The 276,530-nt window shown below is 40.3% G+C and overlaps 15 protein-coding genes across 17 annotated transcripts; 14 read left to right on the forward strand and 1 right to left on the reverse strand.

Annotated features, from left to right (window-relative positions):
- Positions 1-33,737: 33,737 nt before the first annotated feature.
- Positions 33,738-72,621, forward strand: st6galnac5a (ST6 (alpha-N-acetyl-neuraminyl-2,3-beta-galactosyl-1,3)-N-acetylgalactosaminide alpha-2,6-sialyltransferase 5a). 2 transcript variants are annotated; one of them, XM_068340702.1, is made up of 5 exons: positions 33,738-33,885; positions 34,719-34,955; positions 53,390-53,802; positions 63,901-64,005; positions 68,572-72,621. In XM_068340702.1, exons 1-5 carry the CDS (start codon positions 33,871-33,873, stop codon positions 68,810-68,812), a joined length of 1,011 nt encoding a protein of 336 aa, XP_068196803.1. In that variant the 5' UTR covers positions 33,738-33,870; the 3' UTR covers positions 68,813-72,621. The 2 variants fall into 2 exon arrangements, with proteins under 2 accessions (XP_068196803.1, XP_068196802.1); XM_068340701.1 differs by having other exon boundaries at positions 63,898-64,005; positions 68,572-72,620.
- On the reverse strand, positions 39,658-100,167 carry pigk (phosphatidylinositol glycan anchor biosynthesis, class K). Of its 2 annotated transcripts, XM_068340700.1 has the most exons (12): positions 100,049-100,167; positions 99,796-99,849; positions 99,570-99,661; positions 98,697-98,832; positions 97,407-97,518; positions 96,509-96,605; positions 95,871-95,988; positions 95,407-95,517; positions 93,453-93,625; positions 86,337-86,403; positions 40,292-40,406; positions 39,658-39,751 (listed from the first exon to the last, which is right to left on the reverse strand). In XM_068340700.1, the coding sequence occupies exons 1-11, from the start codon at positions 100,112-100,114 to the stop codon at positions 40,302-40,304; spliced, it is 1,131 nt and encodes a 376-aa protein (XP_068196801.1). In that variant the 5' UTR covers positions 100,115-100,167; the 3' UTR covers positions 39,658-39,751; positions 40,292-40,301. The 2 variants fall into 2 exon arrangements, with proteins under 2 accessions (XP_068196801.1, XP_068196800.1); XM_068340699.1 differs by lacking the exons at positions 39,658-39,751; positions 40,292-40,406 and adding an exon at positions 75,496-76,823.
- A 1,883-nt stretch (positions 100,168-102,050) lies between these two features.
- On the forward strand, positions 102,051-144,603 carry ak5 (adenylate kinase 5). Its single transcript, XM_068340662.1, has 14 exons — positions 102,051-102,460; positions 103,655-103,841; positions 104,900-105,067; positions 107,503-107,675; positions 111,850-111,963; positions 119,366-119,557; positions 126,326-126,416; positions 129,987-130,060; positions 133,924-133,966; positions 134,691-134,735; positions 138,404-138,567; positions 140,736-140,852; positions 141,162-141,350; positions 143,949-144,603. The coding sequence occupies exons 1-14, from the start codon at positions 102,401-102,403 to the stop codon at positions 144,012-144,014; spliced, it is 1,683 nt and encodes a 560-aa protein (XP_068196763.1). The 5' UTR covers positions 102,051-102,400; the 3' UTR covers positions 144,015-144,603.
- Positions 144,604-146,851: 2,248 nt separating this feature from the next.
- LOC137612038 (sodium- and chloride-dependent GABA transporter 3-like) lies at positions 146,852-153,895 on the forward strand. The gene is made up of 14 exons (XM_068340342.1): positions 146,852-146,987; positions 147,084-147,218; positions 147,302-147,439; positions 148,527-148,614; positions 148,877-149,009; positions 149,103-149,237; positions 149,491-149,594; positions 149,790-149,914; positions 150,551-150,663; positions 150,745-150,882; positions 150,968-151,070; positions 151,284-151,384; positions 152,076-152,243; positions 153,661-153,895. Exons 1-14 carry the CDS (start codon positions 146,852-146,854, stop codon positions 153,766-153,768), a joined length of 1,725 nt encoding a protein of 574 aa, XP_068196443.1. The 3' UTR covers positions 153,769-153,895.
- Positions 153,896-158,579: 4,684 nt separating this feature from the next.
- On the forward strand, positions 158,580-167,205 carry LOC137611782 (sodium- and chloride-dependent GABA transporter 3-like). The gene is made up of 14 exons (XM_068339877.1): positions 158,580-158,760; positions 158,883-159,017; positions 159,271-159,408; positions 160,039-160,126; positions 160,453-160,585; positions 160,687-160,821; positions 162,298-162,401; positions 162,518-162,642; positions 162,762-162,874; positions 162,956-163,093; positions 163,202-163,304; positions 165,241-165,341; positions 165,440-165,607; positions 167,176-167,205. The coding sequence occupies exons 1-14, from the start codon at positions 158,580-158,582 to the stop codon at positions 167,203-167,205; spliced, it is 1,692 nt and encodes a 563-aa protein (XP_068195978.1).
- Positions 167,206-168,818: 1,613 nt separating this feature from the next.
- Positions 168,819-173,766, forward strand: LOC137611783 (sodium- and chloride-dependent GABA transporter 3-like). The gene is made up of 14 exons (XM_068339878.1): positions 168,819-168,975; positions 169,109-169,243; positions 169,397-169,534; positions 170,584-170,671; positions 171,027-171,159; positions 171,251-171,385; positions 171,663-171,766; positions 171,913-172,037; positions 172,114-172,226; positions 172,295-172,432; positions 172,520-172,622; positions 172,963-173,063; positions 173,206-173,373; positions 173,642-173,766. The coding sequence occupies exons 1-14, from the start codon at positions 168,819-168,821 to the stop codon at positions 173,744-173,746; spliced, it is 1,743 nt and encodes a 580-aa protein (XP_068195979.1). The 3' UTR covers positions 173,747-173,766.
- A 6,113-nt stretch (positions 173,767-179,879) lies between these two features.
- On the forward strand, positions 179,880-185,724 carry LOC137611784 (sodium- and chloride-dependent betaine transporter-like). Its single transcript, XM_068339879.1, has 14 exons — positions 179,880-180,036; positions 180,170-180,304; positions 180,456-180,593; positions 181,500-181,587; positions 181,943-182,075; positions 182,167-182,301; positions 182,579-182,682; positions 182,763-182,887; positions 182,964-183,076; positions 183,145-183,282; positions 183,370-183,472; positions 184,948-185,048; positions 185,184-185,351; positions 185,620-185,724. The coding sequence occupies exons 1-14, from the start codon at positions 179,880-179,882 to the stop codon at positions 185,722-185,724; spliced, it is 1,743 nt and encodes a 580-aa protein (XP_068195980.1).
- Positions 185,725-190,255: 4,531 nt separating this feature from the next.
- LOC137611785 (sodium- and chloride-dependent GABA transporter 3-like) lies at positions 190,256-201,155 on the forward strand. Its single transcript, XM_068339880.1, has 14 exons — positions 190,256-190,409; positions 192,132-192,266; positions 192,431-192,568; positions 192,699-192,786; positions 193,584-193,716; positions 193,820-193,954; positions 194,434-194,537; positions 195,262-195,386; positions 195,479-195,591; positions 195,679-195,816; positions 195,954-196,056; positions 199,126-199,226; positions 199,821-199,988; positions 200,142-201,155. The coding sequence occupies exons 1-14, from the start codon at positions 190,256-190,258 to the stop codon at positions 200,244-200,246; spliced, it is 1,740 nt and encodes a 579-aa protein (XP_068195981.1). The 3' UTR covers positions 200,247-201,155.
- A 791-nt stretch (positions 201,156-201,946) lies between these two features.
- Positions 201,947-214,360, forward strand: LOC137611786 (sodium- and chloride-dependent GABA transporter 2-like). The gene is made up of 15 exons (XM_068339881.1): positions 201,947-202,080; positions 204,101-204,312; positions 205,310-205,444; positions 205,592-205,729; positions 205,895-205,982; positions 208,173-208,305; positions 208,408-208,542; positions 208,694-208,797; positions 209,820-209,944; positions 210,032-210,144; positions 210,226-210,363; positions 210,497-210,599; positions 212,646-212,746; positions 213,289-213,456; positions 213,955-214,360. The coding sequence occupies exons 1-15, from the start codon at positions 201,947-201,949 to the stop codon at positions 214,057-214,059; spliced, it is 1,932 nt and encodes a 643-aa protein (XP_068195982.1). The 3' UTR covers positions 214,060-214,360.
- A 4,917-nt stretch (positions 214,361-219,277) lies between these two features.
- Positions 219,278-227,454, forward strand: LOC137611787 (sodium- and chloride-dependent GABA transporter 3-like). Its single transcript, XM_068339882.1, has 14 exons — positions 219,278-219,434; positions 219,567-219,701; positions 219,842-219,979; positions 222,132-222,219; positions 222,787-222,919; positions 224,567-224,701; positions 224,966-225,069; positions 225,402-225,526; positions 225,603-225,715; positions 225,784-225,921; positions 226,008-226,110; positions 226,405-226,505; positions 226,936-227,103; positions 227,343-227,454. The coding sequence occupies exons 1-14, from the start codon at positions 219,278-219,280 to the stop codon at positions 227,436-227,438; spliced, it is 1,734 nt and encodes a 577-aa protein (XP_068195983.1). The 3' UTR covers positions 227,439-227,454.
- A 3,031-nt stretch (positions 227,455-230,485) lies between these two features.
- LOC137611788 (sodium- and chloride-dependent betaine transporter-like) lies at positions 230,486-237,122 on the forward strand. The gene is made up of 14 exons (XM_068339883.1): positions 230,486-230,654; positions 230,753-230,887; positions 231,016-231,153; positions 231,778-231,865; positions 232,984-233,116; positions 233,215-233,349; positions 233,610-233,713; positions 233,847-233,971; positions 234,138-234,250; positions 234,334-234,471; positions 234,556-234,658; positions 235,257-235,357; positions 236,522-236,689; positions 237,015-237,122. The coding sequence occupies exons 1-14, from the start codon at positions 230,486-230,488 to the stop codon at positions 237,120-237,122; spliced, it is 1,758 nt and encodes a 585-aa protein (XP_068195984.1).
- A 3,113-nt stretch (positions 237,123-240,235) lies between these two features.
- Positions 240,236-247,159, forward strand: LOC137611790 (sodium- and chloride-dependent GABA transporter 3-like). The gene is made up of 10 exons (XM_068339884.1): positions 240,236-240,252; positions 240,551-240,683; positions 240,784-240,918; positions 241,236-241,339; positions 241,471-241,595; positions 241,752-241,864; positions 241,956-242,093; positions 242,199-242,301; positions 242,957-243,057; positions 246,992-247,159. Exons 1-10 carry the CDS (start codon positions 240,236-240,238, stop codon positions 247,157-247,159), a joined length of 1,137 nt encoding a protein of 378 aa, XP_068195985.1.
- Positions 247,160-249,836: 2,677 nt separating this feature from the next.
- Positions 249,837-258,618, forward strand: LOC137611791 (sodium- and chloride-dependent GABA transporter 3-like). The gene is made up of 14 exons (XM_068339885.1): positions 249,837-249,987; positions 250,098-250,232; positions 250,363-250,500; positions 251,104-251,191; positions 251,610-251,742; positions 251,837-251,971; positions 252,248-252,351; positions 252,483-252,607; positions 254,887-254,999; positions 255,083-255,220; positions 255,300-255,402; positions 255,976-256,076; positions 257,634-257,801; positions 258,511-258,618. Exons 1-14 carry the CDS (start codon positions 249,837-249,839, stop codon positions 258,616-258,618), a joined length of 1,740 nt encoding a protein of 579 aa, XP_068195986.1.
- Positions 258,619-260,429: 1,811 nt separating this feature from the next.
- LOC137611792 (sodium- and chloride-dependent GABA transporter 3-like) lies at positions 260,430-267,081 on the forward strand. Its single transcript, XM_068339886.1, has 14 exons — positions 260,430-260,604; positions 260,708-260,842; positions 260,969-261,106; positions 261,223-261,310; positions 263,685-263,817; positions 263,916-264,050; positions 264,363-264,466; positions 264,585-264,709; positions 264,871-264,983; positions 265,085-265,210; positions 265,326-265,428; positions 265,575-265,675; positions 265,925-266,092; positions 267,049-267,081. Exons 1-14 carry the CDS (start codon positions 260,430-260,432, stop codon positions 267,079-267,081), a joined length of 1,677 nt encoding a protein of 558 aa, XP_068195987.1.
- Positions 267,082-268,392: 1,311 nt separating this feature from the next.
- LOC137611793 (sodium- and chloride-dependent GABA transporter 3-like) lies at positions 268,393-274,661 on the forward strand. The gene is made up of 14 exons (XM_068339888.1): positions 268,393-268,549; positions 268,646-268,780; positions 268,907-269,044; positions 269,161-269,248; positions 271,623-271,755; positions 271,854-271,988; positions 272,304-272,407; positions 272,530-272,654; positions 272,816-272,928; positions 273,029-273,154; positions 273,270-273,372; positions 273,519-273,619; positions 273,869-274,036; positions 274,608-274,661. Exons 1-14 carry the CDS (start codon positions 268,393-268,395, stop codon positions 274,659-274,661), a joined length of 1,680 nt encoding a protein of 559 aa, XP_068195989.1.
- The last annotated feature ends 1,869 nt before the right edge of the window (positions 274,662-276,530 follow it).

A 276,530-nucleotide genomic window follows, 5' to 3' on the forward strand; every position in this document is an offset into this window, starting at 1 on the left:
CTTCTTTAAAAACAAAATGTACTCTACAAGCCAGATTTCTTTTTTTTGGAGATTAAAAAAATCTTAAAAATTTTTAAAAAGGAAAAAAAAAAGGAAAAAGAAAATCTGATTCCACAACCCAGATATTTTTTTTAAAATCTGGGTTGTAGAATCAGATTAAAAAAAATCTGGGTTGTATAATCAGATTTTTAAAAAAAATCTGGGTTGCATTTCAGTTTAAGGAACTTAAAGATGCCACTTTTTTCTTTTAGAATGCTGTGATATTGTCATATTTCAGCATGAGCTTGGTGTCCGGATGGATCGCTGATTTATTTTGCTCAGACTCTTTAGCAGCGGCTTCAGCATTGCCGCTCATAGAGCAAGAGTGCAATTAGAAAGTGTGTCCTTACGGTCAGAGTTAAATCATTTTTGGCCCTGCGGAGGGAGAGATTGATGTGTGCAGTGAAACCATTTGAAGTTAATTGTGTTCTATTATCATTTTGTGCCTGCAGTCGTTCTCTGCATCCATTGTGTGCTGACAGAGGAAGATGCTCCCTGTCTCTCGCACTCAAATCCTCATCCAGCTTTGGTGCCTGTTTGTGTAAAATATGGGGTGATGGTGGGACAGGAAGGGACTCAGCGTCTCCCGATTTAAGCGTCCCAGCATGCAACGTGCTTCAGCTAAGTTTAGCAATCTGACTCCGGCAGCAGGAGAAACTCTATTTTGGGACGTTTCTCAGCACGGGATGATTTAGGGATGATTTATGTGAGGAAGGAGATGTCAGTAATCCGACGAGGCTCAGGATGTATTTGCCTTTGTTGCTTTATCGTTGAATTTGACTGCTTTAAAGCGGATGACTAAATACATTTATAAATGTCCAGCGTTTATCCCCAGAGAACAGGTGTTGGCAGCGCATCGGATTTACGTCTTAATGTTAGGAAGCAAAACACGTCTCATTTGTGCCTGATGGGGATGTTGCATTAAAAAGTTTGATTACTAATTTACCAATAACCATTTTTATAAAACAGACTTGTCACCCATTAAAGTCTGGAATATTAAAATATGCAAATATTACTCATTCTCCATAATGACAACATGAGTCCATTCTGAGCGCTGGGAGCTTTAAGCTTCCTCATCACACTTGTGTTTTATTGATTATTGGGTCAAGATTGGCTCCAGAATCTTTTTCTAATACCCCAAATCTTTAAAAAAATAAAAATAAAAGCATTTATTTGTGAGCTCACTTTCAGTAATGGACATTACAGCCCTCTGGTTTCAGTTTCTGCAAATCCAGACATCTTTTTTTTATTTTATTAAAAGTTGACCCTACAACAACTTTTTGGCGCTGGAGGACTATTAGATTACTGTTTTGCCAGACTTCCCTGCTGTCTGACCAGAATCCATCTCTTCCTCGGATGCAGACGTGTGTTTGACACGACCAGACAAGCTCATAAATAGAAGAATGCTTTAGATGAACTTCCGTTCCATTAGAAAACCCCAAACACCCACGGCTGGGGGGTTTGGTATCAGCTGGAAACATTTTGGACTTGTCTTGCTCACGGCAAAGGAAACACTGATCTGTCTTGTAGCCTTTGCTTTTACAAAAACTGTCCTACAAGTTGTTGTAAATCAACCTGGGCCGACAGGAGCGACGTCAAAATGTAAAAATGACCCCATTTTAAATCCCCTCTGGTGCGGCTCAGCCAGACGAGAGGCCACACAGACGGGGTCACGCCTCTGGTTTCCCCTGGGACAACATGTCGGGGAGGTGTGCTGCATGGTGATCACATTATACCTCACACACACACACACACACACACACCTCCCACTGCAGTGTGTTTCCATCTTGAAGGCCAGGAGAAGTCAAAAACGATCCTCCTCTGGTTCCCTGTGGGGAAACCAGCTCGACATGTCGAAGATCAAACTCAGCAAACACTCCAAACATTTTTACACGATGAACCTCCAAACATATCGGATTTATCCCCAGAACAGGTCATGAGGTCACCTGGCTGTTCTCCACCAATCAGATTTAACGCTGCTGTCCCACCAAATTATATAAACACATTAAAGCTCGCTGCAAATGAACATTAACCTATTTTTTTCTACACAAGAACAGACTTACTTCCAGATTTCCTGACATTTGAATTCATTTTGCTGCATTGGTCAAACAATTTTACCGGTATTCCTCCATTGCTCATCAGATTTCACATTTATTTCCTATATATTTGAGATATTTCCTTTTCAAAATAGTTTTTTTACAGCATTATTTGTTCGTCATTTTTCACTAACAACTGGAAAATCATGATTCTATTAGTCTCCATCAGCACACATTGAAGGAATATCCGTATTTGTTAGAATATTCCTGAGAATAGGCCCATTTAGAGGCTCTTATAACTCTGTGACGCACTGTGACTCAGTCAGACATGAATAAAATCATCAGCACGGCGGGAATCGAAATGTTGAATAGTTCAAGGATTATTTCAATTAGCTTTTTTTTTTTTTTACTATGGAATAAAACAATTGTCTGATTTTTTTTTTTTTTTTTTTGCATGAACAGAAAAATGGTTTAATTTTAAAATCTTACAGGCGAACATGAAGCGACAATAAAACCCAGAAACGGGCAGAGCAGCAATGGCTTTGACCAGGGTTAATAAAATCTATCTGGAAGTACCTCTGAAGCTGTAATCACTCCTCCTGACTGAGAAGCAGTTCAGCAGGTGAAGAGCTGGAGTCAAGACGCCGCATTCCATTTCGTTTGTGACTCAATGGACTCTCCCTCTCACTATTTATTTATCTTTGTTCCTCCTATAATAAAAAAAGAAAGGATGACCTGATTATCAGTGTAACACCTAACGGATTGATGGACGGCTGTAATTTTATTAATTAGAATTGCTTTAAAATTTTATTAGAAAATTGAAAAACTCATAAATGCCGCTCTCTGTAAGTTAAATGTCCTCCAAACTCATTTTCCATTTCTTTCCTATAAACCCATGCACTCTAAAGGTTTCACAGCATTTTAGTCCCGTGTAGCCCGTCGATATTAATGACGAGTCTAAACCGGCATCGATTTCTCAAGTCGTTCTTCGTCGTTCTTCGTCCCTGCAGCCCCATTACTCTGCAGACAAACAGCCAGGAAAAAAAATGGCACTCTGGACTCAAAGCCTATTTGTCTCCTAAAAAAATGTCCATGTCTCCGAGAATACATCCTCTCCCTGATTGCTGAACGAATGAGATGGATTGGACAAACGTGTCTTATGTTTATTGACGTATATTTGACTCATTACTAAACCTAATCAATGAGATGGCGTATTTTTAGCATCATAACACATGGAGCCATGCAATGTTTAGGATTTTTTTTTTTAATAAAGGCAATATTTTTATTTATGAGCATGTTTACAAATGTAAATGAGATTTTGCATGAGGTTGTCTGGAAGAGGAGCCAATTTTCTTATTAACCCCCCCCCACCAAAAATCAAACCTCCACTCATTAAGGTGACAAATTCCTTTAAAAGTCTGGCTCCAAATCCTCCCGTCTGAATCTGGCTGACTTCAGCGTTCCTTGTGTTTTTTTGCCTCTTTGCGCTGTAAATATTGAAACACAAACACGTCCTCAGCCGCTCTTGCAACGCGAGTTGCTGCTGAAGCGTTAAAAAAAAAGAAAAATGTTCAAAGTCAGATTGAAGTTGAGCTCCCGTGTCGGAAACGTAAATAATCCAGATGAGGAACAAATGGACAAAAAGTAAATTGAGAAAAAGTTTTTTTTAAATTATTATTATTTATTTTGCAGCAAGAGGAATCAAATTGGAGCACCAAAATGTTAAAAAATCCATTTGTGATTAAAATATCTTGTTGTTGTCTGAGGGTCGGATGCAGTCGCTGGTCGGTCGTGTGCAGCTTCTCTTCCTTGAGTGTTTTCACTTGATGCCATTTCCTCAAATGCCTCAAGTGCTTTTCTGATATTGAACATTTCATTTTGCTTCCCTCATCAATTCCCTTGTGCACTTCTAAACAGATATTTTTTTGTGTCGTAAAGCACTTTTCCTTTTTCTTATTCTGGTCGAGAATCCTTGTGAAAGTGTAACTTTGGGTTTGTGTGGCGCTTTGGGGATTGTATTATAACGCTAAGAATGTGATGATGAATATTTTATACATTCTTTTACTGAGCTGATAAAAAACTCCTGTGCATGGATTACCGCAGGTCAGATGTACATTTATTGAAAATAGTTGTGATTAAATGTATTATTCCGTTATTTGCCATGTGTGCATATCGGCCAAATTTCAATTTATTGTGAATATTCTTATTTTTTACCAACACAGTTCTGTCTTTTTTTGTCTTTTTGTTCTCTATCGAGATTAAAAACAAAAATAAAGCCGTTATATCATTTAATTTATTTTCAAACATACCAAGCAGCATCAAAATGCAGTAAAGCGTTGAAATATTAAAGATCCATGTTGGTAGTTTGACACAACTTCATCCAAAAAAACTGCAGAAAAAATTTTCAACTTTTTTTTTTATAGCTCTTGTTAAACTGGCTTCTATCCAACAACAACAACAAAACTCTCCTTTAAATGTTTGTCAGGCTCACATTTGTAGATTTTTACTTTCAGTCCTACAGAAATCGATAGAAGTTTTATTTCAACAGATAATTTCATTCTCATTCAGAAGAAAACCTAACGTCTAAACCGTCACATAATGACTCAGATGTTTCCGAGAATTCTTTTAGTCAAACTGATCAAATTCTCTGCGACGCTACAAAGTCACAAATCACTTCAGTTGGAATTAATTTGTCTCTCTTTCCTGCATAAATTTCAACAGAAGCCTCATCCGTGGACTCGGCTGACCGCTCTCATCAGGACCACTCTTCATCATGAATGAAGAAGCTTTATTTAACAAAGTGACTCCACTCATTTTCAAAAGGGGATCCATACAGAACGCTATAATAAACGCAAAATGTAATACGCCTTGTGTATTTTGCGTAAGATTACAACAACAGGTTAACAAACGCGGTGTTGGATAAACTTCCTGAACCTCGCTGCATTTCCTGCCTGACTTAGCATACATTTACAACTATTTTTCTTTTTTCTTTTTTTTTTCTTCCTGAAATTGACATTGGCAGCTTAACCGAGGAAGGTCAGCGAGATAACTGGAGTGTTTCCAGTCAGTGTTTGCACATTTATTGGTGCAGAGCGTTTGACATCTGGAACATATTTGCAGGAGGATGTGCACTTTTGGGGGCCAGATGGTGCTACAATATGGAGCGTTATCATGGACACACTAGTCATTTTCTAACAACAAATGACAAAACAAGCCTAAATAAATGAAGGAAGGGTAAAAGTCCTTTTACGTACGCATTTGAAATACTAAACTCTTACTTTTTCCACCAGTGGATGTTCATAATGACAACAAACATCATGAGTGTCAACCTCTGCCATCATTGCGTCCTTGATCCGGACTAATTTGAGGTCCTCAAATGATGAAAAAATGCTTTTCTTTATTTAATATGTTTTATTTTTTATCAAGCGATTCCAGTTGGGGTATAATAATGTCCATGTTACTTTTTGTAATGTGGATTCAGAGGAAATAAATCCGTTTCTTCTAAATTTGCACATTTTCATCTTAGCGAGAGCCTCAGATCAGATCGTATGCGATCCTCAAGTTTGGACTCTATTTACATCACAACTCCCAACTTAAGAGGAAATTCATTTTAATAAATGATTGAAACTGATGACGCTCTTTTCTGACGTTCTTTTCCACCTCCTGTTGTCTCCTAAATCACAATTCTTTCAAACTGCATGTATTAGCAGCTGAGTTACACTGGGATGTTTCATCTGTTGACAAACTGCATCCAGTTATTCAGGTGTGTGTGGGACACGTCAGTTTGGAACACATGAAACAGGAAAGGTTCTCAGATGTGGACAAAACTACTCAAACTGGGCTTGTTTGTTGGAAAGTTGAGAGTTTACAGCTCTGATTTTATTTGTGTTCATGTTTCAAAAAAAGATTTGAACCCGTTGGTGTATTTCTGGTCCAGGGTCTTTGTTTTGTTAGAAACACAAGGGTGAAAACTCTTTATTTTTCTTTTTCGTATGTTCGTAAGTTTTCATTGATCTGTTGTACATGAAATGTAGAGGAATGCATAGTTTTTGTATTTTTTGGGGGTTTTTTTGTAATTCATTTATTTCAGGCAAGGCAAGGAAAAAACAAAAAAAACAAAAAACAAAAAACAAAATAATTAAATAAGCAAATAAATAAGCAAAGAAAATAACTCAACGATACAATTCTGCTTGAAAAGGAGTGGGAAGAAAAAAAAACCTTATTTATTCCCACCCCAGTTCCTCATTTAGAGATTAATACATTGAGCTTCACTGCTACTTCATTCAAGGACAATTATACAATAATTGTATCATGATGGCATCACCATAGGCAACAATAATTATTACATTGTAATACCGACTACAACTGGAGTTTAGATAAAAAATCTGTTCTGTTTAGGATTTCTTTACTAATACACACATGGTTTTAGCCCAAAAAGAAGAAGTGTTTTGTGTAAAGATGAGTTAGGTGTGTATAATATATGTCCACCAACTGTTTCTGAGGAAATGTCTCCTCCCTCCCTTTCATCAACCGGAATGTAATCAAAGTTTATCACGTCCTACACTTCCTGGGTGCCAGATGGTGATTATATTGTTCCAACAGGTTCTTATCTCCCTTTGCTCATCACAATCCATCACCCCCTTTCTGATGCCTACTTAAATTCCCTTAGATTCATTAGCCACACATTTTCACATGGCAAGGCTCTAGTTTTTATGCAGATGACGCCCAGGTGTGTGTGTGTGTGTGTGTGTGTGTGTGTCAGCCGGCGGTGATTGACTGCTCCATCAAATATGCTGCTGGGAGGTGGCAGCTCCTGTCAAGGTAAATAAAAAGCTGCTTTAAATTCATTGTTACACACAGTTTCCCCCTTGGAGCTGCCTGGCACGTCGGAAAGACTTTGAATGTTCTTTTTTTTTTTGTCAAGGAAGAGAGATGACACAGTGCTGGTGGAGACTTCCTGTCTCCTTAGTGACCAGGATGCCTCTCCTGACCAATCACCATTAGTGGTAAAGCTGTGAGCAGCAGCTTTTATTGGTCGCACCTGCTTTTGCTCATTATTGATGGGCTCATTCTGTATTTTTGAAAATGATGCTCTCCCAAAAAAAAAGTAAAAAAATTTTTGAAAAGAGATCTCAAAAATATTTCATTTACTTCTCCTAGACAACTATGAGAACCGTAAGACGCCAAACTGAGACTAAAGGCTTATTTCCTGTGTCTTGGTTTTTACTCCAGAATAAAAAGATGCACTAAATCTCAATTTAGTCTCCTTTTAAGTTTCAGAAGAGATCTCGACAAGGTCTAATTTAATTCTCTAACATAGAGAATTTAACTCTAGTCTAGAAACTAGAGTTAAATTCTAGTTTCAGATTCTAGTCTGACGTGTCATTACATCACCCAAATTGAAATTTGGACAGCAAATGGAACTTCTGCTCTCTTGTGGTGCCGATTATTCTACAATTGGACCACCGGTGACATGTGGTATTAATTAAAGATGTTTTACCCAAAATGAGCAGTTCTGACCATGTGGAATTTAAAAATGTAGAATGTCTTCGGTCAGACATTCTACATGTCTGAACAAAGATTTGTTGGTTTCTATACTCTTGTAAAAAAATCCACTCTTCACTCAAGGACCATATTGGATTTTCTCTTTGTAAATCACATATTACCATCTAATGGCATCAGACTAAAGACTTGTTGTCGTACTTGTTAATTCTCAGCACCTCATTAGATTCCATTGATTAACACAAAGACATTTCACAATAATTCAACATTGACTTGGCTGGAGGTTCTATTCACTTGATTGATCTCAGTTTTTACACGTTAATGATAGTAACCCTGAGTTAATTCTTCCTGCGCAGGAATTATATTATACATATCAAATCTTTGATTGGTGAACTTTACCGTATACATTCGTCCTTCACTCAATATCATTACAAACCATTTCCTGTAGTATATTTAAATTGTTGTCACATCCATCTTTTCCTCCAAGATAGATGTTGTCCATTGGATAAATTTCAAGCGTTACATAACTGCGTTACAGAGGGGGAGTTAGACATCCTTATCTTATTTAAGAGAAGATTTAAAACCTTTTGTCTTTGAGAAAAATTATAATTAGGATGAACACAGATTCCTTTAGATGAGCTGCTATTAAATGAGTTTGATTGGCAAACTCCTTATTTAAAATATATAATTGTTCTACATGGCATTATTCAACTATCATAATGAATCTAATAAAAATATCCTTAACTCCATGAAATAAAAATCTTTATCATAGAAATGAACTTTAAATCCTTTTTCGATCCTGTGAAACAGTCAGTCAAGCATCACATCTTTACGAACTGGTTGTACCCACATTACCCATGATACCCCACTAATAAACAAGTCTGTGGTTTCTGGAATCCCCCAGAAAAATCTCAAATAAAAACTTTTATTTTTCTCAAATTATGTCTAAACTTACAGTAAAATCTGAATGCTGTGTACATTCTGTTACCCAGACATGATTCGGTTTTGTATTATATGTCTAAACGATCAATTTTGAAGACATTAAATAGAGGCTTTTCCCACTGGCAGTGTTCCAACTTCATTACACAGCTTTGCTAACCATCAGCTGCTGCCATTCACATCCATTCTGACATCAGAAACCAATCATAGATGTGATCAGGAGGATTTTATAGGCCGTCAGAGGAGATGTTCACAGAGACACGCTGCAGCCGAGCATCACAACCCCCCCCCCCCCATCGCCCCCTAACCATCAGATCAACACAGTTATAATTGCTCTTTCCCTAGCAACCCCACACGTACTTAGAGCTGTTCTCACGTCCGTCCGGCCCTCCGAGGCAGAACGGCCCTTTGGGGGATTTTCATGCCTCAGAAACACGACTGCTTTCAAAAACCTCCTGAAAAATCGGTCCAAAGATTACTTACAACACAAAAACCTGGTGAAAAATAACACGGCTCGTCCACATGGAGTTCAAAACACCATGCATCAATTTTCAAAACTCCAATGACTACTAACATTTAGAGGTCAGATCTCCAGTTCATGCGTTGACGATCAAGATGTCAATTTTCCGCAAATTGCTTCATATTTGTGTACGTACGACATATATGTCCAGTTGTTTGTGCATCTGCATGTTTCTGTATTTTCATGCATCTGTCATCTGTTCTTTAAGGATTTATGGTGGGTTTTTTTAATGTATTGCAACACTTCATGAACGCCATAAAGAACTCCTATTTTATTATTGGAATTTACTGTCAAAACACTTGAAGCAAATGTTTCTAAGCATCAGAGACCAGGACTGAAAACTGTCATTAAGAAAAAGATGAGTAATCAGCCTTGAATTCAAGTTTCAGTGAAAAAGCACCGAAGAATTTAATAAAAAACTGTCCAGTGATCTCTTTTCTCACATTATGTGAGAAATTAATATTTTATTTTCAAGAAATTATTAAATGACGCATTGATATATTATATCAATGAAGGAATTAAATGTAGTTTTACTGATACACAATACTTTACTGACCTTTATCACAGCATCTGGCCCCGGCAAGAGTGGGCTTTCCGGGGCCAGACGATTGTACCCCCCCTCTGGGCCTGGATGATGAGACAGTGCATTAACATTAGCCTTAGTGAAGCAGGAGCAGAGGCACGCTGCCAGCTTTCGGAGTGTGCAGCGAGAGCATCTGGTGGATTTTTTTATTTTTAAATTTTTTTTTGCCGTCAGACGGATTCACAGACGACGCAGAGGCAGGCAGACCAACTGGCACACGGTCAGATCATAAAGTCAGATAAACAGTCACATTCAGAGCGTCAATTAGACATTACCTATTCAGCCAAAAACTGTACACGAGCCAAAAAGAGCGAGGGCCGGGGTCCAAACCGTGCATATCAGTCAGGAATAGAACTAGAGAGGTGAGGCGACGGCTTCGTTTTTAAACTGTTTTGGCTCCAACGGTGAGAACATCAAGTCGTGTCGCTCATGTGGAAATTAGGAAGGAGACAAAGACGCCTGATTGTCGGAATTACCTTGGACACACATTGCAATCTGTGGTCCAAATACTAAACCGTCAAGGAGAAATGTCCTTTCAGCATGGGTTCCAATTCAAAAAACCAAAAAGAAACCAAATGGAGGGGTGGATGAGAATTGGACATTAAAGCAGCACCTGGAAAGAGGCGCTTAAAGTACGCCAAATGTGGATTTCTATTAGTGGAAAACGAGGACGGACGTGCGAATGGCAGCAAACTCAAAAACATTTTTAGGAAATGTGGCGTTACATCTCTATCGGAGGATGCCGAAAGGAATAATAATAAGGAATTGGTTTGGAGAATAATTTGCGCTGGTTTATAATACTGGTTAAAGTAGAGCCTCAAGCAGTTATCATGACTCACAATAGTGTCTAAACACCAAAATGCACCAAAATCCTGCCTCTAAGCAGGAAATAAAAGGATTGTGGGATAGCGGTGATTTGGGATCAGTGATTTTTTTTGGATCAGATTCTTCAGTTTGGAGTCAATTTACATGTAAATTCTGATTTGCAGAGGCAGACCTATAAAAGAAGTCAATACTTGAGGATTGTCACCATTTAGACTTTTATAGCTCATTTTAAACGACACCAATTTTGTAGTTGTTATTGTTTAGGCTATAAAAATGTAAAGTTGTAAAAGTTTCTTCTGTGGGAGCTTTTTCAAAGAGAGATGATCTCATTTTCATTTAGCATAAAGAGGTTTAAGTTTAACAATAGATTGTGTTTTAGTTGCATTGTGGGAATCTGGAGCTTTATCAGCAGTGGGAACTGAACATTATGTTTATGAAACGTTGGAACCGACTCTCTCCTATGGGTTCCCCAACTTTGTAGATATGGCTTGAACCATGACAATGAAACCAGAGCTGAAACAAAATTCTGATATACGGCGCCATTTTTTATGTCCTGCAAATTGTTCCGTTTTGGCAGGAGGGCAACAGCCCTTCAACACGAGCCCGAGGACAGACTTTCATTAAAAACCTCTAAAATGTCACGTGCTAAAATATTCCAGAAGGTTTTATTGAATCCAACCATCAGGACATGAATGCCAGGGATCCGCCGTCCCAGCATGCTTTGCAGAGCAGCGTGGAGCGCCTCCATCTGCAGCAGTCGGTCGGTCAGTCCCTGCAGAGACCCGAGGCGGTTCTGCACTGAACTCCTCCACCAGCGGCTGGTTCTCCTGATACTAGAGAGGAATAAAAAGCTCACAGCTCGCCCCCTTATCTGAGCGGCTCAGTCGGCTCCTGCTGTGTCAGAGAGTGGATTACGCTCTCCTGTCGATGCTCGACTCCAGGCCGGAGAAGAATTCTAGAGGGAGCATCCATCTCTGGACCAGTGCAAACTGTACTTTGTTATCTAGCAGGTTAGATAAAGCCATTTTATTTACTGGATTATTTTTATTTTAACTGATTGCTTGTGGAAACACTCATTTTTTAACTCCATAATCTCGTTTTTCTGCTTGCACAAGGGTTTATAATCTCAGTTTTACCATTGTCCCCCCCCCACTGCCCAACATGTAACATCAACTATCCTACATTTTAAAAAAAAAAAGAAAAAAGTTAAAGCTTTACTAAATTAAGTTAAAATGTTAAGTTAAAATGCTGTAATGCAGTCCTAGGTAAATTACTTTATTATAGAAATGATAAATAAAACTAAAGACTGATCAGTTAAATCAGCTATCATTATTTCACAACACCTAAAAATGTTGAACTGATGGATCACTCCAGAAGCTGCACCCAGGCCACAGGTAAATGTCACCACATTTTTATTTTATTTATTCTTGTCTTATTTATGGTATTTATTTAAAGGTACACTCATAGAAACAGCCTGTTGTTGGTAGAACTCATCCGAACGACGTTTAGTCAGATGAAATTCACGACGCAGGATCAGTTTCATTTCATTTCACCTACAGTGTTGCTGGATGTCTGACAGCTGTTTGGATTCGATTAAAAAAGAATATAATATGGGACCTTCAAGCATTTTTTTCAGAATCAAAATTTGTGTTCTTGACAAGCATTCATCCAAGTCTGAGACAGTTCTCAGACTTGGATTTAAAAAAAAAAAAAAAAGACTCATTTTACAGAAAAAAAGCTACTTCACTTTCTTGAAATTCCTGCCTTGCATTGTGACACTTCATTTATTCATGTCACAAGAAACAGAGTCGTGCAACATCATCTAATTCTCAAGGCACGAATGAATTCTAGCAACTGCAAAACCACATCAATTATACAAAGACACACATTTCCTTATCCTTGATTAAATTGAATGAATTTCCAATCACAGTGCTGAAATATGCATTCACGTACTGTATATTCGTGTGTGTGTGTGAGTACGTACAACATGCCTTATTTAGATTGCATGAAGGTCAAAACAATTATTCCTACCACACATCTATTGAAGGTTGGATTATTACGACAGAATACACCCAGAGATCATTTGTAATGTCAAAAAAATTATTTTGTATCCGTCAATAAAAGTTATTTAAAAAAAAAATGCCTGAGGCTGCAGAAACTGAATTCTTATTCCCATTATTTTGACCTCTCCTCATATTTTTTTAACTTCTACATAATAATAATGCAATTTGGGTTAAATTATTTCTGAGACAATATATTGTTCAGGAAACGTAGCTATTTAAAAGGTTTGTAATTTAATAAATGAATGAGTCCATTTCTTCCTGCATCCGGTGATGCCCGTTCACCCTGAATGCGACGGGAACTGAAGCTGCATAAAAACAAGCGCACCTCATTATTTGTTGCTGGACAAGGTGAACTACATGTGACTCTCTTATGATAAAAAAAGAAAAAATCCAAAATTTCAGCCAGATTTCCATGTAAAGCTTGTCTTCCTTGCAGCACCCAATGGACCAGCATAAATCACAGGTGTGGGGAGGGGAGGGGGGGCATTCCAGGAGTGAATTAGAGAGACTATAAAGTGCAGTAATATAATAGTGAGCAGACCCTCGACAATCAACCAATGAAAAGGCTGTGAGTGGGAGCCTGAGCTCATCCTGCATGTTATAGGCATCGTAAACACCTGCTGATCAGCATCCAACCCCTGTTAATGCACTCAGCAGCAGCAGCATCTTTCACACTAACCACACCACCACCACCACCACCACCACCACCATCAACATCATCATCATCATCACCATCATCACCATCATCACCATCATCATCATCACCGTGCTAGCCGACCCTGATGATGCTGGGCTGCTCCTCGTCTGCAGTAACCTCGGTATTACAAGCCCATTCACATTGATCAACACGCCGCCGGAGCCGCTCAAATGTCAGGTTGCTTTGCTTGGTGATTAAATTTAAGATTTATGACCGTTCTCTGCCTGATCATCACGGTTTAGAGCGTGGAGCGCCCCAGCCGCCCACGCCGCAGCGATCTGCAGCCTGGCCCCTCATGAATACTCATAGTGAGACTTGTTTTTAAAATGACTTGAGTTAAAGTTCACTAAAGCTGAAGTTATTTTGTGCACATTTTTCTGAATGTTTCCTCCACCCCCCACCCCCCTCGGGTGTTTCGTAAAAAGCAAGATTGCTCCAGCAGAATAACAAGGGAAAGACTTTTAATAGAACGCTATAAACATTGATTTGTGTGTGTCTGGATTTAAATCTGTTTCATCCTGGAGTTTTTATTTTCTATCCTATGGCAAATTAATGTATTATGTATTATAAAACAGCAGCGTAACATTGGAGCTGCAGTAATTGTACTTGAAATTGATACTGGACCTATTTTTTAAAAGTAAAATAACCACATGTCATAAAAATGGAAAAAGTGTAAATGCCTCCTGGTTGTGTTATATTTAAAATTTGGAGTCATTTCCAGTTTCCAGTTTTATTCTCTCCTACTTTTGGGGAACTTTAGGGTTTTTTTTGTTTTGTTACCAAGGAACAACTATGAGCAATACCACAGGCATGGAGGTTAAACTGAGACGTCTATTCTGTGGCCTTACTGCAGGTTTATGTGAAAATAAAAGATGTGTTGAATGAGTGTTTAAATCCATGCAGACTTTTCACTTTTAAATGCCCCACAGTTTCCTTAATAGAGGTGTTGATGCCCTTTCGGTGCCCTTCATCCTGCTGCACAGATGGCCTTTTTAACTGTGTTGTTGTTGGTGCTGCTGATGGTGGTGATGGTGATGGGGAGCGTTCCAAACTCTCTCTGTGATCACACACAGAATTCCCCTGTGAAACCACTGTTACACTGATGTGGGTTAATGCTTCTGTATCTCCCATGACGATCTCTCTCTTTTTTATAATCAGATTATTTTCAGTTACTGTAGGGGAGGGGGCTGCATGCAGCAGCTCTGCTCCAAATTGAATGCATTATTATATGTAGTGTAACTGTGTATTGTGTGCATGAATAAAGTGTGCAGACTCCACTGATGGGTGACCAGAGAAGGGACCACAAACTATTTAAAAATACTTTTTTTTACTTTTTCTATGATTTTAATGGATATAATTTCTTCCTATGACTCACAGACACCAATTCAGATTCTGCACAAAGTGAAAATTAAATTTCCTAAAATGTATTGAACAAACTTTTAAGTATTTGATGTGGTGGCATAAATGAGGATGAATAAAAATAAAGCATGTGAGTAATAATTTAAAAAAAAAAAATCTTTGGGAGCATTATTATAAGTTCTTTACATGCATCTGGATGGACAAACCCGGTAAACTCAAGTCTCAGTCGTTCACATCTTTTATTAACTTCATGTACATTTACATATTGAGCTTTTTTTGTTTTGTTTTTCGGTACACAGTTTGTCTCCAAGTGATTTTTCTCTTATTTGCTTACATTTTGCACAGGATCTCATCTTTTTTTCTTTTTTTTTTTTTCGCAGCTCGGGGTTGTAAACACAGCTGCTCGCCTGATGCACAGCGATTTGTGGCTCTGCAAACTGTAACAAGACCGTTGGAAATGCTGTTTACTGTCAGCGCCGCATGCACACATGGTTACCTGTAAGCCTGACACTTTTTTTTGTGTGTGTGTGCTTTGAGTAGGAATTTGAATTCAGCTTTAAAATCGTGACATTACACACATTGGTCGATGACTAAGAATGAAGTCAGGATTGATTTTAAGTCCTTCCAAACACTTCAGTTCTCGCCATCTGTTGGGTGATGGAACGCAGCTCCATCACTGTCACTTTTACAGCTGCTGTTTGGATTATTTTATTTTCTCTTAGCTGCTTGTGCCTTAGTATGAGCCATAAACACAAAATATTCTCGAAAAAGAAATATTGCATTGCTGACTTTTGACTGACTAAGGTGAAATGTTGCTTTTGAAAATGTACATTAGGATTTTAGGAGTCATTTATTTCATTTGATTTCTAGGAATTTAATCCTTGGACAAGTCAACTTACATATAAAAACATGATAATTTAATTTGTAACAGTTAAAAACACCTTGTAGAACAATTCAGGACCATACTTGAAGAAAAATATGACACCTCTACAAATATTCAGCCACCACAGAAGAATGTGTATTTTTATCGTGTTTGCTTACAGCATTTAATGAAGGGGTTTTGCAGATTTATCTACTATTAGTGTTCATATCTGCTTTTGGATGTCTGCTGAAAAGTTCAGGGAAGTTCTAAAGCCTCTTTTCCAAAGTGAAAGTATTTATTTGTGACACTTTAATCGGTTCCTTCCCCGCTTCTTCCCGGAACAAGCTATAAACACACCATTGACATATTATCACGCAGTGAAGTTGATAAGAGTAATAAAGTGTCAGGAAGAAACTGCTTGCTCACACATTCAGCAAAGAGATTCAGCAAACAACTCCACGGCACATCCTGTGAATAAAGAACATTATTGTGTGTTTGTAGTTGTATTTCTGTGCAAACGATGAACAACATCCTTCATTTAGTTTTGTTTTGCCCTCAACTATTGGCATATAAAAATATTTCCCTCTCAAGCTGCCTGACATTTCCTGTTAGCGGTAAAATGAGCATTCTGAGGCTATTTTCTTATGAATGGATGCTGATGAGAGTGATGAGACCAAAACTATAAGCTGAAAGACATAAAAACATTCAGGGAGGCCTGAATCCATCCATCCATCCATCCTCTGTATTATTCGGAACACTTTCTGCCAGCAGACTCTTCTGTTCCGTTTGGTTTTTGTCTTTTTGCCGGTATACACTGAAATTTTTAGGATCATCACTTCTAACATCTTATTGATCACCTCTCCAGTTTTGGTGCCGGACATGTTGAACAAACATCCATCACCTGTTAATAACTCATGAGTTTAATCCCTGCAGGAGTCCTGAATACTGTGTTAATCTAACCTCCTCTGTTAGGCTGTGGGTAAAAAAATGTGGTTCATGTCCATCATTCTATCTGTTTCCTATTGGTTATTCCATATCTGTTATCATCAAAATTGTATCTATGTGTTTTAGAATTGCAGTACCTTAACTTGAATTCAATATAAAGTTTGTGGTAGAAATGGAATAACTCCATTTGTGCTGATGTGAACACAACATAATCTCAGTAGGATATGAGCAGAATGACCAAAAACATCTTTTCAAACAGTAAAACTCTTTCAAACCTGTCGGGGTGGACAGATTACGCCCCCTCTGGTAGTATGGATGATAATAATCTTGGTTTACTGTATGTCACCCACGGGTCTCATCAATGCATTTTTATATGTTTGTCTCAAAAGACTTATTCAAGATTTACTCAACTTGCTGATTTGTGTTTCCTTTCAAAGTTCAGTTTCCATATTTATTCCACCTTCCCATCTGTTGTTTTCAGTAAAGCTAACAATAATTTCCTGTGAATGTTATTCTTTTATTGTGGTACATTATAGAGTTTCTCCCAGAATGCACAGCAGTTGACACCATAACGCTCTATGACATCAGTACAGCCAAACACTGTTCAGACTTTAGTTTGCATGAATGTTTATGAATGAAAATATGTTTCTTTTTCTTCTTTCTGAATATTAACTTGTATAAAAATTCAAACTGAGCTTCCAGATAACAAAATTGTTTTGTATGGAAGGAGTAAAACATCATCCTAAATTCATAATGACTCACTTCTTAGTAACTAATCTATGAAAAACATCATTTGTCATTAATTGTGTTTACGCTTCTCCTCCATATCATAAATTATAATTATCTCTTAGTAAGTACACGGTTATGTTAAATGCTTTGCAGCTTATCTTCAGATCTAATTTATTCATGCATAAAATAACTGAAAAATTTTTAATACAAAAAAAATTGGGTTGGGTGATTCATTGGAGCAGTTCTTTGAAACAGACATCCACTGGAAAAGAAAAGCTCAGAACTCTGTTAAAAAAATAATAACCCATAAACTAACAAACAAACAAACAAACTAACAAATTATCTAATGAACAAACAAAAGAAAAAAAGAACAAAGGAACAAAAAAACAAAAACAAAAAACCCCCCAGGATGACTGACTGAAAATTAGATCAAAAGTTTAGTAAAGGCTTTCCAGAACAAAAGTGAGTAATGAACATAAGGACCCAATCAGGGTTGAAGGCTGGACACGAATAAAGACTACAACTCCCAGCGCTAGGGACTCTCCTCCAGCAGGACCAGGGCTCTGAACCGGTTCATGGGACAAAACGAAAACCGGAAACGTTTGGTATTTTGGCAGGAACGAAAACGAAGCCGAAAACGTTTTTAAAAAAAAAAATAAAAAAAAAAATTTATGTTCCAGAACGGAATCGGAACAGAACATGATAGTAAACCGGTTGATACCGTTTTGTTTTTTTTTCGTTCTTGAATTTTTTTTAACCTGACCTCATGTTTCACTTCCTGTACGCAGGACGAGAGCAGAGAGAAGTAGCGGCTATCAGCAGCAGCTAGGAAACGGGAGGTCTCCCAGTCACTATTTAATCATAACAGGTAAATACTGAAGTTAATAGCAATATTGAGCTTTGGGAGAAGCACAATGAAGTTCTGTTGTTCAGCAATAAATGACATGGTGGAAGTTATTCTTGTCTTATGTCATGTAGTGTCTAAGTAGGAGGCATAAGCCTTAACCACAGTGATACAACTGGTATAAAGCAGAGGTGTAGTGCTGTGGTACTGTATACTGTAGGGTAGTTCATATACTATAGACTCAATAGTATATAAATTGCTTTAGTTGCCAATTTAAAAGTCCTTAAATTACCGTATTTTGCGCACCATTCGGCTCATTGTATAAAGAGACGCAGTCTAGATTACGGAGTTTACTTCTGTACTTCAACCGGACACTCGGTGCATGCTAGCTAACGGAACCAAAAAGGTGACTGTGGTTGAACTGTGTTGTACTACGCATTTAAAATAAAAAAATACACCGAAATTATTTTTTATGTTTTTCTTTATTTTTTGATAAGTCAGTGATAAATTCTTCGTCCTCATCATCGGCCTGCATTGAGTAGCTCGGCAATTTCCCTTCTGCTGACCGTGTGGAGGTGTGCCGGAAGTAGCCTCGCGTCATGTTCTCTAATTGGTCCATCGCTTCCGGCGTACGTAGTGACGTATTACGTCCTATGTCGGTGGACAATGGTCGATCTGTCGGAGCGCTGACTAGAATCGCACAAAAACATTTTTACAGATTTTGGAACTCGGTGTACACATAAGAGGCTTAATGTTAAAAGGTGAAGCCTTGATTTTTTGTGTGTGGAGATTTTAAGGCTTTTAAGCGCGCCTTACGGTGCGTAAAATGCGGTACATTTGATATTTACAACCGGTTCAGGAACTATATTTTTTGTTCTAACCGGTTCAGGAGCGTCAGTTTATGGGTGGAACACAACCGGAAAAGTTATAATTCCGTTTAACCGGACACACGGTACACATTATTGTCCGGTACATGCTTGATAACGGAAGCAGAAAGCTGACTGTGGTTGGACTGTGTTGTACTACGTATTTAAAATAAAAACAAACACCGACATTATTTTTTAAATATGTTTTTATTTCTTTATTTTTTTTAATAAATGTGTTCTGAATCCCTGAAGTCCTCATCTCCGGTCTGCATTGAACATCTCGGTAGTTTCTCCACCGCTGACCGGCTGGTTTCCGGGTGTCTGTCCGGTCATGATGCTTTAGAGAAACATCGGACAGAAGTCTGAGCAGACACGTTAGTCCAGGACCCACAATCCACCACATGTTGTGGGGGTGTAACTCCTCTGCACTGCCCCCCGGTCCTGGTAAACAGGTGTTCACGTCTCTCATCCATCGCTCCACGACCCCCCAGCTTAACTTTAAAGGCTCTGTTCACACCGATGTCCAGCGGGAGGAGGTCTTTGTTAATCCTCCAGGATGAAGACCAGCTCCGAGTTCACGTGGTTTCTGACAGAAGCGGTGGTGTGTGTGTGTGTGTGTGTGTGGGGGGGGGGGGGGCATGGAGTCACAGATCAAGAGAGATGGCGAAGCGTGAAAAAAGCCCCCCCCACGGTCTCTTTACGTGAACCGGAACTGATAGTCTGGAGTTTACATGTTGCGTCATCAGCGTGTCTCTTCGCTGACGTCATTGTCGGGGGTCTTCAGCCAATCAAATGTGGTTACCAGAATACCTGCGGTCCAGTCCCGGTGTCTCCCCTCTACCGGTCCCTACCGGAGGTGTGCCGGACGGAGCCTCGCGTCGTGTTCTCTGATTGGTCCATCGCTGCCGGCGTACGTAGTGACGTAATACGTTCTACGTCGGTGGAGAACGGCCGATCTGGCGGAGCGCTGACTGTACACATGAGACATTAATGGTAAAAGGCGCAGCGTTGATTTTTGAGAGATTTTAAGGCTTTTAATCGCGTCTTATGGTGCGCAAAATACGGCACCTACATATTTATGTTAAAAGTAACGTTATTAACCGGTTCAGGAACTTTATTTTTTTGTTCTAACCGGTTCAGGAGCCTCAGTTTATGGGTGGAACGCAAAACCAGAAACGTTATAATTCCGTTTCTGTTGGGAAGGAACCGATTGGCAAAACATTCTGGTTCAAAGCCCTGAGCAGGACCGGGACATGAACCAGACACAGGTAGGATGAGAAATAATGAGAAAAATAATAAGAAAAAATAAATGAAAAAAAAAATAAAAATGGAAGAAATAAAGTAAATGGTTATATGTATCCAGTGAAGCGTATTATACAGTTATTTTCTACTCAACATCACCAACTTTAGGTTATTTTACCACTGAAACACTGAGGTGAGGCAGCAGCCATGTGAGCCTGTAATGCTATCTATATGTCGTTATTAAAATATTCAAACACTTTTTGGTCTATGAACTAAATTTTCATAATTTTGCTAATGTATATTATGTACGATGTTTTTTTTGTCAACTATGTACAGTGTGTGTGTAACGTCTTTCATGAGTTGAGCGGTCCTGAAAAGGCTGGGAAAAGGCACGCCATTCTCCAGCCACACGATAGGGGGCGCTGGTGATCCCAGGGATTCCGCCGAGGATTCCTCTTCCTGGGCCGGAGAAGCAGAGCCTCGAAGCGGTTCATGGAACGAAAACGAAAGCCGGAAACTTTATATATATATTTTTTACTGTTTCGGAACAGAAAATAATTGTAAACCGGTTAATACAGGGTTTTTTTTGTTCTTGAAATAAAATATTTGACCTCATGTTTCACTTCCTTTTATTCCCTGGAGGTCTCCCAGTCACTATTTAATTATAACAGGTAAACACTGCAGTGTGTCAATCTGAAAAATGTATGATTTAGACATGAACTCATTGGCTGCAGTCATTTTCAGAGCAGTGTGTCCCCGTAAGGCTAAACTTTGTAGCAATATTGAGCTATGGGAGAAGAACAATGAAGATCTGTTGTTCAGCAATAATTGACATGGTGGAAGTTATTCTTGTCTTATTTCATGTAGTGTCTAAGTCTGAGGCATAAGCCTTATGTCATAAAGCAGAGGTGTAGTGCTGTGGTACTGTTTACTGTAGGGTAGGGGCTGTTAGGTAAACGGACTTTTATCCCGAAGTCCACCCAGAGCAGTTGTGCGTGTTCAAAACCGGAAGGAAGAACAAGAAACAAACCGTCTCGTTTATCAATTATGTATTTTTATCCTAATACACGAAAACTAAGCCGAAAACTTTTTTTTAAAATATTTTTTTATGTTCCAGAACGGAATCGGAACAGAACATGATAGTAAACCGGTTGATACCGTTTTGGGTTTTTTTCGTTCTTGAATTTTTTTTAACCTGACCTCATGTTTCACTTCCTGTACGCAGGACGAGAGCAGAGAGAAGTAGCGGCTATCAGCAGCAGCTAGGAAACGGGAGGTCTCCCAGTCACTATTTAATCATAACAGGTAAATACTGAAGTTAATAGCAATATTGAGCTTTGGGAGAAGCACAATGAAGTTCTGTTGTTCAGCAATAAATGACATGGTGGAAGTTATTCTTGTCTTATGTCATGTAGTGTCTAAGTAGGAGGCATAAGCCTTAACCACAGTGATACAACTGGTATAAAGCAGAGGTGTAGTGCTGTGGTACTGTATACTGTAGGGTAGTTCATATACTATAGACTCAATAGTATATAAATTGCTTTAGTTGCCAATTTAAAAGTCCTTAAATTACCGTATTTTGCGCACCATTCGGCTCATTGTATAAAGAGGCGCAGTCTAGATTACGGAGTTTACTTCTGTACTTCAACCGGACACTCGGTGCATGCTAGCTAACGGAACCAAAAAGGTGACTGTGGTTGAACTGTGTTGTACTACGCATTTAAAATAAAAAAATAAACCAGAATTATTTTTTTATATGTTTTTATTTCTTTATTTTCTTGATAAATCAGTGATAAATTCTTCGTCCTCATCATCGGCCTGCATTGAGTAGCTCGGCAATTTCACTGCCGCTGACCGTGTGGAGGTGTGCCGGAAGTAGCCTCGCGTCATGTTCTCTAATTGGTCCATCGCTTCCGGCGTACGTAGTGACGTATTACGTCCTATGTCGGTGGGCAATGGTCGATCTGTCGGAGCGCTGACTAGAATCGCACAAAAACATTTTTACAGATTTTGGAACTCGGTGTACACATAAGAGGCTTAATGTTAAAAGGTGAAGCCTTGATTTTTTTTGGAGATTTTAATGCTTTTAAGCGCGCCTTACGGTGCGTAAAATGCGGTACATATTTATATTTACAACCGGTTCAGGAACTATATTTTTTGTTCTAACCGGTTCAGGAGCGTCAGTCTATGGGTGGAACACAACCGGAAAAGTTATGATTCCGTTTAACCGGACACACGGTACACATTATTGTCCGGTACATGCTTGATAACGGAAGCAGAAAGCTGACTGTGGTTGGACTGTGTTGTACTACGTATTTAAAATAAAAACAAACACCGACGTTATTTTTTAAATATGTTTTTATTTCTTTATTTTTTTGATAAATGTGTTCTGAATCCCTGAAGTCCTCATCTCCGGTCTGCATTGAACATCTCGGTAGTTTCTCCACCGCTGACCGGCTGGTTTCCGGGTGTCTGTCCGGTCATGATGCTTTAGAGAAACATCGGACAGAAGTCTGAGCAGACACGTTAGTCCAGGACCCACAATCCACCACTTATTTGTGTGTGTGTGTGTGTGGGGGGGGGGGGGGGGGGCATGGAGTCACAGATCAAGCGAGATGGAGAAGCGTGAAATAAGCCCCCCCCCCCCCGGTCTCTTTACGTGAACCGGAACAACCAGAACTGATAGTCTGGAGTTTACATGTTGCGTCATAAGCGTGTCTCTTCGCTGACGTCATTGTCGGGGGTCTTCAGCCAATCAAATGTGGTTACCAGAATACCTGCGGTCCAGTCCCGGTATCTCCCCTCTACCGGTCCCTACCGGAGGTGTGCCGGACGGAGCCTCGCGTCGTGTTCTCTGATTGGTCCATCGCTGCCGGCGTACGTAGTGACGTAATACGTTCTACGTCGGTGGAGAACGGCCGATCTGGCGGAGCGCTGACTGTACACATGAGACGATTAATGGTAAAAGGCGCAGCGTTGATTTTTGAGAGATTTTAAGGCTTTTAATCGCGTCTAATGGTGCGCAAAATACGGCACCTACATATTTATGTTAAAAGTAATGTTATTAACCGGTTCAGGAACTTTATTTTTTTGTTCTAACCGGTTCAGGAGCCTCAGTTTATGGTTGGAACGCAAAACCAGAAACGTTATAATTCCGTTTCTGTTCGGAAGGAACCGATTGGCAAAACATTCTGGGTCAAAGCCCTGAGCAGGACCGGGACATGAACCAGACACAGGTAGGATGAGAAATAATGAGAAAAATAATAAGAAAAAAAATGAAAAAAAATAAAAATGGAAGAAATAAAGTAAATGGTTATATGTATCCAGTGAAGCGTATTATACAGTTATTTTCTACTCAACATCACCAACTTTAGGTTATTTTACCACTGAAACACTGAGGTGAGGCAGCAGCCAGGTGAGCCTGTAATGCTATCTATATGTCGTTATTAAAATGTTCAAACACTTTTTGGTCTGTGAACTAAATTTCCATAATTTTGCTAATGTATATTTTGTACCATATTTTTTTGTCAACTACGTACAGTATGTGTGTAACGTCTTTCATGAGTTGAGCGGTCCTGAAAAGGCTGGGAAAAGGCACGCCATTCTCCAGCCTCACGATAGGGGGCGCTGGTGATCCCAGGGATTCCGCCGAGGATTCCTCTTCCTGGGCCGGAGAAGCAGAGCCTCGAAGCGGTTCATGGAACGAAAACGAAAGCCTGAAACTTTATATATAAATATTTTTTACTGTTTCGGAACAGAATCGGAACAGAAAATAATTGTAACCCGGTTAATACAGGGTTTTTTTTCGTTCTTCAAAAAAAAATTGACCTCATGTTTCACCTCCTGTCATTCACTGGAGGTCTCCCAGTCACTATTTAATTATAACAGGTAAGCACTGCAGTGTGTCAATCTGAAAAATGTATGATTTAGACATGAACTCATTGGCTGCAGTCATTTTCAGAGCAGTGTGTCCCCGTAAGGCTAAACTTTGTAGTAATATTGAGCTATGGGAGAAGAACAGTGAAGATCTGTTGTTCAGCAATAAATGACATGGTGGAAGTTATTCTTGTCTTATTTCATGTAGTGTCTAAGTCTGAGGCATAAGCCTTATGTCATAAAGCAGAGGTGTACTGCTGTGGTACTGTTTACTGTAGGGTAGGGGCTGTTAGGTAAACGGACTTTTATCCCGAAGTCCACCCAGAGCAGTTGTGCGTGTTCAAAACCGGAAGGAAGAACAAGAAACAAACCGTCTCGTTTATCAATTATGTATTTTTATCCTAATACACGAAAACTAAGCCGAAAACTTTTTTTAAAAATATTTTTTTATGTTCCAGAACGGAATCGGAACAGAACATGATAGTAAACCGGTTGATACCGTTTTGGGTTTTTTTCGTTCTTGAATTTTTTTTAACCTGACCTCATGTTTCACTTCCTGTACGCAGGACGAGAGCAGAGAGAAGTAGCGGCTATCAGCAGCAGCTAGGAAACGGGAGGTCTCCCAGTCACTATTTAATCATAACAGGTAAATACTGAAGTTAATAGCAGTATTGAGCTTTGGGAGAAGCACAATTAAGATCTGTTGTTCAGCAATAAATGACATGGTGGAAGTTATTCTTGTCTTATGTCATGTCGTGTCTAAGTAGGAGGCATAAGCCTTAACCACAGTGATACAACTGGTATAAAGCAGAGGTGTAGTGCTGTGGTACTGTTTACTGTAGGGTAGGGGCATATCTATAGACTCAATAGTATATAAATTGCTTTAGTTGCCAATTTAAAAGTCCTTAAATTACCGTATTTTGCGCACCATTCGGCTCATTGTATAAAGAGACGCAGGCTAGATTACGGAGTTTACTTCTGTACTTCAACCGGACACTCGGTGCATGCTAGCTAACGGAACCAAAAAGGTGACTGTGGTTGAACTGTGTTGTACTACGCATTTAAAATAAAAAATAAACCGAAATTATTTTTTATGTTTTTCTTTATTTTTTGATAAATCAGTGATAAATTCTTCGTCCTCATCATCGGCCTGCATTGAGTAGCTCGGCAATTTCCCTTCTGCTGATCGTGTGGAGGTGTGCCGGAAGTAGCCTCGCGTCATGTTCTCTAATTGGTCCATCGCTTCCGGCGTACGTAGTGACGTATTACGTCCTATGTCGGTGGACAATGGTCGATCTGTCGGAGCGCTGACTAGAATCGCACAAAAACATTTTTACAGATTTTGGAACTCGGTGTACACATAAGAGGCTTAATGTTAAAAGGTGAAGACTTGATTTTTTGTGTGTGGAGATTTTAATGCTTTTAAGCGCGCCTTACGGTGCGTAAAATGCGGTACATTTTATATTTACAACCGGTTCAGGAACTATATTTTTTGTTCTAACCGGTTCAGGAGCGTCAGTTTATGGGTGGAACACAACCGGAAAAGTTATAATTCCGTTTAACCGGACACTCGGTACACATTATTGTCCGGTACATGCTTGATAACGGAAGCAGAAAGCTGACTGTGGTTGGACTGTGTTGTACTACGTATTTAAAATAAAAACAAACAAACACCGACATTATTTTTTAAATATGTTTTTATTTCTTTATTTTTTTGATAAATGTGTTCTGAATCCCTGAAGTCCTCATCTCCGGTCTGCATTGAACATCTCGGTAGTTTCTCCACCGCTGACCGGCTGGTTTCCGGGTGTCTGTCCGGTCATGATGCTTTAGAGAAACATCGGACAGAAGTCTGAGCAGACACGTTAGTCCAGGACCCACAATCCACCACTTATTTGTGTGTGTGTGTGTGTGTGTGTGTGTGTGTGGGGGGGGGGGCATGGAGTCACAGATCAAGAGAGATGGAGAAGCGTGAAATAAGCCCCCCCCCCCCCCCCGGTCTCTCTACGTGAACCGGAACAACCAGAACTGATAGTCTGGAGTTTATATGTTGCGTCATAAGCGTGTCTCTTCGCTGACGTCATTGTCGGGGGTCTTCAGCCAATCAAATGTGGTTACCAGAATACCTGCGGTCCAGTCCCGGTGTCTCCCCTCTACCGGTCCCTACCGGAGGTGTGCCGGACGGAGCCTCGCGTCGTGTTCTCTGATTGGTCCATCGCTGCCGGCGTACGTAGTGACGTAATACGTTCTACGTCGGTGGAGAACGGCCGATCTGGCGGAGCGCTGACTGTACACATGAGACGATTAATGGTAAAAGGCGCAGCGTTGATTTTTGAGAAATTTTAAGGCTTTTAATCGCGTCTTATGGTGCGCAAAATACGGCACCTACATATTTATGTTAAAAGTAACGTTATTAACCGGTTCAGGAACTTTATGTTTTTGTTCTAACCGGTTCAGGAGCCTCAGTTTATGGGTGGAACGCAAAACCAGAAACGTTATAATTCCGTTTCTGTTCGGAAGGAACCGATTGGCAAAACATTTTGGTTCAAAGCCCTGAGCAGGACCGGGACATGAACCAGACACAGGTAGGATGAGAAATAATGAGAAAAATAATAAGAAAAAAAATGAAAAAAAATAAAAATGGAAGAAATAAATTAAATGGTTATATGTATCCAGTGAAGCGTATTATACAGTTATTTTCTACCCAACATCACCAACTTTAGGTTATTTTACCACTGAAACACTGAGGTGAGGCAGCAGCCAGGTGAGCCTGTAATGCTATCTATATGTCGGTATTAAAATGTTCAAACACTTTTTGGTCTATGAACTAAATTTCCATAATTTTGCTAATGTATATTATGTACGATGTTTTTTTTGTCAACTATGTACAGTATGTGTGTAACGTCTTTCATGAGTTGAGCGGTCCTGAAAAGGCTGGGAAAAGGCACGCCATTCTCCAGCCTCACGATAGGGGGCGCTGGTGATCCCAGGGATTCCGCCGAGGATTCCTCTTCCTGGGCCGGAGAAGCAGAGCCTCGAAGCGGTTCATGGAACGAAAACGAAAGCCGGAAACTTTATATATAAATATTTTTTACTGTTTCGGAACAGAATTGGATTGGAAATAATTGTAAACCGGTTAATACAGGGTTTTTTTTCGTTCTTGAAAAAAAAATTGACCTCATGTTTCACCTCCTGTCATTCACTGGAGGTCTCCCAGTCACTATTTAATTATAACAGGTAAACACTGCAGTGTGTCAATCTGAAAAATGTATGATTTAGACATGAACTCATTGGCTGCAGTCATTTTCAGAGCAGTGTGTCTCCGTAAGGCTAACGCTTTGTAGCAATATTGAGCTATGGGAGAAGAACAGTGAAGATCTGTTGTTCAGCAATAAATGACCTGGTGGAAGTTATTCGTGTCTTATTTCATGTAGTGTCTAAGTCTGAGGCATAAGCCTTATGTCATAAAGCAGTGACGTAGTGCTGTGGTACTGTTTACTGTAGGGTAGGGGCTGTTAGGTAAACGGACTTTTATCCCGAAGTCCCCCCAGAGCAGTTGTGCGTGTTCAAAACCGGAAGGAAGAACAAGAAACAAACCGTCTCGTTTATCAATTATGTATTTTTATCCTAATACACGAAAACTAAGCCGAAAACTTTTTTTAAAATATTTTTTTATGTTCCAGAACGGAATCGGAACAGAACATGATAGTAAACCGGTTGATACCGTTTTTTTTTTTTTTCGTTCTTGAATTTTTTTTAACCTGACCTCATGTTTCACTTCCTGTACGCAGGACGAGAGCAGAGAGAAGTAGCGGCTATCAGCAGCAGCTAGGAAACGGGAGGTCTCCCAGTCACTATTTAATCATAACAGGTAAATACTGAAGTTAATAGCAATATTGAGCTTTGGGAGAAGCACAATTAAGATCTGTTGTTCAGCAATAAATGACATGGTGGAAGTTATTCTTGTCTTATGTCATGTAGTGTCTAAGTAGGAGGCATAAGCCTTAACCACAGTGATACAACTGGTATAAAGCAGAGGTGTAGTGCTGTGGTACTGTATACTGTAGGGTAGTTCATATACTATAGACTCAATAGTATATAAATTGCTTTAGTTGCCAATTTAAAAGTCCTTCAGTTACCGTATTTTGCGCACCATTCGGCTCATTGTATAAAGAGACGCAGTCTAGATTACGGAGTTTACTTCTGTACTTCAACCGGACACTCGGTGCATGCTAGCTAACGGAACCAAAAAGGTGACTGTGGTTGAACTGTGTTGTACTACGCATTTAAAATAAAAAAATACACCGAAATAATTTTTTATATGTCTTTATTTCTTTTATTTTTTTGATAAATCAGTGATAAATTCTTCGTCCTCATCATCGGCCTGCATTGAGTAGCTCGGCAATTTCACTGCCGCTGACCGTGTGGAGGTGTGCCGGAAGTAGCCTCGCGTCATGTTCTCTAATTGGTCCATCGCTTCCGGCGTACGTAGTGACGTATTACGTCCTATGTCGGTGGACAATGGTCGATCTGTCGGAGCGCTGACTAGAATCGCACAAAAACATTTTTACAGATTTTGGAACTCGGTGTACACATAAGAGGCTTAATGTTAAAAGGTGAAGACTTGATTTTTTTGGAGATTTTAAGGCTTTTAAGCGCGCCTTACGGTGCGTAAAATGCGGTACATTTGATATTTACAACCGGTTCAGGAACTATATTTTTTGTTCTAACCGGTTCAGGAGCGTCAGTTTATGGGTGGAACAAAACCGGAAAAGTTATAATTCCGTTTAACCGGACACACGGTACACATTATTGTCCGGTACATGCTTGATAACGGAAGCAGAAAGCTGACTGTGGTTGGACTGTGTTGTACTACGTATTTAAAATAAAAACAAACAAACACCGACATTATTTTTAAAATATGTTTTTATTTCTTTATTTTTTAATAAATGTGTTCTGAATCCCTGAAGTCCTCATCTCCGGTCTGCATTGAACATCTCGGTAGTTTCTCCACCGCTGACCGGCTGGTTTCCGGGTGTCTGTCCGGTCATGATGCTTTAGAGAAACATCGGACAGAAGTCTGAGCAGACACGTTAGTCCAGGACCCACAATCCACCACTTATTTGTGTGTGTGTGTGTGTGTGTGTGTGTGGGGGGGCATGGAGTCACAGATCAAGAGAGATGGAGAAGTGTGAAATAAGCCCCCCCCCCCGGTCTCTACGTGAACCGGAACAACCAGAACTGATAGTCTGGAGTTTATATGTTGCGTCATCAGCGTGTCTCTTCGCTGACGTCATCGTCGGGGGTCTTCAGCCAATCAAATGTGGTTACCAGAATACCTGCGGTCCAGTCCCGGTATCTCCCCTCTACCGGTCCCTACCGGAGGTGTGCCGGACGGAGCCTCGCGTCGTGTTCTCTGATTGGTCCATCGCTGCCGGCGTACGCAGTGACGTAATACGTTCTACGTCGGTGGAGAACGGCCGATCTGGCGGAGCGCTGACTGAACACATGAGACATTAATGGTAAAAGGCGCAGCGTTGATTTTTGAGAAATTTTAAGGCTTTTAATCGCGTCTTATGGTGCGCAAAATACGGCACCTACATATTTATGTTAAAAGTAACGTTATTAACCGGTTCAGGAACTTTATTTTTTTGTTCTAACCGGTTCAGGAGCCTCAGTTTATGGGTGGAACGCAAAACCGGAAACCTTATAATTCCGTTTCTGTTCGGAAGGAACCGATTGGCAAAAAATTTTGGTTCAAAGCCCTGAGCAGGACCGGGACATGAACCAGACACAGGTAGGATGAGAAATAATGAGAAAAATAATAAGAAAAAATAAATGAAAAAAATTAAAAATGGAAGAAGTAAATTAAATGGTTATATGTATCCAGTGAAGCGTATTATACAGTTATTTTCTACTCAACATCACCAATTTTAGGTTATTTTACCACTGAAACACTGAGGTGAGGCAGCAGCCAGGCGAGCCTGTAATGCTATCTATATGTCGGTATTAAAATGTTCAAACACTTTTTGGTCTATGAACTAAATTTCCATAATTTTGCTAATGTATATTATGTACGATGTTTTTTTTGTCAACTATGTACAGTATGTGTGTAACGCCTTTCATGAGTTGAGCGGTCCTGAAAAGGCTGGGAAAAGGCACGCCATTCTCCAGCCTCACGATAGGGGGCGCTGGTGATCCCAGGGATTCCGCCGAGGATTCCTCTTCCTGGGCCGGAGAAGCAGAGCCTCGAAGCGGTTCATGGAACGAAAACGAAAGCCGGAAACTTTATATATATATTTTTTTACTGTTTCGGAACAGAATCGGAACAGAAAATAATTGTAAACCGGTTAATACAGGTTTTTTTTTGTTCTTGAAATAAAATATTTGATCTTATGTTTCACTTCCTGTTATTCCCTGGAGGTCTCCCAGTCACTATTTAATTATAACAGGTAAACACTGCAGTGTGTCAATCTGAAAAATGTATGATTTACACATGAACTCATTGGCTGCAGTCATTTTCAGAGCAGTGTGTCCCCGTAAGGCTAAACTTTGTAGTAATATTGAGCTATGGGAGAAGAACAGTGAAGATCTGTTGTTCAGCAATAAATGACATGGTGGAAGTTATTCTTGTCTTATTTCATGTAGTGTCTAAGTAGGAGGCATAATCCTTATGTCATAAAGCAGAGGTGTACTGCTGTGGTACTGTTTACTGTAGGGTAGGGGCTGTTAGGTAAACGGACTTTTATCCCGAAGTCCACCCAGAGCAGTTGTGCGTGTTCAAAACCGGAAGGAAGAACAAGAAACAAACCGTCTCGTTTATCAATTATGTATTTTTATCCTAATACAATATTTCTAAGCAGATCTGGGTTCTCTGTCCCTAACACAAAATCTGGTGTTGTCTGAACCGTGACAAGGGGCAGGAACAACACATTCCAGAGAACCTCAGATATTTATTATGCCCGTCTCTAGGCTCCACCTTAAGGATGAGCCCCTATACATTAACACATATGCATCGTGTCTTTCTCTGGCTGGTTGTTTTTCCTTATTTGGTTCTCCAGTACCAGTCACCAGTACCAGTCACCAGTACCAGTCTCCAGTACCAGTCTCCAGTACCAGTCTCCAGTACCAGTCTCCCGTACCAGTCTCCAGTGTCTCCACCTACAACAAAGAGCCAAACAATGACACAGCCGGCGTCCGCCGCTAAACGGTGGACGCCCATTACACAATGTATTTAGCTATATCATTATTAGATGAAATACAAAGTAAATACAGAACCTGAGAATATATTTGATTATATTTTCCTTCAGGGCATATCTATAATACTATATAAACTAATTGCTTTAGTTGCCAATTAAATTTAAAAGTCCTTAAGTTACCGTATTTTGCGCACCATTCAGCTCATTGTACAAAGAGACGCAGTCTAGATTACGGAGTTTATTTCTGTCCTTTAACCGGACACATGGTACACACTATTGTCCGGTACATGCTTGATAACGGAAGCAGAAAGCTGACTGTGGTTGGACTGTGTTGTACTACGTATTTAAAATAAAAACAAACACCGACATTATTTTTTAAATATGTTTTTATTTCTTTATTTTTTGATAAATGTGTTCTGAATCCCTGAAGTCCTCATCTCCGGTCTGCATTGAACATCTCGGTAGTTTCTCCACCGCTGACCGGCTGGTTTCCGGGTGTCTGTCCGGTCATGATGCTTTAGAGAAACATCGGACAGAAGTCTGAGCAGACACGTTAGTCCAGGACCCACAATCCACCACATGTTGTGTGTGTGTGTGTGTGTGTGTGGGGGGGGGGGGCATGGAGTCACAGATCAAGAGAGATGGAGAAGTGTGAAATAAGCCCCCCCCCCGGTCTCTACGTGAACCGGAACAACCGGAACTGATAGTCTGGAGTTTACATGTTGCGTCATAAGCGTGTCTCTTCGCTGACGTCATTGTTCGGGGGTCTTCAGCCAATCAAATGTGGTTACCAGAATACCTGCGGTCCAGTCCCGGTATCTCCCCTCTACCGGTCCCTACCGGAGGTGTGCCGGACGGAGCCTCGCGTCGTGTTCTCTGATTGGTCCATCGCTGCCGGCGTACGTAGTGACGTAATACGTTCTACGTCGGTGGAGAACGGCCGATCTGGCGGAGCGCTGACTGTACACATGAGACATTAATGGTAAAAGGCGCAGCGTTGATTTTTGAGAGATTTTAAGGCTTTTAATCGCGTCTTATGGTGCGCAAAATACGGCACCTACATATTAATGTTAAAAGTAACGTTATTAACCGGTTCAGGAACTTTATTTTTTTGTTCTAACCGGTTCAGGAGCCTCAGTTTATGGGTGGAACGCAAAACCGGAAACGCTATAATTCCGTTTCTGTTGGGAAGGAACCGATTGGCAAAACATTCTGGGTCAAAGCCCTGCCTGGAAGAAGTTTTTTTTGTTCAGAAGGAGCGGAGCAGGGACTTCATTTATAAGTAAACGTAACAAAAACAAACATGTCGGTAACAACATGTTTGTTTTTCCAATCGGATGTGCTTATTTGTGTGTTACAGTTTGTACGTGTAAATATTAAACGGTGAATAAACTAAACTAGGTTCATACGTTAATAAATCTACAGTAATATTATGACCGGAGTTATCAGCGTTCACATTGGCTCCTTATAATCTGATAATCAGGCACCGTGTTTATGTCCATCGTACAAGCGGTGACGCAAGCATTCACGTGATTCGAACACGTCTCGCGATTGGTGCGTTTTGTCACGTGACCACAAACATGCCTCGCGATTGGTGCACTTCGCGTTGCACTTATTTTGAAAATCTCCTTTGTAAGAGTGGCGTAAGTGACGCAAACCGTGTTTAAATATGTTAGAAGCCTGTGGAAAACGTTTTGGAGTTTTGAAGGAGAATGCGTATCGTTTTTTATGTGCAATAAAATATAATTTGTTCTATTTCCGAATTTGACTGTTTGTGTGTATTTTGCCCCCGTATGTCAATATAATAAATTATAGGGAAATAAAAACTCTTCATATAGCTGAAGTTGTGCTGAAGATAAACATACCAAGCATGGGTATGTTAAATAATTTTTAATGTGGTATATAGAGACAAATATCAAATGTGCTGAAATAGGTCAGGGCTGTGAGGGTTAAATGATTGTTTTAGTCCAGATGAAGATCGATATGTTTGATGAGGGCTGGTACTGTGGTGCAGGGGGTATCGCTGTCCCCGCCACACTAAGGTCGTTCCGGGTTCGTGTCCCGCCCTGTGCGGAGTTTGCGTGTTCTCTCTGCGTTAACCTGAAGCGCATGTTTCTGGAGGTGGGAGGAAGCCGGAGAACCACCCTTTTTTATTTTTAATTGTATATTTAAGTGTCTGTTTTCAGTTTTTTTGGGCAGAAATCTGCCAAAGATACGCTACGAAACTTGATCCTCCTGAACATGGGCATGCAGGAAAATAGATAAGGACTTAAATGTATTTTTAAGTGAACTATTCTATTATAAACAAGGATCCGGTGCTTCCTGGATATAATCTCCAATTTGCGTTCATAATCCACCTTCCACTCAGAAAACACGGCATTAATCCGTGAGGTGCGCTCCGGAGGTGCTCATCACCCACGGTATTACTGATCAGGATACATCCATTAAAACAAAACGGCCTCATCACCCTCTAGCTGCTCCCCTTTTTTAATTAACTGCACTGCACCTCCTGTCCTCAGTCCCCGGGATCCGAGGGGCTTTAAGACCCAGCAGCAACACCACACCGAACATCTGTCGGCTCGGTCTCCGCTGTAACGACTTGCGCCGGAGCTCCAGTCTGAAGACGCACCGGCGGCGACGCGCAGCGCGGACGCACCGCCGGGGGTGGACGCAGGACGGGATACCATGAGAGAAAGTCGAGTCGGACGCACTTGAGCCGCAGTGACGAGACAGCGCACCGCAAAATGAAGACACCTATGGTAAGGCACCCCCCCCACCCACCCACCCACGGGCAACTGTTTGATCGCGCTTTTAAAATCCAGCATTTTTTACGCGCAGTGGGGCTCCAGCGGTCAGGAGGTGGCTGCGCACTGACGGATCAAGAGATTAGGACGTGAACTATGGACATCCAGCTGTTTGGCACTAAGCTCAGGCTTTTATTCTCAGAAGTACGAGAACATGGAGTAGAGAGAGCACTTCATGTGTGTTTAATGCAGATTAAAGAATTTAAAAGTGAATTCAATTTGATGGACTCAAGGGAATGTGAAGCCAGTCGTGTGAATTAAATTAAAAAAAAAATAAAATTCCACATTCGTCTGTCTTCGAGTGTGTTCCACGAAACAAATCCAAAGTGTCACGTACTGTTAATCATCTTCCCTGGAGATTTATTACCCCGTTTAACGCGACAGACTGAAGCAGGCTTGACTCGCAAGGTCAAGACGTGAACTTTTTACTGGAGATGAGAGACATTTACGGTAAATTGCCTGACAGATGTGCTCCTTGTATCGCGCCTGCATATTAAAATGCATGAAAGCACAGCAAAAAAAAACAAAAAAACATCATTAACAACCTGACAGCTCGTTAGTTTAATGATCAGGGGCTTGCCCTTATAATTAAACCCATAACAAGTGTTTTTTCCCCTCGTTTTTTAAGTTTTTTCTGCGCGTAAAATTTGGCACAGTGGACAGTTACAGGAAGTTTGTTGGGATTAGTGTCTCCCCATGAGGGAAGATCATTTCCCATCACTTATCAAACCTATCAGCGCCTTGAAAACTCAGTTCAGCGTCTGTTTCTGTGTCTGTGTGTGCGTCAGCGCCATGGAGTCGCGGTGCTTCTGGTGCTTCTCCTGTGCGCCAGCCTGTTCCTGGTCTACAACGGCAGCTTCAACGGAGCCTCCAGGGACGCGAACGACACGCACGTCCGTCAGGATGAGCAACAGCAGCATCAGCAGCTGCGGGGGCTGCGGCGGCCCACGGACGCCCCCGCCGGTGGGGTGACCGATCCCCAACCCCCGGTCCTCCAGGGATACAGCGGCATCATCGACCATAAGGTAAAAACGCGCGTCCCGCAAAATGAATGGTTTTAAACGAAGATGCGCGCAAATCCTTTGAAAGTGGAAGCAGGTTTATTTGAGTACATTAGGAATCCTTTTTCTGCATCTTCACTCCCCCCCCCCCCACACACTCTTCTTTCTAATGACCAGCACTCATCCATCTCCCCTCTTTAGAAAGACGGAGCCTCCCCTCATCATTTATCACAATTTCCCCAGCGCTGCGTTAAGCACTCGATTCTCACCTGTCGTTACTAATAATGGGTTCGGCTACAGATGAAATCCTTCGCTGCGAGTCTTACAGCCTAATTGATAAAGCCAGGGAAAGGTGCTGCTAGGTAAACCCTGGCATCAACTGTGGGGGGTCTATTGACTATTTACCAAGCCAGGAGAAAACAATCAATGTGAGTACTGTGGAGCAAATGGCACTGCAAGTGAAGCAGGCCTAATCACTTGTAAAGGCTTTTTATTTTTTTTAGGCGACATAGGAGACAGCATGTATCACTGCAGGCAATCTGGTTGATGGGCTGCAGGGCGGTGCGTGGACCGGTCTGCACCGCTGAGCCACATGATGGATGCAACAGTTCTGCAGCCCGTCGGATTTCAGATGCTTACATGTTTGGAGATTTTTTTTTTGGCTCGACTGGTAGACAGATTCCAAGATAATAACACCTTTTTAAAAATAATAATAATAAAAAAAAGCTTCCAAAAGTTTCCTACAAGGGATGAAAAGACACAAAACCTGTTTGCATTTCCAAGTGGAACAGAAGGAGCCGCAGCACGCTGATTTGCAGCATTAATTGTGCCAGCAGACAAACATTGTGGCCTTTGTCTCTGATAAAATGATGCTGAAGCAGGAGTCTGTTGTCACGGTAATAGAATGTAAAGATGCTCTGGGTCCCTAATCTTCTTTCCCTGTTTAGGTTCATCCTGTAACATCGCAGTTGTCATTTTGTGTCACCCTGGAATGAATATTTGTAGTAAGTTTTGCCTCTAAAGTCAGAATTTAGAAGGCATCTGTGGTGTTGTCGTTGTTTTATAATGGAATCAAGTCGTATTTTACGTCAGAAATCCTAAATATGCCACGTATAATTGACTTGATGAGCTTAGATAAAAAAGAAAAGATGAACATCAAAAATGAAATAGCAATTTATTTTCGCTCTTATAGACATTTTGGTGCCCTAATTCCACAAAACATCATTTATACCTCATGTATTTGGACACGTACACATTCAGCCACTGAATACTGCAGTGACTGCAATGCACATTGAAGTGGAACAACCGTTTATTATTGGATATGGTGGTTTACAACATGAACTTACTTTATCTGACAAAGTGAAGACATTTTTTTTTGTTTTGCCTCACATTTATTCCTCAGCAGAACTAAATGATCACCGTTTAGACCAAATCCTCAGACGTGAACATGTACTTTCCTCATTATCGTTTGCTGAACTCTATGTTTTATTGATCTTTCCATGATATCAGCTGGCTTGCATATACAAGCTGCAGTGCCAGGAACCCATTGACCTTTTACACATCATTTCCCACAAACTCATCGCATCCCAGAAAATGTTTTTTGAAGGTCTGGTCGGATGCCAATGAACTTTTCCAGAACGCTTGAAATGCTTAAAATCAAGAAAAATGTTTAGAAAAATATTTTTGTATGTTACATGTGTCTTTAATCATTTTGGATATTTTTTTAGCAAGAGTTTACATTACAATTTATTCCATCTAGGTCAGTGTGAAGTCAGATGGTGTGTGCTGGGGGAGACTATATGGAGGAGAGATAAAGGAGCAAAGAAACTTGGGAAGGAGATGAAAAGCAAGTGAAACTCTTTAAAAGTAAGGGCAAAGAGAATAACAGAAAAGCACAAAAGTAGGAAAGGGTAAGGGGTGGAGAGAGTGATAGCAGAGAGTGTAGGGCCCAAGAAAGGGTCAGCCTGAGAGAATGGAACGACAGACAGAAGAAAAAAAGACGGAACTGACTTGTAAGTGAAAGATAGAGTGTGAAATCCCAAGGGCTTCTTCTCCTATAGCGCTCCTCCATTTTAAATTGTCACTGAGAAGAAGGAGGAGGAGGAGGAGGAGGAGGAGGAGGACGGGAAACCACTCTTGCCTGTCTCACTTTGTAGATAAGAGGACGAGATGGTGTAACCATCTCTGTCTGATTGCCTGACACCAGCATCACACAGATTTCCTGATCCCCCCCCCGCCGCCGCCGCCCTCGCCAGACAGGTGAAGAAGAGATGGAGATTTTTTGTTGCAGACAAAGAACGAAGCAGTCTTATCATCCGTGAAGGACATCCGGATGTGGTGCTGGAAACGGATGAAATGGGCTGCCTTTTTCCAGTTGGCAGTGCACGAGCAAGAACCAGAGGAACCGCTCGCTCCTCCGCACTGTTCGGATCACTGTTCTGGAGAGTCTTTTAGTCCCATCCATTCTCCATCTACAGTAACACAGTGATCCCTCATGAGAAACCAAATTTCGCAATATAGCAACAAACTAGTTATTATAGTATTTACGGTAATTTAAACGTCAATCAACGTTTTGTTGCACACTAAAAAAACACAAATCACAGATAATCATTGATTATTCATTGATAGATTTGGAAGCATTTGGTGATAAACACTGACTTCAGTATACAGTATGTTATCCTGAGGGGAATATGCGCATTTTAACGCAATTCAGCAAACAGTTGTTGATATATTTCACATAAAAACAAATAACCATTTAGTGAAATGAGGATATATCATTAGAGTCATCAGAAATCCCCTTCTAGAGTCCCTTTTGTGTATTTTAGTCAACATTAATATGCAAAAACTTTTACCATACCTTTTAAAAAAATTCATTCCATCCATCTTCATTTTCTTAACAGAACTAAACACAAAGAAAAATACCAGAAAAAACCCCAAACTTGATAGAAAACACGTTGCTCTTTACTTCTCTCTTCCTCATGGTGGGGGATTGGGAGGCAGATCCTGCTTCAGTTGTCTGGTTTTTTAATCCTTAGTCCACACTAAGGATTAAAAAAGTTCCTCTACTTTGCCAGCAGCATTTTAATTGTAAAGTTCTCGTTTGCATGCATCCTTCCGTCTTTGACACACATATTTTGATCGTCAGACAGGGACGCAAGCTTTAAATACTTTCAATAAAAAAATAAAAAATCCATGCTACCTTTTTCCACGATATAATATTTGGGAAAAAAATGCACCTCCACTTTTTGGGATGCATGAATGTCATGTTGGGATGCACACTTTTTTCTCGAAGCGCATCACAGGGATGCACTACTTTCTGGAGGTAAAATGAACTCTGAGCGAGTCGGAAAAACTCCCCCTATTAGTTCATAATGGCCCCAGAATTCCGTCTTGTAAACTAAATGTGTTAAAAATTACGACTCAAACTGCACAAACCGTCAGAGATCGTCATTATTTTCACGCGGAAAAACCTCGTTTATTATAACAGATATTCTCTGTTTTCGGCTGAAACGGGGAGAGAGAATAGTTGCTTCGTCATGCCACAAGCACCCCTAGTTGGGGCAGTAGTGGATTTCAACTTATCTCCAGTGCATTCTGCTCCCGCCAAACACAACATAGCTTCAGGGTCTTCTCAGTGCAGGCCTGGAAAGCAATTATGGATGAAGAGCACGAGGGTTTGGAGGGGGGGTGCTGCTGCTCGATAAGCATCCCTCGACAGAGTAATCTCACACTCGGTGCCTTTTGGCATTCTGTGGTGAGGGGATCACTAGTAAAGTCATACATTCCCAACTTTAAGGTAAATTTGAGGCGATTTCATTCTCCTGTGTGTTTCAACCTTGTGTGTTTTCGCTTTGTTTGGCCTGCGAAGGATCCGGAAAAGGTTAAATTATGATAAATGGAGGATACCTTTCTGGCACAAACGTTGGGAGATGGATAACGGCTTCCAACATTCCACATGCAATAAAACCCCCCCCCCACTGATTTTCTTTTTGCTTTTCGCTTTTCTCTCCGGCTGCATTACTCAGCTCTTTAGGCGTGATTAATGAGGGAGAGAGGAATGATGAAACTGCTACTAGTATGTTGGCTTAATCTCTCTCTTGAATGCCTGGAGCAACGCCCCCCCCCGCCCCCCGCCCCAAGACGTCGAATACAAAGGTTATTAATTATAGATTTGTAAAAGCAGTACGCGTCTTCCCCTTAGAAATAAGGGAAAGCAGTTCTGGAGTGTTAAAGTTGGTGAACTCTGGCGTGGGGGGTGGGGGGCAGAGAGCCCTAAAAACCTCCCGTAGAAACCATGATGGAGGTTCTTTGGTTCCACGTTTGCATTGAGGAGTCGACCGGTCGTACTCTCAGCGCTGATGAGGAATAAGTGCTTCTGCCCTCTCCTCCTTCCACTCCGCTGAAAGGACTCCGTATTAATTCAGACATATCAATAACAGAGTCTTTGATGGGATCTCAAGTTTCTGCACAAGGTCCTTAGCGACGTAGTGAAGGTAAAAAAACAATAATTCAACTTTGATGTGATTGAAAGAACAAATGGAATGAATCTGAAAATGACACACGAACCGCTGTGGTGGATTTAAAGATAACATTTAGACTGTTTTCTAGCAATGCTGTTCAAAGACCAGTTGAATGTATCTATGCTATGGGGCATTTAATCTGCCTACAGGGCATTAACATTTATAAATACCACACTGACACATTGTGCTTCATGTATAGATCGAATCGTTATCAGATCAGAAAATGTTCTGTACATCCAAGACACACGTGAGATTGAAGCCTCCTTCATGTCTGAGTCATCTTTAGTCCTCTGATGTCGCCTGTGAAATCAGGGCACACACACACACACACACACACACACACACACACACACACACACACACACACACACACACACACACACACACACACACACACACACACACACACGCTATATAACTCCAACCCATTATTATTACTATCATTATCCCCGTGTCCTTATGGAAAACAAGCTTTGTCTGTTTATTTACGTGCTTCTATTCTAAACCGCAGAAGCTCAAGTTTTCTTTACCTCTTCTGATATTTCTGTTACCTAACAGTGTTGAATTTGACAAATGCACACGTATGTGTGGCTGCAAACACACACGCATCCAAAAGCTTTACATAAAAACCAATGTCAACCGTTGGAGTGAGGATCTGTCGTCAGAGTCATCACAAATCACCTTCTAGAGACCCGTTTTGTGCATTTTAGTAGATGTTAGTATGTTTGCAGCTACGCATACATGTGCACGCATGGCTACGAGTCATGAAGTGCTGCTCTTAAACGAATAGAATATGTTGTGTAAAGAAACATTCTGGTCCCATAAAAGCAATCTCCTTACCTGGTGACGATCACGTCACAGTCCCCAGATGTTCATTCAGGCACCACCGGCATGGAGAAGTTGAAAAATACAAGGAGATCCAAATGATGAAGGCAGAAAGCTCGATTTCTGCATCCTGCAAGAGAGTACGAGCAAACCTTGGTTATCGAACGCTTTGGACATCGAACTAATCGGAATTCGACCAAAAAATTCGGAATGTTTTTGTCTTAGAAGTCGAACAAAATTTGGAAGTCGAACTCACCTGAACACTCAATTGAACACTGGCACGTCACGCGTGTCGCTCTCAACAGAACAAGCGTACTATATTTACATGTGACCACTTCAGGGTACAACAGGAAGTCCCAAAATAACAGCGTCACAGGATCGTACGTAACACAACTGCTCACCACCACAAAGGTAAAAACTCTTATCTTTATTGTTATTATGCTTTAACTTTAATGTGTTTTTTATTTTAGTTTACTGTAACTCGTACCTTAGGCTAACCTGATTACGTCCATGTTTTTTTCTTTATTTCTCGTGTTTGCTTCTTTCTTTTACATTTCTTTGATATGTTTCATTACTATACAATTTGGTATATAAATGACATTATGAAATAACATATAGTACGAGGAAACAGCAGCAGAAAATGGATGGATATTATGTTGAAAAAAGGTAGTTTTCTAGGGTCTTGGAACGGATGTTGTTAATGGGGAAAATGTATTCGGAATTGGAACAAATCGGTATTTGAACAGCCTTCCGGAACGAATTGTGGTCAGAAACCGAGGTTTGCCTGTAATTGAAACGTGAGAAGAACAATCCACACTTTGAATCAGCTTGGTGATGTGGTCACGTTTAGGCTAGCAATCAAGTATTGAGTCGTTTTTCTACATTACAAACTCGATTTCCCCAAACTGACTCTGGCTTTCTGCCCAAAACCCCAATTTCTGTCAGGTGAATTGTGGTTCGTAGGTTTAAGAGACAACGATGAAGAGGCAAGATCTCCCAATGTGAATAGTGTAGCAGCTTCTTTGGAAAAAAAGGCCTTTATGGAAAGAAATGCACCACAAAACTCCAACTTTGCAATAGTTTCTTCTTTAAATAAATGTCAAATTACCATCAGATACCACAAGTACTACATAGTTCTGGTACTTATTGTAATCTATGTTTAGACCAGACACCGTTCCACAGGTCACACAGGACTGCAGACAATTTGAGATCTGCTCCGTTATTGTTGCTTAGTCCTTATCCTGTCCTCCAATGCTTCCAGCGCTGCAGAATTAATGTGCACCGAACAAATAACAAATAGACTAAATTACAGCCTGACAGCTTCTTTTGCTGAATCAATGCGCGCTTGTTCTTTGAGATAATAAGCTCAAAGTCAAGTGGGATCCGTGTTCATTATGAGGCAGCAGCAGGCTAATTTCTAAATGGTTCCTCTAACTTCTACTTCAATAAATTGAATGAATTGTTTGCCAGCGATCTAAAAACAAGAGAACGGCGCCTTTTGAAACCTTCTGCTGCGGTTATATCTGCAGTCATGATAAACAATCGTCATCCTTCAGACGTTTAAATCTAAGCAATCTCCTTTGGGTTTGATCAGTCGGAAACGGTCCACAAATACCCCAAATTCTACCCTGAAACTTGTGTCAAATCAACACTGAGCCTTTCTACGTAAAAAACAAGGCCCCAGCTCTGACGAAAAAAAAAGCTTTGACATTGTAACGCTGAAGAAGAATGACATAAAGACAGCTGGCAACGACTAATTTAACTGACAGAGACTCGTCTCAGCGGCGCAGCAGAGGATCTGTCAATTTATGAGCTGAAAATGACTCTTATTTCTTCGGCTTGTAATCAGTGTTAATTCCGCCCTCCATCTTCATCTCATTAATAATGCAACAAAAGCCTTGATGATGATGATGATGATGATAGTCTCAGATGCTTACTAATAACCGATAGCAGCAAAATCGTCTGCGCAGGCATTAATATAGATGTTAATGTTCCCAACACTGTTGGAAACAAGGAGCTCCAAAGCAGCAAACGACGCACTTACAAAAGGATTTTCAGTTGCATTCTGGGATACGTTCACCTTTACCTCTGATTTCCAACATGTCAGAAGGAAATAGTGAACTTTTTACCCCCCCCCCCATATTCATCCATCTGCCTTTCAAATTAAAAATTTCCTTAGAACATTATCAGTTTGTCACATTTTGTTGTTTTCTTTCTTTTTGAAGAAGAAATTGAATATTTTGTATTTCAAACAGTAAAGTTTTTAGAAAAAATTGAACCATGACTTCAGGTTTTTGAAGCAGAACAGCGTTCTTCTCGTCCTTCCTACCATCATGGATCCTCTCCCAATCCCTCATATTTATTTTGTGACCCATTAAAACGGGATAGGCCCCATGTTTTGACGCCACAATATTAATATTTCAAAATAAATTACATGTCAGATAGTTTCATCTTGGTTTGACTGTGAGATCATGATCAGAAATCACAAACAGGATTCACGGTTTTGCAAATTCAGACGATTATTTGAATGCATTTTGGTAAAATTGCAGGACTTTTACAAGTACAGTAATTGGGTATTTTTGCATTGTGTGATGCAAATATACTAACATGTGACCCCTGAGTACCCCCCCACTGAGCCTTTTCCTCAGGTTATACTAACGTGAAAAACAATTATCGGGGTTTATCGTGAGATCAGACGGTGAGGGAGAACAGACGGCTGTTAGCAGGATTGTGCGCATTGTTTTTTTTTTTTATGAAGTCCTGGTTGGACGAATACGCTCTGGATTAGAATAATGAGGCTCATCACCTTGGTGAAGAACAGGGACAAATAAAAATCCTTTAAAGCAGCATTTTTTTATGTGAGTCTGCCGCAGAAAGAACGGTTTCTTTCATTGTTATCAGCCTTTGGATGTAAACCCCATTCAGCCGCCTGTGGCTAATCACCCGTTTAGGTTTCACTGCATTGCAGACGTGTGTCCATTTACACACAGAATGGGTGATAAACATTAGCGCTGGGATTCATTTCAGCAGAGAGGGCTTTTCTTAACTAAATGGTTTGATTCTTTTCTTTACACCTCATTGGTTTTGGTGCAAGTATTTCTACTTTCAGGTGGTCAGCATGGAGACGATTGAGAATTCAGAGCGTAAGGGTCGAGCCCCTCCGTGAGGTCGTGACTGATCTAAGAAGCATTACGATGATTAATAATCAGAGGAAAGCAAAGGGTTATTACAAAAATGTGCAGTTGTTCTTCTTTTTGTTCTTTCTTTTGTTCTTTTCTCTTATATGACAAATTTAAGAAGTCAACCAAACGCATCCCTTTTTCATGCTCTTCTATTATCTCTTGCTTTGTTTGTACGGACAAACAAAGCCAATGGGATGCCAGGATGCTAGGTAATAGCCAATGGCAGAGCAGCTATGAGAATGTTGCGTTCAGGAACCTGTGGGAGCTGCGAGTGTCAGCCAAAACTGTATTTTTACCTTTCGTAACTCGAAATTTCTTTCGTAACTAGAGGCAATATTTTCCTGTTGAGGCGTTTCGTAAGTAGAGAATTTCGTAAGTAGAGACATTGGTAAGTAGAGGAACCACTGTACTTAGTTGACTTTGTGCATTCATACCACCTTAAACTGTATCTGCAGTAATGTAATAATTCCCACCTCTGACATACAGGTAGTCTATATTCACACATGTTCATTCCTGCATGGAGCGACTGAAAGAAACCTGCTGGTAAATATGGAATCTGTCCTAGAACGCTCTTCCTGCTTCTGTGTTTCACACACACACACACGCACGCACGCACACACACACACACACACACACACACACCTTCTTTGGTCACTGCTCTTCACTTCTTATTATCCTGTTCAGCACATAATGGACATACTCCAACTAGAATATTTAGGACTGGAAATGTTTCCAGAGAGAAGCAGATCCTCTACACACACACACACACACACACACACACACACACACACACACACACACACACACACACACACACACACACACACACACACACACACACACACACACACACACACACACACACACACACACACACACTGGGACCCTACTATTGGCAATGTTTTATTGATGTCTTCTTTCTGTTTTTCTTTGGCTTGTTGTTATATTCCGAGAACACAACAGTAATTGCTCCTTGGGGGATTGAGCTTGACGGGATTTATTACACACCCTCCCCAAGATTTTTAACAGCCAGTCTCCAGACTGGAGGAAGAAGAAGAAGAAGAAGTTATCGAGTTGCTGAGAAAATTGCCTGTTTGCCCTTGTGTCGCTACAAAACACGTCATCTCCAGTTTGACAGTTAACAGTTTTCCTGAGTGCCAACATTCAAATTCCTCCCCCCCGCCCATCGCCGTCGTCCCTACCCATGCATATATTCAAGCTTCACGCTAGGATTATACGACACCTTTTATCTTTCCGGTTTCATTTTCAACTCCCTGAATCTTGTGCAGAAAAGTGGGCATTTATTTGTGACGTGACGTGAAGACACACCGCGATTTTGGCGGGATCATCTCCTCCTTAGCGATTCGGTTCGTTGTTTGTTTGCAAGCGGCACGCCGGTTGATAACAGCTCCATCGGCACCCAACAACTGATCTGACAGGATTATGGGGAACATATCAGTGCAACACATCAATAAACATCGTGAGGATGATGCCGTTTAGGAAAGAGGAATCCTGCACATGTTCTCAGGATGTTTTTCCTGCATCCGTGACCTTATGAGACGTTATAACCTCTGAGGCTGCGAAGCTCCTCGCTCTCCCCCTCATCAAAAGATGCCCCTGAAATCCCTCCGTGTCTCTCTCTCTCTCTGAAGGGCCTTGCCCTACATTTTCTCGCTTCTTTCTCTGACAGCCACTCCTTTTTCTTGCTCCCCCTTTATTCATCTATCAGATTGCCTTTCATTTCCCCCCCCCCCCCCATCCACGCCTCGGTCTGTCACATCAACCCCCACTCCCTCCTTGTCTTTTTCCTCCTTCCCTGTCTTCACCACTCCACCACTTCCTGCTGCAATTTTTTAAAAAGCAAAAAGCAGGTGAGAGATTGCAACTCATCTTTCCTGCAGTTTTGTGGTGGTTCCCTCTTCTCTCCGTCTGAGCTGGAAGGTATTGGGTCAAGCAATGGTTGGGGCTCATTGCACCAGTCTGCACCAGCAACTATCAGGCTGATATGCAGCCAATTAAAGGCTGAGGATTGTGTGCTGTAACAAGGAGAGACCCAACTCTCTGCATCTGAGCACGTTGGATTGGGGGAGGTAGGGTGAGGACGGGTGAGGAAGAAGAAATCAAGGTGTTGATTCGGCGAGGGTAGACACAGTAATAACAATGCATGATGAACTGCGGCGCTGTCATCAGGTTTAGCTGAGATGGCGTCACGGTGTCGATGCCGCGACTGCGGCTCGATTTGATTTGGGATTGGATTTTACATTTGTCGTTTTGTTGTAAAGATTCTGCTGCAGACAACACCCCTAAAATAAGGGTTCTCAATTTGTTCCTGCTTTATGAACCCTTTACACCATGTTTGCTGGCTTCTATATGAAGGCAGGGCCAAGAGGCCAAACAGTAAAATCAGGTTATTTCATTAGCAAATGTGCACAGAGTAAAGACACAGAGTGATTTATGACCCGTGATGTAGACGCAGAGAACTCCGAACTGGTTTATAGAGAATGACCTATTCTACAACACAGCACTGATTGTGTTACAACCATATGTACAAAATAAGATTTAATAACTTTTATACACTAGAAATGAAGAAATAGAATAAAATAAGTGTCAGAAAGTGAGTTGGAAAGTTAGGTAATTTAATTAAGTTGTTTGAAATGTTTGAAATCCATCAATTATATTCTACATTATTTAAAATAATTTCCACTAATGCAGCGAGCTCTAAAAATTTCAGGTCCATATGTATTTTATTATATTATATTATTTATTTATCATATTATTTTCATTTATTATTATATTATATACAATCTAATATATATATATTGTACAGTAGAAAGTTTATCTTCCTAGTTAAAGGCACATTTTTTTCTTTTTGATTTTTTTTTTAGCTTGACTCAAGTGCAAATGTGTTGAGGAATATTCATGTTTATCTCATTAAAAGCTACCAACAACCCGAGAAAAAAACCCAAAACGAGAATAGTACCAAAGGCATTTATTTCTGCCGCGTCCTTTTCCTTTTTAACCCCCCAAAAAAGTAAACACAGTTATTTCTTTTGCTTTTGCTGTGGAAGTCACAGAAAACCAAATGCAGTCATGGTTGGTAATCTGAGGTCCTGACGCTGTTTTCACAACATTGCATCACCAAGAACATCTAAACCCGGGAAACTGTTAGAGCACATGAATAATGCACATTTTGTGTGTTTGCCTAGTTTGCATCATATGTAAACTAGGCAAACCATGTGAAAGAGTGTTTTGCATTCAGTCTGAATGCATTAGAGTTACCAACAGAGTGTCAACACATGGAGAGACTGAGGCCGGATGGACAAAACTCACTCTTTATTTATCAATGTTTTAAATATTTTACCCAAAAACAAATGATTTGGTTTTGTTGGAGGGGATGGATCGGACTCCCTTTGTTTGAGAAAAAATGTCCTCCTCTGCAAGATTACTGATTTAAAAATAACAAACGTTTCCAAATTATTATTTCATGCCATTAACCATTAATAGAGCCGTCAAGTCTGAGCTTCTTCTCAGTGTTTCTGTCACCCGTTCAGACAACGACAGATTTAAAATATCAGCCCATTTTAGGGTATAACTTTATTTATCCCTTAAGGAGGTTCCATCAGGGAAATTAATGTTTCTGTCGCACACAGCACGGTGAGTACAGGAAACACAGAAAAAGCACACAGGAAGCACCAGCACATAGGAAATAGTACATCACCAAGTAGAAAGATTAATAAATAAAGTTAAAAAAAAACAAACAAGAATATACAAATAGAAAATCATAAATAGGCATAGAAATAAAAAAAATTAGGTGTAGCAAAAAAAAAGATTTAAAAAAAAATTCTAGTAATGAAAAAAAAATCATTTTAGTAATGAAGGAAAACAGAGTGAGGCTTTGGTTTATGTCTTCAAGTTTTTTCATCGATGGAGAAATATTCCTGGAGTTATTGTGTATCTGCTGTGCATGTGTGTGTGTGTGTGTGTGTGTGTGTCTGTGTGTGTTTGTGTGTGTGCGTGTGTGTGATACACTCAGTTTAATGTCCTCTAAACTGCTGAATTCCTCTCCAAGAACTGAACACTTTAAACTTTGATCATGAACATGAACAAACTTTAAATCTTTACTTCAACACACAGCTCAGCAGTGTGTTGAATCTCTCTCTCTCACACACACAAACACACGAAACACACACACCCTCTTCCCAGTCCTGGTGGTTCTGACGCTGCCCCGCCCCCCCACCTATCATCATCTGTGCCCCTCCATCCTAATAAAACACTTGGTCAAGTGAATTTTCATTCGTGTCTTTTTCAGGCCAGGTTCTATTTTCTCTTTTCAGAAGTGGATTAATTGCTCTTCAAACAAACATATCGTGTTTTTCGAGGTGCTCAATTATACCCGAGAAAAAAAAATCTGGCCTAATTAAAGACCGGAGCATCTAAAGCAGCCGGAGCTGTCAACCTGGAGGAGAACCGACGGCTGCTGGGATCTCTAATTGCCCCGTTTTGATGCCCCACTCCCTCCCTCTGGTCCCTCCTTTTCATCTTCATTAGTCGTCAGCGGCGCTTTCTTCTTCCTTCACTTCTTTTTAATGACCGGTTGAACATATTCAAACGTCTGTGAAACCCCCTCCATGCCGCCATCGATGGCATCGATGTTCTTCCTCACCCTTTATATCTCTGTCGATACCTAGCATACGGCTCAACCAATCAGAAATGAGCGTCATAACGGAGCATCATCACCTTTATAACCTCCGGAAAAGTCGACAACGTTTACGACAGAATTTATTCCAGATCCTTCATGAATTCCACCTCATAGAGGTGGAATATACGTATATACTGTATATAAATCAGTTTAAGAGTTTTATGGATTATCTGGACCAGTTGGAAACCAGTTCATCTCCATTATGTCTTGTTAGCGTGTCGGCTAGCCAGACTGTTGTGAGGCTAATTGAGTATAAGTATAAATATCTACTGATGATGTGAAGAATGACGTCTCATTTCCAAGAGGATTTGGGGCGACTACTTATAATCCCCTAAAATGAGTCACACACACTCCTCTTTGCTGAGGCTTTGAGAAGAAACACAGCTCAGGTGAAACATGGGATTACAGTAATCCCTCGTTACTCGCGGTTAATGCGTTCCGGGAAACACCCGCAAAAAGGAAAATCTCACAATATAGCGACGAACTACTTATTTTATTATTTACGGTAATTTAAAAGACACACTTCCAGATGCCGTCAGCCAATAGAATGTGCGTATGGTATCATGTGACTACCTACTAAAAATTAGCGATGAGGTGAAGCCGCGCCTGTTGATGCGCGAATGCGCGACGGATTGTTGTAATCCCCTCGTCAACTGTCTTCAGATGTTTCTCCTTCCTGTCCTCACCTCATCTCATCTCATCTCATCTCATCTCATCTCACCTCATCTCATCTCATCTCATCTCATCTCATCTCATCTCATCTCATTTGGTTCTCACAGGAACCAGCATCAGAATGAAACTGGTTTTTGAAGTATTTTCATCTATTTCAGCTGATATTTTTGTGCTGTTTTTTCACAGTATAATGGGAAGTCATTAGCATCACAAGCACCCACTCAGTTTAGTTTGATGAGGTTTGTTTAAATAGCTTTCTGTTTCCTGTCCTCTTCTCTCTACTCCTGATTGTGTTTGATCATGTTTTTGTATTTTGATTGATTGGTATTTAGACAAATATCTCAAAATTATCTGCACACATTCACTGAGATTATATAAAGAGGTGTTTCCTGAAATGGGAAAGGTAGGATGATATTTTACACGCTTTGCGTCCAAAACGTTTCTACTGCTCATGTTTTCTCTCTAATCTTTCACGATGGCAACTTTTTCCTCATTGAATCACCAATCAATCAATCAATCAATCAATCAATCAATCAATCAATCAATCAATCAATCAATCAATCAATCAATCAATCAATCAATCAATCAAATTTTATTTATATAGCGCTTGATCACATCTGAAGACATTTCAAAGCGCTTTACAGATACAAAAGCCAACAATGCCCTCCAGAGCAAGCATAAGCGACGGTGGCGGGGAAAAACTCCCTCTGTAATCTCACCGAGATTTAACATTTGTTGCTAACAGCCCCTAAAAAAATCGCCCTTCGGTCTCAGAGAATTCAGACTCAGACGTGATTCCGTGCAGGACGTTAGCGCTGGTGTCGGTGAGCGTGCACAACTGTTTTCAACTGGCTGACTCCTGTAAAAACTGGAGAAGAAAAAAAAAAGTCTCATGAAGCCACTGACTTTCAAATCATTTCCCCCTTGCAGACCTGCTCACAAAAAAACCCCAACCAAAACCCTGACCCTGCAGGAGTCGCTGCAGAAACATCGACCAATGAGGTGATCCTAATGAGATACGGAGGCCAGTAGCTGCATCACAACATACGTAAAGCTTATTTATATGTATATCAGATTATTTGTAAAGAATTTTCAACGCCATATTGTCTGAAGCTTTCCATTAGAGTTGTGATCATGACAAGCAATCCTTTCTGTGCGGATGCAGCAGAGCGTAACGGCGTCTCTGATGAGCCTAAAGGTCAGCTCTGAGGAGATGGAGAGTGTTTGTTTTGCTTTAGGTTTTTCTGATACTGCATGGAGAGCCAGACGGCGTCCCGCCGCGCCGGATGATTGCTGCCTCTCAGCACATGCATTTTCACCGTCCCCTCGCATCCTTGAAGACTCGCCATCCTCCATCCTCCCTTCTAAGCTCACGCTCAATCCCCCCCCCCCACCACCCCTCTTTTCCCCACCCGCATTCAGCCGCACAAAATCAATAACGGCACTGAAATGCTATTTCTCCGCTCTGAGGGGCGGATGGCAGACATCGTGTGTAATGGTTCACTGCAGTATAAGTACGGCTTTTCCTCGAGGGACAGAACCACGCTGGGGGGAGGGATCGGGTTAAGAATTGAAGCTGATTTCATGCCCCCTTAGGACCCATGTGAGTTTTGAGCGGTAATTATTGGCTGTGTTGCCCAAAGGCGGTCAAGCTCTATGAGCATTGACTGCGAAGCCAATCAGGTTGGACAAACTAGTCTTTTCCAACTACAATCATAAAGTAATAATGTGTGATTATTTGAGCTCTCAGCAGGTTTTATGTCTGTTTTTTCTCTAATCACACCTTCAGGTACACAAACCTAGAATCAAACCCAATAAAACCAGAGTTATACTCATTTATGCCAAATAAAACCAGCCTTAATAACAGCAAAAGCACATTTTCACTAGTGACTGGGAAATAACGACTATATTCTATAAATGTAAAGAATTTATTCTGCTTGACCCGCCTTTTTTGAAATCTTTTTTTCAAGTTGTTCCACCCCCCACCCCACCCCACCCTTTCAGGAGTCTTTCTGAATGCACAATGGAAAAAAAAAATCCTTCAAATGATTTCATATTTTTGTCTCAAAAATCAAAAAGTCAGATTGCTGTTAAGCAGCACAGCTCAACTGTGTCACGATTATAAAATAAGACTCAGCAGAGAAATGAATGTTTGATTTCTGCCAACCCAATAAATCTTGGCCCGACTGTTTCTTTTTATTGTTGTTTTTTAAAAAAAATTTGCACTTAAAGATATAAAGATGGCCTAATCAACATACATAATTCATTTTGTTTATCAGTCACGGCTCCGTTATTGATTTGACAGAGATGATTTACAGCTATATCAGAGCTGAGCTTCCAAAGTTAAGACCTTTTTATGATTAAAGAGGCCAATGATTTGCAAGTGCATAAATGATAGATGTGTTTTATATTATGAAGTATTTATTCTATGAATCACTGAGTGGAGCACAACTTTGACCTCAGCTTGTCAAAAAAAATAAATCCAGACTGAAGTGTTTGGAGTCAGGAGAGGTTGCAGGTAAACAATAGTTCACTTTGATTCCATCACCTCCTCTCTAACTACTGCAATGGATGCAGCAGTAATTCCCACCATAATGGAGAGCCTTACCAGTTATTTCTCAGTATTAGCCCGACTGAGTTTCCTGAAGAGGCCAATTCTGACCAGCGAGTCCTACTTAAATTCTCACCTAGACAGAGAAAGAGAGAACGAGTAGGATCTGTGCAGCCACTTAAAGGCCCTCCTGTGTGAAAATGGGATTTCTGACCTGCTCCGGTGGCGCTGCAGCTCTGCAGTCCAGATTGGCTGTCAAGGTGCTTCCAGGTGGGAGAGGGAAGGAGGCAGAGATGGGAGGAATGGATGGCGTAGACCGCCAGGACCTCATTAGCTCAACATTTCATCAAACTTCGGCTCTCCCTGCTCCGTTTCTCTTTTTTCTTCTCACCATCTTTTTCTTTTCCTCCCTTCGCTGTAACATTTTTTTTCTCCGGTTTGGTTCTTTCTGTCTCGCCTTCCCTCCCTCTCTCTTTCTCCCACCGCTCCTTAAGGTCTCATTAACCAAGATGAGGCTGCTCGGCTGGTAATCTGCCACTAAGTCAAAGTCAGCAGATCGGGACAGCGATGATATGTCTCACCCCCCACCCCCCACCACCACCACCACTGCAGACACAAATGTAGTTGGGATCATTTGTTCGTAAATGCCACGAAAATGTAAATTTTTCATGGACGTAAGGATGTGAATAACCAATATATTTGTGCTGGAGAGAAATTGTCGAGCGCATTAGAGGGCTCTGGAGGCCTGGTTTGCATTTCATTGATTTTCAGTGCAGGGGTCTGTGTGGGAAATTCAAGAGGAAACCACACGCAACACAAAGACGTGTAGCAGACACACACCCTTAGCATTTAGAAAGGTTTAGCATGCATAAACTAGGCTTAATGCTAACAGTGTATGTGCATGTATTCCGTTAAAGAAACCACACAATGAGCAATAAGGTTATTATATATTTAGGTTATTATAGCCATAGACTTCATTTAACCCTTTAAAGCCAACTGTATCAAACTGACAGACTTGGATTTTTAGACTTCTACCTCATAAATTTGGTATTTTATCCCTGAAAAACTTGACTTTTACAATTGGACACATGCATCTACAGTTTGCATGTGAAAAAATTCCAGATTTAGCAAAAAATATTCAAATTAAAGCTCAATATACAAATGTATGTTAAAACATTTTTGACAAATTTGTCAGAAAGCTTCATTAAGACCTTATTTTCCAAATTTTTTTTAGATTTTTCTGGCAAATTAGTTCATGCATCAGGCTTTAAAGGGTTAAGTTGATGAAATATAATTATTATTACATTTGGTGAAATGCACATTGGACCCAAATATGGCTTGACTTCTCAGATGTAGATCTCCAGCTATGATTCTCTTTGTTATTCAGTAACTTTATATATATATATATATATATATATATATATATATATATATATATATATATATATATATATATATATATATATATATATATATATATATATATATATATATATATATATATATATATATATATATACATATATAATCATGAAACTGTTTGCTGTTGTGAGGACTGGGATTTGATAAGAATCCTGAACTTTATGCATTTAAGCTGTTTAGCAAACACACACTGTGTTGTGTACAAGTGGGACAAAGACTTAAGGTGAGTCCCTGGTTAGACCTCAGGGTTTCCACCAATCTCAGAGCAATATGACAAACTCCGTGCCCCCGGGAGTCTCCGTCGCTACCCATTTGTCAGCAAAGCATTTTTCTGCTTCAAACACTGAGTGAAGCTTTTTACTAAAATCCCTCTACGTGTTTTTTCCTGTATTCCTCTGCATATGTCTGCTGAAACGACGCTAAACAGAACTTTCAGAGAATTTTTAACTACTTAAAAAAAAGATTTTACAACAAAAACGGATAATATTTCTGCTGGCCTTGAATGATTTTCTGGACAGTCTTTGTATGCGAAACATGTCTCCCCATGTGCTCTTCATTATTCTTTGTTTGTTGCCTCCATCCATCAGCCTCTCACGATGCACTGCCGGACCTGCGCCCTGGTCACCAGCTCCGGCCACCTTATCGGAGGCGCTCGAGGCGAGGACATCGACCGAGCGGAGTGCGTCATCCGTATGAACGACGCGCCCGCCACCCAGGGCTACGCCGGCGACGTGGGCCGCCGCACCTCCCTGCGAGTCATAGCTCACTCCAGCGTGCAGAGAGTCCTGCGGAATCGCCACCAGCTGCTGAACGCCAGCCAGGACACGGTGTTCATCTTCTGGGGGCCGAGCAGCTACATGAGGCGGGACGGGAAGGGACTGGTCTACAACAACCTGAGGCTGATGAACCAGGTGCTGCCCAAGCTCAAGGTCTACATCATCTCCTGGCAGAAGATGCTGCAGTTCGACGAGCTCTTTAAGAAGGAGACGGGAAAGGACAGGTGAGGGGGCGATGGGAGGCGTCCGTCGCGGTCCTTACTCCACCTTTGGGTGGTTTGGTGATTGATTTTTTTTTTTTTGCATGATTACACAAAAATCAGGGGTGATTTAAATGATTATTGGTGGAACGATTTGGCTTTGGCCAAACTAGATTGGATTTTGATGTAGCTGATTAGAAGTGAGTGTTCTGGACTTTTATTTGACATTGCTAGTGTTAAAAGGAAGTTATTAAAAATAAAAATCAGGCAAATTTATGGATGAGTATCTGCAATTTGGTGGGGATCCAAATAAAAATGGGGGGGGGATCCACCAGAGCATGATTGCTTAGGGGAGAGGTTTTTTTTCTTACCAGCTGCTTGTTCTGTAACAAACCAGGCAAGAAACCTGCAGCTGGTCTCCGATGAGGAGCTGAGATAATAAGGATTCAGATGAGTTTTAACAGTTTGGTGGAGGTCCGAGTGCCATTCTAGTAGTTCAGTAGACGTGTTATTGAATAGTTATTGAATAGAATTGTTGCTTATTCGTTGAAAACTCAAAAAAAAAAAAACCCACTCAAAAACACTGTACAATACATTCAACGCCTCAGTTTCACCTTGACTTGTGAGAAATTGCAATTGCCGTCATTGTTCTATGAACTAAGTGATACAATTTTCAGTAGAAATATTGGTAAAAATGGGAAATATAGTCCTTAAATTTCATTTTAATTCATATTTACCTGACATAAATAGAACCGTGTTGTCCTTTTCTGTGGAAATTTAGTCTCCGTGACACACCGTTCAATATTTTTCCCTGGCATACACACTCACCATATACTGGAGTGGGGGGCATTTTGCTATTTGGAAATTTGTTCGACTTTTATATTTTGCATTTCCATGGCAACGGCTTGAATCTTTTCTTTTTAAAAAAAAAAAAAAAAAAAAAAGTGTCAGTTTTTCAAAGCCCATCTTGAAAACTGTGTATTCTTTCTTTGACAAGTGCATACCAGAGATGAGGCAAAAAAAAACAACATTTTTTTTTCTTCTAATAACAAAATGACTATGTTTTGAATTTCCTTGCGTTTCCATGGTAACGATGTGGCAATGGACATCCTCTCAAAAGAGGATGAGGATTTTGTACATGCGCTTTTCATTACAGCAAATTTTTATATTTCTTTTCCAAGTGAAACTGAAAGAGCTGGAATTCGCGTAAATACACCAACCATTATTAAATGTTAACATCCTGTCGGACATATAAAGCAATAAACAGTTCAGTAATGTTGAATGCAATTTATTAACAGGGCTCTTTATGTCCACAGACTGCACTAACTTGAATGAATCATCTGAGTGGACAAAGGTCAACGTGGAATAAAATTGCGAGCATCAACAAAACCAAATGTGTGCTGTAGAATCGGATTAGCCGACACGACTCCCTTTTTGTTTGCAGCACCTCCTCTCAAGCTGAACGCCGATGAAATTAATCAGCTTTAATGAGTTCTCCGTCCCGTGGCCATAAATGCTTAATGAAAACACTACAATTCACAAACACAATTTCCCTGTTTGTCTGAGCCTTGGTTAGTGGAGACGGAGAGCTCAGGGTGGATTTGCTCAGTCGCTCAGACGTTCTGCTTTTACGATCTGTGTCGACAATCAGGGGGGAATTTTAAAAGGGAGCAGCTGCTGTTTTACTGGCATCCGTTGGGGTTTTAGGAACTGATATCAACAAGGCTGATCTGAGGTCAGTTCTACTTTGTGAGGTGGAAGCAGAGGGGAAAAACATCCATAAAGTGTTACCTGCCTAAACAGTATTTATTAATATTTGGCTGCAAGTATTAATCATTTGTGAAATAAGGATATTTTACCAATTTTTAAAAAAAAATTGTTTTAAATTTCCAGTTTCCCCGAGGGAACCGTCAGAGGGATTAATAAAGTCCTTCTTGTTCCTCGTCTTCTTCTTCCTGTTCTTCTTGTTCCTCTACTTGTTCATGTTCTTCTTCACATTCTTCTTCGTGTTATTCGTGTTCTTCTTCTTGTTCTTCTTCATGTTCTGTGCAGAGCTACCTCAGGTCTCCACGGAGACAAATTCCGACAGGGCTGTGCCCTGTCCGGGATGCTCTACGCACTCTCTCTGGAACCCCTCCTCTGTAGAATCCACAAAAGCATCGACGGTTTGATTTTACCTGGTGTTAGAGAGCGCATTCTTTTATCTGCCTATGCTGATGATGTTGTCGTTCTTATCAAAAACCAAAGGGATGTTGATGTTTTGGTGGGTTTGACAAACTCATTCAATGTTTTAACTGCTGCAAAAGTAAACTGGAGCAAAAGGTAAGCCCTTGCTGTTGGTGAGTGGCATGGCAACCTCCCGGTTCTTCCTCAAAACTTGTGTTGGAAGACTGATGGTCTCAAATATCTCGGTGTGTACCTGGGAAATGAGACAAGAACCAGGAAGAACTGGGGGGGCGTCACTGAAAAAATAGAAGGGAAACTTAAGAAAAGGAAATGGTTGCTCCCCAGAATGTCTAGTGCATGCACTAGTGCATGGGGCCAGGCTGGATGTCTGCAGTGGAGCCACGCCTGGGCTGTCTGCAGCGCTTTGCAGAACCAGGACCCTGACCCTCCAGCAGCTGGTGGACAACGCCCCAGCGTTGGCGGATGCCCAGGCTGTGAGCTCCCTGCTGAACACCCAGTCCACCAGGGTGGCTCAGAGGGGGCTACAACTGTGGAGGCAAAGACTCTCCGGGAAGGAGAGAAGCCTCCTCCTGGACTATAGTACAGGGACTGTACCCGATAGCAAAGACCCTTTCCCAGAGGTCCACATCAGTCCCCTGTTTGGAGAACTGGAGGGTCCTCTCCTCGGAGATGAACGACAGATCAGCCTGTACACGGCCAACAAAAAAATACTGTACAGACAATGTGTCAAAGTAATCAACAAGAGAAGTCTGTGTGACAGAGCACCCACTACCTGGGCCAACAGGAGGACGGGAAATGGACCTGACCCACAGTGGAGACTTCTGTACAAACCCCCCCTCAAGACAAAACCAGCCGACCTCCAGTGGAGGATTTTACATGGTGCCGTCGGTTCCAATGCTTTTGTCTCTGTTTTTGCCCCTGCGGTGTCCAGCCAGTGTCCCTTCTGTCCCCTTCAGGAGACAGTCTTTCATGCTTTCAGTGAGTGTGGGAGACTTCAGTACTCTTCACTCTTCTAACGAATGTTTTTAATCTGTTCAGTGAAAATTTTACTATCAGGAAATTCATCTACGGTGCTGGGTACCATAGATCAAATCAAAGAAAATGGCAGCTTTTAAATTTTATCTCTGGAGAGGCAAAACTCGAAATTTATGTGACCAGAAAGAGGAGAATTGAAAACAAAACTGTTCAAGAAGCAGCTACTGTTTTCTGCTGTAACATCAGATGTCGCTTAAAAATAGAATTTGGTTTCTATAAAATGACAAAAGACCTGAATAACTTTAGGAACATCTGGTGTTACAAAAATGTCTTATGCACTTTAGTTGATGATCAACTCACTTTTGCAAACTTCCTGATATAATGCACTAATTTTTAAATTGTATTTCCTTTTATTTATTGATTTTTAGTGTTTTTGAAGTTTCATCTGATGAAAAATTGTAAAATGTTCTGAATGTGATTGAAGTTTTTTGTGTGCATAAAATCTTCTTCTTCTTCTGAAGCACTTTAGTGCTTTCATCAAATGTAAAATTGTAAAATGTTTGAATGTGATTAAAGTGTTTTTTTTTGCAAAAATCCCCCCAAAAAATCTTCATGTTCTTTTTCATGGATTTCTTCTTGTTCTACTTCTTCATGTTTTTCTTCTTCTTGCTCTTCTTTTTGTTCTTCTTTTTGGTAATCAGCTGTGGTACCAGTAACCCCACTAGCTTGTAATAGTGATTGTGAGTTATGTCACTTCATTGACAGTCGTGTAGACGCTGTGTAATGTCGTCACTTCCACTCGTTTTAATGATGAAGCCATGAAGGCAGGTGTCCTTCTGCCTCTTCTGTTTCCCATTTCCAAACTGAATGAGCCTCAACCGGTGATTTAAAGCAAATTAGCTTTTAAAATAACTTTTTTTTTTCTATTCAGTGTTTAATGTGCCTCTACTGCTTTATTGTAATTGCTAGCGGCCTCGCTGCGCTGCACTCCATTGTATTTAGTCAATTCCAGCTGAACACTGGTGCATTTCCTGAGGATTTTTATCTATTTATGTATTTATTGTTTATTTATTTTACATCCATCAACGTCCCCAAAGAGAGAATCCTTTCCTTGCCTTTGAGAATGCAGGAGGAAGTCTCACCATGTGAAATGCGATGCCTTTAAATGCATGTTTAAGATGAGCAAACTGCAGCTTGGACATGTTCGATGTCCTTTTGTCTTCCCCCACAGTATGACAAGGGTTAAATTAGAGTCAAGGAGATGTCTGATCAATAAAAGTATCCATCAACTATTTTCAATCATATTATAGAAATGGTGTAATTGGCCATTAATTCTGATTATAAATCATAAGGAAAAATGGTGACCAAGAAAATACAAAGGTAGAACAGATAAATTAAATGTTTATAGATGGATACAGGTGCATGATAACTCACTGTCAGAAAAAAAATCCTATTTCTTCTTGTGTGTTTTAGCATTTAGATGTAAATGTAGTAGAAAAATGTCAAAAAGGAAAAGCAAATTAAAATAAGAAGTGAAGTGCTGCTACAGAAAAGAAGCATCAGAACATAGAAAAGCAGAAAATACAGTAGATGGAATGAAGTTGAGCAGCTGGATTTATTTTTGCGTTCTTCAGCCCCTGTTCTGTGGATTTCTATACAGATGGCCCCAGAAAAAGCAAAGCATCTGTCAGGCCTGAGTGTAAATTCAATCGCTGCTCAGGTTCAACACGTCAGTCCTAAATAAACATCACCCCTGCATATATATACCTTCTGGTGTCTCTAAGCAGTGAAAAAAAATGGAACATCAAGTAATGAGTCACGGCAACAAAAAAAAAAAAAAAGTCCTCTTAGCTACGCCAAGATGATAATGATGCTCAGTGGGCGTTTCGCCTTTAATTACACTCAACCACATCATCATGAGACCGTTTCATTTCCTCACACAATGATTAGAATGAACTCTGTGTCTCCTCTGGAGACCAACACAACACATATTAAATGTAAACCCGATTGGCTCAATGCTGCTAATTTGGATCTAAGAACAAAAAACAAGAAACCAAAACTTGATTTTTCTGCCTGCAAAATGTCAAATTTTAATGTGTTTTTCAAAGCAAATCCAGTTTTTTTTTCTTGTGTTCCATTCCATTTTGTTGGAAGCACTCATCTCTCCAATTAAACACAGGCAGCGTTTGAGAATACTCTCACTTTTTTTCGATAACAATTTAAGACTTGCGGGCCAACACAATTAAAGAAGCCATTATAAGGGTATTACTGTCCGATTTACCGAACCAAACTGAAAACACGATTTTCTATCACACAGATAAATCCGTGTCAGCGCTCAGAGTTTGCTTCCAGTCCTTAAAGACGGTCTACGGCAGCTCAGAGATTGACATTTCACTCCACATTATTCATCAGCATGTTCATAAACAAGCAAATGAGGACGACTACTTAAGTGAGATTAGCTGCGTTCTTCTGACTCAGACCTCCATGCATCCTCCACAGATTGCTCGATGGTAAAATGTTGTGCATTTAACTTTGAAAGTTTTCATATTTGTGTGTGTGTGTGTGCACATGCAACTGAGTGTGTGAGACAGACAGAGAGAGAGAGAGAGAGCGAGAGAGCGCTAACAGGCTGTTGCCACGCTAAAAGCCCAGAGCCCTGTTTGTGTAAACACATCAACATGTTCCAGACAACCTGGGTCCCGTCTTAATTAAATGAATAAGAAAGTCTGTGCTTCAGCACCACTGGCATCGTTTTAGCTTGATGCTGTTTTCCACATAGACAGACTAACCAAAGATGAAAGTCAGAACAAAGTGTTTTGTAATATTCATCACGGTCCATCTGTGGACACATTTCCCCAGAAAACACAACACTGAATTGTGTTTTAGTTAAGAGAATGGAGGGATGGCAGAGGGCTTCAAGTAATTAAGATCTCTGTTGGTAATTGTTACTGAAAGAGAAGGAAAGATTCTTAAGAAATTTTCATGAAACAAAATATGGCGGGTTGATGAGTTTAGAACCAGGTGTAAAGAAGTAAGATTGTTTTGTTAGAGGGGGATGGATATATTTAAAATAACAAAGACTGTAAGAAGTAAATATCATTTTATGTCTGTGTATGAATATTTTGTACGGTATAATCTGTATTTTTTCCTATTTTAATTCATATAAAAGAAAAGTCAGTTTCATTCTGATCTGTGATCGGGGTAGGATTCTGTCTGCTGGGGGGTTTTGCATCATGATCATTTTAGGCTGGACTTGTTTTCTATGTTTTCTATTAGGATTTAAAGTCTATTAACGTCACACCTCTTTTAAGACACTACATTCACAAACCTGATTCCTGCATTGGTTTTAAACAGTTGTGTTTCTAGATTCACCTCTACTGTACACAACAGGATCAGCAGTGGACACAACCTGAATAATGGGCAATGGCTTTAAAAATTAAAACATAGTCTGGATAGTCTTTCTCAGTGTCAGGGTGCCCGTTCGTGCACTTTGCCAGTAGAAGCTCACCCCAGAGAGCCCTTCGCCACGTTATCGTCACTGGAAGGCCCTCTTTATCACGTCTTCCGCATTGGAAGGGCTCTTTATCAGGATTTACTCAATGGAAAAGCAACCTGGAGGGCAATTCATCACATTTTGTCCACTGGAACGGGAGGCCAGACAAGACTTTTTATTGATGGTTTCCCTAACTGGGACCACCAAGTGAGACAATTGGCCCTTAAACCCACCAGTGGACAAATCCCCTCAATGTTGAAGCGTTGCATTGACCCAGCTGACCAGCTTTACTACAAACGCCTTTAAATACAGAGCCTGGAACAGAAAGCCCTGCCAGCCCAGGACTAGAGTTCATCCTCTTAGTTGTACTCAGGGGGGCTGTCCATTACATCCTTTCTAACCATTTCCACACTTTGGAAGCTTTTCCTCACTCCGTTTGAGCTTTCGAGGAATATGTCTTTCTATTCCACTCATCCCCAAGCGGTGAAAATGATCAGAATACAAATGCTGAGCAGGATTTTTAGTCTGAGGTTGTTGCTTGATGTGTATCCCACTGCACTCTTCTTTATTTCTTGTGAGAAAAAGATGCCTGAACACCCTTTTTAAACTCGTCGGTGAAGTCTCTCCAAATATGTCACCCTCATCAACCTGGAGGCGAGCGTAGAGCTGAGATACCTGCCTCACTGCTCTTGTCAAGACTTTTCTTATCACGCCTGCCCGGGCTTTGTTTTCTCTGTCTTGCTGAGTTAAAACCTTACCTGCTGGGAAGTCTCGAGTGTACATGTGGGAAGAGACAAGAACAACCTTTCAGAAAGAGCGTTGACATGACATGGTCCAGAGATTAGGAAGCTCATCCTGTCCAGCTCTTAAGCAGGAGTTTGAGGCTTTTCCTCCCCCTATGTCACTTCATTTTAAAATATGTTGTTTTGGATTGGGAAAAACCAAATGAAGTTCAGGATTTTTCAGGATTCGAGCTATTTTAAAGTCAAAATTAACTGTCAGCCATGGACCAGTGGACGGTCGTGTTTAGTCTGTCTGTCATTAAACGTGGTCAATTGATTCAGAGTTATTACCAACTACTGGAGGGATTTCAAGTAGGTTTGGATCTTGGTACCAAGATTATTTACTGTAGATGATGGGGAACATGTATTGAAGGCAACAACCCCAATCGTCGGAGTATAACCATATTGACACTGACTCTATCTGGCCTGTCTGCAACTCTCCGTCTCTCTTTCTCTGACCCTGTTCTTATCTTCCTTTTATTTCTTTGTCACCCAACCGGTCGAGGCGGATGGCCGCCCAAAAGAGTCTGGGTCCTGCCCGGAGTTTCTTCCTCAATGAGGGAGTTTTTCCCCGTCACTGTCGCTTATGCTCTGGAGGGTTCAGTTGGGTTTCTCTGTCTGTTAAAGCGCTTCGAAATGTCAGTTGCCATGTTTAAGCACTATATAAATAAAACTTGATTGACTGATTCATCCAACGACACATTATACAGCGAAATATCCTCTATAACAGCTCATGAATCTGGATGTGATTGAATATCTATAAATATTGTTTTGTGTCTAAAAACTTGAAAATTGGACTTTTTATTTAGACTCTGATTAGCATTTTAAAGATATTTCAAGCGTTGTTAGTGTGTTAACCTGTTGTCATTAGCATGTGGCTGAGAAAGTATGAGCTTTTTGATTTTCTGTAAGATGGAATAAATGTTATGCATCATAAAACGTGTTACAGCACCTTTTCTTGTACACAGGTGTGTAGGAGAGGGATGACTTGGTATGACATAGTGTGGGGAAATCCCTTCTATAGCTTATTTTCTGCAAAATGCACCTTTTCTCCTAAAATAAAATTAAACAAGTTGGCCAGTATAATAATAAACACTATCTGGCAGTGTTCTCTTAGTAATAGAGGTGCGACTGGTGTTTCACTTATTGAATGAGGAAGTTAATTTAGCTGAAACGCTGTGCAGAACTAATTTTGCCCCCCCCCCCCCCCTTCAATGTTAATTTAATCCCATATGGTGAGTGGCTTGATGGCGCAGACAGGAAATTGACACAGTCACACTTTGAAAGTGGTGTTGTTGGAGCAATCATAATTAAGCTCGCAGGGGTTATTTAAATTGATCTTGCAAACTCATCATCATTTTTTTTTATATTTCCAAAGGGACCAATCTTATAACTGTTGCATGACCGGGACTACGTCCACTGGTCACCAGTTCAATCAGCTACAGCTGAGTCAGCAAAAGGAGTCTAATTTATGACGCCTGTCATTTCTATTTATTTATTTACTTTATTAAAGCTCAGGATTATAATCCATTTATTCCTTAAAACGAATTGTTTTGATGAAAACCAACTTGTTCCATCTTGACTATTTATCAGTGATTACAGCTGTTGCTGCAGGCCGGAGATCAACATCAAGAAGGTTTCTGTTATAACTGTGTTTATTAACATACCAATATTAACATATTGGTATGTTACCTTTTTCACTGATGGGAAATGTACCATTCTTTTTATTTTAGCTATTGGAGGTTAACCAGCGTTTGTGGTGTGGACATCACTAAAGTCAACACAATTAATCTTCTTAACATTAAGAATGCCATCATTCAAATCCTTCCAGCAGCATCCAAATAACCGTCAGTGTTTAATGGTAATGTGTCCAGATGGCCGAGCTACTGATATAATCAACTTTGCCCTCACTAGAAGAACTATTTGAGCTAAAGCACATCAATTTCAAAATATAGTCACATTCAGGATATTAAAAAGCTGTATAATTCAAATAATCAGTCAAAGCTGATTCTAGAAGATAAACCTCATTTTTAACTTGATGTATCTGATAAATGATTTTATATTTAATAATTAGAAGAACCTAATTCAAATCCCATAACAACGTACTTGTTTTCCTGCCAAACTAACACAATAATAAAAACATGTGTAAAGTTTTTTTTGGGGGGGGGGGGGGAATTTCAAGTCAACTTTTCAAGTTTCCTTTGCTTCTTTAGAGATAGTGGAGCTCAGTAAATCAATCAAAAAACTACCAGGCAGACTGTTTCTTTTAATGACTGCTTATTTACCTGACAGGAACCCTGTGAAATGGCTCACTCTGATGGACCTTTATATTGAAAGAGATTTTTTACTCCAATAAAAAACCTCATTTCACATTTCTTTCATAACCTCAAATCTGTGATTAGTGCTTGTTTGTGAAGTCTGAAGGCAGCTGGAGCTTTAGTCGCTCCATGCAGACCAAGGCTACTTTGTGATTAGGGGCTGACAGGGTTTGTTCTGCATCAGACGATGATGCAGGATAGAAATGAACCTGCGGAGAAACGCGAGCGGTAGCTCAATCAGGAAATCTCGTAAACAAAAAAAATTTATAAATTGTATTTCCAAGTTAATTTTTTCCCCCCAGTTTTTCCCCCTTTTCCCTCTCAAAAAAAAAAAAAATCAAATTCTCCTTCCTCTTCTCTACAGAAGGATATCAAACTCCTGGTTGAGCACTGGATGGTTCACTATGACCATCGCTCTGGAGTTGTGCGACAGGATCAACGTCTACGGCATGGTGGCCCCAGACTTCTGCAGGTGAGACGACACATCCAGTACCCCAAAATGCTCCGTCACCATCATTTGAAAGCAGAGCTGCAGAGGTTTTAAGTGTGAACACATTGCTAGCAGCATAAGGAACATTACATTTACAAAATTTACAAATGTAAATATATTCAAACAGGTGATGTATTAAATGTCAGAATGGGTTTGGGAATGCCAAAAAATGTTGGATTATTAGTCTAACATAATTCAGTAAACAGGTTTGAATTACAAATACAGTATTAAAGTGTAGGGATGCTTCTCAGAGTCTCATTCTGTCATTTAACTTGGGCTCAGATCCGATAACTGGGGTGAAGCTGGTGATGAAATTTGACTTTGTTGTAAATGTAAAACAAGGATTTAGAGGAAAAAAACAGCTTTGATTATCCGTGGAGCGACATCAGCGACACACACGCTCCTGCACACGGTTCAGGCTTCTCGATCGTGTGCAAACAAGATAGCAGTTTTTATCAGCTTCACTTCTAGAGTGAAGATTTTTTCATAATTGTGCTTTCTTTGTTTCTCCGTGGACGTGCCGTGTGATGCATGATGGGTAACGCAAACGGAAGTTCTTTGTTAGCGTATGGAGGCCTAATTAGAAGTTTACTGCAAGAAGAAGTTCATTGTCTTGGCTCAGAATATTCTTCTTTGGGGGTTTGACAGAATGTTGGCAAAGCCTTTGGCGCCACTTGTTCGCCAGGAATAGTTGATTTGTTTGTATGGCATTACACAAACATAAAAAAAAGATTGTTCGGTATGAATATACATGGACAGGGACTTTTTTTTGCAGTTGTCTGGAAAGTTGCCTGCTCTAATTCCCTGTTACACTATTTCCTCTTTATTTCCCTCGTCTTTGCCGACCATTTTTTTTTTTGTATGCATTTGTTTGTCACACTGCATCTCGATACACTCCTTCATCGTCTGGAGATGCAGCAAAACAACATTCAACAAATGAATATTTGTATTCCTGAAAATTCAGGCAGAAAAAAAAAAAGTTGTTTCATCTCAGATCCATTCACTCAAAACACACAAGATTTGTTCACCCTGCATGACATTCACTGTATTGTAGATGCAGTCAATGCATTTGGGTGGAGATTGTGTGAAATAGGTGCACTTTCACAACAGCTAACACAACATAGACTGTATAATGTAAAGGGAGGCCATATTATACCTGAGGGACCCCACTTTCAGTGCAGTTTTTTACTAAATGCAGGCAGCATTTTCTCTCTAATGCAACCACAAACTAGATAAAGATGACATCCTGTTCCATCTTCAAATAGGTCCGCACTTTCTATTTCAATTTTCTTCTTATTCTATCGTTATAAATATTACCGCCACACGTTTTTCCTGTCTGTAGTTGAATTCTGAAATAGGAAGAAAATATTGCTGAATATGTTTTTCATTCCAGTTTTATTTATTTATTTATTCATTGTTGATTTCATAGAGGACGAATCAGAATTTATGAAATAGTCACTGTCCTAAGAAAGATCATAAGTTGTTTGGTCACTGTCAGTAACGACTAATGCCTATAAGTTCACTGGGATAAGCTCCAGCAACCCCCGTGACCCACGAAAGCAGAATAAGCTGTTCGCAAAATGAATGAATAAATAAATAAAATAAAATAAAATAAGTAAATAAATAAGTATAAGTATGTATATATATATATATATATATATATATATATATATATATATATATATATATATATATATATATATATATATATATATATATATATATATATATAATAAAAATTAATCATTATAAAACTTAAGTGGCTGCTTATTTGTTCATCAAAACTTTACCTACTGTGACGAAAAATTCCTGGATTCCTGTTTTTATTGGACAGGAATCGTGTTGGTTTTTACTTAACAGCAATATCAATATTTTACAATGGAAATTAAACTTTAAATGATTACTTTAAAACAATGAAAACAATAGTATATATAAATTGTAGCTTAGTAGTTTACACTCATTAAATGCCGCAATACAGAAGAAAACCATCTATGTCAGACGGCTTTCTGCTTCCCACCACTGATGGATTTATTTAGCAAAAAATGTCAAATAAAATGTATTAAATCTCATGTGCTTTCAGGAATTATTTCTCTTTTTTCTTTGTAATTTTTCCATTTGAGCAATCTACATTTTCCAGGTAGATGATGAAGTAAAAAGTATTTCTTCTCTTAAATGAAACACACACCTTATTATGTTAGAAAAACAACAGAAACACAAAGAACCCTGGGATAGATGGCTGCTGCTGACTCGTAGCAGCTCACTCATCAGTACCCGTTAATGGTTTTATCACAGCTCATGTCTCATCTGTCTTAGCCGCTGCTTTAATTGGGAGAGTTTATTGGACAAGGAACAAGTCTCAATGGATTTCTCCATAAAAAAAGCAAACTTTAACATTTTTCACTATATCTTTGTTGATGGATTACAGAGTTATTGTTTTCATTTTGGGCACAGATTCAATCTTAATAATCACGATGAAGATGGAACGACTTCATTTCTTTAAAAAAATATTTGGCTTGAGCTGAGACTTGGGCAATCCTTTTTAGTTCGCATACTGAGTGCAGTCTGTAGATTTTACTGGATTTAATCCAACTGAAGATTCAGAAACCAAGTTTGTATAAGGTCACTTCAAATATGTTCTCTCCACATGAAGGGGGGAGATACTCATAAAGCCAGAGCATTAAGAAATAATCAATATAAATGATGCATTACCTGCAGACCCGCTCCACTCTCTTCCATTCAACCACTCCTCCGTCCTTCCACGTCTATCTCACAACTATGTCTTGATTCCAGACCCAATGTCTCCTTCCTCCAGAATAATTTGAATCACATGACAGAACATTTTCTTTATGCTGGAAGAGGTCAAAATCCTCTTAAAAGGCTCAAAGCAAGTAAAACAGCAGCCATAGATGGAATAAAACCCAAAGTCCTCAAACTGTGATGGGTCTGACATCACATCTATAACATGTTCCTCACAGTGGGTTGATCATCACAGGAAATAGTAAGCTCTCAAAACCACTAAGGTTACTACTTCAAACATAAAAATACTATTTCCAAAAGTATGAGGACACAACGAGAACAAGTCCATAAAGAAAAAGTTTCAGTGAAGTAAAAAACTTGAGATGCACATGACGACCCATCGGTGACCCCCTCGGTGTTGGGGCTCACTGATGCTCTTGGGGGTGATGAAAGTTTTTCATTCTTGGATATTAGCCTTTCTTCTGCTTCTGTTTTATCGTTTTTACGATCCTGTGAAAATGAGTTATTATTTTATATCTAAAGGAGAAATTCAGCAGCTCCAAGATGGGAATGAATGGAGATAATGAAAGAAATCAGTCAGAGGCCATTTAATGTGAAGCAAATCTAACAGTAAGCATAAATATAAAGTAAACAACAGCAGCTGCAGAATAAATTACAGGGTCAGAGCGACAGTGGTGTGACCAGTAAACACAGAGTGGAAACAGACTACTATACATCACACTGTCTGGAGGTTTATGGAGGTTTTCTCTGCACTCACATTCTTAATTTCCCTTCGGGGATTAAAACAGTTAATAAAATGATATAGAACCAAAACAATTAGGCAAATTGTATTACAAAAGGCAGGACATGAAAGCATGTCAAAAAACGCAGTTGGCGTGTAGAGCATGTGTCAAACTTAAGGCTCGGGGGCCAAATGTGGCCCGCATGTCATCTTACGTGGCCTGCCAGAGCATAAAAGGTCAGAGTGTCTAAAAATTTATAGGTCAAAAGTGTGCTTTGACCAAAAACTACATTTCCCACAATGCAGTAATTCAGCTCATTTTAACTTTGATAAAACTATTTTGGACAAAGTTAATGTCCTAACTTGTGTTTGATGTTATTTTTTCTTTCTTTATTGATAGTTTGATCTTTAATTGACGGAGTTCTGTGGGTTTAATAACCTGACAAATTAAAAGGATTTATGTTATAACAGAGAAACAAACAACCTTATTTTTCTGTGCACCTGTAATGTTTTTAACTTGAATAAGTAATAAATTCAGAGTTATTTAACATGAAGGAGTAGTTAGATTTATTTTACATTACATTGAGTTACAATAGTTACATTTATTAGTTACATCTGACCCTTTGAAGCCAGCCATTATGCTGATGTGGCCCTCAGTGAAGATGAGTTTGACACCCCTGGTGTAGAGGAAGAGATTCAGAGTTCAACAGGAGTCCCAGGGACATTAAATGGGAACAAAATGTTGAAATGGAAAGCTAACATTGTGAAAGAGTAAATGATTGGAGGATGTCGGGAACTGTGTGGGACACGTGAGCTCCATCGCTGCTAGAATTAATTTGATGTAAATTCATTATTTATACCCCGATAGAATAAAGCACTGCTTTTGGCTTTTCACTGTTTTTTCTGAAGGTGACATTTAAATGTCGCTGAATCAGGCCAACTTTGACTCACCCCCCCCCCCCCCCCATCATCCTCCACAAACCGAGACTCTGATGTCCCGTGAAACTACAACGGCTCATTTACACTTTCTAAAATGTCAGATGCCTCTCCTGTCTTGTTGCCCCTTGCAGGGAGTCTCAGCACCATTCCACCCCCTACCACTACTACGAGCCCCGCGGTCCAGACGAGTGTGCCATGTACATTTCTCACGAGCGGGGGCGACGGGGCAGCCACCACCGCTTCATCACAGAGAAGAGAGTCTTCGCCAACTGGGCACGGACTTTTGACATCCACTTCTACCAGCCGGACTGGAGCCCCCCGCCGCTCCCGGCTAACCGGACAGTCACGCTGCTGGTGTCCCAAAAGACATGACCGGTGGGGGCAAATGGAGAGATTGGTTTAGAGATAAACCTCAAGACTGTCAAAGACTGGAGAACAACTGTGATGAACACCGATGCTGCTCCTGCTGGACATTTCTTCAGGACTGACCAAACTGTAGCTCCAACAGGGTGCATTTATCACCAAGATAAAGGGGTTCAACGCGCCTGGTTGTCATAAACTTGTAAAGATAGATTATATGAAGAGGCAGTGTACAGTATTTTCTGCACTATAAGGCTCACTGGACTATAAGGCATGTACTAGAGTACATGTGTGTGAATGAGAGGGACCCAAGTGGAAGAGTGAGGTTACAGGGAGAAGAGATCAAGAAGGTGGAGGATTTTAAGCACTTAGGGTCAACAGTCCAGAGCAATGGAGAGTGTGGAAAAGAGGTGAAGAAGCGTGTACAGGCAGGATGGAACGGGTGGAGAAAAGTGTCAGGTGTGATGTGTGATTGAAGAGTTTCAGCTAAAATAAAAGGAAAGGTGTACAAAACTGTGGTGAGACCAGCGATGTTGTTTGGTCTAGAGACAGTGTCACTGAGGAAAAGACAGGAGACAGAGCTGGAGGTAGCAGAGATGAAGATGCTGAGGTTCTCTCTGGGAGTGACCAGGATGGATAGGATCAGGAATGAGTACATCAGAGGGACAGCACATGTTAGAGGTTCTGGAGATAAAGTCAGAGAGGCCAGACTGAGATGGTTTGGACATGTCCAGAGGAGAGATAGTGAATATATTGGTAGAAGGATGCTGAGTTCTGAACTGCCAGGCAGGAGGCCTAGAGGAAGACCAAAGAGGAGGTTTATGGATGTAATGAGGGAAGACATGAAGGTAGTTGGTGTGAGAGAAGAGGATGCAGAAGACAGGATTAGATGGAGGACACTGATTCGCTGTGGTGACCCCTGAAGGGAAAAGCCGAAAGGAGAAGAAGTCCTTTTGAGAAAGTGAAGAGCTTTTAGGTGCACCTTATAGTGCAGAAAATACTGTAATTAGACTCTCAATGCATGCATGTTGTTTCCTGCTGTGGATCCTTTTCTGTGCATAGGTGTGTGTGTGTGTGTGTGTGTGTGTTACAGGAGCTGCACACTTGCATGTGTACCTTCTGCTGGATCTATGCAGGATTCACTGCTCGTGGTTCACGAACTGAAAAAATACCCATTACAATGCCCCAAAAATCTTAACAGTGAAGATCTGGAGTGCGAGAAATGAATACTAATAATACTGTAGTGTTGGGTGAAATGTGAACATTCGAGAGAGAGTGAATTATCCTCCTAATCACAGTAATTTTTACAGAAGGGTGAGGTCAAGTTGAATGAGATTCTTCAGACCTGTCGTCGAGTAACGAAGGCTCAGATACCCTCAGGGCGGGTATCCACTTCCCTGACTTTCATTTACAAAGCCTTCCAGATGCTCAATAAAGTGTCGCCCAAGTTCAAACCCTGTAATGCGACACTCGTGACAGGGGGGGCATCGCATTGTCCCGGCGGGGTTTTATTCCACGCGTGTGCACCTGTGCCCAGCCCCACACATACGCATCATAAGGCTTTGTTTGCTCCTGTCACCAGTTAATAGTGCAATTTATAGCTACAAGCTTGATTTCCATCTAAATGCACAACTGTGTCACACAAGACAAGTGGGAGATTAGGATCGAGTGCGGCGAAACAGCGGAGGCATCCATCCCATATTCATCTGCGACTGCTTCCGTGAGCATGAATTACCTCGCAGGAGAATGACACCCTTTTTAAAAAATTTTTATTTATTTTTTGTGTGTAACGGATGAGTGTGTGATCCGTCACTGCCCCTCCTCCGGGAGGTGTTTTGGTGCACTCTCCCCACAGTTAATGGGGTACCTTCTCTTGGACTGCTTTTTTTCTTTCCTCAAAGATCTTCGATTTTGCCTCCTCTCCTCCTCCATGAATAACAATCAGGTTTTCGCTCTGGACAAAGTGATGAGACATGTGGTTATCTTAATGATACATCCCGCAGCTAAGTCCCTATTGATTTTGCCCTCATCTCTGTGACACGAGTAATGAGAAAAGAGATGCTGGGGGTCAGATACATAGGTACTCACACTTTTTGAATGTGTTTCTCATCATCATCATCATCATCCTCAGTGGGCATGAGACAATTGATTTCCATGCATCACAAGCAGCTGTAGGAGAGGAGTTACTGTACTGCTGGTCGAAGCAAACAGTGAGACAACAGGTTGCTGTTTTTTATCACCTGTAACACTGTGCCATTTTTCCAAAAAACATGCTGGGTTCATCATGAAAAAAAAAAACCAAAGCTATGAACTGGCCTGATTCTTTTTTAGGTTATAAACCAAAATTCTGATTTGTTAAATATTCCTATTTAATGCAACTTTTAAAAAATAAAATATTTAAAAATATTTAATTTAAAATGTTAAAATTTATTTTATATTTTAAAATTAATTAAATTTAACATTTTCTGTGCATTTCAAATTGATTAAAATTTAAAATTAATTAAAATTAATTAAAAAAATATTTAAAAATATTTAATTTTCTGTGCAAGCCATTATGTGGAAGATGAAGATGATGAAGATGTCCTAATGAGGCTTCAGGACCATAGATAAGGGACCGATCACACCAACATAACAAAAGGATTTAGCCTAATGCTAATGCTAATGGTCTGTAAAACGTAACATTAACACCCCGTAGATTCAGATTTCAGATGTCATGTTAACATGACTCAGCAGATATCAGACTCAGTGAACAGTTTCCTCTGATGTTAGACTTCCTGTTGTCTTTTCTTCTTTCCTGTTGGCGTCCTCTGCAGCGTTTCCTCCTTCTTTTCCCCACATCTCTGAAGTTTTGAGCGGGAAACGAACCCACAATGCATTTCTGTTCACGGTGACTGAAGACAATTCACGTCAGGTTGAAAGTTAGAGCAGCAATGTAGACGATAGAGTACCTGTAAGAAAACTCCTGTCGCCACCTGTTAGTTCATTTTTTAAAAATGATTGTCGGGGTTGTCCTCCTGTAGATAAAATCCCCACCCCCCCAAAAAAAATCACACCTTGTGTGTTAAAATCTCTACAAATATTCTTGTTTTTCAGTTCCATCATTCGTAGTGTTTGTTTTTTTAAGGCTGCAAAACTGCTGAATTATTTGCTGTAAAAAAATGTACATATTGAAAATGTTTGAAAGACAAATAAGAGATGTTTTTTGATCAATGCATCTTTGATTTCTGTGGAGTTAAAATGTAGCTGTTAGCTTAGCATAAAGTGGAAAGAAATATATCTGACCCTTTTTTTGATCCTTGGATATTCCTGGTGCATGTGGAGAAATATTGTAATTCCTAAACCCCCAAATGTTGTAGGGTAAAGCAAACAAGACTAATACCTGTGAGGTTTCCTGTCTTTATGCTAAGCTCAGCTAACCTGCTATGAACTCCAGCATTGTATTTACTCCACAGTGGTGATTCTTGAGTTGACGTTGAAGGTTGGTCAGGTTTTGGACAAGTTACAACAAAATATTTCTGCCAATTTGGTGGTCAAACACCCCGAAGAGTTAAATAGTGATGACTTATAAAACATATTGTGCTGTTATTCCTCCCTCTCACCTCATTCTTTATTCGGATGACACACACACAGAGAAAAAAAGGTAGAGACAGAATTTATGTCCTTCTTCAGGGCTTAATTTTTTTTTGCTGCTACTCAATAATAAAGAACAACTTTTGGAAGGATTTGTCTTTCTGTTCAGTTTACCAGAGAGAAAGAATCCCTCTGCAGGAGTTCATCGAGCCTCAGAACCTGACCGTTGTGCTAAAATGATGCTTAAAGTTCCGGATCGAGTCAGGCGGTTGCTTAGTGAGGACTTCTGCAGGTCAGGTACTTCAGATGGGCTCAGGGACCGGGTCAGGTGACTGTTGGTACGGACACACCGGTCAACCTGAACATCAACTCACAAACAGTCCCCCCCCATGTTCACTCAAACTATTGATTTAAAATGATTAGATATTAGGTATCGACTGGATGATTATGATTAAGATTACTGATCTTTTTTTTTTCCTTTCTGCACATAATGGAAATTAATCAATCCACTCAAAATACTTTCTATCACTAGACCTGCATTCGACAGCAGTAACCGTCTCCAGGGGAACACCAGAGATGATAAAACATGTAAATTTGGTGGATGATTGGAGGCTAGTGACTCCTGGCTGATGACAGCTGCCATTCCTGAATCTCAGTCTCTCTCCTGTTGTCTGGCTGCCATCAGGTTGAAATAATGAGACGGGCACAGCCAATAATAAATTCCTCACTATATTCCTGCTACTGTAGGTGCAGGAGAATACATTTTTGAAATTCTTACTTACAGTGGTAAAGCACATAAATCAGGAGATATAAGATGTGGAACCATATGGAATACGTACATTTTTCTTTATATTCTTCTAAATAAATATACAAAACTATCTCAAAAACAGGCATTCAAAATTTTTCATAACATTTTTATATTCTGTAGTTTTTGAGGAAAATGTATGGATCCAATAGATTTCTGATTTAAAATTGCAAAAATAAGGTTTGTTTTCAGTATGATTTTGTCAATTATGAATTTAATACTTGACAGCTTTTCATTAACATTGGTGGACGGGTGGGGGTGCGTGAAAATAATGAAGTTTAGAGTGAATCCAGATGAAGGGGGCTGGCTCATTCCTTATGCTCACAGAACCTTGAAGGCAGCCGTTGTGAAGTTGCACATGTTTTGCTGGAATTTTGATTAGGGTTTAATTTAATTAAAAGGCATGGCTGGACCTTGGTGGGGGTACATGCTGTATCGAGTGCCCTTCCATTTTTATTATATCAATTTACTTTTCCGGACTTCCAAGCAGTATATATTAATAATTGCTAATGATGTAAATCATCAATTTAAAATAACGATTCCAGTTGATTTAAGTCTTGGCTGAAATTGAAACTTGTCCTTTAGGAGCAGACGAGCTTCCCAACGGTGGTCACAGTGTTGTATATGGTTCTGAGGAGACTTAAGGTATAAATATTTGCCATATTTCCGAAAAAAAATTCATAAATAGTATTGTTTCTATCCAGAATATAAGAAAAAAATGTAAGGTTTTTGTTAAGTAACCTCATACTTTCTGAAGGCTGTTGTCACGCAACTCAATACATCAAACAAATTGCAGTTGACCGACTCAACTTCAGCATCCTTTTAAGAATCTCATCTGTAGTTTTCACTTGTGCTGCTTGAAATTATGCGGAAGATGTAGATCAATATCACTCAGTGATGGAATTTACATTTTTTAAGTTTAGTCTTCACCTTGGAGACAGTTACTACATTTTCTTCATTTCCAAAAACCCCCCCCCAAACATTCAATCTTATAGTGCGGAGCGACAAAACAAAAATACTTCTTCCAATGCTTAGCATGCCTTTGTAGTCCTTCAGTTGAATTATGTTGGCTTTATACTTGGTGTAAAAATCGACTTTGCATAAATGCGTGAATTTCAAACAGTGCAATCTGGCCAAGAAAAAGCTGTTCACATTTATCACAGGGCTTTCCGACTAAGCCACAGTCAGAGTAGTGAGGCTTTCTCGCCTCTTTTCATTTCTGTTTCCTTAAAAGTTGAAGAAGAAGCCACTTTTAAAAATTTAAAACACAATAACAGCACCGTGGAGCATGATTCACGCCACAGTCGTTTTCTGCAGATGAGAATGAAAATCTGTGCCTGCTAAAATTACTGCAATCATTCCTGAGAATGATTGACATTACAAAGGCTCACTGACAGGAATGCAGTGGGGGGAAACAAGAGTTTCCATGGAAATTGGACAACCTGTCAATCGTATACACACACACACACACACACACACACACAGAGTCTCTGAAACAGCATGAACTTGTGTTTGTTTGTGCATAAATCATTAAATTTAGCAGGCTGCCACATGGGGGCTAATGTCAATGTTCTTCCACTTCTAACGAGAATGAGCGCATGAGCGCACGCTTTGCTGGTGAATCCCAGCGCTGTAAGTTATTTGAACAACCTGTTTGACATATTCAGAGCATCCTGCCTGACTCTTCAGCATGAAATATCTCTGTCTCCTCAGAGATGCCTTGCTCTAATATTGTCCTGTCACTGATTTCCCCCCCACTTTCCCTCACCAAGTCAGGTGTGAAGGCAAGACACAGATCTTTATTAGCATCGTGAAACCGTGGAGACGCAGGAGACTAGGAGAGTGCATCACCACGCCGGCGCTGGGGAAACACGACTTCATCTGGAAGCGGTAAAATAACAAGACGGGCAGGGGAGGATGGAGTCGGTTTCAAAGTGGGTTTAAGAACAAACAAATCCCCGAGATCAGCTGGTCTTAACTTCTTTTGCATGTACTGCCAGCCTTCTAGACCACAAATGTATATCGCATATTGGGTCTTAGAATGAATGGCTCTGTTTTTTTAATTTAAATACCAGGCTGGAACACGGTGAAAGCAACGTTTTAAAAACCTCCCCAGATAGTTTGAAATGTTTCCATAAAAAGAACAACAGAAGACGGTGTGTAAGTCAATTCAAGCAGCAGCAATTTCAAGGAGTTCTGGTATAAAAGAAGCACATAGCGGAGTCGTCAGCGTAAGGAACAGTTGGGAACCTGTAAAGTGAAAAATATTCCAGAATAGTTAGGAAATCTCGAGATAAAATAGTAACAGACAGTTCAAAAAGCACCTTTTATTTGATCCAGTGTTTCATCTTTATTCAAAGAGCCAAACCAATAGAGGAAATAAAATGGGCTTGCTCTCTCTGAAAGAGGGAATAAAATTACAAGAAATAAGACACTGAGAGAGAAACAGAAGGGAAAGGAAATGTGCCTTGCATAAATAATGCATAAGGAAAGGTAGCTAGTGGCTGACGCAGCATCTGCCTTCTGATACATATGGTTCAATCTTCAACACTGTCCGTTTTCCCCTTTGCAGGCTGCGAGGAAGAGTGGTAGATGGGGCGGGTCCTCACGCCAAGGAGGAAAAGATTAACTACTGCAGGTTCAATCCAGACACTTTGAGCATCAGTCACTTCCCCAACAATGAAACCTAATGCAGAGACATGGGGGATCGGGAAAAGAGAGGAAAAAATGCAGCATACAAGCACAAAGGAGATTCATGTGGGACGGTGTCAGCTTACTGGGTCATTACTCACTTATCGCCGCTAGTGCGAGACATGGAATGACCAGGGAAATAGCTGTCTATCACCCGGAATACAATCAGTGGAGTACAGGGCTGGAGAGCTAATGGATGTTTCCACAAGGAGGGCAATTTAGTGAAAGTGGATGGGTCCATCGTAGGAGATGGTATTATGTGCAATTGTTATCCTTCACAAGCCTGATACGACGATGACGGTCAAGGGGTGTAATGTACACGGGGCGAAGGGAGAAATTAAATAGCAATCTCCGCACAAGCCCGCTCACACACACACACACACACACACACACACACACACACACACACACACACACACAATCAGGCCGCCTCCGTCACACACTTTCCTTTTGTCATTGGGCTGAATAGCACTTCAACAAATCAGCTGTGACAGACAACGCAGAAAAAGACATAATAAATACAAATTGAAGTCTATGTCTACACATTGAATGGTAAAAAAAAATGGCCACAAACAGTTAGGGGTTTGCATATCAGTTGCATGACATTGAGGTATGTGTCCCTTCTTGCATCGCATCTGGTGCAATACACAAATGTTAATCACTAGAGAGCAATCATTGAAAAAAAAACAAACAAACCCAAAAAAACAAAAAAAAGGCACCAATTTCATCACACAATTTCTGGCCAAGCAGTCGTAGTGCCAAACCTCTTTTATCGTTTAAGGAAATTGCACCTCTCCTCTAATAATCTGTTAGCAAAGGCTCCCAGTCTGCAGCTGAGCCTCAGAAGATGTGTTTGAGGTGTTTTATGCCATATGTCTGGAAAAACACCAGGAGAATCAGAGTCCACAGGCCCAGGATGAAGCCGTCTGGAGGATGCCAGTCTTTCTGCTTTGGTTTCTGAGTGGAGAGGTGAGGCGGGGCGAGGTGAGGGGGGAGATGGTGAAGAAAAGGGGTGGTCGAGGGGTTCAGGTTAGTAATATTGCGCGTGTTTCCCCCAGTTGAGGCCACAAATGGATTATTCTGTCTCATGCATACACTCATTTTATCTCTTCACACACTTTATGTACAATATATGCAATAACACACACAAGTACAAGGGTTCACACAAAAAGATGGTGGTAAAACTCATCAGTACACTTCCCCTGTCTAGTGTTTGTCCCATTCGCTGCCACATCATCACTTTGTGTATGATTATACTTTTAAATCTAACCATATTAAACATGCATCTCACAAGAAGCACATTTATATGCTAATGCAATGGTAATATTCTGAGGAGAGATGAGATTTAACCTCTAAAAAATCTTTCTAACTCCTCTGCTGGTGACAGAGCTATAGATAGACAGCGAGGACGCACTTAAGAGATTTCTGTTATCCCTCACTAGACAAGCCGACTTTATCCAGAGGAAAAATCACCAGTCAGAGATGGGGTCGCCCGAAAACAAAACCCAAAGTCTGGGTAGAAAGGATGAAGTCACAAGCACTGCAAGTCTCCCTGAGTCACAGACTGTACCGATGTTAGGATGGTGTTTAGTCTGTAAAGCTCCAACAATGATCTGTGCTGGAAAGTCTTCCAGCGGTGTGAGACTCCACACACAGTCTCACACCGCTGTTTGTTTTGTGGGAGACAGACTGAGAAACGTGGGTTTTGCCTCCTCGGTAGAGGCCTCAGAATATTGTCTGGTCTTCAATCCAGATATGATGCTGCTGTATCCCCACATTCCTAATGTAGAATGGGTTTTTGTTGAACCAAAAAGCCAAGGCAGATGGCCGTCCAGAGTCTGGGTCCTGCCCGGAGTTCCTTCCTCAATGAGGACGTTTTTCCCCGTCACTGTTGCTTATGCTTGCTCTGGAGGGTTCAGTTGGGTTTCTCTGTCTGTTAGAGTGCTTTGAAATGTCTTCTGATGTGATTAAGTGCTATACAAACAAAGGTTGATTGATTGATTTGATGCACAACCATCAAAGCCATCAGTGGTGGAGGTAGGTCAGTCTGCAGGGACCTGGCTTGGGAACCAGAGGGTGGCCTGTCGAAGACTAGGGTGAACTGGTAGCGTGAGAGGTGTTAGATCACCTCCTGAGCAAGGCTCTAAACACCTATCGGCTCCCATCACATTTTCTCTACCTTTGCCTGGTCTGTAGGTGTGTTTGTGGAAAACGTCATTCGCCACAGACAGTTTCACTTTGTTCTGCTGGTAAGAAGAATCCACTAGCCAAAATTTAAAGAAATCGGATCAAAGACGGTAAAAGTTACTCACCCCAAGACCTGCACATGTAAAAAAGAATCAAGCAAGATAAGATTGGGGTGCAGAGAGGAATTCAATATGTAAAAAAACAACAACTGTTTCTGATCGGGTTTTTTTTTGTGTGTTACATTTTTCTGCAATGTGTTTGACAGGGTGTCCAAATCTAACATCAAGTGCTTACTGATAGTGAAGGAGTCTTTGTTGAACTCACATCATCTGATAGATTCTACAAACAGCTGGCCAAACCATTTCTGTAGCTTATTGCTACACAGGTTGTCTGATACTGATTATGAGTCTGCTGCCTCAATAAAAATCTGGTAAAAGCCAAAACCTGATGGTTGATGAAGGGAACACAACTGCTACACTGCAGACTTAGTATTTCTGCACCTAGTTGCATTTTGTGGAGCTGAATGCTTTCCGCTGTAGGTGGGCATATTCTTCAGAATAGGATACATTCACCTCTGTATTGAACACACCTCTCAGTGGCCAACTAATACTCCTGCTGCACAAAGAAGCATTATATTAACTGGGGGAAGGGTACTAATGAACATGACCTGCTGAATAACAGTGTTAACGTAACACAAAGTGCCAGATTATATTCCTGAAATAGTGTTTACAATGAGCATGACTACATGTTCCTTAGAATAATGAACACTAATTACCTTGGCTGGTGAACCTTCTTGTATTTTCTTCTTATTTTAATCACTCTTGGTAACTGAGGCAAGAAGTTAATTTTCTGTGACTGTGCATGGCTGTGCGCAATTGTCTCTGTGTGCAAGGAACTGTCTTCTCAAGGCTGCTTTTTCAGTCCAAATTCCAGATTATGTGATCGTGCTTCTAGTTTCTAATGTAAAAAGGCTGAGGATGGCAGTAAAATTGAATTAGATCTGCCTCCAAATTTATTTAACTGCTCAATCAGGTCAAATCAATACAGCTCCCCTGCCATCCAGAATGCTAAAGCAGAGGCAGCGTAACGATTGCAGCACTCATCAGACCGGTGCTCCAGGCGTACTGTGAGTCAGGGCTGGAGGTCCAAGGAGGAGAGCTAGTATTTTCTGGTCGTGTTCTGTTTCTTAGCCAACTCTGTCAGGAAGGAAACTAATGCAGACTTGCTGGAGAGTTGATGCTCATCAACCAGCTTGGGAAATGGGCCAAACCTACAGTTAGTTGGATGCACCTTTTCTACAAATGCTATTTCTAGTTTAGATCATGTCTGACAGAATCTGAGGTGCAGGTTTTGTTTTGGAAGGAGCTTCAACGGACAATCACAACGGAGCTACAGTAAAACTAACAAACAACGGAGGGCCACTTTGAGATTCAAGAGGCGAAGTAAAGATAGCAAAAATATTGGACTTGGTATTTACATCGGAACACATTTCCATGTAAATAACATGCCTTTACTGCAAAGGCAAGTTGGTGGCATAGGCACTATCTGAAAAATGACTCCACTATGTACTCTTAAAATACTCCATAATCTATGTACCACCTCACAACAGACATCTGACAAAATATTTAATATTTTTAAAAAATATTAGTTGTATTGTGCTTTTATTCGCTAAAATTTGACTTTCAGCATTAACAATCATCTCTACTCAAGTCTCCATATTCAAACACAAACATATATTTTGATCTATCAAGAAACTGATGGACACAGTAATATTTCAAAAGTGAAATTAGGTTTACTGGTCTAACAGAAAATGTGCAATATATGCATCAAATCAAAAATACACTGGTGCAAAAACCAAGTAAACCTATTTTCATTTCTGAATTATTAGTGCCAATCAGTTCTGTTTTTGATAAATCAAAATGAAGTTGCAAATCTACACATCAAATGATTTATAAATGGAAATTATGGAAATTGCCAGGACAGCCCAAATTTTTCTAACCACTGTACCTTATTGGGACAGAGATAAAGTCAACTTAAGGCCGTTTCTGTTTGAAACATAATGTATGTATAGTTATTATTCACACTGAGATTCATTATATTATAAGGGTTCTTTTAATTGGGAAGCGTTTTCTATTTTCTTTGAAGATATAGCCAGCCAGATTGAGATGGCCCCTGGGCCCGTTCATATTTTGCCCATGTGTTGTAAAGGAATGTCTTCGGAGACAGTTGAATGGTGCATTTCTGAGAGAGCAAGAGAAACAACACAAAACATCTCAGATGAGACCAATTTGTTCTCCTAGCAGGTGTCACCGTGGGTATTTAGTCCAAAAAAAGCCCTGAAAGCAAATTTCCATGACAAACTTCTTATCAGGAACTATGGGAGCCAGCAAGGACACATTATTTTCTGCTGAAGTCAGAAGCCTTTTTTTTTAATTTCACATGAGAGATTTCTGTCTTTGTTTTCTGGTCTTTTTAAAGGACTGGAAAAAATGTGTCTTGAATTTCAATACAGCAAAATATATTCCGGATTCAGTTTCTGTCTGTGTTGAGTTTGTATGTTTTTAGACAATCATCTCTTCTTTAAGAAGATTAATGAATGAATGAATGATTGAGTGTAAAGGATATCATTGTGACATCAGATGTTTTTAAAACCTTCTAAATCTTTTGTCAGTTTATAAGAACTGAATTCCATCCTCAGTCAACATCTGACATTTCAGCAAATAACAGAGGCTTCCTCTTGATCAGTCTTTCTGGTTATATAAATGGCGAGTTTAGCTTCTCCAGAAATGAAGTTTAAAAGCTGCCATTTTTTAAAATTTGCCTTCTTATATACTGCACCATAACTAAAAATTCCCATTGTAGAATTTGATTGAAACAATTAAAAACAATTTGTTAAGAGAGTGAAAAGCAAGACAGCAGGGTTAATAACATAGGTAGAAGCATTGGAGGCTTCTATTAGTGGATGGCTGTTTTTAAGGAGAATGGCTCCAATCCATCTCCCCTCATACGGACCATTCACCTCCTTGATATCCACATTTCCTCTCTTATCTGCAGCTATTCCTATCCCATAATAATAAAAAAAAAAGCCTATTTGTTGTGTTATTTCTGTGGTACACCATGGAGAAGCTCCTGCTGCTGACAGCCGTGTCAGCCAGGGGTTGAATCACAAGGGATAGCAGTGGAGGAGCTTTTAACCACGTCTGCTCTACAATGACATAAAACGTCTTTTCACTTATCCATTTTCTTCCTCTTCTTTTCAACACACTGCTTTTGTATTTGCTTGAGAAAATAAGAACAAAAAACTGATGTATTGCATTTATACTGCATCAGGATGTGAAAAAATACATTTTAACTTAAAAAAGAACTGAAGCACCTTTGCAAATTACTAAATTTGCCTAAATTAAATTGATCAGGAAGCTTTATTTGCCGTGTTTTTTGGTCAAACAGACGCAGGCATGACAACAGCTATCTGGTCCTTTGAGATGTTGAGTTAATTAGATGACTTCCAGCATGCAGGCATTGATTGGACTTTACAAATGGGTTCCTAGTCATATAGTTATTTGTTTTTTCGTTAGTAAAATCTGAGGTGTAACATTTTCAGTGGTTGGCTTGGCAACAAAAAGGAAGACAAGTGGAGGTTCTGAGAGAGGAACACCTGGAGCACGAGGCGGAGCAGATGGCAGGGCTCCTGCTACCGTTCAGGGAAGTTGACCTTGTGACAATGGTAGGTAGAGGTGTGCGTGACTGTGACTATGAGTGTGTACACATGTATGTATATATATAGTGTGTATATGTTTAAGCGCAAGCCTCTTGGGTAAAGATGCAGCGGGTGATGGATCGACTCTGACAGGTAAATGCATCAACACACCCGGCTGACCGAAGACAAAACGTCAAGATGAAACAGAGATAACATACGAGCAAACAAAGAAGAGAGAGAGAACTCTATAGTTTCACCAAATGAAGTCTAAAGGCAGGACAGGTACATTGGATTGAATCACATTTTATATACAGTACATATACCCAAAGAAGTGGTGTTTGCCACTCCACTGATGTAAATCAAACCCTACGAGATTCTTCTGCTGATTTTGACTGACATTTTTTTGGCATTTGGATTCTGACTTTTTGAGGACGACTCACAATATGGAGACAAAAGTTTTGTAAAATACCAATCAACTAATATTAAGGCCCAGTAAATTTACAACACGAGCTCCAGAGTAAAATGTTAAAGACTCTTTTGGCAAACTGCCACTCTCGAAGGTCAAGATTTCAAATAGCTTCTACTCTCTGACCAGCAAGTCTGAAAACCTAAAGAAACGGCAAATCCTTGACTTTTGAAAGACCTTTGCTTTGATATCAAATTATTTAGATTAACACAGCCTTAAGTATCTTCAATACAGTACATTTAATAGGTAAGTTTGAAATGTTCGCAATCCACCATGCCAACGATGACCTTCTCTGACAGAAACATTGACTGCCAAGGAGAGACTAAAGCAGCCCGCCTCTCTTGCACATGCTTTGTGTTGTGTATTCAATTCCCAAGTAAATTCAATTAAAAACTACCCACCTGATTGATTAGAGTTAATTAATGGCCTTGCAGAATGCTAACAGTAACTGAGGGAGGTCTGAAATGCCCCCACCGCATAAGAGCAATCCAAGGTCAACACTGCAGAAAATATAAGTCGTGCAGACTTAACGAAACCGATCCAGGACAAAACAGAGGCCATGGTTTACCGTCACGACCATTCATTGTACTGTCTGGACATTTACCCCCTGTGCTGGGGCAGTCAAAGTTGCAGACATTATTTTTTCTGCTGTTCTGGCATTGTTTTTTGTGATTACAGAAGCAACAAGGCAAATTCTTATTGGTATTTAATTGGGGCAGAAGTAGCTCCTGTGACAGGGTTTGTCCTGTGAGTCACTCAACCCCAGAAAGTGATAGAGCCACAAGCCGGAAGCGAGAGGAGGGTTTGTGAGAGGGACGAGACGCGGGATGAGAGGCAAAAGCATTCATTTACACTTTTTCCATTTCCAATTCTCTGGAGCCGTATGGTGTAGCATCAAGCTGGCAGGAGAACAAATAATTTGACACTAGAGAGCAGGGACTCGCAGCGGCAAGGTAGGGGGAAAAAAAAGAAAAGCAGAATACAACAAGAAAGTGGGAAGAAAGAGGCACTCTTAGTTATTTCCAGAACTGAACATATTGTGATTAGTTGTTGGCAATGGGATGAGATGTGTGAGGTTGGGAAAGAGGAGGCAGAGAGAGGAGGGGACCTGTCACATCCAGCAAGACAACTGCCAAGAGCGACAGGGCATTAATCAAGCCTTCACGTGTATCCATTCCACGTATGCAAGGAGGACAAATTTGTATACAAACCCCACATATAGCAGCCACTCTGATGCCTTTACATTTACAAGCTGTCGCCTCGTCTACGGGCGAACAGAGGACGAACACGTTGAGAAAGCTGCTGTAGGAAACTGGGGAATACTTTAGACATTACATCGAATGAGATTTAATTGTATATAGATCTTCGATTGATCCTATTTTCTAATCAGCGAATTGCTAAAGAGATGCTACAGTGGTCTGAAGAAATGTCACTGAGTTTTGTACACAGCATGACGGTAATCACAAAGAGGAGAGCTGTCAATACGCTTTATGGACGCCGGCCATTCTGTGAAAAGAGCAGATGGATTCTGGTGAAGGGGAAAAATGATTCGCTATGTCAGGACTCTCATCTCCAACCCCGGCAGGAGGGCTAACCAATAATCGAAATCTGACAGGGGTCGTTGGGTTGACGAGTGTGTTTGTGTATTGGACGTGTGGTGTTGCATGGAAAAATCACAAAGAGGTAGATTTTTAAAAAAAAAGAAAAATGTTAAAAAAAAAAAGACAAACAAATGGGTAAATGTCCATGAAATATTTCAATAGAGCGTTTGCTTCAATGATTTTAAATTGACAATCTCTATGAGACACTCTGCGATCTGCAGATCTAAAACTCGCCCACATTTGTCCTGTTATTGAGGCAGTCCTCCATCATCAATTACCCAGAGTGCCTCTGTGTTTGGGGAAACCACTTATTTCCCATCATGGTCCTCAATAATCACCTGAATGAGCCCAGGACTGTGGTCAGCTCTATTTCTCCAGGCAAACATCCATTCAAACTAAATTAATCAAGCAGAGATGAAGGTTTTTTTCCCAGACAATTGTATTTCTTTGTCCAGATCCAGCTCTGACCTTTGGTATCACATTTTATAGTTTTTACATACACATTGGAGACACGATTTGCTCGCTCTTTGTCAATTAAAAACAAAATATCAGTGAAAATGTTTTTTTTTAAAGGTATGTGGTGCCCATTGTTCTGGAAATCCAAAGCTGAGCTCTTTTTATCCTACAGTATGTCATTAAGAAAAAGGAATGCCTTATGGATGGGAACCCACCAGTTCCGAGAATAAACACTTTTTTTTGTACCCTTATTTCTAATACTTTGTGAAGCGGCTGGTTTTAACTCAACAATCTGAGCCACCAACTTATAGTGTAACTGCATCTCATAGAACAAACAAGCAAATACAATTAAGTTAAAAAAAACCCCAAAACAGAACATTGATGCAACTAACAAATGTTCTTTTCATTTTGCTGCACATCCAGATCCAGACGCGTCTCCGCTGTCAGTACTTTACTACCTAGCTGCAATCAGATGACTTACAAGCTGCTGGTAACTGGTTTCAGAACCAACATTTCATATCAGCTGCCAGCTGCTCAGACGACACACTTAACGCTGTGGGCAAAATTGCACCACACCGCCGCAGAAGTCGAATGTTTCCAACTAAATTGATTGGTTTATTGTGAAATATGACAAGACTAAACGCCACACAGAAATTAAATCTGTGGGATGACAGAAACGAGCAACTTCACGCAGTTTAGCCATGAAACACATTGAAGTGTGCTTAATTCATATTTATACACCAAAAAATCTCACATAAAAATAGGAAAATTTTCTGACATTTTCCACTTTTTGCTTTCATAGGAAGGGTTTCTGTGCCCTCACTTCAAAAACATTGCTGTGTGAATGCAGAACAGGACCTTAGACAGCTGAGATTTGCTGTGTCTGATTCTTACATGAAAGTTTTGAAAACAGCAGTTTTTATAATGTTGGTGAAAATGTCAAAATGCTCAAATTGTACCAGCAGGATGTAGTTTTGAAATGTCTAATATTTTAACAACAGCTGGTCTAACGTTGTGAAGGAATAAGTTCTGTCGTCTAACCTTTTTTATCAGCTTGAAAAAAAACCTGAAAAATAAAGTATCTATAATAGAAATTCTCAATTGAAAAGCATTGAAAGAGAATAAAACTTTACAGAAAAAAAAAAAGCCACAGGTAGATCCACGGAACTGTAGATAAAGGAGATAACTTGCTGTGGACTGATCAGATGTGTGACTATATCTTATGTACCAGCATTCCTATAATAATACATTATTCATAACATGTAGCCTGTATACATAAGCAGGGAGGGGACGCAGTAACCTTTCAATGTGTCAGTCATATTTAAGACAGACTACCATAAACTTCACTACCATAGCACTAATGGCATAGATACTACATTGTATAACACTCTGTAGGTGTTAATATTACATTAGCCATTTTTTTCAGTATATTTCTCAGAGACAGCTGAATCCCAAATGCAAGCAACATTAATGTCTCTGCTGGCCCACGGCAAAGATTAATTTGACTTCTTTACTTTTCTGAGACACCGGTTGAATGAGAAGTATAGGAAATCATATTTTTAATAAGCTCATAATGGAAAATCGCACAAGAGGTAAAACAGGACCCGAGCCCGTTCTATTGTGAATGTAGATCACGTTCTGACGGGGCAATGAGAAGGAATAGGTGTTCATTTGTGAAGGTCGGCTCCGCTGAAAGCCACCATTCCTTTTGGGAATGAGATGAATGCACAATTCCTCACCACAATCCTGCCTTTTCTACCATTCTGTGGGTTTCATAGCAGGCACCTCCAATCTGAGACCAGGACACACACACACACACACACACACACACACACACACACACAGAGCTGTCGCCATGGAAACGACACAAAGAATCAGTTGGTGAATGATGCACATAACTTTTGCTCCATGTCCATAGGGCAAGTGTGGACACACTCCCAATAACAAAACAACCTGGAGTCTGAATGCACAAAAGGCACGAAAGACGACTAATATCAAAACCCCGTGTTCGGGTGTAGACCCCCCCCCACACACACACACATACATACATACAGGTCTCCTACCTGATGGATGATCTCAGACACTGGCAGCTGGTCCACATAGGAATACTTCTGTGGTTCATTCAGAGGGCTGAAACACAAAACACACACCAAACGTCAATCAATACATTTAAGGAATATATATATATGTATACACACACACACACACACACACACACACACACACACACACACACACACACACACACACACACACACACACACACACACACACACACACACACACACACACACGTGTGACAAATAATAACAAGAACAAGTATAAGTAGAGTGGAAAAATAATTTCCCCTACAGAGGATCAATAAAGTTCAATTCTTCTTCTTCGAACTCGTGCTAACTACACCCCCACCCCCCACCCCCCACCCCCACCACCCCGATGATGAGTGGAGCCATAAGAGTCTTAATCATCTTGACAATAATGGCTGCGAATGGATCTTGTTCAGAACACTATAAACCCGGAAAGGAAAGGACGAGACAAATTAAAACTACAAAATGTGTGTCCAAGGACAAAGCTGTCGCCGCCACCGGAAAAGAAGTCCAGCTCTGATGATGCGGTCGGAACATACGATCAATCCATCGGTGATGAAAATGGGGAATACGGACAACAACAACAACAACAAAAAATCACTTTATGATTTATAAACAAATTCATATATTCTTAAATATTTTTTTAAAAAAGAAAAGAAAGCAAATTGTTGAAAGGAAACTAATTTTGACACATTTAGGGCGTCTTTATGAAGAAAATGAATTGAATTCTGTTTTAGATGTTGACGAACACATGTCTGCAGAGAGACCGACCAGGCTGAGCGGATACGTCCTCTTCTATCTGGTGCCACAAATGACAGCTACAGAAAGAAAAAACCCAAAATACTCAGAGGATTGTTGTTTGATCAGGTAAACAACCAAACACGGCTGTTTGTTTGCCGTTCATGTTGCACAGAAGCGACAAAGAACAGGCTTTCAACAGTGTTTCACTCCCCTTTGTCTTTCTCTGACAGCCTTTAACCAGCTTAGAGACATAAATGGGAGTTCAGCTTTTAATGTGGGAGAAGTAGTAAATTATTGAATTACCCAAATCCACAAAAAAAAATAAAAAATCTAAATTATATGACTCACAGAGAAAGCAGAAAATTGAGAGAATTCAAACTTAAAGTAGTATTTTCACGGACAACAACACCATCAGCCATAAAAACCTTAAAATGTAAAACTCTTGATTCGAGGGGCCACATTTTCAAACGTCCAGATATTTGTTTTCATCGTCGTAACCTTAATCCTGCTTCTCCCATGAAGCAATGTGACCAAAATAATTCAGATGGGTATTCTGGTGCATTACGCTACGTGCAGCTCATGCTAACGCACGGTGCTAAAATACAGCAGAGATGAGAGGAGCAGGACGCAAAGTCACCAGAAAATCAGAACATATTCAGGAGCACACGAGATTATTAATGGTTTTGATTGATGAACTATTGACAATGAACTATTGCTAGTCTAATGAATGCACTGCTCCACGTCCAAAACATAAATGTCCACATTATGTAATGTAGACGCAGGACAGTTAATCAGTTCTGTTGAGACAAATATTACACACCAGTGGTCAACTTTCAGCCCTTAACCCACATCTAAGACAATCGATTAGCTGTTACATCTTTGATCCATTCCTTTTTATCATTATTGTTTGGATGAAACAATAACTTTACTGTAAATCGTGTGTAATACTGTATTATCCAGTTTTTATTCTGCAGATCCAGGTCCTGAGAATGAATAAAAACATCTTAAGCTTCTGACAACTGTTGTCTTGTCAAACGTAAGTTGTTCCTACACGTGTTGATGTTTTTTATCTTTCATCTCCTGCACTCTCGACTATGTTACCTCCATCAACAGAGCGTCAGACGTGTTAGCTGAAGGTCAGAGCTGAGAGGAGCTCTGACGGAGTGGCTGTCTCATCAAAGGAAGCTTCCGGTCAGACAGATGCTGATGATGTGAGTCAGATCCTCCGTTGAATCGGCGTGGCACGTCTCCAACCTGTTCTGCTTTTGTCTGTTTCTTCTTTCTGAGCTGCTCTGACAGAAACAGACCAGGAGGACAATCTCCTGCTGAACCTTCAATGTGTCAGAACGGCGGGGATGGCTGACATCTCACCACCCATTTCTCCTCATTTCGTTTAGCACCAAAAAAAAAATCTGCTCCGATTTATTTCAAACCACCTTCTACTTTAGTTTCCATAAAGAGACTTTTAGAGGTTTCTGATTGTAATGGAGGTGACCGCGCCTCTGCAACTCTGATGATATGGTCGTCAGGTCAAACAAAAATCCTCATAACATCTGCTCTACAAACGAGCCACGTATTCTTTTGAGAGTCTATTGAGCTCCAGCTCAGAATGAGATTTTAGTTTCTCGATAACTCAATTAGGCATGAATTCAGTTTTAATTTAAAAAGAGGTTTATGGTCTGGTCAAGGTACCCTCCTGCTTCTGGAGACGGAGTCGGCTCAGACTTTATTTTTTACCTGCCAGTGAGTTCGTTCATGGGGGAACTTCAGAATCTGTTACAGAATTTACTTAATTCACCAGGGAGTCACTAGATGAAGACTACACTAGATGAGTCACTAGATGAGACTACATTTATGATCTATTGATCTAACAGCTACGATCGATCGATTCACAAACTGTCCATTATCGCATTTTTACTTCTTTTTTTTCTCTTTTTTTTGAGTAATAACATTATTTAAAGCTTGGAACAGAATTTGCCAGAAGAGTTTTGTCCCTTCCTCATTCTTGAGTCGCTCTGAAAAGTATCTTAAATTACCCTCAGAATTTTTAAGTTAGGTAATGAAATCACTTGCATTGTGATTCAGAATTAAAATAAATTTAACTACAACTTGTGAGCAGCAAAAACAAGTACCTGTGGCTTTAGTGAATAACCAGACATCATTACGTTGTTCCGCCGATGAATAATGAAGAGGATTGATTACAACACCCTCTTCATCAAGCGCAATTCGCTTAATGGAAGAAAGCATTTGGAAATGTGTGAAAAGAGATCAAGTGAGGCGTGAAAGGTCAGAGGTGAACACACATCTCTGGAACACGTGCAGACGTTCTTTCTAAATATCCTTCTCTGCTCGACCCAGCTGTCAGAAGTGGATTAAAGTAACGCTGCGTTTAATAACAGCTTGTTTCAGAGGACATCAGTGATGTGTGGGAACGCCAGGAGTTCACTATAAATCACTCTCACGACGCTTCAAACACTATTATTACACTGAATAAAGGCACTGATACACTAGGGGGTCATTAACTTCCTGTGTCTGCCATCACCTACAGGTCACGTTGGGAACGTGTAGGTGGAGATTCGACCAATCAGCACTGGTTTTATCGGAGAAAAATATATTTCAAGTTAGTAATGCTTCATTTATTTGTTTAAAGATAGCCAGATGATTATTGTAACCAAGACTACGACTAAATCAACTTCATTACTTGCTTATAATTAGAAAAAAATAATCTGTAAATGAACTGATTGCAGTAAAGAACAAATAGAAAAATTACAATTATAATTAGTGCCTGAGGTGACAAATTCAAATTGCTTTTGAACAATCAATGAACCAAAAGGATAAAACACAGAGACTCAACTTACTATCTCATGTGGGTGTGTATACATATACATGTATACGTGTGTATACATACCGTATATGTGTGTAACTATCTAATTATCTAACTATCCAGGTTTACTTCGATCAAATCCAAAATGTTGAGGGTTTTTCTCTGCCTTGGTGCCCATAAAAAAACATCTAGGCTTTTTATTACTCCTGTTAAAAGCTAAAAAATAAACCAAAGTGCTCATTGATCGCAGGACCGTCTACTGTCTATATTTCTGACACATTTGTTATCCTTACCCGTAATTAACGCTAACTACAAAAACCTTTTATTCATTTTTGTAGTTTTTTTTTTTTAAATTGTGCTGGTTCCAGTGAAGAAAATATCTTTATCTGGCTGGCAGATATTTCTACTTTTGGATTCAACCGGAATTACACATTTCTTTTCTTTTTATTATTCAGAGCTTGCAGAATGTCATGAGCTAATGGCTTTGTTTATGGATGGATGGACGGACAGACAGAAAGATAGATGGATAGATACATGAATAATCCAAGAGGAAATCTGGGGAATCAGCAAAGAAACACCAACAGAAATAGCAGCAAACTGCAGACGGGTTAAAAAAGAGCAACAAAGGTATAAAAAAAGAATAGACAAACAATATTAACACAAACCTGATGCAGAGAAAAAGGGATGTTGAAATAAAGCGAGAAGAAGATGGACTGTGTCAATACATCCACATTATTTATATATAGAGTGACGGTTAAAGTCAACCTGGTGTTGTGCTGTTGAAGCTAAAATAACCTGTTGTCTGCTTATACATCTTATAGAGGCTGAGGTTCATAAGCAGTTGATGTGTTTTTGTCCATAGAGACACTTTCTGCATTCATGCACATCAAATTAGATTTTATGTCACTGAATTTCATCAGAGTGCAGACTGAGTTTCCTTACGAGTGACATTAAGGATGCTAACCTGAGTCAACTTAACCCTGGAGGGACATAAAATGTGCTATTTTAAATTAATTTTAGGTGACTGTCAAGGCTTATCTGATAGAGATTAACTGTTATATGCAGCTCACGGCACATGTTTGAGACTGGCAACACCCCCATCCTGAAAACACCAGGTCAGATGCTCCTCTTACAACACATAACAACATGATATCACACGTTAGGCAGCGTGAAAGTCAGAGTTTCCTTCCGCATCACACAGCCTCTCTCCTCTTACCAGCGTCTGGAACACCGTGGAAGGCAAAAAGCAAATATTTTATTACCAACATCTTCATGAAATGTTAATCTGATCCAGCAATTTAATGATAACAGCACGCTCTAATGTGAAATACAAAATGACAGAAGGCATCGTTTGCCTCCCCTAATATCTTTGAACTTTGCAATTTTATTTTCTGTTACTCTTAAAAGAAAGAAAGAAAGAAAGAAAGAAAGAAAGAAAGAAAGAAAGAAAGAAAGACAGAAAGATGTTCCCCGGGTGTTGCAGCATGGGTAAACTCCATTAAACATTAAAATGAATCAGGGGATTGCTCTATTATTGCATCAGAAGCACAGATAAAACATCTTCTCTCTAAGATTGATTTAAGGCAGCAGCTCGATGACGCCGGTGCGTTTTCTGCGTCGCATTCGGATCAGCAAAACCTAATCGGTCGGTCCTAATCAATAATAAAGTAATCTGGGAAGTCGTGTGAAATGACTAAGTAGTCTGAGTCCAAAAACTAAAACCAGCGGCAATTGTGTCTGATTACTAATTAGCAGCGAATTACAATCTTTATAAAACTTGCCAGTGGTCCAATTACACCCCATCTTAATGAAATTAATGGGAGTAGGGAGTGTAATTATGAATAAAGGTTTAATTTCCATCACATCTGTTTCTAGAGTACAGCCATTTATTACTTTGCCACGTTTCTGAATCAATATATGAAGGAATGTTGAATTTTTTTTTCTGCTATAGCTACAAGTTTCATGAGATTTCTGATTATTGTATGTAGGAACTGGCTAAAAAAAATAAATAAACCATTAACTGCCACACACACAGATGCAGCTGTAAAGTTCTCTACAGCCATCTAGTGGCCAAATATGTTCATCACAGCATGTGATGAAATACTAACAGCTGGGATCAGTGTGTTCGTGTAGAATTCACAAAAAGCAGCTGCACAGATGGTTTGAGAGGCGTGAAGGAAGCGATCCACTCGTAAAGTCATCTCCATAAAGGTGGTTCCTACTCCTCCACCAATCAGATGCAAGAAATCGAGTCATCTTTGCAAACACGTTTCATCACTACAGCCATTATTTTATCATGTGGAGTCAATGACTCACATGAAGAGTAAATGAAGTATAACCCGAGGCCAACGAATCAAACGTCTGCTTATAATCGTTCGTTTACAGAGAAAGGGAGCGTTTAGTTCTGACTCTGATTATAAACAGCAGGAAATATTATCTACATGAGTAATATTATTACCTCCAGCCGGCGTGTTATTAGGCAGCCTCACAATCACTCCTCGGATCTCAATTTACAGCCAGAACAACATCCAGTGTGTGATGTCCCCGCAGAAGCTCAACACATCATTAGGAGGAATCAATATCACTAATGCAAAGGATTCTAGATTGGAATTGAAGTCGAGCGAGGTGGAAACGATATTAAATGAATTCGGCCTGCAGCAGCTCAGTTTACAAAAAAAAAAAAACAGACCTCAATTAATGTTTTTATGTCCAGGTATTCCCGAATCCAACTTGACAAAGACTCTGTGGACATAAAATTGTTCTGATTTTTATTGTGACGATGCTTACAGTATATAAAGATATCATGTGAAACGCATAATCCCTCCTGGATTTACAATATCATACGCAAATATTATATATTGAAAAAGAGGAGTCAAATATTTAGGGAGAAGTATTTAAATATATTTGAAGGTTTAAAGTAACTTTAGTGAGAGTTCAGTTAAACTATTATTATTCAGTTAAACTAATCATTTTTTTTTGTTATTTATTTTTGTCTTCTCCAAGACCAGCCTGTTTTTAATAAAGCATGAGTCCCTTAGTATGTTACAGTCCTTCTGTTGTGATCAGATTGTCGTTTACAGACTGAGAAAGCCAGAACCTGAAAAATAACATTAAAGTCCATCCAGCGATTCACTAGAAGCAGAAACAGTCGGTAGGTTTCTGTGTTCCACCTACATAAGGATCAGATCCCAAAACCTTTGGTCCCCACATGGTGACTGTGTGTTGGATTCAGACTTGTCGACCCTTGGCCCTCTCTATTTCCTGTCACACATCTGTTATCAATTCAAATATCAACTAAAGGGGAAAAAATGTGCATAAAATACTATCATAAAAAAAGTCTCCTAATGCTCTAAGAGGATCTAAAGTAAACTGTAATGACACAAAGGGGTTTCTGGTACAGAAAAACAAAAACATCCACATCATGATCAAATACACTGCACAACACAGTGACACTGATCCGGCCTTCATTTAGATCCATACTGCTAGGGCCACTTAAAGAAAGTCAAAAACAAACACATTCAACTTACCTCTGCTCCACCTGTTGGATGGGGATGGTCAGGTTGATGGTTTCCATGGTGATCTCCACTTTGCGGACGCTCCCGAAGAAATCTGTGATGAGGACGCTGCGCGGGTCCCTCAGGAAAAGGTCGGTACGGTGGCCAGGAGTGGACACACACTGACTCTTGGGGCACACTTTGAACTGGAGGAAGCAGACAAAATGTCAACAGGAAGTCCTCCTCCAAATATTCTATTGTTTCATCAGAAAAACATACATATACTATAAATACGTATTCATGCTGTTGTGTTTTACCTTAAAAGTATATGATGCAGGCAACGGCAACAAGGAATTTATTAAATACTCAGAGCTGAAGAGTTTCTATCTCCTAACAGCAGCATCAAACATGGCTACTTCTTTGTTTAATTTTTTTAAAAAAGGTGAGAGTGTGTGGGAAGGATTAGAGACACGGAGCCTGACACTTGTGCATGTTGCAGTAGATTACAAATCTTTGGGTGACTGGTGTGTTACCACTGGTGGGTTAATCCTCTTAGGGGTGTAATTCATCAGTGTAATGTCTGACTGGGCTTTTCGTTTGAAAGGAAAGCTAAAATTATTAAGAGGAGGTGAGCGTTATCTCTATCACACAAAAAGGACCGGGAAAAAATACAAAAAAGTGGCTGAGGAGGATTTAGTCGAGGGGGAGAGACATCAAAACTGCAGACTGGATTTAAAAAAGGGTAAACCTGACAAGTTTGATTAAGAAATCCATATTATTGATCCCGACATCTACGAGAACAAAGATTACTTCTTGAAACTGGAAAATTAGACGAACAATAAACTTAAATTACAGTTCATTGATTGTCTGAGTGTCGAAGAAAGGATTTGATGTATTTGAGGAGGATTACATGGAGAGGAGCTTCCTAAGCGAGCTGCTGCTGAGACTGATCCACGGCCTTGAGGAGCCGAGGCTCACCATCGCTTCCATCGGGTGTCAAAGGAGAGAAATCTTAACAATCAGTTATTCTGCTTCAAGTCATGTGACCTCTGTGTGACTTTCATCTGGTTAGAAACTTTATACAACAAACTAGAACAGTGGTGGAGAGGAGGACTGATCCTGAGGGTGATCTTTGTAGAAGTGTGAAACATAAAAAAGGAAGTTGGTGCTGAGATGCTGAGATGCTTCGTGCTGCACAGCCAGCATCAGGTGTCAGAATCCAGCAACCTTAACAGACATCAGACATCCTGCTTCCAGCCCTCAGGGCTGTTTGCTGCTTTCATCTGGACACCAGGGACGGGCATGATGAGTCACAGGTTCACATGAAATGGTTTGCTGATACGCCCCTATCCAGTAATAACACGTCCTGATATAGTTTCTGTTAATGCAGGAACCACATTCATAAAGATGTTTCTGGTGGACACAAACTGAGCAGTAGGTGTCACCAAAGATTATCTATGATATGATGGATTTAAAAATTCTGAACCAGGATTTTTAAATCCTGGATTTAAAAATCCTGGATTTAAAAATACAGGATTCAGGATTTAAAAATCCTGAATCCTGGTTCAGGTTTCAGGATTTCCTTCAAAAACATCTAATGTTTTTGAAAAAAAAAAAAAAAACCCTAAAACATTGGACGTTTAAAAATGTCATAAATGACAGCAACACAGGGGGCAACAGTGGTGCAGTGGTTTAAATGACCCCCGCGTATGGACGCTTCAGTTCTCACACAGCTATTGTGGCTTTGATTCCGATTTGCGGTCCTTTACTTTAGATCTATTGTGTATTATGTATCCCCCCCAGTATGTAAGACATGTAAATTAGCATTTTACATGTTTTTATTTATTTATTTAAGGAACAAAATGATGAATATTAAGAAAGACAAAAAGCACCCACTCATGAAAATAAAGGTTATCAACTCGATAATAATCTCACACTCTGACATAAAAAGTAAAACGACATTTAACAAAAGCACATTTATCCTCACCAGGTCGTTCATGTTGCTTTTGCTTGCAGGATGGATGTCCTCCAGGAACTCAAGCAGGTAGAATGTGTAACGATCCATCAAATGGACTCCAATGGCCAAATCTGGCTGGTGCTAGACGGGACGAAGAGATGGAAGACAAATTTTGTCTGGGAGCAATTCAGCACCGGTGATTGATGGCGTTTTTAGTTTTGGTTTGAGTCTATTCTTAGGACCTGGATGAATAAAAATCTAAGTACTGTATTCAAGAGTTTGTGGACAAGCAAACAATGAGGTAAAATTCAACACATGATGAAGTCTAACACTGATTAACAGATATAATGTAAGGTGTACACTTTTAATGATTATATGATGCATTTTAAACATGAAGAAATTATAAATGTTCACCACTAATGATGCTGAAGTAAAGAAAAACCTGGTTGGTATGATTGGTTTTCATTTATTTCCTACTAGCGCATTGAACTCACAGACAAGGAGTCCTCTCCAATCTGACTGCTGGCCAAAGCCATGATGTTTGGGGAGTAGAACCTCTCATACATGGACGCCCCCTGGCACGTGTCAATGATGAAGAGCAGCTCATTGTACCTGGACACAAACATAATGCAGGGCATCCGTTACTTTCTCACATATAACTGAGAGGTTAGTACCTCACAGTTAACAAATTAAACAGTTTTGCACCTGGAAAAACAGGAAAATCCTAAATATCTACTCTTCTTGTGTGAGTTCAACTCATATAAGTAATTTATCTGTTGTTGTAGCTATAAATGTTACATCCAATCTAAAACTGATGTTGTAACCACTGAAGATCTACATAGAAAACAGCCACAGGATGTAGAAATAGGTGACAAACCTGGACTGGAAATAAATGTGGCAGAACTATGCATTCAATCATAGCTGTAAACAGGAATTGGAAAAAGTGGTAGGGAATAATACATTTCTTACTTCTACCGATTCCATTTTGGACACATTGCTTTATATGTTTATATAAAAGTCGTCTTTTATCTGTACTTGGATTTGATATAAATGCACAAATAAATAACCCTGCAGTAAGGAAACTACTTGAACAGATGCTTTTGCATCTTAAATTTAAGCCGCGTCTGTTCACCTTCTTTTCTGCCACATTTGCTCAAACGCGTCGGCCAGCTCCACATTACTAATTTCCTCTGAGTCCTGGAACTTCAGGAAGCCGTTCCCACCGTGGCCTGTTAAAAAAAGCACAAACCATCAATTATTCACTCAACTGCAATTCATAATGCAAAGCCATGATATGGAATGGAAAAGGACAAGATGAGAAATTAACATAAAAAGGCACACTATGCACCGGTGTGGAGGGATTATTGTTATTAAATTATTGTCTTTTTGGGGTAACAAAATTAAAAACCACTTATTAAACACATGTGGTACATAAAGGTCACTGTTGAGGGTATTAACATTCATGTTTTTAAGTTTGTGAAGCACTTTGTGTTGCATTTTCTTAAAAAGTGTTCTATAAAAATATTATTATTTGATATTCGTTGTGGTATCATTTTCTTTCTAATTCTCACAGAGAACTGCAAGCTTACAGATCATCATCTTCATGCCACATCAGCTAACTTCTTCCCCCTTAATAAAAAAAACAAAAACTATGCAGCCTTTCCTGAAATGTTAGACAGAAGTAATGGGACACCTAATCTGAAATGCTGCTGATATCATCATTGAAGTTTATCAACTTTAATTGAAATGTCAACTTAAGCGAACAAGAATAGAGGTTCAATTTCTCACAACGTTTAAGTGACTCCAGTTGAGGCTTCTCGTAACAAAATTAATTGCAGACAAGACAGGAATCATCAGGAGGATTTGGCATTTGGTTAATTAACCGCCTCTGGGAGCTCTGCAATAATCTTGTGGTATTCATGGACTCAAAGTAATGGGGGAACATCAGCCTGAGTTCTTCATCCAACTCAGTTGTGCAGACACTGTGGAGTAAAGTGGAGTTTTGAAGGTTAGGTTTGTCCCATAACTACCTGTCAGATAAATGAGGATGTTGCTGCGGTCGTCAGACAGAAGGCGTTTTGAGCGCGGCGTGCGGAGCGGCAGCCTTCCAGTCAAAACACGCAGGAAATTCTCCACCGTCACCTGAAACACAATCAGGATCGTAAGGATGGGAACAAATATTCAAAAAGAGGAGTAAACCTTTTTCCCTTAATTTTACCAGTTATGATAGTAATGCAGTACTAGCACTGGAAGGTACAGGAAATTCAAAGTAGAATGCACTACAAACACAAATTAGACAGCAGAACTATGATAACTGTCAAAAAGTCCAGTGTGGAACTCCTTTAAATGAATGAGGGGAGAAATCAGAGGCAGTAGGGGCTCCCCCAAGAAAGACAATCACAACCATTACTATCATTATCATGTGAGAACATTTTAATTCTTAGTCATTTAGTGTTTTGCTTGTTATTCCTGTTCCCCACTGGGTACAGAAAACGATCATTTAACGCAAATAGAAATGGGCTGAATCAAAATGTTGAAAGATTGAGAGTTTCAAAACAAACACATATTTTCACCAATCAAAACATTTCATGACCTAAATCGTTGAGGCCAGGAAACGATAGCAGAATGAAACATCCGTTAATTACTTCACAGTGAAATACTGTATAATTACCCATTCCATTTTGTTTTTTCTTCTCTTCACACTAATTGACTTGTACATAATTATTGTTCAGCAGAAAACAGGATCGCAGTGCAGTGGTAATATGTTTTTACAAAAACCAGGATAAAGTAGGTAAATAATCAAAAACACACTTTGATAAAGTGTGACAAAACAACACACTTGGTCAAAGTCATTTCCTGTACAACAGACTGAGCAAACACGAGTCAGCGTTATCCGTGTTTGCCTTTAGTTCCGCACTGCACCAGTATAATATTTGTCTATAAGGGTTTTTCTATTGTTTCAGGGTTCTCCAGTTTTTGCAATATAGAGATAGATCAACACAAACATCAGACATTCACCAACGTAGTGCAGGTAGCAGTATGTGCACAAACTACAGATCAAAAGAATTCATTACTTATACATTTCATTTGCATTAAATGAGTACATGCATACACACATTTATTATATACAGAATATTTTTTATCCATAAATAAATTTTGAGGAGTGATCACTTGGTTCAAGTAATTTAAATATATAAATTAGATGCTGAAACACCAATTTACTGTAATGTAATACAGATATTTACACAGTTTAAACAAATAGAGGTACAAGTACAAAAACAAAAATGTCTTTCAACGTGCTTGTTGCTACTTGCACTGACCTCATAACCTCTGTAGTCCACCTCCACATCGTCACCGTACACGTTCAGCTCCATGTTCTTGTGACTGAACACGGTGGCAGGTTTGGGATTTCTATGGTTACACGCCATGTCATCAGCCAACATGAGAACAATGTGGCTGGAAAATGAAAACAATCCAGAGTCACTCAAGAGTGATTCCTTTAAAAAAAAAAAACATGCTAAAAAAAAAAGAAGACAAATGTCATTTCCATTCAGGTGATCAAACACATTTAGTGTCATGTTAGGTTGTTTAATATCATGAGGAGGAGAAGTTACATCATATGCAGAATTTTGTACAAATAAACTCACACTTTTGTTTTCAGCACACACACAAGAGAGGAAAGCTACGGGTTCGGTGTCATGCTTAAGACAAATTTACAATGTCAAGGCGCCAGCCATTGATCTGCAAACGCTATAATAAAAACCCATCCGAGTTACAGTCACCAATTAATGAGGCCAGAAACAATAACTTCACATTTTGAAGGATAATCTTCTCACATTGTATAAAAATAAAATTACCAAAAAAATATAATTACCAAAACCCTCTGAAATTAAACTTGCTTTATAGAATAGAAGCTTTATAAAATATTTCTTAATTTGATATAATGGGTCTTTAAATGCAGCAGTTCTTCACCTCTAGGATGGTGCAAACGTGTTCACACACTCTATACATAAATAATACACAGTTAATAAATTAAAACTAAGAACACATTTTATGCAATTTTGTGCATTATCTAAGAAATAAACCTTCACAATACATGTATTTAGACTTAAAAATTCTTGTTAACATCAATATCAAGACTGAATATCTAATGAGGGAACAATTAATATGACACCTGTGGGACAAATTGTTACCTGTCGGGAATCCCCAGCCTCTTAACACTCCTATACACGGACAGAGTGTTGGCCACATGACGGTAGTTGAACCAGAACCTGGATGTACATACCTGTAAATCCAATATGGGATTGAATAATTTACCTTTGGGATTATTTAAGTATTCATTCATTCATTCATTCATTCATTTATGTTGACATTTATTAGGTACCAGGCCTTTGAACAGAAGTATCAATGAATACTGACCAGAACAGCCCAGTTGTTGGTGTGACCACTGCTAAAGAACTGCCCTGCGGTATTCTGAGAAAAAAAGTGGGATTAAAATAAAACATTTAAGTTTCTTGTGTTTGTTTGTTTGTGTTTTGTGAGTCAGTCTGATTTAGAAAACAGCTACAATGACAGCAAGCTAACGAAAAACACGACATTTCAATCAAAATAAAAGACAGTTTGATATAAAATCATTGTTCAAGCCTGTTAGCAAATAAAAACATGCATTCACCTGGATGTTAATGCTGTCCGCTAGTAAATATGTGGAAAATAAATTCAATAAAGTAAGGAATTTCATCGTTGCTGATGCTTAGCTACTCATAACAAGGAAGTAGGAAGTGTAGCTCCGCCCACCTAGCGCTTCCGGTGAGAGACACTTCAAAATAAAAGCGCCGGTGTGGAGAAGGCAGATTTTATTTTATTTTTAAATTTATTTATTTATTTATTTATTTATTTATTTATTTATTTATTTATTTATTTATTTATTTATTGTGTGGAGAAGGCAGGTCAAGGTACAAACAGTCTTTAACCGATGAGAACGAATGAATTACAGTTTTAAAGGCGTTTGAGACATAAAAGTGTCGACCCAGTTTTCATAAGTAATATGATTATAGTTCATAGTGACAACTGAAAAAAAGTTGTCATCTATTATTTAGTAATTCTGAACACTGACACAACCCAGTGAATAGAAGTAAATGAATATATATTTTTTTATTTTTAAAGAATTTTAACGTGCATGCTCACTTCTCACTTTAGTTTAACTGTAATTGAATTGTTTGTAAAATATCAAATTATTATAATTACAATAATTAGCCACATCCAGAGCGTCCCTGGCCTCTGGCCAGTAAGTTAGCTGGGATAGGGTTCAGCAAACTCTGTGACCCACAAAAGTGGAAGAAGCAGATAAGAGGGGTGGATGGATGGATGGATGGTTGGATGGTTGGATTTATGCATGACTGTCTGTAAAAGCACTTGAAATGTCTTTTGATGTGATTAAGCGCTCTACTAATAAGAGTTGTTTGATTGATTGACTGACTGATGATGAATTAATACATAGTAGTCGAGTGTAATACAGATATACTGTTAAGAATATAACTGGCTAATTGTCCTTCAAAGGTTTGTCATTAGTAATTGTAGGAATCTAATTGTTAGTCATAACTGTAATTTATAAACATATTTGACGGCGAGACTTTGTGTCAAATATGCTGAAAACTGATAAGTGGTGCATTAAAATGAATATTTAAATAATTCTACAAGTCATTGTATTTAATGCATTGATTAGAGTTCAGTTAAGAGGTCTGTGACACACCTGTGTGAACTGACTGACATAACACCTTTACACCCTGACCTCATAGACTTCACCACTGTAACGCCTTCCTTTAAACACAATGGAAAATTAATACAGTGAGGATATAATGTCCACTTTTGAACTGCATAAAGCTATCCACTAATTCTTGGATTGGCATGGATCTGAGGCTGTTTGATTGTCAGAATGTTAATGAAACTGAACTGATCTAATGTGTGATTGAGTTTCAAGAGGACGAACAGGATCACATTTAATGGGATTAAACCAGGGATCATTGCGCCAGTCTATCCTAAAACAGTATTGATCATGTATCCAGTAGATAATATAATCTATTATAATCTCATGAGATGCATTGCAATGAAGGATATGTGGTGACCTATAGTCAAGAACATGCGCTCCATTCTATTAAGCACCACGTTATTCTGTTATTACCGATCAGAAACGTAATGTTTAAATCATGCAACTCTTATTACCGTTATTTAGCTAAAGTTCCTGACGTGATATTAAAAGTTGAGCGTCAAAAATCCACTGTAAATTTTGAAAATGGAACATTTACGGAAAAATATAGAAACTTATATCACCAGAGTGACGCGTTTACAAAAAAAAAAAAAATCAAAGGGAGTTGTAGGATTATTTCTACAAAGGAATCCTACAGTTTCATTCATCACGACAATCATATTCTTAATTTAATTATCATTCCATTTCCAATCAGGTATGCGTAAATATCACCATTAAGCGGCTCATGTTGTTTTGTTTTGTTTTTGCGGTGTGTGTGTGTGTGTGTGTGTGTGTGTGTGTGTGTGTGTGTGTGTGTGTGTGTGTGTGTGTGTGTGTGTGTGTGTGTGTGTGTGTGTGTGTGTGTTTCGGGGGCGGGGGGGGGTACATCGCGCAACCTCACTGCCAACGTCAGGGGCGCACACATAGACACACAGATACACACACACACACACACACACACACACACACACACACACACACACACACACACACACACACACACACACACACACACACACACTTGGTGAGAGCTGCCGTGGGAGTGGATTGCTGTACAGGAAGAAAGACAGACGCGCTCTCGCATCACGACCGACCGACCGATCGCGGCGGTGAGGCGGCGGCGCCTTCAGGGAATCCAGCGGTGAAGCGGTGAAGTCCTCCCCGGGAGGCAGCGATGCGCTGACGGTCAGCTGTGTCTGCAGCTGTCGGTCGTCCACGGATACCTGGAGCAGAAAACACGCACCGGACAAGTTGTGGTTCCTGAACAAAACCTGAGTGGAGATGAATACCAACGATGCGAAGGAGTATCTCGCACGGCGGGAGATACCTCAACTATTTGAGGTGAGACTGTGCGTGATGTGCGTGATGTGCGTGATGTGCGTGATGTGCGTGATGTGCGCGCACGGACGCGTCAGGGTTTGGAATATTTCATTGTGATTTTTCCCCCACATACATTCACCCTGTCAGGTAATATATTGCAAATCTCCCGTCAGCCACGACAAAGATCTTCTGGATCCAACTCGGTGTTGTGTGCCGGACGCACGACGCGCACGTCCGTGTGAACGCACACTTCTGGATTGGATTAAGGGTGAAATGCAACCACTTGCAGACGTCGGCTGTGTTTTCACCATACTATAAAGTCATAATTAGTCAAACTGTAATTAAACGAATCAAATCGTCCTCCCCTCATTTGCATAATTCGCTTTTAATTGACATGACGCAGCTGAGCCAGGACAGAGTGATCTTTTCTCTCTCTATTTCATGTAGTGGGCGGACACAGAAATAATTATTATCAAATTGTTATCAAAATTAACTTTTGCATTAATGATGAAGTCTCCAGAACAATATGTATTCTGCCATAAAACCTGCTTTAAAGTAGGGCCAGATTGAAGCTATCCTAACTTGAACCACACAGACAGAACGTAGAATCATTTAAATTATTATTCATGGTTCCTCTTTAGGATTGTATATTGACTTGTCCACTTCATTAAAGTTGTTCCCGAGTGTAATGAAAATGAGCACCAGCAATCATAGCCTGTTTATTTATGGTCTGTTCATAACAATGAGCAGTGAAGAGACTCATCATCATCATCAAATCCAGCTTCATTTTATTGCTTCTAATTGCTTCTCATATGGAAATCGTTGCTCATTAGAATCAAATGCATCAGAGCGGTTTGTTAGGATGGAGATGAAGGATGGAGATCCAGGACAGGATTGGTTCTAAACCCATCCTGGCTGAGGAAGACAGATGTAACATAAACACACCACCCGCTTTGTGTTTTGGCCGGCGTTCGTTCTCACATTCCTCACAGTCTGTGGTCGTTTTCCCAGCAGTCATTTGGTCTTTGCCGAGCTGAGCCCGCTTTCATGGACCTGGAAATAACAAGTTTATGGTGGAGTCGAGCCAAGACAACCAGATCTAGACTTAAAAATTCAAGCTGTCCACCCACACATCAAGACATTCCAGAACTGTGTTCCCTTCCTTCGTTTTACCCTCCCTCCGTGTCGCATCACGTCCTCTTTTGTTATTCCCAGAGCCTGCTGACGGGTCTGATGTACTACCGGCCCGACGACCCCATCGACTACCTGGATGGTTGTTTGAAGAAAGTCAGAGAGCTGGGAGGACCGGACAAGGTCCGGTGGGACACGTTTGTGGGTCAGGAGAAGAAGTCGCTTCCCCCTCTGAACGGTGGCCAGTCACGCAGGTCCCTCTTTAGGAATGGTGAGCAGCGAATGATCTAACAATAACATGGCAGATATTAGTGTGTCGACCTCCAACCCAGTCAAATTCAGTCTGTCTTGACCACAAGATCCTTTATATCTGGTAGATTTTCTCTGGATCCACACCTCACTGACCACACTCACACAGCCGATACCGATCCACTGAAATGACATTAGTCTAAACACATGTATTCATATCTATACTGTGTATGTGGAGGGTGTAGGTGCTGCCATTGTCGAGGTCCTTGCTCAAGGGCACCTTGGCAGCGCTCTAGAGGTCGACTGGCCCCTTTTTTTTTTGTCTGTGATGGGACTTGAGCCGTTCCCCGACCCACTGAACCCCTGCTGGTCCTAATCTTCCCAATCAAGGAGTTTTGAGAGACCACTCCATTCAGGGGAATGGATTCCCACGTCCAGCGACTTCTGTCTCGGCTCGATGCCGATGCCCAAACATGTCACGTTTGCTCTAAATTACCCCTATTTTTTTTTTACCTCCCTGGCTGTAAGATGTGGCAGCATTAACTATTTGCTGTCTTTTTCTTTCTGTTTTCATCATAATGATGCCAATTTGTGGGTTTTGGTAAATTGTCGCGTCTCGAATACAAGAAACGCCGTGAATCGTGTGATAAACGCCACCCTCAAGCTGTGATGTAAAATGCAGTGTATAGAGACTAATTATAACAAATCTGCTTTTCTGGATTACAAGCGATGATCTCTGTGATTGATAATTGTTATACTCAATGCTGTGAGCATCAAAGACATCAACATGGTTTTTTTTTTCCCCCCCAGACTGAATATCGTCTCACATTTACTTTGTGATTATTAAAAAAGCCGTGATTTTATGATTTTCTTTTAAATGAGGATTAGCGGCATTTATGAAATTATGTCACATCTACTTTTATGAATCAATCAGTAGCTCTAATATAAAAGCCAATGTCATCATTATACTTAAATGATGATTAATGAATGGAAAAATAACCCTGCGTTGACTGTTGACTCTTTGTACGTTCATGTGTGTGTGTGTGTGTGTGTGTGTGTGTGTGTGTGTGTGTGTGACAGTGTTGCCCGACAGTCCCAACTTCCCCTATAGACGGTACGACCGCCTCCCTCCCATCAACCAGTTCTCCATCGAGAGCGACTCGGACCTGTCGGAGACAGCGGAGCTCATAGAGGAGTACGAGGTGTTCGATCCGTCCAGACCACGACCCAAAGTCATCCTCGTCATCGGTAAAGGGCCAGTTCACACAAACATTATAACTCATGACAACACGTGCACTCCTACATAATCTTACAATCTGATAACTTTCATTTACGTGATAACTGATGTTTTTTCTCACCCTGGATCTAAAAATAAATGACCTTAATGGTGATCTACAAGTCAGAGTGTGTGTGCATGCACACGCACACGCACACGCACACACACACACACACACACACACACACACACACACACACACACACACACACACACACACACACACACACACACACACACACACACACACACACACACACACACACACACACACACACACACAGTGTGTATTGAAGAAGCCCCACCTCTTCTATCCGTATCAGCGGGGGACAATCTCGTTGCGTGTCACTGACTACCGTGTTCTGCGCTCACGTTCACCTAATCTGATTTCCACGATGGGCCCAGCATGAACCCGTCAAACGCATTATTACATCATACTAATGTTATAAATTCAGTACAGCCATGAGAGCTGAAGAAGCTGCTATTTCTGAACACATGAAATGGTTTATTGAGGTTTCTGCATGGTTTTCTGCAGGTTTCAGTTATCGCCACAGGCTGCCAAAAAACTATTAAATTTTAAAAAAAATGCATATTATTTTGGCTATATATATATATATATATATATATATATATATATATATATATATATATATATATTTTTTTACAAAAATGCCTTTTCGTGTTTCATTGCCTATTTTGAGCACCACATGGACTTAATTTGGGGTTCCTGGGGCCACAGCAGGTTCCTCTGTTGTATTTGAGAACACATGGAGTTCTACTTTAAATGAAACGACTGTCATCCGTTTGAATGAAATGGTTTTTTTTTCTCGCTGAGAAACAGACGAACAAAGACACTTGTGGTCAGGAGGGCGTTGGAAAGACGACCAGAATGTTCTTGAAAGCGTGTTAAGATGGAAGATAAAGTAAATTTTGTGACCTTTCTCTCCACTAAAGCTGTCAATCTGTAACTTTCCATGAATTATAGTTGAATCTAATGACTTTTATTTCCTAAGAAAAACAAGTTATTTGAATATCATGAATAATGTCTGGGTTACCTTCGAAGTTCTCCGGGTTGTGACTTCTCTTAAACACATTTCATGCATCTGCACCTTTGCAAAGGTCAAAATGACTGCATTTGTAAAAATGTCCCAATTATTTCCCTCCATATAAGCACCATATGACATTCAGATTGGAAGTGTTACAACACCGAAAAGGCCAGTATGCTGAATCTGAAAATCAACATTTTCTTTTTTTTTTTTTTTTAACTGTCTTGCCAGGAGTTAGCTGATTGTATCTGTCAGGGTGGTTAGGATAAAGTAAGCAGAAGACGCAGATAGCGGAGCTAAATGAAAATAGAGAATGATAATACTAATTTTATCCTGAGGCGAGTTGAACATCTCCTGGCTTCATAATTAACACAACGTGGTTTGATCTTCTTATCGAATCATCATCAGTACTGAGACATTATCTATTTCCTAATTTGTCAAAATAAAAGTTATCGCACGCCAACCTTTTGCACGACACACACAATTTCCTTTAACCATTAAGCAGCAAAATTCAGTAAAAAAAAAGGTCTGTCACAGAAAGGATGAGGATGCAATGATAAAACACCAGGGAGCCACATTACAGTTACTGAAAATCAAAATAGCCAAAAATATAATAACAATAACTGATTTGTGATGATTTTTTTTTTTTTTTTTTTACACTTAGGTGCCAATTTTTTCCACTTTTCCCTAAAATAATCATTGAGAATCACAACACCACTTCACTTCTGTTCTGTTTGATTCACACCTTAATCAACAGCTCATTTATTTTATCACCTGCATTTAAAACAAAATGCAATTCAGCAAACCTTCTTTTATTTATTTATTTTGCATCTAATCCATCCCTTGAGCTGTGATTGGCTGGCAGGAGCTGGAGATGGAAGTACCAAACCTCGCCTGCGCCACACCCATTGTAACCAAGACAGGGATGATGATTTAATTCTATTAACTTTTTATAGGTTTTTATTATATTTACAGGAGTTTAATGCAGAATAAATGTCATTGTGAGACGCTGCAGTGTTACGGAGAAATAAAAGCAGCGGATTTGTGAGGCATGTGTGGGAGGTTCACACGTACCTGTTTCTGTCATCTGCTCCTCCACATGGGGCACCACATCATCTCGCCCCCGAGCATTTGCAAACACACACACACACACACACACACACACACACACACATACACACAGAGAAAGTCTCACATAGTCTGGGCTTCTATCAAAAAAACACACATGCGCCTACGCTAACACGCCCACACGCATAATGCTTCACAGTCGCGCAATCACATTTCATAAAGATGACAGAATCTTTTTCCCAAAACATCAACAGCTTCTCCCCCCCCCCCACCCTACACTTTTGTGCTTATAGGTGGCCCTGGCAGCGGCAAAGGAACGCAGTGCCTGAAGATCGCCGAGCGCTACGGCTTCCAGTACGTGTCCGTGGGCGAGCTGCTGAGGAAGAAGATGATCCACAACGCCACCAGCAACAGGAAGTGGAGCCTGATCGCTAAAATCATCACCAACGGAGAGCTGGCGCCGCAGGTAGTGGGGCGTGGGGGGGGAGGAGGAGGATGGAGTGGGGGCGATGGGGCAGGAGGGGGGAGAGCAGAGTGTGTCCATTCGCTTGTAGGTCTCATCACAGCAGGAGTGTCAAAGGAGAATAATTAGCAGCGTCCAATCAGAAGCGTGTTGGAGGGAGAGCTGGTGTCTGTCATCTCTACCATAATGATTCTGTCTGGGGGGGGGGGACTCGCATTCGACTTGGGGTGTAAATGTGTGTGTGTGACATTAAGGTTATACTCCTTGTATTATAATGTAAAGGATTTATGGTGGACTAAACACAATCTATAAACACCCCAAAAAGTGCTTTTCTTATCAATTTACTAATAATCACATTATTAAACACCGTTATTATTTAGTGAAATGAATCAATAAGCTTCATTTTTCAGGTAATAATCAAATAAAGAACCAAAGAAGGTTTTTATCATCATTTTTAAGACGTGTCAAATATTGATCTCATCAGATCCTACTAATCACATGACCAATATTCCCATGGAGAGGCCATGTGATGAATAAACTTTGATTTTGGCAAAAGTTTTACCAAACGTTTCTCTCTTAATCTCTTTTTACTTGAGCTAAAAAAAATAAATAAAAAATTGTCCATCAGGTTTAATTTGATGAAGAACAAAAACTTTTTTATCTCCTGTCAGATGATGATCAATACTTTTTCCACTGGAGGCAGTTGTCTAAATATTTTCCTGGTAAAAATAGATGAACTATTTCCTGTGATGCTTCTTAGACGGTAAAAATAAATCCTGTTTTCTCCCATCTCTCCAAATGTTAGTGACAACAACCTTTATATAAGTACAGTGTGTGTGTGTGTGTGTGTGTGTGTGTGTGTGTGTGTGTATCATGCAGGATCAAGCTGTTACAGACACAGACAGGTTTAACCCCTTGTGCGCTGATGGTTGTGTGTGTCAAACATATTTAGGTGGTTTGGTTTGGATCAGATTAGTTAATACGAGTCACTCGACAGATCGGAACATCTGTGAAGGTTGGATTGAATGGGACAGATTGGGATTAAGTGTTCTGTGCAGTGGGTGGGGGGATATTGGGCGGGGGGGGTGGGGGGCAGCTACACCGAGCCCGACACGCGTCTCTTACCTTGCGTGCCCTTCATGAATTTACTTGAATATCTGCCGACCTCATCAGTTATCACCCCCCCCCCCCCCTCATCCACAACAGTCTGACGTAACACCCCCCCCCCTCCAACCACCTCCTGGCTGCTCACCAGATGTCAGTCCAGGACCCACAGAGATAAACAGCAGCGGGCCAAGCTGCCGACGGACCAGATATGATGATTTATGGCTGTTTGGCATTTCATTTCCAGTCAGGAGGAGTTTAGTGAAGCAGGTTAGAATATGTTAATAATCCTGCCTCTAATGATGAGAGGAAAATAGGATCTCTTGCATAAATGGGTATTTATGGACCCAGCAGATGTGATCCATAAATAAAAAAACACAGGAAAAAAAACCTCAAGGCACTCCCCCCCCCACACCGTTATAAATGTGTAATAAACGTTTGTAATGTAAATGCTTTGGCATGAAAAAAAACTTTTAGAAGGTTTTTACTCTCTGGTTGATGTCAGAGTTTGTTTTTTTAAGGTGTGACAATAAAGGTAATTTAAGTTAGAAGTGCCTTGAAGTTTTATTTCTGTGATTTAATTTTCAGCTCTGTTGAGGATGATTTTACTGCTCGTCAGGTTATTTGTAGATTTTATTCTTTCTTTTTTTTTTTTGTACCTAAAGATGCAAATAGCTTTATCGCTTATTTTAAATCCTTGAAGAACTTGTTAGATAAGATGTTAAATGAGAAAATTAATCCCACAGGCACGCCTGTATGCTAAGTAACAAACGGGAAACAGCAAGTTTGGTTATTACAACCTCACATTTTCCAGTAAACTATTTTTCTGTGATTATTATTTGAACATTTTATCTTGGAGGACAAATGTCATCAGACTGAATTCAGCCTTCACGGTTAGAAATAATTGAAAATGCAGCAAACACTCGTTTCGCTGCGTCTCAGCCGATGGGCAGATCAAGCCCCTTGTCATGTGACTCAGTGGAGGTCATGTGACTCTGTGTATCTCTGAACTTCTGTTCCTTTAGAAATCTCAGGGGTCTCCTCACGAGATGATGGAGCTTTTGGACTAAAGTGCATCATTTTTAAATAGAAATGCAGCGTAACAACACGTGCAAACTAACAATCACATCTTCCTAGTTTAAAAGGATGTTTTATACATTTTACTGCAACTGTTTTCAATTCTAACAGGATGTTGAGTCTCAGGTGGGGTCTTTTTGTGTGCAAAAATGTTCATTTTTTGTTCAATCTTTTTTGTTATCAACTCAACGTGAAGACAAATGTCAAAAGTTTGCAGAAAATAGAAGGTTTAGTACTTCTGGACATAACTTTGTTTGACAGCTGTCATCTGTCTGCTGTCTCGTAGAACAGATATGCTTTTATTCATATGAGTGCACCCATCTGCAGACGTTGTGAGAAGCTGCCTTTGACGTAAAAACCATAATTATCACAGTTGTGTGTCGGTATGGCAGCAGAATTACTTTCCATAAACTTATTAACCAGGAGTGTGAAACGTTCAGCAGCTACATACCTTCTGTTTAGCAGCGTTACAGCACAAAACTGGAAATAAATACACCATTAGTTATGTAAAAAAATATTTTAAAAAAATCAGAAAATTAAAAAAAAAAAGGAAATTCAAAAATATTAGAAAATTTTAAAAAAATTAGAAAATAAAAAAAAATAAAATAAAAAAATGTAGTTATGTTGCAAACAAGAGTTATGTCACTGCAACACACGACTGCAAATGCAGTGTGTGTTCTGTATGTGTGTGCAGCAGCGGCTGACATTATTCATCACACACACACACACACACACACACACACACACACACACACACACACACACACACACACACACACACACACACACACACACACACACACACACACCAATAGAGCAGTTGCTCAGCATCTCAGGAACACATTGGTATGCAGGGACTGGGACCTGGGGGACCGAACCCCAACCGGCAGATAAGTGGACGACCACTCTGATTTTATGGTCATCTGCATCCGCCAGTGGATAGATAGATAGATACTTTATTAATAATATAATAATATAATAAAAATAATAATCTCTCATGAAATAACAATAATAATCACTCATGGAGGAACTCCTGAGAACACATGGGGAGAAGTGAGGAAGAGAACCATATTTAAATGCAGTTGATCCAGATTTGAGCTGATTTCTGCTGCCTGATCTGTAGCACGGAGCTCTAAACACGGGGAACCGGAGAACTCTTCAAGATCAGCAGCTCTAATTGCATCTTGCATGCGTGACTCAGTTCGGTGACACAAAGATAAGGTTTAAATTGTCATCTGTGGTGCTTTACGGGTTATGGGTGGGTGAGTATCAGCGTCTGTGTTACTTCATGTTGGGCACAGCCACTGGTGTTATTTTTAGATTGAAATGTTGCTCACATATTGCTGCCATTTTCAGATGATGCCGTCTGCCTTGGAGAAAAATACATTTGAACACGCTGACCTCCTCCAAGCCTCCAGGAAATAATTGATGCTAAAATATGAAGACACACTCTGGCTTCAGAACACACTTCGCTTGTGTAATATGTTACATATACGGGATAAACAACTTCATTACTCGATGGAATTCCCCCAGTGTGCCGTCATAGATTTCCATTCAGCTTATTTATGACTCTTAATTAGCAGCTCATTATTTATTTTTCAAGGGTTATAACTAATCAAGACCCTTCATGAATCCGCTCCGGTGATTCCTACAACGTTAATAAGGCTAATCTCTTGCTGGAGCTGCAAAAGCAAAATTGCAATTATAATTACGACTGTAAAGTTTTTTGCTCTTTAATTTCTAGCTGAATGTTCTGCCACTATTCGCCCACTCAGACATCTGCTGCCATTGTTTGTGTGAAGTGAAATTCAAGCAGCTTGCTAATTGCTGAGTTACTTCTACCGATCAAAAAGCCCGATGAACTCCCTGACAGGATGGTAATTGTTTGTTATCTAGGCAGCAGAAATCTTGTTTATTTCTCTGACGTTTTGCACACGAAACTCCGGAATTTATAATTATGGATCATGTTACTTTCACTGTCCCCCCCCCCCCCCAGGAGACAACAATAACCGAGATCAAGCAGAAGATCATGAAGATCCCAGATGCTAACGGGATCATCATCGACGGGTTCCCGCGGGATGTTGGACAGGCTTTGTCCTTCGAAGACCAGGTGAGCCTCAAATAAAATATATAGACGGATGTTTTTATACGGAAATGTGATGCTCAAATCCATTTTCAGGAATATCTCATGATTATATGTTAAAACTTAATGAATGGACTGTTTACAAATGGACAAAATACAGCATACATATTTATATATAGACAACTGGCCGCAGCTCCGTCCACAAGGAGTTGGTTTGAAACCACAAGGCATCAAACCTCTAACCCCCCCAGACCTGCATCTTGTCTCAGACCTCTGTCTGCATTCGTGTGTGTGTGTGTGTGTGTGTGTGTGTGTGTTGACATGCAGGTGTGTGAACCTCCAAGTCTGACTCCTCTAAACTCTCAGCACAGCCAACACAATGAAAAGCAGGAACACTTTGGCTGTTCTCATACTGTGTCTATCCTTTTTTTGGAGCCCATTGTGTGGTTCAGTGTGTTTTCGAAGCTATTTATTGTAACTACTGATGTCGGCAACAACGACTGCTGAGTCTGACTCCACCTCCTCTGCAGCCTGTGGTGGAGTCTGTCTGAGCATTTGACTTCACTGCCATTGTATTCTGATGATTCTTTATCTTCTTAATGATAGTTATAGTGTTCTGGTCAAGTCCTGCAGGGACCGGCAATAAAAACTTTAATAAAAAAATAAAAACTTCAGCTTTTTATTTTATTTATTTATTTTATTTTAATTTTTTTTAAAAACTTTAAAAATAAAAACTTTTAGTTTTTATTGCTGTTAGTTATAAATAATCCTAAATCTTCCCTAACATTACCTGAAACGGTTTGCTTTCGTCATTGGAAACTTTTGATCCACATCCGAGGCATGAATAGTACATTATCAGCTACTTGTGTAGGAAATGATTATAATTTCAGATTGTATTTTCGGCCGGCGACAATTTTATTGCGGTCTGCTGGTACGATGGAGAGGCCACCTGTGTGACACAGTGGGCAATTACTTTGAGTAGAATGGAGTCACTTCATCATATTCAGACTCCCTCAATGTTTAGCAACTTTAAAATGAGAACTCAGTGACTTCTGAAGTGGTCGGATCAGTGCAAAGAAATCCTGACCTTCTGATTGGGTCACATTAGCTGCATTACACGGAAGAAGGAAGAAGGGCACCAGAATCTAAAGTACTATGTGGACAAAATTAATATTCAAGGAGGTGATTTGTCTTCATTGCTCTCACAAAATGACTAAAATGATTGCTTTGGGTGGCGTGTCAGCAGGTTCAGCAAAGATATGCTGGAAAAAATAAGGTATGATTAAAAAAAAATCACCAACAAGTAATTGATTTTTTTGGACTAACTTTACCCTGAATTAATTCTGTAAGGTCGAGATGCAAGTGATCTGAAGTGTTGATTCCAAGGGGTGATCGATGTTCTTATTCTGTTACTGGGAGCGCAAGGTGTGTGTTTGTGTGTGTGTGTGATGGATCTGTGGTTTTTTACATCTTAGAAACAAATGGCCCTTCAAGCAGCTTGTCTGATAATGAAAGTTGTCTTTTGTTAGAAACGTGTTTGAGGAGCAGGGAAACAGTACAGCAGGATGAGATGAGTTCTGCTTTTGTAAAGCAACAAAAGGACGTGGGTGGAAATATTGCTTTGGGTTTTATGGGTGACACAGAGCACTTGTTAATGTTTTTTTTTTATAGAGGGATGGGATGTGTTGATTAAAACTTGGTTTATTGTCTGGAACTAGACGGAACTAGATGGAGAGCACAAACCTGAGTTAGTTTATTTAGAGGCGACAGACCCTCATGATTTGACTCCTCTACCATGAAACTCCCCTAGAATTATGACTCACATCTGTGTTATTATTAGTTATTAATAGTTTATTAGTTATTAGTAGTTTTCCAAGACAAAACAGTGTTGAATTTCTGAAGGATATAAACTCACCCTTTCAAAAAAAAGTTTTTTTTTCATGCTGTTAAAGAACATGAAAATTATTCCCAGCATCTTCATCCAGATCCACACAGAATTTTTTTAATTAAGTGATTCACAACCAGGTATACTAATAATAGTAATAATAATAATAATAATTCACACTTTATTAATCCCTCATGGGGATTACTTGAATTTTTAAATAAAAAAACTGCTCCATTTTATCTTTATATTAGAAAATGATATTTAATCTTGAAAAAAATGTGTGTAGTTTAGACAGATTTTTAATTGTTTTTGTTGTAGGATTAAATCTTTTAGTTATCCATGTGCTCATCAAAAGTTTTCTTGTGCTCCCATTCGCAGCCCATGTTTCCAAAGTTGTTGCACGAGGCTTGTTTTTCTCCCCCAGCAGTGAGTGCAGTCATTGTTGGTCCGTGTGTTACATGTGTAATATCACACAGTGTTAGAGCTTGTGGCCTCTGGTGGGGCAAACCAGATGGGACTTCTATGGAGTTAGCATTTGATGAAGATGTGATGCTGGATCTCGTCATCTCTCCAGCCCACACGTGTCCATCTGCTGCCAGCTACATTGAAAAAATGACAAATGCAATTTCTATTTCTCATATTGTGTTTCTGACTCCTCATTTCAAATCAGTTACTGAATGTGGAGCTCATTATTAACTCACACAAGCAACGGTGGAACATGGAAGAATGAACGCAACATTCATTTCTACCCACAGGCACAAACTAGCAAGACCCACATGTAAAATAATGTCCTTATAAATACGCAACTGGGCACGGAGGCACAGATCACTTCTTCCAGTACAGTGGTAGTGCCTGTAAGTGCATGCATGAATAATAATATGTTCTTACATTATGCATGCATGCATAATTTGTGAGCCTAACTTGCAGACTGTAGGCATTGAGACGTAACATTTAGACTTTTTTTTTTCATTTTGCTCTGGGACTCCTTGTAATGGTTGCATTGAAATCTGTTCTTTGTCTTAGAATCAGATTTCATCTTAGATGCTTTAGGCTTCCAAAACATTTTTTAGTGTAGATCAGAACTTCCAGGATTACTTAAATTCTGAGATTTCCACCTTAAATTAAAGGTGAACTTCAACAATGTGGGTTCACAACTGTTAGCAGAGAAGATTTTATTAACTTCTGCACATATAACTCAACATTATAAGTTATAAAAAACTTATAATAATAACATATTATATAAGTTTTAAATAGTAACCTTTTTTATAGATATTTTTATTAAAGAATTTATTAATTTCACACAACAAAGGATTTCAAGCAAAATGAAATTGTGTGCATATATATATATATATATATATACATATATAAAAATCGGAACCCATCCCTCCCCAATGCCCCACATATTAAAAATAAATAAACGGAAAGAAAAAGAAAAGAAAAGAAAAATAAAGAAAAAAGAATGGAAAAGAGAAAAAAAAAAGAAAAATACAAAATTCAAAGTAATAGTAACCTTCTATCGATGATTAATGATGCATTTTCTCAATTTTTAAGAAGACGTCTGATATGGTCCCTGTTTAAAAGCTGCGTGACAAAACCCAACCTAGAAATATGACGGTGCATGTTCCCTCCTGTATTGATAGAACTCACAGTTGACTTATTACTTTTCTCATTACCTGAAATTCCACCTGCAGATTGTTTTAATTAGATATGGTCTCCTTCTGAGGAGAAAAACAACAGTTAGTGACAAATTCACTAACAAGCAGCCAATTCCACGCGAAAGGAGTCCGGAATTAAATAATGTCCAATCTCTCATCTCATAATGTAGTAAATACGAATCATAACAGTCACGTTTGAGTCAGAGAAATCGACTTTTTCACTGTCTTATTTTGGTTTAATCCGTTCCATTACAGAGCTGCTAAACGGGGGTGGTGATCATTTGTAAATAGGCGGTAGGGTTAGATAAGGACTGCAGGAAGTTTGCAAGTAGATCGAATCATGTAGATAACACATGTATGTAGTCGTGTTTAGAACTGTGTCCCAGCAACCGCTCAGAAGCGGCTCATAGGCATTAATGATTAGATGGGAGCTGATGACACCTCAACCAGCCGGCGCAGATGCTGCAGCCTGGGATTTACAGTAGAGCAGAAACAAATTGTTAGTCATGGTTAGAATTTATCTCTCAGACTGTGTTTTTATTGGTAGATGGGGTTTGCATGCATGAAGGAGTATCCTGCTGATGCTACACAGGTTTTATAAAGGTGCTTTATTTATGGTTCTACATGTCATATTTTATGTAAGGCAAGTAATCTTTGTAGGTAAGAGGTCCATGTGACATTATATAACGGGAAGTATGAGGAGCTCAGAATCAATTTGATGTTTTTGCATTGTTTCAGTTTGTTGTATTTTATCATTATATTTTTATTATAATGTTCCTTTTGCCCTTATGCTGTGATTTTTACATTCTCTACTTGACTCCACTTGGTTTTCTCCCGGCCGTTTTTCCATTACGTACCTCCTCAGAGTGGATGGATGAGGAGCAAAAAACATTCTTATTGTCGTCTTCAGCTCAACACACACCTCTCAAGACATTAACATCTGCATCTCCTCAATATAGCAGCTCCAAATATGTGAAAAAGAATAATGGTCGCTTTGCTGTCTGAATGCACTGTATAGGGGCCATTGCTTTGTGATTTCCATGCAGCAGGTGTGTATCACCTACTTGAAACCTTAAAATATGCATTAAAAAAAAGGAATTCCAGATAACAGATTCTTTCTCTGCTAGAAAACAAGTGCAGCTGATTCTACTTGTTTATCTTATTTACACAAAGGGGTTGATTCATGGTGTCGTGTTGCACGACTCAAGTTTTGCATAAACCAGAAGTCGAGAGAAAATATTCAAAGACCTTTAAATGTGATGAACCTCTTGCCTAACTACCTAAATGACTTTTAAACGGTGCTGCTTTATGCATCGTGTTCTGAAAAGTTCATCGTTTCCCATCATGCTTTTCACCTGTGGGAGCGATTGAGCGATCCTCTGGGAAGCGTTCCAATCAGTTTCCTCTTCCCTTAATGCTGCCGCGTTGCCCTTTTTACACATCACAGTCTCCATTTATGACCGTCTCCTCTGGGCCGTCGCAGCGGTCCCACTCCTTTTTATGCACCCCCCCACAGAGACTGTCCTCCCATTCATCTACCCCTGCAGCCGTTTACCCGCTCTAAATGAAATAAATAAATAAATGAATAAATAAATACATGTGCTTTTCTGCTTTTCGTTATATAATGACTCAGTTTTGGGCAATGAAATCAGTGACATCAGGTGGTTGGATTCAGATTCAATAATAATCATGCACAACTTTATCAATATTCAATTTACTAAACAATAAGAACACAAATGAATCTAAATTGGGTTTTTTAACTGCTGGATGGAGGATGGAGGATGGAGGTGAAGCTAGAAGAGATCCTAAAGAGATTCTTTAGATATCCTTTAAAAGAAATTTTTGTAACATTACATTCAGGAAATGACATCACACAAAAAACTTCTATATAATAAGTTGATATCCAATCAAGAAATACTCAGAAGTGCAAAGTTATTTTTGTGCAATGTGATATTTTATAGCAGCTGGTCTAAAAGTCATAGAAAGTGAATTTTTGTGACTATAAATTTACTCACAGGCATGAATGTGAGTGCGGTTGGTTATTTGTCTTTCATTTCATTCCTATATTTGGCGACTTGTCCAGGGTGTACCCTGCCTCATGCCCAGTGGCAGTTGAGATGTGACCCTGAACAGGAAGAGCGGTAAAGAAAATCCAACATAATCAAAACGAAAAAAGCTATATCACTTATATCCCTTATATCACTTGACAGCTAGATGTTTCCCATCATGCCCTGGGCTTCAAGTGGCTGTAAAATCTCCAAACAGTTGTTCCTGCGCTGCCGCTCAGGAAGTCACGGATCAGCCTTTGAGTGGCCGTCGGCCCACTTCTTGTTTTTCTCATCTTTGATCAGGTACATTTTGCAGAACTCCTCTTAGCGCTGTGACGTTTAGCATCGGGTCAGCATCTGATGCTGGAACACTCATGTTTGACTCCATCCGTGTTTGATGGAGAGCAGCTTTTAAAGGAGGGGGTTTGGGGGGTCTCTGATGGGGCCCGCTAGCGTTAAAACAGATGCTAGAATGTAACGGGAAAGTCACATCTTATATCTTATATACGCTGCTCCACATGAGCAGCACAATTTAAAGTGACACTTTTGATTTTGAGTTAGATTTTTCTCCCGAGTAAAAACAGAAACTTGAGTTATTTGTGGCTCTGCCAGGCAGCCGGATCGTCTCTGGAGTGTTCCTCGTGTTTATTTCCTCTGACATGGAGACAAAAGGTGAATACGAACAAAGCACATGCAGTACTTTTATTTGGAGATTAATAATGAAAGTATTCTTCATCTTCATCTTCAGTAAAGTTCCAGTTGGAGGTTGGCTGCTCAGCTGGTTGACCTTTAGTCAGAATGAGGACGGTTACTTACTTCCTGCCCGCGTCGTAAAACATTTGCAAATGTTTCACTTTAAGAAAACAGATTGTTCTCCTGCTAGTTATATTTTACTTACTCAATAGTTACTCAATAGTATGGTTTTCTGTTGGACTTTGTAATACAACAAAAATCTTAGGAGAAATATTTTTAAAAATATAATCTCAAACACCAAAGATAGGAGGGGACACTACGGCTTTTAAAGCGCTCTTCAGAACTGATTTCATGTTCAAAGAAAAGACTGCATTTTGTCGCATAAAACTTTCTAGTAATAATAAATAAAACCAATGACTTCAAATATATTATGGGATTGTTTTCTGTAAATATGTATGGTTTGTACTGTAGTAATGCAATGCAAAGAATCTCTATCCGTATGTTCGTTCTTCTGTTTGACCCATAATTTTTTTAAAATTAATTTTATGTACTGTTATAATCCCGGAAGGAAAATTAAGAAATGTTAATTATGTTAGTAAATCAATCACACATATGCATATTAGTGTGTACAGGTCCCTGTAATACACACAACCACACAGGAGGGGGCCTGTAAGCATGCAATGGGAGGTAGAGTGGCCAGCAGCCCCTTTGTGGAGTGCCCAAATGAGCAGCTTGTAAGGGGGGTGCCTTGCTCAAAGGCGCCTCGGCAGTGCTCCAGAGGTGAGCTGACACCTCCCAACTCTGGAGCACAGCCAAGGCGCCCTTGAGCAAGGCGCCATCCCGCTCACAAGCTGCTAATCCCACCTAGATTAAATTGTTACAAATGAAAAATAGTTACTGGCTATTTTCATTGTGTCAGTCTTAAATCCTTAATTTAATTTAATCCAGTTAAATTTATATGAATTGAATATAAATATAAATGTAAATAAATTGAAATTGTCATTGGATCTTTCTTCAGAATCTAATCTTTTTTTGTGTTTCTTGTGGTTTTGGGACCCGAGTTGGTTCGGATCCGGAGCTAAACAGCGCTACAGACTGAAACCTCACTGTTTGACATCACTTCCTGTTTTGTTCCCCCTGTCCTGCAGATCTGCACCCCCGACCTGGTGGTGTTCCTGGCCTGCACCAGCCACCGTTTGAAGGAGCGGCTGCAGAAACGCGCTGAGCAGCAGGGACGACCCGACGACAACCCCAAGGCCATCGACCGCCGCCTGACCAACTTCAAGCAGAACTCCGTCCCTCTGGTCAAGTACTTCCAGGAGAGGGGCCTCGTTGTTACGGTGAGTCGCTCGGCGTCGCGTCGATGTGGCTTTGATTTTATCTCCCTACTCCATTAATTATATTCACATTTAATGATTCTGCAGCGGATGATTTACATCCTTTCACTGCCCTCGGTAAAGATTTATCGGATGTGGATTAGATTCAGATGAATGTGTTTATGTCTTAATAACATCATTTATATATAATAATGTATACTGCATTAACAGCAAGATAATATATTGTATTATTATATTAAAGATATATCAGTTTCACTGATATCAAAGAGAATAAAAGGTCATGGCTGTACGTCTCATCAGGATCTGCTCCAAAAACTAAAGTGTCATGGTAACTGTCAGGTATTTTAAGTAGTAGTTCAATGAAAGCAGTGCAAAAAGGTCATCTTGCAGTATTTGAAATGAAATGTAAAAGAAAAAAAAAATCTTGAAATTGCTTCTTTGTCCAGCTCTCCTTTTAAAATGCAGTTTCTTTTCTGCCACAAGTCCAACGCATCACCAAGGTTTATGAACATGTCTCTCTTTTTGTATAAGTTCTAAAAACCAGACAAGTAAACATCGAATAAACACCAAGCTGATCAATAAACCTCATGACAAACACATTTTACTGTTTTATTGTCTAGCGTGTGAGTAAACCGGGAGTTTCAAAAGATGGTTTGCAGAGAAATCTTGATCAAAAAAAAAAAAAAAAAAGCAAAAGAAATGTTTCAAACACAAACAGAATTTAGACGACATGCAGAATGAATGAAGTTTTACTTCTAAAATGTCGATCGTATTTTATCAGACGTTGTGTGACAATGTCTATTGTGGTGATTTTAACACGGTGTGTTCTTGTTGTTGTTTATCCAATAGCATAAATTTCAACATTTCACAACATCGAACAAGTTTCTCGACAACTAATTATCAGAAAACACTCAAATGATAAACCGATGTCGGTCTTTTATTACTGTTTTCATTCTCAGATATTGAAGAAACAAATATTTTTGTCTATTTGTCTGCATTTTTAAGACCTTATCCTCGGGGTCTGGATGGGAAATCTACATTTGTTGTGGATAATTATATACATATCAAGAATATACACGACTATTCTGGGTTTTTTTTGCATACATAATTACAGATGTGGGCTTAAGAGAAATATTTAGTGAAACAAAGACGTTGATTACCATTCCCGACACACACCTGACAGCCAGAGGAGTCGACGGCGACTCCGAAGTAAATTAGAGCCGCTGGGATGTTGATTACATCGTCTCGTTTTGCTGCGGCGGTGCTTTGAGTTACTGCTGGTGTGTGTGTGTGTGTGTGTGTGTGTGTGTGTGTGAGGCAGGTGCGAACAGAAACAATCGGCTGATGCAGCCAATGAGCATCACCTGCCCACTCCTCATCTTCCTCACAGGTACGTCTTCCTCTCAGCTGCAAAGCTGAGAGGAAGACGTACCTTCAGGAGAAAGTCAATTCAATGCTTGTTGAACTAAATTATGAAAGTGAGAGATTTGGGATGGAGTCCATGTCTGTATTTTTATTGGAAAAACTGACTTTTCCCTGGAATGTCAAATTTTTCTTCCCCATTCTGTTTATTGCATTCTAGTTCGCTTCCCTCTTCCTCTCGTTTCTGCTTCAGAATTTATTTGCTTCTTGTTTTTTTCCGCTTGGCTAACGTTGTTTAAGAATACATCTACGGTATTTAGAACCGCAGAGGTGATTTGGAGTTTGGATCCAAACCGCCGTCATTTGACAAACAATTGAAAGGCGACTGTGGCCGGCCAGCCTCTCTGCGAGGTGTAATTACTGCTGTATTACAGTCTGCTGGCTTCCAGGAGAGCGGCGTAATGGCAGCGCCCCGAAGGGAAGGACTGCTGGAAAGGTTTTCCTCTGTTGGAATCCTTTCATAATGCTGCGCTCTAAAATAAAAACACACAAGAGCAAACAAGCCTTTTGACAGATCTCAGCAACGTTTTCAATGCAATAATGCAATTTTTGGGGATAATAAGAGGGAGAAAAGGGGAATACACTGTTTCCTGCACTATAATTCACACATAAAAGCCTTTAATTCTCTGAAACCAACAGTGCTTCTTATACAGCGGTTCCTCTGCTGACAAATGTCTCTGCAGACCAAATGTTCTACTTACGAAACGCCTCAACAGGAAAGTATTGCCTCTAGTTACGAAAGAAATTTCGACTTACGAAAGGAAAAAATCCAGTATGGTCGGATATTCGAAGCTCCCACAGCTCCCTGAACGCAACATTCTTATGGCTGCTCTGCATTTTTTATACTTTATAAAACATTTTCTGTCTGAATTTTGGGGGGGCTTGGAACGGATTAGGGCATTTGCATGGAAAACACGTCTCTACTTACGTAATTTATTCTACTTACTTAATTTCTTTTGGAACCAATTCATTTGGTTAGTAGAGGTAAAACTGTATTGCATCTTAAAAAATTTGGGGGGGGGGGTGTGGATTTGAGAGGAAGAGAGAGAAGCCAAGGCTTGTTATGTGAGCAGGCAGCAGCACAGGTCAGACAACAATCCCAGGTGCATCGATTCGGTGCAATATGACACCTTTAACACCTTTGGGTGACACTCATTTCCTCCTCTTATCACGTGTGTGAAAAAAGAAGTTATTTTAACCTTTTAAGCGTGTTCAGAGTCAAAGGATCGGTCCTCCTGGGTTCGCCCCCATTCAGGAGGCATTAACAGGTTGTCGCTGCCCTCCACTTCTTCTCTGTCTAAACCCCATAATGGAAAGCATGGTGACACAGAAAGGGGGTGGGGGGTGGGAGGTGGGGGGGGGGTCAGAAAACTCTGAAGAACCCTCCAAAGAAATCTTAATGAGATGCTTTGTCCGCTCTGAACACTTGGTTTTTTAATAAAAATTGTGAGATTTCTTCCCCGTCTAGACTCTCAGCCGACGTATGGAGAGAACGCAGTTCATATAAAGACGTCTTTCATCACACGTGAGCCTAAAACCAGCTTCCGGTGGTAAATCCAGAGCAGATTAACATTAACAGACGAACCCGTACAGCTGAGTAAAGGATTATTAGTCATAAATCCCCCCCCCCCACACACACACACACCCCCTGAGGTCCATTGTGTTAATTCTTCATTGATTTCCTGTCTGTTTGCAGTTGATGCCTCATTTGCCCACGTGTGCATTCTAACAGGAGCGTCTCTCTCTGTGCTGAATAAATGAACAGCATCACTAATGTTTATTCAGTACATGCAAAAGAAATAGAAAATAAACTCCAGGCTTTATGACGGTAGTAGTGGAAGTAGAAATACATCTTGTGTGGGTCTTATTTATTAATGAACCACAGAGGATTGGATGTGAACACGCAGCTTCCCTCTTATTCTACTTGATATTCAGCGTCATCTTATTGTACTGGTTTGATTTCTGTCTCATCCCTTCATCTGAAGTAGAAGTATTGAATTAATCTCCCTCTTTTGTTCAGTTCTATTGTCAAGCTGGAACTGTTTTCTCATGAATTGTAAAAAACAAAACAAAAAAAAAACATTAAAAAAATATTGTTGCTGACATTCATGTCTGTTTCTAATTTCAGATCTGGTCTGAGAACAAAAATAGACTTTAAAGATGAGATTAGCTTCTAATTGGATGAGTTGCTCCTGCTCCTCAGTAATTGTCCCAGAAGTAGAACTCAGTAGTTGTTTTTTTTCCCACTAATGAACGTAAAATCCTCTGAGGTGTAATTGCTTTTGTTCGGGAAAGCTTTTAAAAAAAAAAAATGGACCCTTCATTTTTAAAAAAGTCTTCTTGAATATAGCAAGAAGGAAGAGAATTCACTCACGCCACGTCATCGCGGCTGGAAATGTGGAGTCATTCTTACACGTTTATTGATTGTTTATTGATTGTTATTTATTTATCTGTCGTTCTTGTAACATTTTGACACGCAAATCTGGGACTTGTGATCTTCATCTGAAATGTGACAATATTTTGCTTTAAAAAAAAAAAAGATTCGTGTTTTCACGTAGGATGTGGCTTGACAAACACACACACACACACACACATACACACACACATTGAAGCCTAACAGGAGAGAGCAGCAGGATAGAGATAATAGACTATTGCAGCATCAACTGAAGTCATCCTGTCACTGTAGGAAGAAGGAACGGTGTAATTAAATATTCTGCTCCAGCTCCCTTCCCACATGCTGTTAGACGCTCCTGGAGATAAAAACAAACATATCCTACTCATGTCTTTCTTGGTATCCTGTTTTACCTGGGATGATAACGTTTTATTTTATTACCTCTGGAACATGAATCAGATCCTAGCAACGTAAAATTTATTAGGAATACTAAATCACAGCAAACGAATGTACCGATTCTTGAGTCTGAAACGTCTATTTTTATCTGTTATTCTCTCATCTCTGTTTCATCCGTCCTCCTCAAGGAGTCACGACGTGAGATCTTACCGAAGATAAAAATAATTATGTTTGTTTGTTTGTTTGTTGTGATGATGCACAGGAGACCCTCAAAGTTTTGGTTTATTTATTTGAACTCATTATATTTCACCATTAATCATATTTCCGGTGTGAACACCAAACATGTTTCTGAAAAGAGCTTCAAAGTCCAGGATGAGCTGCTGAATGAAAGCTGAACGTTTGTCCTATTCATCTGCCTCTTTTGATCAAAGTCTCCTCAGAGCTGATGGATCAGTCCCCCGTCTTCACCAACAACCTCAGACAGATACTTTTCATTAACATCACGTACAGATACATGCAATAATTCTGACACACCGGATTTTCTGGACTACAAATCTCCCTATTTTCGATGGTTTGGCTGATCCTGCAACTTATATTCATGTGCAACTTATATATTAGAATATAAAAATTTCACGTTTGCTAAATTTGCTGAGAGACTGAACACAAATTCATCCCAAAAAAGAAAATGGTATTCTGCACATTACAAGCTGCAAGTAGTGAACGATTCAGCAGAAATGAGTAATAATAAGGAATAACTGTTAATGTCACTTCGGGTTTGGCTGACGGGTCGATGCTGGAGTCACTTCCAGGCCGCATTCAAAACATTCAGAGTTTAGTGGTCAAAAAAACTGTTAATGCTCCCAGCAGGAACCCGACCCGACCAACATTGGTTCCTACATCATTTGGTTCCTAGCAGATCAATTCTGAGTCGTCTTAACATGACACGTAAAATCTGAATATATAGGGGTGTTAATACATTTTACAGAATGTTAGCATTAGGCTAATTCCCCTAGCATATTGGCGTAATCGGCCCTTAGCCATGGTCCTGAAGCCTAATTACACCCCCTTTATCATCATCATCATCTTCCACATCCTGGCTTACACAGAAAATTAAATGTTTCAACCAATCAGAATTAAGGCTCAGAGTCTACCATTTATCTACTCTAATTATAATAATAATTTTAATTAAGTAAATCAATTAAAATTAATTGATTTACTTAATAAAATTAATTCGATTAATTAAGTAAATTAATTTTGAATTAATTTAAAGTAGTTTAATTAATTTCCATAATGGAACTTCCTTAAGGGATAAATAAAGTTATACTCTACCCTCTTTTTTTTTTTTTGACAAATCGCACCCTGCATACGTACAAACATATGTACATATTCATACATACATCCATGCATACATCCACACATACAGCTAATTTGCAGCACATCAAATAAATGAATTGTGTTCATTAAATCACTAAGAAAACACCAGTGATCAGAAAACCAGCAGCAGGACAATCTTGCCTAGCATGAATAAATTAATGCACTCGCTTTCTTGTAGACGACTTACAGGTCAGGGGTCACACTGGAGCCTATTCCAGCTAACCGTAAATGAGAGCAGGGTTGACCCTGGATGAGTCGCCAGCTCCACACAGGCATTAGATATCACTCCCAATGCAGTAAGACAGCTTCGATCAAACAGCATGTACTGCTGCAGTGTGGCAAGTAGTAACTTTGAGACAGTTGAACCCATTCAGTCATTGATCACCTTTTGAAAAGTGATCAGCCTTTAAAAAACAGTTTTTCTTGGACTCTGAATCACCTGCATCGTCCAAACAGGAGCTTTACCTGCTGATGTCAGCAGATGCTGGGGGGGGGGGGTCCCAGTGCCTCTGATGGGTTTTTAATGGGGAATCCTCAGTTCCCGTTCTGCAGGAGGACCAGCAGAACCGTCATGGGCTGAAGGGACTCTCCCACACAGCAGACACATCTTTTTTAGGTTGTTGCCATGGAAACTCCAGAAAGAAGCTGGTTTGTTAGTTGTTGTTGCCGCTGCCATCCTTAGTTTACCTTTTGCCTGACTCACTTCGTTCAGTTCGTCATTTAGAGATGATTAGTGACCCAGTAAGAAGTTCTGCTGACACCACCTGAAGTCTGTTTTATCTACTCTTCTTCATGCCTTTGAGCTTCCTGAGAGCTGATTGGAGCAGAGGACAAACCAGCTTCCATTTCATTCCAAAAGCAGATTCCTCTTGATCAGTTTGTGAATTCTTTATGTGCAAAGGAAGATGAATAATGTAAAACCAAGCGAGACCAACTGAGACCAAAGGGAGGTGGACTAATCCACTGTTAGATTCTATGTGTGGTGAATCCTAAATCACCACAGGAGGTGGGTCCCAGCGTCACAGGTCAGGTCTTATTTTGAGACTCAGCCTGGATGATGATGATGATGGTGATGGAGAGGAAACAGACTGAGGGTGACTCCCGGGTCGGTGAGAGGCGGGAATAAGCTTTTCTGCATCACATGCATGAATGAATGACATGAGTGATTCTTGTTTTTGCCCTTTCAGTTGGATGCCGATCGAGATGAAGAGGAGGTCTTCTGTGATATCAGCATGACTCTGGACAACAAGCTGCTTCCATCCCAAGAGCCTGCAGCCGGTAGGATGGAAACAGAGCTCAATATACACTATGTAGAACGATAGGAGATAAAATTAGTCTGCAGACTGTCGTGACCAGAGAAACATTTGTTCCATTTTACAATTTTTTTCTTGAATCAATCCACCCTCAATATTTACATTATGGTTATAAAAATAATCTTATTGTGCAGAAATTAGTATAAAATGTTGTTGCATCATAGATAAATGACACCTGTAGACACAATAAAGTTCTTTAATGAATAATAAAGCTGGTTTGAATAATATTTAGGAAAAAAGGCCACATTTTTTTCATCAATAATTTTGATTTATAGACAAATGCATCTTACTCTTTCCTCAAAAACAGAATCTGGAGTCAGAATCACTGCATGTATCTGTACATTTACCTAAGAAAATATTGCAACCATCAGTTTGAGGATGAGGATCTGTTATTTTAAGACATTAACAATTCTAATACGCCAACATGAACATTCTGAAGAAAGGTTGATCTGCATCCCGAGTACTTCAGGGTACTTTTACTCAAACGAAAATATCTGAGTACTTTTGTAACTTTGTAATTTTTATTAGGTTAAATTATAGCAAGGTTTTATAGGAGTTACTCATCCTTTTATGTCTAAAGTGACAGGATGCAGTTTTTACTGCAGCTCCAGGTCAAACAATGGAGGGAGATGGAAGCAGTTTTTTAAGTGCTACTGATACATGTGTTAACTAAACACACACACACACACACACACACACACACACACGCAAAAAGAAAAATCAAAAGCATCACCCACCAGCACACTGCTAGTTGGCATAGCAACCGGTGAAACGGGGTTAGAGATGCTTTGTGAGAACTGGTGAATTAATAAGGTTAGAGTTAGTCTTTAATCAGTCAGATAGCATCACTGACTATATGGTTAATGTGGGACCTGGTGATGTGGTGAATACTCAGGATTCACATTCCTGACTGACCAAAAATCCTTCGATTTCATATATATTTAGAGTATATATAGAATGTTTGTATGGATATTTATATTTATGCCTGTATATATACTGTATGTATGTATGTATGCAGGGTGCATACCAGTGGTGGGGGGGGGGTTGTCTTTTCTCCACATCTCTGAACTTCGGAGTTAGAAACAAACCCACAATGCATTTCTGTTCATGGAGACGTTCACCAACATGGAGACTGAAGACAATTCAGGTCAGGTTAAAGTTAGAGCAGCAAAGTAGACGATGGACTACCTGTAGGAACTAAATGATGTAGGAACCAATGTTGTCCTCCTGTAGGAACTAAATGATGTAGGAACCAATGTTGTCCTCCTGTAGGAACTAAATGATGTAGGAACCAATGTTGTCCTCCTGTAGGAACTAATTGATGGAGGAACCAATGTTGTCCTCCTGTAGGAACTAATTGATGGAGGAACCAGTGCAGAGGTAGAGATGTAAAAAACCAGAGGGGGGGATGATCCCCCATCCTCCCCAACAAATTACACCCTGTATGTATGTATGGATGTATTTATGTGCATATGTGTGTGAAGTTATTACATGAGTAGTTCTTAGAAGAAGCTTCCATCATGTTGGAAACGGCTGAAACTGACTCAAAACAATGTGAAAGAAGCCGTTTGAGAGCAGAAACCGGCCTCGTCTCTGTTCAGAAGCTTTAAGAGAACAGTTTGTGCTTTTGATAAACCTGACTCGCTTCATGTTCTGGGGTTATCGAGCTGCGTCACGCTCAGTCACGGCGACAGCGTAGGCAGGAGGAGAACCGACGTCTATTCAAAACACGCAGGAATGACAGAACCGCTGGCTGAAAACCACACGGACAAGAAGTGACACGATTTTGTGTCATTTCATCAAATTAACCGTTTTCCTGTGAATTTAACAGGAGATGTAAAGCTGTTGAATAAAAAAAAAGTCAGAAGTTACCTGGCGGAACTTAACATTATCATTACAGCAGTGATGATTACTGAGGGGTTGAAGAAGCTTTGGAGAGAAGCTTCAGGTATTGAAAAATCTGGATGTTAAATAATTATGAAAGGTCCACACATCACATTCAAAAAAAAGCAAATAAAATTCTGAATTTAAATGATCTTATATATTATGCAGCCAATTAGAGAACAGCTTGTGGTCACCTGCTCACCAAAATTAGAAAGGCTTCCATAAATGTTTGGTTGCAGCCTCTCAACCAGGAAGTTTATACATCCACAGAAAAATCAACTCCATTCTGCAAGGCCACGTGTTTTTACTCATGGTTGATGAGGAAAAACATTTTGGCATCATAATTGTAAAAAATACGAAGCACAAATAATAAAGAGAAAACAACTCGACAGCTTCTTTTTAAATTCTCTGCTTTCGGTGATAACATCCAGACACGTTTTACGACCGAGGCTCGCAGTGATCCTTGACACCTAAATTGATCTCCCTGGTTCCTTTCTGCTGCATGGAAACACCAAAGAAGATGTTGTTGGTGAACTTATATCATAATAAAAATAGATATTTGGAGAAAATAGAGGCTTGCATGAAACAGTGAAGCTCATTCAACGCAAGAAAGAGATGAAATCTCGCTTTTAACTAATATGAAGCCATCATGGATGAGAAGCCAAATGTATGATTTTCAAGGTATTCCTGTGAATGCTTACATACCACAAGTGGATAGACGGCTGCATTCGTCAGATCAACATGGCTCTAAGCATGCAGGCTCTTACTGGCATAATGATTGAATGGCCTCGCATAAAAGTGTTACACCTTGATAAAAAAGTTTTTCTTCCCTTTTTCCAACATCAGAAAAAGCATCACATTAACAAAAATGCTCTTAGAAATGGAGAGATAGTGCACCATTCTGGCTGAAAGAAGTCACATTGCATGTGTAAGGTTAACAGAATCCAAGAAGAAGGAAAGCGAGGATGATTGTCACAGCTGCACCACATCTTATTAGCAAAAAGAGTTTTGACAAAATGCATGAGAAAATTCATTTCTCTCTGCAGTTTTTCAAAGCTGCATCTAACCCAGATCTCTGAGAAACACTAAATCTGCCGGGGGTGGGGGGTGGGGTGGGGGGTGTTATTCACGACCCATTTCCGACGAGCAAAAGTTATGACGATACTATCTGTTGGAATTTGTCACCCTCAGCAGTTTTTCTGACAACAGGAAGTTCAAGTTGTCACGACACGTAATGAACCACAAGTTGTGGATAGTTTATGTTGGTTGTATTGGTCGGATGGTTTAAGAATCGTTACTATAGTTGTGACGATCTGCTGAAGGAATAAAGCACGGAACATTTTGGACTCCTATGTACGTCTCAAATGATGAGAATTGATGCGTTCCAGTTATGTTCATTCAAAAACTCAATCCACACAGATTTTGAACCCCTAAATGGATAATTATTTCTAAATCTATTTGATAATGAGGATAAAATCCTCACGATACATTTTATTTTACAATGTCTTATATTTGAGGATTTGTCCACTTGTTTAAAACCACGTTTCAAAAATCTTTAGCTGAAATGTTAATTCATTATAATTAAAAAAAAATTATAATGAAATAAGACCAATGAAATGTGACTCCCATGTCTAATGGTTCTTGTGTTCAGGTCCCAGTGAGCTGGATCTCAGTCTACTGGGTGAAGCCAGCAGCCTGGCTGATATTGCATGCAAGTGTGATGAGGTAAGATTTATTTTGACTTATGGAATATTGAAGGTGACGTATTTTCTTCTTTTTTTTTTTTTTGAACCTTTTTTGTATTTTCTGTATCACAGAAGAGAAAAAAAACAAGTTTTTTTTCCCTCGTTTGATTTATTTTGAGGTTTTGGGTTATATAGGATTCTATCCCAGGCAGCTATGGGCAAGAGGCAGGATACGTGTTGCCAAGGCAACACAGTAACTAACAAATTATTTAAGGTGTCATTGTGGCATAATAATTAAAAAGGAATCACATATCTAATTGTTATGCAGTAAAGAATAAGATCAATTTTTTTGTTTTCTCTTTTGTCTCTGTGTGACTGCAGATAGGACTAATTATCTCCAGCTAAACTAAGCAGAGCATCACGCTTGACTGAACAAGCCATTAAGAAAAACGCGATAGTAGCCCCCGGGTTAACCGAGCCAACGACTCTATAACATGTAAAACTAGGACCACATTTTTAAAAGGTGGGATCAGGATTCAGTATCCCTGGTTATTCCTGGTTAAATAAAAGCATCATTAATGTACAGTAATGATGTCTGGAGTCTGACCTTTCACGTCCTCCATCGCTCCCCCCAAACCAGCCAGCAGCACCGGCTGCAGCTGCAACACCGACTGTTTTAAAGATAAGAGAATGAGCTAAATGTCAAACGTCCCCTCCCGCTCACAAGTGCGTTATAATGCAACAACCTTGTTTTGAGTGCATTTTCATCTTCAGTAACTTAGTAACAGCCTCATAGTCCTACCTACGGAATGTCCTTATCCCATCACACAAAATCATCCTTTAAATCGCCTCCTTATCCCCTCGTTCCACATCTTCCACTCTCTCTCTTTTATTTATCGTTTCAAAAAAAAAAAGGCAACCAGTGAACTCCTTTCAAAGGCCAGGTGATTCAGAGAGGTGTGTGTTCGTATAGATGGAAGACGTGTTGTGTAACACGATGAGCATCGTTCCTCCACGTGGTCCTGATGCTGCGGTGAAGAAGAGCCCCGACTCTCTCCCAACCAATTAATCAGTCGATTTATGCTTTATTGGCATTGTTTTATTATCATATGTCCCATTAAAACTCTTGTGTCACCATAAAATGTTTTAAAAAAATAGTAAAAGTAGTTAAAGCTCAGTAAAAAAAGTGAAAAGACGCAAGCCTCAAATTTTGTGTTAAATAAATAAACTCAAATAAAAACAGCTTTCTGTCAGCTTCTCCTCTAATTTTATCCAACTCAAAGGTTTTTTTCATTAATTTCCTCCTTTGCTGCCTGATGGAGGATCATAATTGGTTTTCAATGTCCAATTAGAGACACCGGAGGGCACATCCCTCTCTTTGCTATTATTAGTTTATTTTCCTCACCAATAATTTAGTGGCAGTTCAGTAAAATATTTTTGTTCCTCTCTCTTCTTGTTTTTGAATCTTCCAACCTTTATATTACCGTATTCGGCTCCCTTAACATTAACAACCCTTCTGTTTGTTTAAGAATCCTGTTTGTTTCCCTCTTCAGCTGTCAGTTGGTCTGATTTCATTTTCTTGTACCTCAGTGGTTTATTGTCTTTCTTTCTTTTTTTTAATTTCCCACCCTTATTCATCCTTTTTTCTTGCTTTCCAGTATTTATCTGTATTTCATTGCACTTTAAAGAATTAAAAAAATCTTTTAACTAGCATTACAAGCAAAAACACCCGCAGTATTCAGTAACAGATCCTTTCAAGATCAAGATTCTATTTATCTTTTTTTTTTTCCGTCTGTGCAGATAATTTTATGAAGGTTATTTTGACAAGACAGTTTATGCACACAAGTTAATTCGTGCAGCAAATGACAATAAAAAGAGAAAAACGGTAATTTACATATGATCATTGTGAGAGAATATAGCATAGAGATTTGCACTGCTCAGCTCCAACCTTAAGAATCGATTAGCAATCAGTGAATTAGGTTGTTTTTAATATAAAATCAGCATATATACACAGTCACTGCAGCATCATAATGTAATACTTTAAAAAATCAAGGTAGCGTTGATTTACTTGGTAAAATACAAATACCTCAAATCACACACTAAATCTTGGTGCATAATCCACCGGAACCTGTAATAGGGCGCCTCATTATCCACCAGTGTGACCCCCCCCCAGCGTTATTCATATCCAGTCCGACCCAAAGTAACACCTCCCGTGTTAATACGATGCAAATGAGTCCTTAGAAGACACCAGTGAGAGGCGAGCAGAAACACACGCCCCCGGCAGCAGGTACGTTCCTGCACCTCCTGCAGCCGGCGGCGACATTCTGTCAGGTGGAACAAAGACGCTGTGCTGCCTCATCATCCCATATTTGTGACCCGCGATGTGACACGGAGATGGAAAATGTTAGCAGGATGAGTCATAGCAGGTGGAAGATGAGGCGGATTGAAGGGCAGAGAAGCTGTTCCTGCGTGTCTGGGCGGCAAAATCTCACTGACATTTCCCTCCAAATATTACTTTCTTTTCACAAAATTATTTCTTGAGAGAAAAATCTGGTGTGGATGGAATCGAATGCGGTGTGGATTCACCTCCATGTGTGGGACTGGGGCGTATCCCTGCTGACTTTTCATCACTAGATTTCACAATCATGTCGTCTTAAGGTCAATTTCTGGTGATCAATACATCTATATTGCATATTTTTTGGAAGGTTCTGAGGTGAACATGAATGATGCTCATTTTTCTATAAAAATAGAAGTCAATTATTATAAGAATATAATAACATACAATGGGGTTTGAGCCATAACCTTCTGATAGTGGGCGATGTTCTTACAAGGCTGTATTAGGATGGTTTAATTTACATTAATGATGCAAAAATATTCTAGAAATTCATGATTTGTATGTGTCCGCACTTTAAAAGAAGATTTAATGTACATTTATATCAAACACAAACTAATAATCCCTCATCTGAAGGATTTTTTTTCTGATTATTTGGACTTTGATTGCTTATTGATTCCACTATAGAGGACTGGGTTTTTATTTTTGTCTGCACAGAAGAATCCTTCTCTTAAAACAAACAAGGAGCATCCCAGAAATAAAAGAAACATGGTTTCTGTGTTGGTATCTTGTCTCCATTACATGTGAAGTAATGTGTGTGTGCGGTAGCCTTGAGTCATCCGACCAGTTGGTGTACCCACATCACAAGCTGGCTTGTCCTTGGCACCGCACACACACTCCCCCACAGTGGCGACAATTATTCACCACAAAACAGCTCTGAGGCGCTGCATTCTGGGTGTTTTCTGACTGGGGCTGCACTTCTTCTTCATATTGACACACACACACACACACACACACACACACACCTTCTAAATCACACCCACCAGGTCGCTTTCAGGAGCTGACAGTGTATGTAAATGTCAAAATTGATTGTTTTCAGAAGTTTTTTATTCATTTATTTATTTCAGTGGTTTAAGTGGATTTTGTTGGCGTCTGTGAGGTCTTTGTCTCACACGTGGGTTTCGAGGCCACAGCTGTTCAATTCATTTCACAAACCTTTCCAAAAAAAAAAAAATGCAGAATGTTGACAACTTAATTCACATATTTTCATTTTACAACTTATTATTCCTCAGGTGTATAATTAACATTAGCCTAAGGGGTGAACTTTCCCAAAGGAATCAAAGTAAGTTGTGTTTATATCTGTTGCTTGTGCAAGAAAATACATTGGAACTTGTGATTGTCTTTAGCTCTGAGATTATTTCTGTCTTCTTTATCACTTTGTACATCCAAGGTGTGAAGTTGCTTACGCACAGTTGTTGTTTTTTTTACGGATGCTTTGAGTTTCAAACCGTTAGAGAACCACAGTGGAGCAGAAACAGAAGACAAAGGTTCACCTCAAACTGTCTTCACAGGTTGAAGAAGAAGAAACTGGGAACGCTGAAGCAACCACAGAAGGTAAAGTGATTAAACGACTTGTTTTCCCTTGATTGCCTGCAAACAATCCAAACACACACACACACACACACACACACACGCACACACACACTAAACAACACCCCATCTATCACCAGGCTTTTGTTCGCCGTTACACCAGCAGCAGCTCCATTTAGTGTTTAATCACACACACATTGTTCCATCTGAGTAAATGCCACGTGTGACACACAATCACCAGGTACCTGCAGGATCCCTGCGTGAGAGCACACACACACACACACACACACACACACACACACACACACACACGTGTGTGTGTTGTCATCAGAGTGATTAGCACCAACAGGTTCAGTTCAGCAGTGGAGGGGAGGAGCACGCTTCTGTCCATTCACTATTGCCTGTTAGACGTGATGTTTATCTTGTCAGCTAACGTTGCTATGCTAACGTGAACCTGCAGCGGAGACAGGAGGAGGAGGAGGAGGAGGAAGAGGAAGATGACACCTGCTTGATCAGAGGAAAACAAGCCTTGTGATTAGTAAACTATGCAGCACTCAGGGAGCTCAGGAACATCCCATGATGTTTTATATATCACACATTCTCACTATTTACAAACGTGTTCACAAACATTCAGGATTTGACTCTTTTTCTAATTTTCCAACTAGAGTCCTGATTAGTTTGTTTTGTGTGCAGCGATCTCTGTGCTGAACTGTGACACATGTAGAACTAACCGTCTGTCCTCTGACAGGTTACTGCACAGAACGGAAGAAACCAAAGGTCATCTTCATGATGGGTAGGTACGAGTACGGGTATGGGTACAAGTACAAGTACGAGTACGAGTACAGGTAAGGTACAGGTGCAGGTATAGATACGATTATGGGTGCAGGTACAGGGAGATGTACAGGTAAAGGATTGAGTACAGGTAGAGGTAGAGGTATGGGTACAGGTGGAGGTACGGGTACAGGAAGAGAAACAGTTACTGGTACAGGTAGAGGTACAGGTACAGGAATAGGTACAGTTACTGGTACAGGTAGAGGTACAGGTACAGGAATAGGTACAGTTACTGGTACAGGTAGAGGTACAGGTAGAGATATCGGTACAGGAAGAGGTACAGTTACTAGTATAGGTGGAGGTATGGGTACAGGAAGAGGTACAGGTACAGGAAGAGAAACAGTTACTGGTACAGGTAGAGGTACAGGTACAGGAATAGGTACAGTTACTGGTACAGGTAGAGGTATTGGTACAGGAAGAGGTACAGTTACTGGTACAGGTAGAGGTACAGGTAGAGATATCGGTACAGGAAGAGGTACAGTTACTAGTATAGGTGGAGGTATGGGTACAGGTAGAGGTAGAGGTACAGGAAGAGACACGGATACAGGAAGAGATACAGTTACTAGTACAGGTAGAGGTACAGGAAGAGGTACAGTTACGGGTACAGGTAGAGATACAGGTACAGGTACAGGTACAGGTACAGGTAGAGGTACGGGTACAGGTAGAGGTACAGGTAGAGGTATGGGTACAGGAAGAGGTACAGGTAGAGGTATGGGCACGGCTGCAGGTACTATAGCACTACAACTAGAGGTAGAAGTAGAGGTACGGGTGCCGTTACAGGTGCAGGTACAAGTACAACTATAGCTACAGGTACAAGTAGATTGTGATCATACTGGAAGCTGTCTAACATCCATCTCTCTGGCATTTAAAACATCGTGTTGCTCCTGCCTTTCTGCTCTCTAAGCTGTTGGCAGTAAAAGTTGAAGGAGGAGTTTTTGATGGCTTTAGTTTAGAAAATAATAATAAAATCAGACTCTACTCACTTTCTCAGCTCAGACCTTTAAATTTAGACTCCATCATTACGTTGAGATGAAGCTCCTGAAGAACCTGCTGATGGAACGGGGAGGAAGATCAACTGTTTTATTGAATTCTGGACCAGTCAAAGAAATAAATCCTCCTCAGTCTGAATGTTAAACGTTAAAGGTTTGCAAACGTTGAGTCTTTATATTAAGAAGCCATTTTTTAAAAATGCTTAGAAAAAAACCCCCGATTGATATATTCAATCATTAACAAATACATTTTTAATTAGAAAGAATGATCAGTTTTTTATTTTATTTATTTAGTGATTTGCAGCAGGAGGATAATTTATGTGGAACTGACTTACAATAAAAAAATAGAGTTATGATGGGGGAGCTTGTAACCCGTGGCAACAGTTGCTCACTGATATTTTTAATACATTTTTGACAGACTGGAGCTCCGTGACACAGGGGACTATATATGGATTATATTTAAAAAAAACAAGCAATGCCAGAGGGATCAATTTGCAGTGAACTAATTTCAGGGAGTTTGACAAGAAAATTGCAAACATAATTTAAAGGTGATGAAGCATATAATATATATAACAGTCTGCAGAGAAGGTATTACCTACAAATAACCATGAATGGTAACAATTACATTTAACATTCATACAATGTAGATGACAGACAAGTTATTTGATTTTTCTTGATTTTTGATAGAAAACATTTTTACATTTATTCCCCCCCCCCAGGTTTTAATTTTGCTGCTGATCACATTAAATAAATACATGTAAATGTTAATAAATCACATCTTCAATAAACATGAAGTATCTGAATTAAAAGGAAGCCAGAAGCTCATCTCGCCTGTAGGTGATCACGTCTTCAGACCATTTTATTGTAACAAAAGGAAGTGTTTCCTACTGTAGAATAGTCATCCATCACATCTAATCAGTAACAACACTGTGATGAAGCTTTTTGGGTCATCTGTGCTCTTATTTCTATACAGATTTACTAAAATTTAATGAACTTCACTTAAACCAAACATTTTATAAGCTGGGCTTGCGCTATCCATTCGCCACGTCGCCATAGGCGAAGTCAATTCCTGATTGGCTACGAGGTTTTTAGCGAAGGAAATTAAGAATCCAGTGTTTTGTAGTAGAGTTTGTGTTAAAGTCCTCATTAATAAACAAATGGTGAATCCTGAGAGGGGGGGGGGGGAGTGGTGACAGACCGATCAGAAGGTCAATGAAAGATATTATCAATACTTGTTTGTAGTCTTAGACTTTTGTTCCCTATGACCCATTTTCTGAAAAAATTCACGAGGGGGGCCCCCCCTGACCTCTGTCTGTGTTCATTATGCCCCACTCCCCTTAAATGGATAAAGGTGATTGTGTAACTGTGTGACTTCTAATACGGTAAAAACAGCCAAGACCTTTGTAATTTAAGTTTGAATAAATCAGAGGGAGAGATTTCTCCACAGAAATTCTTCCTTGCGTTTTGACTTTGCTAACAAGCTGTTCACAGTCAGGCTTCAGCCCTTGAGGATCATTATTTTACTTCCTGGCTAAAGGTGCCAAAGCAGCTGAGGAAGGCCTTTTAGAGCCTGGTGAAATAATTTAAAGAAGTGAAAATGTGCTGAATGAATGAATATATAAACACACACTCTCTGCTGGAATACCTTTCCCCAGCTGTCACTAGGAGACGGGGATGAGGGAGTTTGTTTCTGAGGAGAATTCTGATTGGCGGGGGCCACATCCTCCGTTTTATTCCTGGGCTTGAGGCTGGTGATGATATATAACCAGTTCCTATTGGATGTTCACACAGCTTCAAGGCTGTGTATTAAACTTATTCTGCAATAAAACACCTAAAAAAACTCCCGACACAGCACTGCCGCGAAGAGATGAAATAGATTTTTATATATTTTTGAAAGAAATTAGGAAAAATTGAATCAATAAATGTTGGCTGGGCAGTAAAAGAACGTTTCCCACCTGCTGTGTCTGCGTTATTGTATTTATTAAGATGTGTGCTGCTTGCAGTTGGATTTTTTTTTTTTTCCTCTCAGGGTTTGGCAGCAGAGAGAGGTTGTGACGCAGCGCTGATGCAGTAACGGCTCAGATTATGTAGATTATACAGTCATTCAAATGGAGTTCATCTGTCCGTGACACGAGGTCCAGCAGGATGAGAATAATGAGAATTTGTGTTTTTGTTGATATCTGATGATAAACATGATGCCTGAGACTGGGACTGGATTCAAGGATGCTTATGTGATGTGAGGAAGGTCTGGACATCTATTGGTGTGTGTGTGTGTGTGTGTGTGTGTGTGTGTGTGTGTACACATGCGCTAGTACTGGTGCAATGAGAAAATCCACTGATGAACATACTGACGTTTAGAAAATATGGAAAAGGTAGGTTCTCTTAGTGTTTTCTAATTACTTTTTTCCACAGCAATTCAAGGACATTTAATTTTTAATTTTTTAATTTAATTTATTTTTTTTTAATTTATTTTAATTTCAATTTTATAGTACGTTTCAACAATCCATGGGGTTTTAAATGTTTGGATTTTCTCCTTTAAAATGTATTTAAAAGCTTAAAATAGAGTTTTATGAACCGAATATTATTGGGAATGCAGCTACTCATTGTGTGTGTGTGTGTGTGTGTGTGTGTGTGCTCTCAGGTGGCCCCGCCTCGGGGAAGTCCCTGCAGTGCGAGCGACTGGAGGAGCGCTTCGGCCTGCGAGGCGTGGCCCTGGGGGGCCTGCTGAGCTCCGAGCTGCAGGCTCAGAGCCAACGAGGGAGACGACTGAGAGACGTCCTGGAGAGAGGAGACCAGCTGCCAGAGGTGTGTGTGTGTGTGTGTGTGTGTGTGTGTCTCTTACAAAGAGTGTGATGTGAGAAACACAACCACACTGAGCTATAACTGCGATTATTCTATAAGCAGTAGAGCAGAAACTCATTGCCACAACTTTTGCACAAAACATAAAAGTCACCAAGGTAGAATGTAGGAGAACATCCAGATGGAAGTTTTCTAAGAAAAAAAAATAGAAAGTGCAATTACAAAAAAAAAAAAACAACCTAGCAAAAACTAAAGTGAGGGTCGGGGCAGATTTGTGGTCCATGTAAAGTAAATTCTGCTCCTCCGTGTTTATCTTGGGCTCCGTGAGAAACAGTCAGTAAGTACAGGTTGTCCCGGACAACCTGATGACGAATGGAAGGCAACATTCTGCTTCTGCAGTAATACACAAAAGTATGTATTTACAACCTCCTTTAAAGTTTCTATGACTCCCTTTTGGCATCAAATACTTTTTTATCAATCCGATCTCTTCTGGTCGATGCGGAGATCGTCTTGATACTCTTGCCATCATATTATATAGGTATTTTGAGATAATCAAAGTGTTAATAAAGCTGTCTAAATCAAAAAATTGCCCTCAAAGCCCTCACAGGTTGATCCATTTGGAGAACATTTTTCTACGTCTAACTGTAGTTTCGACACGACTCGAAAATCCATCACCTTTAAATGAGCTGCGGCGATGAAACGTAAAAACACTGCAAAGAGCTGGCGGTTTCAGATACTCACATTAAATATTGATATCCCTGAACGCAACGCTTTACTCTCATAAAAATATAAATAACAAATTATTGTAATGCTAAATTTTCAGCGGCTGCCAGGCAGTGAGTTTAATTTTCGCAACTCAATTGAATTAAATCAGTTAATGGACTTTTGGGTCTTAGTAATATTATGTGCTCAACTGAGGAACGTTTATTTTTGTAAATGCTTTGGAGCCCCTTGAAGTGAATTCAAACCCAGATTTTCTGCACGTCCACAGATCAGACTTGTAATAATCAGAATATTTGACGAGTGATGGATTAAGCACAGATTTACTCTTAACTTCCTGTCATTTTTGTGGTGAAACCCGAAGCTCAGCCGTCTAAGCTCCTTATATCACATTGAGGTCACGTCCCATGAGGTTCACTAATGCACCACAATTTACTTGTATACTGTTAGAGTTAGTTATGGAAAGAGATGCTGATTTAATGGAGGATAAATAATCCCACAGTGGGATTTGCTCGACTGCACCTCCCTAGGTGTGTAACTAAAACACATTAAAACATCTACTTTAACACAAAAATCACATCCATCGCAGTGGAGATGTTGATGTGAAAGAGAGATGAAATGCGTTTCACTTGACTGGACTGTTGCCTGGAAACAGAAAGTAGAATTTAATGTTCTCTGAGGGGGTAATCCCGTCGCTCTTCATCATGAGGGGGCAGGAAGAGGAAGAACAGCCAGCCAATGGTGGAATAGAACCAAAAACATTCACTCCTGTAGGTTTTAGTCACTACTTGACTCCTGTTGAACAGTTAACTTGATGATTTTTAATAAAAATGCTATTTCACAACAAACTTGATCTATTTTATTGATAGGTGACCAAACATAACATTTGATTTGTTTTGCTGATTTATTAGTTCATTCGTTGGTTCGACCACCTGTTTGTTTCGTCTTTCATTTGTTTGTTAAAATTCCTCTTTTTTTTTTTGTAATCCTTTGTTGGGAAGAAAATAGAGCAAAAAAAGCAAACAAACAAAGATAAAACAGTGAAATTATTCTGCACACACTTTAACTAGTGATCATTTCTGACGATGTTTACGTCCTTGGACTTCAATAGGATCACAAATGTACTGTATGACTGAGAATATATATATATATATATTTACAATTCTGCATCCATCAGAGTCAGAAACGACCTTAAAGGTTTTCTCTGCTTCATTTCTTTTGTCTGATCCTTGGATTCATCTCTACCATCAGCCAAATATCAATATTACCCAAGATGCCGAGGGATTTGTATAGTTAACAAGGTTTATAGTAATAAAATCCTTACGCGTATTGATGCAGGAATAAAGTGCATCGCAGTGGTCGGACTGGAATAAATAAATAAATGTGGCTCCGCACCTGATTTGACCTATGCTGGAGTTCACGTGTGTGTGTGTGTGTGTGTGTGTGTCCTGCAGGACACGCTGCTGGAGCTGCTGTGCGACGCTGTGGAGTCATCCATGCAGCAGGGGAAAGGCCTGGTGGTCTGTGGCTTCCCCAGAGACCTGAGACGGGCGGAGGAGTACGAGGCCAAGGTCAGAGTCTCCGATGTTGCCCCCCCCCCCCCGGAGATGCGGCCAGAGCCGTGGTCAGAGGCGTGAATAAAAGAAGAAAGAAACGGTCGATGGAAAGTTAACTGTGAAAGTTTAGAGGGAGAGAATTTCAAATGAAGCTGGTTTGATGTTGCGCCGCGTCAGGAACTGACGTCCGTGTGAAACGTCATCGAATGTGACTCAGTCTCACAAAGAAAGGATGTGGAGGAAGGGAATGTCATGGAAATCAGAGTCAGGTTTGTGTGAGGTTAAAAAAGGATCCTGCTGACCATTTTGTGTCCCGTTTGGCAGGTGGGGGCCCCTGACGCCGTGCTGCTGCTGAAGTGCTCGGCCGACAGCATGTCCAGTCGTCTGCGGGGCAGATCCACCTCCACCCCCACCTCGGACGGCGACAGCGTCCTGAACGCGTGGATGGAGAGCTTCTCCAGCAGCAGCCAGGTGGTGGCGGCTCATTACGAGACCCAGAGCCTCCTGCACACGGTACGGGGGCTTCTACGAGGGTTTGGGTGTGTGGAGTCATAATCTGACGGGATTATGACTCAAGATCACCTGAAAGCGACTGTTGAAGGACTGATGAATATTTTACTTATTAATACCAGCTGAAATATTCTCCACAAGATGTTACCCCTCATGTTTTATAGGCCCCTAATGTTTACCGAAGAGTAGAAACACCCAATATTTCTGCATTTATTTTATAAATAAAATATTTTATAACATTATTTTATTTTTATATTTTTATTTTAACCTTTTTAAAATTATTTTATTTAAAAAATACTTTAAAAAAATAAAATAAAGGAATATAATTTTTTAATTAAAAAAAAATTAACATTATTTTTTATTTATGTTTTTTTATTTTATTTTATAACATTATGTTAATTAATTTCCCTGACGGAACCTCCTTAAGGGATAAATAAAGTTATACTCTACTCTTTATGTTTCAGCCTACATGCATGATCAGTTTAATACACAACACAGTTCTGGTACAAGCAGTGCAGAAAAATGAACTAGAAACAATAAATCAAATATTGTGTTTTGCATTATGTGAAAGAAATTTATATGTAGTGCAGGCAGTCCTCAAGATACAAACATCTGACTTACGAACATACGTAGATATGAAGAGCCAGCAATGTAGACTACAGACTACCTGTAAGAAAACTCTACACCTCCTGCTGTTAGTTCAGATTTTTTAAATTATTGATGGGAAAATATTTTATAAATTATTGAAAGGGAAACCCAGTGTGCCAAGAATATTCCTGAGAAGTTCCACTTCTGTTTGTTTAGTTTCTTTTCTCAAAAGCAGCAGCAGTTGAAATAGTAGAACTAGAGGCAGGTAATAAACCTGAAAGCTTGAGAAATGCATTTTTTCACTTACATGCAAAACATCCCAAAGTTAATAATAAGCAACAATTATCTAAACATAGAAAACCACATTTCATCACAAAAAGCATCAAAATATGGACCCTCTTTATATGAAATCCAAATATAAATAATTCACCAATAATCAATGTAAGGGGTGTATTCAGGCTTTCAACGATAGAGACCACGGCTCCCATGATGCCCGGCGGCAAACCAGGAAGTACAGCACTCGATTCGAATCCAACAAACTTTTTTAAAACCGAAGAAACCAAATAATAACAGACACGAACGGGATGATAAGCACACAAGTCCGAGTGTTATCTTCACGTCACACAGCTCAGCATGTCGTCAACTTTTTAACTTCATCAGCCGCTAAACTGTTAAAGTGTTCCAAAGCAATGCAACGTCACCTTGTTTACAGCAAACAAACAAACAGGAAGCGCCATAACAGATCCAGCATAAAGCAGACAAACCAACAATGAATCTCAGAGACTCACCAAGCGGCTGCAGAACGGGTTAAAACTGAGTTCAGTGAGTGGTTCCTTCCTTATGACAGGTCACAGTGGTCACATGGTCTCACAGCACACCTGTCTCTTAAAGAGACAGTACTGACCAGACTATAGCAATGTGTAATATTGAACTATGTAAAGAATTAACAAAACTACACAAATAACAAATATCACAGGACGTACAACAGATGATGACACACACACACACACATACACACACACACACACACACACACACACGCTTTTTCTGCCTTGGGTAGATGTATTATATTATAGTAATATCCTGATGTTTTCTGATTATGATTTTTTTAAATGATTTTTTTATCATTATTAAACGAAGCAGAGGTACAATCTGTTCCTCTACAGCTGCTCCATTAATCCACTTCTTCAACTGAAGTACAAGGATCTTTATTTCCGTCGATTTAAATAAACTTTGGATTTGTTTTCTTTTCCCAGAAGGTCATGTTCTCAGTAGATGGATGGACCACGAGTCTGGAAATAAGTCCTTTAATTCTTATTCAAAGCTGAATAAAAAGACACAGATCCAAGATTTTCTTTCTTTTTATTTGACTGTTTTCTTTAAGAATGGTAAATAAGTGTGTTTCGACATTTTTCCTAATTACACAAAGACTATTGAAACATAATGAAGGCTGGGTTGAGTTATGAGAAGGCAAGCTAGCAGACATTGTTGTTCTCCACACAGCGCTAAATATAAGATAGACTTACTACTTAATAGAGTTCATCAAGTCTCTGAACTGATCGGCTGGAGTCACAACAGCAGGCTGTGGTGATGATGATGATGATGATGATGATGATGATGATGATGAAGATGACTTACAGAAAAATGACGCACAACTTTTTTCATATGTTCCTCAAATAACTCAACGGTCTTGGTCGTCATGCATTCTGTCTTCTATAAATTATGTGATTTGCATAAAAACATCACTTTTACAGTTTTTTCTCCCCCCCCCCATGTGTCAAACTCACGGCCCGGGGGCCAAATGTGGCCCGCCACGTCATTAAAAACAAATGTTAATGTCCTGACTTGTGTTTGATGTTATTTTTCTTTATTCATCGATAGTTGACAGATGGGTGTTTGAATGCCAGAACAGACACCGACCCCCATCATCCTGCTGGGGGGGGTGGGGTGGGGGTGGGGCTGCACTGCTTTCCTTGAGTGTATGTTCACATGATAGTTTGTCTCGGTCCTCAGATCGACGCTGAAAGGTCACCAGACGAGGTGTTCGCCCAGATCTGCCAGGTGATGGAGACCGTCTGATTCCTTCAAACCCTTCAACACCACCACCACCCCCCCCCTGCAGGCGGTCTCTCTCTCTCAACCTCACCCCTCCCTGGAGACTCACCTATATACATTCCCACCTGATCTCCACTGGTATGCATGTCCCCTCTGACCCCCCCCCCCCCAGCAGCGAAACCTTTTTTTCTGCTTACGACAGCGACAAAGCGCCTGCCTGTCAAATCCTGCTTCACATTGTCTCTCTCACTTACATCAAGTTGAATACATGCTGCCAACTGCCAGATGGAGGCAGATCGCTGTACTGACAAATACCCCCCCCCCGTGACTGAGAGCATGTTTCCAGTCGAATGTGAAATTTCCCTGCAGAGGAGCAGAGCGAGGATTCCTGCCGGTGTACAGTCACGCTCTCATGCACAGCGTCGTGTTTTATATTGTAACAAGCATGCAAGAATTACAATCAAGCTTAACTGCCTTTTGTGCATTAAATTAAAACCAAACAAAAAAAAAAAATTCAAAGTATAAAAGAATAATGCTTTTTTTTGTTTGTTTCCAAGCTCATCGTACAACTTGTGAATCTGGTATTGAACATCCAAATAAAGCTGGTGCATTTGCTAAATGGTGTCTGAGGTTTTGTGTTTGGTATGTTGTGAGGACAGGAAATCAGCTGTGCCGACAGCGCCACCTGCTGGTTAGCTTTGGAACAAAAGCGTCAAATGGAAAGAGGAGAGACCAATCAAATGAAACACAGCTTTAATGTACAGGAGAAGAATGAACAAAATAATCTAAAGGGGGGGGGGGCAAAAGAAGAGGTGATGACTGAGCAGTTGTCCATTCAGGGGGAATAATTGTGACATTTCCTTTTGCAGACATAAAAAAAACACCAGATCAGATTCAGTCATTAGTCCTGCACAGCTGTAATTACAACAAATCTATATGAAATGTTTTGTCAGCGCCTTTTATTTACATGTGAAGGATTTTACTTTTTAGAATTGACTAATTACTTAATGCCACTTAATGCATTGATCATTGCATGAATAATTATGTGTTATTTTCTGGTGAATTACAGCATTTAAAAGGTTCTTTGTTTCTAAAATAAGTACATATTTGGTGTCACATTGAGTTTATTTGAATTTAAGTGAGTTGTATTTTTAACTTGGCTCACATTTTACATTTAATGGTGTTAATGGAGGCACCAAACTCTTACAATTTTCACACATCTCCACTAGGTGGCGCTTCACTAAACCGTTAGTGATAATAATGCTTTATTAATCCTAGGGAAAATTAGGAAAATTGCTTTTTTACCCTTTTTTCAACTCGAGTCACACACACATCTATAATAAAATTCCGTTTAACCCTTTCATGTGATGATTCATGTCCTCTAAGACGGTTATTCCATCTGACAGTCAGAGTCTGAGGTGACCCAATTAAAGTGAGGCCTGTTTCCCACAATGCTGACGCCTTCATGACTTTGCTACATAAGCGAAAAGAGTTTTTGCTAACGTGCTGGTGGACCTGACAGTCTGCGTTCCCAGCGGGACCAGCTGACCCATTTCACTGAAAGGTTACCGCCATCAAAGCAATGGAAAGAAAAATGTCAGCGTTCCGGTGAAAGCCAGCATCAGGACCCGTGCAGTTCAAATAGAAATAGAGGCCAGGTTGGCCTGACCCCCCAGTGGGATATAGGTATATTAACTGTCCACACTCCCCTGATTGAAGTGAGAGGGGGGAGAAAAAAAAAAGGTACGGACATCTGTGAAGAATTCAAGATGCCTCATTCCATCCAGAGTTGTTGATGGTGAGGTGAGAGAGAGAGAGAGGGTGGGGGGGGGGCAATCTATAATGTGAAAGCAGAAGGGGAGCAGGAATCCTTCTTTAAAACAATCAGAACACGTCAGTCCGTTGTCGGTGGTATTGGTACGTTACGCAAACAAAAGAGGAACCCTTGGCTGAATGTCTTTTATTTATACTTCTGAGGATCTTTAGTTTTCGGCCTCTTTTTTGCTGTTAAATATAGTCTATTCACATCTATTCATGTTTTATCTATTCACACATATAATCTGTACATTAGCTGACCTCGTCGTGTATTTTCTGCAGCCTTCCATATATATTAATACATTTATTCCATGTAGATTACCATATACCCTTTGGCTTTTGAGGTATTTCCCAATGTATGGCTTTATTCGGTTGCCTTAATATTCTCTGCAGCCTTGTCATCAGTGTGGACTTGAACATCTACTGCGGTTCGGTTCCAAACTCTTTTTTGTTTGTACTGTACTGACAATAAAATTTAACCCAACACTTGGGCTTCAACATGATCCTCTGGGATCAAACGGCCCCTGATACGTCGTTTTTGACCCGGATCATTTTTATGCTGCTAATTGAAACCAGCTACAATTTCTAAACTTTTATATTCCTGGTCAAACTTTTGAGAAAAGAAAATCCCAAAATGCAGACAGAGTGCTTTTTTTTTTGTAAAATGAAGTGAAGAAGGAAGTGGAATGGTTTTAAAATTTGGGCCCCTATTTAAGTATGCATGTGTGTGAATTGGTTTACTGCAGGGGAGCCTGTATTTTACTATGTGTGCTTCAAACTCAATGACAAAGTAAATATGAATTTAATTCTTCTTTCCTCTAAGAAATGGTAATTATAAACAGGATTGGTGACTATGTCATAAAATCCCCGGCCACGGGCACGAAGGGAGGCGACTCACGCCTGGAAGTGTGGGTTTTTTTTAAGTGAAGGTGACTCACTATTATTCTGTGGGCTGGATTATTGTTGCAATAAGTAAAAGACAAAGTTTGGTCAGAAGCAAACGGTTAAACTTTGGAGCTGAGATGAACAGACAACACAGACAAAGGATGGAAAAACGGAGGAGTGATGAAGACAGAGGACAGTGGGCCAGTAAAAGAGAATACGTCCTGGTTATTGCAGGAAATGTCGTCGGCTTGGGGAACGTGTGGAGATTTCCTTACCTCTGCTACAAGAACGGAGGAGGTAAATATTAAAGTTATTTTTAGCCTCTATATTGAGTCCAGTCATTTTGATTTGGCTCTGGTTGTACATGTCTGTGTGGCTTTTATTGACCTACAGGTGCCTTTCTGGTGCCATATGGTCTGTTAGCCTTATTTTCTGGGATACCTCTGTTCCTACTGGAGATCTCCATGGGTCAGTACACCCAGGAAGGATTCATCACCTGCTGGACCAAGCTGTGTCCACTGGCGAAGGGTGCGTAGGTGGAAAAAAAAAGTTTTTCACGTGACACAGAAAGTGTTCACATGACAGTCATTGAAACTGTGTTTCTGTCAAAGGTATCGGGGTTGGACAGCTGATCATTTTGTTCTTTTACACCACCTACGTCGCCATTGAAGCCTGGGCTCTCTTCTACCTGTTGTTTTCATTCAGATCCCAGCTCCCCTGGGCCACCTGCAACAACACCTGGAACACAGGTGACACTCTAAAGCGGGGGTCTCCAAACGTTTTCCTTTAAGGGCCACGTAACCTTTCCCCTCTCTGATGGGGGGGCTGGGGTCAGGTTGTAACAGAAAAACTGAAAAAATTGCAGGGATGCCTAAATATAAACATTTATTTTCTTTCAGAAAGCCACACATCACCAAATATTAATAACCCTTTCCTTGATCCAAACAGAAAAATAGTCAATAAAATACAGTATGAAATGAAATAAATATTTTTAAATTTTTTTATATACTATTCTGATCCCCAAAGGGAAATTGCGAGCACACTCTAGTTAAGTGAAATAACACTATTAATATTAATATAATAACTCTATAAAAGAAATAAGTAACTCTATTTATGAAATAGATAATAATCAGCGTGTTTTTATAGAACTGTTCATGGAGTCGTGCCAATATGTGGAGGCGGGCCGCATCTGGCCCGTGGGCCGCAGTTTGGGGACCGCCACAGAGATTACTTGATGATAAAATCAATAATTTTTTTTTTTTTTGGTTCTTAAGGGACAAAAATCCAACACAGTGGCATTTTTGCACCGACATCTTACACTTTATTTCTGTCTTCTCAAATGTGATGAGTTTCGATCTGTGTGGTTGTTTCACACTGAAACTTTTCTCTGGGTTACTAAAAATTCCAAAAGCCATTTGAGAAGATTTTAATGTTGGTGAGCCATACCTGTTTATTTGATTTAAATGAAATTCCATTCACGCAAACCGCCAGTTAACTGTAATTCATGTTCGTAGCACATAAAGATGAGTTAATGTTTGTTGATCCGCATCCAAGAAGCAAACTCATGATAATTTGTGTTTTTTAATGTCTCTATTTAATTTTCTTTGTTTTTTTTATCAATATTCTGTCTGCCCATTGAACCTGTTTTGCTGTTTGCAAAGCCAACAATCATGTCTGTGATTAAATGATGGCAGCGTATGCAAAAGGATGCAGAAAGGAGGATGTGCTGTTCAGAAAGACGTACCAGGAACACAGCATGGCTTTAATCCTAGCTCTCCTATTCACTCTACGTGAACTGTTCATTTCAGTAAGAAATCTGTTTGTTCCTCAAACCAGCTGACTGTCTGGATCTTCAGACGTTTAATTCATCTCATGTGACTGCGAATCAGACCAAAGGGACTTCTGCAGCGGTAGAGTTCTGGGAGTGAGTCTAACTTTTGTTTATTCTCATCAATCATAATGTATTTCAATATTTTTCAAGTGTTCTGGTTTTTAGAAGATTGAAACTTTCTAAAAGTTCTGCTGCACTGACAGAATCTCTGGAGTTCAGAGGAATTAGTTGAAGGAAACCAAAACAATAAAATGAATATATAATTCTACATGATAATGCTCAAGAAGCACCAAATAAGTTCATTGAAATGGGATGCAGTCTTTCAGTTGTACCTGTTAAATCTCCATCTTCTCAGACGGAGGATGCTGGGCATGTCTGGAGGCATTGAGGAGCTGGGCAGTGTCCGATGGGAGCTGGCCTTGTGTCTTCTGGTCTGCTGGGTGTTCTGCTACTTCAGCATCTGGAAAGGAGTCAGATCCTCTGGAAAGGTCCTGGAGAAACATATTGAATCTTTAGATAATGAAGCTTATTATTCTTAATCGTAATGATAACTAATTTTTTAAATTTCCTTTTCAATTAAGGCAGCGTATTTCACAGCCACGTTCCCCTACCTGATGCTCCTGGTTCTACTCATTAGAGGCTTGACTCTACCTGGAGCTTCAGAAGGGATCTACTACTACCTGTATCCAGACATAAACCGCCTGGCTGACCTTCAGGTGGATTGTTAAACTGGTTCACAGAAATTTAAATATGTATAAAATGTAAAAGGCTGGCATGGATTTTTGTTTCAATGGGTTATATTTAGAAAATTAATATTAATATTAACATTAATTTGTTGGCTCGATCTTGTAGGAATAATAATAATAATAATAATAATAATAATAATAATAATAATAATAATAGTATAATAATAACTTTTTATCATGCATTTTACAATTACTATAATTCAGTACTTCTCTTATATTACAGGTCTGGATAGAAGCAGGATCCCAAATTTTCTTCTCCTACAGTCTGACTGCAGGGATACTAAATGTCCTGGGGAGCTATAACGACTACAACAACAACTGTTACAAGTACGCATTAGAAAAATATCACAATATGTTTGTTGATGATTCTAAAAGTATTTACTTTGGAATAACTAAATAACGTACCATTTTCAGTTAACTTTACTTTTACGTTGTCGATTCTATTTCAATTTCACTAATAAAGTTTTTTGGATTTGAATTTAAAAATTCAACACGGGGATATTGTCTCTGTGTGACCTCCAGGGACTGTCTCTGGATCTGTCTGCTGAACAGTGGAACCAGTTTTGTTGCTGGATTTGTCGTCTTCTCTGTTCTTGGGTTCATGGCTCACCAACAGGGTGTTAGTGTGGACACTGTGACCGAGTCAGGTACAGTAGATTCAATTTAATTTAATTGAAATATGTTAAATATCTTCTTATATCTTAATATTTCAAAACACAGGACAACTAATGAATTGTTAGTGTTTCTGAATAATAACACTAATAGACACACTGAATTTAAGTTTGAAAATGTTTATGACTAAATCCAGTATTTTAGCCTTAGTTCTATATATTTATACACGTTAGTATGAGAACTACATTGAATGGTGTGTTTTATTGGTGTGGTGTACAGTATATTTCTTATACCTGTGTTTGTTTCCTTCAATCAAAGGGATTTTTCCAAATTGTTTTTCCTGAGTTTCTGCTGGCAGTATCTCATCTGCACTGAGGAATATTTGTCATAATATCAAGAATCCAAGTCGTAACATACATTTTTCTAAATGACCGTGACTTCCGCCAATAATTACAAGAAGAAAAAAAAGTGTGTTTTTTTTTTGTCTGCCTGCATTCTCATAGTTTAACCCCATAAAAGGGGGTCAACTTTTTATGAGATCGCCATCCGTCCACTATGGTTCCCTAACAATGACGTTCAAACACACAAACATGAACATAATAGTTCGTCTACTCATTTCTCCACATCAGAAGCTAAATAGTTTAACAGTGTCAGAAACGCTCCCTCCACAGGCCCAGGTCTGGCCTTCATCGCTTACCCTCAGGCGACGGCTCTGATGCCTTTACCACAGTTCTGGACCGTCTGCTTCTTCCTGATGCTGATTCTACTGACTGTGGACACACACGTAATAGTGATTGTATTACATTTTCTATTGATAAACGATAGATATGTACTCACAAATTGATTTTTTTCACTGTCTTACCAGTTTGTGATGGTGGAGAGTATTTTCACCTCAGTGAGCGATTTGTTTCCAAAATGTCTCCGTGCACCAGTGAAGCACGAGATCTTTGTCCTCATCAGCTGTATATCCTTCTGTCTCCTACATCTTCCTTTGGTTACAGAGGTGAATTAAAAGTCTGAATAAAACTATTTAACAAAAAGCATTTAGATGTATGTATTATGTATATTAAAACATTTTTCTACTTTAGGGAGGACTATACATCTTCCAACTTATTGAATACTATGGCGCCACCAGAGTCTGCATGAATGTCATGGCTATTAGTGAATGTGTGGCTGTGGGCTGGATTTTTGGTGAGTGAAATTAAATGATTATGAAGAAATATTTAGAATCCATCACTTGAAGGTGGAATGGTTGATGTTTCTGCTCCGCTTTTGAATCCTCCGTTTCCATCCACGAAAACCTCTGTTGGAATATAATCTGGTGGATAACTTAAATTTAACGCGTCTCCATGCAATTCTTTTACTATTTGAGAATTTTGTCACTACTTTGCCCTTCATCACCAGGTGCTGATCGCTTCTCCAACATCATTGAGGACATGACAGGACAGAGACCATCCGTTTTCTTCAGTCTGTGTTGGAAATTCATCATTCCTCTCTTGTCACTGGTGAGTAATAAAGCTCTTAATGGTTATATAGTTTTAAATTCTTTTAAAAACATAATAATAAAGAACCAGGACTCATTCTGTATCACACATAATAGGCTTAGTGACCCATCTATCTACCAGGACCTACTTGAACCCCACCTAGCGTATGGGTCAGCAACCTTTAAAACTGAAATAGCCTTATGGACCTGGTCGAAAATCACATTTTATTTAAGCAATGAAAACGTTTTGAACATTTTGAACTCTTAAAATAATGAAATAACGTGCTGCATTGAAAGAATTCATTAAAAAAATCCAAACTTAAATTATCCATTGAGCACACAAAGAAAGTCATCTTTACATCGCCTTTGGGCTTTTATTTCCCTTAACAGCGAAAAATAAATATTTACAAAAATGTCTGCATAAATATTTATTTTACCTGGTTACTGGACTAGTGCTCTTTCTGGCTTTAGGCGAATGTGACGCATATTTTGAGTGACGAAAAATAATATTTGCTCAGAATTGTCTTTGTTTTACAGCAAATATATTTGGAAACATACCAGAGGGAACTGATTAATACTAGTTACTGTCTGAACAGGCTGGTGTTTGGTTCTGGTGACTCTGACTGGTGTGTCACCAACAGTCTGTAGTCAAATGTATGTATGTATGAAGTTCACACATTATTTTTAACAAGAAGAAAAAAACATCTTGACAGGTTTCCTTCATCCTCTATCTGGTTGATTACAAACACCTCATGATCAATGACTACGTTTACCCTGACTGGGCGTACGCACTGGGATGGACCATGACCTTCTCCACTGTTCTCATGGTGCCGCTGTGGGCAGCTGGACTGATGTGTTTGACACCAGGAACCTTCAAGCAGGTCAGGATTCATTCCGTACAATTTAATGCCACTGCAATTGGTAAATACATTGAAGGAATACACACAAAAGCTTCCTAAACAGTCTCCAGATTTCACTACAACCGGCTAAGAGGCGTGCAGCCACATCTGGACAAGTCGCTCAGAAAGAGATGAAACAGAAAACAATACGACCAGAGCTGCAGCCGTAACAAGAAGATTATCACCTGGAGACATAGAACATTTAACTACACTCAGCCTCATGATGCTACAGGTAGATTAACTGACCCAAAGACTGTAAAAATTCCCCCAAAATGTCCCCCGTTTTGGTCGATCTGTGTAAAGACTATGGGGTCATCTACACATAGAACATTTCACCCCAAAACAGAAAGATTTTGTTTTGGTCTTCCATTTATATGACATATTGTTGTGCGAAATGGGCAAAATCTCACATCACAAATAATTAGTATGGAGCAAAAAAAAATATATAATGCTGGCCTGTCCAAGTTTTGCCCTAGACTCTACTGACTTCTTGCCCCAATATGAATTTGCTGAACCATTGTTGTAATTTTATTCTGCAATGTTGAAACAATACAAAACAAACTAGTGCCTTCGCATACATACTACGGTGTTTTAAGATCAATCTCTGCAATGACATTATTTCAAAAAATATGTGTTGCCAGCAAGAAAAATATTTATATTTTCAGTGAAGCTAATAAAGTTTATACAAATGAAGGTCCAGTAAATGTTACATATGCGTGAGATTTACCATGAATTCAAAGACCCATTGGAATTCTGGGAAATTCATCCATGTAGACTTTCAGGATTATCACCATGACTCTATGTCTGCCAATCAACCTCTTGCACACTTTCAGAGTCAAAAGACATGGCTAAAGGCTATTTATTAGTGTTATTAACAGTCAAACTGAAAATAATACTAATGATACCCCATTAGGCCAACAAACCAAACCAATGTTTGTCTTCTACAAATGTAACATCTTACAATAATACTAAAATATTAATGACTCAACCATTAACATGTGACCTTTATGATCATCATTTTGTCAGTGACATCATAAGAGTTTAACAAGATATCCTCCCTCCCCACCAGTCAGATGTGAAGAAGCATTTTAGAGGGGAAAAATCATTAAACCAAAAACTACAGTCCAGTCTCTACAAATTAAACATTTAACATTTAACATTTACTACAACTTCAATCAATTGGAATCGTCACCAAAATATCAGCAACATTTTCCCTCATGTATACCTGCATTCGAATAGAAAGTTGCAATACAATAAAAGATGAATTTAAAAAAATCTTTCTTTTCTGTTCATGTCAGAAAACTGCAGAGCAACTTTTGCAGCATCTCTATCAGTACATGCTGTACATGGGATGAATGTATTAATGTATTATCACATTTTTTTTGTTTGTTTGTTCCAGCGTTGGTCTATCCTTTGTTGTCCTGCTGAAGATCCGGCTTGGCAGAGGAAAGACACAGGAGAGGAGGAAATGACTGCAGAACTGACATCATCTGCAGTCACAAGTTAGTGTGACATGCAGTCAAATTCACAAAACATAATCAGTCTAGCTATGTTGTTGTATGCATGCAGACCTCTGGGAAATAAAGTGATTATGTCTCTGAATTCTTCTAAATCTCATGAAATTGACTAAGGTGATGGATGATTATAAAGCTTTTGTTCAAATCTGCAATAAAGTCTGTTATCCCATGAATTATTACCTCCACTAAAGAGAATATTAGGGGTGGAAGTAGGGTGGCCAGTGCAAGTCCAACGTGGACCAAGGTATGGGCTGTGAACTGGTGGCTGGAGAGGTGTCAGTTCAAATGACAGGGGACCTTTAAGGTCAGCTGGAAGTATGATGAGAAAACACGAGGAATAAGTTGAGAGTATTGGAGACTGTAATTACCAAGAGATCTATCACCACTAAGGAAGCTGAACTACCCAGTGATGAGTGTAAGACAAACCAATGATATTGTAATGCTGTTTGATGAAATAGCAGAAGACAGGAACCTGGAACCAGGTAAGTGAAGCCCATAAAATAAACACACTTAAAAAAAAAAGCCCTGGTGAGTAAGACAGAATAAAATAGATACACATACAAAAATCATCAACAGCAGAGGCTGAATGACTAATCTTTGGTGTTTGAATCTGAAGGAAATGGACTTCTGTTAGAAACTGGTCCAGTTTCTTCAAATTCAACCATCAAGTTTAACTATGACCTGGAGGAATGATAATAACAAACACAACAACTACATGGCTGGTTTGGAACCAGCCATCAAATCAACAAAACACACAAAATTATAATTACAAGACAAATTAAAATGTCTACTTTCAAAATTTGTCTGGATTAGCAGCTCTTTCATAAATTCCTCGTCACTGACAACGGAAAGGTAAAAGATTCAATACTAGAATTGGTTTAATATTTATGATGAAACAAATATGAAATATATTATCAGAATAATAGTTCAAGGCCACCTGCTCCATCCACAGACCTGCATTCATCCATAGACAGACAAGAACTCTCCACAGTCTAGCTAGTCCCACTACTGAAATTCCATTGGGAATAAAAAAAAAGTGCAATATTTGCACACACACCTATTCAATGCAATGTATTATACATTTACTTGTACCAACAACAAAACTACAATTACAAGGAAGTACTCAATGTCCAACTAACTATTGATCGATATGTGTGCACGGGTCTACAGTTATAAACCAAATTGAAGAAAGCTGCCCTGACTCTCAATGTTATAAGACACAATGTCACATTGTGTCTTGTAACATTGTAACATTGTGTACTGTAACATTGTAACACTGTGTACTGTAACATTGTAACACTGTGTACTGTAACATTGTAACGTATCATACTGTAACACTGTGTACTGTAACATTGTAACACTGTGTACTGTAACATTGTAACGTATCATACTGTAACACTGTGTACTGTAACATTGTAACACTGTGTACTGTAACATTGTAACATATCATACTGTAACACTGTGTACTGTAACATTGTAACACTGTGTACTGTAACATTGTAACGTATCATACTGTAACACTGTGTACTGTAACATTGTAACATATCATACTGTTAGATTATGGTATATATGTTATACCATATTTACTCGTTCTCATTTTTGAACCAATAAAGGTTTTGTGTGTGAGTGTCTTGCTATGCCCTGAGTTATGTTTAGGTAGGGGTCAAAAAGATCACAGCTGAGGTAGCAGCTGACGACTAGTTTAAGATGTAAACCTTGACCTGCTGAAAATAAGACCATACCGTATAAAGAAAAGGGTTTTACTCCTGTGACAGTATACCATACATGGTGCATTGCTGATATTTTGTCCCCCACCCTTTAGGACACATTGTAAACAGGGACTGCCCAACTGAAATAAAAAGAGGTTTCGGAAGAGGCATGTTGAGAATGGGGTAGGGATCTGTAACTGGTCGCATCTTTGTCCGTTCTCCTCGCGAGTAAAAATATAACTGTTGTCTTCTCCTTTTTGTGAGTGTGTTTTAAATGTTCTAGGTTGTTTGAACCTCACACATACTGTAACACCGTGTACTGTAACATTGTAACACTGTGTACTGTAACATTGTAACACTGTGTACTGTAACATTGTAACAAATCATACTGTAACACTGTGTACTGTAACATTGTAACACTGTGTACTGTAACATTGTAACACTGTGTACTGTAACATTGTAACAAATCATACTGTAACACTGTGTACTGTAACATTGTAACACTGTACTGTAACATTGTAACACTGTGTACTGTAACATTGTAACATATCATACTGTAACACTGTAACATATCATATTGTAACACTGTGTACTGTAACATTGTAACACTGTGTACTGTAACATTGTAACAAATCATACTGTAACACTGTGTACTGTAACATTGTAACACTGTACTGTAACATTGTAACACTGTGTACTGTAACATTGTAACACTGTGTACTGTAACATTGTAACAAATCATACTGTAACACTGTGTACTGTAACATTGTAACACTGTGTACTGTAACATTGTAACATATCATACTGTAACACTGTAACATATCATATTGTAACACTGTGTACTGTAACATTGTAACACTGTGTACTGTAACATTGTAACATATACTGTAACACTGTAACATATCATATTGTAACACTGTGTACTGTAACATTGTAACACTGTGTACTGAAACATTGTAACACTGTGTATTGTAAAATTGCATTGTGTTGTGCTTGTTCAGTTTACCACAGAATCCTGGAGTCAATACCAGCTGACTTGCAAGTGAGAGGCGGGGGACACTCCGAACACGACGCTAGTGACCTGCAGAGCCCCATGAATGACAGACAACCACTAACACACACACACGCACGCACGCACGCACGCACGCACGCACACACACACACACACACACACACACACACACACACCTAAGGACAATTTGGAATGATCAGTTCACCTAAGGTGCATGTTTTTGGAGTTTGGACGAAGCCGGAGAACCCAGAGAGAACCCACACAGACATCCACAATTTGAACATATAGTATCCTAAGGAAGGTAACACCACACCTAAACTAAGTCATAAAGGAGTATCAGGAAAAGGAAGTGTCCTCTTTATCATCTCCGGTCTCACTTTTCAGTCATTCTGTCTGTTCAATGCATTGGATTGCAGTACACACTAGATGGAAGCAGAGTCTAAGGTTCCTAACCAGATACAACTGAACAGTTTTTTCTGGCTGTAATGAAGTTAATTAGATTCACAAAGAAAAACAATAAATTGTGAGAGTGTGCCACAAGAGCAATATGGGGATTAGTGTTACTAGTTGTCTGAAATTAATTATACATACATTGTTAAAAATCATACCATTGTTTGTGTTTAAAAGCTCCTCAGAAGCACGTACAGATTATAGAAATGTAAATTTGACACATTTTAGTCAGAGTTGTGCAGCACTGTATATGTGAATTACGTCCAAATGTGGGTTAGGAAAATCTCTTAATACAAGCTTCCTATTTGATCGCACATAAAACATCCGCTGTCACTGAACCACTGTAACAATAAAAATCATTTTTACAACACATTTGTCATGGCTTTATCAATTTACAGAGAAATTTGGAAGACATTGTGGTGATAATGTATATTAATTCCTGTTTCCACTCAGTGATGTTGTGACTTCTTCTACATTTTGCTACTGATTTTACTGAGACCTGTTCAAGGCAGCACCATCATCAAACCTGTGAGGTGTGACCAAAGCATCCTCTCCAAAGACCAGTTACAAATATGTTTTGACATGTAGAAACGCGTAATGCAACAAAAAAAGTTTTTCAAAATAGTCTTTCTTGACATATTTTATTTTAACTGCCAGAATTTCAAATTTTTAATTTCATGATGAAGACATAATCAAAAATCACATTCTTCCAAGGTAGGTGTATTTAGCAATGATAATTTTTGTGATTAAGTGATTTTTTGGGGGGGAAATCAGACAATATTCTGTACTGTGTTGTTTTACTCTCAAATAAAATTGTTATTGGCATGCTCTGAAGCATGTAAGTATGGTGGTGTAAGCTCGGACCAGCTGGTAAATTCAAATCCTCTCTGAAGCAGCAGAGACGAGACAGCCTTACGTCTCAGTAACATTCATCACAATGCAAACAGCACAAAGCTTCCGTCATTAATTGCTTGTGCGGTGTTCTGCATTTCCCTAATTTGACAGCAATTCAAACATAAACTGACAAAAAAAAATTTCAAATGCCTTTTTATTACAATATCACTCCAGGATGTTTGGTCAGAAATAAACTGACTTGCTTCAGGGTTTGAAAAGTAAAAATAGCACTGAAACCCAGAGCATGTGATTGCCTTGAGGTCAGAATGTGGTCACTAAAGAAAAATACATGCAATTAAAGTTCCAGTTTACGTAATTAGCAAGCGGTGTTTGCTGGTCGATCACTTAATAATCAGTAAAGTTCAATTCTTCTTGTAGTTCTAGAAGTATCTGATTCTGAACAAACTCATTTTAGAGACAAACAAGGTTCTATTACATTTTGTAGATCATGGATTTTTAACACAACTACATGTTTGATCACTAAATTTTTGACATTTTAGTAAAAGTTGAGCTTCCCTTACAGTCTTACAGAAATAACCTCTCTGAATGAGTCACATTAAACAAACTTAATTGGCCATAATTGGTTACTATAGAAACCTGTGTCAACTAACATAGGTCAACGAAACAATTATGAAACTGGTTTTATATGTAAATAAATATGAATAATAGGGCAGGACATTGTAACCTTATGAGCACTCACTCGAACAAGAAATATCTTGCATAACAAAAACAGACAATGGATAACAATCATGAAGCTGGGATGGATAGACCAAGACGAAAGAGGGAAAAACGGAGAAGTGATGAAGACAGAGGACAGTGGGCCAGTAAAAGAGAATATATCCTGGTTGTTGCAGGGAATGTCGTTGGTTTGGGGAACGTGTGGAGATTTCCTTACCTCTGCTACAAGAATGGTGGAGGTGAATTTTAGAAAATAGTTTTTCATAGAGTTGGATCATTTTTTCATGTGAAAGTAGAAAAGTATTATGTTGTCTGTTATTACCATGGTGGTACATGATGTATGATTTACATTCACTTATAGGTGCCTTTCTGGTGCCATATGGTCTGTTAGCTGTATTTACTGGGATACCGTTGTTCCTACTGGAGATCTCAATTGGTCAGTACACGCAGGAAGGATTCATCACCTGCTGGACCAAGTTGTGTCCACTGGCAAAGGGTGAGTTGATCAAAGTTAAAGTTGAAATAGGCAGAAGGTGGCTGAAAAGGAGTATACAAGCCAAATAAAGTGTTCATAGATAAGTGTAAAACGCAACGACTGAAAATAATTTGAATCATAATTTATGTCTGCATGAAACATATATAAAAACACATATTAAAACTATTCAAACATTTTAAATAACAATGGTTGGTTGGTTGGTTGGTTGGTACCTAGGTTTTTTTAAAATATATTGTGATCAAAAACACAACAGGACTTGGAATTGGACAGCTGGTCATGGAGTTCTGGACAGTCCCCTATGTCATAATTGAAGCCTGGGCTCTCTTCTACCTGGCATTCTCGTTCAGATCCCAGATCGCCTGGGCCACCTGTGACAACACCTGGAATACAGGTAAGACTTGAAAGAGTTTACTTCAAGTTGTTGGTGCAAAACAGTTTCAAAATGGTTTAACTGATACAAATTTCTCAAAACAGAGTGATCGGTTGTTCTCGCCTTTCATGATGAGGCAGGACAGGTTGCTCATTGGGCGCACCAAGAAGGAGCTGCCTGCCACTGTACCTCCCGCTACATGCCTACAGGCCCCTTGTGTGTGTGTTCAGGGCCTGTACACACTAATATCTATGCATGTGTTTTGATTAACTAGAGTGTGCCACTAATTTCCCTTTTGGGATTAATCAATTATATATACAGTATATATATATATATATATATATATATATATATATATATATATATATATATATATATATATAAAATATTTCCAGTACTTTCATAATCAGGAATTCATTCCTTCAGAGTTAACAAGAACTCAGAAATGGTGATTATCATAATCACCAAATTCATTAAAATTCTATAATTCATATTTGCAAATCAATTTTAGCTAATGACTCCTTTCACTAAAAGAATTTAATGATTTCCTCATTGCAGATATTTAGTCACCAGGCCATTTGACAGACAAATAGTTACTCTTCACCTCCACTCAACTAATCCTGACTGAAACCTGTTTGTTCCTCAAACCAGCTGACTGTCTGGATCTCCAGACATTTCATTCATCTAATGTGACTGCAAATCAGACCAAAGGAACTTCTGCAGCGACAGAGTTCTGGGAGTGAGTCTAACTTCTGTTTATTCTCATCAATGATTTCATGTCCACGCAGGAGACACATCTGTTCTTCTAGTTCTTTCTGGTTCTTAATTGTTCTGGTTCTTAGTAGACCTACACCTTCCAAAAGTAGATGTCCTCCACTGACAGGAATCTCTAGAGCTTGGAAAGAGTCCAAAGAAATTTGTTCAAGAAAACAAAAAGAATATCTAAAATTAAGATATTCCATATAATAATGTGCAAGAGGCACCAAATAAGTTCTGAGAGCATTAAAGTTCAATGAAACTGGATGCAATCTTTCAGTTGTACCTGTTAAACCTCCCTCTCCTCAGACGGAGGATGCTGGGTATGTCTGGAGGCATTGAGGAGCTGGGCAGTGTCAGATGGGAGCTGGCCTTGTGTCTTCTGGTCGCTTGGATCTTTTGTTACTTCAGTATCTGGAAAGGAGTCAGATCCTCTGGAAAGGTCCTGTAGAAACATTTTAAAGTTTTATTTGTGATATACCGTATTACTGTATATCTCGGACAGTGACTGCCTTTTCTTTAACAATTTCCTTTTCAGTCTAGGCGGCATATTTCACAGCCACGTTCCCCTACCTGATGCTCCTGATTCTACTCGTTAGAGGCTTGACTCTACCTGGAGCTTCTGAAGGGATCTACTACTACCTGTATCCAGACATAAACCGCCTGGCTGACCTTGAGGTGGATTGTTAATTTAGGCCACACTTTTTAATTATTTGGATAAATACAGGTAACATTCACTTCAGGTGATTTACCTGGTCTCAATTGTCCGTAGGTGTGAACATGTGTTTGCGTGTTTGTGTGATTCATGCGGCTCTGCGGCGCCTCAGCGTCACGCCCAGTGTTCCCCGCCTCTGGCCCCGAGTCCGCTGGGATAGGCTCCAGCAACCCCACGCCGTGTAACAGTGGACGAGGTGGTTGATGAAAATGAATGAATGAATGAATGTAAATGTGAAATGCTGGCATGGATTTTATGTCGGTAGGTGCAGTCACACCCTATTTTACATACTATTAACTTTTTCCCTATTTCCCATGTTTTCGCATCAAACATCCTAGCAAAAACAATTGCAGCTCAACTTCACACCCACTTCTCTAAAACTCTTTATAAAGAATAGTGGTCTGGATCCATTCCCTTCAAGGCACTGAGACTGCCATCATCTAAGTCACTAATTTCCTCCTCCTCTCTACTGACTCTGGTTCAGTGTCCATCCTCCTCCTGCATGATCTTAGTACAGCATTTGACACAATGTCCCACAACACACTCCTGAACATCATCTTCTTTCGTCCACTTAGACATATTTTCTGTAAACACCACATTCACTTTCACTGCTATGTTGATGACACCCAATTCTACCTATCCATCAAACCCAATACTACACTCCAACACTCCTCCCTTGTAAACTGTCTTCTTGAAACAAAATTCTGGTTCACCTCAAATTTCCTCCAACTCATTTGTAATGAAACAGAACTTTTTCTCACTGGAACAAAATCAACTCTGAATAAAATCCATAACTTCTCCGTTCTCACGGATGACACCTCTAATCTCGCCCTCCCCTCAGGTCAAGAGTGTGGGTGACATCCTTGACAGCACCCTCTTCTTAACCCCCCCACATTAACTATGTCATTCATGCTGCCTACTTCCTCCTTCACAACATCCATCGTCTCCATCACCATCCTTGCGCACATCCTTTCACCTCCCGTCTGGACTACTGTTACTCCCTTCTGTTTGATCTCCCTCAAAAAACTCATAAACTCAGCTGCCCTAATCATCACTCACACTCCCTCCATCAACCACATCACACATGTCCTACAACAGCTCAACTGGCTCTCCATAACCTACCACATCCACTATGAACGTCCCCTTTTGACACCCGCTGGCATCCCCATTAACTATTGTTGAGGAGCCATTGGGTTCCGACAATGGTCTTTGGAATATGAATAGCACTGGCCACACCTCAACGGTTTAACAAGCGGGGACAAGACCTACCACCACTAGAACTGAAGAAGCCTCTTGGACGAGAGGTGAAACGTCTTCAAGGACCTTTCTTAAAGTCCAGTGGATTGATTTAAACAGCTCTGGGTTTGATTTGCCTGACTCATACTTGAATGAGCAGCACTCCTATCTCAATACATAATGCTTCTTCTTATATACCACAGGTCTGGATTGAGGCAGGATCCCAAATACTTTTCTCCTACAGTCTGACTGCGGGATCATTAAATGTCTTGGGAAGCTACAATGAGTACAACAACAACTGTTACAAGTAAATAACACAAGACAGATATTACAAAGAGTTTGATGTCAGTTGAATTAAATAATTAAAATAAGCAACTATAATGTTTATTATTAAGCTTCTGCTGATGTTGCGTTTACCTCCAGGGACTGTTTCTGGATCTGTTTACTGAACAGTGGAACCAGTTTTCTAGCTGGCTTTGTTGTCTTCTCTGTTCTTGGGTTCATGGCTCAGGAGCAGGGTGTTTCTGTTGACACCGTGACTGAGTCAGGTGCAGTATGTTTGAAGAATTCAATGATGAATATCTTTGCTAATTAACCTGAATTAAATGTTTAACATAAGTAGTTATTTGGTATAACAACACCAGCCCTCTCTTCATTCCCTTCACAGGTCCAGGTCTGGCCTTCATCGCTTATCCTCAGGCAACGGCTTTAATGCCTTTACCACAGTTCTGGACTGTTTGCTTCTTCCTGATGCTGATTCTATTGACTGTTGACTCACATGTAATAATGTTTATCACATTCCCCAAGAAATTTTTTTACCTATAACAACGAAAAAAGGTTGATTTTATATTTATCTCCCAGTTTGTAACAGTGGAGAGCATCATCTCAACGGTGACAGACTTATTTCCAAAGTTGTTTCGCGTACCAGTGAAGCATGAGATCTTTGTCCTGGTCAGCTGTTCATGCTTCTACCTCTTACAGCTTACTTTGACTACTGAGGTGAAAAAATAAAGCCTTATATATTACAAATTAGAGACGATGAAAACATTTCATCTGATAATTGTATTCAAAACTTTCCATTTCTTTCACAATATCTGTCTATTTTAGGGAGGAATCTATATTTTCCAACTCATTGAATTCTATGGTGCTACCAGAGCCTGTGCTAATTTCATGGCTCTTAGTGAATGTTTAGCTGTGGGCTGGATTTTTGGTAAGTGCATTTAAAAGCAGTATTATTGAGAATACTGGATTAAAATATTTTTGTAAATTGCACTATAACTATGTTTTGTGTAGACGGTGTAACCTGAAGGAGATCAGTGACTGCAAAGTAGTGGTAGGGGAGAGTGTAGCCAAACAGCATAGGATGGTGGTGTGTAGGATGACTCTGGTGGTGAGGAAGATGAAGAGGACAAAGGCAGAGCAGAAGACGAAATGGTGGAAGCTGAAAAAGGAAGAGTGTTGCAGGACTTTTAGGAAGGAGTTCAGACAGGCTCTGGGTGGTCAGGAGGTGCCTCCAGATGACTGGACAACTACAGCTAATGTGATCAGGGAGACAGGTAGGAGAGTACCTGGTGTGTCATCTGGAAGGCAAGTAGATAAGGAGACTTGGTGGTGGAATGAGGAGGTACAGGAGTGTATACAGAGAAAGAGGTTAGCTAAGAGGAAGTGGGACACTGAGAGGACTGAGGAGAGTAGACAGGAGTACAGGGAGATGCAGCGTAAGGTGAAGGTAGAGGTAGCAAAGGCCAAACAAGGGGCTTATGATGACTTGTATGCTAGGTTGGACAGTAAGGAGGGACAGACTGATCTATACAGGTTGGCAAGACAGAGAGACAAAGATGGGAAGGACGTGCAACAGGTTAGAGTGATTAAGGATAGGGATGGAAGTCTATTGACCAGTGCCAGTAGTGTGATGGGAAGATGGAAAGAGTACTTTGAAGAGTTGATGAACGTGGAAAATGAGAGAGAACAAAGACTAGAAGAGGTGACTGTTGTGGACCAGGAAGTAGCAAAGATTAGTCAGGATGAAGTGAGGAGGGCACTGAAGAGGATGAAGAGTGGAAAGGCAGTCGGTCCTGATGATATACCTGTAGAGGTATGGAAGGGTCTAGGAGAGGTGGCGGTAGAGTTTCTGACTGGGTTGTTCAACAGGATCTTAGATAGTGAGAAGATGCCTGAGGAATGGAGGAGAAGTGTGCTGGTGCCCATTTTTAAGAACAAGGGAGATGTGCAGAGTTGTGGCAACTACAGAGGAATAAAGCTGATGAGCCATACAATGAAGTTATGGGAGAGAGTAGTGGAAGCTAGACAGAAGTGAGTATTTGTGAGCAGCAGTATGGTTTCATGCCAAAAAAGAGTACTACAGATGCAGTATTTGCTTTGAGGATGTTGATAGAGAAGAACAGAGAAGGCCAGAGGGAGCTGCATTGTGTTTTTGTAGATCTGGAGAAAGCTTATGACAGGGTGCCCAGAGAGGAACTGTGGTATTGTATGAGGAAGTCTGGAGTGGCAGAGAAGTATGTTAGAGCGGTGCAGGACATGTATGAGGACTGTAAGACAGTGGTGAGGTGTGTGTAGGTGTGACAGAGGAGTTCAAGGTGGAGGTGAAACTGAATCAGGGATCAGCTCTGAGCCCCTTCTTGTTCGCTATGGTGATGGACAGGCTGACAGATGAGGTTAGACAGGAACCTCCATGGACTATGATGTTTGCAGATGACATTGTGATCTGCAGTGAGAGCAGGGAACAGGTGAAGGAGAAGCTAGAGAGGTGGAGGTTTGTCCTGGAAAGGAGAGGAATGAAGGTTAGCCGCAGTAAGACAGAGTACATGTGAATGAGAGGGACCCAAGTGGAAGAGTGAGGTTACAGGGAGAAGAGATCAAGAAGGTGGAGGATTTTAAGTACTTAGGGTCAACAGTCCAGAAAAATGGAGAGTGTGGAAAAGAGGTGAAGAAGCGTGTCCAGGCAGGATGGAACGGGTGGAGGAAAGTGTCAGGTGTGATGTGTGATAGAAGAGTTTCAGCTAAAATGAAAGGAAAGGTGTACAAAACTGTGGTGAGACCAGCGATGTTGTTTGGTCTAGAGACAGCCCTAAATGATCAATACCTATTGAGATTTTGACAGTAATTTGGACCTTTGTTCTCTTTAGGTGCCGACCACTTTTCTGATATTATTCAGGACATGACGAAACACAGACCTTCTGTTTTTTTCAAACTCTGCTGGAAATATGTAATTCCTGTGCTTTCAGTGGTGAGCCATGACAGTTATCGTTTCTATCATTTACAGAAAAAGAAGAATATAATCGAATCAATGTTCATTTTAAACTATGGTTTGAAAAACCTTCACAGATTTCGTTCATCCTGTATCTGGTTAACTACCAACACCTTGTGATAAATGACTACATTTACCCAGACTGGGCGTACGCACTGGGGTGGAGCATGACACTCTCATCTGTCCTCATCGTTCCATTGTGGGCAGCTGGACAGATCTGTTTCACACCAGGAACATTTAGACAGGTCAGTATTTACTCTAAGTGGTGCGAAAGCATCCTGGGGAAGAAGAGGGAAAGGCCTACAATGAATCAGACAGGCCTGTACAAATGAACTAGTCCCAAATTTTTCATAACAAGAGGTTTCTGAGTGATAAATAGCAGCTATGTTTTAATTTTTTTTAACCTTTCTTTATTCACCCGTATGCATATTCACATCAACAACATAGACAATCATCCGAGAACAATGATCTCCATTGTAGTGAAAGTCCCAACCGTTTTGGATACTTGCTCAGGAACTGAACACAGCAACAGGATAGAGTTGCTAAACGTGACATTGCAAATCATGCAGAACGCTGACTCCCATCACGTTCCGTTATACAGTACATGTAAATTCATGTTGCACATATTCGTCCGACCACTTTTTTTTGCTCAACATAGTTACTATGAATTAAAATAATAAGAAAGCAATAACATGACGTACCATCATGACAGGCATAAATCGACTACTGAGTGCGCAAAATCCCAGGTAACACAGGTAGGCTAATCAATATAGTGTGATCACCTGCAGCCAGTGATGTCATCATGAATTGACACGATGTGTCACACGTACACAGTGATTCATGTATGTTTGACAAAAGCACCCGACACATCCTGTTGGGTGTTTTGTCTTGACCTCCGTCTCCGCCGAACCCCCGAGACTGACTCACCGAACCCCTGGGGTTTGATTGATCCCAGGTTAAGAACCACTGCTCTAGGAGCTTTGCTTGAGTAAGATCGAGGAAATCATGAGGGGGCAAGGTTTCCCCAAAGTACTGCCCAAAGTTACTACATTGTCTTTGGAGGATCCTAATGGTCATCGGGGGAAGACAAAACAAATTGCCCAGCCTTGGTGATTCTGAGATCGTACAGATTGTCTGCTTGTTTAACATGGAAAGTAAGATCAGAAGAGAAGCACACTGAGAATCTTGGTCTCTGTTTTTGTCCACCTTTGCCTGTGTTTTTTGTACTATAGAGCTTGACTGCTGCTTTGTTCCTGTCCTCGATGTTCTGTGCTTCAGTGTTTCCACAAAGTCGGTCTTCACATTCATTTTAGCAGCAGTCTAAACCATCTTGCAGTATGACTGATTTGCTTCATTCAAGTTGTTGGAGCACGGGGTTCGTTGACTAGTAGTTACCCTGTTGACATGTTGAGTGAAGTTCTCCCTGTTGGCTTTTTGGAAGTTCCTAATCTTGACATCCGTACCTTGAACAGGCTGGACCACAGATGGGATGGTGATGAGGGATTGTTGATGGTGTGACCTGGGAGATATATCCAGGGTGTGTCTCAATGGAAGAGACTGGCTGTTGGGCCATTTAACAAAAGCCAGACCTGGGTGGGCGTAACAGTCCCAATGCCCAGAGTAGAAGGAACAGGGCTACTTTGGACTATGTAGGAGTGTCGCATCAACCGTGTACACGTTTCCTGGTAATTGGTGTTTATGATTATAAATGTAATGAATATCTTCACAGTTCTTAATATTCATACTATTTAACATGTAAAATAGTACCAATATTAACTTTCGTGAGAGCACTTCTCTTTATTTTGATCTCCAGGATCCAGGGCATGTGTCCTACTTTTCTTAAGAATATTAATAATTATTATCTCCGCAAGTTTTGATGGAAAATGTTATATTACAACTAACAATGTATGTATGTAATGTAATGCAAACAAACCTTGCTATTCAATCAACTTCATCTCAATCAATTTTTATTTATATAGTGCTTAATCACATCTAAAGACACTTCAAAGCGCTTTACAGATAGAAAGCCAACAATGTCCTCCAGAGCAAGCATAAGTGACGGTGGCGGGGAAAAACTCCCTCATTGAGGAAGAAACTCCAGGTAGGACCCAGGCTCTGGAGGGCGGTCATCCGCCTTGACCTGTTGGTTGGGAAAGAGAAATACATTGGGGAAAGAGATAGGTCAAGTAAAAGAGAGAGAGAGAGAGAGAGAGAGAGAGAGAGAGAGAGAGAGAGAGAGAGAGAGAGAGAGAGAGAGAGAGAGAGAGAGAGAGAGAGAGAGAGAGAGAGAGAGAGAGAGAGAGAGAGAGAGAGAGAGAGAGAGAGAGAGAGAGAGAGAGAGAGAGAGAGAGAGAGAGAGAGAGAGAGAGAGAGAGAGAGAGAGAGAGAGAGAGAGAGAGAGAGAGAGAGAGAGAGAGAGAGAGAGAGAGAGAGAGAGAGAGAGAGAGAGAGAGAGAGAGAGAGAGAGAGAGAGAGAGAGAGAGAGAGAGAGAGAGAGAGAGAGAGAGAGAGAGAGAGAGAGAGATAGGCCAGATGCCAACGGCTCTAAATTACAATAATTATGCCGGAGTTGAAACTTTCTCTTCTCTCATTTGTTTCAGCGTTTGTCTGTTCTTTGTCATCCTGGTGAAGATCCACGCTGGCAGGAGAAAAATGGCAGAGGAGGGATTGGATTTGTAACTGACAATTTAATGTGATCTACAAATTCAAATTAAGAAGATATTTCAACTATACTATTGTAATGCTGTACTGTACAATCTAAGAGTGGTTCTGTCATAATTTGTCTACAGGTTGCAAAACAGTCTAACGATTGCAAAAGCTGATGAATACTGTAGTAATAAAGTTTGTGTTTAAATCTTCTGTAATGTGTTCAGCAATTTCATCATGAATCATTGCATTACCATAAGCCAGAGATTCTGAAATAGTTGACAAATATCAAGTAGGGCATGTGTGAGTAAATGCAATACAAAAATACTGTCTGCTCTTTAATGTCTGGACTAGAATGGAGCAGAATAGCTCATTCTCCAAAGTGTGACAGTGATGCTTTCATGTCTACCTGTAGTGTGCAATTAACTCGAATAATTAGAGCATACAATGGGAGTTTTAGCTCCTCTGACCACACACACACACACACACACACACACACACACACACACACACACACATACACACACACTCGCACACACAGAATTTCTTATTATGGGCTTTTGAGACCTTTACATCAAATCTTTTATGTTATTTTCATTATCATTTGAATCGAACACATTGGACACATAAATTTGTATTTTGCATTTTCAGGCCTTACAGGATTAAACCACACCTTTAAAGTCTGTCAGGGTTTCCAGACTCCCTCACAATAGTCTTTGCTGCTGACGGAGAGGGAGGGAACATGTCCCATTAATATAAGACACAACAAGAAGCCAAACCAGTTTATATTACTTTGCATTTGAAGCTGAGATGAACAGACAAAGAATCAAAAAACAAAAACCAAGAAGTGATGACGACAGAGGACAGTGGGCAAATAAAAGAGAATATATTCTAGTTTTGGCAGGGGATGTTGTCGGCTTGGGGAACGTGTGGAGATTTCCATACCTTTGCTACAAGAATGGAGGAGGTGAATATTGGACATTTTTTTATATTTGTTTCAATTATTTCAGTTCTTTTTGTATAGCTCTGAAATAATCTTGATATTTTCTACTGTGACATGAAAAGATTGTAATGACTACATGACTTTTGATAATTTATAGGTGCCTTTCTGGTGCCTTATGGTCTGTTTGCTGTATTTACCGGAATACCTCTGTTTCTACTGGAGATCTCAATGGGTCAATACACCCAGGAAGGATTCATCACCTGCTGGACCAAGTTGTGTCCTCTGGCAATGGGTGAGGGTATTTGAGTTCAGCTAGAATGTACAGAAAACAGGAAAATACAAGCCAAGTTGGTACATTCAAATTATAAAGTGTCTAAATTGTAAATTCAAAAACACCATTCTTGTTTAGATCGTTCCAACCTTGATTTATATTTCTATCTATCAGGAATTGGATTTGGAGAACTGATGATTTTATTCTGTAACATCACCTACATTCTAATTGAAGTCTGGGCTCTCTTCTACCTGGTGTTCTCATTCAGGTCCCAGCTCCCCTGGGCCACCTGTAATAACACCTGGAATACAGGTAAGACTCCTACGAGAATAATTTAAGTCATTTGACTATGGATGAAAAGATTGGAAATTGTTTAGTACCACAATCGTAACAGCTGTTCAGCAAAGCGATCAGGTTTGTTAGGCTGTGGCTCAAAATGACAAAAGACAAATCTGGATGCAAGGAATCAGTCATGGGTGTCTTGGAAAGATGAACAGTTGTTTCCATGCAACAAATTTATCTTTAATTGGCTGGTCGATCTTAACTGAAATGCCCAGCTTTCATATCTTTGAGAACCTCGGTCACTGTTGTTACTTAGCAACTCCACTGCAGGCATATCTGTCAATTTGCGGCTGATTTTCCTGCTGGGTGTGATCTAAGTTATCTGACTTCATCAAACCGTACCTGTTCTCCATTCACCAACTCAATGCAACAGCTCCCTCTGTCTGTCCCAGAAAACATTGGAGGCAGAATATCCACCATCTACAAAAACAAACATGACAAACAGATCCTGGACGCCCTTATCACACTGGTGCCACTATTTCCCTTTGAGAAGAGAACTTAATCATCCCCAATGGACCCAATGCTCAATGATCCTCATCAATTCTGTTCTGGATTTTCAACATAAACAGCATACACTGAACACAGCAGCAAGCGTGCTATGTGCTGTGTAAAACCCATCATGTGGCTGTTTACACAGCACAACCTGTTTACAACCTAGGTTCCCCTCCAAGTCACTCATGACGTCCCACAGGACTCGTCTCTAGGTCCACTACTGTTCACAACCTACACTCTTCCACTTGGTCACATGCTGTAATTTGTCTACATGGCTTGAATTTGCATTCTTATGCGGATGACACACAACTCTACCTACATACTAATCCCTCTAATACTTTACCACCACCATACAACTTGATCGACTATTTGAATGATGGTAATTGCTGGATGACCCACAATTTGTTTGGTTAGACTAAGGCCTGTAAAGGCCACTTTATGATTCCGGGTTATTGCCATAAAACCTGGAGATGGTAGAGCCTCCATTACACTAATCCTCACTGAAATCTGTTTGTTCCTCAATCCAGCTGACTGTCTTGATCTTCAGATGTTTAATTCGACGAATATGACAACAAATCATACCAAAAGGACTTCTGCAGCGGTAGAGTTCTGGGAGTGAGTCTAACTTCTTTTTATTCTATTAACCATTATGTACTTCAATGCTTTCATGTTACTTCAGGAGACATTTACGTATTTCACTCATAGTGGTCCTACAATGAAGAAAATTTTGACAGACTTTGTCCAACTTGTAAAAGAAATCTAAAGCTATGGGAAATAATTTTATGATGGAAATTTCATTAATACCTTCAAAACTACATTGCATATGCGTCATCAACATTACTCGGTGCACCAAGACTTAGAGGGCAAGAGTCCACCTATTAATGGGTTCAGTTCAGTTCCTAGTAAATTTATTTCCACATGTAATTCATGCCATGCTTCAGTTGTACCTGTTCAATCTTTGTCTCCTCAGGCGGAGGATGCTGGGCATGTCTGGAGGCATTGAGGAGCTGGGCAGTGTGAGATGGGAGCTGGCCTTGTGTCTTCTGGTCTCCTGGGTGATCTGCTACTTCAGTATCTGGAAAGGTGTCAGGTCTACTGGAAAGGTCCTGTACAAACATATTGAGTGTTTGGTGCTTATTATTATTAATCACAATAATGACTACCTTTTCTTTAACAATTTTCATTTCAATTAAGGCAGCGTATTTCACAGCCACGTTCCCCTACCTGATGCTCCTGATTCTACTCATTAGAGGCTTGACTCTACCTGGAGCTTCTGAAGGGATCTACTACTACCTGTATCCAGACATAAACCGCCTGGCTGACCTAGAGGTGGTCTGTTTTTCTGACTGGTTCTTAAATACCTTGACAATTGCTTGAGAGGAATAGATTTCAAAATATGTTTGAATATATGCAGATTTTAACCTAATTAGACCAATTTATGTGTCCCAGCTGCGACATATTTGGCATGCATTTAATAGTTTTCATAGTTGGGTTTGGATTTCTTGCATGAATTCCATCATTTTGATCAACCTGTTTTGAAAAGGATTCAAGAATGTTGTACTAATTTAAAGATGGATCAGAATTCAGTATAAATGATTCATCACAGGTCTGGATTGAGGCAGGATCCCAGATACTTTTCTCCTACAGTGTCACTGCAGGGGTACTTAAGGTCCTGGGCAGCTATAACGACTACAACAACAACTGTTACAAGTATGTATGTATGTGTGTGTGTGTGTGTGTGTGTGTGTGTGTGTGTGTGTGTGTGTGTGTGTGTGTGTGTGTGTGTGTGTGTGTGTGTGTTTGTGTGTGCATTTAGATAAGAATAGCAGAAGGCTTTGTCTTTGTGTGACCTCCAGGGACTGTCTCTGGATCTGTCTGCTGAACAGTGGAACCAGTTTTGTTGCTGGATTTGTCGTCTTCTCTGTTCTTGGATTCATGGCTCACAAACAGGGTGTTAGTGTTGACACTGTGACCGACTCAGGTGCAGTAGATTAAGACATTTAATCACATGAAAAGTTAGAAAATCACCATACAGAGTTGAATCATTCCCTTCACAGGTCCAGGTTTGGCCTTCATCGCTTACCCTCAGGCAACAGCTTTGATGCCTTTACCCCAGTTCTGGACTGTCTGCTTCTTCCTGATGCTGATGCTATTGACTGTTGACTCACATGTAATAACATCGGTGAAATTTCCTTCTGAGAAATGTAGACACAGATAAAACAAATACTTTTTTCCCAGTTTATAGCAGTGGAGAGTATTTTCACCTCAGTGAGCGATTTGTTTCCAACACTCCTCCGTGCACCAGTGAATCACAAGATCTTTGTCCTCATCAGCTGTATATCCTTCTTTCTCCTACATCTGACCTTGGTTACTGAGGTAGTACAAATATTTTCATAAATGTTCTCACTGAAACACACCTTGAAATGGTTAAATGGTGAAATTCATGAATGCATTCTTTTTCAGGGAGGAATTTACATGTACCAACTCATTGAATACTATGGCGCTACCAGAGTCTGCATGAATATCGTAGCTCTGACTGAATGCTTGGCTCTCGGCTGGATATTTGGTGAGTAATTAATTGTGTGGCTTTTCAACTGAATATAAGCTTAAAAACACACCCAATAATATCTAGTACCACCTACTTTAAAAAGTTGTGTATATTCCCATTTTTACTGGTGGAATAGCACAGATTTTGTTATTCCAGTAAATCTATTATTTCAGCAGGTGATCCAACACAGATGTCTTCAGCATCAGCACTATTATAACACTTCTGTCATGACCCCAGGCCACCCAATGAGAGTTTCTGGGTTCCTCACTAGCATAGAAATTCATGTCAAGAGAACGTTAAATAACACCATGCAAATTATTTAACTATTTAAGAACTTAACTTGGATATATTCCATCAGGTGCTGATAAACTTTCTAACATCATTGAGGACATGACAGGACATAGACCCTCTGTTTTCTTCAAACTGTGCTGGAAATTCGTCGTTCCTCTGCTGTCGCTGGTGAGTCACAGATGTCTGGGTCTGCTACATTGCCAGTGTTATCTTGAGCACCAATTACTCAAAGGGTGACTTGTTAACGGGATGTCTCAAAATTCCTGTCATTTTTATGTTTTCAAACACACACAAAAAAAATTCTTTGCAGATGTCAGTTGTCCTGTACCTGGTTGACTACCAACACCTCAAGATCAATGACTACGTTTACCCCGACTGGGCGTACGCACTGGGGTGGACCATGACCTTCTCTTCTGTTGTCATGGTGCCGCTGTGGGCAGCTGGACTGATGTGTTTCACACCAGGAACCTTCAGACAGGTCAGGATTCACACTATTTGATGATTCAAATGTCTAACACAAATTATTTCCCCCTTAAATCAATGAATGCATTTTACATGCAGCTATTGATTTAGTGAGCTGAACCAGTCCAAAGACCGATATTTGTAGGGTGAGACTGATTTGTGGTTTGGATATTTTTCACTATCACATGTTAATGGTTGATGTCAATATTCTGTTACAAATGCTTCATTAATATTAAATGCATTTAATATATTTTAATAACAAACCTCACCTTTCCTTGTTCCAGCGTTTATCTGTCCTTTGTCGTCCTGCTGAAGATCCAGCCTGGCAGAGGAGAAAAATGTTAGAGGAGACAACAACTGATGAACTGATACTGGCAGAAAGAACTTAGTGTGACCTGTTAAAGTAACGGGACAACACAGCTATCATACTGGATATAAACATTTAGCTCGTTAGGTACTTTACTGCATATCTTGGGCTCTGGAGAAATACAATGTTTGACATTATTTCACTAATTGATGAGAAACGAGGAAAGCTAATGAATGAAATAAAGTTTTTGTCAAAATCCATACATCTGTGTCTTTTAGTGCAGTGTTTCCCACTGATGAAGGCAGGCTGACTGGTTGAGTTATAGAGATGATGTCATTGTCTGGTTAATGATGATGATTTGAACGCTGGCAAGATTGAAGAATATGGTATCAATAACTATATATAAAAAAAGAAGGACGGAGAGACAGCAATACAAAGAGACAAAAAGATAGGAAGAACATGATGGACCTGGAGGGACAGTTTGGTGACTGGTGTAAAATGTAACTGAGATGGTAAGTCTCTTACAGCAGGAACAGCCGGTTCAACCACCAACTACCAACAAAACTTCTGTCTTTGGGCATTACAAGCATTACGGTCAGTCAAGATGAGAGACCTCAGTGTACCTTGGGTTTCTGTAAAAGAAATGATCATGTCCAGCTCTGTCTCCCTTGTTCTTGTTCCCTTGTTCTGTAGATGATCGTGTAAATACTTTCATTTCTGATGTCTTGGCTGTTATGGATTCCATCGCCCCGATTAAGACCAAAGTTCTGTTAATCAAGGAAAAGCCACCTTGGCTTGTTAAAACCCAAAAAAGCGTTTGTAGACAAGCGGAGCGCAGATGGCGCAAAACTAAACTTCAGGTTCATCATGACATCTACAAAGACAATCTTCACATCTACAACCAGGAAGTGAAAAATGCAAGACAGTCATTTTTCTCAGAGATTATCAATAGAAACAGTAATAGTGCTCGCACACTGTTTTCTGTTGTAGACAGACTTACAAACCCCACAGCATCAGTTCCTTCTGAGCTGCTGTCCAACAAGTCATGTAATGACGGTGCAGCATTTTTCACCGATAAAATATTACAAATAAGAAAAAAAGTTAGTGGCTCTGTCCCAGCTTATCTTGAAAATTTTAACCTTCTAAACCACAAAACCTTGGAAGAAACAGTTTTAAAGTTAAAATCCACAACATGTTGTCTTGATATGCTGCCTTCAAACTTTTTCAAAAAAGTTTTTAACTGCATTGCTCCTAACGTATTACTCATAGTATATAATTCTCTACAATCAGGGCAGTTTCCCCAGCCCTTAAAAACTACAGTAATAAAACCACTCCTAAAAAAGCCCAACCTGGATGCTTCAATAATAAGTAACTACAGGCCCATATCAAATCTTCCATTTTTGGGAAAAATCATTGAACGGGCTGTTTTTCAACAGATTCACAGTTTTATGATGCAAAACAATCTCTTTAATGCATTTCAGTCTGGATTTCGACCACATCACAGCACTGAGACCGCACTTATTAAAGTCTGAAATGACATACATATGAATAATGACACCTTCAAAACCACCGTCCTGGTACTGCTGGATCTCAGTGCTGCATTTGATACGATTGATCATAACATCCTGCTTGACAGACTACGACAGTGGGTGGGACTTACTGGCACTGTGTTAAACTGGTTCAAGTCTTACTTGCAAGACAGGGACTACTTTGTCTCAGTTGGTAGTCATGAGTCGGAGCGGACAAAGATCACATGCGGGGTTCCACAAGGGTCCATTCTGGGACCACTTCTATTTAATATCTACATGCTACCCCTTGCTGAGATCATGGAATACCACAACGTCTCCTATCACACTTATGCAGATGACAGATAACTTTACATTTCAGTGTCATCACAAGACGATAGTGCCTTACTGTCATTAAGCAACTGTATCAATCAAATCAATGAATGGACTAAAATTTCCTCCAGCTCAATCAAGACAAACCAGAATTTATTGTTTTTGGCCCCAAAAATGAGAGATCAAAGATCAATGCTCACCTTGACTTCATGTCATTGAAAGCTACAAATCAAGCCAGAAATCTTGGCATAATTATAGACTCAGACCTGAATTTTAGCAGACATTTAAAAGCTATTACTAAATCTGCCTATTACCACCTAAAAACATTGCTCGAATTAAGGGGTTTCTGTCTCAACCAGACACAGAAAAACTTGTCCATGCTTTCATTTTCAGTAGGATAGATTACTGTAATGGTGTCCTTACAGGTCTACATAAAAAATCAATCAGGCAGCTGCAGCTGATCCAGAACGCCGCTGCCAGAGTCCTTACAAACACCAGAAAACTGGACCACATCACACCAGTCCTTAATTCACTACACTGGCTTCCTGTGAGTCAAAGGATAGATTTTAAAATCTTACTGCTGGTCTACAAATCTCTAAATGGTCTTGGACCAAAATACATGCAAGATTTATTAACTCCTTATGAAGCATCCAGACTCCTTAGGTCATCTGGGACAGGTTTACTGTGTGTCCCCAGAACAAGAACCAAACAAAGTGAAGCAGCATTTAGTTATTATGCTCCTCAACTGTGGAACAAACTGCCTGACTACCTGAGGTCTGCTCAAACAGTCACTTCATTTAAATCAGGGCTAAAGACATTTTTGTTCACTGCAGCATTTTCCTGAATTTGTTTTTTAGTTATCTGTATTTTTTTAATCAGTTGTTATAGTTTAAATATTTTATTCTCTTGTTTAAATTGACTTCTCTTTTTAATTACTCTTTTATTGATATTTTATTGTCTTGTTTTAATCCCCTTTTATCTTTGAAGTGTTCTTGTGTTTTGTTGCCTTTGTAAAGCACTTTGAATTGCCTATGTATGAATTGTGCTGTATAAATAAACGTGCCTTGCCTTGCCTTAAAAATTGGCACCAGCACACTTCTCCTCCATTCCTCAGGCATCTTCTCACTATCTAAGATCCTGTTTAACAACCCAGTCAGAAACTCTACCGCCACCTCTCCTAGACACTTCCAAACCTCTACAGGTATATCATCAGGACCGACTGCCTTTCTACTCTTCACCCTCTTAAATGCCCTTGTAATGGGAATTTCACCTGTGTGGATTTGAAGAGAATAGAGAGGCCTGTTCTCAGGCAACTCTGCTCAGTTAAGTTGTTTTGGTACATTCCCATGTGCAAGGTCACCTGATAAAGATGTTTCCCTGCACCGCCTTCGCCGGTGCAGCGAGATCATCCCCACGCTGCCTGAGAAACCCCGTCTTTCTCAGACAGTGTGGAGCGTTGTTTATTCCGGCGTATAAAAGTAGAGGGTTTCCGGCGCCATGTTGGAGTCAGCTGAGGGTTGCGTACGAACGCCCAGCACGGTTGATGCTACTCTACCTGGATCGTTGGGCTCTCCGATTCGTGTGTCAAGGTAAGAGACTGAGCACATTTGGAATGCTTTAGCTCAACCAAAAAATTTATGGGTACTGTCCTATGCTCTGTGGAGGGAATGAACGACACATTTGTTCTAGCATCATAGGGGGTCCTGGGACTCAAAGTACGGTAACACTTTATTTTAAGGTACACCTATTCACCATTAATTAGTTGCTTATTAACATGCAAATTAGCAACATATTGGCTCTTAATTAGTCATTAATAAGTACTTATTAATGCCTTGTTCTGCATGGCCTTATTAAACAACCAGTAAGCGGTTTAATAAATGAGGTATTTGTACTTGTGCTGTCTTTGTTATTCTACCACTGAACGAGAGGGAACCTACTGTATAGATAGATCCATTTTTCAAAGATGTAACCCATCACTTCTTTATTGCAGTAGTTATGTGCTATAACATATTAACTAATTGTGAAAAGGAGGCAACTTTAGATTAGGGAACATGTGTTGGTTAATAAGTGTTCAACTATTAGTGAATTAGTAATGATCAAGATGTCACTTTAGTATGGGGAACATATTCTAAGTAACAAAGACTTAATTTAGAGTTATTTGAACACTTAATATTTGTAATTTTGTGTTTTGTTATGTTCAATAAGTGGTATTAAGGGAGAGTAACTATTCCTGGGGTACTACAACCTTATTAAGTCCATACTAAGCAAAGCATATTGAGATCGTAATTCATATACAACAACTTCCTTACTTAATACTAATAGCAAGAATTCTGAGGTTATTGAGGGAAGACTCTTAGTTAATGGCTTACTGGTTGTTTAATAAGGCCATGCAGAACAAGGCATTAATAAGTACATAATAATGACTAATTAAGAGCCAATATGTTACTAATTTGCATGTTAATAAGCAACTAATTAATGGTGAATAGGTGTATCCTAAAATAAAGTGTTACCCAAAGTACATTATTATGCTCTGTGGGGAATGAAACTACAAGCTCACTCCAGCGGTTCTTTGTGGAGGATGTAGCTACCAGTATATTCTAGCATCATAGTTGTCTATATATTACTGTTTGCTGTTCATTATCTGCTGTTTGCTGCTCATTATTTATACCCAACCGGTATAGATCAGTCTCTCCCTCCTTACTGTCCAACCTAGCATACAAGTCATCATACGCTTCTTGTTTGGCCTTTGTTACCTCTACCTTCACCTTACGCTGCATCTCCCTGTACTCCTGTCTACTCTCCTCAGTCCTCTCAGTGTCCCACTTCCTCTTAGCTAACCTTTCTCTGTATACACTCCTGTACCTCCTCATTCCACCACCAAGTCTCCTTGTCTACTTTCCTTCCAGATGACACACCAAGTACTCTCCTACCTGTCTCCCTGATCACATTAGCTGTAGTTGTCCAGTCATCTGGAAGCACCTCCTGACCACCCAGAGCCTGTCTGAATTCCTTCCTAAAAGTCCTGCAACACTCTTCCTTTTTCAGCTTCCACCATTTCGTCTTCTGCTCTGCCTTTGCCCTCTTGATCTTCCTCACCACCAGAGTCATCCTACACACCACCATCCTATGCTGTTTGGCTACACTCTCACCTACCACTACTTTGCAGTCACTGATCTCCTTCAGATTACATCGTCTACACAAGATGTAGTCTACCTGTGTGCTCCTACCTCCACTCTTATAGGTCGCCCTATGTTCCTGCCTCTTCTGGAAGAAAGTAATTACCATAGCCATTTCCATCCTTTTTGCAAAGTCAACTAACCTGCAATAGAGCTTGAATGCTGCTTTGTTCAACTAACCTGCAATAGAGCTTGAATGCTGCGATGTTCTGTGCTTCAGTGTTTTCACAAAGTCGGTCTTCACATTCATTTTAGCAGCAGTCTAAACCATCTTGCAGTATGACTGATTTGCTTCATTCAAGTTGTTGGAGCACGGGGTTCGGCAACTAGCAGTTACCCGGTTGACATGTTGAGTGAAGCGCTCCCTGTTGGCTTTTTGGAAGTTCCTAATCTTGACATCCATACCTTGAACAGGCTGGACCACAGATGGGATGGTGATGAGGGATTGTTGATGGTGTGACCTGGGAGATATATCCAGGGTGTGTCTCAATGGAAGAGACTGGCTGTTGGGCCATTTAACAAAAGCCAGACCTGGGTGGTGTAACAGTCCCAAAGCCCAGAGTAGAAGGAACAGGGCTACTTTGGACTATGTAGGAGTGTCGCATCAACCGTGTAGATGTTTCCTGGTAATTGGTGTTTATGATGATGATTGTAATGAACATCTTTACAGTTCTTAGCATTCGTACGATTGAACATGTATAATTGTACGAATATTAACTTTCGTGAGAGCACTTCTTTATTTTGATCTCCAGGACCCATGTGTCCTACTTTTCTGAAGAACATTAATAATTATCCCCGCAAGTTTTGACACACACTCGCACGCATACACACACACACACACACACACACACACACACACACACACACACACACACACACACACACACACACACACACACACACACACACACACACACACACAGAAATTGCATCATTTCTTATTATGAGCTTTTGAGACCTTTATATCAAATCTTTTATGTTATTTTCATTATCATTTGAATCGAACACATTGGACACATAAATTTGTATTTTGCATTTTCAGGCCTTACAGGATTAAACCACACCTTTAAAGTCTGTCAGGGTTTCCAGACTCCCTCACAATAGTCTTTACTGCTGACGGAGAGGGAGGGAACATGTCCCATTAATATAAGACACAACTAGAAGCAAAACCAGTTTATTTTACTTTGCATTTGAAGCTGAGATGAACAGACAAAGAATCAAAAAACAAAAACCAAGAAGTGATGACGACAGAGGACAGTGGGCAAATAAAAGAGAATATATTCTAGTTTTGGCAGGGGATGTTGTCGGCTTGGGGAACGTGTGGAGATTTCCATACCTTTGCTACAAGAATGGAGGAGGTGAATATTGGACATTTGTTTATATTTGTTTCAATTATTTCAGTGCTTTTTGTATAGCTCTGAAATAATCTTGATATTTTCTACTGTAACGTGAAAAGATTGTAATGACTACATGACTTTTAATAATTTATAGGTGCCTTTCTGGTGCCTTATGGTCTGTTTGCTGTATTTACTGGAATGCCTCTGTTTCTACTGGAGATCTCAATGGGTCAATATACCCAGGAAGGATTCATCACCTGCTGGACCAAGTTGTGTCCACTGGCAAAGGGTGAGGGTATTTGAGTTCAGCTAGAATGTACAGAAAACAGGAAAATACAAGCCAAGTTGGTACATTCAAATTATAAAGTGTCTAAATTGTAAATTCAAAAACACAATTCGTATAGATCGTTCCAACCTTGATTTATATTTCTATCTATCAGGAATCGGATTTGGAGAACTGATGATTTTATTCTGTAACATCACCAACATTGTACTTGAAGTCTGGGCTCTCTTCTACCTGGTGTTCTCATTCAGGTCCCAGCTCCCCTGGGCCACCTGTAATAACACCTGGAATACAGGTAAGACTCTTACGAGAATAATTTAAGTCATTTGACTATGGATGAAAAGATTGGAAATTGTTTAGTACCACAATCGTAACAGCTGCTCAGCAAAGCGATCAGGTTTGTTACGATTTGGCTCAAAATGACAAAAGACAAAATCTGTCAACATTGCACACCCAGTTTTTGCAGCTGATTTTCCTGCTGAGTGTGTGATCTAAGTTATCTGACTTCATCAAACCGTACCTGTTCCCCATTCACCAACTCAATGCAACAGCTCCCTCTGTCTGTCCCAGAAAACATTGGAGGCAGAATATCCACCATCTACAAAAACAAACATGACAAACAGATCCTGGACGCCCTTATCACACTGGTGCCACCATTTCCTTTTGAGAAGAGAACTTAATCATCCCCATTGGGCTCAATCCTCAATGATCCTCATCAATTCTGTTCTGGATTTTCAACATAAACAGCATACACTGAACACAGCAGCAAGCGTGCTATGTGCTGTGTAAAACCCATCATGTGGCTGTTTACACAGCACAACCTGTTTACAACCTAGGTTCCCCTCCAAGTCACTCATGACGTCCCACAGGACTCGTCTCTAGGTCCACTACTGTTCACAACCTACACTCTTCCACTTGGTCACATGCTGTAATTTGTCTACATGGCTTGAATTTGCATTCGTATGACGATGACACACAACTCTACCTACATACTAATCCCTCTAATACTTTACCACCATCATCCAACTTGATCGACTATTTGAATGATGGTAATTGCTGGATGACCCACAATTAGTTTGGTTAGACTAAGGAAGAACTGTAAAAGCCACTTTATGATTCCGGGTTATTGCCATAAAACCTGGAGATGGTAGAGCCTCCATTACACCAATCCTCACTGAAATCTGTTTGTTCCTCAATCCAGCTGACTGTCTTGATCTTCAGATGTTTAATTCGACGAATATGACAACAAATCATACCAAATGGACTTCTGCAGCGGTAGAGTTCTGGGAGTGAGTCTAACTTCTTTTTATTCTAATAACCATTATGTACTTCAATGCTTTCATGTTACTTCAGGAGACATTTACGTATTTCACTCATAGTGGTCCTACAATGAAGAAAATTTTGACAGACTTTGTCCAACTTGTAAAAGAAATCTAAAGCTATGGGAACTAATTTTATTATGAAAATTTCATTAATACCTTCAAAAGTACATTGCATATGCGTCATCAACATTACTCGGTGCACCAAGACTTAGAGGGCAAGAGTACACCTATTAATGGGTTCAGTTCAGTTCCTAGTAAATTTATTTCCACATGTAATTCATGCCATGCTTCAGTTGTACCTGTTCAATCTTCGTGTCCTCAGGCGGAGGATGCTGGGCATGTCTGGAGGCATTGAGGAGCTGGGCAGTGTGAGATGGGAGCTGGCCTTGTGTCTTCTGGCCTCCTGGGTGATCTGCTACTTCAGCATCTGGAAAGGTGTCAGGTCTACTGGAAAGGTCCTGTACAAACATATTGAGTGTTTGGTGCTTATTATTATTAATCACAATAATGACTACCTTTTCTTTAACAATTTTCATTTCAATTAAGGCAGCGTATTTCACAGCCACGTTCCCCTACCTGATGCTCCTGATTCTACTCGTTAGAGGCTTGACTCTACCTGGAGCTTCTGAAGGGATCTACTACTACCTGTATCCAGACATAAACCGCCTGGCTGACCTAGAGGTGGTCTGTTTTTCTGACTGGTTCTTGAATACCTTGACAATTGCTTAAGATGAATAGATTTCAAAATATGTTTGAATATATACAGACTTTGACCTAATTAGACCAATTAATGTGTCCCAGCTGCGACATATTTGGCATGCATTTAATATTTTTCATAGTTGGGTTTGGATTTCTTGCATGATTTCCATCATTTTGATCAACCTGTTTTGAAAAACATTCAAGAATGTTGTACTAATTTAAAGATGGATCAGAATTCAGTATAAATGATTCATCACAGGTCTGGATTGAGGCAGGATCCCAGATACTTTTCTCCTACAGTGTCACTGCAGGGGTACTTAAGGTCCTGGGCAGCTATAACGACTACAAAAACAACTGTTACAAGTACGTATGTATCTGTGTGTGTGTTTGTGTGTGCATTTAGATAAGAATAGCAGAAGGCTTTGTCTTTGTGTGACCTCCAGGGACTGTCTCTGGCTCTGTCTGCTGAACAGTGGAACCAGTTTTGTTGCTGGATTTGTCGTCTTCTCTGTTCTTGGATTCATGGCTCACAAACAGGGTGTTAGTGTTGACACTGTGACCGAGTCAGGTGCAGTAGATTAAGACATTTAATCACATGAAAAGTTAGAAAATCACCATACAGAGTTGAATCATTCCCTCCACAGGTCCAGGTTTGGCCTTCATCGCTTACCCTCAGGCAACAGCTTTGATGCCTTTACCACAGTTCTGGACTGTCTGCTTCTTCCTGATGCTGATGCTATTGGCTGTTGACACACATGTAATAACATCGGTAAAATTTCCTTCTGAGAAATGTAGACACAGATAAAACAAATACTTTTTCCCCAGTTTATAGCAGTGGAGAGTATTTTCACCTCAGTGAGCGATTTGTTTCCAACACTCCTCCGTGCACCAGTGAAGCACGAGATCTTTGTCCTCATCAGCTGTATATCCTTCTTTCTCCTACATCTTACCTTGGTTACTGAGGTAGTACAAATATTTTCATAAATGTTCTCACTGAAACACACCTTGAAATGGTTAAATGTTGAAATTCATGAATGCATTCTTTTTCAGGGAGGAATTTACATGTACCAACTCATTGAATACTACGGCGCTACCAGAATCTGTATGAATATCATAGCTCTGACTGAATGCTTGGCTCTGGGCTGGATATTTGGTGAGTAATTAATTGTGTGACTTTTCAACTGAAGATAAGTTAAAAACACACCCAATAATATCTAGTATCACCTACTTTAAAAAGTCGTGTATTTTCCTATTTTTACTGGTGGAATAGTACACATTTTGTTATTCCAGCAAATCTATTATTTCAGCAGGTGATCCAACACAGATGTCCTTAGCATGAGCACTATTATAACACTTCTGTCATGACCCCAGGCCACCCAATGAGAGTTTCTGGGTTCCTCACTAGGGTAGAGATTCATGTCAAGAGAACGTTAAATATCCATCCATCCATCTTCCACCGCTTATCCGGAATCGGGTCGCGGGGGCAGCAGCTTCAACAGGGAGCCCCAAACTTCCCTTTCCCCGACATCCACCAGCTCTGACTGGGGGATCCCAAGGCGTTCCCAGGCCAGTGTTGAGATATAATCCCTCCACCTGGTCCTGGGTCTGCCCCGAGGTCTCCTCCCAGCTGGATGTGCCAGAAACACCTCCCTAGGGAGGCGTCCCGGAGGCATCCGCACCAGATGCCCAAACCACCTCAACTGACTCCTTTCCACGCGAAGGAGCAGCGACTCTACTCTGAGCCCCTCGCGAACAGCAGTGTTTCTCACCTTATCTCTAAGGGAGACACCAGCTACCCGCCTGAGAAAGCCCATTTCAGCCGCTTGTATCCGCGATCTCGTTCTTTCGGTCATGACCCATCGCTCATGACCATAGGTGAGGGTAGGAACGAAGATTGAAAGGTAGATGGAGAGCTTTGCCTCTCGGCTTAGCTCCCTCTTTGTGACAACAGTGCGGTAAAGCGACTGCAATACCGCTCCGGCTGCCCCAGTTCTCCGTCCAATCTCACGCTCCATTGTTCCCTCACTCGTGAACAGGACCCCAAGATACTTAAACTCCTTCACTTGTGGAAGGACCTCATTCCCCACTTGGAGAAGGCAGTCCATCGGTTTCCTGCTGAGGACCATGGCCTCAGATTTGGAGGTGCTGATCCTCATCCCCGCCGCTTCACACTCGGCTGCAAACCGGACCAGTGAGCGCTGCAGGTCACAGGATGATGACGCAAACAGGACCACATCATCTGCAAAAAGCAGTGATGCAATCCTCAAGCCACCAAACTGTAAAGCCTCCTCACCACGACTACGCCTCGATATCCTGTCCATGAAAATCACAAACAGAATTGGTGATAAAGCGCAGCCCTGGCGAAGGCCAACAGCTACTCGGAACAAGTTCGACTTACTGCCGAGAACCCGAACGCAGCTCTCACTTTGGGCGTACAGGGATTGGATGGCCCTGAGGAGAGGCCCCCTCACCCCATACTCCCGCAGTACTTCCCACAGTATATCCCTGGGGACACGGTCATATGCCTTCTCCAAGTCCACAAAACACATGTAGACTGGAAGGAACGTTAAATAACACCATGCAAATTATTTAACTATTTAAGAACTTAACTTGGATATATTCCATCAGGTGCTGATAAACTTTCTAACATCATTGAGGACATGACAGGACATAGACCCTCTGTTTTCTTCAAACTGTGCTGGAAATTCGTCGTTCCTCTGCTGTCGCTGGTGAGTCACAGATGTCTGGGTCTGCTACATTGCCAGTCTTATCTTGCGCACCAAAGGGTGACTTGTTAAAGTGACGTCTCAAAATTCCTGTCATTTTTATGTTTTCAAACACACACATACAAAAATTCTTTGCAGATGTCAGTTGTCCTGTACCTGGTTGACTACCAACACCTCAAGATCAATGACTACGTTTACCCCGACTGGGCGTACGCACTGGGGTGGACCATGACCTTCTCTTCTGTTGTCATGGTGCCGCTGTGGGCAGCTGGACTGATGTGTTTCACACCAGGAACCTTCAGACAGGTCAGGATTCACACTATTTGATGATTCAAATGTCTAACACAAATTATTTCCCCCTTAAATCAATGAATGCATTTTACATGCAGCTATTGATTTAGTGAGTTGAACCAGTCCAAAGACCGATATTTGTAGGGTGAGACTGATTTGTGGTTTGGATATTTTTCACTATCACATGTTAATGGTTGATGTCAATATTCTGTTACAAATGCTTCATTAATATTAAATGCATTTAATAGATTTTAATAACAAACCTCACCTTTCCTTGTTCCAGCGTTTATCCGTCCTTTGTCGTCCTGCTGAAGATCCAGCCTGGCAGAGGGGAAAAATGTTAGAGGAGAGAACAACTGATGAACTGATACTGGCAGAAAGAACTTAACGTGACCTGTTAAAGTAACGGGACAACACAGCTATCATACTGGATATAAACATTTAGCTCGTTAGGTACTTTACTGCATATCTTGGGCTGTGGAAAAATACAATGTTTGACATTATTTCACTACATGATGAGAAACGAGGAAAGCTAATGAATAAAATTAAGTTTTTGTCAAAATTCATTCATCTGTGTCTTTTAGTGCAGTGTTTCCCACTGATGAAGGCAGGCTGACTGGTTGAGTTATAGAGATGATGTCATTGTCTGGTTAATGATGATGATTTGAACGCTGGCACAATTGAAGAATCTGGTATCATAACTATATATAAAAAAGAAGGACAGAGAGACAGCAATACAAAGAGACAAAGACAAAAAGATAGGAAGAACATGATGGACCTGGATGGACAGTTTGGTGACTGCTGTAAAATGTAACTGAGATGGTAAGTCTCTTACAGCAGGAACAGCCGGTTCAACCACCAACTACCAACAAAACATGCATGAGCAAGATAATATAATATGGCTTCTGTCTTTGGGCATTACAAGCATTACGGCCAGTTAAGAAGAGAGACCTCAGTGTGTTATGTGTCTTAAAATACTGGAAGTAGACACTATGAAGTCCACTATCATGAGAAGATACTTGGAAACAAACCACCCATTTAATGCGAACATGCACCTTGAGTTACTGTAAAAGAAATGATCATGTCCAGCAAAATTACTTTGTAATAGCAGCTTTTGCCCATGTGAAAGACCAATACAAAAAGGCTCACACAAAAGCAGAGGAGGTAGTAGTACCTCCAGCCATTGATAAGGTTTCAACAGCTGTTGATGAAGCAACAATTGTCAGCGGCCTATACCAGCAGACATGGAAAAGTGTTCAAATGGTTCCAGTGTCTTGGCCAAGCAGTTCTTTGGCCAGTGGAGGGGAATCTGCTTGAAGAGCAATCTGCTTGATGAACTCCAAAGGACAATCTGCTTGATGAACTCCAAAGGACAATCTGCTTGATGAACTCCAAAGGACAATCTGCTTGATGAACTCCAAAGGACAATCTGCTTGATGAACTCCAAAGGACAATCTGCTTGATGAACTCCAAAGGACAATCTGCTTGATGAACTCCAAAGGACAATCTGCTCGATGAACTCTAAAGGATATGTCAACAACTACCTCGAAGAGGATCCTGAGATGGACATCTAGAAGAGAGGAAAGGTCACTCAGTTACAGAGGCATGCTGAGATGTGACTCAATTCAAAAGTGAAGAACTCCAAGACCTGAGGCCTGTACCATAAAACTGGATTACGGTTTAGCGAGATAACTTCAGGTTTAACCCTGGCTTTTCGGTACCATAAAGGTGGCTTACCTTCTATCAGGCTACGTTGTCGTGGTAACCTATGCTGAACACCTAACTTGCTCTGGAGCAGGATAAGTTCAGGATAAGAGCTCAGCAGGTATAAAAGCCCCACCTACTGACCAATCAGTTCTCTTGGAAAATGGCCTGTCTGTTTTATGAGAACCCGGTGGATCTTGGTGCACAGTAGGGGTGGGCGGTACTGGGAATTTTGGTATCGATCCGATACCAAGTAAATACAGGGTAGTATCGGCCGATACCGATACGATACCGATACTTTTTGCTTGGAAATGTCATTGAATATGATTGTCATTGAAAATGATCATTGAATAATTGACACCCCCCCCGAGTTAGTTTATTATAATCGTGATAAACACAGCACAGATATTTTAGACAATAAAAATGTTTGGGTTTTCTTAATAAATAACTATAATGCAAACTTTAACAGTATAAAAAAATAAAATACTTCTACTACAACAACTGTTTCAGAACAAAAGTCAAGAGAGTCAAACCAAAAAAAAGCAGCGATGTAACGTAATGTTATTTCAGGAATTAAAGGTTGTTTAGCACTTTAATGTACATGGTTCACAATAAGTTAGAGATTATGAGAGACTCATTTTGGGGTAATAAATATTGCACTAATGGAAATGGTGTTTCTTCTCATTCACTATATAACTTTTATTTATGTCATTACAAATAGGAAAGCAGTCACATAAATAACAACATCAATAACATATTGTGAACATTGTATTTTTATCTGATTACTTTAGTAATAGAATTAATCAATAGTTTAATCGATTCCTTGGGTAATGGATAGCTGTAGCCCTTAGTAAAACAAGATTTTTTTCAACTGGGTGAACATATAATCATTGAACCAATCTCCTAAAATTTATACCCAATTACATTGTGAAAAACAGATTAAGTGGGTATTATTGATTCTTTGGCTGAAAAGCCTCTCCCAGAGTCCATTGTCTCTGTCCGGAGGATGCAGCAGGCCAGTGGCCAGGTTGGGGGAGGGGCTACAGGTGTGTCTGAGTCACTCAGGCATAGACTCAGAGAGTAGCAGGGGGCGCTGGGTGAGAGAGAGAGGGCGGTGCGCTATTTGCACAGAGAAGCGGCGCTTTGAGGAAATTGGTGGAGGAGCAAAGTATCGATCACAGGACAATAGTATCAATCCGATCCAAGTACTTGCTTAGTATCGATAATATCGATATGTGGATCGATCCGCCCGCCCCTAGCGATTGGTCGCATGCAGCAAACTCTGCCCTTTTTATGTGAGCGCGCACAGATCTAGAGTGGACAAGCCTGAATTGCATTAGTGAGTTGATAGCCGGCTTTATGGTACCGAAAATCCGGAGGGCGGATGTCTCGTTAAGTGAAGCCAGATAAGTAGGAGGAAGCCCGGCTAGGTTAATCAAGCTTTATGGTACAGGTCTCTGAACAAAGTTCCAGATCACAGATTTATCAACAGCAAGATCAAAGGTACTCCAACTTGCCGTAAAGAAACAGATGTGGTCACTTTTTTCATCAGGAAGGTAAAAGGGCACCTGGTGGTGTAGTCCCTGGAAATCCCTCCCCACAGCAACAAGTTGAGTCTGACAGTTTGACATTAAAGTGGTTACTGCTGCAATTGTGGATACTGTTTTGTTTTTTAACTCTAAATAAGAAGCTTAATAGTAGACAGTGGCCACCCACGACAGAGTAGAAAGCCCTGTGTCACCAGGCAGAGTTCAGTTTTGACCAGAGATTATGCACTCTGTGCTGTTATAAGCTGAGTAGTGAGAGCATCTGTCAATAACACTGCTTTTAAATGTTAAGCATTAGCTCATTCAATTTCAAAACATGAGCAATTGCCGAACTAAAGTGCAATCTCCATTACTCTGCAACTGCATCACATTTTTGTAATGACCCTATCATGAATCCAAGTCCAATAGCCTCAGGTCAGTGTGGTGTAATTTCAATTTGATAACTTGCTACAACAACCTCTTTAAATACTTTGTTTGAACTTACAAGGTTTCCATACTTCTATACACTTCAGTGCTGTATCAAAACCACACCTCAAATCTTAATACGTCAAGTGGCTATTATGTGACTAAACATACAAAAATCAGTAAAGTAACAGTCATAACCGATGCAGGTGGTAACTGGAATCGTGGAATCGAATCATATCCCTTTCAGTATAACCCCTGGATCCCGGAGAGCTCCCACAGAGCTCACTAGAGTCACTACTGTAGAGTCACTACTGCCTACTAAAGAACGGGAAAGATAGAACAAAAGAGAAGGAAGGAGGAAATTACCTGAGATTGTCTGCACATAGTTGTTGTATGATGATCAGAGGTACAATCCAAGTTGTCAGAGTACTCTTTAAAAGGTAAAGGGATTAAATATTGACTTTTAGTGACGTGAACAATCTTTCTTGGCTGCAAGCTACTACTTGGTTTTTCTTTTCTAATTTTATTACGATGCCCTACTTCTCTGATGAATTGTATTAATACTTCATTAACATGAACAATTAACATTAGATAGATAGATAGATAGATAGATAGATAGATAGATAGATAGATAGATAGATAGATAGATAGATAGATAGATAGATAGATAGATAGATAGATAGATAGATAGATAGACATTTTATTTATTCCAAACTACAATTCCTTAATATTTGTTTATAACAGACCCTGTTCTTCTTGATCAGAAGACAAAAAAAAAAAAAAACATTCTAATCGTAATTTCAGTGGTAATCTTATCCAAAACTGGTTCTGCATCTATCCTGAAGAACCAGCTTTGCAGATAATAAAAATGGAAGAGAATTGGTGTCACTTGTGAAGTGAAGACGTTACAACTGCAATGCTCTAGTATGCTGGTAATGTGGCTTAACAACTAAACTGCAATGCTTTGTCTCAAATCCCAGGCTTTGACACAGTGTAGGGAGTGTTGGAATGTTTTGCTGTAAAAAATTTTTTTTAAAGCAAATGCAATTCAAACCAACAGGTTTTCAAGACAATCATTCAATAATGATTTCAGGTCTTGGTGACCCTTTAGCAAGCGCCCCAGCCACTAACAAGCAGGAACCCTGTAACAGGTTTTACTTCCGTAAGACTCATCACACATCAAAAAGCAACGGTGTGTTTACAGTATCTTGCATTCATACCTTACACCAGAGGCAGACAGCAGCTGGCACAACTTAGGCCGAAATGAACACAAGTAGAAGGAGAAAGGAAAAGCAGAGTGATGAAGACAGAGGACAGTGGGCCAGTAAGAGAGAGTATCTTCTGGTCGTTGCAGGAGGTGTGGTTGGACTGGGCAATGTGTGGAGATTTCCATACCTCTGCTTCAAGAATGGTGGAGGTAACTATCGGAGATTCTATATATTAGTTAAAGTACAGTGGTGCAGTGCACTGAAATATTTTGGCAATGATGATTGGTGAAAGAAAGCTATACTAATACTGTGAGTACCAGTGTTACGCTCAGCATTATCTTTTTCTTTAAATATCTTTATAGAAACTACTCAGCTATTAAAATGTTCAGTTATTCCAAACGTTTTTGGTTGTATTTTATCTTTAATCTACCTTTTCTACTCATGTTAGTTTTCTTACATGATCAACTTTTCTTCAAACCCTCTTACCTTTTTTTTAAAATACTTTTAGCTCCAGACACCTTTCAATCTCTCTGTTCATAAGACTTTTAACTTTTAAACATGCATTCATTATTTTAACATCATTTGACATTTTTGGACTCTCTCAGTTTTATGCATTTTTTGTCCAATTTTCACAATTTGTGTGGGTGTAAAAAGTGCTTGAGAAGTCAACATAGAGCAACCCAACAGCTTCTTCACCAGCAGGATGTATGTTGCTGATGCACTAAGTTGTGATCCGATATACCTAGTGGGGGAGGAGGGTGGCATTGTTCTGTTCTTCCGTTTGGGGCAGTTTATGACCTGGACCATTGAAGCCTCTGATATATACAGGGGGATGTAATTGAAGTTACCTGAAATGATAATCTGGGTGCGACATGTTGGCGCAGTGGGTAGCGCTGTCGCTGTCGGTGGCTTCAGGTACGAGTCCCGGTTCTCTCCGGGTTCTCCGGCTTCCTCCCACCTCCAAAAACATGCGCTTCAGGCTAATTGGCCGTTCCCAAATTGCCCGTAGGTGTGAGTGTGTGCATACGTGCATCTACATCTGGCTCCGTGGTGCACTGCTGTCCTAGTTTACCCTGCGTCATGCCCCCAGTTGGCTGGGATAGGCTCCAGCATCTTACGACGTCCAACAGTGGAAAAGCGGGTTTGGAAATGGATGAATGAATGTATGATAATCCAGGTGCCAGGTCCAAAGAGCAGAGGAGGTGTTTCAGATGGGTTTCAGCGACTGCCTCGGGGTACGCCCTTGGTGGAATGTAGAATGTCAGGAATATTAGAGTAGGGAGTGGTGCCAACAACTTTTAACTCCAGATCCAGAGTGCAAAACATTGTTTTCACAGTCACATGTCCCTAATGGCGACATCTATCATTTGTGTGAGTTATCAGTCCACCTCCTTTCTTTTTTCCAACAGTGTTCGTTTCCTGCTTGTTAGGAAGATAAGCATGCCGGCATCGGGCACGTTGTATTTCAGCCACGTCTCAGAGAAGACAAACAAGCTGGTCTCCCTCTAACGCTGCTTAGTTCTGCACAGTGCCATCAGTTCACCAGTTTATTGGGAAGTTTGCGTTCCCCTTGATGAGGGAGGGAGTAGAAGGATCAACTTGCAGCTAACGGCTCCACCCATTAGCTTAGTCTTTTCTAGTCATTCTGCTTGACAGCCCCAATATCTCCTTTCAAGCTCAATGGGGATGAGGTTGTAAGGACCTTCATTGACAGGATTTACTTCTTGGAGGACTCCATTCCATTGCTGTCCATAATAAAGAATTATAAGATATGAACAATATGTAAAAGCGTACAAACACGTGCATAGAGCAGAGGAAACCTGTGGCCTGCTCGCACATGGACAGTATGTGAAACGTTTCACAGATAAAGTCAATGAATTTCAGTCATCTATGTTGCTACTGACGTGAACATTACTATACTCTATCTATAGGTGCCTTTCTGGTGCCATATGGTCTGCTGGCTGTATTTGTTGGCATACCTCTCTTTCTACTGGAGATCTCAATGGGTCAGTACACCCAGGAAGGATTCATCACCTGCTGGACCAAGTTGTGTCCACTGGCACAGGGTGAGTTGATAGGACTCAAACAAAATTGTGCAAAAAACTTTTTTCAAAAACATTTTTTCATTAATCAAAAGCAAAATTTTGAAAATAATAATTATTCATAATAATATGATTCATTATTATTATTATTATTATTATTATTATTACTATTTTTATTTCTTTTAAAGGAATTGGAATTGGACAACTACTAATGTTATTCCTCGGCACCACCTACGTTCTAATTGAAGCCTGGGCTCTCTTCTACCTGGTGTTCTCATTCAGATCCCAGCTCCCCTGGGCCACATGCAACAACACCTGGAATACAGGTAAAAATCAAAGATTACATTATGTTATTCGGACGAAGACAAGAACAAAATGGACAACTCAACCCGTGTTCTAACATACGGTGGTTGCATTTGGCTCAGTTGACTGAAATCTGTTTGTTCTTCATACCAGCTGACTGTTTTGATGTTCAGATGGTTAATTCATCAAATATGACTACAAATCAGACCACTGGGAGTTCTGCAGCGATGGAGTTCTGGGAGTGAGTCTAACCTCAATGTTTTCATGTTACTTCAGGAGATATTTATGAATTTCATGTGTTCTGGTTGTTTCTGAAAATGTATGTGCTTATCAGACAAAAGGATGTGGGTACAGTCCAAACACTTTTGTCGAAGAAATCTAATGTTATTTAGTTTTTATGATTATGGTTCCGCGTTGCACTGGCGTTGTGCCCGGAGTTTCCCCCGCTTCATGCCCTCAGTCAGCTGGGATAGGCTCTAGCTCCCCGCGACCCGCCACAGTGGATGAAGCAGTAGAAGATGAATGAATATGGTCTATAAAAATCCAAAAGCTGTTGAGTCGATCCACTGGACGTTAACGTCCAGTGGATCGACTCAACAGCTTTTGGATAACCATGACCTGGATGAATGAGAACCTATACAGACATCGGTCTATAATAATAATAATAATAATAATAATAATAATAAAAATAATAATAAAATTTTGCTATTATTATTATTCGCTTTGTGGTGTACTGGCGACACGCCCGGAGTGTCCCCTGCCTCTCACCCATAAGCCCGCTGGGATAGGTCAAGAAACCCTGTGACCTGCAAAAGTGGAAACAGCGGTTAAGAGGATGAATGAATGACTTATTATTACTACTACTAGTAGTAATAGTAGTAATATTGGTGGTTTAGTAGTAGTAGTAGCAGTTGTAGTAGTATGTCCAAAACTATAAAAACCATATAATGTCTATTACTTCCAAAAATTGGAAAACATTTTTAAAAATATTTTCAAGAGTCCCAGACAGCACTGTGGTTCAAATCTTCCTGTCCCCAGACGGAGGATGCTGGGCATGTCTGGAGGCATTGAGGAGCTGGGCAGTGTCAGATGGGAGCTGGCCTTGTGTCTCCTGGTCGCTTGGATCTTTTGCTACTTCAGTATCTGGAAAGGTGTCAGATCCTCTGGAAAGGTCCTGTAGAAATATTTCAGTTGTTATACGTATATTTGGGGTGCATATTATTATCATTCTCATCTGCTGACTATCGTTCTTGAACATTTACTCTTCATTTTAGGTTGCGTATTTCACAGCCACGTTCCCCTATGTGATGCTCCTGATTCTACTCATTAGAGGCTTGACTCTACCTGGAGCTTCAGAAGGGATCTACTACTACCTGTATCCAGACATAAACCGTCTGGCTGACCTTGAGGTGCATTGTCTAAAATGATCACTGGTGTAACTCAAGATGAACGAAATCATCTATAGTTTAATAATGCATCATTTATAATTCATAATGCATAAAGAATGCAAAAAGTTATCATAATTAGATATCCATCCACCCAAATCATTTATGATTTTTGGTTTGGTATGAGTAATATTTTTACAAATCAATTAGATTTGTAAAATCTAATGACAAATCTAATTTGTAAAATCTAATTAACCGTGATTGTGAGAGTTTTTACAAATCACAATTATATATAACTTGCAGTAAGATAAATCATACCAAATCATTCATGCTTTCCCCCCATAAAAATGCTTAGGGCTGAAGAGCATAAACTAAACATTTAAAACGAAACATTAAAAAATCATCAAGACTACTGACTTCTATTTCTGAATTAATATCAAAAATACTACTGGAAGTTATGGTAAAATTCCTTCTTCAGTTATACAGCTTCTCTTATATTGCAGGTGTGGATAGAAGCAGGATCCCAAATCTTTTTCTCCTACAGCGTTACGTCAGGGATACTAACTGTCATGGGCAGCTACAACAAGTACAACAACAACTGTTACAAGTAAGTAGAAGACAGACAGTAAAAGGACGCTGATTTTGATTCTGGAAGTTGTTCTTATGTTACAGGACAGTTAAAATAAATGTACTTTTCTAGAATCCACAACAATGTTTTCTATTTAACTCTATTGTGTAACAGTAATGGTTTGGCCCCAAAAACAGTACACCAGAGATGTGGCCTGAATTCAAAGTTTGAATGCCAAACAGTCACAAATGTGGTAGTCAAAAGCTAAGGCAGACAAACAGGACAGGGAGCGGCAAACAGGCAGAATCCAGGAAACGAGCACAATCGGAACATGATAAACTCAAGAACAGGAATGCTGGCATGACAAGTCAGTCTGGAAGGGAACTGAGGGTTAGCATCAAAAGTTGTTTAAATCAATCCACTGGACTGTAAGAAAGTTTCTTGAAGATCTTTCAACTGTCAGTGGAGATGCTTCTTCAGTTCTGATGGTGGTTTAATAGACTTTCTTTAAGTCCACTGGATTGATTCAAAAACCTTGGATAACCATGACCTGGATTAATGAGAACCTGCACATACGTGAGGGTTGAGCAGAGCATATGTAGGGTGGAGTGATCGGGAGATGGGTGGCTGCAGCAACACAGGTGATGGGATGAGCTGACGGGGAGAGAGTGGAGAGAGAAAATACTGAAGTCAGGATGGTAAACAGCAACTGGGTCTGTAACATGTTATACTTTATTATTTTATATTTTTCTATGATCTGCAGGGACTGTTTCGTGATCTGTTTGCTGAACAGTGGAACCAGTATTCTAGCTGGATTTGTAGTTTTTTCTGTTCTTGGATTCATGGCTCACCAACAGGGTGTTACTGTAAAGACTGTGACTGATTCAGGTACAGTACATTCAAAGATTTCATCAAATGCAATGTTGAATTTCATTTCTGTAAAATAGTCCCATAGTATCAAAGTATTGTTCCCTTCACAGGTCCAGGTTTAGCCTTCATCGCTTACCCCCAGGCAGCAGCTCTGATGCCTTTACCACAGTTCTGGAGTGTTTGCTTCTTCCTGATGCTGATTCTACTGACTGTGGACACACATGTAATAACTCCTGACACATTCCCTTCTTACAAATACAGTAATAGCTTTGTAAATATAAACAACATCAATTTTTAATTTTCTCCTCAGTTTATAACTGTGGAGAGTTTCATCACTGCAATCAAGGATCTGATTCCAAAGTCATTTCGTGCTGCAATAAAACATGAGATCTTTGTCCTCATCATCTGTGCATCCATCTTTTTCCTAACCCTTACCATGATTACTGAGGTGAATAAACACATTTACACAAAAAAAATTTTCATAAAAAACAATTAATATAAAAATAGAGATATTGCAATTCATATTCATAATTCATGCACAAGTACATTTTATTTCATTAAACTTTCAATTTCTTTCTGCTTCAGGGAGGAATTTATGTTTTCCAACTCATTGACTTCTATGGTGCTACCAGAGCATGTCAGAATTTCATGGCTGTAAGTGAATGCCTGGCTATGGGCTGGATTTTTGGTAAGTTGGATTGATCACAGAATTGTTCAATATGTACCACAAACACTACACATAAATGTTTTTCCTTACACACAAATTGCATGTTCAAAAATTTCCTCTGATAGATAGAACACCAATTTATGGCATTCTATCTATCTATTGTGAGCAGCAGTATGGTTTTGTGCTAAAAAAAAAAAAGAGTACTACAGATGCAGTATTTGCTTTGAGGATGTTGATAGAGAAGTACAGAGAAGGCCAGAGGGAGCTGCATTGTGTTTTTGTAGATCTGGAGAAAGCTGATGACAGGGTGCCCAGAGAGGAACTGTGGTATTGTATGAGGAAGTCTGGAGTGGCAGAGAAGTATGTTAGAGCAGTGCAGGACATGTATGAGGACTGTAAGACAGTGGTGAGGTGTGCTGTAGGTGTGACAGAGGAGTTCAAGGTGGAGGTGGGACTGCATCAGGGATCAGCTCTGAGCCCCTTCTTGTTCGCTATGGTGATGGACAGGCTGACAGACGAGGTCAAACAGGAATCTCCATGGACTATGATGTTTGCAGATGACATTGTGATCTGCAGTGAGAGCAGGGAACAGGTGGAGGACAAGCTAGAGAGGTGGAGGTTTGTCCTGGAAAGGAGAGGAATGAAGGTTAGCCGCAGTAAGACAGAGTACATGTGTGTGAATGAGAGGGACCAAAGTGGAAGAATGAGGTTACAGGGAGAAGAGATCAAGAAGGTGGAGGATTTTAAGTACTTAGGGTCAACAGTCCAGAGCAATGGAGAGTGTGGAAAAGAGGTGAAGAAGCGTGTCCAGGCAGGATGGAACGGGTGGAGGAAAGTGTCAGGTGTGATGTGTGATAGAAGAGTTTCAGCTAAAATGAAAGGAAAGGTGTACAAAACTGTGGTGAGACCAGCGATGTTGTTTGGTCTAGAGACAGTGTCACTGAGGAAAAGACAGGAGACAGAGCTGGAGGTAGCAGAGATGAAGATGCTGAGGTTCTCTCTGGGAGTGACCAGGATGGATAGGATCAGGAATGAGTACATCAGAGGGACAGCACATGTTAGAGGTTTTGGAGATAAAGTCAGAGAGGCCAGACTGAGATGGTTTGGACATGTCCAGAGGAGAGGTAGTGAGTATATTGGTAGAAGGATGCTGAGTTTTGAACTGCCAGGCAGGAGGCCTAGAGGAAGACCAAAGAGGAGGTTTATGAATGTAGTGAAAGAGGACATGAAGGTAGTTGGTGTGAGAGAAGAGGATGCAGAAGACAGGGTTAGATGGAGGCAATTGATTCGCTGTGGCGACCCCTGAAGGGAAAAGCCGAAAGGAAAAGAAGAAGATCTATCTATCCACCCACAAAACAACTAAGCTCAGCTTCATTAACTTAATGTTCAAACCATATTTGACAGAAGAGTAAATGACATTCATCACAGACCAGAAAGTGTCCAACTGATTGGTTAAAGAAGCTACCTCGGAACCATGATGTACATTGTACAGGTTCTGATGCTTGTCATTGGTTCACCTGATGGATAGGCAAACAAAAAGGCCATGGGAGTGGTTCTTAGAGATAGAGAAGGTATTGAGTGCACAGCAATGTCTTTTGAGACTTAACCGTTCCAGGATGTGCAACATCCCTCCAACTGGGCATGTCCCAAAAGTCTTTAACTCACTCACTGCCATTAGCATCTATGGACTTCATTTCAAGTTTGAGTAAGTCAGCTCGCACCCTCAAGTGAACATGGTTCACTCTGAGGGAAGCAAGTTGCCATCAGTCAAGAACAGATGGAAAACACAGAGTGCCAGAGAAAGACTGCCAAAGGAGATCAATTGGTACAAAGCACTGGCAGTGAATGAGTTAACAGTAGGGTGCCAATGATGCCGTCTAACTAGATGCCTAAGCAAACTAAAAGCCGTGAAAGCCTTGAAGCAATATCTCAAGTAACTGTCACAGAACTCCATAATAGACAAATAGTCTTTTTTCATAGACCAGCAGTTATGTACACAGTAGATGAGCGACATTCACTGACCAGGAACCTGCATTGAATGCTTTCCAATCTGAGGTCTGAGAATTGCTTGAAGCTTTTATCCGAGCACGGGCGAGCAAACATGTCCAAGACAGTTAAATAAAGATATACAGTAATCCCTTGTTACTCGCAGCTGATGCGTTCCAGGACCCCTTGTGAAAAACAAAATTCCGGGATATAGTGATAAACTATTTATTTTATTATTTACGGTAATTGAATGATTATGAACCCTCCCCATACTGATATTAAACTACCTTCTGTTACATTTTCCCATTCTCATATAGACTGTTTAAAGCACTTTGGTATCAAAGAAAAGTGTTTCTTTAATACACGGAAGTGCACTGCGTTCTGTGAGTCTTGGAATGCAGTGCACTTCCGGATGGAATGCGCGTACAGCATCATGTCACTACATACTAAAAATTTGCGATGCAGTGAAGCCACGCATCTTGACGCACGAATAAGCGAGCGATTACTGTACCTCAATAGTTGCAGAGCACCCCTTGGTGGCATTTATCAAAAACAGAAAGCGTCTCCCTAGTCTATTACTCCACTGTCTAAGAGTGGGGGTGCCACACCTCGATTAAACACAGAAGCAATTGGTAAGCCAATTCAACATGCTTTAGGGACACAGTACCAATCTCATTCACGTCATGAGTATATCAGGACCATGGAAACTTGTCTGCTTCAGTCAAGGCAAGTCAAGTACAGCCGGTTTACCTAACCCTCTTGATGTGCAAAATTTTCCAGTCTATTAAATAGATTCCTCGCATGCCGACTTAAGCCTTCAGTGTATCTGATCTCATCTTCTTGGTCAACACCACTACTCCATCTGTAGCTACATTTAAATTGGAACTGGAACCACATCTCTTTTGTTTAGCTTATTAATTGCTTTCATGACTAAACTGATTTGTGTATATTTTCGGCTCTGTGTTATTTACCAGATCTTTACTGATTGACTTTCCTTGTTTTGTAAAACGTCTGAGTGTCTTGAGAGGCTAAATAAATGTACTGTACGCATGTTGGTATAAATATAACGTATCCCCATGTTAATCCTTTGGATTCCACCACCAGGTGTCGACCGCTTGTCACTTGTCATTGAGGACATGACGGGACAAAGACAATCTGTTTTCTTCAACGTGTGCTGGAAATACATCATTCCCATCGTATCACTGGTGAGTAACAAGGTCTTCATGTCTACAGGTGGTGTTACATTCCTTCAAGAGCTTGTCAGATTGTCAGAATACAATAATGTCACACTAGTACTGCTGCAGCAGGCTCTGGACATCACCAGATGGACATCCCATTGGGTTTTCTCCTTTTTAATGTTCTGCTAGGCCTATTTGGGGAAACAGTTTTCAGTAGGTGTTTGTTTGTGTTTGATGTTTACTATTTAACAAGTGAAATGCATGCTCAATTGGGTTTTTAATAGTTTTTTTGAGCTAAGTCCAATCTAGCCTCTCTATTGTTGAGAATAATAAGTGGCTTACGCAGTAAACCCTTTGTATTTACTCTCATGCAGTCTTCTCTCAGTGTACAATGACATGGCTACCTCATTGATAGTGTTTTTAACATGTTTGGCTGTAGTTGATGGGGTTTCTCTTCACTATTAAAATTTAAAGGCCAGTAGGTATATCCTGTCAATAGTAAGACACTTATTACATTTTTGTAATTATGACAAATTGTGTTGTCATCTTTTGGATGACAGACACTACCAGGATGCATCAATGTAAAGAAAATATTCAACAAAGAAAAAAATCACTTCACAGATTTCCTTCATCCTGTACCTGGTTGACTACCAACACCTCAAGATCAATGACTACGTTTACCCTGACTGGGCATATGCACTGGGATGGATCATGACCTTCTCCTCTGTTGCCATGGTGCCGCTGTGGGCAGCTGGACTGATGTGTTTGACACCAGGAACCTTCAGACAGGTCAGAATTCATTGAACACTATTTCTAAAACATTTTCAGAGAATATATGGGAGTTAAATCTCTCTTTGCTTTGACTATGTATGGTCTCCACAAGCAAAACCTACAGATATCCTAATCATTATGGTAGTTTTAAAGTTAATGCTTTTGTTTCAGCGTCTCTCTGCCCTTTGTGCTCCTGCTGAAGATCCAGCCTGGCAGAGTAGAAAATTAGGAGAAGAGGGAACGGCTGTTGAACTGACAACTGCCGTCACAAGTTAATTTAACTGCTAATTTACTCCAAATGGTGGGAATGTGTCGTGAGGATGAAGACTAAAAGGCTTGCAACAAAACAGAAAAGTCCGTACTGTAGAAAGAAAATGGTGCCAAATTTTCATAGCATGGACACTCGGTTCATTAATTTGTTCATGTTCTTGACCGCTCCTGCTTTTGCGGGTCATGGGGGTTGCTGGAGCCTATCCCAGCTGACATACGGGCTAGAGGTGGGCGACAGTGTCCTGATTTTTTTTCACCTTATTTTGCTCACCCATATGCATTTCCACATCAACAACATAGGCAATCATCCGAGAATAAGGACTTCCATTGTAGGCAAAGTCTCAACTGACTGTTTTGGAGACTTGCTTAGGATCTGAACACAGCAGCAGGATAACTCAAAGAGGCTCTTGTAGCTTGTCTTCAAGTAATCCCCATGGAAGAAATCCTGTCTCTGAAGACAGAAGGAATGGAAGTGTAAATGGAAGGAAAGGAAGAGGGCAACATCCCCACTGACTCCTCGACAGAAGAATGTTGGCTGTTTGATCTTCTCCACAAGGGTTATCAACAACCAACTCAAAAGAAAGAAAATTGGATCCAAACAATATACTGATTACATCATCAGTGCAGATAGCATGGCACCCTGAACAGTTAATGAGTTCAGATTATGTTCAGAATTGTTTTGTATTAATTTGTCCAATCGGCTTTGTCCCCGCACCATTTTGGTTCTTATTAGTATCATCTATAATTTCATAGTGTTCGCTTCGGGTCATCTGCAAGACTCACCTGCTTCACCTGAAGTAAATGTAATGTAATACCCATTTACATCAGAAGATGGCAGTAGTGGCAATGAGAGGGACTGACCTCTGCTGAACTCTTGTGTCAGGAAGTAATGAGAGTGAGTGTGCACAGATATAGTGACTTAATGTTGGATGTAGTGAGCAACTCTCTTATGAAGAAATTAGAAGAAATAACTTGACGATGAAGTTGTACAACAGAATTTGTGGATGTTAATAAAATCCCAGGAACCTGGATGAGCGTTGTCATCATTAACCAAGTGTAACAATAGCAGCCACCAAACTCTAGGAGCTTTGCTTGAGAGAGATCGAGGAAGTCATGGGGGGCCACGGTCTGCCCAAAGTACTGCCCAAAGTTACTACATTGTCTTTGGAGGATCCTAATTGTCACCTGGGGGATACACAACAAATTGGCCAGCCATGAAGACTCTGAGATTGTACAGATTGTTTACTTGTTTAATGTGGAAAGTACGTTTTTTTTGTTTATCCCACTATAGAGTTTGTCTGTTGCTTTGTCCGTGTCCTCGATGTTCTGTGCTTCAGTGTTCTCACAAAGCAGGTCTTCACATTTGTTTTAGCAGCAGTCAAAACCATCTTGCAGTATGATTGATGAGCTTCGTTCAAGCTGTTGGAGCATGGGGTTGGTTGACTAGCAGTTACCCTGTTGACATGTTGAGTGAGGTGCTCCCAGTTGGCTTTTCGGAATTTCCATGTCTTAACATCCCTCCCTTGAACAGGCTGGATCACAGATGGGATGGCGATGATGGATTGTTGATGGTGTGACCGGGGAAATGTATCAAGGGTGTGTCTCACTGGAAGTGACTGACTGTTGGGCCATTTAGCAAAAGCCAAACCTGGGTTGGTGTAAAAGTTCCAACATCCAGAGTAGAGGGAGCAGGACTCCTTTGGATCATGGAGGAGTGTCGCATCAACCGTGGAGGCTCAGTTTACCAGGGAGTCACCATCAGCATTGGAGCTCCTGTCCCCACAGTCGCTATGATGGCTATTGAAGTTGCCAGCAAACACAACAGGAGCTGGCACATCTGGTAGGGATGATGGGACCAGTCTACTAGGAGGCAGTCTAGATGTTGACGATGTTGATATCCTGCGCTCGGGCTGACATCCATTCTACCGCAGTGTCCTCTCGGGATTGTCCTGCAGCTTAACAGGCTATATAATTGCAGACAAATGTGGCAATGCCATGGTGTTTATCAGTGACACATCCTGCCAGTGTTTACCCAGGTGTCTGTAGAAGTCTTGAAGACATTGGTTTCACTATGGAGCATGCAGCCTCACAACTACCTTTAGCTAGTCACAGAGGGGACCACATCGAGGTTGTCTCCACCCCATTCCTGTATTTGTTCTTTTTTGATACCAGAACATGTGAAACAGCCTTTTGGAATACTTCACACAGCCTAGTGGATTATTGGAAAATCCATAGTGGATTATAAACACATCATTGATGAATTAAAGTATTCTTATTATTTGGATGCATCAGGACAATTGAATTGAAGACATTACAAATACTCTGCTCTGGTACCATATTACACATACGTCTGTATCGGGAATCTCACAAGGGGCTATCTTGAGAGAAAAAGGAAATAGTGGTTGTTTCTCAGAATGTGTGTAATGGAGGACTACATCGAATATCTTCAATGTTTCACAATTACTCATCCTGGTACAATCTGTTGATGAATGCGAGGTGACTTGGGGTGATTGTACTGCTGCTTCATGAGCTGATTGTAAAGAGCGGCGGTCCCCAACTTTTTTGGACCGGTTTCAAATAAGAAAATATTTTCATATTTTCTGCCTTCGTTTGCTCAATAATTGTTTATGATGCCAGGATGGCTGTAGTCTAATAATAAATCATCTGCAGTGATCTTCTGTCAAATGCAGATATCAAAAAACAATAAACAACCTTTATTCATAAATTAATAATCAGCACCTCGGGAAACGAAATTATTAATTTTAAAATGAAAATCCTTTTTAATAAGTAATTATAACAAAAAGTGGCAGCTCGATGAGGTTTATTTTGAAATATAGCGACTTACAATAAGTGCATTCAATGTAGGAGAAATAATAATAATAATAATAATAGACCTTTATTGTCCCACAGTGGGGAAATTTGTGCGATCGTGGCAGCAGGGGGGGGAGGGTCAAACATAAATAGTTAAATAATATACATACATATTAACATCTGCAACATATGAAATTTACATATTCACATATTGGAAACATATTAACATATATCATATTATCTGAATGTACATTATGTTCACACACCAAAAAAAAACAAAAAAAAAACTGATCATTTCTATATAAAAGGGTGAACATGTCAATCGAAAAACAATAATAATAATGAGAATTAGTGGGAGCCCTGAGCTTGTTTCTATACAATGAACAATGTCTCATCTAGGGTTAACGGGAGACAGTGACACCTGAAGTGTGTTCCGTACTTCAAGTCTACTGCGTAGTGAGTTTTTTTGCGGACACTAAAGAAATTCCCACTTCACAAAAATAGGAAGTTGGAAATGGAAGCAGGGTTTTCAGTGGTTTTTGAGCGATCTAAGGATATTCTGCAAAACTTTAATCAAGAACACTGGCACAGTTGTGGGCGCTTAATATTGTGGGTAACGGTTGGTAACCTGTCACGTGACCAAGACCTCTCGAGAGGCACAGGCGCATGCATTTGTCTGTGCGTAATTCCGCACAGAAGTCATTCTTCAAAATAAAACGTCTTTAGACTGATGATCAATGAATTTTAAAAAAAAAACAATTCGAACGTTCTATGTGACTGGTATATAATGGCATATTGATAAGTTGCATTGCTTATGAAACTTCAGACTTTGACTTTAAGTGTAGGGAGTGTCCAAAAGGTTGTCATTAATTGTCAAAGCAAACACAATTAAAATAACAGGTTTCCAAGTCAATCATGCATTCATGATTTGAGGGCTTGGTGATCCTAATGTAACCCCACCATTAAGCAGCAGAACTTCACTCAACCCTGGAACAGGTTTTACTTCTGTGTGACTCATCACATATCAAAATGCAATGCTGTGTTTGTAGTGTTTGTATTCATAATTTACAACAGAGGCAGACAATAGTTGGCACAACTGGAGCCAAAATGAAGAGAAATGGAAGAAAAAAGGAAAAGCAGAGTGCTATAGACAGAGGACAGTGGGCCAGTAAGAGAGAGTATTTTCTGGTTGTTGCAGGAAGTGTGGTTGGACTGGGCAATGTGTGGAGATTTCCATACCTCTGTTTCAAGAATGGTGGAGGTAACTATTGTCAATTCTTTGTATTACAGTTAAAGTACTTTGGTGTATTTTGGTTTACTCACCAATCATCACTAAAATTTTGGCAGTGATGATTGGTGAGTGAAAGAAAGTTATAGTAAGAGAAGTTATAGGGAGAGAATAAGTACCTGCTCTGGTACTCGAACAGTGTTAAGATCAGTTTTCTTCATAACATTTTGATTTACTATTTGAAATGTTTTTGGCACAGATCTAGTGCTGTATATACGTGGTGCTACACAAACTACTCAGCTATTAAAATGTTCAGCTCTTCTTTCAATCTCTCTGTTCATAAGAGCTTTTCCCTGTCACTGTACTCCACCCTTTGCCATACCCGGTGATGGTCCTCATGCTGTTCCATACCTCCTGCACCTGGTGTTACCCCAGCTAGCTCTCCAGTTTCTTCTTGTAGTCCTGCATGGCCAAGTCTAACTCATCTTCTCCTTCTTCCTACACAGGACAGCCTTGACTTAATTGGTTACCCAGGGTTTAATGTTAGAGTAGCACTTGACATGTCCAGACAGAAGGTCCTGCAATCTGAGCACTGAGCAGCCCCCTTGACAACCTCTCCATTTGAGTAGATGAATTAACTTGCACCTAGTGGCTCTACCCATTAGTTTAACTTTTTCTAGTCACCCTGCCTAACAGCTCAAATATCTCCTTTGAAGCTCAACGGGGATGAGGTTGTAAGGTCCTCTGACCTTCATTGACAGCATTTCCTTCTTGGAGTACTCCAGTCCAGTGCTGTCCATAATAAAGAATTATATGCTATGGAAAATATATAAAAACATACAAACACTTGCATAACCCTAACCATAATCCTGCTCAAACATGCACTGTACGCGAAAAGTTTCACAGATAAAGTCAATGAATTTCAGTCATTCAGATGGGTGAAATAGGGTTACTGCGTTCACTATTTCTACCACTATCAATGGTCCTACTGATGTGAACATTACTATACTATATATAAATATATCTGTAGGTGCCTTTCTGGTGCCATATGGTCTGCTGGCTGTATTTGTTGGCATACCTCTATTTCTACTGGAGATCTCAATGGGTCAGTACACCCAGGAAGGATTCGTCACCTGCTGGACCAAGTTGTGTCCACTGGCAAGGGGTGAGTGGATCAGACTTAAACAAAAAATGTGCAAAACAATTTAGAGAAATGGTTTACATTTGTCAAAACCAAAACGTTAGAGCCCTATATAATAAATGTTATTCATTATTATTACTATTTGACCTGTGGTTTATATTTCTTTTAAAGGAATTGGAATTGGACAACTAATAATTTTATTCTTCAATACCACCTACATTTTAATTGAAGCCTGGGCTCTCTTCTACCTGGTGTTCTCATTCAGATCCCAACTCCCCTGGGCCACCTGTAACAACACCTGGAATACAGGTAATAATAAAAGTCTGCATCACGTTATTTGGACGACAAAAAAAACCCAAACCATGTGGATACTGGATAAACTCCACAATTTAACCCACATTCTAATATAGGGTGGTCAGTTGTCTTTGAAGTTGGCTCAGTTGACCAATGAAATCTGTTTGTTCGTTATACCAGCTGACTGTTTTGAAGTTCAGATGGTTAATTCATCAACTATGAATACGACTCAGACCAATGGAACTTCTGCAGCGATCGAGTTCTGGGAGTGAGTCTAACTTCTGTTTATCCATATCAACCACAATGTATTTCTGTATTTCACTTGTTCTGATTGTTTCTGAAAAAGCATGTACTTATCAGACAAAAGGATGTGGGTACAGTCCAAACAAATTAAAGCTGATAGATTGAGTTGTTATATTTTTTTATGATTGTGGTTGTTAGTACTATTTCCCTCTAGAACTGCCACCTTATTGTGGTGGGGGAGTTTCACAAGCTGTATGATCCAAGGAGCTATGTTGTCGGGGCTTTATGCTCCTGGTAGGGTCTCCCTTGGCAAACAGGTTCAGGGTGATGAGCCAGACTAAGAGTAAAGAGTAGAGTAGGACTTTATTCATCCCTTCAGGAGTTTCCATCAAGGAAATTAGTTTCTCCTTCACATTACACACAGCACAGTACGTACATAGAAAGAAAGGACACACAAAAAGTAATGCCAATACCAAATAGAAAGAGTAATAAATAGTAACCCACCAGACATATAGAATAATAAATAATAAATAACCCACTATATAAAGGAATATACAAATACAGAGACCTAAATGAGCTTCGGAATAAAGGGCCTGAATAAATAAACTTGGATAGGCATGGACTGAATATTACATTATATAGTGTGTATATTGTTTACATTGTTTGGTGCATTGTTTCCGTCATCCCTCTGCTCTCGTGTGAACTCCCTTCTTCTTCATCTCCCCCAGAGAGGAGTTGAGCAGTTTAATGGCTCAGGGCATGAAGAAGTTCTTCAGTCTGTTTGTCCTGCATGTTGGGAGGCACAGCCTCTGGCTGCTCATGCTTCTCATGCTTCTCTGGTTGTTGTAAACGGAAAAAAAGAGTAGTGTCAAAACCAAATAATATAGAGTTCCGTGTAGCGCAACCGGGGCCCAACCTCCGGTGGACCACCTGCCGAAGGTACCATAAGAGATGGGTGCAGTGTGGATTGGGTGGCAGTTGACAGCATGAAGCTCGATGACCCAATCCCTGGACAAAGAACTGGGCTCTTGGGGCGATGAATGTCAACTTTCCTCACAAGTCAAAGCTTGTGAGGGAAGCTGAGAGGTGTGGACTAGATCTAGTCACGCTGACATCCATCCACATTTTGGGCTCTGTAACCGAAACCCTTGGACTCTTCACTTTTCTGGCATTGCCCAAGCTGAGAGGTGTTGGACTGGTATGGGCTTGCTTATAGCCCTGCAGCTCGAGAGGGTTGAGCCTTTGGGTTGGGGACAGGTGTCTTACTGTTGATTTGGACTCCGAGCCAACCAGCAGTGCAGAATACCCGGCCTTCTCGGGGTCCCTGGAATGGGTACTAAACAGTGCTCTGACTAGAGACTCCATTGTTCTTCTTTGGGAATTCAACGCTCACGTGGGCAATGAGATTGAGACCTGGAAAGGGGTGTTTGGGATGAACATTGTAGACAGTGACAATGTTCATCCCAATCATGGCCTCCCCTAACTGAACACGAGTGATGTTCTGTTATTAGACTTCTGTGCTAGTCACACTTTGTCCATTACAAACACCTTGTTCAATTGTCCATTAACGCACGTGGCACCAGAATACCATTCTTGTTGAATTGTGGGACTCCAGAGGCTGCTGACAGGCACAGGCAGGCCAGGTGTACTGCAGCCCGAGTAGGCACAGGAGCAAAAACTCAGGTCTGGGAGAAGTTTGGTGAGGCAATGGAGGAGGACTATCGGTCAGCCTCAAAGACATTCTGACAAACAGTTGGGCGCCTCAGGAGGGGAAAGCTGACCAGCTCTTCACTCTCCATCGAATGCTTGAGGGTTTTTGGCAGTTTACCCATCCAGTCCATATGTGCTTTGTGGATCTGGAAAAGTATAACCCCATACGAGAGACCTTTTCTCAGGGCTGTCCAATCCCTGTAAGACAGAAGCCGGAGCTTAGTTCCCATTTACAACAGTAAGTCAGACCTGTGCCAGGTGCATTTCGGACATCGATAGGGCTGTCCTCTGTCACTGGTTCTGTTCGTAGTCTTTATGGACAGAATTTCTAGATGCAGCCGGGATCCGAAAGGAGTCCAGTTTTGGGGCCAAAAGAATTTCATCTCTGCTTTTTGCAGATGATGTTGTCCTGTTTTAAAACATTTTGAAGAGTCCCAAACACCACTGTGGTTCAAAGTACTTCTGTATACCCTTCAGTCGTACCCGTTACTCTTCCTCTCCTCAGACGAAGGATGCTGGCCATGTCTGGAGGCATTGAGGAACTGGGCAGTGTGAGATGGGAGCTGACCTTGTGTCTTCTGATTGCTTGGATCTTTTGCTACTTCAGCATCTGGAAAGGTGTCAGATCCTCTGGAAAGGTCCTGTAGAAACATTTCAGTTGTTATACGTACATTTGGGGTGCATATTATTCTCATTCTCATCTGATGACTACCTTTTATAACATTTACTCCATATTTTAGGCTGCATATTTCACAGCTACGTTCCCCTATGTGATGCTCCTGATTCTACTCATTAGAGGCTTGACTCTACCTGGAGCTTTTGAAGGGATCTACTACTACCTGTATCCAGACATAAACCGCCTGGCTGACCTTGAGGTGCATTGTCTACTTTGTCCAAAAATTTTAGAGTTCATGGGTGTAACTCAAGACTGCTGACTGATATTTCCGAATTAATGTCCAAAACACTACTGGAATTTATAGTAAAATTCATATTTTGGCATGTAATACAGCTTCTCTTATATTACAGGTCTGGATAGAAGCAGGATCCCAGATCTTTTTCTCCTACAGCCTCACAGGAGGGATTCTGACTGTCATGGGCAGCTATAACAAGTACAACAACAACTGTTACAAGTAAGTACAAGATAGAAAATATACACTGATTTTGATTTTGGAAGTTGTTCTTATGTGACAGGACAGTTAAAATTAATGTACTTTGCCAGAATCCACAACAGTGTTGTGGATCATTTAACGGTATTTTGTAACAGGGATGGTTTGGACCCAAAAACAGTACACCAGAGAAGTTGTCCGAATTCAAAGTTCGAATGCCAAACCGTTGAAATACTGGGTAGTCAGGTGGGCAAATCAGACAGGGAGTGGTGAACAGTTAGAATCCAGGAAACAAGCTAAATCAATGCATTGTAATCTCAAGAATAGGAACACTGGAGAGTAGGAGAAGTCACTAACAATCTGGCAGGGAACTGAGGGTTGAACTTAGCATCTGCAGAGTGGATACTGATAGGGAGATGGGTGGCTGCAGCAACACATGTGATGGAATGAACTTATGAAGTGGGAGTGGAGAAGGAAAATACTGAGGGCAGGAGGGAAAACTGGAACTGGAGCGGTTCCATTTCATATTTTTGTTTGGGTCTTGCTCTGAACAAGACCCTGTTCTGTTGTTTAAGCTCAGTTGAGAGGTGTATTTTCAATGATAAGACAAGTTTACTGAAGAAGTTCAGCAGTTTACAAAGTTGTTGAGGATACAACGCTGGGCTCTTCAGCAGACGCAGCAATGAATCTCTGGAGAAGAGCCCCAAATATTAATTGAATTTGATCTTTATAGTGTTTGGGTTAGACTCTCTTTGAGGGGTGAGCTCACCATCAGAATGTTTATTGACCATGATCTTTATGGTGTCCGGGTTAGGTTCTCCTTGAGGGATGGGCTCACCAGTAGCCTGACTCAGCCTTGCATGTATTGCATGTATCAGTTATCTATGTGCTGTGCGTGCTGTGTACATTTTGTGTTTAGGAAATGATTTGGTAGAAAATGATTAAGTGTTGTGCTATCTATGTTTGCGTAAGGAGATTTCTTTTATGGTCATTTCCTTTGGTAAATGAAAATTCCCAACGTTTTAAATTCTTTATATGATCTCCAGAGACTGTGTCTGGATCTGTTTGTTGAACAGCGGAACCAGTTTTCTAGCTGGATTTGTCGTCTTCTCTGTTCTTGGATTCATGGCTCACGAACAGGGTGTTAGTGTAGAGACTGTTACTGATTCAGGTACAGTATATTCAAAAATTTCATCAAATGCACTGTTGAATTTCTGTAAAATAGTCCCATAGTATCAAAGTATTGTTCCCTTCACAGGTCCAGGTTTAGCCTTCATCGCTTACCCTCAGGCAACAGCTCTGATGCCTTTACCACAATTCTGGACTGTCTGCTTCTTCTTGATGCTGATTCTACTGACTGTGGACACACATGTAATAACTCCTGACACATTTTCTTCTTACATATAATAGCTGTGTATATAAACCAGTACCACACTTTTATTTTCTCCTCAGTTTGTAGCAGTGGAGAGTTTTATAAGTGCAAATAAAGATGTGATTCCGAAGTCATCCCGTGCAGCAATAAAACACGAGATCCTTGTCCTCATCATATGTGTATCCCTTTTTCTCCTAAACCTAACCATGGTCACTGAGGTGAATACTGTATATTTTAACAAATTTGCCTTTATAAAACAAAATTAATATAAACTTAAAGGTATTGCAATTCATATTCCACATGTACATTTAAATTTTGTTACAAGAGAATTCCAATTTCTTTCTTCTTCAGGGAGGAATCTATGTTTTCCAACTCATTGACTTTTATGGTGCTACCAGAGCCTGTCAGAATTTCATGGCTGTAGGTGAATGCCTGGCTATAGGCTGGATTTTTGGTAAGTAAGAGTATTTAAAGTATTATTCTTTCTTACACCCTAACTGCAAGTTCAAAATTACCTTGAGTGATTAAAATATAACTGTCCCTGTCTTTCTATCCACCCACAAAGCGAGTCAGCCGAGCTTCAGTCACTTGGTTTTCAAACCACAGTTGACAGAAGGGTAAAATGACATTTTAATCACAGAGCAGAAAGAGTCCAACTGCTTGGTGTAAGAGCTACCTTGGAATCATGATATACAGGTTCTGATGGTCCTCATTGGTTTATCTGATGATTAGGCAAACAAACAGGCCTTGGGAAGGGTTCTTTAAGGTTGAGAAGGCATTGAGTGCACAGCAATGTCTTCGAAACTTAATCGTTCCAGGCTGTGCAACTTCTCAGGATCTTCGCCAGGGTATCCCTCCAACTGGGTATGTCCAAAATGTCTTTAACTTACTCGCTGCCATTGACATCTATAGAGGTAATTTGTGTCCTTCAACAGGGAGGGCTGGGGTATGGTCTGGCAGAGCTTGTAAGTAAACATCAGGCTTGTAATCATGGACTTCAACGTAATAACAACTGATCCAGTTTCGGAACAGAAGATGGTCAATCAGAGAAAGTTGTAGCAGCGACCCGTTTGTTGCTCTGAGCAATACAATCTTGCGATCGGTCATGAACAGAAAAACGAAAAAAGATACATTTTTGGAGTGTCAGAGAAAGTCCACCAAAGGGGATCAATTGTTACAAAGCACTTTCAGTGAATGATTTAAAGATTGGGTACCATTGAAGCTGTTAAGGTTTTACTCCGAACGAAACACTCTTTGGTTCTTTAAGCTCGGTTGAGAGGTTTTTCTTCAATGGTAAGACAAGTTGTAGTCCAAACAAGCTTTACTGAAGAAGTTCAGCAGTTTACAAAGTTGGTGAGGATACAACGCTGGGCTTGTCAGCAGACGCAACAACAAACCTCTGGGGAAGAGCCCCAAATGTTTGTTGAATGTGATCTTTATAGTGTTTGGGTTGGACTCTCCTTGAGGGATGAGCTCACCAGCAGCTTGACTCAGTGTTGTGTGTGGTCTGTACTTTTTGTGTTTAGAAAATGATTTGGTAGACAAGGACTAAGTTTTGTGCTGCCTATGTTTGCATAAACAGATGCGTTTGTGGTTATTTCCATGGTTTAACAGAAATGCCCAACAATGCAGCCTAATTAGTTGCCCAAACCAATTCTCCTTACGTTCTTTCAATGAAAAGGAGCCATGGGTCCACTCTAAGGTCCTCACCCATTTTATCAGGCTGTAATTTGAGAAATGTTCCGTGAAAGCCTTGAAGCAATGTCCCTAGTAACTCTCAGAGAACTCCCTAATAAACAGAGGTGCAGTCTTTTTTCATAGACCAGCAGTCATGTGCAAGACATTTGAATAAAGATATACCTCAATAGTTGAAGTACACCCGTTAGTGGCATTTATCAAAAACAGAAAGCATCTCCCTAGTCTATTACTCCACTGTCTAAGAGGGGGGTGCCAGACTTCTATTAAACACAGAAGCAATTTGTAAGCCAACTCAAAGGCCTCTAGGGACACAGTGTGAACCTCATTCACGTCACGAGCAGTACCATGGCAACTCGTCTGCTCCAGGCAGGTAATTCAAAACGACTTTCAGTGGCAAGTCAAGTACAGCTGGTCTACCTACCCCTGTTGATGTGAAAAATTTTCTAGTCTATTAAATAGTGAAATGACAGAACATTTCTCTTATGCCGACTTATGCCTTCAGTAAATCTGGTCCTATCCTCTCAATTAACACCACTACTCATCTCTAGCTGGATTTAAATTGGAACTGGAACCACATCTCTTTGTTCAGCTTTTAGTAATTTGTGAGTTTTATTTACTGTTATGAATGAACTGATTTGTATCTGTTTTGAACTCCATGTTGTAATATAACAAAATCTTTACTGATTGACTCACCTTGTTTTGTAAGATGTTCCTGTCTTAACAGGCTATAATAAATGTCCTGTAAATATGTAATTTTAAATATAACATACCCCTATGTTAATTATTTTGATTCCACCACCAGGTGTCGACCGCTTGTCACTTGTCATTGAGGACATGACGGGACAAAGACAATCTGCTTTCTTCAACGTGTGCTGGAAATTCATCATTCCCATCGTATCACTGGTGAGTAACAAGGTCTTCATGTCTACAGGTGGTGTTACATTCCTTCAAGAGCTTGTCAGAATGTCAGGATAAAATATTGTCACACTAGCACTAGTGAATGAATGCCATGAATGCCCAAGCCATCACACTAAATCAGCCATGTTTTAAAGATGACATGGTATGCTTTGGATCATGAGCTGAACTCTGTCTTCTCCGCTGTTCTTTCTCGTTGTCATTCTGGTAAAGGTTGATCTTGGTTTCATTTCCAAAGAATGTTCCTCCAGAACTGTGCTGGCTTTTTAAAAGGTTTTTAGCTACGTCCGATCTAGCCTTTCTATTTTTTAGACTAATAAGGGGCTGCATTGAACCCTCTAATTACTCTTATGCAGTCTTCTTTCAGTGGACATTGACATGGCAACCTTGTCAATAGCGTTTTTAACATTGTTGGTTCATGTATTACACTTTTGCAACTGTGACAATTGTGTTGCAAAGACAGAACCAGGATGTATCAATGTTCATAAAATGTTTAACAAAAAGACAACAACAAAAAATACACTTTACAGATTTCTTTCATCTTGTACCTGGTTGATAACCAACACCTCAAGATCAATGACTACGTTTACCCTGACTGGGCGTATGCACTAGGATGGATCATGACCTTCTCCTCTGTTGCCATGGTGCCGCTGTGGGCAGCTGGACTGATGTGTTTGACACCAGGAACCTTCAGACAGGTCAGAATTTATGCTGAAAAACATTTTGTTTTAAAGAAAATGTTTCCCTCCAATCAGTTTCCTGTGCTGTTGTCATTGGAGCAGCAGTAGCTCAGTCCAGTAGGTCCTAGGCTGGGGACTGGAGGCTTCAAGACCCGTGTGCAACAAAAAGTTGTGCACTGGTAGTGGGAGGTGCAGGTTCACCTCCTGAGCACTGCCAAGGTGCTCCTGAGCAAGGCACCATCCCTTTCACAAGTTGATCATTTGTTGTACCCCATGTGAGAGCTGCCCACGGCTCTAGCTCCCATTATCTGCATGCTTCCAGCATGGTTATGATGGTTATTAGTAGACTAAACATTGTCCAAAGTCTCTAAAAGATAATCCAAACTACTTTGTGTTTTGGGACCTGACTTTGGGGAAGAGTAAATCTCTTTCTACTTTGACTAAGCATAGGCTCGACAAATAAAAACTGCAAATATCCAGATTATTGTAGTTTTGAACTTACTTCTCTTTTCTCAGCGTCTGTCTGCCCTTTGTGCTCCTGCTGAAGATCCGGCCAGATGGAGAAAAGAATTAGGAGAGGAGGGAACGGCTATTGAGCTGACATCTGCAGTGACAAGTTAATTTAACTGCAACGTTTAATTAACAAGATATAACAGCTATCACACCGCATCATGAGTTGTCATGAGATCTTGCAAAAAAAGTAGATGTTTTCGCATTGGTGAATTGAAAAAAAAAGATAAAGATTCTGGGAAAAAATATTTTTGTTCAAATCTGCAACAAAGTCTTTTACTGCAGCATTTTCCATTCATTGTTTGTATTGAAGCAGTTTCAGTGACTGGATGGTACAGGGGTTGGACACATGGGTGGGGATGTTGAAACTCGCAGTGTCATGACCAAGATGATTGTCTAAGTGGCAAAAACTGCTTTTCTTTATTTACTTTGGCAAATAAACTCTAACTCGACCATTTTCTAGTTACATGCAGTCTTTCTTACTATATGTGTCTACATTCTTGTACTGATGTCTACTGAGTTGATTTCAGACAGTAACGTACAAAGTAGCGTAGTAGAGCCAGGACAGAGGTAAGAGAAGCTCCACCAACATCACACACACACACACACACACACACACACACACACACACACACACACACACACACACACACACACACACACACACACACACACAGTAATTGAGGTCACAGGTAAAACATCCAGACCACAGTAAATTAAAGACTTAAATTTGTGACATCAGACTGTCAGGATTGTTGACTCATTCACAACATCCTTAAGACTGCCAAACAGACAGTAAATATCACGGCGTTATATAAATAAGTTACCGGTAGTTTGTTTAGCAATTTAGTTTAATCTGAGGCAAATATCCTTGAAACTGAAATGAGCAGAAAGACAGGACTCATTACTAATGTTATCCAGATCCCAGCTTCCCTGGGCCGCCTATGATAACACTTGAAACACAGGTAAGACTGAAAATAGATTACTTTCAGTTGTTGAAGGATAGACAAAATAGATGACTTAACTTATTCGTGAGGTGAAAAAATAAAGCTTCATAAAATGTGTATTTTTTCCACAATATCTATCTAGGAAGGAATTTATGTTTTACAACTCATTGAATTCTATGGTGCTACCAGAGCCTGTGCAAATTTCATGGCTCTTAGTGAATGTTTAGATGTGGGCTGGATTTTTAGAAACTGCAATTAAGAACAGTATTACTTGTCGTAATAAATTACACATACTAAAAGTACTGTATATATATTTGTATAAGTTGCACGATAGTTCTCTGTAGTGAGAGCAGGGAACAGGTGGAGGAGAAGCTAGAGAGGTGGAGGTTTGTCCTGGAAAGGAGAGGAATGAAGGTTAGCCGCAGTAAGACAGAGTACATGTGTGTGAATGAGAGGGACCCAAGTGGAAGAGTGAGATTACAGGGAGAAGAGATCAAGAAGGTGGAGGATTTGAAGTACTTAGGGTCAACAGTCCAGAGCAATGGAGAGTGTGGAAAAGAGGTGAAGAAGCGTGTCCAGGCAGGATGGAATGGGTGGAGGAAAGTGTCAGGTGTGATGTGTGATAGAAGAGTTTCAGCTAAAATGAAAGGAAAGGTGTACAAAACTGTGATGAGACCAGCGATGTTGTTTGGTCTAGAGACAGTGTCACTGAGGAAAAGACAGGAGACAGAGCTGGAGGTAGCAGAGATGAAGATGCTGAGGTTCTCTCTGGGAGTGACCAGGATGGATAGGATCAGGAATGAGTACATCAGAGGGACAGCACATGTTAGAGGTTCTGAAGATAAAGTCAGAGAGGCCAGACTGAGATGGTTTGGACATGTCCAGAGGAGAGATAGTGAATATATTGGTAGAAGGATGCTGAGTTTTGAACTGCCAGGCAGGAGGCCTAGAGGAAGACCAAAGAGGAGGTTTATGGATGTAGTGAAAGAAGACATGAAGGTAGTTGGTGTGAGAGAAGAGGATACAGAAGACAGGGTCAGATGGAGGACACTGATTTGATGTGGCGACCCCTGAAGGGAAAAGCTGAAAGGCAAAGAAGAAGTTGCACTATAACTTTGCTCTTATTTACGTACGTAGACCTGGGTTGGTGTAACTGTTCCAACGTCCAGGGTAGAAAGAGCAGGACTCCTTTGGATAATCTAGGAGTTTCGTATTAATCGTGGAGGTTTAGTTTACCAGGGAGTGGGACATCTGGTAGGGATGATGGGACCAGTCTACTAAGAGGTGGTTTAGATGTTCACGATGTTAATGCACTCTGGTTGATATCCATTCTACCATAAGGCCCTGTAGGGATTGTCCTGCATCTAAACAGGCTATATCATTGCAGACAAATGTGGCAATGCTGTGGTGTTTATCAGTGGTGTATCCTGCTACGCAAGAATCCGTAGGATATTCCTGTTTTCACATGGGTCTCTTGAAGAGTAATGACAGTCACCAGCTGCTCAAGGATGTTGATCTTGGAGGTGGTGAGCTGGAGGAGTGCTTGCACTAGCCCTGGTGTCCGTAGACGTGTTGAAGACATTGGTTTCAGTATAGCGCATACGTTAAATACTCAAAAAGGGGACCACATGGAGTTTTGCTTCATTCACTTCCTCTCTTTTTTGAAAAAGCCTTTTGGATTATGTGACACAGCCTAGTGGATTATCGGAAAATCCCTATGATTAACACCATTGCTGGATTCAATTATGCTAAATTATTTGAATGCATCAGAACAAAGAGTTTTTTTCACCTACAGTATCTTACAGTGCATATTGATAAAATTAAATTACCTTTATGCCTTTAGCTACCTGTCATTTTCTGCACGTTTTATGGTAACAGGTGTTTATGATGATGATCATTGTGATGAACATGTTCACAGTTTTTAACAGTTCTCCTTAACATGTAAAATAGTACTAATATTGACTTTCGTGAGAACACTTTTCTTGATTTTGATCTCCAGGCTCCAGGTTATGTGTCTTACTTTTCTGAATAATATTATCTCCACAAATTTTAATGCAGGTATCATATTTAAATAACAGTATTTTCCGCACTATTAGCGCACTGGACCATAAGGCGCACCCTCAATAATTTGTTTGTTTTATAATTTATTTCATATATAAGGCGCACCGGATTATAAGGCGCACACAATAAAAAATAAATAAAATTTATTTGATAAACTGCAGTGGCTGTAGTTGCGCAATCCGTCCACTAAATAGAGCCGCGCTGCTCAGACAGTCATGATTGCATTCATGACTTCCTGACTACCTGTGAATGGCCCCTATTGTTATGTCAATAATCCATTCTGAGCCTCATCAAGGAAACCTGATCACTTGATCACTTTACCATCTAAGAAAGAAGTCAACACGCATATTAAAAAACCTGACGTTAAAAACTGGTTAAATTCATCACGAGTGCAGTCAGTGCCAACAGAGCGGAATTTTTCCTGATCTGAAGTTCGAAGCAGATATTTAAGCTCCGACGTTCGTCTTCATTTATTAATTAAATATTGTTTCGATCGATCGGTAGTCCAGTCAGAGGTGAGGTGCAGCTATTTGCTGCTGTGTGTCCTAAAAAATTTTTTAACTAGTTTTTAATGTCAGGCTGATAATTTACTGTCAAATGTGACGCTGTTTTACTCCTAGAACTGACTTTAACGTCGGTGTCTCACCGCTGTGAATCTCACAGCACGTCCCTGCAGACAGAACACACAAGCCTGAATGCACCCCTCCGCCGCCCCCCAGAGCTATCAACTACATTTGTAAATCAATGCAGCACACCAGACACCTTTGTCTAGCAGTGACTGCTCTTGAAATTTCAGAAAAGGCTGGAAGTTCATCTTTGAGGGTCTTTCATTCACCTTTATGCCAGTTTCTCCGTGTGTTTCCACAGACTAATAGAATGGACCGTCACTAGATTCCAGATGACAGCACAATGACATTTTTAAGACCAATTAAGTTTAAAGTGGGTTATTTCCGACGCCAAATAGTTAGGAAATACTGAGATCAGTCAGTCAAACGTTATTAATAGAATCATTGAAAGTTCCTTATGTTTTGCTACATTACCACCGGTGCTCCTACAGTCTGCTCTACTGTCTGAGAGCAGCTCAGAGCCGGGACTTCGGTGATGCCCCTTGACTGAGGGGGCGGGCGTGGGCCCGAGTGCCTTGTGAGGGGGCGCCTCTGGTAGCGGAGTGCGGCATGACTGTCGGCCAGACTGTCGGCTTTTTTTTAGGGATCATGTTTTTAACCAATATTAACATGAATATTAATCCATATATAAGACGCACCGGATTATAAGGCGCACTACGAGTTTATGAGAAAATTTTTGGCTTTTAGGTGCACCTTATAGTGTGGAAAATACGGTAATACCTATCTTTAATGTTTGTGCAAACGAACATTGCTATTCCAAATGCCAGCGGCTATAAATGTCTCAATGATTATGCAGGAGTTGAAACATCCTCTTATCTTGTTTGTTCAGTGTTTGCTTGTTCTCTGCCATCTGGATGAAGCCTGTCAGGAGAAAAATGGAATAGGAAAGGATGGATTTCTATCCAATAAGTTAGTGTCACCTGGAAATTCAAATTAAGAAGACATTTCAACTACAGTACTGTGATACCTTACTGTACGATAAGAATCTAAGAGTGGCTCTTTCTCAGTATTTGTCTACAGGTTGAGGAATGGAAAAGCGGATGAACAGTAAAATATGTTTGTCTTCTGTAATTTTGTCAGTGTTCAGCAATGTCATAATGAACAAGAACCAATGCAGTCACAGACTGCAACATCCCACGACATCCCTGAATTCAAAATTTTACCCTGACCTACTTGCATAGGTCAAAGATCAAAGCTAGTTCTCTGACCTACTTTTATAGATCAAAGCAATAGCTTTGACCTATGGTCTTACGCTGGCTTTCTCCCTCATCTTTCTATCTTATCCAGTTCCTGAGTGTACAAAAGTTAAAAATATGACCTTGACCTAGTTTTCTCAAGGTTAAGGTCATCATCTCATTTTCATCCCTTTTGCCGCCTGAGTAATGTGCTTTTTGCTTTATCTTCTATCTTTCTGTCAAGATATTTGGTGGTGCAAAAAAATGCCAGATGTAGCACAAATGATGACAAAAAAAAAAGTCATACATGAAAAGTGATAACTTTTTCTTGTTAAGACGTTTTAATCAAATCTAGTGACAACAATTGTTTTTCCAGGCTTTACAGGATTAAAGCACGCCTTTAAGTCTTAGTGTTTTAAGACTTCTGTCTGCTGACAGAGAGGGAGGGAACATGCCTCATTAATCTAAGACAAAAAGGCAAGTAAAAAACAGTTTATAATACTTTACATTTGGAGCTGAGATGAACAGACAAAGACTCAAACATCAAAAACCGAGAAGTGATGACGACAGAGGACAGTGGGCAAATAAAAGAGAATATATTCTAGTTTTGGCAGGGAATGTTGTCGGCTTGGGGAACGTGTGGAGATTTCCATACCTTTGCTACAAGAATGGAGGAGGTGAATATTGGACATTTTTTTATATTTGTTTAAATGATTTCAGTGCTTTTTGTATACCTCTGAAATATCTTGATATTTTCAACTGTTTTGTGAAAAGATTGTAATGACTATGTGATTTTTAATTAACTATAGGTGCCTTTCTGGTGCCTTATGGTCTGTTTGCTGTATTTACTGGAATACCTCTGTTTCTACTGGAGATCTCAATGGGTCAATATACCCAGGAAGGATTCATCACCTGCTGGACCAAGTTGTGTCCACTGGCAAAGGGTGAGGGTATTTGAGTTCAGCAACAAAGTGCAGAAAACAGGAAAATACAAGCCACACAGTTGTACATTCAAAATATGAAGTATATAAACACAATTCTTCTATGGATCATCCCGACCTTGATTTATATTTCTATCCATCAGGAATTGGATTTGGAGAACTGATGATTTTATTCTGTAACATCACCTACATTCTAATTGAAGTCTGGGCTCTCTTCTACCTGGTGTTCTCATTCAGGTCCCAGCTCCCCTGGGCCACCTGCAACAACACCTGGAATACAGGTAAGCCTCTTACGGGAATAATTTAAGTTGTTGAGCATGTATGTAAAGGTCATAAATTGTTTAATTAACAGCATAATCACAATACTTGCTCAACCAAGTCATCGCTTTTGTTAGCCTTTGGCTCAAAATGACTAAAGAGATATCTGGATGCAAGCCATGAGTGTCTTAAAAAGGTGAATGGTTGGCTTTTCATAGTGTCTCCGTGCAACAAACCAAGCTTTAATTGGCTGGTTACAGTAAGACACACATGTCTTTGACTCGGTGACCATAAAGTTGAGCAGTTACATGTGCACTTAGGACATTCTCAAGTGAACTAATAGCTACAGTACTATCCATATGAGGCGATGCCTTTTCCTCGAAGACCGCAGCTCATTTGTCTCCTTCATTTGTTTAATTTCTACCTCTATCTCTGTAATCTGTGCAAGTTTGTTCCGCTGGGATCAATTGAAGTAATGAGCATTTGTATCTTGAGGGTCTGTGAGACACCTCGGTTACTGGTGTCACTTAGCGACTCCACTGTCAGCATATCTGTCAACATTGCGCACCCAGTTTCTGCTGTTTATTTTCCTTCTGAATGTGTGATCTAACTCACTTCATCAAACCATACCTCCTCTCCATTCACCAACTCAATGAAACAGCTCCCTCTGTCTGTCACAGAAAATTTCAGAGATGGAATATCAAAAAACAAACAAACATGACAAACAGATCCTGAACTCCCTAATCATACTGTTGGCTTAGCTGCTAGCACCACTTCCCTTTGAGAAAAGCCCATTCCTCAATCAACTTCAAGCTCCCCAGCTGACCAATAAATTCTATGTCTGGAGAGGTTTCCCCCCACTTGCTAGTCAGTGGTCCTGTCCTCCTGCCGGCCACCACTCCCAGCTCCACCACACTCCTTCCACACAGCCCAACTAGGTTTATTTCACTCCTCGTCATAAAGGCAGATCTCCGTTTGGGAGCCACTCTCGACAAAGGGGTGCCACTCTGCTGTGGGGGATGCTAAGCCTTCATTGCTGCCGTTTGTGCTTCTGCCTTCCAAGCTGATTAAATTCTTGACAAATTTAATATGCTCTGGATTGGCAGGTCCCTTTTCAACAGGGATGGCAAACAACTTAACATTCTGGCCCCAGCACGCTTGCTGCTGTGTGCAGAGTGCTGCACAAAAACCCAATTGACACAACACTGCTAAACTGAGAATTGCTAATTCTCTGAAGAATTATAAATTATGGCCACGGTGTGATCAATCATTTCTCCTTAATACATACGGGTATAGAGAACTGTGCACTTCGAGAGTGTTGCTCTGACAATTGTTACAGCTTTTAGCCTTTTATACTTGTTCAAGCCCATCCTAACAACAGATTTACATTTTACAACACACATACCTCCTGGCATCATGGATGAGTTTATCAAACGTTATTACCTTCTGTGATCTTTTCTCAGGTCAGTTACACGTTCCTAACTGCATTAACAACCCTTTTGCTCAGTCCATTGTAAATCCTATGTCAACCCCCATGAGCCACATGATCTCCCAAAATTTTAATGCAAACATTTTCTCACAAACTACAACCTAGGTTCCCCTCCTCCAGCTCCTTCCCATGCTACTCTACAGTAGCATGGTGGGAAGAGCTTCAATTTGGTTTTTGATCTAAATACAGCACAGAGACTGATCTCCAGAAGGTTATAAATGACCTGCTTTTCACTGTTGATTAAAGGAGAACAATTGTTAATGTTTAATGCACAGATAATTAGTGATTAGCTTCAGTGAGGGGTCATATTAGCCTCTTGTTTTTGTTAAAATGAATGAATCAGTGGAGTCTGACTGTGCAGCCCTGTTTGACCACATGAATCCTTCATTATCAGTAATGGAGACTCTATTCTGGTGCTCTGGTAGTTTCTCTGGGCACTCTCAGGAGGCTGAACACTACCATTCAAAGAACAATACCCAACATACAGCTGTGCAGACTCAGGGTGGTGATCCACCTGAGTAAAATAAATCTTTAACCTGTGTATTGTATTACTTTCTGGTTAACTGTTGATTTAAGAAGAATAAATCCACCACCACTGATGTTTAGTGACCAAAAGCTGATCACCTTGCAATATAGAGCCTTAAATACAATAATCCTCACTGAAATCTGTTTGTTCCTCAAACCAGCTGACTGCCTTGATCTTCAGATGTTTAATTCATCGAATATGACTGCAAATCAGACCAGAGGGACTTCTGCAGCGATAGAGTTCTGGGAGTGAGTCTAACTTTTTATTTTAATACCCATTATGTACTTCAATGTTTTCATTTTGATTCAGGAGACCTTCTGTATTTCACTTATTCTGTTCCTACGCTGAGGAAAATTCTAGTGATTGGACAGACTTTGTCCAACATGCGAAAGTAATTTAAAGCTATGGGAAATAATTTGTTCTTTATTGTAATACTGTAATATATCAGAGGCACCAGAAAACAACACATTGATAACAAATGTCTAAAACTGAAAATTATTGAATTTTCAATAACATCTTCAAAACCACAAAAAACATTGCATATGTCTGATCAACATTAACTGGTGTACCCTGACTTAGAAGGCAAGAGTCCCCCCTATAATAGATCAGTGGTTCAATTCCTAATCTCTGCAGGCTATGTGTCAAAATATCATTGGGCAAACACTGACTTCCAATTTACCCTCTAAGTAGTATGAAGGTTTCCCACTGCTCTTAAATATGGAAACAAACAAGCTTGTTTTACCTGTAGTAAACTTATTTCCACATATAGTACATGTCATTCTTCAATCCTACTTGATAAATTTGCCTCTTCTCAGACGAAGGATGCTGGGCATGTCTGGAGGCATTGAGGAGCTGGGCAGTGTGAGATGGGAGCTGGCTTTGTGTCTTCTGGCCTGCTGGGTGTTCTGCTACTTCAGCATCTGGAAAGGAGTCAGATCTTCTGGAAAGGTCCTCTGAGAATATCTGAACCAGCAGAAATATTAAAAATGAGCTATAGAGGAAACAATTAAAGTTTTTAGTGCTTAGACCAAAGCATGTTATAATATGACAAAACAAAGAAGGATGTGTCAGTGTTAAATCCAAAGATTTAAATGACAGTATTTGGTCGCACATTTAATTGTGCAACTTGATAAACATTTTGGATATTTTTTCTTGGTCTCTTTTTTGGTTTTCAATCACTTATCTGGATCTGGGTTGCGAAGGTAGCAGTTTGAGCCGGAAGGCACAGACACTCCTTTCCCCAGACATTTCCACCAAACCCTCTTGGTGGATCCCAAGGCAATTCTAGGGCAACCAAGACATACATATTCTCTCCAGTTGGTCCTGGACCTACCTCTGGGTCTGTTCCCAGGTGGACCACTCAAGGACGAAATCCAGGCACCGTCTTGACCAGATGCCCAAACCACCTCAGTTGGCTTTGCTTGATGTGGAAGAGCAGCTGCTCTACCGTTTCAGCCTCTCCTAGAGGTCTGAGTTCCTCACTCTTTCTCACTCCTTCTCAAACTCTAAGGCCAGCCACCATTCAGAGAAAACTCATTTCAGCTGTTTGTACTTGTGATGTTATCCTGTCAGTCATTCCCCAGAGCTCATGGCCAGTGCAAGTTGTAGGTCGCTGTTCAATGAGGCTAGTAGGACAACATCATCTGCAAAAGCAGAGAAGGAATCCTGATGCCACCAAACCCTCCATCCACCACTTGGCTGCATCTAGAGAATTTGTCCATAAAAGTTATGACCAGAACAGGTGGCAAGGGGTAGCAACTTGTCTGACTTACTGCCAGAAATGTGAACCAGACTCTGACGCCAGGAATACAGACACTGGAGAGCCCATAGCAATGAGCCGTACACCTCCTGAGGCACTCCGCAAAGGATGCCTTGTGGGACATGGTCATGATTCTTCTCCATGTCCACAGAACACATGTGATTGCAACCTTCCATGCTCCCTCCAGCACCCTCGCAAGAGTATAGAACTGGTCTGGTGTTCCCCAACCAGGGCGAAAGCTGCATTGCTCCTCCTGGATCTAAAGCTCAACTAAGAGCTGGACTCTCCTCAATGGTACCCTGGAGGAGACTTTCCAGGGGAGGCTGAGCAGTGTGATCCATTTATAGTTGGAACACACCCTCTGGTTCCCTTATTAAAAAGGGGCAGCAGAAGAAGAAACCCCCCCGTGGTTGGTATATGTTTTGAAACATGTATATATGTATGTTTCAAAACATACCCCTGAAACACACATACACACGGGACCTGTAGGCATGCAAAGTATATCTGATGGGAGGCAAAGTGATGGGCAGCTCATTTAGGGTGCGCCCCAATTGAGCAGCTTGTAGGGAAAGTGGTGCTTTGCTGAAGGGCACCTTGGCAGTGCTCACAAGGGGAACTGACACCTCTCACTGTCAGCTGTTTTGGCCAACGCGAGTCTTGAACCGACGACTTCCAGTCACCAGTCCAAGATTTAGTTGACTGAGCTACTGCCGCCCCAGTACCACATTGTCTGGTTGTACCCCTTGTTCAAGCAATGTTTCATAAAAACTAAGATATTATTTTATCTGTCACTTTTATTTACCATGGTTCCTTCAATATCTCACTCCTCATTTCAGGTAGTATACTTCACAGCCACATTCCCCTATGTGATGCTCCTGATTCTACTCATTAGAGGCCTTACTCTACCTGGAGCTTCAGAAGGGATCTACTACTACCTGTATCCAGACATAAACCGCCTGGCTGACCTAGAGGTGGATTGTTTGACTGGTTTTAAATATCTTGGCAATTGCTGAGGAGGAATAGATTTCAAAATATGTTTATTTTTTGGGGTTAATACACTTTAACCTAATTAGACCATTTTATGTGTGTTTAGGTGTAGTTTTTGTTGCTTTGTGTTGGGTTTGCATCTTTTGCATAACCTCTTCCATCATCTTGATCTGTATTGAAAAACATTCAAGAATGTTGTATTGTAAGTTAAAGTAGGATCAGAAATCAGTATAAATGATTTATCACAGGTCTGGATTGAGGCAGGATCCCAGATACTTTTCTCCTACAGTCTGACTGGAGGGATACTAAAGGTCCTGGGCAGCTATAACGACTACAACAACAACTGTTACAAGTATGTGTGTGTGTATATATGTGTGTGTGTGTGTGTGTGTGTGTGTGTGTGTGTGTGTGTGTGTGTGTGTGTGTGTGTGTGTGTGTGTGTGTGTGTGTGTGTATATGTATATATATATACAGTATATATACAGTATATATACTGTATGTCTAAGTGAGTGTGTGTGTGTGTATGTATACACACATAGACATGATGATGATGATGATGATGTATACACACACACACACACACACACACACACACACACACACACACACACACACACACACACACACACACACACACACACACACACACACACATACATATATATGTGCCTATGTTCCCTCCAGGGACTGTCTCTGGATCTGTCTGCTGAACAGTGGAACCAGTTTTGTTGCTGGATTTGTCGTCTTCTCTGTTCTTGGATTCATGGCTCACAAACAGGGTGTTAGTGTTGACACTGTGACAGAGTCAGGTACAGTAGATTAAGACATTTAATCACATGAAAAGTTAGAAAATCACCATACAGACTTGAATCATTCCATCTACAGGTCCAGGTTTGGCCTTCATCGCTTACCCTCAGGCAACAGCTTTGATGCCTTTACCCCAGTTCTGGACTGTCTGCTTCTTCCTGATGCTGATGCTATTGACTGTTGACACACATGTAATGACCTCTGTCAAATTTCCTTCTGAGAATTCTAGCCACAAATAAAACTACTATTTTCTTCCCAGTTTGTAGCAGTGGAGAGTATTTTCAGCTCAGTGAGCGATTTGTTTCCAACACTCCTCCGTGCACCAGTGAAGCACGAGATCTTTGTCCTCATCAGCTGTATATCCTTCTTTCTCCTACATCTTCCCTTGGTTACCGAGGTGAATAAAAATATTTTCAGAATTGTTCTTAGTAAAACACACCTTGAAATGGTACATGTTGAAATCATGAACACGTTTCTTTTCAGGGAGGAATTTACATGTACCAGCTCATTGAATTCTACGGCGCTACCAGAGTCTGTATGAATATCATAGCTCTGACCCAGTGCTTGGCTCTGGGCTGGATATTTGGTGAGTAATTAATTGCGGTCTTTCTGAAAGCACTGAGCTATCACACTGGAATTACTGAAATGTTCAGGACTGTATGTTATTATTTCCTGTGGCTTTAATTAAAACTATTTTTAGTGGTGGATTAGTACACATTTTGTTCCTCCACCACATCTATTAATCCAGCAGGTGTTTGAACACTTCTGTCATGACATGAGGCTACCTCACTAGCACAGAAGTTCTCGTTGGGGGAATGTAAATTAACACCATCCAACTTATTTTACCGTTGATGAATTTAATTTGAGTATATTCCATCAGGTGCTGATAAACTTTCTAACATCATTGAGGACATGACAGGACATAGACCCTCTGTTTTCTTCAAACTGTGCTGGAAATTCGTCATTCCTCTGCTGTCGCTGGTGAGTGACAGATGTTCTTTGTGGTTGTCAGTCATGTCATGTCATGTCGGTGATGAAATTCCCGAATGCAAGCTTGGGTAGCAGCAGGAAGTGAAAAGGCTCAGGGAAAGGTGTGCCATACCACTGGCCAATTACCTCCAATCTTAAACTTAACCAAGCATTTCCATTACCACATCCTAATTACATAAAAAATGTTGGTTCAAGATGAATCAAGATGGTACTGGCTCTGAATAGGTGTTACTTGTACATTTTCAAAAGGATAATCCTATGTACTGTTCATACCAGTGCACCACTACCAAAGAGAGGAGTCTGAGTATTGTACGTCAACATTTTCTTAATAACCAGCTACACAAAGAGTCATTTGTTAAAAGAATGTCTCAAAACTCCTGTTATTTTTCTATGTTTTCAACAAAAATAATATTCTTTGCAGATGTCAGTTGTCCTGTACCTGGTTGACTACCAACACCTCAAGATCAACGACTACGTTTACCCTGACTGGGCGTACGCACTGGGGTGGACCATGACCTTATCCTCTGTTGTCATGGTGCCACTGTGGGCAGTTGTAGAGATGTGGTTCATACCAGGAACCTTCAGACAGGTCAGGATTCTTGCTAGACATTTGATGATTCAAATTAAAAATAAAATAAAAATCTTGAATCAATTAATACACTTTACATGCAGCTATTGATTTTACTAGATTAGACAGACCTGACATACTGATTTCTGGTTTGGATATTTTTCACTACCCCATGTTTCTGATTAATATTAATATTCTGTTGCACATACTCATTAATATTAAATGCATTTAATAACAAACCTCACCTTTCCTTGTTCCAGCGTTTATCTGTCCTTTGTCGTCCTGCTGAAGATCCAGCCTGGAAGAGGAGGAAAATGTTAGAGGAGAGAACAACTGATGAACTGGTATCAGCATAAACAGCTTAGTGTGACCCGTCAAATTAACAGGACAACACAGGTATCATACTGTCATATATATAATAAATTTAGCTCGTTAGCTACTTTACTGCATATCTTGAGCTGTGGAAAAATACAGTGATTTTTTGACAGTATTTTACTATATGATGAGAAATGACAAAAGTTAATCAATGAAATAAAGTTTTTTTCAAAATCTGCACCTATATCTGTGTCTTTTAGTTCCGTTTTTTACAACTCATCATTTTATCTGCTACAGTTTCATAATGAACCACTGATGAAGGCAGGAGACAGACTTGTTGATTTAGAAAGAGAATGGCATTGTCTGGTTGATGAAGACGCGGTTAAATGCTGGCAAGACTGAAGTATTTGGTATCAATAGCTGGAAAGAAAGAGAAAGACAGAGACCGACAGTGACACAAAGACACAAAAAGAAAAAGATAAGATGGACAGGATGGACCAGAAGGGACAGATTGATGTAAAATGCAATTGAGATGGTAAGTCTCTTACAGCAGGAACAGCTGGTTCGATGAACATCGACCAACAAAACAGGCAAAAGTAAGAAAATATAACGTGGCTTCTGTTTTTGGGCATTACAAACATTACCGTCAGTCAAGAAGAGAGGCCTTAGTGTGTTGTGTCTTAAAATACAGGAAGTACATAGTATGAAGCCCACTAACATGAGAATATACTCAGAAACAAACCACCCAGTTAATGCGAACATGCACCTTGAGTTTCTGTAAAAGACTTCATCATGTTCAGCAAAGTTACTTTGTAAAAGCAGCTTCTGCCCACGTGAAAGACCAATACAAAAAGGCTCACACAAAAGCAGAGAAGATAATAGTACCTACAGCTACTGATAATTTGTTCAATGGCCATTGATGAAGCAATAAGTGGCCTGTACCAACATATGTGGAAAAGTGCTCCAGTGCTTCACTGGAGTGCGAACCTCACTCAAGAAGGGAAGAAAACTGGGCTAACTCAAGGATGCTCTAGTTGATCTTCCATAAAGACTCATGAGGACACCCCTGACCCCTGGGGAGAACGAAGTGGATTAAGAGGAGAGGAGCATTCCTTCCAACTCGTACAAGTTAGCTAAGACGGCCATCTGCTTGATGAGCTCAGGAGACTAAATCAACAATCACCTCAAAAAGGGTCCTGAACTCAGCAATGCTACCAATACGACTATACACAAGCTAGTAAAGTTTAGACTGAAGAGACATCACATGTACGGAACCACAAGGTGAAGACTCTCTTCCTGGACCACTGCAGAAAGTTCAGTTTGAAAGTCTGACACTAAAGTGGTTACTGATGCAATTGTGGATAATGTTTTGGGTTTCAATAACCCTAAATACGAAACTCAATAGGTAGTGGCCACAACAGATTAGAAAGCCTTGAGTCACCTGGCCGAGTACGGTTTTACTAGAAATTATGTACTCCATGTTACAAGCTGTGCATAGTGAAAGTATCTGTCAATGATACAGCTTTTAAATATTACGTATTAGCTCATTAAATTAATAATAGTTGTCAAAGTGTAGTTGTCAAACTTCAAACCCTGAGAAATTACTGAACAAAAGTATAATCATCATGCTCCACAACAAAATTTAAATCAAGCATAAAACCTCTCTTCACCACAAATATGCCCTGAACGTGATGAAATTAACAACCTCTCCATTTCTCGGCAATTGCATCACAATTTTTTTAATGACCATACCATGCATCCAAGTCAAACAGCCACAAGTAATTTGCCAACTTGCTACAACAATCTCTTTAAATACAGTGTTTGTCTATAGCTGCGACAGTGACTACCTAACAACCGAAAAGGGTAGAAACAAAGAGAAGATAGAAGGAATTACCTGTGATTGTCTGTACATAGTTGTATGATTACAAGTACGGGACAAGCCTCTTCAGTATTCCTTAAAATATATAGGGGTTAAAAAATCAACTTCATTGAGGTGAACAATCTCAAAAAGGTCGGTCGGTAGGTAGGTAGGTAGGTGACAAACCTAGTTTTACTGGATAAGAATACCAACAAATTAACAACCTGCAATCTCTCAGAACGCTGATGCAGTGTTCAAGGACAGGGATGTATGGCCCGTGTGGAAATTGGGTAGGTTTCTCTTCCTGATTTCCAATTGTCTACAGGATCTTAAGGTATGTGTAGCAGTTTTGAACATCTCCTGTGTTGGCATTTAGTAGTTCGGAGTCTTCAGTTATGAATGCCTTCCCTCAATTAGCTACTATCTATCTACAGTGAGTGCATCTCTCACTCCCTTTAATGATCTGGCTTGGGCATTGGAGGGTGGCTGGTTCAAGACCATCGTGGATCAAAGTATGGAGTGTGAGCTGGTAGCTGGAAAGGTGTCAGTTCACCACCTGAGCACTGCTAAGGTACCCTTGATGTGGTTGCCTTCACTCCAGCAACACACTGTTGCGTGTTCTGTGAGTGCTCCGGCCTGTACCGCATGCGTGTAAAACCATATTTAGTGAAAAAAGATTCTTTACTCTATCCTTACGAGATTGTGGTCCATAATGGAGTCTGAAGGTAATATTCAGAAATTTAGATATATTATGTAATTATCATCAATTCATTCATTAATTTTCTTTCTCACAAAATGCTGAGCAGTAAATTAGCTTTACCCAACCTGCTCAAAAATCCTGATTAATGAGCTGATTGAATACAAATGAGGGCACAAATAAGACATATGAAAATACAAAAGAGAAACACTGCAGTAAAAACCACAGTGGCAAGAAGGAAACAAGGCACCTCGTCAAGAACCCCTCAGGGTTTGACAGTTCTGATGAATCATAATTAAAAGCAAACACTGAAAACACCAGAAGTGCTGCATTCAGACCAAAATTCAAATTACAACAAATGAAGATGGCAATTTTTATCAGAAACAAAAAGGTTGGCAACTTAACCCTGGAACTGTTTTTACATGAGATGACTATAAGGGTGTGGACAGGGTATTGTTAAACTAGACACAGTAAGAGAAGGGAAGCTCATTTTGAACAATTCTGTTACTAAATCAAACAATTCGGAAGTTTAGATGAACAGAAAAAGAATTGAGAACAGAAAAAGAATCGAGAAACAGAGACGTGATGACGACAGAGGACAGTGGGCCAATAAAATGGAATATTTCCTGGTTGTTGCGGGAAATGTTGTCGGCTTGGGGAACGTGTGGAGATTTCCATACCTATGCTTCAAGAACGGTGGAGGTGAATATTAGACACTCATCCAATCAAATACTTTTGTATTCATGGTGAAGATTTTACTCTTGTTACCATGGGGATGTATGCCTTTTCTTTTTAAATAGGTGCCTTTCTGGTGCCATATGGTCTACTAGTTGTACTTTTTGGGATACCTATGTTTCTAATGGGGACTTCAATTGGTCAGTACACCCAGGAAGGATTCATCACCTGCTGGACCAAGTTGTGTCCACTTGCACAAGGTGAGCTGAGCTGAGTTCAACTGAAATGTACAAGATAGACCAAAATGGAAATTTATTCTTTAGTCAAAAACATTTACTCTTTCAGAATTTTGCACTTTTGTATGTTTGTGTTTATATTTCTCTTATAGGTATCGGCGTTGGACAATTGGTTATGACATTCTGGGCTTCCATCTATATTATAATTGAAGCCTGGGCTCTCTTCTATCTGGTGTTCTCATTCAGATCCCAGCTCCCCTGGGCCACATGCAACAACACCTGGAATACAGGTAAGCAGGGTACGAAAATACAGAGGTGGGTTAGGGTTAGGCTTATGTTGTCTCAACAGTCTCAATGTTGTGAACAATGAGACGGTTGACAATTCGGGTCAGGTTGAAAGTGTCAGCAATGTTAGACTATAGATTAACTGCAAGAAAACTCTGTCACAGCCTACCATATTTAATATTATAGATTAGGGATGAGCGAGGACACCACTATCTGTATCCGTTCAACCGTCTAAATTATCTGTATCACTAACTTTTCTCGGAAGAAACCAGTGCCTGCCGCAAAAAAAGGTTGGGGACCCCTGGTTATGAGGATTTTCCTTCAGCATGAGCACAAGTATTGATGAGTTTTACTTGTATTGTGCTCGTACTGGTCAGAAATGCTTTATCTGACACTCGTCTGAAACGAGTACCAGTCTCAACCCCATTATTGATAACATATCATTTTATAGACTTTGCTTTTAGAGTTGCTTTTTTCTCACCTCTCCCCTCCCCCACTGACACAACCTTCCTTCCCCTCTCTTCTTCTTTCTTGTCTCATCATCTAATGAACAAACTTTTCATTATCCTGAGCCACATCAAAATATAGAGCCTTCAATGCACTATAATCTTTTTTTTTCTTCAATCCAGCTGACTGTCTTGATACTGATATGTTTAATTCATCCAATGTGACTGGAAAACAGACCAATGGGACTCCAGCAGCAGTCGAGTTCTGGGAGTGAGTCTAACTTATTTTCATTCTCAAGTTTTAATGTCCTCATGCTTCTGCAAGAAATATTACATGTTTCTCCTGGTCAGGTTATTCAAACATGTTGGGGTTTTGGGGAAGTCCAAACATCGCTAACAGTGACAAAGCTCCAAAATTTTAAAATTTAAATTTTTATTTTGTAATAATTTGTCAGAGACACAAAATGTGGCTAAACATTGTGATCACACCCACAGAAGCTAAAATGGGGTTAAATGCATGATAGATGCACACTAATGCCACCCTCAGTACCCCAACTGCGACATTCAATTTAATGGGTGACTGAAGAACACGTATCTATACTTACCTAAAAGCATCAGCATGTGAGATAAGAAAAAAAAACACTTATGAACAATACTGGAGAAGCCAACCAGGTGTCTGAGTCTTTTTAATAAAATATGATGGTTTACCTCTCTCCAACTGAGTTGTCTAAAGTCCAATAGTTATGTATTTGACCTCAACTTACTAGTGGTCAAACTGGCACTGGAGGAGTGGTCCCACTGGTTGGAGGGAACCACCCAGCCGGTCATGGTCTGGGTCAACCAAAGGAACCTGGATTACATTTGGGAAGCCAAGAGTCTTAACTCCAGACAGGTTTGGTGGTCCTTGTTTATTACCCGGTTCATTTCACTCTCTCCTATTGTCTGGAGAACAGCAAAGTGAACCCCAAGGATTGCTGACAGGGGAACCCAGTTTTAAAATCCAAGTTCTGGAAAGAGTTCTGCAGCTCGGTTGGCCTTTCTCAGCATATCCTCCATTCTTCAGCCCCAATCCAATGACGAAACAGAGATAACATGACAGGACATGACTCTAAAGCCTAAATCAACCCTAAGAATTGTTGACTTAGGGTTTACAGTCATGTTATCTATGCCGCTTTGTATACGCTTTTATTTCCTGAAATGAAGTGATGGAGAACCACCGAGGATCATTTTTCATATGACAGTAGTTCATTCACAAACACACCGGGGAGGGCATTTTCTAAAATAACCATCAGAAGCATTGCCTTCCACACAATTTCTGGCAATTATTTAGCTGCATTACAGATTCTAACATCCACATCTTCAACAGTACCTACATCTCCATCTCCTCAGGCGGAGGATGCTGGGCATGTCTGGAGGCATTGAGGAGCTGGGCAGTGTCAGATGGGAGCTGGCCTTGTGTCTCCTGGTCGCTTGGATCTTTTGCTACTTCAGTATCTGGAAAGGTGTCAGATCCTCTGGAAAGGTCCTGTAGGAAAACTGGAGTCTAATTAGCTGTGGTGTATATAACTGTCAATCACTCGTAGTTACCACCTATCTGTAAACATTTTCATTTAATTTCAGGTCGTATATTTCACAGCCACGTTCCCCTATGTGATGCTCCTGATTCTACTCATTAGAGGCTTGACTCTACCTGGAGCTTCAGAAGGGATCTACTACTACCTGTATCCAGACATAAACCGTCTGGCTGACCTAGAGGTGGACTGTCTACTTGGTCCACATTTTTTAATTCCTTGGTTGAAACAGAAATGAAGTGTGAAACATGTATATAATATCCCCCATATGATGTTTCATGTAGAGACGTTACTGTGTTGCGTTTGGTTCAGTGCCCATCTTAGATGGAGTAGTACTACATCTTGATCAACCTTTATCAAATCAAACATTTTGGATTTACTACTCAACATTGTCTAACAAGTTAAAGTAAACTTCAGTGTGTAATATTCATTCTAACATTTCAGGTCTGGATTGAGGCAGGAATTCAAATATGTTTCTCCTACAGCCTGGCTGGAGGGACATTAGTTGTGCTGAGCAGCTATAATGACCACAACAACAACTGTTACAAGTAAATGTGATACACATTTTCACAATGGTCTTTGGTATATTTCATGTTTTACAATTAAATGAAAATATTGTAAAGAGTGTTTTTCCTCGAAAGTATCAATAAGGAGGGTCTATTGTCTCTGTGTGACCTCCAGGGACTGTTTCTGGCTCTGTCTGCTGAACAGTGGAACCAGTTTTGTTGCTGGATTTGTTGTCTTCTCTGTTCTTGGATTCATGGCTCACAAACAGGGTGTTCCTGTAAATACTGTGACCAAGTCAGGTGCAGTATTTTTCATTTCAGGAAACCTTACGAATACTCATATACCGTTATTGAAAGATTTCATCAAAAACAATATTAAATGTGTTCATCATGCAAAGGTATAAAAAGTTGAATAAAATGCTTTAACATCATTAATACATACTGTGACATCTCAGTGTCTTCACAGGTCCAGGTCTGGCCTTCATCGCTTACCCTCAGGCGACAGCTTTGATGCCTTTACCACATTTCTGGACTGTTTGCTTCTTCCTGATGCTGATTCTACTGGCTGTTGACTCATTTGTAATAGTTATTTGTCAGATTTTCTATGAGAAATAGTTGGTTTGTAAACACACATGACATTTCACTCTTTGTCATCTTCACAGTTTGTGATGGTAGAGAGCTGTATCACCACAGTGAGTGACTTGTTTCCAAAGTTGCTTCGTGCACCAGTGAAGCATAAGATTTTTGTCCTCATCAGCTGTCTAGCCATGTGTGTCCTACAACTTTTTTTGGTGACTGAGGTAAAAAAAAAACCCAAAAAAACAGTTTTGGATCATTCTGATGGCTTGAATCTTATTTCAATCTCAACTTTCTTTCTGCTTTAGGCAGGAATTTATATTTTCCAACTTATTGAGTTCTACGGTTCTACCAGGGTCTGTATGGCAGTTTTGGTTATTAGTAAATGCCTGGCTATAGGCTGGATTTTTGGTGAGTTACATAAATTACAATATTAATAAGATTTCAGTTCCTTTCTCTTTACCCAAAACTGAACTTTAAGGTTTAGGCCATGAATGGCTCATGTTGATGGGTTTGGTTGATTTCAAAACACTCTCTGGTGGATATAGCTGCAGACTTCTCAAAACCTGCACTCAGATCTACATTCAGGTCGCTCCCTGCCAAAACTGTAGTCCTCTACTAGATGTGATCTTTACCAGGATGCTTTGAAGGAACCCTAAAGCACTCTGTCCAACTATAGGATGTATGAATACACAACACCAGTTTTAGCCTGACTGTAACTGACTGAAAATTCCACAGAGGTGACGCTGTCGTTCTTGCTAAACAGTTTGCGGCATTTTGTTCTCCTTGGTTCGAGGCCAGCCACCAGGACCATCTCTGGTGACCCATGTATATGGAATAATTTGTCTTAAAAGAATATCTCCCCTCATTATGGCACCTAAAATCATAAGGACATGCACAGACAACCTTTTTAGGCCCAATTTTCTTTTTGATTGTGTTTGCTGACAATATAAAATTCCAAATCACCATGCACATTGCTGTATCTTTTTAAATTTTTGACCTTTTTAAGGTGCTGATCGCTTTTACAACGTCATTGAGGATATGACAGGACAAAGACCTTCGGTTTTCTTCAAACTGTGCTGGAAATTCATCATTCCCCCGTTGTCACTGGTGAGTCAGAACGGTTCTTCGAGGTTACAGTTGATTACATTCATTACATACATACATTACATTCCTGGCAAAGTTTCAGCGGTTTCTTTTTCATGGTGAGACATTTCAGGCGTTAATTAGTTTAGGTGACCAGCAGTGAACATATGAGACCCTGACCTACTTTCATAGGTCAGGGTCATTTAATAAAAGACCCATGATCCAACATGGTTTCAGAGAGGTTTCATAGATGTGTGCCTAAAAAGATATAAAAGTGGAAATGTGACCCTGACTTTGTTTTTCAAGGTCAATATTGTGATCTTTTTTTCATCCCCTTGCCTCCCTGTAATAACGCCTTTTGTTTCCTCTTTCTCTCTTATCTGATTCCTGAGATATGTGCAAAAATACCTCAGGATAGAAAAAATATCTCAGACCATGGATCTATGGTCTTACTCACACTGGCCTTCTCCCTCGTCTTTCTATCTTATCTGATTCCTGAGTGTAAAAAAGTTGAAATTTGACCTTGACCTATTTTTCTCAAGGTCATCATCTCATTTTCATCCCCTTTGCTGTCCAAGTAATGTGCTTTTTGTTTCATATTTCTATCTGCAATGGTTTGGAAGATATTTGGTGGACTAATGTACGGACGGACAGACGAACGGATCGACGGACACACAAACACTGACAATTACAATACATCCCCCTTCACGGGATGTAGAGACAACACATAATACCGTAGTATCGTAATGTAACTTAGCTTTAGGCTCTAAAGGTGAAAGTAAGCTCTGAAGTTTAGAGCAAAGGAAGAGGAGGCGGAAGGACGAGTTATTGTCAGCGAGAAGCAGAGGTGTCATTGGAGAGTTGTCGTGCTTATGAAGCGATGCTGCTCAATGGGGGTTGTGGCAGAGAGGGGAACTACAACAGTTAGATATGGCAACTGGTTGTTTGTATCTACGAATGTTCACAAGTTGGATGTTCATATCTTTTCAGACTACCTGCATTTTTTCTTCCTGCTCCACATTCATCACCTGATATTGTGTCAGTGACACCAACTGGATTTTGATGGCCAGGATTTTGGGAATACCAAAAATACTTTAAGCAACCTTTACTTCAAAAAATAACTGATTGAATGTAAGATTGATAAAATGTTCTATTCTTAGTAAATAATAAATTCATTAATCTTCACAGATTCCCTTCATCATGTCCCTGGTTAATTACAAACACCTCAAATTCAATGACTACTCTTACCCTGACTGGGTGTATGCAGTAGGAGTGAGCATGACCCTTTCCACTGTTGTCATGGTGCCACTGGGGGCAGCTGGACGGATGTGTTTGACACCGGGCACCTTCAGACAGGTCAGAATTCATTCTGAATGAGATGCTGGAGTTGAAAAGATCCATATTTTAGACTTAATCAATTAAAATTCTCTAAAAGACAACCAAATATCCCAGTTTTGTTTACAAAATGGCAAAACATCACGCCACAAAGCTTATTACAGCATCTGCCAACTTGATTCATAGAATCCAATATGTTTATCATCCTGCCTTCAATGTGGATTTGCTGAATAATATAATAATTATATTTAGATGAAAAGCATATTCAATACTAATTTATACCTAAACTAATGCAAATATCCAAATGATTATGGTCACGTTTAAACTCATTAAACTCTTGTTCCAGCGTTTGTCCGTCCTTTGTCGTCCTGCTGAAGATCCAGCCTGGAAGAGGACAGAACGTGGAGAAGAGAGAACTACTGTCGACCTGATGACATCTGCAATGACAGCTTAGTGTGACCCGTAGAGTCAAATTAACAAGACATAATACCATTCTCAATCTAGATTAAGAAGCAGCAACACGCTGCTTGTAATTCTCGTGAACTTTAGCAAAGAATAAAATGCATGTTTCTCTATACTTTTCCACATCTGTAGAAATGGAGAAAGCTGATGAATAACAATAAAACTTTTGTTCATATCAACAAAATTCTTTGCGTCTTCTATTGTGTTTCCTATTGGTGATTTTTCCTGCTACAGTTCCATTATGACTCACTGGTGAAGGCAGGGGACAGATTGGTGGAATTGTAGAGAGAATAGGGAAGTCTGGCTGAATGAGAGGATGAAGGTTGACAGAATAATGGATAGCAACAGGTGGAGTCAGAAGCTGGCAGAGGAATCTTAGGGCGTGGTAGCAACATTAAATGAGCTGGAAGCATGAGGAAAAAACAATGAATAATTCAGGTAGAGGAAATAGAGAGTGGCCTCAGTATCATGACGAAAAAGGCAGCTGAACAATCTCGTGGTGTCAGATGGTCTGAGGTATTGCAGTACCTATCATATTTCCTTATCTCTCTTGACTTGCTTGCAGTCAACTTCATTCAAATCCATCCATCCATCTTCAATCACTTGTCGAGGTCGGAGTCATGAAGGCAACAGTCTCAGCAGGAATGTCCATACCTCCCTCTCCCTAGACATCTCATCTATCTCTTCCGGGGAGTCCATGATTTGCTAAGGCCTACTCCCAGTAGAACATCCCCGAAACAGACGTCCAGGAGGCATCTGAAACAGATGCCTGAGTCACCTCAGCTGACTTCATTCGATATGGAGAAACAGCGACTCTACTCCAAGCTTCTCCCTGGTCAATGAGCTCTTCACCCTCTTCCTAAGGGTTTGGCCAGCCACCTTATAAGGGAAGCTAACTTTGACCACTTATAACTCAAGTAATTGTAATTACTTAATACATTCATCAATTGTTTATCATAACTTTGCCAGCTGAACAATGTGGCAAGAAAAAAGGAAGGCATCTCGTCAGGAATTGCTCAGGTTTTGAAAATTCCAAGAAATCAACATCAAAAGCAGACACTGAAACACTGGTATTATAGCCTTCAGACCGATACTAAAATAACAAGAAAAAAAAGAGGCCAATATTTTAATCAACAGGAAGGCTGGCAAAACAACTACAGAACTGATTATCCCCTAAGACAACCCACAGGGTGTGGACAGGGAATTACTATGCAGGGAAAGACACAGTAAGAGAACGAAGATAATTTTGTCCTACGTTAATTAAAATAGGAACAAATTTGAAGCTGAGATGAACAAAAATTATTTATATGGGTATATATGACTGTGTGACTTTGTTCTTTTTAAATAGGTACCTTTCTGGTGCCATATGGTCTGTTAGCTGTACTTGCTGGGATACCTATGTTTCTAATGGTGACCTCAATTGGTCAGTACACCCAGGAAGGATTCATCACCTGCTGGACCAAGTTGTGTCCACTTGCACAAGGTGGGCTGAGCTGAGTTCAACTAAAATGTACAGGATAAAGCAAAATCAAAGCCTTCTGTAATAATTTTTCAGGGTTTTTTTTGCATCCCAACATGTATGCTTGCGTTTTAAAACTGGGTTTTGTATTTCTCTTAAAGGTATCGGCATTGGACAACTGATAGTGACAGTCTGGGGTTTCGTCTACATTTTAATTCAAGTCTGGGCTCTCTTCTATCTGGTGTTCTCATTCAGATCCCAGATCCCCTGGGCCACCTGCAACAACACCTGGAACACAGGTAACACTCTTAAGAGATCCCCTTTAGTTGTGTTTGGGACATTTACTCAGGTACTTCAGTACAAGTTTGAGGTACTTTGAGCCTACGCCAATCTATGTTTTAATAAATTCTACTTCATTTCAAGAACAGCTCAGACATAAATATGATTTTTATTCATTGTGTGCATTTACCTGAAAAATGTAACTTTCTTCCAAATCATTTTTTAAAACACAAAAGACAACAGTTTAGAAAAATAACATAAAATTATCTAATTAACAGACAAAAAACATTTTGAGCACCCCACCACCCCATCACAAGATACAGCCTTCAATGCACAAATTATCACTGAAATATTTGCTTCTCAACCCAGCTGACTGTCTTCAGATTCAGATTTTTAATTCATCCGATGTGACTGGAAATAAGACCAACGGGACTCCTGCAGCAGTCGAGTTTTGGGAGTGAGTGTAACATCTTTTCTTTTTCAAAAAACTTGTTTTCGAGAAATTTCGATGATTCTGTCATGTGTGTGTCAGTTGGATCCAAATGCTGAACTCAGTGCAGGTCAGTTCATAATGATCTTTGGTTAATGTACTCATGAGTGGTAGTTTGCACAGAACAGGTGCAAAATAGACTGAATCCAGGCAAAACAAATTTGTCATGAGGGAGAGAAAGTCAAATAAAGATCCAGGGCAGGGGCAGAATGGGTATTAGGTCACTCTAGTCTCTGGAAAGTCGTGAATCAGTAATGAAACAATCTGGCAGTGACTGACTGGTAACGAGTGGTAAAGAGGGGGAAAAAAAATGATTGAGGAACCAGAAGCAGCAGCGGCAACAGGTGAGTGTTATTAGGTTGATGAATAACTGGAAACTGGGTGACAGGGAGAGAGAAAGAGACAGTGGAAAAAGTACAGAGATTTAGACTTGAAGATGCAGACTGTGACAGTTTCACTCAGTCAGGTTCTTCAACTCGGTTGGGACTTTGAGAAAGTTGATTTACATAATGGACAGTTAAAAATCCTGAGGACTGTTACTAGAAAATTTATCATTGACACATGATGTCATTACGATGTGGATCATAACAGAAATGATTCATGTCAGTCGTAACAGTGTAAGAGGTCAGAGCAGGACCCAAATGCAGCACATGTAGTTGTCCAGTTATAATGACCAATATGAAATGGATTCTGTTATGACATCGGGGAAAGTGTGGTTATATTTGGGTCTCTAAACATTCAGAGATGGCAAGAAACTCAGTGAGAAACTCACGCATGCATATACAGTATATATATACTGTAATATGTGTGTGTGTGTTAGTGTTAGTGTGTACAGGCCCTTGTAATACACCAAACACACACAAGGGGGCCTGTAAGCATGCAACTGGAGGCAGAGTGGCGGGCAGCGCCTTCTTGGTGCGCCCCAAATGAGCAACTTGTAAGGGGGGTGGTGCCTTGCTCAAGGGTGCCTCGGCAGTGCTCCAGAGGTGAGCTGACACCTCCCACTGTCAGCTCACACGGGTGTTTTTTGGGCGGGAGCGGGAATCAAACCCCCGATCTTAGAACATTGGACGACCCGCTCTGTCGCACGCTCTACCACTGAGCCACTACCGCCCAAGACAAGAATTGATTAGATGCATTACAAATTATAACATCCACATCTTCAACAATACCTTAATCTCCATCTCCTCAGACGGAGGATGCTGGGCATGTCAGGAGGCATTGAGGAGCTGGGCAGTGTGAGATGGGAGCTGGCCTTGTGTCTCCTGGTCTGCTGGGTGATCTGCTACTTCAGTATCTGGAAAGGAGTCAGATCTTCTGGAAAGGTCCTGGAGAGACACTTCAGTCTTAAACTACCTGTGGTGTATATTACTACCAATCACTTCTACTCACTATCTATCTGTAAACATTTTCTTTCCATTTCAGGTCGCATACTTCACAGCCACGTTCCCCTATGTGATGCTCCTGATTCTACTCATTAGAGGCTTGACTCTACCTGGAGCTTCAGAAGGGATCTACTACTACCTGTATCCAGACATAAACCATCTGGCTGACCTAGAGGTGGATTGTCTACATTTTCTTTGTTTTTTCTTGTGTGAAACAGGAATATAATTTAAAATATGAATTCAATTTTACACTTACTTTTTTTTGAATTTCATCTTAATTAGCTTATATAACGCTCCTCATATGATGTGTCATGTAGAAATATTAATGTGTTGAGTTTGGTTCCGTGCCCATCTTAAATGTAAAATAAATGCATCTTTATCAACCTTTTTTAATTAAACATTTTATCAAACATTTATTAAACACTCAACATTGTCGAACAAGTTAAAGTAAATGTATAACTTCAGTGTGTAATATTCATTCTAACATTTCAGGTCTGGATTGAGGCAGGAACTCAAATATGTTTCTCCTACAGCCTGGCTGGAGGGACATTAGTTGTGCTGAGCAGCTATAATGACTACAACAACAACTGTTACAAGTAAATGTGATACACATTCTTACATTGGTCATAGGTGTTCTCATTATTTACAGATTCAATAAAATTTGTTAAGAGAGTTTTACCTTGGAATTATCAATAAGGATGGTTTCTTGTCCCCGTGTGACCTCCAGGGACTGTTTCTGGCTCTGTCTGCTGAACAGTGGAACCAGTTTTGTTGCTGGATTTGTTGTCTTCTCTGTTCTTGGATTCATGGCTCACAAACAGGGTGTTCCCGTCAACACTGTGACCAAGTCAGGTGCAGTATTTGTCAAGAGTTCAGGAAACCTTACTTAGACACAACAATTTCCTCACAAGCAATATTAAATGTCAAATTATACGAAGTTATAAAATATTGAATGTTTTAACATCAATAATACATAATACATGTAACATCTCCTTGTTCCCTCAACAGGTCCAGGTCTGGCCTTCATCGCTTACCCTCAGGCGACAGCTTTGATGCCTTTACCACAGTTCTGGAGTGTCTGCTTCTTCCTGATGTTGATTCTACTGGCTATTGACTCACATGTAATAATTCAAATGAGAAATAGTTGGTTTCTTCACATCCATCCATGTTTTCTAAACACAAACACAATTGCACCTGTTGTTTTCTTAACAGTTTGTTGCAATGGAGAGTTTCATCTCTACAGTGAGTGACTTGTTTCCAAAGTTGTTTCGTGCACCAGTGAATCATGAGATATTTGTCCTCATCAGTTGTATAACCACTTTTCTTCTTCAACTAACCTTGGTGACTGAGGTGAATAGAAATATTTTCCTAACAAGGTGTTAATAAGGATTAATATTTCAATTGTTACTCTATTCTAAATCATTTAATACAAATCTCAATTTCTTTTTCATTTAGGGAGGAATTTTCATATTTCAACTGACTGAATTCTATGGCTGTACCAGTCTCTGTCAGAAGATCATAATTATCAGTGAATGCATTGTTTTAGGCTGGATGTTTGGTGAGTACTTTAATGCTTAATATATTTATATTACTTAAAGTGTTTTAACTTTTATTGGACAATAAGCTAAAAAGAGAGAAGATAGAAAGACAAACACAACAATATCAAAAGAAAATGTAATTATGTATTCAGGAAGATTCTCATTATCCCCTCATTATCTCCTTGAGTCTAACTGTAAACATGAAGACACTGACTCAGTCTGGCCTATCTGCCACTCTCTCTGTCTGTCTTTCTCTTACCCTGTCCTTATCTTCATTTTATTTATTTTCCACCCAACTGGTCAAGGCTGATGGCTGCCCAAAAGAATCTGGGTCCTACCAGGATTTTCTTCCTCAGAGGCAGTTTTTCCCCACCACTGTCACTTATGCTTGCTCTGAAGGATTCAGTTGGGTTTTTCTGTCTGTTAAAGTGCTTTGAAATGTCTGCTGCCATGATTAGGCGCTTCATAAATAGAACTTGATTGATTGATTGTATCTATTGTATCTCAAGCATGCCTCAAGGCCCATTTGAGCACCCGCAAAATAAATTTCTTGCCCAGAGTCATCGGTGCATTCTGCCAATATTTGTCAATCTTGATAAAAAGGGAGAATTGTAAAATATCACCAACCTCTTTCTTAAACTCTGGAATTTTGACGATAAATTGGCTTTTCATCAGGTGCTAACCGACTCTCTAACATAATCGAGGACATGACAGGACAGAGACCATCTCTTTTCTTTAAACTGTGCTGGAAGTACATCATTCCTCCGCTGTCCCTGGTGAGTCAGGATTATCTTCATGATTACCAACATCAATACCATTAGAGTAATATTATATTTAAGTGTGATTTGTTAACAGATGGAAGTGGATAAATACAGAGGCTTGTGTCACGAAGGGCATCCGACGGATACCTTGTTAACGTCTGTGTAGGTTCTCAGTCATCCAGGTCATGGTTAGCCAAAAGCTGTTGAGTCGATTCGTTAAGAAAGTTCTTGAAGACGTTTCGTCTCTCATCCAAGAGACTTCTTCAGTTCAGAGAGTGGCTGATAATGTTGTAAGTGACAGAGTTGATGCTGCTGACGATGGGTCTGAGTGGGGTTCCTTCGTAAAAGCCCACACAAGATCCAGAAAGGAGAACAACCCAGTGAGGACGGAAGAGAGCAAGCGCAATGGTATAGTGATCCCATATGTGTCTGGAATGTCTAAAAAGCTGAGGAGGATCTTTAACAAATACAAGCTCCCTGTGTATTTTAAGCCAGGTAACACCCTCCGACAAAGACTGGTCCACCCAAAAGACCCCAAACCACACAGTCAGAAGAGCAATCTGGTGTATGCAGTTAAATGCAGCGAGGAATGCTCAGATGGCTACATAGGGGAAACCAAACAACCACTACACAGACGCATGGCTCAACACAGAAGAGCCAACACATCAGGACAGGGCTCAGCAGTCTTCCTTCACCTCAAGGAAGAGAGACACTCATTTCAGGACACAGATGTTCAGATCTTGGACAGGGAAGATAAATGGTTTGAGAGAGGAGTGAAAGAGGCCATCAACGTCAAAGTGGAGAAGCCATCTCTGAATAGAGGGGGTGGTCTGCGACATCACCTTTCTCCCATTTATAATCATGTCCTTTCGAAACTCCCAAAAAGATTGTCTCAGCGGATTGACCCAGGTGATGGGTCTCATGCTAATGACCCTCATTAGCATACAAAGGTGTAACTCACATTTCAACGACCCCCTTTGACACCCCCACCAACAATCGTTGAGGAGCCAGACGGGTTTAACGAAGGTCGTTGGAATGTGAAAAGCACTGACCACACCCCACAGGGTTAATAAGCTGGGACAGAATCAGCCACTCTCTGAACTGAAGAAGTCTCTTGGATGAGAGACGAAACATTTTAAAGAACTTTCTTAACGTCCAGTGGATCGACTCAACAGCTTTTGGATACCTTGTTAACAAAACCTTTCAAGAGTTAATTTAAACAACCTGAGTCGTAGTGATTTTTTTTTTTTGAAATTTTGATTTGTGGAAATGTGTTTCTGACTGGTTTTACTGTTACAAATATGTTTAAAATTAATTTAAAAGTAAATATAAACATATAAATTAACTTCATCAGTCGTGTACTTTTTCATTTTCAAATCAGTCTTTTCAATCATAAACACAGACTTGGTGATAGAATATTTACAAAAATTCCAATAAATAATTAAATTTGACAAATTATCCACAGATTTCTTGTATCGTGTACCTGCTGGATTACAAGCGCCTCATGATCAATGACTACGTTTACCCTGACTGGGCGTACTCACTGGGGTGGTTCATGACACTCTCTTCTGTTCTCATGATCCCACTTTGGGCAGCTGGACGGGTGTGTTTGACACCAGGAACCTTCAGACAGGTCAGAATTTGTGCTGAACAACATCTTAAAGCCAAGTGTCAACTTTGAGTAAATTTCAATTCATGCAGTATAAAAACCATAAATCTCTCAGTCAGTTTTACTTGCACTTGCGCGATCTTGATGAAGACTGCACAATTGGATTCGCCTCAGAAGATACTCCGGGGGACAAGAGTGAGTCAAGAACTTGGGGGACCCTCACAAGGAGTGGACTTAGTCTAGCATCTGAGTATCAGGAACCTCCACGGAAAGTGTCACATTCCAAATGTCAAGCCACTCCTGATCCAGAGGTCAAATGTTTCACACCTGTGCACCTGAGGAAAGCTGGACCATTTCTCAAAATTTCAAAGTCAAAGCAGCCTCCCTCCACTGACAAGCTTTTTGGAGTTGCCCAAGGAAATTACTGGGAACTAGTTTCCTGACCTACTGGTGTTACTGGGATGAATGGACGGCCAGCTTAGCTGACTTGAACCCTGTTGAGAATCTGTAGGATGTTGCCATAGGATGAGGAGAGAAACCTCACCCCACCATAAAGACAACCCGGAGTCCCCAATCAAAGGAACTTGGGGTCCCAGAACTCATCAACAGAACCACAAATTGATTGAATCAAAGTAACTCCAACTCATGAAAATGGAAACTCAACTAACCCCTGAATAAAAAAATGAACATTTCTGCTTAATGAATTTTTAACTGAACGTATGACATGTTTTCATATTTTTAGATATTAAAAGTTTCAGATATACAAGATCCTACAATATTCTTTTTTAATGCACTTGCAATAAATCAGCTGCTTGTTTGAATAGTAATCCGACAAGGAATAGTTGAGGTGCAGAGAATCATGTGATCACAGGTGGGTAAGAAAGAGCCAGAGTCATTAGTCAGCTGTGAGCTGCTGTGCCCAAAATTCTACTGTTATATGTAGTCAGAGAAACAGGGGAGTAGAGGAGAAAACAGGAGTAAGGCTGATGAAGAAAGGATGACAGTTATCAAAACATAGAAACTTATAACTTCTCTTATTTGTTCCAGCGTTTGTTCGTCCTTTGTCGTCCTGCTGATGATCCAGCCTGGCGGAAGAGACAAATGGGAGCAGAGGAGACGACTGTTGAATTGACAACATCTGCAGCGACAACTTAATGTGACCTTCAAAAGCAAATTAATAACTCTGTTTACCTATGGTATTGTCAGTCTATGTTGCAGCATTTACTTCTCATCTCATGCTCTGAAATAATATGTCATCATCATGAGTAACGGAAAATAAATAAGTAATGATGAAATTGTTCCAATTTGTACTTAGATCTTTGTCTTCTCGTTTCCCATCATAATGGCAGCCTCCAAAAACGAGGATCTGTTCTTCATCATTCAATTCCTCTTCCTCTTGACTAGCTGACCTAACAGGGCTCTCCATCTGTATGTCTGCTGGTGACTGTGAGATCCAAGGCAATTCCCAGGATTGCCCGCAACTTTTGCTGGTGGAACTTTTCCAGGGTCCTGATGCTTTCCGATAGAGGGTCCAGCTTTCTGATCCATTGAGAAGAGTTGGAATCACTACACCTCTGTAGACACCGATCTTGGTTTGTGTTGACAAGCCGTGTTGTGAGAAGATACGGTGGTATAGCTGGCCGAAGGCTTGATGGGCAGAGCGAATCCTGTTACTGACATCCTCACTATGGTCATTGTTGTTGATGATAGACCCAAGGTATCAGAATCTGGGAACCTGCTCTACCAAATTGTCGTGGATAGTTATATCAAAAGGCTGGAAAGGATGAGCAGGGTGGGATTGGTCCAGGATTTTTATCTTTCCAACATTGACCTCCAGTCCTGCACTCTCATATGCCTCCACAAAATCATTGGTGGTTTGCTGTAGTTCAGCAGGGGAGGAGGCTGGGGCACAGCCGTCATCAGCGTACTGGAGTTCAGAGATGTTCATCTCAGATGTCTTTGTTGGGCCTTTAGACGTCTCAGGTTAAACAGACCACCATCCGTCCTGTATGCCTGTTAGGCACTTCAAGGTGAGGGTGAGACGATTTGACACGCAACACACCCGCTGCAAGGTATAGCGAGAAAAATGTTGGTGCAAACACACATCCTTGCTTGACCCCGCTGACAATGGGGAATGAAGGTGAAAAGGAAGTACCATAGATGACAGAGTCCCTCATATCATTGTGCAGACCCCGTATTAGTTGGAGAAAGTGTTGGGGACAGGCGGTTACCTTGCCAGACATTGGGGGCAGTGAGCGTGTTTGGCCACACCTTTTCTACGGCCTTCTCCAAAATTGGAGAGGGCAGTGCTATGGCTAGAAAAGTCCTGCCCTGACACAGACGCTTCTACCGAAGGGCGACTTTGCCACCAAGTTTGTCAGCCCAGTGATCTTCTTGCATCTGCCGCCAATGTGTGGGTCCCAGGCTAGGAGATCCCCGAGCTCACCTGCTCCTGTCGCCTGTCGCCAATCGCTGCTGGATTTTGGTGGGGAAAGGTATAAAGGCTAAGAAGGAAGAGGAAAGAGCAAGGGGAGAAACCAATTGCGTGAGATTTAAGGTGGGGAAGGAGCGCAACATCCTATCCACCATCTTGGTCTTAAGGCATCTTGTCCCACGGCAGGAAGAGAGATACAGACGGTGGAGATGCCACCTGACTGCAGCTCAGGGTCAACATCAACAAGGATGTTGCTTTGTCAGGTATTGTTTTTTGTCCCACAGGGTGCCTGATCACCCTCCCCAAGAGACTAAAATTCTCAAGGGTGGTGCCGGTTTAGTCGCCAAGAGCCCGACCATGAACTCAAGCGTAGTTACAGAAACCAAACGATCTCCAGGAGAAAACCGTGTTGAGGAAGAACGTCCTTGTTTCTAATTCCCGCATATCTTCACTAGCTGAACATTCCCTGGGTCCTCCTGCAGCAGACTGGTTCCAATAGACAATGAGGAGGGTTCTTCTAAAACAATAACCACATTCATCAGTCATCAGTCTGAGAGGAGCTAAAAGTGTAGATATTTCATTATAATGAAATGCATTAGTACAGCATACATACACGCATTCATGAAGTTAATTTTCCTTCAGTTTGCTTAAAATACATCTGTGTATTAAAATATGTGTTGTAATAAAAATCACGCATTGTGTAAGCAGTTTGGTAACTTTAATTTAAGATAAATATGTAGGAGGAAGTCGGAGAACCCACACAGACACGGGGTGAACATACAACCTCTGCAAAGAAAGAAATCAAACCGGGAGCCTTCTTACTGTGAGGCTACAGTGCCACCTACTGCACTACCGTGCTGCTCTCAGTTGAGGGTTGAGTGTAGCTGCTTCCAAATTTTCTCTTTAGAAAGTAAAATCTTAACATTACAAAGTTCATAAAATCATTTTATTTCTTCTTACATGAATGTTCAACAAGTTCTGAATTAGTTAGACTGAAAAGCAACCTGGGATTGTTCTTATTCTCTATTAATGTGGGCTAGCAGCTTGGTGTAGAGATGTAAAAAGCTTTCCTGTATGTTTTCTGGCAATCCTTCCACAATAAGAGTGACAGGATTCTTTAATCGCTGAATGAGTTGACTGTAACCAAGGGAGGAGACAACATGGGGAAAAAAACACAAAAAGCACAAAGTTTATTAAGCACAAAGATAAATCTAGATTTGATTTATCTTGTAAAGATAAATCTAATATTCTAATGAAACACTGGAAACTCTGGAATTGTAGCTTTGAGAGCAACAGTCTAATTACAATATATGAATGCTGCAAAGAACCACTTTCATAGACATTCCATAGTTTCCGGACTATTGAGCACACCTGAATATAAGTTGCACCAACTACATACCAAAATTCTACATACAGTGCAGTATATCTGCAGCACCTGTCTATAAACTGCAGGTCTCTGTTGTTGTAAAATGAGATATTTACACAGTTAGATCGTATTTATCTTAAAAGGTACATCATACGGCTTTCTTTGTATAATTTCTGTTATAATGGGTGTACATGATGTGCAAAATGTCTGTTGCACTTCCTGCTAGAGCGCACCAAAGAGGCCGTTAACCCGTAAATTACATAGATTGGCTGGATCGTTATTTAAGCCAGTGGGTTCAAAGTGTGTGAAAATTGTATTGGATTATATGCTGGAATTTACGGTATCTAAATGCACACTTCAGGCTTGCATGGGGCTGGCATAGCCTTTAGAAACCTTTGGCCACAGACTAATGACTGATACCAACCTGCTACCATAATTAAAGTGGGTTGAAGGAAGACACTTGTCACACAAGGACAAACTAAAGTTTGACAACTTAAACTTGTGAAACTTTCAGGAAAATTACTCGTGAAGCAGAGATAGTAAAATAGAAAACAGAAAAAAAGAGGAGTGATGAAGACAGAGGACAGTGGGCTAGTAAAAGAGTATATCCTGGTAGTTGCAGGAAATGTTGGTCTGGGAAACTTGTGGAGATTTCCTTACCTCTGCTGCAAGAACGGTGGAGGTGAATATTGTGTTTTAATATCTTCGTTGAATATGAGGCTATCATTATTTCTATTACAGGCATAGCTTTGATTCACTTGTAGGTACCTTTCTGGTGCCATATGATCTGTTAGCTGTATTCACTGGGATACCTCTGTTGCTGATGGAGATCTCCATTGGTCAATACACCCAGGAAGGATTCATCACCTGCTGTACCAAGTTGGGATTCTTTGGTCTATCCTTACAAGATTGGAGTTCATGATGGACTTGAGAAGTTCATTAATTAATTTTCTTTCTCACAAAATTCAAAGCAGTGAATTAGCTTTACTTGTTGAAAAATCTAAATTGATGAGTTCAGTGAGGACAATGGAGGGCACAAGTAGAAGATACAAAAATACAAAAGAGAAACACTACAGAAAAGCGAGAGTGTCAAGAAGGGAACAACGCAACTCGTCAAGAACTCAGGGTTTGACAATTTTGATGAATCGTAATTAAACGCAAACACTGAAAACACCACAGTTGTTGCCTTCAGACCAATATTCACATTACAACAAACAAAGATGGCAATTTTTAGCACAAACACGAAAGTTGGCTACTCAACCCATAGAACTGGTTATACATAAGATGACTCACAGGGTGTGGACAGGGTATTAAAAGACACAGCAAGAGAAGGGGAGTACATCTTGTATAACATTGTAGATAAAACTAACAAATTTGAAGTTGAGATGAACAGAAAAAGAATCGAGAAACAGAGACGTGATGACGACAGAGGACAGTGGGCCAATAAAATGGAATATTTCCTTGTTGTTGCGGGAAATGTTGTCGGCTTGGGGAACGTGTGGAGATTTCCATACCTATGCTTCAAGAACGGTGGAGGTGAATATTAGAAATTCATCCAATCAAATACTTTTGTATTCATGGTGAAGATTTTACTCTGTTATTACCATGGGGATGTATGCCTGAGTGACTCTTTTCTTTTTAATTAGGTGCCTTTCTGGTGCCATATGGTCTACTAGTTGTACTTTTTGGGATACCTATGTTTTTAATGGTGACCTCAATTGGTCAGTACACCCAGGAAGGATTCATCACCTGCTGGACCAAGTTGTGTCCACTTGCACAAGGTGAGCTGAGCTGAGTTAAACTAAAATGTACAAGATGGACCAAAAAAGGAACTTTATGCTTTGGTCAAAAACATTTTCTCTTTCAGAATTTTGCACTTTTTGTATCTTTATTTTTATATTTCTCTTATAGGTATCGGCATTGGACAACTAATTATTACATTCTGGGCCTCCATCTATATTATAATTGAAGCCTGGGCTCTCTTCTATCTGGTGTTCTCATTCAGATCCCAGCTCCCCTGGGCCACATGCAACAACACTTGGAATACAGGTAAGCAGGGTACGAAAATACAGAGGTGGGGATGTTAACATGTGTTGTTCTATATTGCACACTTTTCGACAGCTTCATGTAGTTCTCCTTTAAGGCATTGCATGTGTGGTGCACATGTGCAGCGAGCGTATGAGTTGAGTTACTATGGTCTTTAGAGGAAACCTGTTTGCATGTCGGTTGCTGCTGTGGAGAAATAAATGTCAGTTAAACTGAATAAATGTCGTGTTCATTAAGTGAATATCAACAGGGAGGTTGTTTTTTTTAATCCTTAAAAAAAATAACCAATGAACAGGCCTCTTCTTTCCTGTTGGAGCAATGTTAGACTATAGACTAACTGCAAGAAAACTCTGTCACAACCTAACATATTTAATATTATGGATAATATTGTATAGAGTTGCTTTTAGAGTTGTTTTTTCCCCACTCCTCCCCTCCGCAACTGGCCCATCCTTCATTGCCCTCTTTCTTCTTCTCTCTCTTTTCTCTTCAGTAATCTGATTGACACAAAAACTAACAAAAAACCTTTTCATCACCCTATTACCCCATCACAATATAGAGCCTTCAATGTACTCATTCTAACTAAAATCTGTTTCTTCTACAATCCAGCTGACTGTCTAGATCTTCAGATTTTCAATTCATCCAATATGACTGTTAAACAGACCAATGGGACTCCTGCAGCAGTCGAGTTCTGGGAGTGAGTCGAACTTATTTTCATTCTCCAACATTAACGTTGTAATGCTTCTAAAAGAAATATTCCATGTTTGTCCTGGTCAGGTTATTAGAAAATGTTGGGGTTTTGGAAGAGTTCAAACATCTCTAATAGTTACAAATCTCCAGAATTTTAAAATTCAAGATTAATGGGGGGGGGGGGGGCAGCATAACAGGAGGTACACAAGCCTGCCTGCCCCTCCTTCCAAGCCTTCACTGCAGAGCTCCTCTAATGTGTAAGGAGAAATGCACTTCGGGTTATGAGGAGACAATGTAAGGCTGTGTGTCATCAGCAAAGCTATGGAAGCTGATGCCGTGTGTCCTGATGACATTCCCAAGGGAAAGTTGCATTACAAATTATAATATCCACATCTTCAACAGTACCAAAATTTCCGTTTCCCCAGACGGAGGTTGCTGAGCATGTCTGGAGGCATTGAGGAGCTGGGCAGTGTGAGATGGGAGCTGACCTTGTGTCTTCTGGTCGCTTGGATTTTTTGCTACTTCAGTATCTGGAAAGGTGTCAGATCTTCTGGAAAGGTCCTGTAGGAAAGCTTGAGTCTAATTAGCTGTGGTGTATATTACTGTCACTTCTACTTACTACCTATCTGAAAACATTTTCTTTTCATTTCAGGTCGTATATTTCACAGCCACGTTCCCCTATGTGATGCTCTTGGTTCTACTCATTAGAGGCTTGACTCTACCTGGAGCTTCTGAAGGGATCTACTACTACCTGTATCCAGACATAAACCGTCTGGCTGACCTAGAGGTAGATTGATTATTTGGGCCACATTTTTTAATTCCTTGGTTGCAACATAAAGTTTGAAACATGTATATAATATCCCCCATGTGATGATTCACATAGAGACCTTAGTGTACTTGCATTTAGGTCACTGCTCATCTTAGATGAAGTAGTACTACATCATAGTCAACCTTTATCAAATCAAATATTTTGGATTTACTTCCTAACTTCTCAACATTATAATGTCCCAGCAAGTTAAAGTAAAGTAAACTTCAGTGTGTAACATTCTTTCTAACATTTCAGGTCTGGATTGAGGCAGGAATTCAAATATGTTTCTCCTACAGCCTCACTGCAGGGACATTAGTTGTGCTGAGCAGCTATAATGACCACAACAACAACTGTTACAAGTAAATGTGATACACATTTTCACAATGGTCCTTGATATTCATCATGCTTTACAATTAAATGAAAATATTGTAGAGTGTTTTACCTCGGAAATATCTATAAGGAGGATGTGTTGTCTCTGTGTCATGTCCAGGGACTGTTTCTGGCTTTGTCTGCTGAACAGTGGAACCAGTTTTGTTGCTGGATTTGTCGTCTTCTCTGTTCTTGGATTCATGGCTCACAAACAGGGTGTTCCTGTAAATACTGTTACCAAGTCAGGTGCAGTATTTCACAGAGTTCAGAAAACCTTACTAATACCCATACACTGAAATTTAAATATTTCCTCAAAAACAATATTAAATGTCTTCATTATACAAAAGTTGAATAAAATGTTTTATCATTAATACATACTATACTGTAACAACCTCCGGTGGACCCACCACCCGCCGAGGAAACTGTAGGGGATGGGTGCAGTGTGGATTTGGTGGCAGTTGTCAGCTTGAGGCTTGACAACCCAATCCCCAGACAAAGAGGCTAGCTCTAGGGACATGGAATGTCACCTCGCTGGGGGGAAAGGAGCCAGAGCTTGTGAGGGAGGTTGAGAGGTACCGGGATCACCTCCACCCGCAGCTTGGGCCCTGGAACCCAAACCCTTGAGAGGGGCTGGACTCTCCACTTTTCTGGTGTTGCCCAATGTGACAGGCGGCAGGCTGGTGTGGGCTTGCTTGTAGCCCCACATCTCAGCCGTCATATGTTGGAGTTCAACCCAGTGAAAGTGAGGATTGCGTCCCTACGCCTTCAGGTTGGGGACAGGTGTCTCACTGTTGTTTCAACCTACGGGCCAAACAGCAGTGTTGAATACCCGGCCTTCTTGGAGTCCCTGGGAGGAATACTGAATAGTGCTCCGACTGGGGACTCTATTGTTTTCCTTGGGGACTTAATTGTTCACGTGGGCAATGACAGCGAGACCTGGAAAGGTGTGACTGGGATGAACGGCCTCCCCAATCTGAACACGAGTGGTGTTCTGTTATTAGACTTCTGTGTTAGACAGTTTGTCCATAACAAACACCGTGTACAACCACAGGGATGTCCATAAGTGCACATGGCACCAGGACACCCTTGGCCTGAGGTCGATGATCAACTTTGTTGTTGATCATCAGACCTCAGAATGCGTGTGTTGGACACTCAGGGGAAGAGAGGGGCAGCGCTGTCAACCGATCACCACCTGGTGGTGAGCTGGACCCGCTGGCAGAGCAGGGGGCCGGACAGACAAACGTGTTTTGAGAGTCTGTTGGGAACATCTGGCAGAACCCTCTGTCAGTGAGGTCTTCAACTCCCACCTCCGGGAGAGCTTCTCTCAGATCCTGCAGGAAGCTCGGGACATAGAGTCAGAGTGGACCATGTTCTCCACCTGCATTGTCAAAGCAGCTGCTCGGAGCTGTAGTCTCAAGATCTCTGGTGCCTGTCGGGGCGGTAACCAACAAATCCAGTGGTGGACACCAGAAGTAAGGGATGCTGAAGGCTGTCCAGTCCCTGTATGACTGAATCCGGAGCTGGTTTGCATTGCCAGCAGTAAGTCAGACCTGTTCCAGGTACATTTTGGACTTCGGAATGTTTGCCCTCTATCACCTGTTCTGTTCATGATCTTTATGGACAGAATTTCTAGGCACAGCCAAGATCCGGAAAGAGTCCGGTTTGGAGACCAAAGAATTTCATCTCTGCTTTTTGCGGACGATGTTTTCCTGTTGGCCTAATCAAACCTGAACCTTCAGCGTGCACTGGGATGGTTTGCAGCTGAGTGTGACTCAAAAGGGATGAGGATCAGTACTTCTAAATCTGAGGCCGTCAGTGGAGAGTCTTTTCCCCAAGTGGAGGAGTTTAAGTTTCTTGGGGCCTTGTTCACGAGTGAGGGAAGGATGGAACGTGAGATTGACAGACGAATCAGTGCAGTTCCCGCTGTGATGCGGTCACTGTATAGGTCTGTTGTGGTGAAGTAAGAGCTGAGTCGCAAGAGGAAGCTCTTGATTCACTGGTCAATCTTCGCTCCTCCTCTCACCCATGGTCATGAGCTTTGGGTCATGACCGAAAAGACAAGATCCCGGATACAAGCGGCTGAGTTTCCTCCGTATAGTGGCTGGATGCACCCTTAGAGATAGGGTGAAGAGCTCAGTCACCAGAGGGGAGTTCGGAGTAGAGCCGCTGCTCCTACGCCTCACGCGGAGCCAGCCGAGGTGGCTCAGGCATGCCTCCTGGACACCTCCCTGGGGAGGTGTTCAGGATGCCTCCTGGACGCCTCCCTGGACGTCTCCCTGGGGAGGTGTTCCGGGCATGTCCTACCAGGAGGAGACCTCGGAAAAGACCTAGGACACACTGGAGGGACTATGTCTCTCGGCTGGCTTGGGATCGCCTCGGGATTTCTCCTGAGGAGCTGGAGGAGGTGTCTGGGGAGAGGGAAGTATGGGCATTCCTCCTGAGACTGTTGCCCCCACAACCCGGCCTTGGATAAGCGTTTGAAGACGGATCGATGGACATTCTGTAACATCTCATTCCATTCACAGGTCCAGGTCTGGCCTTCATCGCTTACCCTCAGGCGACAGCTTTGATGCCTTTATCACATTTCTGGACTGTCTGCTTCTTCCTGATGCTGATTCTACTGGCTGTTGACTCATTTGTAATAACAACTGACAAATTTTCTATTGAGAAATAGTTGGTTTGTAAACACACATGACATTTCACTCTTTGTCATCTTCACAGTTTGTGATGGTAGAGAGCTGTATCACCACAGTGAGTGACTTATTTCCAAAGTTGCTTCGTGCACCAGTGAAGCACGAGATCTTTGTCCTCATCAGCTGTCTAACCATGTGTGTCCTACAACTTATCTTGGTGACTGAGGTAAAAAAAAACCAAAACAGTTTCAGATCATGCTGATGGCTTGAATCTTAATTCAATCTCAATTTTCTTTCTGCTTTAGGCAGGAATTTACATTTTCCAACTTATTGAGTTCTACGGTTCTACCAGGGTCTGTATGACTGTCGTGGCTATTAGTGAATGCCTGGCTATAGGCTGGATTTTTGGTGAGTTACATAAATTACAATATTAATAACACTTTCTTTCATCCAAAGCTGAATTTTAAGGTTTAGGCCATGAATGGCTCATGTTGATGGGTTTGGTTGATTCTAAAACACTCTCTGGTGGATATAGCTGCAGACTTCTCAAAACCTGCACTCAGTCAGATCTACATTCAGCTTGCTCCCTGCCAAAAGTGTAGTTCTCCACTAGATGTGATTTTTACCAGGATGCTATCCAGGAACCCTAAGGCCAGGCACTCTGTCCTACCATAGGATGTATGAATACACAACACCAGTTTTAGCCTAACTGTAACTAACTAACAATTCTACAGAGGTGACTCTGTGGTTCTCACTTTACAGTTTACGGCATTTTGTTCACCTTGATCCGAGACCAGCCACCAGGACCATCGTTGGTGACCCATGTGTATGGGATAATTTGTCTTAAGAGAATATTTCCCCTCATTCTGGCAACTAAAATCACAAGGACATGCAAAGACTGCTTCTTGGGAGGCAATTTTGTTTTGATTTAGTTTGCCATGCTCATTACTGTACCTTTTAAAACTTTTGACTTTTTATTAGGTGCTGATCGCTTTTATAACCTCATTGAGGATATGACTGGACAAAGACCTTCTATTTACTTCAAACTGTGCTGGAAATTCATCATTCCTCTGTTGTCACTGGTGAGTCAGAAAGGTCCTTCAAGGTTACAGACTATTTTCCATTCCTGCAATAGTTTTAGCAGTTTGTTTTTTGGTTTTTTTATGACAAGCCCTTTCAGAAGTTAATCAGTTGGGCTAACCAGTAGTGAACATATGAAACATCTTTGGTCTTGTTATGTTCATAAAAAAGCCTGGAACAGGTACAGGTAATCCTCAATTTATGGACAAAATTGGTTCAGAGAGGCTGTTCATAGGCTGAATTGTTCACTATTCATTAAATTTCAATTGAAATAGCGTGAATGGTTGTTTGACTTTCGTGTGGCTCTGCTGTGCCCCAGTGATGTGCCCAAAATCCCCCCACACCACCCCCCACCCCACCCTTTTGCCTGTAGTCTGCTGGGATATGCTCAAACAACCCAATCTGAATCACAAAAAGCAAAAGACAATAGATGGGTGGATGAATCTACAGTATAATTGTCATTTATGGTCATTTAGTTACTACTCTCAATGATAAATCACTATGAAATGAGAGAAGATAGAAAAGGCAAAGGAGGACGTGTCAACGGGGGCCCAAGGAGGTTAGAAAAAAAAGCAACTATTCACCATGGTTCAAACAGGAAGCGTAATGAAGATTGTAAAATCAAGACCTTATTGCACCAAATATTTTGACAACAATAACACTCACATGACGGGTAAAGCAGAGGGAGGATGCGTATTAAAACTTATGTCTAAAGTCCAATGTTTATGTATTCATGTTCTGTTGGAAGTCCTTGGTATAGATGACACTGCCACAGAGTCAAAAAAACTTGTCAGGGGATAGAACTCCAGTTTGCTCTAATATCATTAGGAATAATTTCTTGGTACAGTAATTCCTAGTTACTCACGGTTAATGCATTCCAGGACCACCTGCAAAAAACAAAATTCCACGATACAGCAACAATTTTATTATTTACGGTAATTTAAATATTTATGAACCTTCCCCATACTGATTTTAAACCACCTTTTATCTGTATTACCATTTCCCACACTCTTATAGACTGTTTAAAGCACTTTTGTAATAAAGAAAAGTGCTCTTTGGTCATGTCTACTTGCCCCAAGGGGCTCTGTATAGAGATGTTTATCATCCCGTTGTGTTTTGTCTTATACTTTGTGCTGTACTGCCTGTGCCAGAGCAAAAGAAGAGGAGGAGGAACAAGTTTTTTTCGGTGACAAGCAGAGCGGTCATTGGAAAATTATCGTGCTTATGGGGTAGTGCTGCTCTTCGGAGGTTGTGGCAGACAGGGGAACTACAGTTGTTAGATATGTCGGCTTGTTGTTAGTATGTATTAATGTTCACAAGTCGGATGTTCATATCTTTACGGACTACCTGCATTTTTTTTTCCTGCTTCACATCCATCACTTTTCACCACACGATACTGTGTCATTGACACCAACTGGACCAACTGATGGCTAGGATTTTTGGATTGCCAAAATTAACTTTAGAAACCTTTACTTTAAAAAAAAGACACTCTGTGATTGAATGCATGAATGCTAAAATGTTCTATTTTTAGCAAAGAATTCATGAATAAATCTCCACAGATTCCCTTCATCATGTCCCTGGTTAATTACAAACACCTCAAATTCAATGACTACCTTTACCCAGACTGGGCGTACTCACTGGGGTGGGTCATGACCCTCTCTTCTGTTCTAATGATCCCACTTTGGGCAGCTGGACGGGTGTGTTTGACACCAGGAACCTTCAGGGAGGTAAGAATTTGTGTTGAACAACATCTCAAAGCCAAGTGTTCTCTGTTTGATATGATTAATACGTCCTTGTAATGCTGTTGTTAGTGGAATGGTTGAGTTTTTTTTTTTTTTTTTTTTTTTTTTTTTTATTTTATATACTGGTTTGATCCCCGAAGGAAAATTAAGAGAGCACACTCTAGCTACTGATTACAAACGCATGCATACATATTTGTGAGTACAGGCCCCTGTATCACACACACACACACAAGGGGGCCTGTAGGCATGCAGGGGAGGTAGAGTGGCAGGCAGCTCCTTCTTGGTGCGCCTCAAATGAGCAATTTGTAAAGGGGACGGCACCTTGCTCAAGGGTGCCTCGGCAGTGCTCCAGAGATGAGCTGACACCTCCCACTGTCAGCTCACCTCCGGGTATTTTTGGGAGGGCGGGAGCGGGAATCGAACCGCCGATCTTAAATCATAGGACGACCCGCTCTACCGCCCGCTTTACCACTGAGCCACTGCCGCCCAAAGTTGCAAAGGATCATGGGATCACAGGTGGGTGAGAAACATCAGCCAGATGTGAGCCATATTTACATGTAGTCAGAGAAACTGGGGAGGAGAAAACACAAGAAAGCAAAGGAGAAAACAGCAGCAAGGAGAAAACAGCAGCAAGGCAGGGGAGGTAAAGATGAGTTGTGAAAACAGAAGCTTAAACTTCTCTTGTTTATTCCAGCGTTTGTCCGTCCTTTGTCGTCCTGCTGAAGATCCAGCCTGGAAGCGGACAGATATTGCAGAAGAGAGAACAACTGCTGGCCTGATGACATCTGCATCAACAGTTTAGTGTGACCTGTAGAGTCAAATTAACAAGACATCATACTATTATCAATCTAGTTATGTTGCTGCTTGTAATTCTCTTGAACTTTAGCAAAGGATAAAATGCTTGTTTCTCCACATTTTTCTACATCCGTAGAAATGGAAAGAGTTGATGAATAACAATAAAAGTTTTGTTCAAATCTACAAAATTCAAGTCTTTTATTGTGTTTCCCACTGGTGATTTGTCCTGCTACAGTTCCATTATGACTCACTGGTGAAGGCAGGGGAAAGATTAATGGGATTGTAGAGGGAATGGGGACATTTGGCTGAAGATGAGGATGAAGGTTGACAAAATTATGGATAGCAACAGGTGAGAATAGAGAGTAGAAGAAACTAGAAACTACTGTAGTGACTGTGGTTACATTATGTGTCCACCAGGTTGAGCTGCCCTAAAGGAATTGCATTCATGACTCTGCAGCCTTTGCTCAAATTTCAAGAGCCAAGTCACTGCTCAGAAAATTTTCAGAAAATGACCATTGGGATTCAGAAAATGAATCCCAGCTTCCATGTATTCCAGAAACGGGACGGCAGGATTGATGAAACCACCTAAGAGGGTTAAAGGTCCTGATAACAACCCACTACAGGTTGTTGCCTGTAGTGGGTTGTTGCCTGCTGCCTCGTTCATTGAAATATAAAGCCTTCTACAGAGTGTACCCTGCCTCACGCCCCCAGTCGGCTGGGATAAGCTCCTGCTCCCTGCGACCTGTAGCGGTAGTAGCTTTGTTAATCCCTTAAGGAGGTTCCATTAGGGAAATTAACAATGGACGTGAGAGTGGATTATGGAACATTACGTTCAGAATAATCAAATGTGTTAGTACAGCATACATACACGCATTTATTAAAACAACAACACATGAGGTAATTGTGTTATTGAGTTATTAATTATTAATTTGTTAATTAGTAAAATAACTGTTGTAATAAATTTCACGTATTGTGTAAGCAGTTTGGTTACTTTAAGTTAAATATGTAGGAGGAAGTTAGAGAACCTACACAGACATGGGGAGGACATAGAAACTCTGAACAGGAAGGAATCAAACCTGGAACCTTCTTGATGTGAAGCTACAGCGCCTCACAGCATGAATTGACCGTAACCGAGGGAGGAGACAACATGGGAAAGATAATTCTCATATTCTAATGACATACTGGAAACTCTGGAATTGTAGCTTTAAAAGAGCCACAGTCTAATTATATTAATGTTGCAAAGAACCATTTTCACAGACGTACCGTAGTTTCTAGACTATTGAGCGCACCTGAATATAAGCTGCACCAACTGCAGAACAAAATTATACATACAGTACAGTATTTTTGGCAGCACCTGTCTATGAACTGCAGGTGTCTGTTGGTGAAACATGAGATATTTACACAGAAAGACGGTATTCATCTAAAAAGATGCATCATGTGGCTTTTTGGGATTTCCGTCACAATGGGTGTACATGATATGCAAGATGTCTATTCAAAACTTGTATCACTCTTGCGCTTCCGGCTACAGCGCCCCCTGGAGGCTGTTAAACCGTATATTATATAGATTGGCTGCATCATTATTTAAGCCACAAGGTTCAAAGCATGTGAAAAAAGTTTTGGCTTGTATGCTGGAATTTACGGTATTTAAAAGCACGCTTCAGGCTTGCATGGGGCTGGCGTTACCATTTGAAACCTTTGACCACAGACTAATGACTGATACCAACCTGCTACCATAATTAAAGTGGATTGAAGGAAGACGCTTGTCACACAAGGACAAACTAAAGTTTGAGAACTTAAACTTGTAAAACTTTGAGGAAAATGTATCGTGAAGTTGAGATGAACAGACAAACACAGAAAGTAGACAAAAAGAGGAGTAATGAAGACAGAGGACAGTGGGCCAGTAAAAGAGAATATATCCTGGTTGCTGCAGGAAATGTTGTTGGTGTGAGCAACGTGTGGAGATTTCCTTACCTCTGCTACAAGAACGGTGGAGGTGAATATTAAACATTCATCCTATTAAATGTCTTTGTATTAATGGTGAACATTTTAATCTGTTATCATCATGGGCGTGTATGTGACACTTTCTTTTTAAATAGGTGCCTTTCTGGTGCCATATGGTCTACTAGTTGTATTTTTTGGGATACCTACTTTTCTAATGGTGACCTCAATTGGTCAGTACACCCAGGAAGGATTCATCACCTGCTGGACCAAGTTGTGTCCACTTGCACAAGGTGAGCTGAGCTGAGTTCAACTAAAATGTACAAGATAGACCAAAATGGAAATTTATTCTTTGGTCAAAAACAATATTTTCTCATGAAGAATTTTGCACTTTGTTTATCTTTGTATTTCTCTTATAGGTATCGGCATTGGACAATTGATCACTACATTCTGGGCTTCTATCTATATTATGATTGAAGTGTGGGGTCTCTTCTATCTGGTGTTCTCATTCAGATCCCAGCTCTCCTGGGCCACCTGCAACAACACCTGGAATACAGGTAAGCAGGGTACAAAAAATACAGAGGTGGGTTAGAGTGAGGGTTATGTGTTCTCAACAGTCTCAATGATCCAAACAGTGAGACTCACTGAAATCTGTTTTTGTTCTTCAATCCAGCTGACTGTGTAGATCTTCAGATTTTCAATTCATCCAATTTGACAGTAGAACAGACCAATGGGACTCCTGCAGCAGTTGAGTTCTGGGAGTGAGTCTAACTTGTTTTCATTCTCAAATATAAATGCTCAATTGCTTCCACAAGAAATATTTATCTTGGTCAGATTATTTGAACATGTGGCTTTGGGAAAGTTCAAACATCACTAACAGCTACAAATCTCAAAAATGTTAGAGATTAAATTTTGTAATAATGTGTCCGACAAAACATTTTGGTAAACATTGTGATCATACATGGAAGCTTAAATGGGCTTGAATGCATTAGAGATTCTCACTGATGCCACCCTCAGTGCCCTGAATCACACATCTCCAGGACCTGCTCCTGTGTCTGCTCCTGCTCCACCGCAACCATTACTGGAGCCACAACCAAAGACCCCTGGAGCTATAGTCGAGATCCCAAACTCTGTTTCCCGTTCTTCACAAAGTGCTCCTTTCTTTTCTCCCTTGAACCTCTCACGTTCACCTTTCAAGACACTAAGGTGTCATTCAACCATCAATCACTTGATGGGGAAAGCTCATCTATGGCGGGCAGCAGAGCGAGAGGAACGCAGGCCTGCTTGCTCCTCCTTACAAGCTTTCACAGCAGAGCCTCCTCAAGATGTAAGGAGAGATGCGCTTCCGGTCATGAGGAGATGTAAAGCTATGTGTCATCAGCATGACTATGGAAGCTGATGCTGTGTCTCCTGATGACGTCCCCAAGGGGAAGCATGTAAAGGTTAAAAAGAAGTGGACCTAAATGCTATATCCAGTTTCATGGGTTCCTGATGAACATGTATCCAAAGCTACCTCAAAGCATCGTCCTATGAGTTAAGAATGAAACCAGTTAACACTGGAGAACTGGAAAAATGAACCACGTGTCTGAGTCTTTAATAAAATATGATGGTTCACCTCTCTCCCACTGAGATGAACCATGACATCAGTGACTTCAACTTACTAGTGGTCAAAGTGACACTGGAGGACTGGTCCCACAAATTGGAGGGCACCACCCAGCTGGTCCTGGTGTGGGCCAACCAAAGGAACCTGGATTACATTTGGGAAGCCTTAACTCCAGACAGGCTCCGTGGTCCTTGTTTATTAGCAAGTTCATTTCAATCTCTCCTATTGTTTGGAGAACCGCAAAGTCAACCCCAATGGTCGCTGACAGGGGACCCCAGTTTAGATCCAAGTTCTGGAAAGAGTTCTGTAGGTATATTGGCCTTTTTCAGACTGTCCGCCATTTTTCAACCCCAATCCAACCGTGAAATGGAAAGACAGAATCAGTACAGTGAGACAGCTGTCTCCCCAACAGCTCCTATTGGTAGAATATGCCCACAATAACCTGACCACCTTGGACATGTGACCGTTCCGTTGCGTCCACAGTTTCTGGCTTCCTGTTTCGCACCCTCGAGAAGGAAGTTTCCTGCCTTCATCTACAGCTGCCAGAGGTCTTGGGCACAAGCTTGAGACTATGATCAACTGACTGTTATTCAGCTGCTGTCAACTGCCAATGTATGAAAGCTCTCTCCTAACAAGTGGGCCAAAGAGTCTTGCCTTCCAACTGGACATGAATCTTTGGGTGGAATCCCAAAAGCTAGCACCAGGTTTCATTGGTCCATTTGAAATCCAGAATGTCATCAACCCTGAAGTTGCCATGTTCCATGCAGATTCTCCACATCTTCAACAAAGCCTACATCAAATCCATCTTAGTGGACCTCCACCATCCATTGACTCCTGACGTCCATCTTCGATACCTCGTTGACTGACTGGAATACAGCCTGAGGAACGGTCATGACACATCCTTGATAATAATCTCATCAGAAATTTCCTGAAATTTGCCTGAAACCAGAATAAGCCTCCAGGATCTGCCCTACTCAAGGACGAAACAAGTAATTCAAGCTGATGATAAATAGGATATGCTTCAGGATATGTGTCCTAGGCCCACATATACTGAAGCTTTATAGATTCTAAGCAGATAGATGTTTTAGGTACCAGGCAATGTGGTAGGAACACTGTGTCGGGTCAATAATGAAATGTTGACCTAGGGCCTAGAGTCATGTCATCTATGCCGCTTTGTATACTCCTTCATTTCATGAGGTGAAGTGACTGAGAACCATCGAGGATACTTTTTAATATGACAGTAGTTCATTCGCATACACACCGGCGAGGGCATTTCCTGAATTAACCAACAGGAGCATTGCCTTCCACACAATTTCAGGCAATTGATCAGCTGTTTTACAAATTCTAACATCCACATCTTCAACATGTCTGTGTAGGTTCTCAGTTATCCAAGTCATGGTTATACTAAGCTGTTTAAGTCAATCCACTGGACGTTAAAGTTCTTGAAGATGTTTCGTCTTAACATCCAGTGGATTGACTTAAACAGCTTTGGATACACATCTTCAACAGTACCTACATCTCCATCTCCTCAGGCGGAGGATGCTGGGCATGTCAGGAGGCATTGAGGAGCTGGGCAGTGTCAGATGGGAGCTGGCCTTGTGTCTCCTGGTCGCTTGGATCTTTTGCTACTTCAGTATCTGGAAAGGTGTCAGATCCTCTGGAAAGGTCCTGTAGGAAAACTGGAGTCTACTCAGCTGTTGTGTATATAACTGTCAATCACTTCTACTTACCACCTCCCTGTAAACATTTTCTTTTCATTTCAGGTCGTATATTTCACAGCCACGTTCCCCTATGTGATGCTCCTGATTCTACTCATTAGAGGCTTGACTCTACCTGGAGCTTCTGAAGGGATCTACTACTACCTGTATCCAGACATAAACCGCCTGGCTGACCTAGAGGTGGATTGTCTACTTTGTCCACACTTTTTAATTCCTTGGTGGAAAAAAAGAAGTTTGAAACATATAAACAATTTTAAAAATATTGTGGTTACTTGTGAAAAGTTCCAACCTCATCAGTTCATATATTATCCCCCATATGATATTTCATGTGGAGACCTTACTGTGTTGCGTTTGGTTGAGTGCCCATCTTAGATGGAGTAGTACTACATCTTGATCAACCTTTATCAAATCAAACATTTTGGATTTACTACTCAACATTGTCTAACAAGTTAAAGTAAACTTCAGTGTGTAATAATCTTTCTATCATTTCAGGTCTGGATTGAGGCAGGAATTCAAATATTTTTCTCCTACAGCCTCACTGGAGGGACATTAGTTGTGCTGAGTAGTTATAATGACTACAAGAACAACTGTTACAAGTAAATGTCATACACATTTTCACATATATTTGTCATATTTTACAGATTAAGTAAAAAAAGAGATTTTTACCCTGGAAGTGTCAATAAGAAGGGTTTATTGTCTCTGTGTGACCTCCAGGGACTGTTTCTGGCTCTGTCTGCTGAACAGTGGAACCAGTTTTGTTGGTGGATTTGTCGTCTTCTCTGTTCTTGGATTCATGGCTCACAAACTAGGTGTTCCTGTAAATACTGTGACCAAGTCAGGTGCAGTATTTCTCATATTTCAGGAAACCTTACTAATATCCATACACTGAAATTGAAAGATTTCCTCATATGCAATGTCTTTATGATACAAAGTTTTAAAAAGTTGAATAAAATGTTTCAACATGATGAATACATACTGTAACATCTCGTTCCCCCCACAGGCCCAGGTCTGGCCTTCATCGCTTACCCTCAGGCGACAGCTTTGATGCCTTTACCACAGTTCTGGAGTGTCTGCTTTTTCCTGATGTTAATTCTACTGACTATTGACTCACATGTAATAATTTTTTGTCAGATTTTCCATTGAGAAATAGTTGTTTTCTACACATCCATCCATCTATGGTTTCTAAACACAATTGCACCTGTTATTTTCTTCAGTTTGTTGAGATGGAGAGTTTCATCACCACAGTGAGAGACTTGTTTCGTGCACCAATGAAGCATGAGATATTTGTCCTCATTAGCTGTATAACGGCTTTTCTTCTACATCTTATCTTGGTGACTGAGGTGAATATTTTCCTAAAACAGGTGCTAATAATACATATCAACAGGGTAAATACAATTGCTTAAAGTGTTCCAAATATTTTTTTCAGTTAAATCTCAATATCTTTTTTTCTTTTAGGGAGGAATTTTCATTTTTCAATTCATTGAATTCTGTGGCTCTACTAGGGTCTGTCAGAACATCCTAGTTATTAGCCAATGCATTGTTTTAGGCTGGATTTTTGGTGAGTATTTTAATTCTTAAAATATTAACATTACTTAAAGGAGTTCTATTATGAAAAAAATAATAATTTCATGCTACACAAGAAATGTAAAATGTCACCAATCTCTTTGATTCTGCAGTATTGACAATGATTTAGCTTTTCATCAGGTGCTAACAGACTCTGTAACATAATCGAGGACATGACGGGACAGAGACCATCTCTTTTCTTTAAACTGTGCTGGAAGTACGTCGTTCCTCTGCTGTCCCTGGTGAGTCACAATCGTTCTTCATGATTACCAATAGGATTACCAATATTGTATTTAAGCATTTACTGTTACAGATATGTTCACAATTAAAATGTTTAAAATTAAGTAATTAAGGATGATAATTTAATTAACTTTGAGTTGTACACTTTTTAATTTTTAAATCCATCTTTTGCACCATCTATCATAAACACAGGCTTGTTGATAGATTATTTTAAAAAACTGCAATAATTAAATTTTAAAAATTATCCACAGATTTCTTGTATCGGGTACCTGCGTGATTACAAGCGTCTCATGATCAATGACTACCTTTACCCAGACTGGGCGTACTCACTGGGGTGGGTCATGACCCTCTCTTCTGTTCTAATGATCCCACTTTGGGCAGCTGGACGGGTGTGTTTGACACCAGGAACCTTCAGGGAGGTAAGAATTTGTGTTGAACAACATCTCAAAGCCAAGTGTTCTCTGTTTGATATGATTAATACGTCCTTGTAATGCTGTTGTTAGTGGAATGGTTGAGTTGCAAAGGATCATGGGATCACAGGTGGGTGAGAAACATCAGCCAGATGTGAGCCATATTTACATGTAGTCAGAGAAACTGGGGAGGAGAAAACACAAGAAAGTAGAGGAGAAAACAGCAGCAAGGAGAAAACAGCAGCAAGGCAGGGGAGGTAAAGATGAGTTGTGAAAACAGAAGCTTAAACTTCTCTTGTTTATTCCAGCGTTTGTCCGTCCTTTGTCGTCCTGCTGAAGATCCAGCCTGGAAGCGGACAGATATTGCAGAAGAGAGAACAACTGCTGGCCTGATGACATCTGCATCAACAGTTTAGTGTGACCTGTAGAGTCAAATTAACAAGACATCATACTATTATCAATCTAGTTATGTTGCTGCTTGTAATTCTCTTGAACTTTAGCAAAGGATAAAATGCTTGTTTCTCCGCATTTTTCTACATCAGTAGAAATGGAAAGAGTTGATGAATGACAATAAAAGTTTTGTTCAAATCTACAAAATTAAAGTCTTTTATTGTGTTTCCCACTGGTGATTTGTCCTGCTACAGTTCCATTATGACTCACTGGTGAAGGCAGGGGAAAGATTAATGGGATTGTAGAGAGAATGGGGACGTTTGGCTGAAGATGAGGATGAAGGTTGACAAAATTCTGGATAGCAACAGGTGAGAATAGAGAGTAGAAGAAACTAGAAACTACTGTAGTGACTGTGGTTACATTATGTGTCCACCAGGTTGAGCTGCCCTAAAGGAATTGCATTCATGACTCTGCAGCCTTTGCTCAAATTTCAAAAGCCAAGTCACTGCTCAGAAAATTTTCAGAAAATGACCATTGGGATTCAGAAAATGAATCCCAGCTTCCATGTATTCCAGAAACGGGACGGCAGGATTGATGAAACCACCTAAGAGGGTTAAAGGTCCTGATAACAGCCCACTACAGGTTGTTGCCTGTAGTGGGTTGTTGCCTGCTGCCTCGTTCATTGAAATATAAAGCCTTCTACAGAGTGTACCCTGCCTCACGCCCCCAGTCGGCTGGGATAAGCTCCTGCTCCCTGCGACCTGTAGCGGTAGTAGCTTTGTTAATCCCTTAAGGAGGTTCCATTAGGGAAATCAACAATGGACGTGAGAGTGGATTATGGAACATTACGTTCAGAATAATCAAATGTGTTAGTACAGCATACATACACACATTTATTAAAACAACAACACATGAGGTAATTGTGTTATTGAGTTATTAATTATTAATTTGTTAATTAGTAAAATAACTGTTGTAATAAATTTCACGTATTGTGTAAGCAGTTTGGTTACTTTAATTTAAGTTAAATATGTAGGAGGAAGTTAGAGAACCTAAGCAGACGTGGGGAGGACATAGAAACTCTGAACAGGAAGGAATTAAACCTGGAACCTTCTTGATGTGAAGCTACAGCGCCTCACAGCATGAGTTGACCGTAACAGAGGGAGGAGACAACATGGGAAAACCAAAAAAAAGCACAAAGTTTGTGTTGTGCAGGTCAAAAATTGCTCATTGATTGTAAAAGTTAATTCTAATATTCTAATGACATACTGGAAACTCTGGAATTGTAGCTTTAAAAGAGACACAGTCTAATTATATGAATGTTGCAAAGAACCATTTTCACAGACGTACCGTAGTTTCTAGACTATTGAGCGCACCTGAATATAAGCTGCACCAACTGCAGAACAAAATTATACATACAGTACAGTATTTTTGCAGCACCTGTCTATGAACTGCAGGTGTCTGTTGGTGAAACATGAGATATTTACACAGAAAGACGGTATTCATCTAAAAAGATGCATCATGTGGCTTTTTGGGATTTCCGTCACAATGGGTGTACATGATATGCAAGATGTCTATTCAAAACTTGTATCACTCTTGCGCTTCCAGCTACAGCGCCCCCTGGAGGCTGTTAAACCGTATATTATATAGATTGGCTGCATCATTGTTTAAGCCACAAGTATCAAAGCATGTGAAAAAAGTTTTGGCTTGTATGCTGGAATTTACGGTATTTAAAAGCACGCTTCAGGCTTGCATGGGGCTGGCGTTACCATTTGAAACCTTTGGCCACAGACTAATGACCGATACCAACCTGCTACCATAATTAAAGTGGATTGAAGGAAGACGCTTGTCACACAAGGACAAACTAAAGTTTGAGAACTTAAACTTGTAAAACTTTGAGGAAAATTTATCGTGAAGCTGAGATGAACAGACAAACACGGAAAGTAGACAAAAAGAGGAGTAATGAAGACAGAGGACAGTGGGCCAGTAAAAGAGAATATATCCTGGTTGCTGCAGGAAATGTTGTTGGTGTGAGCAACGTGTGGAGATTTCCTTACCTCTGCTACAAGAACGGTGGAGGTGAATATTAAACATTCATCCTATTAAATGTCTTTGTATTAATCGTGAACATTTTAATCTGTTATCATGGGCGTGTGACACTTTATTTTTAAATAGGTGCCTTTCTGGTGCCATATGGTCTACTAGTTGTATTTTTTGGGATACCTACTTTTCTAATGGTGACCTCAATTGGTCAGTACACCCAGGAAGGATTCATCACCTGCTGGACCAAGTTGTGTCCACTTGCACAAGGTGAGCTGAGCTGAGTTCAACTAAAATGTACAAGATAGACCAAAATGGAAATTTATTCTTTGGTCAAAAACAATATTTTCTCATGAAGAATTTTGCACTTTGTTTATCTTTGTATTTCTTTTATAGGTATCGGCATTGGACAATTGATCACTACATTCTGGGGTTCTATCTATATTATGATTGAAGTGTGGGGTCTCTTCTACCTGGTGTTCTCATTCAGATCCCAGCTCTCCTGGGCCACCTGCAACAACACCTGGAATACAGGTAAGCAGGGTACAAAAAATACAGAGGTGGGTTAGAGTGAGGGTTATGTGTTCTCAACAGTCTCAATGATCCAAACAGTGAGACTCACCGAAATCTGTTTTTGTTCTTCAATCCAGATGACTGTGTAGATCTTCAGATTTTCAATTCATCCAATTTGACAGTAGAACAGACCAATGGGACTCCTGCAGCAGTTGAGTTCTGGGAGTGAGTCTAACTTGTTTTCATTCTCAAATATAAATGCTCAATTGCTTCCACAAGAAATATTTATCTTGGTCAGACTATTTGAACATGTGACTTTGAGAAAGTTCAAACATCACTAACAGCTACAAATCTCAAAAATGTTAGAGATTAAATTTTGTAATAATGTGTCCGACAAAACATTTTGGTAAACATTGTGATCATACATGGAAGCTTAAATGGGCTTGAATGCATTAGAGATTCTCACTGATGCCACCCTCAGTGCCCTGAATCACACATCTCCAGGACCTGCTCCTGTGTCTGCTCCTGCTCCACCGCAACCATTACTGGAGCCACAACCAAAGACCCCTGGAGCTATAGTCGAGATCCCAAACTCTGTTTCCCGTTCTTCACAAAGTGCTCCTTTCTTTTCTCCCTTGAACCTCTCACGTTCACCTTTCAAGACACTAAGGTGTCATTCAACCATCAATCACTTGATGGGGAAAGCTCATCTATGGCGGGCAGCAGAGCGAGAGGAACGCAGGCCTGCTTGCTCCTCCTTACAAGCTTTCACAGCAGAGCCTCCTCAAGATGTAAGGAGAGATGCGCTTCCGGTCATGAGGAGATGTAAAGCTATGTGTCATCAGCATGACTATGGAAGCTGATGCTGTGTCTCCTGATGACGTCCCCAGGGGGAAGCATGTAAAGGTTAAAAAGAAGTGGACCTAAATGCTATATCCAGTTTCATGGGTTCCTGATGAACATGTATCCAAACCTACCTCAAAGCATCGTCCTATGAGTTAAGAATGAAACCAGTTAACACTGGAGAACTGGAAAAATGAACCACGTGTCTGAGTCTTTAATAAAATATGATGGTTCACCTCTCTCCCACTGAGATGAACCATGACATCAGTGACTTCAACTTACTAGTGGTCAAAGTGACACTGGAGGACTGGTCCCACAGATGGGAGGGCACCACCCAGCTGGTCCTGGTGTGGGCCAACCAAAGGAACCTGGATTACATTTGGGAAGCCTGAACTCCAGACAGGCTCCGTGGTCCTTGTTTATTAGCAAGTTCATTTCAATCTCTCCTATTGTTTGGAGAACCGCAAAGTCAACCCCAATGGTCGCTGACAGGGGACCCCAGTTTAGATCCAAGTCCTGGAAAGAGTTCTGTAGGTATATTGGCCTTTTTCAGACTGTCCGCCATTTTTCAACCCCAATCCAACCGTGAAATGGAAAGACAGAATCAGTACAGTGAGACAGCTGTCTCACCAACAGCTCCTATTGGTAGAATATGCCCACAATAACCTGACCACCTTGGACATGTGACCGTTCCGTTGCGTCCACAGTTTCTGGCTTCCTGTTTCGCACCCTCGAGAAGGAAGTTTCCTGCCTTCATCTACAGCTGCCAGAGGTCTTGGGCACAAGCTTGAGACTATGATCAACTGACCGTTATTCAGCTGCTGTCAACTGCCAATGTATGAAAGCTCTCTCCTAACAAGTGGGCCAAAGAGTCTTGCCTTCCAACTGGACATGAATCTTTGGGTGGAATCCCAAAAGCTAGCACCAGGTTTCATTGGTCCATTTGAAATCCAGAATGTCATCAACCCTGAAGTTGCCATGTTCCATGCAGATTCTCCACATCTTCAACAAAGCCTACATCAAATCCATCCGAGTGGACCTCCACCATCCATTGACTCCTGACGTCCATCTTCGATACCTCGTTGACTGACTGGAATACAGCCTGAGGAACGGTCATGACACATCCTTGATAATAATCTCATCAGAAATTTCCTGAAATTTGCCTGAAACCAGAATAAGCCTCCAGGATCTGCCCTACTCAAGGACGAAACAAGTAATTCAAGCTGATGATAAATAGGATATGCTTCAGGATATGTGTCCTAGGCCCACATATACTGAAGCTTGATAGATTCCAAGCAGATAGATGTTTTAGGTACCAGGCAATGTGGTAGGAACACTGTGTCGGGTCAATAATGAAATGTTGACCTAGGGCCTAGAGTCATGTCATCTATGCCGCTTTGTATACTCCTTCATTTCATGAGGTGAAGTGACTGAGAACCATCGAGGATACTTTTTAATATGACAGTAGTTCATTCGCATACACACCGGCGAGGGCATTTCCTGAATTAACCAACAGGAGCATTGCCTTCCACACAATTTCAGGCAATTGATCAGCTGTTTTACAAATTCTAACATCCACATCTTCAACATGTCTGTGTAGGTTCTCAGTTATCCAAGTCATGGTTATCCTAAGCTGTTTAAGTCAATCCACTGGACGTTAAAGTTCTTGAAGATGTTTCGTCTTAACGTCCAGTGGATTGACTTAAACAGCTTTGGATACACATCTTCAACAGTACCTACATCTCCATCTCCTCAGGCGGAGGATGCTGGGCATGTCAGGAGGCATTGAGGAGCTGGGCAGTGTCAGATGGGAGCTGGCCTTGTGTCTCCTGGTCGCTTGGATCTTTTGCTACTTCAGTATCTGGAAAGGTGTCAGATCCTCTGGAAAGGTCCTGTAGGAAAACTGGAGTCTACTCAGCTGTTGTGTATATAACTGTCAATCACTTCTACTTACCACCTCCCTGTAAACATTTTCTTTTCATTTCAGGTCGTATATTTCACAGCCACGTTCCCCTATGTGATGCTCCTGATTCTACTCATTAGAGGCTTGACTCTACCTGGAGCTTCTGAAGGGATCTACTACTACCTGTATCCAGACATAAACCGCCTGGCTGACCTAGAGGTGGATTGTCTACTTTGTCCACACTTTTTAATTCCTTGGTGGAAAAAAAGAAGAAGTTTGAAACATATAAACAATTTTAAAAATATTGTGGTTACTTGTGAAAAGTTCCAACCTCATCAGTTCATATATTATCCCCCATATGATATTTCATGTAGAGACGTTACTGTGTTGCGTTTGGTTCAGTGCCCATCTTAGATGGAGTAGTACTACATCTTGATCAACCTTTATCAAATCAAACATTTTGGATTTACTACTCAACATTGTCTAACAAGTTAAAGTAAACTTCAGTGTGTAATAATCTTTCTATCATTTCAGGTCTGGATTGAGGCAGGAATTCAAATATTTTTCTCCTACAGCCTGGCTGGAGGGACATTAGTTGTGCTGAGTAGCTATAATGACTACGAGAACAACTGTTACAAGTAAATGTCATACACATTTTCACAGATATTTGTCATATTTTACAGATTAAGTAAAAAAAGTTAGAGATTTTTACCCTGGAAGTGTCAATAAGAAGGGTTTATTGTCTCTGTGTGACCTCCAGGGACTGTTTCTGGCTCTGTCTGCTGAACAGTGGAACCAGTTTTGTTGGTGGATTTGTCGTCTTCTCTGTTCTTGGATTCATGGCTCACAAACTAGGTGTTCCTGTAAATACTGTGACCAAGTCAGGTGCAGTATTTCTCATATTTCAGGAAACCTTACTAATATCCATACACTGAAATTGAAAGATTTCCTCATATGCAATGTCTTCATGATACAAAGTTTTAAAAAGTTGAATAAAATGTTTCAACATGATGAATACATACTGTAACATCTCGTTCCCTCCACAGGCCCAGGTCTGGCCTTCATCGCTTACCCTCAGGCGACAGCTTTGATGCCTTTACCACAGTTCTGGAGTGTCTGCTTTTTCCTGATGTTAATTCTACTGACTATTGACTCACATGTAATAATTTTTGTCAGATTTTCTATTGAGGAATTGTTGTTTTCTACACATCCATCCATCTATGGTTTCTAAACACAATTGCACCTGTTATTTTCTTCAGTTTGTTGAGATGGAGAGTTTCATCACCACAGTGAGAGACTTGTTTCGTGCACCAATGAAGCATGAGATATTTGTCCTCATTAGCTGTATAACCGCTTTTCTTCTACATCTTATCTTGGTGACTGAGGTGAATATTTTCCTAAAACAGGTGCTAATAATACATATCAACAGGGTAAATACAATTGCTTAAAGTGTTCCAAATATTTTTTTCAGTTAAATCTCAATATCTTTTTTTCTTTTAGGGAGGAATTTTCATTTTTCAATTCATTGAATTCTGTGGCTCTACTAGGGTCTGTCAGAACATCCTAGTTATTAGCCAATGCATTGTTTTAGGCTGGATTTTTGGTGAGTACTTTAATTCTTAAAATATTAACATTACTTAAAGGAGTTCTATTATGAAAAAAATAATAATTTCATGCTACACAAGAAATGTAAAATGTCACCAATCTCTTTGATTCTGCAGTATTGACAATAATTTAGCTTTTCATCAGGTGCTAACAGACTCTGTAACATAATCGAGGACATGACGGGACAGAGACCATCTCTTTTCTTTAAACTGTGCTGGAAGTACGTCGTTCCTCTGCTGTCCCTGGTGAGTCACAATCGTTCTTCATGATTACCAATAGGATTACCAATATTGTATTTAAGCATTTACTGTTACAGATATGTTCACAATTAAAATGTTTAAAATTAAGTAATTAAGGATGATAATTTAATTAACTTTGAGTTGTACACTTTTTAATTTTTAAATCTATCTTTTGCACCATCTATCATAAACACAGGCTTTTTGATAGATTATTTTAAAAAACTGCAATAATTAAATTTTAAAAATTATCCACAGATTTCTTGTATCGGGTACCTGCGTGATTACAAGCGTCTCATGATCAATGACTACCTTTACCCAGACTGGGCGTACTCACTGGGGTGGGTCATGACCCTCTCTTCTGTTCTAATGATCCCACTTTGGGCAGCTGGACGGGTGTGTTTGACGCCAGGAACCTTCAGGGAGGTAAGAATTCATGCTGAAGCCTGTAGAGAATATATGGGGTCACCAATAGGAAGAGGAGAGACACCTCCCCCCAATAAAGACAAGCTGAAAGCCCCTATAAAAGCAACCTGGGGTCCCAGAATTCCCCCACAGAACCATAAGTTGATTGAATCTGAGTCTCCAACTCATGAAAATGGAAATCCAACCAACCACTGAATAAATGAACATTTTGTTCAAGACACACTTCTTAACTAAACAATTGAAATATTTTAAAATTTTTGGATGACAAATTATTGATTTTCATGAGCAGCAAACTAAAATTTTCCAAAATATACTGTATCACTTTTTGACAGAAACTCTGGATAAACAAACTTTTTGACGCACCTGCATCAGTCAATCAACTACATGTTTGAATAACAATCTGGCAAGGAATGGTTGAGGTTGATATGTAGTCAGAGAAAACACAAGGAAGCAGAGGACAAAACAGGAGCAAGGAAGACGAGGGAAAGACGGCAGATGTTATGAAAACACAGAAACTTAAACTTTTCTTATTTTTTCTAGCGTTTGTCCATCCTTTCCCGTCCTGCTGAAGATCCAGCCTGGAAGAATAGACAAATGGAAGCAGAGGAAACGACTGTTGAACTGACGGCATCTGCAGTGACAACTTAATGTGACCGGCAAAAGCAAATAACTCGTCAGTCTATGTTGCAGCATTTAGTTCTCATCTCTTCCCTCTTATAATAAAATAGTTCATGATGAGTAATGGAATAAAAATGAGTAATAATGGCTTTGTTCCAATCTACACTTGGATCTGTCTTCTTTTTTTCCAAGACTAACTTGTTCTGCTACATTCATATCTTTTCACGTCGTAACATCAAAAATCTTCCTTTGCCTCAGCAAAGCATCACCATCTCCCTGCCAGTAAACATCCTGCTGTACAGATGCTCTCTCTTACCTGTACACAGGTAACAGCAATCACAGCTTGGACAATCCTAGAGTAGTTCCTGGTACAACAAAATCAATTGAAATTTAACTTATTTCATGCCAAATCATACCAGAAGTCACTTTACGTATGTAAAGAACTGGTTTATTATTCATATAATAATTTTATTTCGTCTTGCAGGAATCTTCAGCGAGTTCTGAATTAGTCAGCCTGAACAGAAACCTGGGATTGTTCTTATTCTCTATGAATGTGGGCTAGCAGGTTGATGCAGAATGTGAAGAGCTTTCCTGTATGTTTTGTGGCGATCCTTCCACAGTAACGGGATCCTTTAATCGCTGAATGAGCTGACTGTAACCAAGGGAGGAGACAACTCGGGGGGGAAAAAAAACACAAAAAGCTAAAAAGTTTATATTGTGCAGGTCAAAAATTGCACAAGTTTTGTAATAGATGAATTTAAGATTCCAATGAAACACTAGAAATTGGAATTGTAGCTTTGAGAGCAACAGTCTAGTTACAATATATGAATGTTGCAAAGAATCATTTTCATAGACGTACCGTAGTTTCCGGACTATTGAGCGCAACTGAATATACAGTATATCCCTTACACTCTTATTTCTATAGCACTTATTTCTCTCTTCTCTTATAGTCCAAGATCCTTCAGGAATAAAATTTTCTCTGATTATTTTTGTGCCGCGCAGTCCCGGGATTTTCAACCTTTTAGGGCTAGTGTGCCGACGTGACCCAGGGAACCTCTAAACCTTTTTAAGCTTGGTTCACTGACACAACCTAAGGTATCTAAACCTTTTTAAGTGGGGCACGCCGACTCCCACCAGGGCCTTTAACCCAGGACTCTACCAATTTTCCTTCCTGACCAACTTTTTCACAACACAACTACATATGTATTTGTTCAACTGGTGCCTATTTCCTCCGGGATTGACAATCCAGACAGGCTGTCTGACAGAATTTTAGAAAAGATGTCTACTTATCTTTGTTTGCGTGGTCAGACATTGCCTGGTTTTCATGAAGAATATCACCTCTCTGGAGTCACGGGTCATGGCACCAGTTTGTTAGGATTTTACTCTGAAGAAAACCCTCTTCAGTTGAGAGGTCTATCTTCAATGATGAGACAAATTATAGTCCAAACAAGGTTTACTGAAGAAGTTCAGCAGCTTAAAAAGTTGGTGAAGATACATCGCTGGGCTCTTGAACAGATGCAGCAACTAGAGAAGAGCCCAAAATGGTCATTGAATGTGATCTTTATAGTGTTTAGGTTAGATGATCCTTGAAGGGTGAGCTCACCATCAGAATGTTCATTGACCATGATCTTTATGGTGTCTGGGTTAGGTTCTCCTTGAGGGATGAGCTCACCAGCAGCCTGACTCAGCATCGCGTCTATCAGTGATCTACTGTATGTGTTGTGTGTGGTCTGTACTTCTGTGTTTAGAAAATTATGTGGTAAGTGTTGTGTTATCTATGTGTGCGTTAGCAGATGCGTTTTGTGGTCATTTCTAGTTAGATGGAAATTCCCAACAGTACATAAAGTATTTTTGCAGCACCTGTCTATAAACTGCA

Source organism: Antennarius striatus, chromosome 18 (genome assembly GCF_040054535.1).
Source record: "Antennarius striatus isolate MH-2024 chromosome 18, ASM4005453v1, whole genome shotgun sequence".
NCBI lineage: Eukaryota > Metazoa > Chordata > Actinopteri > Lophiiformes > Antennariidae > Antennarius > Antennarius striatus.

Bases quoted from the DNA above. Each gene is read 5' to 3' on its own strand.
- st6galnac5a (XM_068340701.1), top strand. The intron at 34,956-53,389 runs GTAAAAACGCGC...TCCATCCATCAG, and splicing joins GCGGCATCATCGACCATAAG to CCTCTCACGATGCACTGCCG. The intron at 64,006-68,571 runs GTGAGACGACAC...TGCCCCTTGCAG, and splicing joins GTGGCCCCAGACTTCTGCAG to GGAGTCTCAGCACCATTCCA.
- pigk (XM_068340699.1), bottom strand. From the start codon at position 100,114: ATGAAATTCCTTACTTTATTGAATTTATTTTCCACATATTTACTAGCG. The intron at 99,662-99,795 runs GTCAGTATTCAT...TTGGATTTACAG, and splicing joins CCAACAACTGGGCTGTTCTG to GTATGTACATCCAGGTTCTG. The intron at 97,519-98,696 runs GTCAGTGCAAGT...ATTGTGTTTCAG, and splicing joins TGGACTACAGAGGTTATGAG to GTGACGGTGGAGAATTTCCT.
- ak5 (XM_068340662.1), top strand. From the start codon at position 102,401: ATGAATACCAACGATGCGAAGGAGTATCTCGCACGGCGGGAGATACCT. The intron at 126,417-129,986 runs GTAGGATGGAAA...TCTTGTGTTCAG, and splicing joins ATCCCAAGAGCCTGCAGCCG to GTCCCAGTGAGCTGGATCTC. The intron at 130,061-133,923 runs GTAAGATTTATT...CTGTCTTCACAG, and splicing joins TTGCATGCAAGTGTGATGAG to GTTGAAGAAGAAGAAACTGG.
- LOC137612038 (XM_068340342.1), top strand. From the start codon at position 146,852: ATGGAAAAACGGAGGAGTGATGAAGACAGAGGACAGTGGGCCAGTAAA. The intron at 149,915-150,550 runs GTACAGTAGATT...CTCCCTCCACAG, and splicing joins GGACACTGTGACCGAGTCAG to GCCCAGGTCTGGCCTTCATC. The intron at 150,883-150,967 runs GTGAATTAAAAG...TTTCTACTTTAG, and splicing joins ATCTTCCTTTGGTTACAGAG to GGAGGACTATACATCTTCCA.
- LOC137611782 (XM_068339877.1), top strand. From the start codon at position 158,580: ATGGATAACAATCATGAAGCTGGGATGGATAGACCAAGACGAAAGAGG. The intron at 159,018-159,270 runs GTGAGTTGATCA...AAAACACAACAG, and splicing joins GTTGTGTCCACTGGCAAAGG to GACTTGGAATTGGACAGCTG. The intron at 165,342-165,439 runs GTGAGCCATGAC...AAACCTTCACAG, and splicing joins TAATTCCTGTGCTTTCAGTG to ATTTCGTTCATCCTGTATCT.
- LOC137611783 (XM_068339878.1), top strand. From the start codon at position 168,819: ATGAACAGACAAAGAATCAAAAAACAAAAACCAAGAAGTGATGACGAC. The intron at 169,535-170,583 runs GTAAGACTCCTA...TCCTCAATCCAG, and splicing joins TAATAACACCTGGAATACAG to CTGACTGTCTTGATCTTCAG. The intron at 172,433-172,519 runs GTAGTACAAATA...ATTCTTTTTCAG, and splicing joins ATCTGACCTTGGTTACTGAG to GGAGGAATTTACATGTACCA.
- LOC137611784 (XM_068339879.1), top strand. From the start codon at position 179,880: ATGAACAGACAAAGAATCAAAAAACAAAAACCAAGAAGTGATGACGAC. The intron at 182,076-182,166 runs GTCCTGTACAAA...ATTTCAATTAAG, and splicing joins GTGTCAGGTCTACTGGAAAG to GCAGCGTATTTCACAGCCAC. The intron at 183,283-183,369 runs GTAGTACAAATA...ATTCTTTTTCAG, and splicing joins ATCTTACCTTGGTTACTGAG to GGAGGAATTTACATGTACCA.
- LOC137611785 (XM_068339880.1), top strand. From the start codon at position 190,256: ATGAACACAAGTAGAAGGAGAAAGGAAAAGCAGAGTGATGAAGACAGA. The intron at 194,538-195,261 runs GTAAGTAGAAGA...TATGATCTGCAG, and splicing joins TACAACAACAACTGTTACAA to GGACTGTTTCGTGATCTGTT. The intron at 199,989-200,141 runs GTCAGAATTCAT...CTTTTGTTTCAG, and splicing joins CACCAGGAACCTTCAGACAG to CGTCTCTCTGCCCTTTGTGC.
- LOC137611786 (XM_068339881.1), top strand. From the start codon at position 201,947: ATGGAGGAGTGTCGCATCAACCGTGGAGGCTCAGTTTACCAGGGAGTC. The intron at 204,313-205,309 runs GTAACTATTGTC...ATATATCTGTAG, and splicing joins CTGTTTCAAGAATGGTGGAG to GTGCCTTTCTGGTGCCATAT. The intron at 205,730-205,894 runs GTAATAATAAAA...TCGTTATACCAG, and splicing joins TAACAACACCTGGAATACAG to CTGACTGTTTTGAAGTTCAG.
- LOC137611787 (XM_068339882.1), top strand. From the start codon at position 219,278: ATGAACAGACAAAGACTCAAACATCAAAAACCGAGAAGTGATGACGAC. The intron at 219,702-219,841 runs GTGAGGGTATTT...TCTATCCATCAG, and splicing joins GTTGTGTCCACTGGCAAAGG to GAATTGGATTTGGAGAACTG. The intron at 225,922-226,007 runs GTGAATAAAAAT...GTTTCTTTTCAG, and splicing joins ATCTTCCCTTGGTTACCGAG to GGAGGAATTTACATGTACCA.
- LOC137611788 (XM_068339883.1), top strand. From the start codon at position 230,486: ATGAACAGAAAAAGAATTGAGAACAGAAAAAGAATCGAGAAACAGAGA. The intron at 230,655-230,752 runs GTGAATATTAGA...CTTTTTAAATAG, and splicing joins ATGCTTCAAGAACGGTGGAG to GTGCCTTTCTGGTGCCATAT. The intron at 230,888-231,015 runs GTGAGCTGAGCT...TTTCTCTTATAG, and splicing joins GTTGTGTCCACTTGCACAAG to GTATCGGCGTTGGACAATTG.
- LOC137611790 (XM_068339884.1), top strand. The intron at 240,919-241,235 runs GTGGATTGTCTA...CTAACATTTCAG, and splicing joins ACCATCTGGCTGACCTAGAG to GTCTGGATTGAGGCAGGAAC. The intron at 242,094-242,198 runs GTGAATAGAAAT...TTTTTCATTTAG, and splicing joins AACTAACCTTGGTGACTGAG to GGAGGAATTTTCATATTTCA.
- LOC137611791 (XM_068339885.1), top strand. From the start codon at position 249,837: ATGAACAGAAAAAGAATCGAGAAACAGAGACGTGATGACGACAGAGGA. The intron at 250,501-251,103 runs GTAAGCAGGGTA...TCTACAATCCAG, and splicing joins CAACAACACTTGGAATACAG to CTGACTGTCTAGATCTTCAG. The intron at 251,743-251,836 runs GTCCTGTAGGAA...TTTTCATTTCAG, and splicing joins GTGTCAGATCTTCTGGAAAG to GTCGTATATTTCACAGCCAC.
- LOC137611792 (XM_068339886.1), top strand. From the start codon at position 260,430: ATGTATCGTGAAGTTGAGATGAACAGACAAACACAGAAAGTAGACAAA. The intron at 260,605-260,707 runs GTGAATATTAAA...CTTTTTAAATAG, and splicing joins CTGCTACAAGAACGGTGGAG to GTGCCTTTCTGGTGCCATAT. The intron at 266,093-267,048 runs GTAAGAATTTGT...CATGTATTCCAG, and splicing joins CACCAGGAACCTTCAGGGAG to AAACGGGACGGCAGGATTGA.
- LOC137611793 (XM_068339888.1), top strand. From the start codon at position 268,393: ATGAACAGACAAACACGGAAAGTAGACAAAAAGAGGAGTAATGAAGAC. The intron at 269,045-269,160 runs GTAAGCAGGGTA...TCTTCAATCCAG, and splicing joins CAACAACACCTGGAATACAG to ATGACTGTGTAGATCTTCAG. The intron at 272,929-273,028 runs GTAATAATTTTT...TATTTTCTTCAG, and splicing joins TACTGACTATTGACTCACAT to TTTGTTGAGATGGAGAGTTT.